Here is a 285,505-nt window from a genome sequence, read left to right as displayed (position 1 = left end):
CGCTGGCTTGAGGACTGAATGTGCTGCTAAGTATGTGAAAACCTGAAGGTGAAGGAAGCCACTTGTGGCTGTGACAGAAGGGACCGTGAGCTTCACAGTATAATAGCAATGAGCAGGTCGAGGAACAAAAACAGAGGGGAAAGGAAAATTAGCCTGAGTTCTTGACACCAGGTAAAATAATTGATCAGTGGGGTCACTGGAGGACTGTGCTGAGCTCGAGAAGGATGTTAGCCATGTCCCTGTGTTTTGCTGAGGGTGTTTTACACCTTGCAGACAGTGCAACACCATGGAGCTCTTGCCTTCCAAGGGGCACTGCTATCTCCAGCAGGAAGCAATGGGATGCCAGTCTGGCCCTGCTACTGTACGGTGTAAAGAGAATCTGGAACAAACAGGGCTAATCAAAATCCTTTGTTTAGGTGATACAAGTAACAAAGCCTGGCTTGTTTTCCAGGAAGGGATGTGTGAGAGGGTTTCTTCTGGGGGTATGAGGAGTATGCTCTCAGTGTATGCTTGCCTAGTTTTAATACTTACTTCTGGTTTGGATAACCTCATTCATTTGATGTCCAATCCTATAAAAAAGACACAAGTAAGGATGAGAACTGACTTTGTGATCCACAGCCCTACAATATCCCACAGCGTTTTTCCGAAACAAAAAAGCAGTTCGTGTTCTTGATTCTTCTTGGGAGACAAGATGTTGTCTATAACCACCACAAAAAAAAACCAATCAAGCAAGCTTTAAATGTTTCACTTTTAACTCTTATTAACCCATCCCCAGCAGTCCATTTCTCTTTTGAAACAGTGATATAATGTGTCTGGCAGACACTCCCTAAAGAGCTTTTTGAGCTTGCCTTCCCTGCATTTCAAGAAAAAGTTGTTTTCCCCCTTTTAATGAAAATTCACTTTTTTTGGTCCTCCCTTATTCATTTATTTTTGAGGCCTTCCACCTCTGCTAACTGTGGGAAAGGCTTCGCTTTGCCAGGGTACAGCACGCATTGTAAAAGTAATTCAATTTTACACCATAGCAATGACATGATCAAGGGAACTTTGAGCAGGCTTTGTGACCAAGAGCATTTAACAAGTATGTGAAAAGCTTCCAAAGAGCCCTTGTGAAAGAAAGAAAGGTTATAACAATAGGAGAGGCAGTTTGATAGTGGTAAATTAAGAGTCATAGGAGTGACTCTAATCAGGTTAAGCTTTAAAGAAAGAGGAGCACCTTTATATCTCTTGGGTACAGCCCTGAGTGCATTAAGAACTGTTGAATTTGTGTTGAGAAGTACACAAATCCCTGTGTCACTCAGCACTTGCTCCTCCTTGGGCTGAAGAATTCCATTCTGCAAGGAGGAAGAGACTTTCAAGGCAAAAAAAGTAAAACTGCAGAATTGGACTGAGTACCTTGGAAAAAGAATATTGAGTTTTTGGGGTTTTTTACTCAATATCTAGACATCTTTAGAAGTTCTTATTTTGTTCCCTGTGGAAACATTCTGGCAGTTCCAGTGCAAGCATGGGGACAGTCTGTGCATAAAAGTAATGATGAACAATTCACTCATGTTACTAGATTTTAGGATCTGTGGAGTCTTAGCCAGATGCTGCCCTGAGCTATACCCCAGTGAAGTGCATCATGTACCACATGCAAGTGACAAATATTTATATATAGCATGTGTATTCATAGGCACATTGGGTACAGTGGTTCTGGGTTTATCAGTAAAACTTTGGGTTGGTAAAAATGTGTGTGGAGATGTACATTTTAATGGAGAGTCCAGCTATCTAAATAAATAACACAGCTACAGACAGACCATCAAGTTCTTAGAGTAAGTTTTGTTGTTTCTCACACATGGCTTATTCAAAAGCTTTTATATATCTGTTACTGTGAAAAATGCTCAGAATTTATTTTGCCCAGGAAAAAGGTTATAACTTGTCCTTGTTGGAAAAAAAAAGAAAAAAAAAGAAAAAAAAAAAAAAAAAAAGAACAAGTTGGGGCTGCTTCAATTTTGCAATCGACAGAGACACCTACAGGAAGACAAAATTAACACATTGGCATATTGGGTGTTTTCTGCTTTATTTGTTCACAGCTTGAGCCTATTACCTAATAGAGACACAAGAAAATGGCCCATCTGTTTGCAGTGGGCAAATGTGTGAGTAGCACTCTCTGGGGCTGCGTGGGAGAAGGGCTGCTTTTCAAGGACGTATTTACTTTACTCTCTGTTTTCTCAACGGTGTATATAACTCAATACTAAAAGGCTAATTTGTTTAAGAAAACCAAACCTGACTTCTTCAGTTAATTGCTTACAGAAAAGCCGTAGGTATTGCTTGGATTCTGTGTGCTTTGCTGAGTGCACTGGAGTGGTCTCCGCTATGCGGCCGGCGAGGATGCCTAAAAGCCAGCAAAGCACTCATTGTTCCTGCCCTGCCTCCTCTGCTGGGGCTGCAGCTCTTGGGAAACATCGGGGATGTGTCAGGAGTGGGAGAGAGATGAAAGTCTGTCTATCAAGGAATGGGGACGAGGCAGCTGGGAGGCAGAGTCTGCTCAGGGGCACGTGGGATTTGGGATATGATTAATGCTTTGGCAAAATGTTAAGGAGAACAGGATCTGGCAACTGAGAGGAAATGCCTATGTGTTCTCTTGCAACCAGCCTCGAGCCGGAATAGGAGCCTATGCTCGTGCCAAAGTGAATCCAAGCATTTGCATGTACATGAGTGGAAACAGGCTGTAATAGAAAACATGGAATTTGGAGAGCAGCATCCTGCTGGACCCGTTCCTCCAGCGGGAGCTGGGTCTACTTGGTAGCTCCTTTTATCCAAGAGAGACGGAAGAGAGTTTTGGTAAACAGCAGCACTCTCTCCAAACAATGTCAGCAGTCACTCCATCTTCTTTCCAGCATCTTCACCGCTCAAGCTTTTAAAACCATTTTTAAAACTCCTCCATCAAAACCACTGAAGCCAGAGGTAGCCTTTACTTCTCTCCAGCCTGCAGGGGCAGAACTGCTTGAAGGTATTAGCTATGCTAAGCCTCTTAAATAACTATTAAACACATAAAACTCTTAAATGCAAGCAAATCCTGTGTAGCAAATGGCAAACAATAAGGAAAAGCTGATCAACCATTATACAGCAATTTAATCTATGCAATTTGCATAATTTTGCCCAACAGAAGGAGGCTATGGCAGAATTGCTTTCTGAAAAAAAGGCAGAAATGCTGTACCAAACAGGTAAACAATCAGGAATGAGGATTTTGCAAGTCCTTGGCAAATTCTTGGCATAAGGACAAAGGGAGTGTGATATAATTGAAAGGGATGTGATGAGGATGAACCAGAGGAGACAAAAGACAAGTTGAGAGCATGAAAATAAGTAATTTTGCAATCAAATTAGGGAATTTAGAACAAAGGTTGAATATGAACCTTTAGCTCAGTCCCCCGTATCACTGCAGTAGGATGAGGCGTTGGCATCCTGTACTTGATCTATAGAACTCATAAGTCCCACAGACAAACTCCCACCTGCAACACTTGTGCATGTGCAGCACCTTCATGTCTGGAGAGATCAAAGGCTGCTGACTTCCAAACATTCTGCTCTACTGATGGCCACAAGGCCAATGAACCACCAGTACCCAGACTCTGGGCCACCTCACCACACAACATAGCCTACGCCTCCTCTGGGGCACCTACGGAATCTGTTTTCTCTGATTTTCAGTCTGCAAGGTGGGTTTATATTTCTGGTATTATGCCTAGCACATTGTGGGCTCCATAGCACCAATCTAAACTCACGTGTTTAGTATGCAGATATTTCAGTGACAGGAGCTGTGTAACTTACTTCTATAAATAAATAACTGGAAGCTGTGTGTCACTGCAGAGCCACCTGCTTAGGGTCAGTCCCTGCACCCCATGAATTTACACCAGGAGCTCATTAACATCTTAGTGTTGGGCTGCAAAGAAAGCCTTTTTATTTTTTTTTCAGGAATATCCACTATTATTTTCCCAGCAATCTGGTGGTCATCAGTGCCTTGATGATAAACTGGAAATCTTCACCTTCTTCTATCCTCACCTCTCAAATGACCCATGAAAGAGTCTCGGAGATCAAAGAAATCCTCTTCCATCCTTATCCTTCGGACAGAAAAACTGATGGGATTTAGCACCCATGTGGGAATATGAGCACTGGTAACTGGGGAGTGGCAGGGGTAGAAAATGATTGGGGGAGGTGGTGATGGAAGAGCCCAGAAGATGAATTACCTGGGGAGGAGGTGCATACTCAATTGTGGTCTCCATAGCAAGTGTGAGAGGACAGGAGAGAAATTACTTCCTCTGCCCCAAATAAAGATCAAGGAGTATTTGCATTCCAAGGGGTTGGGGTTGTGCACATACCTCTTTGTCCCCCTTCTTTTAACTGGAAATCCTCACTAATTAATCGCTCTGCAAATTCTGCTTCTGCACATCATATAACTGAAGGGCTTGCTTGTTTCTCCGGTACTGACTGCATGTGTTCCTTGCCCTTGCATTTTGCTCTCCAAAGCCAGATGAAAAGTATAAAGGAAGTAGGTGAGAAAATCGGGGGATTCTATGAGCTTTTTAAAAGATCCTTCAATTCCAATATCTTAAAGTACAGGCGTATCTGCTACAGACAACCAAACAAAATGTCCAGTAATATCCATTGTTATTCGTATTTTTTTCCCAGCAATTTTAGGTTTTATCTAGAATTCACTTAGTAAACTCAGCAACTTGTGGTCTTTTCACAGCACCTTAGGCAGACTAAAGTGGAACTGATGAATAATCAGTGATGCAACAGCTGTTATCCAGAGATAACAGAGGACTTCAGGCTGCAGATGTGCATGGGGTCAAGGGAGACAATGTTGTGCATGAAAAAGTCATACAATGGAGTTCTGTGTATTTTCTTCAGATTTCAAGAACAAAGAAGCAACGACCTTTTGTCTGCTGCTGTCATTCCCTGCTTCACCATTAAGGTAGTTTTCTTTTCTTCTTTTTTTTCCTTAATGGGAGGTATTTTGAAATAGACCCCTGTCAATCATGCTCTGAAAAAGATGAACCCATCTCTGAGCAGAAGCCTTTTAAAAAGTTTAAAAATACTGCATGTCAAAACACATGGCAGTAAGGTTAATGTAGGGCTTTGGATACATGTGATTTGAATGTATTTATTTCAAAGACAGGTCCTGTTTTAATCACTAAGTATGTCAAGTTTCAAAGGATAAATGAAAAATCAAAGAAAACAAGACTTGTGTACAGTAAAGATTTTTCCAGCCTCCAGCAGTGGTCAGGAGAGCTGTGTAAGAATGGGGCTAGCAAAGGAAGACAATTCTTCCTATGTATCCTCCTGGTATCCGATGTTCTGTGATTTAAGAATTTCTGAGTTCACGTGGTATCCTATCTTTGTGTTGAATTGCACTTATAGACCAGTCTTATCTAGCTTTGTTTCTTCGTGTTTATAATTGATACTATACAGGAAGAGGTAACATTCTCTGTTTGTTTTGACTTTGCTGTCTCATTGTTTCAGGTGACGTCCATTAATATTTTTACTGTGAGAAGAGCTGAAAAACTTTTCCCTCTGTCTGTCGCAATGTTACACACCACTGCTGCTGCTCAGTCTGTGCGCTTAGTCCCGCCTTTCTCAGAGACCCCCTCTGCTTTTGAGCATCCTTGCGCAGTATTCCCCGCTCCTGCCAGTGCGGCCGGGTTGGGAAGCACGGGATGAGCTGGGCTGTGCCGTGGTGCTGCGGGGCGTGCCGAGCCTGCCCGAGCCACGAGCGGAGGGATGGGGGGCTCCTCACAGCCTTTCCGCACGAGTAAGCGCCGAACAACCCCCCAAACTCTGCCGTGCCAGGTGGAAGCACGCAAGGACAAATTTGCGCAAGGCTGCTCCATCGGCACGGCTTGCCAGGAAAGGCAGCGCACGTCGCCTGAGGCTGGGCATAAACCTCTGCCTTCCTCTTGTCGGGAAGGAGTGCAGCTGTGAGTTCAGGGGCCCCGGGGCAGAGCCGTGTGCCAGCTGTGTGCCAGCTGTGTGCCAGCTGTGTGCCCCGAGCCGGGCGTGCTGCCGCCTGCGAACACCCCAGCCCAAACCTCTCCCTGGAGCTGCCCGCAGGCTGCGCCACGCGTTTGGCTGCCAGTCCCTGTCCCACCGCCCTGCAATTATTTATTTCTCACCTGAGAGGCTTAATGAAGTAATAACGTTCTAACTGATGGGATTTTTTTTTATTTTTTTTTTTTTTTTTTTTTTTTTTTAGGAAGATGAGTGCTCACAGATCATCTCCCCAGCTAGGTAGGGATGCACTCATCTTCCAGCATATTGAAGAGTCAGAGCTGTGTCGGGCTCAGTTGAGAAATGTGACTGAGAGCACACAGCAGCCATCTTCCCAGCCCAGTTTATTTTTTATGGTTCCCAACCCCAACAGAGGACAATGGCTTCTGTTGCTCCTACAATCCATGGGAAGCTGGTGTTTGACAGTACCCTCCCAACACTTCAGTTTTGTTTTACTGTTTGGGTTTTATTTCACTGTCGTTAGGATTGTAGCTCTTTTTTGTTGTTGTTTTGATTTTTCTAATTGCTTTCTCCCCTCCTCCACACTTCATTCTTTTGGTATAGGACTGCCACTCACCAGCTGTTCACAATTCCTTCACCCCTTCTGTTCTTCACTACCACACTACCATGACATAGGCTCAAAGGACATTTTATTCCTGGCAAGAGACTTCCCACGTCCACTGAATGCATTTAATAAAAATACTTTTCTCTCCCTTTCCTACCTTGGAGAAAATTTAATATATCTGTACTTGTCACAGAATCCAGATTGACCAATCTATTGTCCTCAAACTGCCTAAGTTTGATTTCTTCAATGGTTTTAAATCCTAGAATGACTCATTTTTCTCTCTTCTTGATAGAACAAGCTTATCCACAAAGTGAGTACTCAGTAAGTACTTTTCAACAAACTTTTGTTCTTCACCTCATAAATCTGATGTTTAATTCCCTGCTCTTTCCATTTTGCTTTGTGTAATAGGATTTTTTTCTAGGCTGAAACTTTCCCAAAAATCAGCACATTCACACATACCAGCAACTGGTACACAAAAGAGAAAAATTGGGATGACATTGTGAAGCAGTTGCAGCAGAGTTGTCTGCTGAAGGAAGGAGAAGAGCTATCACTGGACAATGTGCAGAGCATGGCAACTCCCACTGTTGCTAATAAGAGAAGAGGCTGCTGAACTCCTCTCAGGAATGTAGTTTCAATTTCTAATTGAGTTATTTGTACACTTGTTAAAGAACTCATCTCTTAGGGCAGTGACTCTCAAAGACAATAATAGTGGCTGCGTGCAGCCACCAGGGAAATCATTGCAGCCACAAGAAAAAAACTTGCTCCAATTGTTCACTTGTTTTGATTTTAGCCGTCAAAACTGTGGCCACCATCAATTTATTGTGATCACATGTCACACCTGCTTGTCTGGGAGTTGCTGGTTTGTCCTCTCTCTCTTTTAGGCTCTTGGAGCAGGAGTGCCCAAGGTGCAGTTTAATGGACCACATCAACTCATCTGCAAAGCCGTTCTAACACACGTCACGTGCATTCTATGCCACACGGACCTTGTGTCTCTCCTGCTTTGAGAAGCAGCATGGAAGGACTGCAGGGTGCTCTGTGGCTCCAGAAGAAATGGGGACCCGTCACACTGACAGACCGTGTTTGCTCTCAGAGCAGGTGTTTGTCAGTCTCCACTCACAAGTGACCGATGCCTCCTTCTGTCTGGGTTCCCTGTCCCCCGTTTGCGTGTTCCAGGTGCATCCTTTGCCTGTGGAGCAACCTCACAGGCATCAAAACAACTCCAAAGCCTGTTTTTCTAAGGAAACAGCCATGCCAGACGGTTTGCAAAAAAGACCCTAATCCAAGGGTCTCTCACAGACAGATTGACTCAGGCCTAATGCCCTTCGAAAAAAGATCCTGCTGATGAGATGGCTTCTCTTTTGTTGCTGATGGACAATGACAAAAATAACACATCAAATAAACTTATTTTCCAAAGGCAAAATTTCACAAAAAAGATGCACACTGTTTTTATTAGTCTTACTCCTTTCTTGGCTTTTCCTTTGGTCCTTATCCAGCTTCTGGAGGAGGCAGTGCACAAGGAGAATCAGGAACATGTTCCTGTGATGGAAGCTGAAGGGCAACATTTTCCCTGTTTTATTGCACAATGTACTATACTGTTCCCTTACTATAACTGTTCTTCACATTAAACAGTTTTCTCTCCTGCAAATGTTCAGCTTTGTATTATTTTCTTATTATTTACCAGCATAACATCAAGCCCTCTGTTTTAATAGCCTCTGCCTAAAGCCCAGCTCTATAGAAGCATTTGCTGGCACGGCTTAACAGCAGCCTTGCAGGTGGTTCAAGACCTGCAAAAAATAACACAAAAGAGCAAAAGAAACTCAAGAACTTTGGCTTTAAGAAAAAGCATTGACTATGGATAAATATTAGCAATATCCTAACAGTGAGATAAGAAGGTATTAGTTTGCTACTCTCCGAGAACTGCTTGGAAAGGAAGATGGGAACCCTGAAGCTACTGAGACATGACTAAGCAGTCAACCAACACTTAGAAAAACTGCAGCCCAGGTGAAGTGAGACATCCAGGAAAGGCTGCAGCTGAGTTGAGTAAATGCTGATGAAGGAAAGTCAACAACAACCTGGGTAGGCCAGAAACAGCAGTGGGAAATAGACTCTGCTTCTGGGTTTGGGCTCTTCACAGGGTGAAGCTTTTTGAGACCCCCTGTAGAGGAGGTGAAGGCTCAGGACCAGTGAAGCTTGGGTCAGGAGATGCCAAAGGCTGGCATCTGAATTACTGTGTTTTAGGAGGATAGTTTGATCTTTCTGGCATTGTGAACCCTTTCAGATAGTCCAGGTACACGTGCAAGGTCTGTGTAGGACAAGGGCAAGGGACTGGATGTGCTCTCTCTGCACAAACCTGCAGTGCAGCATGCAGGGTGTGTCTGTTGCTGCTTGAACCTCAGTTTGTCCTCTCCATGGAGGATGAATGCCGGGGAATCTCCAGGGTAGATGGGGTGAAGGTACCCAGGCCTGCAGCATCTGCAGTGTCCTGCCTGTGGGTTATGAAATGGTCACAGTAAACCTGAGCAAGGTTTCTAAGAAAGACAGGTGCTGCATTTGTGGCAGATACCCCTGTTTGCTGGTGAGGAGGGAGCATGCTGCCAGCACCAGAATCTCTGCTGTGCCTGTCTCCAGCTGCTGACAGAGCCCCTATTCTGCTGCCTCTGGCTCTTCTCAGGTAGGTGGTACATGTCTGCAAAATACCCAAGTGTCTTAAGTCCCTCAAAGTCTCACTTGCTCCTCCATGATGTGTAGAGGCTGAGTTCAAGAGATCAGGAAGTTACCTCTGGCCAGATGGGATTTTGTGCCCAGATCCTCCTCAGGGATAAGGAAGGCAGCCCTTCCTTCTCCTTTACTCTCAAGCAAAACAAAAAAACAGGGATTACTCTTTTTTATGGGTCATGTCTGTTAAGACAGCCAGCCCACTTGTGTCGGGCACTGTAAATAAGGCTAAGGAAATTTAGAACCTTCTAAGATGAGGCAGTAGCTAAGCACATGTTTTGATATGGTTGTGGTTTTTTTTTCAAATCATTACTTTGCTTTTATTTTTTTAATAAAGGAGCCAGTTATCTCTAAGTCAAAATCTCTGCGTTCACATCCCTCCCCCACCCCTAACAGAATGTAGTGAAATGAAGCTGGGTCAAAATACCTTTGTGATGCTTCCTAAAATGCCATTAAGAACCCATGTCTTCTATGGCAAGTCACTTTTAAGGCTGAGATGTATATCTGTTTGTGGGATGCTGTGGGCCAGTATTTGATGGTGGGTGCATTCCAGACCACAGAACTGCAGCTTCAGAATCTTCAGCTAAACAAATTCACCTTTATCCAGAGCAGCTTCTGCTTTCAGCAGTAAAGGCAGCTTACATACTGTGAAACTGCTGAAGGAAAACCAAAACCTAGAAGTTTTTTTCCCTAATAATACTTCAGTTCAAAAATGCACCAAGCCAACAGCAACATAAGGGCACAGAGCAGTAGCATGTGAATGCAATACAGGGGATTCTCAGCTATGACATGATCTCCTTTCTTCTTTCAGAGAAGATAAAGGTTTCTGCCATTTTAAGCCCAAATCTGATTTTACTAGCTCTGTTTTATCTTGAATTCACTGTTTTGCACCTATTTCTAGCACAAATATGACACGCCGATTAGAAGAGACAGCTGTGCTGGAGAAACTACGGTGCAAAGTAACTGTGTATGCTGGCTAACACCAGGCACAAGGGAGAGGCACAGCAGCTTGTTTCTGAGCTTATCCTAAATCCTTTGCTCCCCCAGAAATGCCAAGGGCTTGTGGTCAAAGCTGGGCTTCTTCCAGGTGAGGAGGGCATTGGGGTGTGGGGCCAGCTCTGCCAATTCCCCAGGGTTCATCTGCACAAGCAGCAGGGCTGCAGCAAGCCTGCCCTTTCACACGAGGGAGGGAGCTGGGGGGATGCAGCCTCAGTGCTTGTCAATCCATAGATGCACGACAATATTTTATGCTCCTCTGGCAGATTTGATATGATCAGCTTTGTTTTCAAGTACTGCTGTGGAGATTTGTCATCAACTTCTTCATTGCATCGTCACTCTGTCCTCCTCCCCTCCCTGCCCTCTGCCCCCTTATTGATGCCCCTCCACCTTCCCCCTGCTCAATCGCACTCAACAAGACATTCTGAATTTTCCATATCTATTTTTTTTTTTCTTTTCCCCATCTTTTGTCTTCTGGTAACAGCGTTTGGCATTTCCCGGACAGCCCGTACTCCATAAGGCCTCAGTGTCTGAATACGAGGACGGCTTGAACGTTGCCTGCTGAGACTGAAGAAGAACTTGAGTTAAAATAATCCTCTCTTTTGTTCCGCTTGGGTTGCTTTTTGTTTGCCTGACAGATGTTCGGCCCCTGTGCGTGTGCAAGGAGCGGCTCCTCCGCCGGGCCCTCTGATCCGCCAGCTTATTGATTTCTGCCTATCTGTGCGGCTTGTTTCCAGCCCTTACAGATGCGAGGGCTGGGGCAGCAGCCCCTCTCCTTCACACACAAATAGGGCAATCCTCTATTGTGAGGGGGGCCAGCGGAGGAGAGCGAGCCTCACTCCCTCTTGAGCCATTGTGACAAATTCGGGCGGGTTTTGGGGGGCCGAGGGGAGATAGGCGCGAAGCACCGATGGCTGCGTCCTGCCAGCTTGCGCTCCTGCACAGGTGCTGAGTAAACGGGAAGGAAGCAGCTGAGGGCACGAAGGCCTCAGAGCTTTGCACTGTCCCTGTGTGTTATCTCAAGTTCATATTTCAGCCATTTTACTGGGGAATGTAAGGATCAAAGCTGTGGTCAGGAAAAGTCTTGAAAACCATGGTTTTGCTCTGCTCCTCCTAAATGGCATTGCTGTCCACTGCTCCGAGTTTCACTGACTGGACCAACCATGAAACCACTGCATGCAAGACTTCCATCTTGCAGTTAAGGGCCTTGTAAGCCACATGTAATACTTTCCTTCTATCTTGTTTTATTTTTTGTTTGTTTTGTTTTGGCTTGATTTTCTGCCTCCTGGGAAGTGTGTCGGGGTGCAAGAGAAGCTCACGGAAGACCTGTGCAGACCACGTTTTGGCATAAAGTTGCAGGCTCACTTTGCTGCTGACAGCAGCTTGGCTTTTGTTTAACCCTTGACATAAGTCTGCAGAGGTCTGACCTGTCAGAGCTCTAATGCTCTGGATGGAGTGTGGAAAAGCAGGCAGTTGCTGTGCAGCACTCAGCTGTCTCCCCTCGTTAAGCCCACGTCCCTGGAAAGCAGTCATTGTGCGTGCTGCCCACCACATCCCTGTGACAGCAGCTCCTCACTGCTGTCTGTTGTGCACGTGCGTAGAGGATGCACTCCCAAGGGACACCCCTTTCTCTGGGGTTGGGACAAAGGCCATAAGAGCAACTCCAGGGTGTGTGTCTCCCACCCTGCCAAACTTTTGCACCTACAGTGAGTTTGCTGTCTGCAGTGCAGCTCTTTTACTCTGTGCCAAGTTGCTCTGCCTCATTTTCCCTCTCTCTGAAGCACATAATTTGTTGCTGTGCATATCAGAATCTCTAGATCTATGACTCTGTGGCCGCTGGAAATGGCACATCCTTTGGCTTCACTGATGCTACCAGGTACCAGGTCAGCATTTACTGCACTAGGTTACCATTTACTGTCACAGTAGCTGGGCACCAGTTTATTGAAAACTGCCTAGTTACGTGTTAGTGACCTGCTGCTTGACAGAATATTTTACCCCACAGAAACAAATATAGACATGTTAAGTGTTGCTCTTTGCTCTCAAGGGTTGGGGTAGCTCAGTTTGGGCTTGTTAAGGCAAAATTCCCACTCTGACATGTTTTGGTCTGTTGGATCTTACTGAGAGGCTGTCAAGAGCTGGCAGAGGTATTTTGCCTGGTGTTAAGTGATCTATACTAACATGAAAAGCAGGCAGAGAGTTTTCAGCCTGTGGTGGCCTGTGTTGCAGCTCCAGCTATGTTATGGTGCCTGGATCTCAGGTTGAAACCACAGTATGGTGCCTCAGTCCTTGGTGGATGCTTCCCACCAACATCTTACTGGGACAGGGCTCAGTCAGAGCTGATGGCAAAGGAGGTGGCTCTGTGCAATAACTCTTTGAATAATGCCTAGCAGTAGGCTGGGAAGAGAGACTTGGACAGCATATATGGGGTAGAACCAACATTCCACACAGTCACACGAGCCCCTGCTGCCCTCAACCCTCTCAGTGTACTTCAGCATCACTGCTGATGGGGGCCCCCTTCACTCTCATCAGTAACAGAAACAAAGTGTCTTCTCAGCAGTTGAGGTCTAGAGATTTCCCTTTATGATCCCTGTGCAATGCAGTCCAAGAGGGGTGTGTTATGGGTCTTTAATTTAGGGAAAATAACTTTGACAAGCCACAGTGAATTCTGTAGCTAGTGACTTTCATTAATCTGTTAGTCTTGGATCCTCCTTGACACATATGTAAAAATAAGGCAAAGTGGCTCATTGAAAAAGGAGAGCTTTGTAAAATGCTCTCTGGTTTGACAAGCAGGACCTTGCTGTGCCTGTGGGACCTTCTATTTGACATCTCTTTTGGTGTCAGCTGGAGAGGACTGTAATCACTGAGAACTGCTCAATGCACACTCTGCAATGGAAGTAGTACCTTGGGAGCATCACCCAAACACTCCATTGATTGGATTGTGTCCTAGTGACATTTAAGGTGTTGGACTCAACATGCTGAAGACAAGTGAGACCTTGCCTGTAGCAAACTGTGGGGATGGCCAGACTCCTACTTCAAACCTGGAGGGACAGCAGGTGATGTATAAGCTGGTACCCAAGGGAAGATGAAGAGACAAAATTCCAAAATCCATATCCCTTGATCCTCTGCAGGGATGACACCTGCAAGTCAGGGTGTGGAGTGATAAAAATTTCCTCTAGTTTTCAGGAAGGAAATGCCTTGTGGGTATAGGTGGATCAGTGAATACAGCCTGTGTATCTGTAGGACGATATAACACACTGCCTGGCACAAGGGGTGTGCATTTTTTGTGAAGGCCATGCTATAAGTCTCTGTAGGCTCTGTTGGACCAATAATACAGTGGGAGTTATGTACAGCAGTTGTGTTTCATAGATGGTACCTGAAACCCAAGCTGTGCCCATGCTGAGTGTTAGAAAGGGAAAAATCAGTCTTTGGATTAATTCCTTTCACTTGTTTCTGCTTTACTCTCACCGCCCTTCCCCTTGCTCCACAGCCTGTGGGTGATGTTGTTGTTTGCAGGGCTGTGTGCGAGCTATTCTGTGACTTTTCTTTAATAGCAGTTCTTTGAAATTCTGCTGCTCCTGTAATGGGGGTTGAGCGCGGTTGCGTCACTGTTGTGATGGTCTGTCAAGCCATTTAATTGGTTTGTCTCATTAAAACTTACAATTGGCGTTTACAAGGCAGCAGTCCTGTAGTCCAACACTGTAGCTGGAGCCACACTGGCTGACCAAGCGCTTGCACGTGGCTTTTGGGATGTGGATGTGGACGTAAAACTGTGAATTCATCCCACAGCTCCTAAGATAAAGCTTGAGTGTATCAGACCACCTCTGACTTCACCTTCTTTTTAGTGAGACTAACTGGAGGAATCCACTTCAACAAACAGGTGGCTTTTGATCTCCAGTTCAGAGCCAAGACGGCTGGGATCTCAAATGGGACACTCAAGGGCCATCCATTAGTTGCTGTTGGATATATTAACCTATTGGATGTTCTTTAGTTGGCAAGAGTGTGAGGAGGAAATGGTGTAAGGAAAAGGCAGATTTGTGTAGCCTCTGATAGCAACTAAATTCTTGGAGTTGTTCCAAAATACATTTTGGCTTTGAATGGAAACATTCGTGAAAACAACCCTCTACCTGTGCAGGTCAAAACATTAGTTAAAACACTGCAAGTGCATTCTCTTATGAGAAGTCTATTTTTTATTGTATTTTTAAGCTGAGCCAACAAGTCAAAAGGACCTCACTTACTTCAGGAGCCTGATTCATTGTCCTTTTTAAATTTAAGTTGCAATCATGACTTCTGGCAGCATAGTTAAATTTGTCTGAGAACACGAACTGGAGTTCAGAGCTCTAGGTTTGTGCACAGAATGAAAATCAGGGTGGCTTTTCTGCTAACACTGGGCTTAAACTAAACCACCAGAACCTCCTGATAAATGTTTTTATGGGCTAAATTAGGCATGTGAATACCAGCATACAGATACTACTTTGGCCACTGTAACTCTCCAGCTCCTCAGAGAAGAGCATCTTGTCTGTTTGGTGCTTCACTGTGTTTGATGGAGAGTGTCCCTTTGACAGAGAAGCATCTTAACAAAGGTAAAGGGCACCACAGACACTGACTTTAAAGGCTGTAGAGCCAAACAAAATACATTGAGTGGTTTAGATGTAACAGCCTGCACTGAATCAGGAGTCTCTATTCAAGGCTGTAAGCTCAAGAGCTCTGCACTGAGGGCCTGGAGAAATGAGGGGGAAACGAGGTCCTCCAGTTCCTGTGGAAATGCTTTTGTCTGCAATTGAGCTGTGTACCAGCTGAAAACACTCTGCATCACCCTTTAAAATGTTTTCACTTCAAATTTTGTGGGTTAGCTCAGGGTAAGCACTTCTCTTGGCTTTTGAGAAATGCCAAAAAAATCTAGACTTTGTGACTTATTTTAAATCAGAGAATGAAAACACATTGCATGGCCCTTCCAAAGACAAATTATCTTTAATTTTTAAAAATCTCATCTAACTGTCATTAATCAAGCCATCCCCTCTGCTAATAAGATGGAGGCAGGGAATGGAATGCCATTCCAGCTCAGGCAGCTGTTGTGCATGTCAACCAGTTTCCAAACGCTTGGCAGAAGTTGTAAATGCAGTTCTAATGAGATCGGCTTGTCTGCAACTAGCAAACACATACCAGCCGCACCAAAATGTTTGTTTGCTGTGGGACTAAGTGCAGATTGTGTTCTGCATTCAAGGGTACGTGTCAAGAAAAGTTCAGATCAAGCACAAGGCAGTGACACTGGAATGCAGCTTTGTCCAGAACGGTCACTTATATAAACCCTGAAAAAAAGCCTCCACCTCAATTCATGTTTTTTGTTTGTGTGTGAGGGGTGTTTCCCCATCAGGACTCTTGACTTTCTGGTATCTCAGTGCATGAGGTTCTCTGCAAAGGCCACATAAGCAAGATACAAACAGAAGTGTGTTTCCTACTGGGATGTTTGAGGATGGGCTCCTGGTAGAGGACCAGCTTCCAAGGCATTCTACAGCACCTCTCACCTGCCAGGTACCCACAGTTGGTTATGCCTCCATCAGCTGCCCAGGCTGGAGAGAAGCCTGGCTGAGCCTCAGCTGAGCCACCCAGGGGCTCCAGTGTGGGGGTGTAGCCTTGAAAGAGCAATGAGCAGCTCCATCATCCACCCAGCCTGACTGCCAAGCTCATCACAGCCAGTTCTACAAAGCCTGGTCAAACAAAGGATTGGTCCAGAAGGGCTGCAATCCTTCCCAGCTGAGCCACTTCAGCGGGCCAGGCACTGTGGGTATCACATGCCCACAACTGGGTAGGCACCTAGGTGAATCAGCACATTGGTGACTTCTTGTAGAACCATCAATGAGATCACCAAACCTTTGTAGCTACAGAAAGCTAAGTGGCAGAAATAAGTACGTTTCAGAGAAGCCAAGTCTCAGGAAAGTCAATAGCACTTTACCTCAAGCGTGAAGTATCTATGTAACACCGCAAACTTCGACACCTTGTTCCTTTTCCTCAGCAGGAAAGGGAGTCCTGTTTTTTTAACTTTCCTTTTATGCTCCTTTGAGCTTAAGTACAAAGGACTGGTTAAATTTCTGGTACCGTGACTACTCTCTTGCCAGTAGCCCTCTAATCTGTGTCTTGTGCCAAAGAATATTAATTATTGTAGGCTACAGTGAAGTCCATCCCTACCCCCACTTGAGCCTCTGAAATTAACAGTGAAGTTGAACTTTGCCAGCAACTGTTAGGAAAGGGGCCAAGAACAGCCTAACAGGAAAGATACTCAGGATTTTTTGTTTGTTTTTTCTGCTAAACCATGTTTTTGTAATTATGAATACTTTGTTGAAATTGCTTGGAAAAGGAAGTACACAGAAAATGGTCCATACAATTAAACCAACTACATGTTAGTGCTGAAAGAATATAAAACTGGTCTCACTCTGTTGCACTCACACAGACAAAACCCCTTCTCAGAAGGAATTTGGCTTGAGAAGAGAGATCTGGAGACAAATCTTAGTTAACTTCAGGCCCATGTGCCTTATTGTCTGGTTTACGACTGCCCCAAATGGCCTAAAAGCAAAGGACATTCACACTAAACAAAAGCAATGGCTGAAAGAGAGAGAAAAGAGGAATTTGAAAGCTGTCATTTCCAAATTCCTTCTATGCTAAAGTTGGTTCCTGACTTTTGATAAGGAGCCCTGAATAAGGCAGCAGTTACTTTTTGCTCCTAAAAACGATCTTCAACTAGATTGTAGAGAAGGAGGACTACTTTGTTTTGCTTGGATCCGTGTGAATGCTGCTTTTATCAGTCCCCACTTGCTCCTGCCACCTTTCCCCAAGTTTAGGTTTGTAAAGTCCAGAATTGCTAAATAGAGAGAAAAAAATTGCCAAACCAGCTTTCTAGGATGTATGATTACAGGGTATCAAAAAGGGTTTATCAAACATGGGAAATTAAAACTTTATCCCCTAAGTAAATAAATACTTAAGAATACAAAGGACTGAGATGCTGTAGGGCCACTTCAAACTACTGTACTTCATATACAGTTGAAATTGTTTTACAATTTCCATTATACAGGAAATTGTTTTACAATTTCCATTTAAATGTTTTTTTCTAGTCAGCAGCCTGGTTCTGGCTCCCATCACACTAAGGCATATGTAGTGTTACAGGAATATATCAGTGTAAAAGGAAAAACGTCACCCTAGAGTAAGAAAGCTTGGTATTTGGTTTATATAAAAACATCTTATGATTCAGCCTCAAGAAAGTCTTGGTTTTCATTAAAAGAAAATTAAGCTTATCCCTGACTGATATAATGAACTAAGCTTTTCAGAGCATACATGCAATATTTATGTCCTGTCAAGCACTTTCACTTTCCATAGTAACAAGCCCCCTCTTCGGTACAGAAAATGGATTTGATGCATAAACAATATTGCTGAAAACACGTCCAAAATTAGTAAAGAATACTTTGCTTTACAAACCCAGTTTTCAAGGCTGATTGTGACCTTGTAGAGTCCCTTACACAAGCAAGGCTACACAGCCATTGGCTGAGTTCAAAATAAAACCTTCCATCTCCTCAACAAACAGTCCCACAAAGCACATTACAGTGGGGCACTGGGAAGTATGTATGGCTATTTCCACTCGCGGGGACATGTGCCGAGACCTGCGACAGCGAGCAGCTATTGCCACCTTAGGGTGGCCCTTAGTACTGCTGCAGGTGAAGTGGAGCTCCCTGCTCTAGTTGTACATCCTTAGAGCTAAAAGGGTTATTCCAATCCTGCAGTGCACCTCTCTCTTGAAAGGTACACACAACATGTTTAAAATTAATGAAAGGTTTTCAAGATGAGCATTTTCACTCTCCCTCCTTTTTCTTACATAAAATTATATTGAAGGTGTCTAATCCCTGTCTGAGTAGATCTGCCAAAACCAGCCCTTTGCTTCTAGCACCCCGAAGTGGCATTGTTACAATTGTTTTGCCTAGGTGCACCTCTGTAGCCTGCCTAGGCAGTTCTGTAACCAAGTAATGCTCAAAATGTTTCATAAACTGTCAATTTACATTATAGGCACAGTGCTAGATGAATACTAAGCTGATTTACACACGGGAAGTACAGGCATGGAAGTAAGGAGAGCAGCAGAGAGTCAGGCCCTTCCCACCTTGCATCCTGAGGTGATGACGATCTTCACAAAGCTATGGAATGTGGTGGTTTAAAAAAACCCGTGCCTTTCATCCATAATATACACCTGACATTTGGGATGTTTTAATACTTTAATACTAATAAGCAAGTAACTTCTAGCTGAGCAGCCTGTGAATACTTTTGTACTCACACACCTCCTGTCACGCCTGCAACTCCTCACTCTGAGCACAAGCAGTGATGCCATCATGGCAGGGCATAACTGGAAAGTTAAAAATGTGGGAAACAAAGCTCCCCATCTCACTGACTCCAAACCCATCCACAAAGGGAAGGAACACTGTGCTACACTCCTTGGTGAAAGAAACTTGGTATTTTCAGTCCAATGGGACTGGGAAAAAGCTTCCTTTCCCTGCTGGCTCATCAGCTAGATGTATTCTGCAGGGAAATCTGAAAAGGAGACAAGATGGCCATGTCACATCAGTGCAAGTGCACCAACAGGACACACTCACACACCATGTTGGGAGAACAGGTACCTGCTCTTGTACCTCTTCTGAGACTGCAAATGATACCTTAAAATTCTAATCACCTTGTGTTTCTCCTGAAAGAACTTAAAAATGCAAGCCTAGCCACATTAAACTAAAGCCACTAATTCCTAAAATCTGGCAAAATGCATTTTTTTGGATGTAAAACCTATCCTTAAATATAAGAGCAGCCAAATTTATCAAAACTTTTGAGTTTTGATACTGCAACTGCCCTACATGTCTGGCATCCTGCATGAACATTAAATTAGTTCATGTAGAAATTAGATAGTTCCCCTTTTTTGTTGCTCTTCACTGTTTAGACCTTATATATTGCAAACAGACCTGTCCCAAATGCAGGCATGTCAATTTGTTACCCTCTCCTGCTTTTCTCTGCAACTGAAACACTACTTAGTTTCAGTAGATTTTTCAGCAACTTTGCATAAAGCTCTAACAGCCTATTGCGAAATGCTTGAGCAATTCAACATAAATCTGGAATCAAAGGAAGCAGAACTTAAGGTGCTTTAACTTAATTTTACAGATGTTACAGTGCAGGTATTTAATTCAGTATTGCTGATTTGTGTTTTAAAGAGGCGCAGGCTTTCTGTTCTTTGAATTATTGCATTGTGTGCCATTTGCTCTGTACAGACAGCATACAGCTACAATCATTCCTACAATCAACCTTGTCCATCCAAGACGACTTTTGAAAATGTTAAACATCCCCTTAAGACACCTGAACACGTCTGAAGTTCTGAGTTGCGTGACCCAGTGACCTCAGCCACAGCGTTACTCGGACTGAGATGTTGTGTGCCTTTCTTACTGCCCAAGCATCCAGGAGTGAGCTGTTCCCTCCTTACCCGGGCCAACACTGGCACCCAGTGGTCAAGTGCCCTCACAAACACTTCGGGAAAGTGTGGATTTCCTGAACACAGCCAGAGTCTGTTCAAAAGAACTAGTTGTTCGACTACTGAGGTTCAAAATGCTACTCACTATCTAAACTGTCTAGGAAACTTGAGACTGCCATCTCTGGTTGAAGGCCAGCCAGAGCTAGGAATAAAGCACAGCACCCAAAATGCTGCAATGAAATCAGCCAGTCACATCCAAATAGGAGACAGTGTTACCATAGGGTCAAGCATGTTGGCAAAATTGTTCTTTTAAGGAACTAGTATGCCACCTAAAGCAAAGATATTTTATAGGTCCTTTTCTAAAGAGCTACAGACTGTGAAAGGAGTCTTGGACAAGGAAAAATTATCTTGCCCTTGGTGATGCAGCTGTTTTTCTGAACGGCCTAACACTGAAGCCAATTTCCAGGAGTGTGATACAACACATCAAACAAACTACACTTGATGCTATTTCCCAAGAATCAAAAGCAGCAGTAGGGCTAACAAAGGACCCAGGTGTTAAAAGGCACTCGGGAATCCCCATTCTAGAGTTATTTTCCATCAGTAGCTACAAGGGAACAATGCTTCAAATTCTGGGCATTAACCAAACAGAAACAGGCAGAGGTGAGCCCGGATGCAGAGTCCAGGACTAAACCATAAAAGATTCCATTTTACATTCTTCCCTCCAATACAGTGATACTGGTTTCAGATGACCCATACAGTCTTTGCAAATAAGTACACAAAGTCAAATGTCAGGACAGCACATCAGAGAAACAAAGGAGAAGAGAGGAAAAGCAAACTGTGAAGTGCAGAGAAGGCAGTATGAACGGAGCAAATGCTTTACTTGCTAAACCAAGGCTGAACTGAAAGAATTATCAGAATAATCTGTGAACCTAAACTTTAATAGTCCCCCATATTGCAGCATAAGGGATTGTGAAAGTGGATTAAACTTGCATTAGAATTAGACTGATTGATAGATTAAGATGAGATGAAGGAAACTGACTTGAAACTTTTAGCTGCTCCTTACACAAACTGCTCTGGTTTCTAAAAAACACAACTTCTAACAAAGACACAGAATACTCAGCACCACAGTAGTTGAACCTCTTGGAAAAAAATTTAATAAGACAAATGTCTTCATAACACAGGTAAATTGTACATCACAGATAACTTGCTTACAGATAAATTCAATTAGTCTTTTCGTAATGGGACAGTTTGTTCTTTAATCCCATCTTTCGTGACAATGCAAATCTTTAGTGCATCCCCAGTGTACACATCTCTCTCAGCAGCAGAAATGAAGACATCCTTAACCAGCTGCAAAGCCTTTTCCAGGGTCAGAGGTACATGTTCCACATTTTGCATGTTCTTGAAGCCAATCTAAGAAAAGATGAAAATGCATTTTATCCATCTATGAAAACTGTTTCAGTCTCTGCACTGGAATGAACAGATTTAGATGAATTAAAAAGAAGAAATGGCTTGCCTCTTTCAAAAAACCCCAAAGCTGAAGAAGTATATTCCTCCACACAGTTTACAGTTGAGAGCTTTGCCAATAGCAATTCTCTTAGAAAATTAACCAGAAGCAGGTCCAATATACAGCCAGCACAGCTCCTCCTGCTCATTTCAGCATGTACAAGATCACAATGATCATTTGGATCTGATCTAATTCTTCACAAACTTGTACCACAACTGCACATGAGCCTTTTTTCCTCTGGTCACTTGCAGTTAGGAACATTTCTTAAAAGCAAATATTCCCTAAGATACCTAGACTTCAAAACTAAGTCTGTATTGGAGCATTTCTGGTCCTACTAAATAGTATAAGTTAGCTCATAAATATAAGTGTCAACTTAAGCATCAGAGCAGATGAAGGAGAAGAGTCCCATGTTTGGCCTGAAACCCATAAGCAATAAAAAATTACTTATGACAACTTGGTTTTTGCAGAACATATTTCCTTCAGTTAATAAAGTTAAAAAAAAAAAAAAAAGGAAATATTCTATTCCTTTCTCATCTGGTAAGAGTTAAGAACGCTTACTACTTTTCTAAACACAAAAGTTGTGCTGACATCAGGTTCAAGTGAGTAAATACCAACACCAATATCAAAAAATTAAAATGAGTAAAACATGCTTTGGGATTTCTCTCATTCAGTCATTACAGCTTTAACTAAATATGAAAGTATTCTTCAATTATTTCAGACAGATTTAGCTGAATAAGTTTCCAGTAGTTTTATGTAAAAACAGTCTTATTGAAAAATGGTATCTGAGTTGTACAAAACTGAAGACTTAAACAAGGGTATATTAAATGATAAAATGTATGTATTAATTCTATCTTCTTATTTTGATATTACTTCATACTAAGTAACAGGCATATTTTTGTTATCAGCCAATAAAAACTCACAAAACCCAGAAAAAAAACCCTCCAAACTTCTAGGATAAACATAACTCCCCAATTAAAACATTTCTGTCTTTTAAACAAGCACTGCTTTATTAATAATGTATTAAAAACCTGAACAGATCCCAAAGCAAAAGCTTGACTTCTCCTGAGAAAGTAAAGCCACATAATTTATAAATGTATGGATTACCAGATCCTACCTGGATAATAGATTTAAAATTTCTCTCAAAAGTCATCTCCAGAAGTAAAGCTACATTAATTTGAATGTTACACATGTTTACTGAGATAAAGAAAAAAACAAAACAAAACAAAAGCCAACAAGCTATTTCACCTGGTTATCCAGCAAAGGCTGCAACATGGCACTTGCTGATCCACCTGCTCTGAAAGAATCTCTCTCATAGGAGCCCACTGGATCAAAGCTATAAACTGCTCCCTTCCCTGAAAAAAAAAAATTAGTATGTAATCACAATTCAGAAAGATGCTCAATACTGACAAGCATTTTCAACAAAACCAGCTCTCTGGATAAGCAGTGTCTGGAACACTGCAGATCCCAGTAAGCCTTTACCAAACAACACTGAGTACGTTCAGACTACACAAAACAGTAATTTACAGAAGACTCGATATGGCTGTGGCCTGGTACAACATCCAAGGTTATTTTCTTTATTTAAGCCACAACCACGCTTCAACAGATGTTTCCTACAGTACTTACCACAGAAAAAGTGTAGAATAATCAAAGCAGAAAAATGTGCTAGAGTGTAGTGCTACAGAAAGAGCCCCAGGGGTTCCAAAGCTAACACAAACAAGCAGCTCAGACATAATTCCTCAATGATACATTTCTTGAATTACCTCCAGAAAGCAGGCTTGGATGCCTCTGCATCACACTCCCAGAACCAGGGATGATGCTCTGGTCTCTTGCACACTTCCCTCTTAAGCCAGACCAGGCAGTGCAAAGTTTACTGGCTTACACCAGAGTGATGATCTGTACATCAGAGATACAGACACACTGCAGCTCTGACACACGGGGGGTTTGAGGAGGACATGCCAGACAGAATGTAGCAGCTGGCCAAGCCCAGCCTCTCAGTTCAGACAGGCTGCACCCAATTCAATTAACTGGCCAGTGCCCTCGGCAGCAGAGCACAGGACCTGAGAAAGCCAGCCAAATCAAAAATCAATCTTGCTGGACCCAAATTTAGTCCATGCAAGCGAACTTACACTCTGATTCTTATCAGCTGCTACAGCACCCTTATAATCTGAGATTTACCATTATGCAGAGCACACTAATGCCCTGCCAGATCCCACAAATCACAGACATGTCTTAGCAAGACTGGGAAAGCAGTATAACTTAATGGGAAAAACAAACTGCAGGGAATGGCTAAAATTATCTAAACAAGACCACCTCTGAGATCCTTCTCAAAGCCAGAGAACATACTACTTCAGCAACTCAACCAAATCACTGGACAGGAGCCCAGAAAGTTCTGGAAGGACTATACCTTACACTACAGCTTCTGTGTAGTAGTCATGCTTCTCATTAGGGGATAGTTAACATTTAGAAATAACTTTGTAGAAACCTGTCTCTGGAGTAAGTCTTCATATTAAATAGTCTTTACCACACTCACTGGTCTGAGTGAAACACAGACAATTTTACTAGTGACATCTACTTTAAAGATGCAATTAAAAAATCCAGCAAAACAGTTGTAAAATTTTCCAGTCTAAAGTATTAATTATTTCACTTTAGAGATTTTATTTGTAATCAAATAATTATAACATAGCTTTTAGACTTTCAGACCATCAGAAATGAAAAATCAAGTGAATAACACAAGCTAGTAAACAAGCCAGATGCATAATACGTATTTAACCTGTGTAAATACTATATTGCCTAAAGGCAGGTGTTAGGAACAGGAACAAAAACTTTGTTATTCAATCAGTACACCTGAGATGTAAAGGTACAGCTATCCACCCACAGAAATGCAGCCTCTCTTTGTTTTTTGTTTTTGTTTTTTTTTTCTTTTCCTGTTAAAAGTCTTACCTTCTTCATCAAGTCCACCAATTATATTGTAAACGTAGTAGGGAAAGAAACGTCGAGAATACAGGATCGTAGACAGCATTGCTGCAATAGCCCCTGTAGTCATGGTCTTGTTGTTGGAATGCTTGTACATCTGCCAGTGGTAGAGCACATCCAAGAAGGAAGTCAAACACTAAAGCTGACATTCAATCAGAATTACATTTTCTGTAACCTCACTACAGAGGAACTGATGCTAACCAAAATTATTAACCAGCACAATTAGTGAAAACACGCTGGTCTAACAGGTAAAGCCTCTTTACAAGCCAAAGATTAACATATCTTCAAATTTTTGTAATTAATAGGTGTTGCCTCACTCAGAATATTTTCTCCAGCTCTTCCATTCTATAAATTTGTGGTGTTACATTTAATAAGAGCACAGCACCAATTTTCCCTGCCAGATCTTTCACTAGCAAAACAGTTATGATACAAACACTTGGAAAAAAACTAAGCAGAAGTTATGATTGAAGCATATTTTTGGTCTCAAGTATAATATTAAACATATGAGTTTCTAAATACAGTAAGATACATAGTTACCTTTAACCTGGCTTCAATAATTTTAGTAAGGGTAAGGCAGTCGCCATGGAAACCAGTGCATCCAATGACCGTTCGTTCTGTTCTGAAAAATGTAAAATTTTGTTGCAATTTCAGACACAGTAGGTTATTATGAAAACACCAAATATATTTTCAGTTTTTCTAGTGCTGTCAAAACCAGTCGTCTAAAATGCAGTAACAGATCTGTGGTGTATGAAAGGCACCTGCAACTTACATCTTGGAGAGGACTTATTAAATGCAGGACCATACAGATGTCTTTCTCCAACCCACTCCCTTCTTCAACTGTCAATAAGACTGACAAAAAGAAATTCTCCATTTCTTCAAGCCCTGACTCCAGCTGTAGCAATTCAGTCTTGCTAGATAATCTGTTTTGCACTGGGGAGCCACAGATCCTATCGCTCAGTCCAATTTTTATTCCATCAGACCAGAGGGCTGCATTAAACTTGTACAATGCTTATGTAACATCTATGGTTTTAGTGGCTTCTGTGTCAGCACATACAGAAATTATCTGGCTGCAGATGCACTACAGAAGCTTAGCTCTGCTCAGTTTTGAAATGTTTTATGAACCCTAACCGTGGGAATACACACTCGAAATTTTAATTCTAGGAAATAGAAAAGAGTCTAGAAACATTAACACACAAGATCAACCCAAATCAGTCATTCAGAAAACATCTTAAAATCATCTCTCAGCCTGTCACCAGAATTACACAAAGCCACCACGTGCAGTATGTATCCCATACCAGACTAATCTCCATCTGGACAGTATCAGAGTCAAACATCTAGTAGTAATAAGTTAGCCAGGAGAAACCAAAGTTATTTTGCTTTCATGACATCAATTTAGAAAAAGAAACAATAACCCAGAAAAAAAAAAAAGTTTATGTACTTGATGATAGCCTACAAGGCAAACACCTGCTGCGATAAAATGAACATAACATGTAGCTTTAAACCAAGGAGATGCTACCCAAGTGGGTCAAACTAAGCATAAAATGAGCACAGAAAGTTCATTCATGGAACTACATAGGTTTATCTCTCCTAAAACAAACACCTCTCTAAAGAGCCAGGTAATTAACTAGAGACATACAGTACAACTGGCAGCAGTGGGCACACTTGCCTACCGTCACTAGAACTCCGGATGAAGCAGAATGAGTTATCGTAGGATTAAGTTTTGCTACAGTTAGGCTAAAAATTCTTCTGATTATCCAGCTAAAAAAACCCACATTAAGATTTGTATCGTGCTAAAAATATTCTGTTCTCACCTGACTTTAGGAGCACGAAACAAGAAATCTGGCTATATTTACAACATCATATCACATCTTGCATTACAACAACGGTCACCACAACTCCAAAATCTACTTTGGTATTCTGCTTTTTCTTCTAAGAATTCTGCTTAAAGCAGGAGGCAGGTGACATGGTCAGCAATACAGAAGATTTTTCATCTTTTTCAATTCTTGCACATCTGGACTTACAGCTTGTAGCATTTCGGACTGTCCCGGGAGTGAATTGAATAGCCTTCACTCAGACGCGTGTCAGAGGCAACGATACAAAAGTCTTCTCCAGCAATCGCCAGCACAGTGCTTAAAAAAAAGAGCATTGATAAATCATGACCTTCTCTTGACATATCTTTTAGGCAACACAGAAACAAACTAGATAGTAATTCTTCACCCAGATGTTTTGTCAAGCATCTTATATTCCTTGCTGTATTTCCCACTATGCACATCGCTACTCAACACTGAAGGAAGTAGACACCAGACTGACTTCAGAAAATATATGCATGTGTCCTTCTACCCTAACTTAAACTGTATAAAAACTTGGTAAAACAGAGACTCTACACCAGGCAAGAACCAGACCCAATGGACGAGGTATTTTATATGCCTGATAATGACTCATCCTTCTAAAGCAAGCAAAGTACAAGCAAAGTACTGAGCAACAGTATCACTTAAAAAAACATCACTTTTAAAATCCGGTGTTATTACTTCCTAACAACTAGCTTTGTTATCACCACAGGTGTCCTACCATTAAGTAACAAAGAGATGCCCTTCAAAAAGCAGTAGTCATCAGTAGGAAAAAAAACCTACCTGGCCAGATCATGCCACCAACTCAGGTGTGTAAAACATCACCTGCCTTTAACAGTTACAATAAGGTGGCATTCATACGTTTACCAGCAACACGGTGAAGAGCAATGCCCATAAACTTAAACAGACGAAGTTCCACCTCAGCATGGGGAAGAACAACTTTACACTGAGGGTGGCAGAGCACTGTCCAGGGAGCTCGTGGAGTCTCCCTCTCTGGAGACATTCAAAACCCACCTGGACGTGTTCTGGTGTCACCTGCTTGAGGTGACCCTGCCTTGGCAGGGGTGTTGGACTGGATGATCTCCAGAGCTTCCGTCCAGCTCTAACAACTCTGTGATTCTGTAATAGGACCATTACCTGAGCTTCCTAAGCCACTACAAAGAAACAACCCTGCGGCGAACAGAAGATGCGTTGTTTAAGACCAGTCGAAGTTTAGGGAGCCCGAGTGTTCCTAAGGGCACACGGACAGGCAAGAACACCCTGAAAGGCTGCAAGGCCTCAAGGCAAGCACAAGGCAAGCCCGAGCCCAGCTCCTCCCTGTGCTGCCGCTCTCTCCCTACAGAGAGGGGACCGTGAGGGGAGATAAACCCGCACCGAGGAGAGGCAGGAGTAAGGCGGTGCAGCCCCAGCGCCGCTCTCCCCTGGGTCCCGTGCCCCGGGTGCCCCGTCCCGCCCGCTGCCTGCCCGGGCCCCTCACCCTCCGTTGAAGGTGTACGGCGAGAAGCGGTGGCGCTGCACGGGCGCCTCCAGCCCGCAGCCAAACTCGGGCTGGCAGGGCTCGTATCCGTATCCCGAGGTGGACAGCATCGCGGCCGCCCGATCGCTGCTGTCTCACGGCGAAATGGCGGCACCGGAGGCGGAAGCGGAGCCGCTCTGGGAGGGCGGAGCCGCCGGCTCTGGGCCGCTCTGCCGGGCGACGAGCGCCCTGGCCTGGCGGGAGGCGGCGGGGCCGCTGTGGAACCGAGCCCGCCCGGGCCCTGCCTGCTCACGGTGTGTACCTGGGCCCTGGGCAGCACCGGCATCGGCTCTTGTCCAAGCGCTGCCCTGTCACCCGCCTGCCCGCTCCTGGAAACACGGAGGCTGATCAGTAGCTGTGGTGAGGCCATCACACACCCCTCGCGTGTGGGCCGGTGGGCAGCAGGGCGGCTCCTGCTCTGTAGGGAAGAGAGCCTTTGGAACCGCTGTGAAGAACAAGAGTCGGGATTCGTAGAATCTCTTGTGGCTGGAGTTGGAAGGGACCTTAAAGATCATCTAGTCTTGTCACAAACAGGGACACCTTTCACTAGACCAAGTTGGTCAGAGCTCCATCCTGCTTGGCCTTGAACACTTCCAGGGATGGGGCACCCACAACTTCACTGGGCAACCTTTGCCAGTATTGCACCGCCCTCCCAGCAAAGAACTTCCTCCTAATATCTAATCTAAACCATGTCTCTCTGTTTGAGGCCATTCCTCCTTGTCCTGTCACTACATGCTCTTGTGAAGTCAATCTGCACCTTTCTAGTAGGTCACCCTGAAGTCTTCTCTTATCCAGGCTGAATAACCAAAATCATCTCAGCTTTTCCTCATACAAGAGGTGCTTCATCTCTCCAAGCATCTTGGTGGCCCTCCTCTGGACCTACTCCAACAGGTCCAGTTCTTGAGCTGGACACAGCACTCCAGCTGGGGTCTCACCAGGTCCTTGAGGTGGGCCATGAGGTGTAGTGCCAGGCACCGTGGCACGAGTGGAAACAAGTGGGAAGGGCTGGAATAGAAGCTCGAAGTGGTACCAGGGAAGAAGGAGAGGGTGGGGCCAGTGAGATGTGGGGGACACATGTGGGGCTCCTGAGCAGCAGTGTGTTGCCCTGCTTGGGAAGCACAGCTGTGGTGGCTGCAGTCTCCATGGGCACCGTGCACACACAGCGGAGAGACCCGCAGGTGGCAGCACAGCAGTGCAGAGCTCTGTACAGCTCCAACATGAGGAACCACAGCCTCTGTGAGGGCCTGGTGTGCTGCCAGGGACCCCCAGAGATTCACAAGATCTACCCTTCACAGGAAGGGACCACAGGGAGTCATCTGGGGCAACCCTTCTGCTCAAGCAAGGCGTCTTGGTTTGAAAAGACAGGTGTCTGCTAAGGAAGGCAGGAACCTCCCTTGAAATGAAAAAATGTTAAACCCCTCCCCGAATTATTATAATATTGAAATCTAGGGGCTCTCAGGGAAAGATATGGGAATAGGAAAAACATTTCTTTACTAGGAAAATTGAAATAAAAATGCAGTAGTACAAAAAAAATCCACTGTCAGAGTCAGAATACAACCTGACACCCTGTTGGTCAGGCTGTTGGTGGCAGTCCAATTAAATGGTGGCTGCTGCAGTGACAGATGTGGTTCTGTTGAAGCAGTGATCCTGTAGAAGGGTGTAGTTTTCCTCTGAAGATCCAGTGGTGGTGGATCCATGGCTCTGGTCTTCCTCTGGAAATCCAGTGGAGAAAGGCTGACTGAAAGGTGTTCCAAGTCTCAGGTTATATCCAGGTAGGAATGCTTGGCTCCTCCCCCTGGGGGGAGCATCTGATAATGGGATGATGGAATTTATCAGTCATGCAGTGAGACTCAATGGCCCATTAACAGGAGATATCCCCCTGGAGGGAGGATGGGTTGTGGAAGAGATAAAGGACACTGCCCCACCTGGTTTTAACAGATGATAATAGAATACATACTTCTGGCTACTTCTTGCATTGCAACCCAAGACACAGGGGCATCCTAGAGCACATGACACAGAATTGTGTCCAGATGGTTCTTGAACATGTCCAGTGAGGGACATTCCACAACCTCTCAGAACAATCTGCTCCAGTGCTCGGTCACCTGCACAGTAAAGAAGTTATTCCTCATATCCAGGTGGAACTTCCTGTCCCTACAGCAGTATCTGCCCCTGGCCTCTTGTCCTATTGCTTGGCACCACCAAGATGAGCCACACGTACCCTTTAAATATTTATTAACGTTGATGAGGTCCCCCCTCTGAGCTGTTTCAGGTCCCTCAGCTCTCTCTTATAACTTGATGCTCCAGTCCCTTCATCATCTCTGTAGCCCTCTGCTGCATCTGCCCCAGGAGCTCCAGGTCTCTCCTGTCCTGAGGAGCACGGAACAGGACACAGCACTCCAGACCAAGCCTCACCAGGGCTGAGTAGGGGGCAGGATCGACCTGCTGGCAATGCTCTTCCCATTGTACCCCAGGATAGCACTGGCCTTCCTGGCCACAGGGGCACTGCTGGCTCATGGACAGCCTGTTTGCACCAGGACACCCGGCTCCTTCTCCGCAGTGCCGCCTCCCAGCGGGTCGGCCCCCAGCCTGTGCCGGTACATGTGGTTACACCCCTCCAGGTGCAGGACCCTGCGCTTGCCCTTGTTTAATCTCCGAAGGTTCCTCCCCGCGAAGGCTCCTGTCCCGCCGGCGGCGGGAAGTGACGCGCCGGGCGCGCCGGTGGCGCGGGGGCGGGGCGCGGCCGGGCTCCGGCGGGCGCTGAGCGCGGCGGGAGCGGAGCGAGCGCCAGGTACCGAGTGCCGCCGCCGCTCCCCCGGGGCCGCCGCTCGCCCCCTGCCCACGGCCGGCCCGGTGGGGCCGCGATGCTGCGGGGCAGGCCGGGCCTGCAGGGCGGGGACGGTGCGCGGGCCGGGCTCGCTCCGCTTCTCCGGGGCGGCCTGAGGCGAGGCGGGGGGAGCGGGGAGGGACTCCCGCGGCGCGGAGGCGGCGGCCGCCTCTCTCTGCCCCGCCGCGGGATGGGCGCGGGCAGCGGCGAGACCCTGCGAGGGAGGGCGGGGGCTGCGCGGGGCCGGGGCCGGTGTTGGATGGGGAGCGAGGAGGGCTGGGGGGCGCGGGCGGGCTGTGGCCGCACGCCGAGCGCTGCCGTGGGGCTGGTGGAGAGCCAGAGAGGGGCCTCGGGGGTGGGCCGGGGGGGGGCTGTCTCCTGCTTCTGGACTCTGTTCTCTCGTCTCTGTTCGCTCGACGTTTGTAGTGGAGGTCCGAGCAAGCCGAGTTAAGCGGGTACGGGAGGGACGGACCTCTGTGTAGACGGTGCCCTGGCTGCAGGTTTTGGCATGCCTGGTATCCGGCCTTCTTACTAAATAGCTCGGCTGTCGAGGAGTTGACTTTGTTTCTTCCAGGATAATGTTGAGGCTTCTAATGTTATAAAACATGGGTGCTCTGCTTGATGCCTTTGGTGAGGGTAAAGATGATAATATCTTATGGTCATGGGTGGAAAAAAAGCAGGCCTTTTTAGCTGCAATGTAAATATTAATGTAATTCTAAGATCTCGTATCTTAAAAAAAAGAGAGGGTGAATAGGCTGACTTAAGATTTTGAGATGGCCTACCTCTGGCCTGATAATGACCTTGAGTATTTCTCAGCAGTAGCTAAGAAACTTAAAAATCAATGGGATAATATTTTCTATCGATATCATAGCATTTCAGTTCTCCACTTCTGTTGTTTATTTCCATAACATAGCAACAGAAGTACAGTTTAAAAACAAAAGAAAATCATTGTATGTTTCACTTGTATACTTGAAATTTGTTTTCACATATTTCTTTTTTCCTCATGAAGTGCATGTCATTACAGTTTGAAATCCTTTAGTGCTTGTTTTTATGGAACTGGATGGAAGAGATTTTCCTAGCTCTGATTTGAGCAGCGATGCTTTTCTCATAGAAGAAAAAAGTAATTTTTGAAATCCCAAGCCTTAAAATGGCCAGGAAGAGACTTACAAGCAATGTGTCAGTAAGCTTGTCAGTTAGTAGTCAGGGGAATTAAATGCTAAAAAAAAAAATCAGTGCTTTTGCTGCTAAAACAAAGCTTGGAGAAGAATGGGCATCAACAGCTTGAGCTGTTTGTGCTGGAGGGTTTGGTTAGACAGAGGCGCCTGTGAGTCAGGTAACCTGCCAGGGACTCCAGCAGAACCGTAGTGCAAAGTTTCTACGGAGTGTGCCTGAAAAAGGTTATTTTTATGGGTTGTGCATGCGTGTGTGCGTACGCGTGAATGTTCTTATATGTATTTCTACGTGGGTGTCTCTTATCTGAGTCAGCAGCTGATAGATTTGCTTTTGGGTTTATGTTTAGATATTATTCTCAAGATACTACTTTTTTTTTCTTTCCAGGCTTTGGTTAGTGTTTTAGACTCATATTTCTCTGAAGCTGATGTTTTCCTAACACTTTCAGCTTGGCTTTAAAAGCTGCTTCGCTAGAATGTTTTAAACGGTTACAAAACCTCTAGGATTTGAAGTTTATTTAAATTAATTGAAGGAAATACTCCTGGCCTCACCAAAGAAATAACTGGAATCATGGATCAGAACAACAGTTTGCCACCCTACGCTCAAGGCTTGGCCTCCCCTCAGGTAAGAACAAATTATTTAGGATGTAACTATGGATCTGAATTTCCTTTATGAACATGTTTTCTCTTTCTTGCATCTAGCTTCATGTTTTTTTGTTTGCAGATCTGAAAAATTCTGCTAGGTATTGAATAATACTAGTGTAAAGCAGAATTCTGAAACCAGTGATGTCTATATCCAGAAGTATAAGAAACACACAGTTTCTTATACACGGAGTGTAAGAGTATATGTGGGATTTCTTAACGGGGTGCCTCTTATGTTGAAACATGACTGACAAGTTGGAAAGATTAATTTTATCTTGGTGGTTGCTCCTTAAACTATGTACATAATGGATTGTTGCTGGGCTATGAATGCATTTGGTACAGTGAGCACAGTTGGTGTTCAAACAATTTCAAGTTAAATTGTGGGTCAGAGTTGAGGCATGCTTGCAAGGTAGTGTGATAAGCATGTCATGTCCCTAGATTCCTTTGGGAAGTACTTTATTCTATAGAACAACTGCATTTCCAGGGATTTTCTGTTTTTAGCAATTTATTAGTATATGCTTCAGGTATGATATGAGCAGCTCAGCTAACATAGATTTATTTTTAGACTCCTCCCGAAAACTTTGTCTCTTAAAAACAAAATGGAGTCATCATGATCTGTGGTTTTCGTGTCATGTTTTCTTCTGTAGGGCGCAATGACTCCAGGAATTCCAATTTTCAGCCCGATGATGCCGTATGGCACAGGACTGACACCGCAGCCGGTCCAGAGCACCAACAGTCTGTCCATATTGGAGGAACAGCAGCGGCAGCAGCAGCAGCAGCAGCAGCAGCAGCAAGCAGCACAGCAATCCACGTCACAGCAAGCGACACAAGGAACATCTGGTCAAACCCCCCAGCTCTTCCATTCACAGACTCTTACCACAGCCCCTTTACCAGGAACCACACCTCTGTACCCCTCTCCAATGACTCCAATGACTCCAATAACTCCTGCAACACCGGCGTCGGAGAGCTCTGGCATAGTGCCACAACTACAGTGAGTGTCCCATGTGTTAGTGCATCATGTGTTTTCTCAGACAGCCTTTTTAAGACTTAGGACCAAAGTCACATTAGGAATTAAGTACTGCATTTTGATGGGAAGGAAGGTCCTGAGAATTTGAGTCTCCTGTAGCAATATGAGTAATTTTTACTTTTATTTTTAGCTTAGCTTCATTACTAAACCACTTAGTAATATAAACAGTTTCTTAGCTATTTGCTAATGGTACATCTTTGGAGTATACCAGTGGAGGATTACATATGTCTTCATTTAACACCATCATCTTTAACTCCTTGTGCTTTAGGAGTTCATGATGTTCCCTTTTCCAATGCATGGCTAACACTGAGTTTGTGAGAAGGGATAAAACCCTAGAACTAGGTCTAAATTTAGGTATGACAGTATTTTCAGTGAACTTCAGTTTTAAAGAGGCTATTTCAGAAATTTATGGAAGGGACAAAGAGAAATGGTTGAGACCATGAATTGAAAGAGTAGTTTCTCATATTTTTCTTATTGTTTTTCCCTCACTGAGGATCTTTAAGTTTCAGGGTTTTCCCAGAAAACAAAATTTTTTATCTAGTAACTTTTTTAAACTTTCTGGAGACCTGCTATCCCATCTCCTGGCAATGCATTTACCTCCTGGGTCATTCCCATTTATTTCTGCAGCCTCCTTCTTGAAGGGCATAGCCAGGAAAATTTCAGATGGTACTATCTCATTTCTCCTGTTTCCAGCAGCTTCCCTGACTGTGGTGAGGGCTCTCAGCTCTTCCTGCCCAACTGAAATAGAGATTCTTCTCATGGGACACTTTTCATAAAAGCCGACAGATAAGGAAGATTCAGCAATTATGCCTTAGGAGCTTCTGCCCTACAAAAGGAGGTTCTTGAACCAAAACACTGCTCAGTGCTCCTTATTAGTAGGAAAGATGCCATTCAAACTCACTTGGAGAAACAAAATAATAAAAAAGTAAAATTGATTAGGCTTGGTTAAAAGTGAGGAAGACACGTGTATTCCTTATTGTCTTTTTAATATATTTCTCTGATCTGTCTTTAGGAATATTGTGTCCACCGTGAATCTTGGTTGCAAACTTGACCTAAAAACTATTGCACTTCGTGCCCGAAATGCTGAATATAATCCCAAGGTAAGAGAAATGTATCGTCCTATAACAGATAAATTAAGGGCACAGGTTGTGGCTGCAGGCTGCTGCAATAGACTGAAAAACCTACCTGCTATATATGCAGTTTTATACTGTAGTTGAAAGAGAAATCTTAAGAAACTTAAGACATTCAAATTAGTAAAAAGCATTCTTATGCTCAGGTAGCTGTGATGTGCATTAGGTTGTAAGTTGTTAGATTTAGAAAAAACCTAACCAACAGTGTAATATACTGGCTGAACTTTGTGTGGTAGAGCTGGCCTCTGCTGCTGTTCATATGGGCATATTTGTTTGTAGTGTTCAGTGAGCTCTTTCCATATTACTGTGAAATACCTGATGATGAAATCTTGTTCCCTATCTCCCAACAAAGAGAAAGAAAAGAAGAATTCAAATCCTGGGCTCCTGCCAGAGCTGTGGTTTATCCACCTAGCTGCTCCTCTGGAATTCTTGTGGTCGCAGGGCATTTGCTAATTTTTCATAGTCTGGCTTCCCCTCTGTTCTCTCATGTTCTCCTCCAGTACTTCTGTCATGTCATTGCTTTTGATGGCTAAGTTTGGTGGAACATTAAAATGGAGCAAAATTAAATTTATTTTCTTGCATATTGACTTCAAAGTTGCCTGCTGCTTCTTAATAGTAGTGGGGTTCTAAATAAGTGGTTCTTTTTAGCTTGGGAAATGTGAACAGCAAAGGATCTGGAGCATTAAATTAAGAAAATAATGTTGCTTCATGGTTTTTTTGGGTGGTTTCTCTTGAAAATGTTACCTTTGCAGCAACAGTAGGTAGGCACTAATAAAAGTTTAGATGTTGCATAGTTAAATTTGCTTTCCTTGGGAAGGCTTCTGTTTTCCTGGGGTGTGTTTGGTCTTTTTTGTTTTAGCATTTAGTATTTTGCTGCAGTTGGTCTGAACTCTGCTCTCAAAGGTTAAAGCACGCACACAGGCATATATGATAAGTGGCTGTTGCTGTAAGTTTATATCAGTGATGCTGTTACATAATTGTAAGATATTAGTGCAGCAAAAATTTGAGCATGCCTTGGTAACTCCAAAGGTAGGGGGTAGGTGGCTGTGTAAAACTTGTAGGCTAGAATAATCAATATGAAACACTGTTTTCCATGGCAGAGGGATAGAAGGGTTATGTAACATGCTCCTGACATTTAGTCAGTACATTCATCTATCAAAGAAAGATGTTGCTTGGCTGTATTATTTAAGTCATATTTTGACAAATGTGCTGTTGGGTAACCCACGCTACCACCTTGTATGTTATATCAGCAGAACAATTCATGGGACTGCAGGGTGAGCTGTTCCAAGTTAAATATAATAAACAGGGGTTGTGTGTGTGTGTCTGTGTGTGTGTGTGTATGTGCACCCACATCAGTTTCCAGTATCTCTTGCTTCAAGGAATTTAAGAATATTTGAAAATGCTTACTTAGAATAAAAAGCTAGAGCTGCTGTGTCCTACTGTGGTAGCTGAGTTGACTTCTGTTTACACAGGACTTTGACCTCCAGCTGTTCTGTTTGCTGGTATTGTAACACTGTCCGTTTTTTTGGATAGTCTTCCATCCTACTTGGAAGAGATAAAATTTCAGCACATATGGAGGAATCTTTTAAGATTTATTTTTTTAATTGTTTCTTGCTCTGATGCAAATGTTAGCATTATTTATATGGTGCAAATATAATAATGAGAGATGAATAGGGATGCAGTGGTAAATATCCTTGCTGCCTGGCTCTACCTCTCAGTGTGTGTGCTTCAAGGTACTTACGGTTTAAGCATTTCAAGTAAATTTGAATGATCTGTAAGTATGTTTGACCTTAGTTTTCCTTGCACTACAGTGTAACTTGCTACTTAGATGATGCAGATGTGGTTTTAGTGTAATGATGACAGCACTGTGTCACTAACAGTCTCAATGCTCACACTTCAGCGTTTTGCTGCTGTTATTATGAGAATAAGAGAACCACGTACCACTGCACTGATATTCAGCTCTGGAAAAATGGTGTGCACAGGAGCAAAAAGGTATGTTTAGGCATTACAAGCAAACTAATTCAGGCTGTCTTTTCTGTCACTCGTGTACCGTGATGCTTGTTTATATATACACATCAAAGTTGTACAGGTACAATTAATCTTGCTTCACAGTTACTTCAGGTTATACACATTTGTTTATGATTGAAGTGACTTCCTAACGTACAGGGAAGTGGTAATTATATTTCTGAAGTGCTTTCATTCAGTCTGTTAAACTGGTTTGCAGAGGTTATATTCAATTTTTTAGCTTTGCAGTTATCTCTTTTTTCTAATAATTTAAAAAGTTCAGCAACTATGCATTGGAGCTGTTTAAAGCGTAAGGATGGTGACAGAAGGATTTATTTTTTAACAGCTTCATCACAGGACAAGAGCTCCAAATCTCTGGTTCATGTAGTCTGATCTGTTCTTAATATGACCAATGAAGCATAAGAGTTGAACACTAGACATAAGCTTAATTCTGGAGGGCAGGAGAGAAATTCTGCTCCAAAGTCTGCTAGGAATGCAGAAGGAATAAACTAATGAGCAGAGATGAATTAATAGATCTGTACAGGGAAACACTTTCTCTGTCTGGTGACATTTGAAATTCAAGTTGTCTTACTCTACATCAGGAACAAACAGATCCTCAGCTGTTTACAAACATGAAGCAAACTGAATTCTGCAACAGTGGGTAAGGCTGTGCAGTTATTTTAGACCCATGTTTGAATGCCTGGGCTGAATCAAGCAGAAGATTTTGCCAGTTGACAGATTTTTATAGAAATATGTATCTTCTAGCAGTAGGAGTTCAAGGTTGTTCAACAGTGAAGTCTTAAGTGACAATCTTAATGTCCCATTAGAGGGACTCTGGTCAATATTTTAGAAGTGTAAAATGTATGGATCTATAATTTCCTGTTTTGTCTCTTGAACAGTGAATGCAACACTAATGGTGTCCAGGAGCCTATTACCAAAATTAGCATGAAAACCTATCAGAGCTAGTTGTTAATTTTGGATGTAAAAATTTTGCATGTGAACTCCCCTCTCCCTCCACACAGACTTTTTTCCCCAATTAAGTATTTGTGGTTTAATGCTGTTAGCTTGAAGTAATACTTAACTGAGGCAGTAATACAGATACCCTTTTCTCACTTCAGTGAGGAGCAATCCAGACTGGCAGCAAGGAAGTATGCAAGAGTTGTTCAGAAACTGGGTTTTCCTGCAAAATTTTTGGATTTTAAAATTCAGAATATGGTGGGAAGCTGTGATGTGAAATTTCCCATCAGACTGGAAGGATTGGTACTCACACACCAGCAGTTCAGCAGGTAAAAAAGGCTTGCTTCTGTTTCATTCTTGTTGCATACTGTCTTAGAAAGCGACATCTTTTAGATTATTCCCTTGCACCACAGGGGAAACCTGTCTTTGTTTCCATCTCTGCACTGCCTCAGCTGTAACTGAGGCTGCCCAATGTGAACCTGTCAAAATGATCTTCCCTGCTACCCTCCCCAAGTTTCAGGGAGGCATACACCTGCTCTGCCCAGTCCTAGACTGGGCCCAGAAGATAGGGTGGAACATAGGTCTGCAAGCACGTTTAAACACTCACTCTCTTCTCTTACAGCTACGAGCCAGAATTGTTTCCTGGCTTAATCTACAGAATGATTAAGCCAAGAATTGTTCTGCTTATTTTTGTTTCTGGAAAAGTGGTTTTAACTGGTAAGTGAAGACAGTATATTACTCCAAGAGGTGAGATTTAGACTGTATTACAGAGAACACACAGGGATATGTAAGCTGCCAGGTACTTTTCCTTTAGAGATGACAGTGCTGAGAAAGGAGAGTTAATAGAATATTCCATGGATGCTGATGTTAAGGAAACTTCCCTGTGCAGCCGTCCAGCAGCCAACTCTGGCAGTCGGAGCCACTTCAGCTGCGGTAGGACCAAAACCTGTTTGCAGTGGGCAGCTCCAGTGAAGCCAGCGGGTGTCCTGCTTGACTCCCTACACACCCCACTCGCACAGTCAGACCAGGTTTTCTTGAGGGCTCAGCACCAGGCTTTGTTACGCAAAGATTCAGCAGTTCAGGCCTCTTTCCTGGGGTTCCTGCACCCAGAGCTCAACCTGCAGCTCAGCACTGCCACTGCACACAGAGTTACCTGCACTATATTCCTTAACAGATGAGAATGCACAAAGCAACAGCACATTTGACTAGATCAAAGGAACAAGGATCATGAACCCTAGTCAGGTATGAAGGTGTCCAGAAAGCTGTAAGAATGCAGGTGATCTTTCTGGCAAAATCTGAAAGACTCTTTCTGTGGCTGAGCATGTGTGGCTAGATTTTCTCTTGAAGCTTGGCTGCAGGCTGCTGCCATGCTCTGTGATACGGCAGCAAAGGGAGATACTTGAGCTCTAGGACCTCCTCAACCTCAGGTGCCTGACCTACTGCCTTCATTTCATCTCATGCTGTGTCTTACTATGGAGAAAAAATGCACAAGATCCACAGACAAAATCAGGATCTTGTCCCTGCAGTGTGGAGAAATGCAGTCCTCTGCAGTGGTCTCCATTGCCAGACCTTGCTCCCCCTGATGCACTCTCAAAAAAAGCTCCACCAGCTAGGTCTTTCTGCACAAACATCCTACAGGGCTGTGCTTTGTTGTTGGGTCTCCTGTGGAAATTATGTATATGAAAATTCTATTTGCAACATTCACAGAAATGCTAGTGAAAGTTTTAGCAGTTGTCAGATTAAACGGAGAAGGCTGGTAATGTAAGCTATGAAATGTATTAAAAAGGATTGTAAAAGTAGAGATTTATGGATACAGGTAGGTTTTATATAGAGTTGCATTCAAATATACATTCTAAAAGCTAAAATTAAGTATTTGGTGAAAGGTACAAACTAATTTAATCCCTTCTCTTTTTCCAGGTGCTAAAGTACGAGCAGAAATCTATGAAGCGTTTGAAAACATCTATCCTATTTTAAAGGGATTCAGAAAGACAACGTAACAGTTTCTACACCTTTCAGAGAAATCAGGGGTATATTTTCAAAGGTATTGTGTATGGCACAGCAGTAACAAGAAATGGACTTCCAGTGCAACTGCAACACCAGGACTTGGACTATTTCCCAGTTAGTGCCTACTTCCCTGATGCTCAAGGGGAACTGTATTCTTGAATATGTCTACTGAGTTACTGTGAGTTGCTTTACTGGGCTGTTCCCGGAGCAGCCTCTCCAACTTTTATTTATATTCTAGCTTTTAAATAGTTTTAATGCCAGTTCTATTAATAGAAAATCTGTAAGTTGGTTTAAAGACAAATGCAACTGTGTCACTCAGTGTATAAACCACTTAAATTGCCATGTATATATGTTTTAAGTTCCTTCCATAAGACCATGGTTTTTATAATTTTCAGAACTTTAGCTTTTAAATTTTTTCAATTTAAAATTTCTTTGGTGCCAGACACATTCCCTCTTTCCAGTATTAAGCAAGATAGAATAAATTTATTAATTAAAATGGCTCACTGTACATATATATATAATATATACCTTTCTTCTCTTTCCTTCTTCAACTCCACATGTACAATAAACCCTGTTTATACAACTATGGGAACTGTCTTAATAAATTTTAAAATTACCCTGTTGGTAGAATGAAATACATTGAATTTTTTTTTTTATTTAATCGACTTTTTAATAGCAGATGCACTGCTATAAGTGACATGTTGTTTTGAGGGAATCTTAGCAGTGCTCTGGCTTGCATACCAGCAGTCACATCCTTGGCAATGTCTACCTTGACTATTTCCAGTATGTTAAAGCAAAAGAGATGACTGGTTAAAGAAGCTTGTGTTTGAGTATGCATTGCCTTATGTTCAACAGATGGGATTTAGGCAAGTCTTAAATAGCTGCACTTGACTGAATTGAAACAATAGATCCCTGCTTAGCTTCTAGAATTTCTTTAAATTACTACTTTTGTATTTCACCAGCTGCCTCACTACATTAGTGTTCCTGTAAAATGTCAAAGCCCTTCCAGCTGGAGTCAGTATGTACATAATGTTCCTTCTGAACCATGCTTGAAGCCTGATGGGCTGAGAACTAAAAATAAACTTCTTTTTTCTTCAGTAAATTTCCAGTAATAGTAACCTCTCTGTGACTTACACATTATTTCTAACAGCTTTTATCTGAAACTAACCCAGATGTAAACAATGGTCTCATTACTAAGGTGGTGTTTCATTCCAGACAAAATTAAGCTTTGGCTGGCTTTGATACTGCTCCATTTGTAAATCCTTAGTGACCGAAATCTTCAGTCTTCTCTCTACACCAGTGTCTCTCTAGGTGTTTTAATGACTGGTTTCATGGATCTTACCAGAAACATGCTGTTTGTTAATGTAGTTGTGCAGGATATACTCAAACACTATGTTGCCTTCAGTCCTGTGCCACTCTGTGCTGTGAGCTCATGAATGTTCCTGAGAGCTCCTGACTATAACTGTATGGCTGTCCATGCTTTTGCAGCACCTGAACTATTACCAACTTATGTGCAAAATTCTTCAGAAAGCTTGGAGCCCTAAGAAACCATGGGATGGCATTCAACAAAATCAGTTGAGCTGTACTACAGTGACTTAAAACAGTTTGCTCTTTCTCAACACAGACCAGGGCTTAAATTAAGTTCTGTGATAACAAAACCACTTCCAGGTACAGCATTCTATGACTGCTTATTTGAGTACTTTCAACATCTAAATGATTTCAAAAACCCCACAGTGCGCCCCACAGAGTCACAAGCAGCCATGAATGGCTGGAGCAGGATAAGGGAGTATGTAACTGAAGTCAGATCTACAGAAACAAAAATGCTTTTTCTGCAAGTACAGCCATAGCCATAGGAGCAGTTAAGCAGCTACCACAGTAAAGCTTCAGCATTAAGGTTTCACTTTTCTCTTGCCTCAGCTATATGGCAGTCATATAGTGGAAGAATCTCTGCAGAGGACACTTATTTTTAAACTTCAGCAATGATGGCAGACTTAAGGTACAATTCAGCTTGAAAATCTGCTGCTACAGGCAGTGTGTAACAAGACAAATGTGTTCTGGTATGGCTGACTTTGTTTAGCTTCTGCACCAGATAAGTGAGTTAAACTACTTCTGCATGGGGCTAATAGTTTTAAGTCAGATAAAACACTTAACTTTTGTGCATTTTGTCTCAAATAACCACTCAAAGCATGTGACAAACTCCCAAGTTAGGTTTAGTGTACCTTTTGAGAAAGGGAAGCATATTTAAGTTCCACAGCAAAATGCTGTGTATCTTTGTCTTAACTGACTCCTGTACAACTCTTCAACATAAGCACTCAAGTGGGTTTACAGCAGTCTCTTCTTTCCTTTGAATGAATGTTAATTTTTGAGTAACCCAGTGAAAATCCTGACAGACTACAATCTTTTAAGTTTTTGAGGTTCCATTACCAACAAAAGATAATTTCACCAATCCAAAAGTTTTTCATCTTTATTTAATAAACTTTCAGAAATGAGATTTGAAATGAAGCTTTCTGAACAAACGCATCCGGCTTCAGTACCAGGTTGAAGTAAAAGCTTCCCTGGAGTACAAGAGAGGTTGTCAAGGTCTAGTTAAAGCAGTTTTATTACTGTTAGAAGATGCAGTTTTCAGTGACTTCAGTTCAACTACGTGTTTGCATAGTGCAGAGATGCAGTGAAACAAATCAACTATTCCGTTTGGATGACTCAGCTTCATAAAGTTGAGCCATGGAGTGGTCTTGTTTCCATATGAACTCCTCCAGGTATTGGTTTGCCCCACCACAGCTGTCAGCGCAAGTGTACACCACCAGCGTTCCCCAGTCAATGCTCTCGCCAAGGCTGTCAACCTGAAGGTGATTCAGGAGCTGTGGCATAATCTTCAAAGAAAAACAAAAGGTTTAGAGGCAGGCCACAGGCTTCTCCCCTCTCCCCACTTCTGAAGAACAGTCCTGCGTTTGGTGTAAGAATTTATATTCTTTTATACCAAAATCCCAGCTGAAGCTACTATGTGTATGGCAGCTCAAATAAAATAAATTTGGAATTCTAGGTAAGTTTTATTTCACCTTTTAAGACTTGCCTGATCTGTGAGCCTCCCACCATTTGAAATTCTGTTGGCAACTATGTTTTGCCTTTGCATGACACTAAGTGTATTCACCATACATACACCTCTAGCATTCAAAATTCTACAGCTGAGTACTTCCAGCAAAACATATTTATAATGAACATCATGAAGTGAAACGGCACTTAGAAGAGTAAATAAAGGCTCTGTACAATCATTTAGCGCAGTTAGTTTGTTGCAACTTCAACCTTCTTGCTGGAATTACAAGCCAATACCTATACAATTGGATCGTGAGTCTGCAATACATTACCTGTATTATTTTTGAATGATACCTACCTGGAATTCAAATATCCTTTTGGCACCACATACACAATTTGGGATATCTTTTTCTTCAGGCCTATTTTCACCTGACACCCAGAGTGGACCTTCTCCTCCTCTGCAGTATCTAATAATCTGAAATACAGCAGAAGTTTTAAGTTCTCATGACTATCATCTTGGTATAAAATTGGTGTTTAGTGACAAATCATTTGCAGTGGTTTTTATTTCCCTAATCAAGGGACTCAGAAATGCAAGGCTGTTTATGCTGCAGTCTTGAGACAGAGAAAGAGCAGCTGGATAATTAGCACACAGACCTGCAAAGTCAGAAATGCAATCCAGATCTTCCTGTCTGAAGTTCTGCATCTAAATACAATCAGACTATCCTAATGTTCAAGAAGGTATTTTCAGACATATCCTTTCTTTTTCTGTTACTAGCAAATCAGGCATTATCAACAAAAGGACACTTGGACAGATCAGTCAGTACAGAGATTGTCAGAAAGGGTGAGGCACATACCTAAAGCAGAGAAGGGAAAAGACTCCAAGTCTCCTACTTTCTGAGTGTGTACCTTAACCCCTCAGCCACCAGGCAAAACATGGAGAGAACTTCTTCACCACTTTGATGGGTTTAGGCCTGTGCCTTCTCTGAATGAAACCAGGGACCACAGTTTTGTTTGACAATGTAACTTTTTAGCCTTTTGCATTAATAAGAAATAATATGGGGGGAAGATTACTGTTTTAAATAGTGGAAAGTTTAAAGCCATCAGTAATTCAACCTTAAAAAAAGTTAAGCCACCCCCCCAGTGTAGCTGGTGACAGTGATAGAGCTATTCTCTGCAGTTTTTGTTCTGCTGAGAAGGAAGGCCAACAGGGCCACAGGCTGGGGAACAGTGCAGTGGAAATGCTGCAGGTGCAGCAGGATGCTGTGTTAGAACACACATTCAAAGGCCACCCCATCTTCTGACCTGCTCTGGTTCAGCAGCTACTTGTTTCTTAAACATTCGGAAGATCTTTTCTTCATCAGTCTCATGTTTTGCCATTGCTTCCAATGTCTCTTCATCTAAGGACTGAAATGCTTCATCTAAGCAAGAAAAAAAGAACAATAGAAGTTACAGGCTAATACAAGAGACTAAAAATTAAAAACAATATTAGCACGTGTAAATTCATTTTGTTTCATAAGTTGTTACTGCCATAAATCTAAGATCGTTTTCTTTTCATGGCATGTCAAGATTTGGTCACACACAGGTCCATTTACTAGTTTTATTTGCATTTTAAACATAGATGTCAGTACTGGAATACTGGAAAGGGAAGGAATTAATCTACCTAAGTTTATGGCTCCCAGCAGGTATCACTGAGACTACAGAACCCTCAGGATACAACATCTGAAAAAGGCCCTGCGTGCTGCGCATGTGCCAGACTTCAGTTTTTAGCACTGAAGAGTGAATTTGTTACACTCCAACAACCACATCAGTGGGGGCACTTAACACTCTTGACAGCTTTGGAGCACAGCAAGGGACCACCAGGAACCCAGCATCCTTCCCTGGCACCACCACAAACTCCACCCTGGGTGTGTTGAAGGCCACAAGTGTGGTCTCAGCAAACCGGTTCATCGTGAATTTAGGGGGAGCAGGGAGGACGGAGCCTGCACTTAACTGCTTGATTCAGAGTTAAAATTAATTCAGTTAAACTATCCTCAAACCAGTTTTCTGCTAGCACAGAGAAGGGAAATTTTATTTTCCATAAATTATGATAAATCAAACTAAGTCAAGCCAAGACACACCAACAATCTCCCAACTCCAAGAGCATCCAGCAACAGGTGCTCAGTCCTGTCCTCCTCACTTGAGTTGTGCCTTGCCTATTAGAAGCACACACAGGGACACAGTGTAACTCTGAGCTATCAGCACCAACAGCTGCTTCAATAGCTCCTGGAGTCAGAGCTTAGTAACTCTCTCCCGTAACAGCAACTTATATTATGGCACATCTACAACAAACTAGCATCACAAACGACTGCACATTTAGCCTTTTTTCACCAGCAGTTTACAAGGAACGCTTAAAAATCACAATACTTGATATTTTAAAGGTGTGGTAATAGGCACCACTGGGAAGAATTACAGACAGCATTTTATTTCTGACCTGCAATGCCTGCAGCTCCAAGTTCCTCTTGTTTTGCGTCCTTTGATGTATCTTCAGCACTTTGTTCATCATCAGTGGTGTCAGCAGGAAATTCTGGTTCCTCAGGTTCTATCAAAATTTCATATTCTGGAAAAAGGAACTCGTTATGCTCTGGAACTGCATCTGCCGAGTCATCTAGAAAACAGAAGACAGATACCACTTCACAAGGTAATCTTGTATTTCACATCCTTCTCCCCAAAAGCTACACAGCAAACTACATCGCAGAAACACTGCGTGAGCAAGAAAGATTTACATCACTGCTAGACCTGAAGGTAAGGAACACTGTTACGTTAAGGACAGCGGAAAACTGCAACAGGCGTCCCGTTGCTTTGAACCTCTGTAAATCCAAGAGGCGTGGAGGGCAGACCAAACAGCGCTAGCAGCAGCACTTAAGAACTCAATAGCCGCAGCTCGGCGGCTCGGCGCGGTATGAACCGCAGGCTGGGGCGCGTGTCGAGCTGCCCCCGTTCCGGAGGTCCCTGATGGCCGCGGACCCACCTCCGGCGGCGTGCTGCCCGCAGGAGCGGCGATGTCCGCGCCGCCAGTCCAGCGCCTGGTGCTCGGGCCCGCAGTAGGCGGCGCGGCGGCAGCGCCCGCAGCAGCGCGGCCCGAGGCAGCCGCAGACGCGGCAGAGCGCGGCGCCGCTGCCCAGCCTTCGCGGGGCCGCGGGGGCCGGGCCCGGGGGCGGCTCCTCGGGGGGCGGCTCCTCGGGGTACGCGTCGTTCCGCCGCGGCAGCTGGTTCCGGAACACTGCGGGAGAGACGCGCCGGTCAGCGGGGCTGCGGCCGGCGACCCTCGCCCCTTCCCTCCCCGCGTCCCCGCGCCTCACCGCGGAAGGGCCCGCCCGGTCCCGCCGGGCGGTAGCAGGCGGGGCCGCGGCAGGCGAACACGAAGAGGGTGCGGTGGAAGGCGTCGGGGCGGCCGGGCAGCGGCGCGTACAGCTGCAGCAGGAAGGCGCAGGGCTGCTGGCAGAGGCCGCAGCGCAGAGCGGCGGGGCCCGGCAGCCCGGCCTCGCCCAGCCACGCCGGCCGCCCCCCGACCTTGCTGGGGAAGTAGGCGCTGCGCAGCCGCCAGGCACCGCCCGGGCCCTCCGGCGCCGCCGCGAAGCCCAGCTCCACGCCGGGAGCCATGCCGCTTGCCCAGGGCCGCCAGGCGCCGAGAGGGGCGGGCGCTGCCCCGGCCCCGCCCGGCCCGGCCCCGGCCCTGCCCCCGCTCCCCTTCCGTAACGCGGCAGCAGGGAGGAGAGCACGGGGGAAAATAAAAACCCTGGAAGACGAGGGCAAAGCTCTGCCCCCTCAACGGATAGCGCAGTCAGCGGCGAGACAGGGAGGCAGAAGAGACGACAGACACGTTGTCGACGGTGCTTTAATGCAATGTTTAAATATAACATTCATTAAGTAATTAAAATAATGCCAAGCTGCCTTAAAAAAAAAACCAAACAAACAAAAAAACAAACGGCAAAACCAAAACCAACCCAAACATAAAATACCAAAACACAAAACCCAACACATGTATCAGTTCTGGTTATTGCCCAAGGGTTGATTTGTGCTTGTCATTCATGAGGGCCTTGCCTTGCATTTAGCCAGCCAGCAACATTTTTTTCTAAATATTAATTTTAATAGCAAGTTTTTTTATTCCCTGTTACATTTTCACATCCATGAAATATTGGAAACCAATCACATTCGTTGTTACAAGTCTAGAAAAATGTATTTAGGTAGCCATTGCTGTGCACATCTCTTTCAATATTAAAAAAAAAAAAAAGAGACAATGTTTAATTTGTTTTGGTAAACAAAACACGGTGAGGATGTACATACACCTCTAAGCCCCTCAGCAGCAATTCCTAAGTGGTAATGGAGAGAGCTGTCCAGCTGAAGAAACACTTCTCTGCCACCCATGCTTGCAGGCTGGCTGGGCAAGAGTGGAACCTCGTCCGGTCCTGTCCCTGCTCCAGAGGGGCAGTGGTCCATGTTCTCAGCGGGAGCTTACATCCACTCACAGCATCAGGAACCGTTTAGAGTCGTGCAGCCACAGGTTTCTGTACAGGTATCCGAGCATCTAACAGAAAAGCCCACAGTAAACACTTCTGATCAGCATGCTGTAAACACCATGCCAATAAACTACTCCTTACTTTACTGCCCTCAGCCACTGGGTTGCACAGTATGTGAAATAAGGAAGATTCAAAGCTGCAGCTAATGACAGCAGAAAAGGCATTGTAAAAAACATTACCAAGATTTTTATGCAGTTAAATCTATGGAACTACTAGGGGAAAAGCACTAAATCTAACATATATGCATTGTTCAAAGTAAGTTTTAACTTGAGAAGCTCTCTTCAAATTAGAGAACACTTACCAAACATGTCCAGGATTTTACTAACAGCCTCTTGATTTACATTGTAAGTAAACCCATTTGGCCTACAATTACAAAAAAAAAGTTTATTCAACAAATACTTCTTATTCCAGTCATTTCTACACAAATAATCTGAATTAAAACATTTTCATGATTACATAGCATTTTTCATCCTACCAGCATACATATCAAATTTAAGGACATGTCAGACTTCTACTCAAGAACAATCATTATTTCTTTAACTTTCCTCTTGCTCATAGTCCCCAAATTCTGTTGCACTCAATTTATTCCTTTTACTTGAAAGGGGAATTCAGCTATAGACATCTATCTTAACCGATTCATTTCATGAACAGAGGCATAAGGAAGTAGCTCAGGTCATCAGCTGACAACTATGTTCTGTGAAACACTCAAGGCACTACAGGGACTTTTTGTATTGGGGACTCCCACGATCATACTTTTAAACACAGTAAGAAGCACTACAACACAAATTTGTTTTATAACAGAACAATGCATAACAGAGCAACAGGTGGGTTCTGGCCTATAAACCATGAACTGTGTAAAAAGTCTCGAATGATTAAGCTTTCAGTTATATTGCTTTGAGATGAGTTCAGTGCTGAAGTCCCCCAAAACTAGCAGTGCTCCTGATTATTGTGTACATTTCCTGACAAGGCTTACTGTAACAGCTTACACACAGTATTACACATAAGCAGTGCTGTTCTTTTCTTATCAGAGCCTTGGCAGGAAACTTGAAAACCAAAAGGTAAAGGGAATCAGAAGCAGCCTACTAGCGAGTTAATGAGTTTAGCTGTTACGTCCCACAGGAGTCTTTCCACTATGAGGGCATGCCATTCCACTTCCACATCACGTACAGAAAGGAACTATTGGGTCTTCTCCGTGACTCCAGTAAATCCAGTCAATCTCTGGTGCTCAGGCAATTGGGGTTCTGCTGCTCTGCTAGGAGCTTAGACATTAAGAATTGCCACTAAGATTTCTATACACCAGAAATCTATCATTACTTACATTTTCTTCCTCTTCACTGCACCCAGTTGCACAAGAGCTGATAAGGCATTTTTCTGCATGTCAGAAGACAGTGCCTCATAACACTGTGTACTCCCTGTGGAGAAGGGAGAAACGCAATTAAAATTTTTACAATTTTCAGTTAACAGGCTGCTCTTGTAAAATTGTATTGCATAACAGCTGTACACACCCTTCTCGAGAAGTTGAAAAACAAAGTTGCGGACTCCAGGTATAAACTGCTTCTCATTAAATGCTTCTTTCACTTCCTTTGAGAGGTATCTGAAAATTAACTAACATTTTCAAGAAAATGAGAATTCCTTTCTTTTATACTGTCAGCTTGTAATGAATTATAAATAGACGTGTCCTTGTAAGTAAGCAATACTATTCCACTTTGAAAAGCACAGGAGAGGAACTCAAAAGGTACCATTGCACAAGGCATCTGGAAGTTTTATTACTGTTTTACAGGCAAGAGAATCCCAATATTAAACTAAGACTCAGTATTTCTATAATAGCTACCTTAGACTCTAAATTTATATTCTTGTTTTTACAACCAAAAACAGTTTAATTTTTTAAAGCAATATCTTTTCTGAAGATGAGAAAAAATGGGCACATCAGTACAGTTCCACCCACTTCACACATCAGATCATTAACTAGATTCCACTACAGTAAACATCTACAGTCTCACCAATCTTATACTGACTTACCAGACATCTGGGTTTCTACGCATTGCTTACTACAGGAATTTAAATATTTAATCTTATTAAAACCTTGGAAAAACCAGAAGAATTTAAAGATATATGGATGCAATTAATGACTCCCATAAAAGTTATCAAATAGGAGATGAAAACTCATTTTCACACCCAGCAGGACAGCCCACACAAAATGAATTAAGCAAGAGCTCCTCATAAAAAAGAGCAATGAACCTGGTAGCAGCACACTCCCTGTGAATCTTATAAACCCACAATGAGCTGTCACATTACACAGTAGTCACGGCTTTAGTAAATTGGACAAGTCTGAGCCAAAAGCTAAAATTGGGATCCTTGGGGGAGGGTGGTGTTTAAGATTTATTACTGCTGTTTCTTAACTTTTACATTTCTCAGCCTATTTGCACAGCAGTATCACAGCTCTCTTACTTTCCCTATAAAACACAGGAAGAAAAAGAGATAGTTTTCTGAAGGACAACATACCTGATAACCTTCCACAAAAGGTCTGAACATAGCTGACAAGAAAGACACTGTACCACTTCCTTTGTCAGTAGGGTAAATCTCCTGTTGACTCGTTTGAATGGCATCACATTTTGTGAGTAGAAAACATCCCTCCTCAAAATCCTGGGTAAGAAATGCATGACTAAAATTCTAACATTTACAGAAGTGCAGCTACCATTTCCCCACAAAATCAACAACAGAAACCACAACAGGGCACCACTTTCAGCTCCGAACTCAGTTCTCAAGAGACTTGAACCAAAACTTTCCTGTCCCCCAAAAATACCTTTATGAAAAGGCAGTGGAAACATGTTCTTAAACACAGCAGTTCCTCAATGCACAACAGGCCTTGGCACAAAGAGTGGCCATGGCTGTTACTGCAACAGACAGCCTGAGCTCCCTCAGGATTTTGTCAAACCAGGGTCAGGTTGTCCAGTTTAGGGCTTTTTCCTGTGGGGTTTTTTTTTTAATTTATCTATTTTTAAACTTCGGGTTTGCCTTTATCTCATGTCCACTGTTTGCAATAAACGATAACACAGACCACTGACCTGCCCTCTACCAAACAGAAAACAAAATGTACAAAAAGTTACAAAGTATGGAAATGTCAAGGACAAAACCAATTTACCACCAATATGGGTGAAAGGGGGACAGTTAACACAAAGGGATGGGACAAGGACATGACAGACACATGAATGAATAAAGGTGTGAGGTGGGTGGGTAAAAGATTCCTTAGCATCACAGCAACTCTTTCATCTTACTCCAGCAAAGTCAATCATAGCCAGCCACCCTTCCTCTCCCTGCTACTTTCTGCTATTTCAAAAAAGTAGCAAGAGGCAACAATTGCTAGCAAATAAAACTTAACAGTGCCAATCAGCCTTTAAAAAAGGCAATTCTCATCTATATAAAAATTTGTGAGATTTTAATGCATTTGCAAGTCTTGAACATTCTTGTGAAAATTATACTTACTTCTTTTTTAATGCACAAAGATCATAACTATGACCATCATATATTTGTCTTTAGCACTGATAAAAATCACATGTAATCAGCTCAAAATCCAGGTAAAAACTACACATACCAATTTATCTTGTGAGGCTGAACCAGATATTTTTTTACTGATAAACTTGTTTGCACCTGAAGTTTGGACCAGAGCCAGCTTGGACCCAGCAGGTTTGTGTACAAACTGACAGAGCAAGTCCTGCAGAGAGCTAAGGGGTGCCTGCAGTTTTCCCAGCTTGCCTGTATCCAGCTGAGCTAGGGGTGCACACAGGCACACTGAGCCCTGGAATATTATCCAGGGCTCCTGGATATTAATTAATCCAGTGTGCAGGAACAATACTGGCTTTGTCTGACTGATGGCTGCATGGGGCAGGAGGTAAAATGAGGGGAAACTTTTGAAGCAAAAAAGCATGCAAGTAAAGCTTCCATAAGACTCTTATGAGGGAAACTATTATGCCATCAGGAAAGCTCTCACTTCAAAACCCTTCATAGGCTGCACCCCTGACAGCATTTGCACTTCATTGTTTTAACATGTATTTTCAGATCTGTGCTGGAAGACTAGTAGCTTTATGCAAAAAAGCCAAATTTGTGCCACGGTTCATTTTAATAGTTCAGAATTGGGCAATTTCACAATTTTTATTTTTACTGGAATGGGGAAAACAATTGCATCGGCAACCTTGTGGATTTAGACAGTACTTTGCAACCAATATAATGACCCCCTGTTAAGTTGTCCCTCCCACTTACAGATCAAGGTGATATCCCTGTAGGTGTTTTTCACAAAGCACTTCTTTGGCAGAGCCCTTGAATCAGGTGCTATTTTAGTTGGTTGCATTACTACCCGTACTTTTGCATAAAGGATGTTTTTACCTTCAATGAAATGCCAGGAAAGAAGATGAACTCATCAGAAAAAACATCTCTCAAGAAGCTGAAGCAGCTATAGACTTCCTCTGAAAAAAATATTGTAAATGCAAGTGAAGAGCCATTTACTCCTTATTTGAGAGAGTACCTACTTCAAATAAAATATGGTTTTGACATTTAAAGCACACATACAATGGCAGAAACCACAAGAGTACAGCAAGTACTCAAAGCACTTGATTCAGCCGTTAAGAAAAGGAAAGAGCAGTGCCTTGTGTCTTCTCAGAACATGCATTAGATGTCACAATCAAATCCTACAAAGGATACACAAATAAAAAGGCAAGCAAAATATCCCCATGCCCTCCCAACACATTTGCCTTATCCCAAGTATAACACTCTTGGATAGCTCCCACTAGCAGTCACAGGAACCTGGTGCTCCTGTCCCAGCTGATGGCAGAAGGAGCAATGCCAGCAGGTTCTCAGAGCCTCAGTGTACCTTTCCTGAAGCTGGGTGCCATCTGCAAGGCGATTGCCAGCAGGGCCGGGCGCACAAAGACGTTCAGCAGCTGGTTCCTGTACGTGGCGCACATCAGCACGGCCAGCGCGTGCCTGAAGACGATTTCCCCTACGGCTCCATCTTCCACTCCCTTGTCATTCAGGACCACATGGCCATCCACAAGGCGAGCAATGTTGGAATGCAGGGTGAGGCCAGACAGGACTGCCTTCTTGGCACACAGGTTATCTAGAAGGAAAATGCCCCACTCAGGAAGTTGAAAAGGATCATAACTCTATTAAACAGCCTAAAATGCACTGGTATTTCTGACACTACACCAAACATTCAGTTAGAGAGATGTTCCAATATAATCCATACCGGGAACTGGCAAAGTAGGCATGTATGCCATGGGGAGAACAAATTTCAGACATTTCTATAATTAAAACACTTAGAATTCTTCCACTTCCTAACAATTACAAATTGTAATTGTTCCTTGTCTCTGGAACAAGTATTCTGAGCGTCCAAATATAAAAAGGATAGATCTGTTTGAGGGATACATTCATTACTAAGGAAATGGAAACTGTACTTCTGCTTAAGCATTTCCAACATTACAGGTTTTGAATCAGAGATACAGGTCTTTTTATAGACTTTTTCATCAACTCTCATACACAAGCAAGGCCTCATCCCAAACCAAATTTATAAAAATACTTAACATAAATATTGTTACATACCATACCTACTCAATGAGAAACTTTCCCTGCCTCAAATTGGAATCAGTTTGACAAGCAAGCAATAAAAACTTCATATTGAACGCTAAAATACACTTTACATGTTCACAGCACCACAGGCATATCAAATCAACACAGCCTCTGACAGAAAAAAAACATCATATTCCTTTCTTTTAATACAGATTTCATGTAATCTCCTTGCATCTAATTTACTCCTTCAACCTACTTTGTTCCAGTTTCGCCAAAGCTCCGAAGTTTCTCAGTGCAATAGGAAGCAGAAGTTTGTGCAAGTAATTTTACAACTCCCATTTTGAATATAAAATTTCACAAATGTTCTGCCTGTAAGAACCCACCAGTATGACAAAGGCAGACATAAACAGCTGTTTTGAGACTGAAGAATGCAGAGGGTACACGCAGCTGCTGGCATCAGCAAACTGGCCTTTAAAATGTATTTCTTCTTTCAAATTGACAATCCAAACTGAAACAACAAACCCAGTTCGTATGCAACTGATGCCTTGAGCACAGCCAGCACACTCCAACAAAATCCACTCAGTTGTTGTCATTCTTCCATTTCATTACCATGCCTATTTGCTGTTCCCTGACAACATCACAGCTCTACTAAAGCAAATGCTTACTCACTGTTGCTAAGAAAATAAACAAAATAAATAAGCAATCCTGAATGTGGTATGTTTTCATTCGTGGTATTTTCAGTTTACTGTGTAGTAAGATTCTAAAAGTTGTTTAAGTATTGCCATGAAATTCTTGCTTTTACCAGTCTGGCAGAAGCAGACTTCGACTGCATTCCCTGTAGTGCTGATCCCTGAATGAAGTGGTTTTTTTCTACAGGTGACAGAGTTCTTTTATACCAGTACCCTGCTCCGATTTTTTTATTGTAATAGTGAGAAGGATCCTTTATTATACACAGGACTACAAAAGCAAAGATCCTTGGTTTAAGTCTACCTAGAGCGGAAAGCTAAATGTACCTGCATTGCACAATACTGTTCTTTGCTAGCTTTACCACTTACATCCTGAGGCTCCAAAATTGCCTGTGCCACTGGCTCACATACAGAAGTTTCAAACATAAAGTTTGAAAGCACAATCAACCTTTCAGCAGCCAACATATACATTACACACACACATATATATATATATAAAAGGGGGTGTGTGTATATTAATAAAACCACCAAAGAAGCCTTCCCTTCAGAAGTCATCATTGTTTCTGGAGATAAAGTAAAAATAAACAGACAACTGACAGTTTTGATTTTCTCCACCCATTTGTTTCTGCTAGTCCTCTGCACCAGTAACAACTTACACTGCAGTCAGTACCAAGCAGGAAGTGTAGCATTACACAAAGTTACCTGGTGCAGATCAGACAACTGCCTGTGACTTACACAGAATTCAGAAAGGGAGACACTACACAAACCTTAGTACTCTAATGAAGTACCTTAAAATTTCCTTCTCATGCCACACTTCATGATACAACAGTAAAATATCTGTCCTGTTTCCACCTGTTTTTCAAAGTATTATCTTTAATAGGTTAAGTCAAAACCTGTCAGGTTTCAGCATGATTGTTAGCATATCCTAAAATCCATTTATAACTCTAAGAATTCTGTAAAGCTGTTACCATACACTGCTTCTATAGAATGTAATGCGTATCTTTCGTAAGCCACAAGAGGAACAGAAATAACACTTTCTCTGCATACCAGGCCATTCAATGAATCCTCCAAAAGTCTGTGTTAAGCCTTTAAGCCACAGAGTCTTTTCTATTAGAAGTTCAAATTCCATGGCTGGCAAATTCTGGAGCAGGACAGCAGCAACTAGCACCCACGGGCTCAAAACCATGTTTTCTATTTGCAGGAGCTCCATTTTATAAGCCACATCACTGACAAATTCTTGGATATCCTCAGATGGCTTTTGGGGAAGATGCCTGAAAAAAACAATGTAATTTAAGATAAAGAGCTCAAAAAGTCAAATATAAATAACACCCTTCTTTATTTCTTAGGTATTGTTCCCAGATCTATAACTTTACAGCACCTAACATCTGCAGGGTGATTCTATGTGCTATGTAAAACAGAGTACAGAGCAAAACATCAGTAGCTTCATGACAGTACCTGAAGCACACACCTCTGTACTGACGCTGCACATTGCTATCTCCAAACAAAATTCTAAAGCATTACATTTTACACAACTAATTGAAAAAGCAACACAATCCAGTCACAGCTACAGCTACAGCTCCCTGACACGCCGTCACTTAACAGCTTGCAGGAATAATGTGAGAGAAGTGAGAGAAAGGTGACAATTTTAAGTGTCAAAAGTACCACATTCTCAGAAAACAGAGCTTTGCCTGGTTCATGCAACACCATTAAATTTTAAAATGGCATCTTCTCAACAAAGGGCAAAGCCACACAAGTAACAATTCCTTTCAGAAACACCCAGTCACAAGCACAGTAAGTCTCTGGTCAGACCAAACAGGTTCAGCAGTCTGAACAGTCAGACGGAGGGAGGCGAGAGAAGATGAAAACAAAGTACAAATTAGTTCACATAGGTGTAGACTAAATAAATGTTTTTCCTGTGCATACACCGTGGAAAGATGTGGTACCTGGGCACCAAATTGTATGGGCACCGATTGATCCTCCCAGATGCCAAGGTTCTAAGGGATACTGGCTGGCCAACGTAGATATGTATGGTACCAAAATTGTCACTGAGGATTCTCCTGGCTTTTAGCAACCCCTATGAAAATGGGAAGAAGAAAACTTAAATTCTGGTGCTACAGGGTGTGTATACATCCACTTATGTTCTGTTCCTAAGGAATTTACTTACAGATGTAGATTCTTTGGGCTTTGGGACTCCTAGGAGTTCATATGCATAGAGAGATTCTTCTAATATCCTCTCATAGCTGATGCTGATGGGAACAAGGTACGTGTCAAAGACTTCACGTTTGAAAAAGGGTTCCATCACAATGCTGAGAAGACCTGCCAATTGGGAAAAAAACCAAACATAAATCACCTGTCTCTTTTAAAGAGAGAAAAGCAATTGCAATTCAACTTTGGAAAGGATATCTTTGCATTTTAGAAGCTGCTAATAGGCGTGCACTGTGCCTGTTCTCTCTTCACGCAAGCAAAAGCAAAAGACATTGTCCAAACCTTAAAACAGAGGGCAAATGGAAGCAACACTCTTGGACAGATACTTGTGCTCTTTTCAGCAGCACTGCTCTGTGCTTGCACAGCATCTTCCTTCTAAAGATTCCCCATTACTTTTACAGTCAGAGCTACAATATTTCCCTGCTGACCAGGGGACTCCTATTGTCTAGGAAGAAAAGGGTGAAGAGTTATTGAATTTAGTACACAATGGGGCAAAGGGAACAAAAGCAGTAGAGTGCAAGTGGAATATATTGCTGTACTTTCTATGGCCTTGGAGCCCCCATTCTCTGACAGACTTCTCCAATTTCCCTCTACTTTAACATCACTTTCTATCCAAAGAACTTACAAAGCACATAGCCACTAATCAAAATGCTAATAATATTACAAGTTCCCAATCTTAAATAAACATACCAAATTTTGGAGTCAGAGTCTTAGCAGTGCGGCTTCTAGTCCCCTCAAGGAAAAATTCAATTGGGGCATAGCCATTCTTCAAAAGTACACAAACAAACAAACAAACAGCTAGTCAGAAAAAACATTTCTTCTTTATTACCCACAAACAGCTTTAAGTACTTCAAATATAAGTTGTTTTTTTTAATAAAAGACAAACACATCTAACTTCAGTCATCTGTAAGCCTATATTCATTCATTCTATTTGCTGCATCATATAGTTTAATTAATGAAAATATTGTGTTTGTCATGAGATATGGGCACACAAGGCAAAGTAACTATGAGCAGTAATTTATCACTTACTGAACTATAATAATAAAAGAGTGCACACATGGTCTTCACCTACAGCAAATCTGAGGTTAAAAGCACTTAATCAGATTACAAGGAAGACTTCCGATCACACAGCTATATCATCCCGCATATCTCACAAGAATTGTTCCAGCAAGCATACATTTTGAGAGTATAGCAAGTTATTTACCCTTAGCATTGTTTTTACATATTCAGCAAACACTGCCCAGTAGAGTCTGTTCCCACCGAAGGAACGTCGCATAAAAAAGGCACCTGCCCTTCGTAGCAGCTCACCAACTATCTTCATTCCTAGGAAATCTGAAAAACAATCAAAGAAAAAACAAAACCACACACACTCAATTTATTGATTAATATCAGCCAGCAGAATCAACCACAAAATTTCTAGCACACTGTCAGAATACAGATGATCTCTTTCAAGGATTCCATTGTTGCCAACACATTTACTTGCTTTCAAATTGTCTAGCAAGACTTATATAGACAAGAATGACATACTATAATATGCTTTCCAATTTTTTTTAAGCTGCATTCACTTAGACCAATTTATTTTCATAATTTAGATAGCCAGAGTTCAGCCATAATAAAGACTTGAGTTTCTGAAGTACATCGTCTCACTCATCTTTAGAAAAAAGCAGTTCTGACTGAGTGTATCCCAAAAGACACAGAAATTAGGCAGCCAATTAAACTGTATTAGACCAGCTATGATCCTGACTCATCATTTTGGGGGATGTACACCAAAGCAGCTAAAATTATTTTATAGTTCTTCAGTTTTAAGCAATGACAGTCAATGCTTAACGTGTGAAAAGCAGGAAAAACCACTTAATGTTAACAAAGTTCTTATGGAAGCATTTAAAACAAGTCTACACATCAGCAGGCAATGTGCCACTCCAACCTCCTTGCCACCTCAATCCACGAAACACTGGAGAACAGATATTCACTCTGTCAAATAAGTTCACACTTCTAGTTGCAACACTGACAATGACTGCCCTGAAGATGTCACAGGTGTCAGAAACATCACCCCAGCACCAGCTAGATTGCTGCTGATGTACTGCATAAGGATGTACTAGAGAGTGGCTGGCAACTGTTTACCTTCCCTCAGCTAATCCCAACAGATCTATCTGTATGCTTGAAGTCAACAGATAACTAACAAAGCAAGGGCACTTACCACCTGTAACAGGAGAGTCTCTGCACTCAGCACAAGTGCTGCTTTAGTGAGTTTGTAAAACATCTTGTGAACCTCTAACACGATATGCAGTTATGAAATACAACTACAACTACAGAGAACTGTATTTTCTACAGAGGAATTTAAAATATTACACACATGCAGGCAGCTTCAAGCTACAAGCCCCTAATTCTTTAGGAGAACTTTGACCCTGAAGCACCCAAAGCCTTCAAAAAATGTTAATCATTAAAAAAAAAAAATCCTTGTAAGCTAAACTATTAGTATCTTAAGATACTATTTTGAGGTCCAAAACTCAAAAATACTCTAATCCAAGTCAGTAAAGGATTACATCAATACCTGTAACAACATGTGAGCAGATTCTGAACAATACACAACAGGCAAACTGCAACACCTCGATCAAGGCAGCTTTGAAACATCAACTTGTGAATCTAACCTGCATCACCCAGATGCAGCAAACTCAAGGACCAGGGAAGTCTCATCTTCCATAGCAAGCACATATTACAGAGCTGCAGCAGACTTGAGTTGGTTTCCTGCCTGCTTAGAAGACCTGTTTGATACCTGTGACTTCCAAGATCAGGTTTCTAAGTTAAGTGCTTACAGCATCCAGATTATCAAAAAGCACATTAACTCGGAAGACATTTACTGTTCAAGCCCTCAAGAATTGTTTCCCACAAATATACTGGCTTTACAACTAAGCATGCCCAAAATCCTGACCTCTGGTATGACATACCACTTCCCTGCAAGCTCTGTTCTCAGCATGTCATTAAGTTCTGCCAATATTTCAAAGGAATCAGTCACATCAGAAATGAGCATGAGGTGTCTGATACTTCGTATCTGGCTGCTGTGACTGCATTTTAAACTGTACGAACTATCACAAAAAGTTCTGCATCAACAGTAGCACCTGGGCAAGTTTTTGCCTGTTACCAGGCTATGAAAGCAAATAGAAGTATTCTTCACAATCCTTACCTTTGCCCCAGCCTCATGTCTATTTCTGGGCAAACTTGCTATGAAAAAATTCACCTTTGACAGGACCCAGCACCGATGAGAAGCTTTCAGACATTGTAAGCACTTCACCCAAGGAGGATTTAACAAGATATATTTGGACCAGAAGTTAAACGCAACTACTTATAATTGCAGCTACCAGAGAATGCTACCAATTCTCTGAATCCTGAAAACTTCATTAAAAACATACTTGCCTATTCCTGCAGCAATGACAGGCAAGGCCAAATCATATGTGTATAGTAAATAAGACAGCATCAAAAAGTCCACGTAGCTTCGGTGGCTGGGCAGCAGCACCACGGGATGCTCCTGAATGGCGTGTTGCAACTGAAAAAGAACAGTGCAAACAGTATTGTCCCACTATTTACTGACTGTTGAAATTTGCAAATACAGACCTGCACTGGCCTTAAGGTAAACAAAACCCCATTTGCTTGAGGGTTGTTTCTCTGTCCACACAATAGATACCTCTTTCAGCACAGAACCCATAGGAAATTTGGAGCAGTTGTTTCCAGAGTAGCAACCTAAGGCTCACAAGCATCACAGGACTCAGAAACTAGGGGCACCCTATCATGGGACAGTCTAATTCCAAACCCTTTTCATGGGGACGGGAAACCAAACATGGGCTGTCAGGACTGACATTGCTAACTTTCAGGGAATGCACTGCACTCTCCAGAATAGCAAAATCCTGAAATGAAATAGGGGGACAACAGTTCCTGGAAACTGAGGCAAACCTAAAGAATCCCCTGGCCTCAGAGGTGCACAGTGTTTCACCACTCTTGGTTGTATGAGGGTTTTCCAAAACAGCCAGTCCACTCAGCTGTGTAATATTATATTTTGACCCCCAACTCAGCTAAATGCATTTTTGTTCTATAATATCAGATAGAAAACACTCTTTCAGTGACTGACCTAACAGAATCACAGGCACATGGTATTCCTTACCATAGGAAGCACTTGGAAAATATACAAAAAATTCTGATAGCTGTTTGCATTTAAAATACTTACGTATCATCTGTCTTTCCTCCCACATTTACTAAGAAATGCACTAATAAACAGAAGTGAGTGCAGTCTTTTTTTTTTATTTTCAGAGGGTATTTTTCACATTTGTTATTTGATGATTAGAGCTCTTGTCCAAGTGACTGGTCTGAAAATATTTTAACTTTTTTCCTCCCACGAGTACTCACTCTCTGCATTCCTTCTTCATTCACACAAACTCTCTGGAAAAGCTGTTTAAATATTTTGCTCAGAGTGAAGGCAAAAAATCTGACAGCTCCCAGTTGCATACGGTGGCCCATCTCATCGAGGATTTCTGTGGCTTCTTCTTGAATAATATCAGGTGATTCTCCCATTTCTTTTGCTAACTAAGGAGAAACAAATCAGCAGTGACAAGTTGTTCCCTTCCCCTTGCCCGTGCACACCATTCTAACATGCCACAGCTACTATGAGACCTACTACAATAGTCCACAAGATTTTGTTTTATGTGACAGGCAAGGACCTAATCATACAGAATCTGTTTGGTGCCAGCCAACATGACAAAGCCAAGTTAAAGCGGCTCAAAAACCAAAATAAGCTTAGATGTCAATGACAGGGGAGGGCATACAACAATCCTCCCCCCAAACACACCATATGAATGTTTTAATTTGCAGTATATTCAGAGGAGATTTAAGTTCAAAGAATATTATCCATATCCATTATCCCATATTATCAGTCTGAAGAAAGCTCTCTGCATTTTTCTTTCAATAGTAAAATGAAGCTTATGTTTGTAGACATAGTCAAAGCGTAAATATTTTAAGTGCATTTGGGTTAGAGCTTACAAAGAACCTCAGCCCTATCACACTTCCACTTCCTTGTGATGTATTCCTTTAGCAATGGAGAGCTGAACTGCATACAAAGCAGCATCTCTACCAACTGTGCATATCAATGATCTTTCATCTGTTGCCATGCACATTCCCTTTTGAAGTTCCTTGAAACAGACTTAAATAATAGCCATCCCTCCAATTTGGTATTTGAATCTAGAAATTTTTAGTTGAAAAGTTAAGCCTTTTACTGTTACGGAATAAGGAACATGACTTTTACTCTACACAGAGGAGGAAAGGAATGGCAGAAGAAAAAGCCTCCAAAAAAGCAAATCTCTGTTTGGAAGCCAGTGCTGCTTATCTATTATTTCCATTTTGTGACATATGAGAAAATGCATCTCCAGTCTACCTCCATAGATCTACTAGGTCAATTGTGTTTTCTTAAATGCATTACCCATCATCCTAAGTATTTCCACATGTAGTTTAAACTGATTATTTTAGCCGCTTAAAGAAGCCAAAAACTGCTTCCACTTAAGCCTGAGAAAATCAATCTTGCTCAGGAAGCCAAAAATTCTTCCTGATATTCAACAAGAAGAGCTTCTGTTCACATTCACCAGCAGAAGACTTGCCATACAGTTCACTTGTGTGATTTAAGGGCAAATCCAATATGGAACTAAGAACTTTCCAAAATCAAAAATCAAAAACTAGACCATTCACATATAACAAGCTAAAACAAACAAATGACCTTAACTTCCTACACTGAACTTTAGTAACCTTAACCATTTGGCACAAGAACAAATTCTAGTATGTCTGTGTAAAGCTGTGCAAACCCTGCCCAGGCAGGAAGGACCCTAATCATAGATTGCTGGGCACATTGCCCAGGACACTCTCAGTTAGAAACTTCCAGTAATCTCTACTGCAAAGCTGGTATCCAGGATGAATGGCAGGTCTGCTAACTCCCTTCAAACACTTGATGCCAGCCCAGAAAAAAGCCATCAAAATAATTTTCTATCTAAAAAGTACTTCAGAAGAATACATCACACAGACATCTTTCTGTCAAATCCTCTGTAAAGTATTTTCTTTCAGTAAATTTTTTAGTTTATTTAGAGTTGAAAGATTTTTTTGGCTTTCATACTACGTAGTGATCCATAATGGAAAGTGAACTACTTTGTGGTGTAGAGCGACATACTTTACTTTGTCACATTTTGATGTATCACATATTAGAACACATTTTGATGTATCACAGGTAATACTAGCCATTAAAAGAAACAAACAGAAAAAAATTTACAGTAGCCTGTCACTCAGGACTAACCAAAACATCTTACATATTTCTACACACTTGGAATTATTTTTTATGGATACTGAAATTAGTTACCCTGCTAACTAACACACACTCACTTATTTCAGGCATTTAAACACAGTGCAAAGTATCAGCCAGCCTAACCATAAAATACTTTATTTGTTATAAAGAAGTAGCTGCCCTTCATGTTAAAACAAAAATATGGTTACATCTCAAACAGTGTTTCTAATTCAAAGAATTGTCTACGAAATATAACTCTCATTTTAGTGCAAGTAGCATTTAGGATTTGTTCATAAAACCACCATTAACCTATAAAATTCTTACAAGATATCCTCAAAGTACAAAAATACCTGCTAAGAAGGAGAGCACTAATGTCTTTCACAATGTTGCTCTTCGGTGAGAGCAGTGGAGTAGGAGGAGAAAGAAAAAGAAGTCAGACACACTGGATAAATTAATGACGAAGTGCTGTATATGCAAAATCAAAACACTGCTTCATGAACCTGACAGTTTTAGTGGCAACTCCAGTGGTTTTTTTTCCTGCCAAAAGACAGTTATTTATTTACTGGACCATCTTCCGAAGTACAATTATCATTTTAACGAGGTCAGCAACAATCTCTTTTTCCCTGCTGACACACAAAGCTTGGCTGTGTTCAATCCGCCTCATCTTACAGCTCATTGTCCAGACTCACCTGTTTGATAACATACTGAACTTGCTCTGACTGGAGAACAGCACTTTTGATAGCATTTGGCTTGCAAGGTGAAAGTCCCTTGTAGATGACCGGGGTGTAACATTTCATCGCGTATCTCAAGTCACTGGACAACCGTCTTTCCTCCAAGATATCTTCAAAATCATCTCTTTTCTTTGATGTGAGCTCTTTCTGCTGGGAACATACAAATGAAGAATGAGACACTGTTTCAAGCTGTTTGGTGACCTGCTTGGCTACAGCACCAAAAGAATGATATGCACTACTTCTGCAGCATTTGGGGTTTCTTCTTAGCTTTCAATAATGCCTGCATGCTATATTCTGTGACTGCAGGAACCAATACTACCTGCTTGGATGAGTGATCCAGAAAGAAACTAAAAAGTAAAATAAACAAACTAACACCACACCACCCCCCCAAAAAAAACCCCAATAACTCTCACCCTAATCCCTTCCAACTGCAAAGATCCCCAAATTACCCTATGCCATGTTACTTAATTCCACCTCCCCCTCAAAAAACCCTCACCCTAATCCCTTCATTGCGAAGATCCCCAAATCACCCTGTGCCACATTACTTAATTCCATCCAACAGGAAGAAGTTGAGAGAGGACATGGGTTTTAAAAGCTGAAGTGCCTTGCCTCCAGCCTCTCCATGATTAATAGGTATTAACTAAAAGACCTTTGATTTCAACTCTCACAGCTTCATTAAGACAATGCCATGACTGGCATTATAAAAACCCAATCATCAACACACAGAAAATAATCTCTGCTACTTAAAAGTTGCATCTGGGGCCTTGCTGACTTGTGGCTTTCACAAAGCTTGGATTTAAGGCACACTAAACATTACCAGGCAGGAAGAAATTACAAAAACAACAAAGCACTTCACTGTCAGCCGCGTGAACACAATATGGTGCACACATAGGTAAAAAGAGAGCACAACCTCTGAGTAACCAGTGCCACTGCTAAGCAGAATAAAGCCCCAGGATATCAAGAACAAATTGTGGATCCACCCCACTGCAAAAAATTCTGAGACAAAACTCTTCCCTTTGAGCCAGCAGACCCCTGAACTGGAGAGAGATGTCTCCTATTATCTCCTAGATCACCACAGTTTGTATGAATGACCCCTCAGTCTTCCCAAGACTGAAATTGTCCTTCTCTAAACTTCAAAGGGCAGCTACAGCCACCAGATAAATAAGACAGCTAGAGTAAGCCTCTGTGAAACAAAAATATAGAAGTATTAGTTATGACCAAGCATATTTATTAGAAGATACTAAAAATAAAACTGCTTATGTCTTTCTCCACAGTACCACTTGAAGGGTAGCACTGGCATCCTTCTCATTCATTCCACTTCCTCTTTCTATATACAACCCATGCAGGACCAATCTGATAATAAAGGATAAAACATGTTTCATGGGCTCTTATAGTGACCTTTTCTGGCACTGAGTGGAAAGCCTCATGAGCAAACACACAGGGGAACACAAGGAACAGATAAGCAAAACGCACAGCAATGGCAACTGGGTTTTCAACCTTGGGAGAGGGAGTCGGGTTTCACTGACAGCTGACCACAGCCACACCAGCAACACTATCAGAGCAGCTGACATTTAGTAGAGAGGAAACCTTTAGCTCCTGTCCATTCATCAACACAAGGTAATTTGGTGGAACAAAACAAAACAAAAAAAACTCAAATCAGGAATATCTACATTTAAGAATGACAAAAAATCCTTCAAAGCTGCATCTCTATCAAAAGTCAATTTTGTTTTATCGGAGGACACAAATCCTACCGTAATGTTTGACCTTCTCAAATTCTTTTATCCACACAAGATAGGCAGATTTGGAGACCATCCTTCTACTAGAATTGCATTTAGTAGATTGTATAACTCTTCTTTCCACAACTGCAGTTTAGAGAATTACCTCACTCTAACTGCAGAAAAAACTCTCCAGGGACTTTCAAAACAATCTCATACAGGTACTAAACCCCGACCTCTATTAATGCAAGACTTTTAGGGGTTTTTGTCCTCTATGATTTAGCATTACAGCTTTCAACTGGTTAGTATTTTGCAAGAGCTGAGTAAGCTCTGTTAAGATGACTGGAAATAGTTTCTATTAGCCATCTGTTGCTGTTGACACCTTATATCAACCCCCTTGATTAAAAATAAAACAGAAGTAAGTCCCTTGCTTTCTATAATGACAAAGAAAGATAGCTCAGAACAGTAGCAGAAAATATTTGTCTCTAAGTATCACCTACTCAGATCAGTATGTGACAAGTCATCCTCAGAAAATCTAAGCAGCGTTTATGTCAGTTAGAAAAGTTCACATCCTGCAATCTGCAACTACATGAAATCCAGACAAATAAACTCAGCAGTCAGCATGGGCATCATCAGCCACATCAGCAGTCACGGCACTGCTACAGCTGTTCCCCAGCGCAACTCAGGTGAGCAGAGCTTAGCAAGGGCCATGGCCCATTGAAAAATCACCTCTCTGCCTCTGCTCTTCATCTGATGTTTTCAGACTTGATGTGCAACTGATTTCTCTCCATGGCAACAGTTATTTTCACGCCCTGTTCTGAAGGAGCACTGAGGGAGCCAAACCACACACTTTAGCAAACACTAAATATTTGTACCTGTGCTCTTACACATTACAGCCAAGCTGTTGTTCCAGCTTCAATTGCCAGCTGGTAGAGAACACACTTAGAAAATACACTGTTGGAAACCTGGACATCAGAAAATTCAGTGACATGCACTGTTACTACGACAGCGGTGAAGTCTGAAAGCAAAACAGCAGGAAACTGGAACTCCTCTGCTTCCATTTAACTAGGATATGCAATGTAACGATGGTGCTCACGATGCCCTTGGCACACCAGCATACAGACAAGACACAGAAGAGAAGTTTGGGAATCTCTGCCGAAACAAGGAGCTTTTTCCCTTTCTCCCTAGTACCCTCCTCCAAATGCTTATACAGAGCTGAAAGTTTATCACCCCACACCCAAACCTCCTTGTCTGAAGCTGGAAAAGGAGCTGCAGTGAACAGACAAGGTCAATAAAGTAATTTTCACTATGCAACACAGGAAAACCCGCTTCGGCCACTCCATCCCCACGACAACCTCCCAGCGCTGAGTTCACCGAGGCTGGCAGGACAGGATGCTGCGGGGCTGAAGCCCTGCGGAGCGCCCGGTGTCCGGACGCCTGCCTCCCGAGAGCCGCCCCGGGACAGAGCCTCCGTGAGGGAGAGACACTTCCCAGCTCCCTGACCCGCCGGGCCTTCCGCAGCAGCTCTGAGGGAGCCGCGGCGCCCGGGATCGGGAGCTCTGGCTGTCGCGACTGACACGACAGATAGCGAAGGAGCAGCCGAGGTAGAGGAGGGGGCCCGGGAAGGTGCTCCTCCTGATGAGGAGAAACGTCCGGTCCCGCCGGAGCCCGGGAAAGGCCTCGTCCCTCCCTCCGGAGCGCGGTCCCCGCTTCCCCGGGGACACAAACCGGGGGTAAGGGGTGGAGGGGCAGCCTGAGCCAAGCGCCGTCATTCCCCTTCAGAGAGAGCGGCACCGCCGCGGCGCAGGTGAGGCGAGCAGCCCCTTCCTTCCCCGCGGCACCGCTCCCGCCGCCGCTGCCGCCTACCGAGTACATGGGCGCCCCCCGCCGCGCCCGCCCGGGCGCCGCCGCCGCTGCCGTCGCCATGGTCCTGCGAGCTCCGCCGCGCCGCCCCGCGCCCCGCTCGCCCGCCCTACCCCGCCGCGCTGCTCTGCCGCCCGGCGCCGCCTCCCGCGGTGCCCATGGCCCCGCGCCGCCCCGGCCCGGCTGCCTGCTGCGGCGCGGCGGCGGAGGGCGGGGGCACCGCGCCATGGGCGGCGCCATGTCGGGTGCGACGGGAGCCGCCGGGGGTCACACGCCGGCCCGTCCGTCCGCCCGCCGCGGCAGCAGCCATGGGGCCGCGGGAGCCGCGCCGCCGGCTGGAGGCGGTGCTCGGCGCCCTCTACGACTTGGGTGGGTACGCGGGGCCGTGCCGGGCGCGGCGCCGGCACCACGATCCTCCCTGGGGGCCGGGGAAGGGAGGGGAGGCGGGCCGGGCGTGGGCGCTCTGGAGCGGCGGCGGCGCGGAGCTGACCCACGGCATGTGCTCGGCACAGGTGAGGAGCCCGGCGACGCTCGGGGCGCTGCGGAGGACGGCGATGCGAGAGCAGTGCCGCTGTCGGCGGAGAAAGACGAGGAGGAGGATGAGGAAGAGAGACGAGAGCCACAGCAGGGCGGGCGGCGCGGGGCCCGCGACTTCTTCGGGGATTTGCGGGCCGAGCTGAGCGCGGCCGGCGCTGCCCCGCCGCCCCCCGCCGCCAGGCCCGCCGTGGAGGTCGTGGTGTTCCGCGGGAGGAAGAGGAAGGAGCGGCACGGCCCCTCGGCAGCGCCCGCCGGCGGAGCACAGGTAGAGCCGGCAGGGCGGGGGGTCCCCGCTGCCCCCGAGCCGCCCCTGTCCCAAGGGAAGGAGCCTTGCCCGTGGGGCGGGATGCGCTCCCGGGACGCGGCACCAGCCCCACCCTGCCCTGCCCGGGTTTGTCCCTCTTGCTGATGCCGCTGCCTGGAAATCCGGATGCTTTGGCCATCCTCGTGCTCAGCTCGACGGCATCTATTCCTGCTGATTTCCAGCTGGGCTGCTGGAAACAGGGGCAGGATGAAGCAGGGGAGGGGGCAGGACTTGACCATTTTTTTCAATTTCAGAAGATCTCTGGATAAGAATCCTGTATTTGAAATATGCGCATTTCAGCAAAATAGATGGATTTGCCGGCAGGCCTGATGTTATGGCAAGAAGTGAAAGAAATGGAAAGCAAATCCTCTTGGTTACTTCAGTGCCCAGGAGTTTTGTGTGCTGCAGTGGGCTATTGACAAGCAGCATTTGTCTCGGAGGATCGGTGTTGGGTAGTCGGTGGGGGAAGGCGTGACAGCTTTAGGTCTCAGTCCTCTAGTTTGGTTTGCCGCTGCTGAACTGCTTTGCAGTGCAGTTTTGCACTGGCGAAAACCCTAGCTGTTGCTTCAACAAGGTCTGGATACGTTTTGCTGGAAGCTGAGCAGAAAGGTTGATTGGTCTCTAGATTTTATGGCTTCTCTGGTTGTTTTCCTTGAGTTGTCTCTATAACATCAGAAGCCGAATCTAAAATAAGCTTTGATGAGCTAACAGACGGCTGTCTGGAATTCAGAGAGACTTACTTATCTTGGGGGTTTGATTGCTTGGAATTGGGAACTTCAAGAGATTCAAGCAGTTGTTTGAATCCATAACCTTTTGTGCTTTTTCAGCACGTTTTCCTCTAAAAATGTTATTAAGTTTTTTATAGCTAAAGTTTTTCTACCTGAAAATACTGGTGTTAGGCTTGTTAGCAAAATGCTCTGAAGGTAACTGGGTTTATTTGTGGTTGAAATAGCAATTCTATATAGAAGCCTTGGCAGAGCTTAGAGGAGTTTGGCCGTGGTGGATGCAGAGGGAAGCCCTGGTGTAACCCTTGGGCCTGAACCTGACTCACTGTGCCCCGAGGTCCTGGAGAGTGAAAAGGAAATACGTGAAAAGTATTTCAGTTAAGCTTTAATGCTTATGTAGTACTCCTGTTTCCTCTGAGTGGAATGTACCCTTGGGAGGAAACAGGGAAGGTGAACCGGGTAATCTCTTGAACAGATGGCAGTTTGCTTGGGAGTGGGCAGAGCTTCCACTCAGAGCGGTGGCTCAGCACATCCTCCCTGAAATCAGAGAGCAGACAGTCTGAAATAACCCTGGGAGATTTGTAACTGCTCCACAGTGTCCCAGGTGGGACACTCCTGTAATGGGCAAGCATGGAACCCTCTCCCTGGAGACTCTGTGTTTCTTTTTCTTTCTAGGATATAGTATGTTCCCCCTGGAGAGTCCCCCTCCAAACTGAGAATTGCTGATGACAAGTCTCTGTGTACCCGTGGAGTAGAAAAGATGTCGTTCTCACTGGGCTCATTTTGAGCAAGTACTTTCTTCAGCCTGCACTAAGTGGGTTCTGCCATTTGCTGACAGTGCACCCTTTGGAGCATTTCTTTGGCATCAGTGAAGCTGGATATGGACACTAATATATGTCCATGCAGTTGGGAATTAACCTTGTTCTGTGTGTGGCCCCAGCTATGAGTGCATGTGCTGTTACTGCTGCACTGTCTGAAAAAAAATGACTTAAAATTCATGTCCTATCCTACACTAGCTGTTTGGTATGGGTTTGGAAATGGAAATGTGAGTGATGCATAGCTCACATGTGTCAGTTTTTGTTTTACTTACCTAGAAAACTGCCGTTGAAACTGTCTCTTTTAATAGATCCGGGTAATAAAGCTAGAAAAAAATACTGCTGGAAACCTGTGTATTATTCCACATAACTGACTTTACATTTCAGTGCTTTTCAAAAAGCTATCCCAATCAGCATTTAAACTGGTGTTACTTGTCCTATTAATTTGAAATGTTTTGTTCTGTTTATAGACCCAAATAGTGAATGAAGAGAAAAATACAGTCAGACAAGAATTTAACTTTGAAAAGGTAAGTCAGTAGAATCAGACTAATGTCACTAGTTTAGTGTGCAGTTATGTGTATGTGTGTACTTGAGAAAGCTATGGTGGGACTGATGGGAAACCCTTCCAGAAATGGCTGTTTCTTGTAGGTGAGGATTTCCTAATTGGTAGTTCTGGCTGCATGCCATGCCAAAGGAGGAGCAGGCTGGCAGCAGTCAACTTCCCAGAGTGGAGAGGTGTGCTGCAACTTCATGGCCTTTCTTTCTGATCTTCCAATGAGAATTTGAGGGGGATGTGTAAAGGTGCTTCAGTTCCCATAATGTTTAGCATAGTTCTTTCAGCCCTATGGTGTTAAATCTCTGACATCTCATGGGGGAAGGAAAAAAGGTGTACTGGCATCTGTTTTTGAAACAACAAATAGCTTTTTCCATTTGTCTTTTGATTCTAATCTGTTCTTACATGAGGATAACTAGCATTGGTCACCTTTAGCTACTAATTTGTTTACAGATCTATGCAAGCTGTTTTGTGTGCCTAATCTCTGCTCAGGGATGTGCTATGATCCAATGAAATCTCTCACTGGAGATTCTGCATGGCGCTCTGAACTGCTAAGAAGGGTGGGGATTTAATCATTGATTTTAAAAAGATCATTAGTGGTTAAAGGATTCATTAGTGGTTTTGTGCCAAGGTATGCTTGTAGTGTTAACTCTGCATATGTGTGTAGTCAAACCACCATCCGTGTTTCTCAGTGGTTAAGTGCTCATTTTTTACATGGAGGAGATCCATACCATGTGTTACTCTGTGTGAAACTAGGAGAATTGAAAATTGTCCTGCTGACAGTCCTCACCATCCAGAGATTAGCTGGACAGCATTAACTGCTCTGCAGTATAGCTCAGAACTCAATTTTATTTTAAAGCACTCCAATTTCCAGTATTAGCCAGGATTTCCTCAGGAGTATGACTTTGTTGCACTCTGCTAGGCATTACTTTACAAGCTGAACATTATGAAATGCATTTTCTCTAACGTTCTAGGCTCGCCTGGAAGTGCACAAGTTTGGAATCACTGGCTACAAGAAGCAAGAGCAACGTGCTTGGGAACGGGAGCGAGCTATCATGCTGGGCGCCAAGGTAATTGTACCTTGGTTTGTGCTGGAGGTCTCCCAGTTGCTACAGTGCAGAAAAGCAGTAAAGAACATGAGGGGCTTTGGTATTACTCTTTTAAAACACAAAATTCCCTGCCCTGACGCTTTTCTCACTTCATCTTTACTTTTATCATTTGTTCTGTCTTATGTTTTCTGTAGATGATTAGAAAATTAGTATGGTTGTGTTACCAGGGAGGTAGTATAGATGAAATATGAACGATCAGGCTGAAAAACAATATTTACTAATTTTTTATCAGGCCATTCAAAACAGGGGCTCACTTTTTAAAACTTCATTCTCACAGTGAGTTAAAGATTTTATTTTTTCATAACTAGTGTAAAAGGAAAAAATAGTGGTTTAGGTGTTTTTAGGTAGTGGGTTGTTTTTTTTTTTGCTTAGAGTGTGTGCGTAAACGTTGTAAAACTGGTAACAGAACCTTATTGTCTCTCTCTGCTGTCTTTACCAAGAAAGATACAATTTGTGACTACCTAATGGCTCCTAAGTCCATTCTTCTCCCCCAAAAAGAAATAAGCATTTTTAATGTTTTGCCACCACCACGTGAAAAATACTGCACTCTGTGCAAGTGTGTGAATAATTTTTCAACCTATCTGAAAACTGAATCAGCAGTATCCCTCCCAATCTTTGTTTCAGCCCCCCAAAAAGGCACGTGTGAACTACAAGGCTTACCAAGAGAAACTGAAAGAGAAAAAAGCAGTGAAGGATGCTAATAAGGAAAAGGTTTGTGTGAAATTTTCTGTATAAAAGGCATGTGTAGGAGCCAGCCCAAGAACCTGAGAGATAATGCCTCAGGTGCAGGAGGAGTGCCCGAGCTTGACACCTGCTGCTCCCTGTGGTTTGGGCTCCTGGCTCCCACAGGATTAATCTCACTGGTAAAAGCTGGTTGTGTTCAGTATGAAGGCACAGAGTTAGGCTTGTGTTGTGGTCAGTTTCACTGCCTCACCCTTCCAGGCTGATAGACTGGTGACACAAAATCAGCAGGGGTTTTTTTTATCCTTTCCTCTTAAGAGGAAACAAAGTGGTCCCCAATTAAAGTTTGTTGCATGTTGTCTAACCACAGAGAGCCGGATCTTCAACTGCTTTTTTATCAGCACAATTCCATCTAGGATCTTACTCATTATTTAAAGCAAGGGTGAGGCTTCTGTTGCATCCATCCTCTAGCACAGCCCATCTGGCTCTAAGCCTGCTCTCTGCCTCCCTATGGAGCCTTATCACGTAGGTGGGAGCAGGCTGGTGGGGCCAGTAATTGCTCTATCAGCCGGTTTCCTGCCACCTTCTTTCCCAGGGACCTACTTCTCCTCCTCTGTCATGTGGCTCAAAGTGCATCCAGTGCATGACCAGTCACAGCTGTACCCTGTTATTTGACAGCTGCCCTCAGCTGGGTGACAGGACACACCTGCCTGGTAGCAAGTCCCTCTTCTGACCCTGGGATCTGTCACATGCCCAAGAAGGAAGCCTCTGCTTTTGCACGTGGCAAGGACAGCACATTGGTTGTGAGTGGGCTGTACTTGCCATAAGGTGTTAGGACGGGCTCTGGGCACTCCTGGCAGTGGCTCCATAATGTGTTGCATCACTTGTTCTGTCAGGTCTCCCAGCTTAAGTGCCTGCTGCTCTGTGAAGCAAAGGCTATTTACTACGTGTTATTTGTGCAGGTGGTTAAAATATGTGTCTTTAAAAACAGGAGCATAAAGGTGATTCTCTGAAAAAGAAGAAGAAGCAGAAAGAGCAGAAGGAGAGGTGAGGTGATTTTAACATGGTCTCCCCAGTGTATCTCCCCTATGTAATTGCACAGTCTTACTCCTGAAATCATGCACGTTACAGTGCAACAAAATTCTCCAAGTGCTGAGCTCCTCAAAAAATGGTGACAGTGCTCTGTGCCTAGCAGTTCCAGAGGCTTCAGTTCCACAGCTTTACTTGAAAGTATGCCAGTTCTGCCTCAACACGTCTTAAGACTGCAGAGTCCTTAAGACTCTGTAAGCTGGAGGTCAGAGGGATGAAAATCCCTGTGTGCAGACTCATGAGACACCACTTGCTGAGAGCATTTGCCCCAAGAAATAATTTCTGCAAAGTACAGGCTACAGAGCCTTGAAAGTGAGCTGACATTTTCTAATTCTAGTGCAGCAGGTTCCCTCTATACTCTGTCTTCCTTCTCTATCCAAAAACCTTTGCATTTCTAAACATTTAAAAATGTAAATCATGCTGTGGTGTGCTAGAAATTTTGCATGTCTATGAAGGAAAAATGTTCTGAAGTCTTTACATGCTATGGTTTGGTACTCCATAATACCTAACTCTGCATAAATAGATGACTTTTCCACCATATTAAGTGTTTACGTGTGTTTCTGCTGTTTATTTTAATGACTGTTTTTCCTCTCCCTGTTTCAGGAAGGCCAAAAGGAAGAAATCAGTGCCTAGCATTTGGCCTGCAGGACAAGTTGGAAAATTCAGAAATGGGACCTTGATTCTGCAAAGCCGTGACATAAAGAAAATTAAATCATCTAAAGTTAGCAAATGAACTTCATGATAGAGAGTGAAATGGACAATATGCATAAGAGAATTCACATTGCTACCAACACAGACTTCTGGGGCCTTTTGCCTATCCACCATATCCTAATTTTTTAATCTTATTTGTTGTTGCAGGATTTTTCTGTACCATTCTGCCTTGGGATGAATATTAGAATTTACCATTTTATAAATAAAAATCAGAGTTCTTATTAAGAAGGTTATACAGGCTATTTTTATTTTTATTGTTTTTGTCGAATCAGCTTCTTGGCTGTAAGTAAAATACTCATTTGATTCATAAATTAATGGATTAATATATATATAGCTTTAATTTCATATAGAAGGAATATAGAAAAAGCAGTATCTTACTCACTCTGAACCAGAAGTAGGTGTTCTCCAAACATTTATTGGACATAAATCAGTTTCTGTATCCTTATGGATTATTAGTGGATTTATGCATATGCATATTATGCATTATGCAGTGGAACTGCACAGTGATTTTTCTGTCCAGTAAAACCTCTTAATGTTTCAAAACTACCTGCTTTGGAGTGAAAATAATCTTTTTCTGAAGTTTTTTCCCAGGCAAGCATTACACACTCATCTTGTATATCTCTGTAGAGATCTCCAAATAAGCACTTTGGAATAGTGGTTTGGTGGCTTTTTAAAACAAAACCATGTAAGACTGAACCAAATGAGCATGGACACTCAATAGCTGCTGGTTGTTCCCAGTTAAGTTGTGTTTGCTTGGATTCCATGCCTCTAAAGCCTTTTCTATGAAATCTTTACCAAAACTGCCTTTTGGTGCTATTTGGATTTCAGCAGTCTGGTGTTTCTGGAACAACACAGTTAATCTCCTGTAGCTAAATATTTTATTTTGGTGCTTTTGAAAAAATATTTTATTTTGGTCCTTTTTTTTAAAGTCTATCCATTAGAGATGGCAATTGTTAGTAACATTTGCAAAATGAAAGTTCAGTATTTTAGGGGGAGACAAAGAGAAGGATAACTTAAATGATGGAGTTTGTTCTGTGCTGTATGGAGATGTGGAGGGAAGGAAATGAACCCTTACTGCAGAAACCTGTTCTAGGTGTACTGGTATCCCTGTGGACTGGGAGCCTGAGGAAGGTGATCCCTGAGCCCAAGGTCTGTGTCAGCTTGCAGCAGGTAAATAGAGCGGCACATCAGAGGCTGCCCCCCTCCCAGGATGGGGAAGTGTTCGGGGATAGGGAGAGCCACACCGCAGATAGGGATGCTTTCTGGCACGCTGCTTCCCCCACACCTTCCACCTTGCAGATCCTGGAGAAGGGCTCTGCCAGCACAGAGTGGACCAAGAGGAGGGAGAGGGCTTGGAGGGATCAAATGCCAGATAAAAAGCAGAAGGGAGTGTTTCTGGAGCCATGTAGGAAGAGAAGGGGTGGGCAGAGTTTGGTTGCTAAATGCTATTATCACATTTCATAATTGCATCATTTGATTTCTTCTTACTCAGTATTGGTTGCAAATTCAAACTGGAATTAAGATTCCTGTCTGCTTACAGACTTAATGACTTATTTGACATTAGAGAAATGCCAAATCACAATGGCGTGTAAAGGTGTAACCACTAAGAAGAATTTAGTACAGAGCATCAAGACTTGTTGAGGCAACAGATGGGCTTTGGATGTTGTAGGATAACCTGTATTTTGCAACTCCTGGTTAATCCTTGAGTTTAGTTTTTACTGCTCACTTCTTGATAAAGTTTTGTTCAGTTCACTTTGCATATGGTATGAGACTTTATGTTCTCCATCAGCTTCAGTAAGTTAGAATGTTCACTTTCTACCTCCACAGCTCCCAAAAGGTTTTTGGGAGTGAAACTTGGTCAGAATGGAGTGTAATTTTTGCAGTCGAGCTTGAAAGATCTATAAAAAGTTGAAAAAAAATGAGTTCTTAAACTAAAATGTTGAAAACTGAAATGCCAGGTGGACAGTGGAACATGAAAGTTTTTGGGGGAAGGAAAAGAAAAGTTTATCCGAAGTTTTGCGTTTTCACACTTGTTTAATGGGTGTATGATTTATGTAAGGTTTCTGTTACATGGGGATTTTTCATATTATGTCTCCAAGGTGTTTTGAGCTGGGCATGCTACATTCTTTTGGAATGCTGTGCTCAGGTGAACACGGTACTTTCAGTCCTGTTTTGTTACTAGATGCATCAACAACACTGGCAAACGAGACTGTTGAGAACCTGTTGCACCTAGTGTTTCTTCGGGCTGGTGTGTGTTTGTGATGGAGACTATGCAAGTATACCAACAGCAAGCTGTGTCGGTTTTGGAGCATGTGCTGATACATGAAAGCCAGTATTAACTGAAAAACATTGATTATGTAAAGAGGAGAGCAGGGCACATCTTACTTTCCCTCTGCAGCTGCATAGAGGAATGAGGTATAAAGGAAGAACTCAAGGATTTCTCCTTATCTGCTCTCTTTCTCACGCCTTTTCCTACCGCAGTTATCTTTATTCCCTGTTTCCCTATGTGTTAAACCACATGAGATTATCTTGTTTTCCCAGTCAAACCCTTTACCTTGAAGGAGTTGATGACAAGTTGTGTTTTTTGCAGGAGGCAAAAAGAAAGGCTGTGATTAATGGTGTCTCCACACTGTTGTCTGTACTTTCTCCTGACTGTGTTGGCTGGGTTCCTGTTTCTTTGCCTGGTGCTGCTGTTGCTGTGTCAGAATGCTTTGTTCTGCCTTACTGACAGACACGTGTGAAGGTTGTGTAGCTCTGTGAGTACCTTTCTGCAGGGGATGGGTGTGCTGCCTCTGAAGCACTGTTGAGTCTCTCTGCTCCCATCTGCCTGAGAGGGCTGTGCAGCTCCAAGGCTATCGGTCATTTCAAACCATCTCACAAAGTCTGTGTCGTCCCTGCCCTGACAAGATTTCTCTGCCCAGTCTTTTACCCAAGGGGCTTTCCAATGAGAACCTACTGGTGCTATGGTTCTTTCCAGCCTGTGCTTATTCCAGTCTTGGAAACTTCTGGAGACTGGGTGATTTCCCAAAGTGTCTAAGGTGTATCCCAGGTGTTCTATAACCAACATGAGCCAGAGCTAGTGGAGTGGTGCTGAGAAAGAGAGGTGTTTCATGCCACTGAATCAGGGTATGTCTGAATTTGAGGCACAGATGGTTGCTCTGAGGAGGGACACTCTTGGCTTTCTCCATTTACTGGATTATTCTTCACTGTGGTAAGAAAGGAGTATTAACAATAGGAGATAGGCATGCGAACTGTATGAATGCCTCTTCAACATAATGGCATCATATTTTGTAATCATAATTTGTAATAATAAATAGGGCACTGATGCTGGATTTGTTGGCAATGTTATAAGAATTTATTTAGAAACTGTAGAACAGCATAAACTTATATGTCAGGTTTTCAAAAAGGGTAATAATAGTAATAATACACAAAGTTTTAGTTGGACCAAAAGACAAAAAGCAGTTTGTTTCTAATTCAAAAAATACAAACGTTTGCTACAGGTACAAAATTATAAAAAGTTTGTATTTTCCTCTTGATCTGGTGACAGACACATATAGCAGAGATGTATATTTCACCAGCTCCAAATTCATATAAGCTATGGGAAATGACAGTAAAGAAAAAAAAATGTTGTAGTTAAGAAAACATAGAAACAACTTCTTGTCTTTCATTTAATTGGAATGGAATACCATTTTCTTATTCCTTTGCAGTTTTTTTAGTTGCCAACATTTAAATTTGTGTTACTCATGCTTCATATAACAATCAGAAATAACAGCAGGTTTACCTCATGCATTTATTTTTAATGTTCATCACATAATGTCTTCTCACCATGCTACCTAGGAAGGTTAGTGTTTTTATTGACAACATTTAATGGAGGTGGAGGATAAAGGAATGCAATCAGGATCCAGGAATATTTCTATCTACTGCTTCACAAGAAAATGTTAGAAATTCTCCAATTAGCATAAAAAATAATTTTTTAATTAATTCTGCTTGGAATTCTGTTTGCAATAACAAATGCAACAAAAAGGTTGTTTAACAGAAGGGGAAAATGCTGCTGAGTGCCTCTGTCAGTGAAACACACATCTGTCTTCTGTATTGTGCAAAGATGCAGGAGCCCCACACATCTAGTCTCTGAGGTTTGCATATGGGCTTCTGCACCTGAGAAGACCAAGTGTGTCCTATTAATGATGGATTTGTGCTTCAGCCTGCTGCTCCAGCTGGCTGTGTGTGCAGCATTCAGTAGAGCTGGGCAGAGGAACCACCAGAAATGTTGTCAGTAAAAACTAGCAGCAGCTCACTTTTTTTTCTTAAAAAAAAAAAAAAAAGTTAAAATGAAAGGACTCTATCTTTGCCTGGTAATTTTCAGTGACAAGTGCCCTTTACATGTGCAATGTGTTTGATTTGTAACTGTAATCTCCCTTCCAAAGTTGATCTAGCCAAGATGCTTGGTGTTTTCATATTATCTTGCCTGGTTCAAAATTGAATGCTTGGTTTTGCTATTCAAGCAGAATGCTGCAAAGCTGGTAAGGCCTGAGATAAGGTCTTAACAACTCTCCTTCTTCATCTTTCTGTTTGTGACCAAAGGACGTACTAGATGGCACCAGAAAGCTGCTGTTCCCAGGTTGTGGAATTTTGCTCCCTTCTCACAGGGACAGGTGATCTGAATTGTGGTCCAGAAATGCACTTCCTCTTGTTGGCAGTTGCAAACAGAGTGTTTTTCATACAACGGTGATGGCAGCTTAGCCTTAATCTCATCTCCCTTACCTTAAGACCTATTATCATGTAAGAAAGAAAAAAAAACAAACAAAAACAAAAAGCAAAGCTGCATCTCACATTTCTTCTTGCTCTAGAACAACTGGGAAACCAGAGTATGGGGCGCTCTCTGCCATCTTTGCTAACTATGCTGCTTTGAGGAAAAAAAGTGAAATAAAAAACAACTTGCACAGCACTACCACAGAACTCTATCACCAGCCAAGAACAAACTACAGCAATACACTATCATGGCATTATTTACAACATGATGGAACGTTATGCATATAATAAATTACATTTAATACTTTTAAACTCTGATAAATGTAAGCTCATGCTTATTTATTTTGTTCAGTCCAATATATTTTCCTCTATGTATTTTAAGTGCATAGGCAAGTATGGGAGGTGACAGTGCTGTTTGCCTATCTTTTCTATGTTTTTAGAAGCCAAATAGCTTTCCAAATTTGTAATGCATCACAGTATGCTACTGTCCTCACTGAGATTTATTTTATAGCACATGCCTTTCCACAGCAGAAGGAGCAAGGGATTGTCAGCTTACATGTGTGCTTATATTGACATTAAGTCTTACTAAGACATCTTGTGAGCACTTTTCAAATTGATGAGGGAAAAGAAGGAAGTAGAATTTGTATAGCATTGCATGTCTTGGGAAGTCTGACAGTGCTCCTGAACTTAATGGAAATTGCAGAGGAAAGAGGCAGGAGGAAAGTTTACAGAAGGTAAAGGCTGGGGCTCCCAGGGGAGGTGAAAACAGCCTTTTGTTGCTCTGCAGGACAGAAAGTTCAGCTGCTGTATTTATTTTGCAGCTGTTCAGAGGTTCCATACTGGTGTGTGCAGAAGTCAAGCTTTGTTTTGTTAATAAGGGGAGGGCTATTTGTGTTTTGGTGGTTTTATTTAAACATCAAGTCAATTTATGGCTACCTTGTGTGGGCTCTGTACCATAGTGGATTTGATTTATCCCAGTGCAAAGGCTTTGCTCTCCTGCTTCTTGTAAGAAGCAACCTGGCCTCTAGGAGCTGAAGAGTCCCATGACAGGCAGCTTTGTGTGGGCCCAGGTGCCAGAGGAGCTTGGAGCCCCAGAGAGCTGCAGAAGAGATCTCTGAGAGATCAAAGGGAAGAAGAGCACTCAAAGTGGTTCCCTTGGGTATCTATGCCGCTCTTGTGCTCTCTGGGTTCTCCCTGGACACTCAGCAACACAGTTTCTGCAGCGACTAAAGGCTGACTCCCTCCTAAAGAAAGGATTTGGAGGAAACAAAGGGACATAAGGGACGTTATAGATAAAGAATGTGCAAACTGCTGGGTTTATAATGACATGGACCTTAAGGAAGTTGCCTGCAAAGAAGGAAACTACCTCCAGCCGGAGCAGAGAAGGGGGTGTGCCCCACCTTTCCCCTTTGTTCTGCAAAGGTAAAATTCTGCCCTGCTTTGTGTTCAGATGGCCCCTGCATGCTCTGCATAAATATTCATGTGTGGAGCTGTTAGCTTCCTAGAGTAATTTTAATTACTTGAGCGTTATTTCTGTTAATCGAACAATGAAAATGTATCCAGCTGAAGTCACTAGAGTGCACTGTACGAGGATAACTGGTTTATTGCTACAGGCCATGCCAAATATAAATCCTTGATTGTGTACACAACCAACACATGCAAACACTTTGTTTACTTTTTGACCTAGGGTAAAGTAGCCTTACTAATGCAGGTAGCCTACTTCTAACTGTATTCCTTTTAACTTATTTGCATTTCTGCTAGGTTTAAAAGGACTATAATGGTAGCTACCCCACTTTTGTGAATGTTAGAGTGCATAGAGGGTAAAATCCGAGCTTCTCTACTCACTGTTCCTACCTACTATCCACAAATTCATTAGAAAATAACAACATGTCACTCAATGTGTTCTTCCCAAGTATAATACACCAGGAACCAACACCAAAGCAACTATGAAAACGAAAACTGAGTACTGCAAACACTTCTAAAACCCATTCAGAATTAATTTTAAACATCTGGCAATGGTTGAAGATTGGAAAGATGTAAATTCATTTGAGTTTCCTTTACAGAAGTTTGGGAGTAAAGACAAAGGATCTGTCTCAAAACAAATGATGCCCTGTCTTTTATAATACAAGTGAAAGTGGAGTGCCTTCCATATTAAAATTATCACAGGATGTTTCCCAATATAAAAAACTATGTGCAATTTATGTACAATATTCCCATACACTACTCTGACTGGCAATACTCAAAGCCAATGCTATGATTGCAACTGTTAGGTTGATAGAAGAGCACACTTAAGAGGAAATTGGGGGTCTGGTAGCGTTCTAGCTGAGGTAGGTTAAAACAGACCTGCTAATTAGAAAATCTTGCATGAGTTCATATGGTATTGAATGAAACCGAAGGTTATAACACAGTTGGTCTCTGACAGTCTTTACAAAACCAAGATAAGCATAGCACAGTTATTCCATTGTCTACAAGTTTACTAATACAATCCATTCCAGACTTCAAAGGAAGTACTGTTGCTTCCTCACTTAAAACCATGTTATTTTTTTTCCATCGTTGGTTTTATTTCCTGCTTCAGTCTTGACGTTGCTGAAGGTGCGCTGCTGTTCCACAGGAGAGGTGGGCTACGGGATGCTTGGTTGGTTATAGGCAGCAGGATGGTAGACTGCTTTGTGTCTGTGCAATGGCCCAGTTCTGTTCTGGGCTGCCTTTCCCTTCCCACAAGGGCTGTGAAGTGGGATGACCCATGGGAGGATTCTGGCTGCTTTGCCACAGGGGAGCCCTGCCATCACTCAGTACTACCTAAGTGATGTGCTCCAGACAGAGACCAGAAGTGGGCCTGCAGTAGGGTATCTGGGGGCTGGCAGGCTGCCTGAATGCAGGCCTGGGCTGTTTGTCCTGTGGCTGTGCTTTAATGCAAAGCAGTAAGCTGGATTTTGGTTAGAATATTTGTTTTCAGGTTTAATAATTACATGCCTGATAACAATATGTGTGTGCGTATATGTATGCTTGAAGAGGAAAACTTGTATAAGCAGCAGGATTTTAAAAAAGGAAATAGTAACTACATTGATAGGATTTGAGAGGTTATGCTTTTCTTGTTTGATAGCACCACACTTCTATGGGGTTAGAGTGACAAGAGTCCAAGATGTCACGGGCTCACCAAGTCTGCTGCATCTCATCCTCACGCATTGCCACTATACACACACACACACCTGCACATGTTAACTGGGTTCAGAGGAAATGAAGCACACAGGCAAAGCGATGTTTGGTTGCCTGACAACTGCATGCAGGTGACAGTGCCACGGCTGTGGGAAAAGATCACTGCCAGTCAGACTCCAGTTGTCACGGGCAGCACCTGAAATTGCTGCTCGTTTTCGTGGGAGATGCCAGGCACAGGTTGAGTCTTGCAAAAGATTTATGTCCCAATCCAAAAAAATTCTTAGGGACAGGTTCTGTATTACTGCTATTAATCTCTCTCAAGTGTTTCATTAGGACCAAGACATTAATTAGCTCACAGTAATCTAATAGAAAATTAAGGCTTCAGATCTCAAAGCTACATTGGAACTACAGCTGCACAGGTTTTATCAGGATCAAGGCTGGAAAGCAGCATTTCTCAATGGGGGAGACTTTGCATGTGCCACATTTAAATAAATCTCTTATCACTTCAGTTCAAAGGAATCTCCCATGCACTGTATTTCAAGAGTTGTGCTGATAACCACAATCAGATCTTCTGTAAGTGTTTCCATAGTCACGTCTAAATAACAAACACTAAAATGCATCAAGGATGTTTTTCTTTCGACTTTCTGTATCTGAATTCTGCATGTATCATGGTGTCAGCTAAAATGAGCCCAACTATTTCATGGCAGCGTTTGGGAACCAGTCTTGTTCTCATTGCAGATAATAAGATCTGCCACTGAATTCTAAGGGGACATTATCCTATAGCTTACTGCAGCCTAGAGCCAGAAGGAATAATTCATGGTCATTTGAGCCCCTGAATGTAATTGACAACCAGGAATTCTTGAGCATATAACCTCTGCTTCAGCTGTCAAAACATATGCTTTCTTTATTTAAGGACTTCAGGTGGCAAGGGAATCCAGTTTGTATACTGGTAAACTGCTCCAACATCCATTGTCCTTCAGCCTCACCCATTTTTTCCAGCATCCCTAATATTTAAGCACAAATCCAGCCATGAGAGAGAAAATACACTCATTTAACCTTTTGCTTTACAGATGTGTCCGTGTGTGTGTGTGCCCATGAGTGTACATACGTATGCAATGCAGAGTAGATATGTTCAGGTACCCATCTGCAGTCGAGTGCCAGTCCAGTGGATGTGCTTGCTATGGCTGTTTAATTGAAAATGGAGTGGCCTAGCTCTAACCAGCCAATTATTCGGTGAGCAGCGTGCTGCACAGTGTTTTAAGTCAGGGAAGAGGATGCTTTTTTACTGACTTACTGAAAAGTGCCAAAACACACTGAGAAAGCTTACAGAATCCAGCACAGTGTCAGATGGGGGCTTCATTAGTTGTTGGGCAACTTGGGCTGTTTTATAGATTGTGGCACCTCCAGTCCTGTGTGCAGGGTCACCTGCACAAAGAAGAAATAACATTAGATTCAAAACCGAGACATGCAAATGCAAAGAGCATTTGTGAAGCAAAGTGCAGGTAAATGACATAGAAAGGGCTGTGGGACCACAGGTCCGAGTTTAAATCAAGACTATCAGTGGAGATGGCATCTAGTCTTTGAAATAAACAAGTCTCCTTCCTCCTTCCCTCCTGAATACTTTGGGACCGAGAAGCAAGGTGTCTGTATCTTTTCCCAAATCTAGCCACCAGTTGTAGTTGTACCAGCTGCTTGCTAGGTACAAGGTGGATGGGATCTCTGCAGGAGGGACCCCAAGTGCTTCGGGACAGAGGTCACGCAGTGGAGCCCATGTATATGATGAGTTCTCCAACCTGGCTGTCTCCGTCCTGCCTGACCCAAGCTGACCTCCTTCAGTCCTCAGGCTCCTGGGTTTTTCTGCAGTTTCTAGCCATAAGCAGTGGTCTTGAAGTAAGAAAGCATTATATTGAAAGACAGTTCCTCCAAGAGGAAAAACCTCCTGTACACAGAGCACAACAATGATGTGCTGACTGGGTCTTCTCTGTTGTGCTAATTCTCTGACCAATGTTACCTTTGCTCTCCTTACCACTGTGCTGTGTCATTTGCCAGTGTTAATTATCTCCAAACATTGAGATCTAGGGTAAATTAAGATGCTTTTTAGTCAAACTGGCAGGGGAGAACTTTAGAGACACTGCTTTCCGAGTGGAGCATCACAGGAAAATCGGAGCAGGAATTAGTGCGTGCAGGTACTTTTACTTGTTTTACAGCATTATTCTTTACATTGGTCAGGCAAGGCAGAAGGTCACATGTAGTCCAAAAAGTGTAAGTAGCCTAGATGTAAGCCTGAGAATGAAAGAACCCCTATCTGTACTGACTACCTATAGATGATGCTATCAGCTCCTTTAGTTGGAAAGGGTAAGTGGGGCTGGACTGCAGAAGATTTACCTGGACGTTTCGATTGAGGCTCAGTGCAGGCATGAAGACGCCCTCGATGTTTTCAAACGCTGGAGGCCCCTGCTGCTGCCCATTTATGTAAAAGGTCAGGTTGTGCTTGTTCAGATCCAGGAGAACACCAACGGTGGCACCTTTAGAAACTCCTCCTTCAGTCCTAAGGTACAAAGGGCACATTGTTGGTGAAGGCAGAGGGCTCCACGGTGCTGCTCTCTCTAGGACAAGCCAGTCTTACTAATCAAAGAGAGCGTGGAGCAGCACAGGGAAATGATTATCCCTGAGGCATTTGGCAATGACTGATCCATGCTTTTCCTGAAGCATATGTACCACATCCATGGGAGTTTGAGGGGATCCTAAAGAGAAATTAGATCCACCTCTCCTGCAACTGCAATTTAAGAGGTGAAAGTGGAGTCCAGAGGTAACAAGTCCCCTCAGCTAATGACAAATCGGGAAGTGAGCCAGTGGAGTCCTGGAGACACGGCACCTCTGGGTATCCCTGTTACAGTGAAGTGATGCATGGCAGGAAATTAAAAAGCAGGAAGCTGTTTTGCTAGGTGTTCATTTCTAATCAATATGCCTGCTGACAGCTCGAGAGAGAGACCTCCAGTTCAACTACTCACCTTGGCGTGCTCTAGGGGAACCCAGATTTCCAGAGCCCAGGCAGCCAGCACAGCTACAGCAGACAGTGCATTTGGGGAGGAAGGGAAGCTGGCACTGATTAGGTCTAAGTGTAGCTTCTGATTGACAAGGTGCTCAGCTACAGGACTGGGAGCTGCCTCGATGTGCAAGCACAGTTATTAATACCAGTGATAATTGGTTGTGTCAGGAGCAGCTGCTGAGAGCTACTGTAGTGTCAGAGCTTGCCAGGACAGGCTCAGCCAGCCATTACACGCTTGAGTGGTTTGACATTGATGCACTTTGACTTGGGGGTTAGTCAAACTCAGTATTACTTTAAAGAACACTGAGCAAAAATATCCACTAGATATGCAGATTAGCCACAGGCACTGCTGTTCTGCTGATATCATGGGGCTCTGCGATGGATTTACAGCCTGACACAATTTGTTTGGGGTAAGTCAGATTTCAAATAATTTGCAGTAGGAAAGGAAGCAGCTGTCTTTTGTCCCATGTACTCGCCTCAGGCACACAACATTCACAAGATTAATGGTATTTTATCATAAAATTTGTCACAATAGGTAGGCAAAACATTAAAAAAAAAAAAAAGAGGAGGGGATTGGAATATGATTAGGAAGAATATAGTACAGTGTAAGAAATTTTCCTCTTGTCCACTAGGTGTCACAAACTCTTTTCCTTTAGACTAAATGTGGCACGTGGCGCTTCATCTGAAGCCAGATGATAGAAAACTGTTCTCACTTCTCCATTTAAAGCTCTTCAGACAATAATATTATAGCTAAGAATCATGGATTGACTCTAAGAGGTGTAAGATGTGAAAATTCACTGTTCTCAGATTTCTTTGATTTGATTTCTGGTCCTAAGCATTAATAGGTTTCTCCCTGAGCTCTTCTCCAAAACCACAAAATAAATTATTTTCCGTCAAAATTAAAGGTGCTTACCTACCCTGAGTATCTCACTATATAGACTGTTTTTATTGAAAGCACCTAGTCATAGAACTCACTGTGAGATTGTAGGAAGCAACAGTACTATGATTTGGAGCTATTTATAAGTAGATTATTTTATTTTCTCTCTGTTTAGGAGTAGCTTTGATTTTAGGACACCACATTTTAGATCCTGCTTTAAATGGATTTTATTGCATTCTTTTAAATGACATTGATTCTCTTAAGGAAACAGAAACAGCAACTTTGCATTTTTGAGATTAAGATATTCTTTCCTATATGACAAGCTAATTTGTTTATTGTGGGCTAATTAGCTGTGTGCTGCACAGTGACATTGAGTGACTCCTCTGCAGCCCCTGGGGACAGCCCCACTGAAGAGGAGATAGATTCTGCCTGCAGATTCCAGCCAGGCAAGGGCAGGACCCAGCTGAGGCCCCTACATGAGCCACAGGGGTGTGGGGACAGAGCAGAAGGATGGGGACCTTCTCCCTTTATTCCTGCCCTGAGTCCTGCAGGAATTCAGCAGGTCGATTGTCCCATTCCCAGCCAGCCATCTCCCCACAGTGAGAAACTGGCTCTGGCAGGATTAAGGGAGAACAGAAGCAGGCAAGAGCTCTTCACCATACTGCTGCAAGAGAGACTGGACTTCTTCTGGGGCTAACAGCTGCTCTTACTCAGTATCCCATGCTTTCCTTAGGAACAATACTTTGAGGACTCCAGCATTTTTTGGACTATTTTCCTGGTTGTTTTCTCTAGGAGGAGAGCTTGGAGAGTCTGTTTTATGAGAAAACGTACACAATACATTTCCTCACTCTTATGTACACCATTTAGGCAGCATTACAGGATAATTTTTCTAATAAATGCTTTTGTTGTGGTGAAGAAAGCCAAATAGCTCAAGAGACTCAAGCTGATGTTGCTCCCTCCTGGAACACTTCTGTGGCACCATGTAAAAAACCTGCTCCTTTACTGTAATCCATTTTTAAGCTACTTAATGACACTTATATCACACAACCCCAGTAACCTTTCACTTAAAAGGAAAATAACAAGTTTTTGTTGCAATGCTCCTTTAATATATACTTAGTATTTATTAAATGACCATCCAATTCTGGAGATAGGCAACACTGTTTCATTTTTTCAAGTAAATCCCATTTGTCCTGCACATTTTGATTTCTGTGCCCAACAGTGAGTCCTGAGTGCAGAATTGCTGTGCAGAAGCCTGGAAGGTCAGAGTACAGAAAAGGGAATTTGGCTACCATGGAAAATGCCATTGCCTGTGGCACTAGAGGCTGTTATTCCAAGATGCTTTCAGTAACAGCTTGGGCAATGTGCAGAATACGATTGCAGGAACTGGCTTGAGGAATTAAGAAGAGTAGTTTCACTGTTATTTAAAAATAAATCTTAACAATTTATGAACAATTTAATAAACCGAATAATTAGTTCAACTCCCCATTAACTATAGTTTAAGTGCTAGCTTTACAGCATCTTAACAACTTTATGACATCTATTGACAATAATAGAATTTTTTTTGTTCAATTGTAGCATTTTTGTGTGATGAAAAAACCTGCTCTTGATATCTCTGAAGTCAAGGAAGAGACTCTCCTGATTGCAAGGGACTTTTAAGACTAAAATGCAAATACTCTAGATATTGACTTTCTGTTGTTTCTCAGTATAAAACATTTCAGTGTGATTTACATCTCCTTCTTTCCATAAACATGTAGTGGCTGGAGTATTGCCTGTAGCACCTGGTAGCCCTGCTCTTGGGAACTTTGCCAAGGAACAGATCTATTGCATTGAATGTCAGTGCCTCTTGTTAATGGGCATACAGCACCTCTCAGAATAGTTTGGATTGGAGGGGACCTTTATAGGTCATCTAGTCCAACCGCCCTGCAAAGAGCAGGGACATCTTCAACTAGGTCAAGCTGCTCAAAAGCCCATCCAGTCTGACCTTGAATGGTTGTAGGGATGGGGCATCCACCACCTCTCTGAGCAAACAGTTTCAGTGGATGTGACTATCCAACCAATTCCTTATCCATCGGACAGTCCATCCATCAAACCCATATGTCTCCAATTTGGAGAGAAGGATTTTGTGGGGGACCATATCAAGGAACTTACAGAAGTGCAGATGGATGTTGCCCATAGCCCTTCCCCAGTCCACTGCTGTAGTCACTCCAGCATAGAAGGCCATGAGGTTGGCAAGGCAGGACTTGCCCTTGGTAAAGCCAAGCTCACTGTCTTGAATTACTTCCCTGTCCTCCATGTGCCTTAGCACAGCTTCTGGAAGGATCTGTTCCATGATTTTCCCAGGCTCAGATTTCTGGACCTAAACCTATATCTCTGCCCTAAAGTATTTTCTTAAACCAGTTTCCCCAGCCTGTTCTCAAAAGGATCCCTCTATTTCTGGATGCATTAGAGTCTTCTGTTCATGCCCCTTCCAGCATTACAGAAGTCATGCTAGACCCAATTTTGCATGCTGTGATTGAAAGGAACGGAAAAGTCCTCTAAATGTGACAGGTCACACAAATTAGTCTTTCAAACTCTGCCTCAGGTAATCCTTAAAACTAGTCATTTATTAATTACCCTAATTTATTATCATGAAGATTAGGAAGTAAGAAACTATTACTGAGGTGTAACTTCCATCACATATCATCCCAGAGGCTGAAAGTTGACGAGGAATTCGCTTTGGATACTAATACTGTACTGTCATGTACTCGTGTCCAGTGGGGAAAAATAAATAGGCAACAATAACTGTTTCCACAAGACTATTACAGCTAATGAGTTAAAAAACTGACCTAGTTGACTGTCACAGTTAAAAATATAATGCCTAGACCTAATTTCATTGAAGCGCATGTGATTTCATAAGACTACATGCCCTTTGCGAGTGTACTTCCCTTGAACAGATATTCCATGGGTCTATCCATGCCTTGCACATGCCTTTGTGCTTTATCAGGTAAAAACTGGGAAACTATCATCAACAGAAAGCACTTTGTCCTACTGAATAAGCAGGATGATTGGAAATCCTAAGTGTTTCCATTGTTTGTGCTTCCCAGAAAAAAGCTTTTGCTTAGCTTGTGTGTTGCTTGCCGGGAGGAGCATGCTGAGGACCAAATCCATAAAATAGGTTTCTGGGACAGTGGTGCACAGAATGGTTGCCAGCTTTTTTCCAGAAAACATAAGCTGTTCCACAGAGCATTAAAATTAATACAGCTTAACATTACTTCCACCCTGAATCGAATCAAGATGTTAAAGGGACAGAGAACTTTTTGGTATATTTATTATACTGGTGTTATTTTACTCTACATTGTCTTAGGACATGATCTAAGGTCTTTGGACCCATGGAAAACAATCCAAGCAAACTTCAGATAGCATTTGATCCAGCTACAGGGTTCTTCCACCTGTCTGTAATGAAATGAAAAATCAAACTGTTTCAAACAAAAATTCCCATCAACTGCAGTGCACTTCCTTAAAGCACAGGTATGCTGTAGAGTATAAATGACTTTTTAATGGGAGACATTACCATCAACCTTAGGATACAGTGCATGTTGACACAACCTTATCTCTTTAAGGAGACACCTGCATTTCAGTGTTTCAAAAATCACTGCAAAACTTTGTTTTAATTGTTTGGTGTAACAGAAAAAAACACCTGAGACATTGAGAGTGGAAGACCAGCTGAGACAGTCAGTAGAAAATTAAACAAAAGTCGACTCCAGCTCTGCCACAGACCTTACTCAGTCACTTCACCCATACATCAATCCCCTGTTGTGATAGAATAGGCATACGAATACACCATTTTCCAAAATAAGCAAGGGACTTAGGATCTTCTTCAGAGGAGATCTGAGCTGACCTTCAGCTAAGGCTGACCCTCTCATGGGACACAGAAAGAGAGCAGTGCAGTTCTGCTCTGATACCTTCAAGCAAAGTCATCCATGTGTCCCCTGCACAGTCTGGCATCACTTCAATGAAACAGAAGCCAGAAGTAGGCAGAGGTAACGATCCTGAGCACCGAAAGTCATGCAACCGTGTCAGCACACCACAGGATCTGTGCTGACAGTTGTTCTCTCTGTGTGATCCATCCCTGGAGGTACCTGCAGCTAGAACATGTCTAAGTTGGTTGTACTAGTTGAGGTGCATTTCACAGTACAATGGCTCAGTAGAATGAAAGCTGTTGCTTAGCCCTCACTGCCAAACAGTTCCTTGTGTCCAGAACTGCCTCCCTGTGACCTACAGCAAAACCCTTAATGGCTGTCAGAACTGGAAACAAACACCTGCAGCATAATTATTGTAAATTCTGCAGCCAAGATTCCTCCTTATGAAGAGAATCAAGCACCTTTCTCCCTCCAGCAACCAGAGAAGTCCAGAACCCCACTGTGCTGTGCCCCTGTCTACTGATGTGGGTGGGACACGCAGTAATGGGTTTAAATCACAGCAGGGAGGATTTAGGCAAGTTCTCAAGAAAAAACTGGTAACAGTGAGGATAACAAACACCAACACAGACTTTTGAGGTACAATCACTGCCAACAGTGATTTTTAAGAAGGAACAAAATAAGCACATTTAGCCAGGAGCTGGACTAGATGACTTGCTGAGACACCTGCCTCTGATGCAGGGCAGGAAAAAATGTCTGTGAGGAGAAAAGCCCCCAGGTGGCACTCACCGATTGGTGTGGGAATTGCAGTGCATGAACCAGCTGCGGTTGTTGTCCACATACATGGCCCAGGCCTTGTCATCCTTGCCCAGCATCATGTCCTTGACCACGTTAATCCTGGCAATGCCAAAGGCTGGGTCGGGGTGGTTGTCGTAGCGGTCCACGTGCAGCTCCCAGTAATGCACGCCCTTGGAGAAGGCTGCGGTGCCCAGAACCACGCGGTCATCGTAGCTGTTGCAGGTGGCAGTCTGGTTGTCATTGGACAGCACTATGTCTCTGTGAGCTGAGGAGGGGTCAAAGGTGAACCACGCCACTGTGGGAGGGGAAAAGGAAAGGCAGGATTATATCAGGAGGGGCTGTGTCCAAGTGTTGCCTGCTTTATTTCAGTAAGAAGGATAGAATTCTGCCTTTGTAAAGACCCCACTGCACTCTGAGGTAATAAAGACCATCTTTCCTTGTTACTGTAGGCAGCTACACAAGATTAATCTGAGCTGGTACCCTGCTGTTCCTCAGCTCAGAAGTGCTTTATGTTATTTGTGCTTGTTCCCCTGAAGTTTAGCTGCTAAGGGTGGTGACATTTTGTCCACATACAGTAACAAGAAAGTCACTGGGGAGACAAAGGGTTCTCCATGACACGGAAACTGCTCATGTAGGTGAATTGGTTCAGGATCACCTTTAACAGAAATGGAGACTGGCTGTGTCCATGCGGATTGACTTCATTAGTTTATCAAAGTGAAGGGTTTTTTAAAAAAAAAGGGAAAAAAAAGTCCCAAAAGCTCTTAAAGTATAAATATTTCATACTGGCCTATTTTGGCAACACAGCATGAAAGTGATAATAGCATGCACTTCTCGATTCATTACAATATCATTAATGAAGATGAATTTCCTGTAATGCCTGTATGGATGTCAAGTATAATTACAGAGGAACAAGCATGAATTCCCATCTCTGTATTATCAAACCTTGCAGGGAAATTGAAGCAGTAGTGAAGAAAAAGGCAAATCCCAAAGATATATGGAGAAAGGGAGACAGAGTGGAACAAAAAACATCCCATGAGTTGCATAACTGCTTCTGTACACTAAAGAAAGTATCTTAGCTAGGGTCTAAACTTTTACAGCCAACTAAAATCACACAACTTGAAGCCTGAAGTGCTTCTGATAATGGAAAATGCCAGTAGGCATCAAATACATTGATGGGTGTAAAGGGATGGAAGTGTCCTGCCACTGAGACCTGCAGCTTTTCATTTAGAAAGTGGCAACCCCCCAGCTCACCATCTGAGGTCTGTAAAATGACTGTCTTGCTGTAAGGACCAACGCCCGAGGAGTTGAAAGCTTTGACCCTGGCATTGTACGTGCTGTTGAAATGAAGGCCATCGATGGTGCAGAGAGTCTCCTTGCCAACATATACCTCCTAAACATTCCAAAAAAAACCAACAAAAAGACAGAGAATGAGGGACACAGTTTAACATAATTAAGACTTCTAAATATAAGCCAACAGCGAGCTCTTTGTTTCTCAGGATGTATGAGTTATGCTGTTATAATACAGACAGCCACAGCATAGGAGACATCAAGGATGGCTAGCACTGCACAAACTAAGGTGAAGACGAAGCTGGAAGGGCAAAGCAATAAAGGGCAACACGAAAAGGTCTTCATGTTCCTCTTATCCTAAATATCTACTCCAAACCACTGTTTTGGAGAGTAGTCCCAGTATCTGATACACTGTGACTGCTATTTTATGTAAGACTAAAAATGGGGCATATAAGAATTAAAAAAAAAATAAATAAAAAAGCAGTTTTGTTCTTTTGGAACCATTATCTCATGACTAGGTTAAAATATAATTTTGAAACCTGAAAACACAGGTCCAGAAGAAAATTATCTCCTAAAAATTAGGATTACATGCATCACATGATGAAACAGTAACTAGACAACAGAGACATCAAAAAAGTCTTCAAATATTTATCATACAGCAAGTACTTCTCTAATGTGAAATATTTCAGGGGGAGGAACATCTAGGCAGACCAATGAAGAGGATCAGATTATGCAGGCTACGATGACCTGAAAGAAGCCTAGAAAATCCTGTCTTGGCAGCAGGTTGAAAGATAATTCCTTTCCACCTCTGATTTCCTTGATTCTGTGAAATCTGTAGGTTTATGGTAGCAAAGGCACCAAAGTACTTACACCTGTCACTAAGCAAACCACACAGATCCCAGTTCAGTTAAGACTTAAGTAATGCCTAAGAATAGTTCTGATGATTAAGGCTCTTTCATATAAACCCAAAAGGATCTGATAAATAAGAAAGGAATTGCTTAAGTGTACAGCAGGACATGTGTTTGTCTTCCTTGCTACCATGGTGGCTGCTACAAACAACAAAATCTCTTGCATCCTGAATTAGCTGGTGATCGTTCATGGAGACAAAGAAGAGTTTTAATAGAATAACTTAGTTTACCTCCATGTCATAAGATATGCTGACTGTGAAAAAAAATTTTATTTGTTGAACAACTCTCACATTTTCTAATCCACTTCATTTTCACCAATGTTCAGTGCTTTGGTTTATGCAGGTTGATGCTCTCTGCTTCAACAAAGATGTTCTTTAAATCCACCCATCAAATACTGATAAAATGCAGCAACATTTTTGCTTTCAGATACAGAATTCTCCATTTAAAAGGTCAGCAAACCCTTACTGAAATGGCATTGCTGAGAAGCCTGCCTTTTATCTTTTAATGGGTAAAACTGAGGATGTTTCTACCACAGCAAGCAGACCATTCCCCTTATAAGTTATCACCTTATATTTTTAAGGATTGAGATGGTTTTGTATCTTTTTCAGTCCTAAATCTTAACATGGCACTGCTGGCAGCCCTAAAACCTTTGGCAGTAACAAAACTCACCCACACAAATGAGCTTGGATATGCACCAGCCTGAAATCTTGTTATTCACAAGACATGAATGCCACTTTAAAAGGTTTATCCTGGATAAACTGGATAAAAGATACTGGAATTCTAACACCTTATTCTAACTCTTCATTCATCACACACTGATAACCCTCTTACCTATTAACATTGACTATATTGGCAGCTCTTGGCAGCAATTCACAGAAGTACCTTTTCACACTTTCAGTAGTGGAAACCAGGCTCTTCAAATCCCTGTGAAACGTTACTTGGACCAAGGACCTTGGGATACCTTCCAAAACCACAATGCCCTCTTCAAAATGGCCTGCTAGTAGTGCTGCCTCTTCTAATGAGGGGTGTCCAAATCAGGTACCTTTGCTGGCTGTGGGTGTAGTGGTTTGGCAGTTCCTTAGGTGGATCCATGCCAGGACATTTTCAGCTTGAGAAATCTTTAGGTTTCCAGGAAGGAACCAGTTTGCAGCTCCTGAAGAAATGTCATCACACGTTCTTGGCAAAATTCCCCGTTTGTGAAGAGAGCAGCTGTACTCCACAATGATCTCCAGATGCTTTTGAGGCACCAGCCCCTAGGGGAAAGCACTGGGCCAGCCTGGTCCTGAGCAACAGGAGCATGAGGCTGCCTGAGGCAGGAGGGCCACAGCTTCTAGGAGGACATGGCTGGAAGAAAGCTGATTGAATTGCTTCTCTAGTTTCTTAATCAGGATGCATCAAAAAAGCATGGGAGCCCATAAGCACCCTGCACCTGCAATCAGGAGCATCACGTTGTGGTATCATCGAGAGGATTTGGAAGGACAGCACTTGGGAAGCCTTTCCATATTTATCAATTCCATCATGGCATGAGAGTGGAAAAAGCTTCCACCAGTCTGGTCTCATCCACTCCCAGGGGAAAGATTTAGAAATCCTGTATTTTTATGCAGGATCATATTTTCACTCAGAAAATTAGGAAAGACTGAGTTGCATTTCTGGACCAAGAATGTCAGCTCTTGAAACAGGGTGTTATGGACAGATGAGAGTAGGGCTTCAAAGAAATTTGTGGTTTGAGCAATGAACACTTCCAGCTCCTGCAGGCTCATATAGGATTTTCTACTCTGGAACACACTGGGGATATCTCAAGGTTCTTTTGCAAGAGCCCTGAGAATAACCTCAAACTTCCTACCTAAGCCAGTGGTCCTTCTATTAAGCAGCATCTGCACTGCCTTCTCCACCAACACTATGGAATCAGGGGTGTTTTGGCAACCCACATCTTCCCTACCCCTCTCCCCACCCTCAGACAGAAACAAATCTGTATCTGGAGGAAACTCACATACAAAGAAACACAAATAAATGCTGAATGAAATTCTCACTCGGAATTGGCCACCATCTCCATCATCAAGTTCCAAGATATAACCCTCCACTGGGTTGTGGCTCAAAGGTGGCATCCTCCAGGCCAATGTCACACTGTTGTTCCTGGTGCAACACTTCTCCAGCTGCAGTAATGGGACGGGTGGCACTGAAACAGGAACTGGGTACAGGTTAGTGTAACTCTGCCCTACCCCATTAGTCTGTGCCCTGAGCATTACGGCAACTGCTCACCTCCTTCCCCTTGCAGGGCAGCCAGGGTTTGCTAGGAAGAGAGTCCACTCTCTACCTCAAAAAAAAAGGCAGTAAACTTACACAAAAAAAATGTTGTTACCCAGTCAGACAAATCATTTCATTGAAATATGTAAACAGAAACATATCTGGACTTGATTGTCTTGTCTCATAAGAACTATAGTCTGGGGAATCCATGTGTGGTTTCCTTCCAAGGAGTCACTGTCTGGAAGAATTCCTTTTCACACCACAGCACCCACTGTCCCCAAAAGGAGGGGCAGAGGGTGTCTCAGGCCATAGGGTGGCATGGCAGATGCACTGCTTCCAGGGAGCCCAGTGCATTAGCAAAGAATTGGGTTGTTAACAATCAGAGCAGCCACTCCTCCCAGCACAGCTGAGAGACAGCCTGAACTCCACCAACAGCAGGAAAACAATTCTTCTCTACAGTTGTGGGGGATTTTAAAAATCTAATATACCCCCTAGTTCTTCTTCAAAAACACCTTGGATATGTTATCTTGATGGCAACCATACTTAAAATAAACTGTTGAAGAAAATTGTTCTGTTTGCAAACTTTATCTAAATCCCATGGTTCAGGTAGCAAAAGGAACTTCTGTATTACAGGAGACTCCTCATGGAAATTACAAATGCAAAGTTTTCTACCAATATGCCTTTTCAGTGACTTGCTCAGAAGAAACACCAAGAAACTGTTTACCAGCCCAGCATCTTAAAAATAAAAAGAAACAGAGTAAAACATTCAGCTCTCTGTGGGAAAAAGACCTCTATCCAACCTCTCCTAAATGCAACTAAACTCTCACTGTTCACTCTTTGCTGGCAATTATAAAGTGAAAATTTAATCTTCTGGATAGACTTGGCATGCATCTTATGCACTGTTGAAACCATACAGGTTAAGTAGGATGCAAGTGAAGCACAGAGCCTGCCTGATCTTCTGCCCAAGGCTAAATGTCACCATTCAGTATCTCAGTATCATTTCTGCTGAGCTCAATCATGTCTTAGAAGGAACGGAGTGCTCTGAGAATTCATTGGCTTAACAATATCGGTTTGCTCTTCTTTTATCTACTCTGCTTTGACCCTCTAGTTTATTTTCCTCCTTCTGTCTGCGTGAGAGCTAAGCCCTTGAGCTGTTCCTTTCGTCCTATTTTACGTTTCTGGATAAAAGAGGACTGTTCATGTTCTGTGTGCCAAGCAGACTGTGGGAAAATGGATGCTACTGTGTGACAGGGCTGAGGCTTCACCCCCACTTTGGAAGTGACATGAAAGTCAACATCACACTTGTGATAAACAGTGCAGAAGCTACCACGGCTTTCCGCTGGCATTATCCATCACCACAGTGAACGCAGATGGTTGGTAGCCCAGAAGAATGAAACAAAAGAGCTTTATAAATTAGCTCTTGAAGGTTTTTCTGTGAAAAGGAAGCCTTGTTCCTATTCCTTGATATTTAAGGATGATTCAGAGGGTGTCCTAAATAAAAACCTGCTTGTTTTCTCACATGGAAAGTTCAGACTTTTCTTTAGGAGACACTGTGTCTGGAGAAGTCACATAAATGTGACAAGAGTGAAACACATGAAAATGAGGAGTTCAGAGGTAATGGGATTTTTTAGGTGAACCATTTTACATTTAGAGTTTTGTCTGTGTTTGTTAGCCTGTGTATTCCTGGTGAGTGACGAGCCTGGGAGAAGATAGGGCTCTATCAGCCATCCACACTCTTGCTACTTTTGCTAGCTGGTTATCCTTCTCAGGAGACATTTGTCTGGTCCTCCCCATTTCTGAGACTTCTCATGGCAAGACTGGATGAAAACCTAATTCCTGAAGTTTATAAGATGCAAAATAGACAATGCCCCTTCACCTCTGAATAAATCACTAACCATTTCAACCTCTGAAAAAAACCCTCCTAACTCCTAGGAACACTGATAGGAGCTTTCAGGAACTGTTCATGTAATGCACAATGCTAAAAAAAAAGAGCAGAATTTTTGGAGGAGGGTATGTGTTTTATAATTCCCTTTTAACTATGTAAACAGGAATGCTGTCTAGGAATAAAACATGTTTTCATCCAGTAGAGTGCTGTTGTTCCCACTTCCCAGTGGAAGTGTGAATTTTGAGAGTCTCACATATTATGGGGAAGTGCCTTGGCTTCTTTAATGTGTTGCTGGATATTCAAGGCTTTGTGAGTACTCCATATCAGCCTCCTGCTCTCTTTGAGCCAGACTGTGGCCTGAACTGCACAATTCTCCTGAAGGAGCGGCAAGACGCTCCTGCCAAGCAGCTGCATGATGGTCTCTCTGCCTGCCCTCCTACTTCCTCCACTGGATGTGGATGGGCAAAGATTTGCCTTGATCTCAAATTCCCTGTGGCAGGTAAAAAGATGAACACTTGTAAAAACCATAGGAAAATGCAAAGTGAGTTGGATAATCAGGACACTGGTATCTACTTCACAGCAACAAGCAATGGAATAGGACTAAGAAAAGAAAAATATAGGCTAAGTGCCAGGAAAAAAAACCAAAAAAACTTCAGATGTTAAATTACAATTCTGTCCCACTTCTTGACCAATTTAAAGTTCTCAAGAGATTTTTTTGAAGGAAAATATTAAAACCATAAAGGGAGAAATGATACTGCATTGGCACAGCGGGACTTATTAATGAGTCTGAATGATGTCCTGCTATTTTAAAAGTGCTTCATGCAGGTCACTCTTTGATAAGAAATGAGACACTGACTGGTGTCTCTTGTCAGCTGAGCAATTCCCAGAACACATTGCTCAATGCATTTCATGGCTGATCAGAGTAGTCCCCTCACAGGGCACAGTAGGGCTGCTCTAAGATGTTGTCTTTTGTCCTCTTGACAAGCAAGGGATGCAATGATGTCATCCATCTTCCCAGAGTAGTTTTTATAGGACTAAACACACCAAAAGAATGGGACCCCCAGCAACATGACAACTTTGACTTCCTCCAAAACTGCAGTACAGCCCTGGAACAGCCAGAGTCACTGCTGTAGCAAGTGCCTTACAAACAGTGTTACGAGAGGAGAGACCACAAGGAGTTCAGTCCATGACATAGACCAGAAAGAACCAGGGGTAAAGCTTGAGAGGAAACAGTTGTCCTTTAATTATCAGGGCTGTACAGCTCATGCCTGGAGAAGCAGGGAAGATTTGTGGCAGATGTGTCTGGGGAACCTTCATGGTTTGCAGAAGATTCACTCAGGACAAGGAGGAGGGGTATATGAATAAACATTCAGAGGTAGTACAGAAGAGTAGAGTAGCTATATATTTTCCTGTTTTGTATCTAGTCCTGCTTTTCAGCCAATCAAGACTGCATGCCAGTTACAGCTGTGTGAACAAAACAAACCCAGAACATGCATTTGCCCATGCCAATAGCTTTAACTGAGAATATGTGAAGTACACATTAAGCCAGGCATCAGAGGACAGGAATTTTGTGCCAAGGCACTCAGTAAAAGCAATAGAGAGAATAAAACTTGACAGAGAAAATTATCTGGGAAAGCTCAAAATGCCAGCAATTACTAGAGCTGTGTGAGTGTCTCTCAGGTCAGCTGGCCCAGGGAGTGTGGGACTCAGTGAGACCCTTTGATCAACAAGACTGCCTAAGCATTACTTCTGCACCTATCACATCTCTGCACATTCAATTTGTTCTCAGATTGCTTCTTCTTTCTGTAAAAAAGAAAAAGAACTCTGTGACCTTTATTTTTTGAGATGAGCTTCAGATCTGTGCTTATAGAGAGTGCATCAGTAATGTAGATGAACATGTCATCAAAGCAAATGTAATGTGATTTGTTCTCATTTTCATTCTTCTTTGTCTAACACAGTGAATCAATGTTTACTTACAAGCATGCTTTCACTCTAAATGACCCATGCAAGCTCAATGAGGTTGAATGAGGCCACAGTTTGAAAAAAAAAAATAGAAATTCAGTCATGTACTAAGCACTGATAACAGTCATACCGATACTACATTGCAAATCTTTTGGAAAAAAAACAACTTACAATTGGAAAAGCCATGCTTGCCCTGTTTGTTCTCCTAGATCTCTCCAAAACTTCGTTTACAGATCATTGACATCTTTAATGCATCTGGCCTTGTCAGATCAACCAGTAAAATGACTTAATAACACTCACCTCAATAGCAACATTTGGCAAAGACTGATGACTCGTTGGTGTGCTGGCATAGGTAGGATTGAAGCAAGAGGAGCAGATATGAAGAGACATACACATTTTTTCTTTGTGAAACTGGATGCTCAGAAATATGCAAGTCACAGAATCACAGAACAGGTCAGGCTGGCAGGGGGTCATCTGGTTCAGCCTCCCTGCTCAAGCAGGGACATCCTAGAGGACATGGCACAGGATGGCATCCCTACAGTTCTTGAATATTTACACTGAGGGAAATGCCACAACCTCTCTGGGTAATCTGTTCCAGTGCTCATGATGATAAATAGCAAAACATCACCATGCAACTGCAGCTTCTCCTTGCAGTCAGCAAAGTGATATTCCCAGTTAGTTTGGGCCCTTGGTCCTGAAATGCTGAGTTGATTATTCTGTATACCTATTTTTCTATACCTATATTTCTAGATGCAAGACCACTCTGCATGAGAAAATGCAAATAGTGCATCTGAAGAAGGGCAAACCATGCCTGGAAAATTTGGTGGCCTTCTATGACAGAATAACAGCAGTGGTGGATGAGGGAAAAGGACCTGGTGTCACCTACCTGGACTTGTGCAAAGCATTTGGTGCTGTCCCACATGACATCCCTGTCTCTGAAATGGAGAGACAAGAATTTTAAGGGATGGCCCTCTCAGTTGAGATGGAACTGGCTGGTTGGCTGCACTGGAAGAGTTATGGTCAATGGCTCAAGGTACTGTGTCCATCTCCAGGGCCCCCAACATAGGAAGGACATGGAACCATTGGAGTAGGTACAGAGGAGGGCCACAAGAGTGATCAGAGGGCTGGAGCACACTTCCAGTGAAGACAGGCTGAGAGATCCGGGGCTGCTCAGCCTGGAGAAGAGAAGGCTCCAGGGAGACCTTGCTGTGGTCTTCCAGTACCTAAAGGGGGCCTCCTAGGGAGCTGGAGGGAGAGTTTTTACAAGAGCATGTAGTAATAGGACAAGGGAGAATGGCTTCAAACTGAAAGAGTTTAGACTCTGAACTGAAAGAGAGTTTAGATTAGATATTAGGGAGAAAGTCTTTACTTGGAGGGTGGTGAGGCACTGGAACAGGGTGCCCAGGGAAGCCGCGGATGCCCCACTCCTGGAAGTGTTGAAGGCTAGGCAGGATGGGGCTCTGAGCAGCCTGGTCTAGTGAAAGGTGTCCCTGTCCATGACAGGGGGTTGGGACTAGATGATCCTTAATGTTCCCTTCCAACCCAAATCATTTTATGATTCTAAAATAATGCAGAGTTGGTTGAGGTCATAGAAGAAAAATTTCAGAAAGAAAAAGGCCGAAGTGTAAGACTGAGAAGTTCAAATTGAAATAGACTTGCTGTCATAAATGGAGAAAGATAAATACACATCTATATACTAAACAATCCCCAGTACCTATGCATGCTAGCTTGGAGCCGGTCAGTGGATTGTCCTGCTTGGGCACACAGAGGTGTGAAGGAGAATAATGCCATTCCTGATGCACCTTACGGAATCGTGGCCAGATTAACACCCTTTCCACTACTCTTTGAATAGTGTGTGCATGGTCACACTGGTTGTGCTGACCAGCCTGATGGGATATGCAACACATTATCCCTGCTCAAGACCACGACAGCTCAAGCAAAAGCCCTTTCTGAGGGCTAACCTTGCCTCTGGGGAGCAAAGGCCAAGGGTGTTTGGAAGGTCTGCACAGGTTTGGGCTGCCAAAGTTCCGTCCTCTTCTCTGCTCCTCAGATTGTGCCTAACTCAGTACCAGAGCTTCCCTGCCATCTTATGATAAATGAGACCATAGCAGATAACACCAAATTTCATAAAGCACAAGTAAATCTGGCTCAGTTAAAGTTTTCTAAGTCCTCAAACTTAAGGCCAGGTGAATGTCCACAAGCCAAATACCTAAGCTGCTCTCACCTCAGGTAACCTGTGGTTAATTAGGAATCTGTGTGACTAGTTTAACTAAATTTTTCATATGTTTTTAAAGGAGAGTGGTGGGAGATTAGTATTAAATATATTTCACAATAAATACGGCTAGCATTAAATATAAACCGATTTTAAAAAGACAAGTGCAGACAGCATTCAGAGGAGCTTTATCAATGATATTCCCTCTCTCTTGACTCCACTTGCCTGTCTGACAGCATTTCAAAGGAGCAGTTCACAGATGTTTACTGAATAACTTTAACACAGCCTGTTTATGCCAAGATGCAAAGCATTCTTGGTTAGCAGACTCTGGCCTTTAACAGTTTGTACATTATTTCTCCACATATCTGCCAAATTATCCACCCTAATTACTTCATCTTGGGTGTCTTAGATGCAGAATTAGGCCCAGAGAGAACACATAAGCTGAAAAAAATTCTTTATACTTGCTCAAAGCAACAAAAAAAAGCACATCTGACATCACATCATGAATATCCTTAACTCATTCACTGACTTCTGGCAGCCTCTATCCTGTCACCCACATGTATAATTAAGGCTTGAATCACCACTGACAGAAGCTAATGACATCATTCCCAGGGACCACAATGGCTTTCAAACCCAACTGTTCTACAGATCTATCTAATTCTGATGCAGTTCTCGTCCTGCTCCATATACACGAACTCCATTACAAACTCATTATGTTAATTTTCCTTTTTTATTTTTTCTTTTTTTTTTAATGTCGTGGCATGTCCTGTCCATCAGCTTCTTCTTTTAGATACATTTTTTAATCTCAGTTCTCTGTATCTTATCCATCAGAATTATCCAGATACCTGGAACCATGGAATGGTATAGCCATGGAGCTACTCCCCCCTTGTGTAGTACAACCAAAGAGGTACTTTTCTCTTATGGATCTCTTCCTCATGATTTTTTTATTAAGATGGGAACTTTCTGCAGCACAGTCCAGATACAAGTCAAAGGTCAAAGGCAGGGTTTTTTTTTTCCTATTCAAGCATGTATTTGTGTGTGTATCTGTGTGTAATATTTATTTTCTACTTCAGCTGTTTCTAACAAGATAGGGGTAACTGGTACCTTGAATTAACAATATCAAACCTAGGAATACTACAAAATGGCATGAAGTTTCATGCAGCTCATGTCTTATTAACCTTCAAAGCCCTACTCTGAAGAATTTATCTTTTCAATCTTTAAGTGCACCTGGTATTTCTATCTGAGCTTGTTCAGCTCGGATAGAAATACCAGATGCACTTAAAGATCATACATGTGAAGGGAGCACACCTTTCCAGGAAACACCCAATTACCTGAATTTGCCTGAAAACCTTTTAAAACTATCCAGCAAATTCAAGTCATTCCTCCTTCCTCCTTTGGTGTCCTCACACCTCCCAGCACTGTTTCAACACATGCATGAAAAACAGAAAAAGGAAAATCATAAAAGCTCACCCCTACATTTCATCTGAATAAAATCCAGCTGGTGAATTGACTGCAGTAAAGGTTCACTATCCAGAGTCAAGTCAAACTCAGCAGATACTTTTGGCTCCAAGGCTCCTTTGACCCACTGTTCCTGAGATACCTGAACACGCTTGATTAAAGCATCCGAAATCTGAAAGAGAGTATCAGGTTTATAATGAAATGGCAGATGCACACATTAAAAATGACAGAATGCCTGTGAGATACAGCACAAAGGAAACAGGATTAAGACAGCCAAACAGACGAGATGGTATCTGGTTGTTTTGGGGTGAGGTCCATTTATGTTGTATCCTTTCATCTTGTTTCTTCAAAATAAATCTCATCTTAGGCTAGGAGAGTAGAGACTGCATTTATAAAGTCTGTTAAGACTGTTCTCTGATCTGTGTGGTCTACTTTGGCTCTCCTGTTTAAAAAGAAGTTGCACAAAGAGAGGCTTAAATGTTTGAGTCTCTCCATTCAGCAGAGATGATTCAGGATTAAAGCCAAAGGATTAAAAAAATCAAATGGTAAGGAAGGTGTATATTACTCACAGTGAGGGTGATAAATTGTCAGATAGATTTTCACATATATAATAGATTTTCTACCATTACATCAAAACTGAATTTAAGTTTTAAAGCTTTGTTCTAGCTCAGCCCACAGACAATCAGACCAAAAGTCAAACTAAAACGATCACAACAGATGCTTCTGGAAGTTAAATCCTGGCTCTGTGGAAATCAATGAACTCAACTGTCCTTCAGTTCTGTGAAGCTGCCATTTGGATACCTGGAGTTCCTGACAGTGAACTTCCAGTAAGACACAGGGAGTAGAATTTTTTTTCTGGGTATAACAGAAAGAGTTTTCCTTTATTGCAGGAATTTGGATACTTTTCCTCATTAATTTTACTGAGGACACCCCTGTCTGAACCCCTGCATCAACAGCTCCTAATCAGTCTGTGCAGTAGGTGGAGGAGCATCCCACAGACTCCTGCAACCTTGGAGTCACTTACTGGGATGCTGGATCCCTTGGCCATGTCTCAATATCCTGGCTGCAGGAGCAGTTGCTCAAAGTAATGCAGTGCCTGAGTGTCTGCTGGCTGTCTTGAAAGCATCATTAGTTAAACCAGGGAAAAGTAAAAACAAAAATGGTTTGTTTTTTTCTTTATAAAGGGGCCTGCAAAAACTGAAGCCACAAAAGTTAAAGGGAGAGTAAGCTGGAAAGAAAGTAAAGCATACATCTAGATAGCAAGTAGTTACAAAACCTAAAGGTTTTGTTTGTCCTATAGTGTCCAACCAACAGCCTGTTAAAATCTGTGTAATCTTGAGATTAATCTACACCACACATTCCCCTCTCTTGCTTGAGACCAGACATGACAGTAACAATCAGTCTGGAGTGCTAATGGGTTTAGGTTGGCTAATTCTCATCCTGTTTGTTCTCATCCTCTGCTCTGACAGACCCCTGACACTCATGCATGCACATGTGCAGGTCATTTTGTTTGATGTACCTTTCTTTTTAGGCAATAAATAAGGCAATAAAACTATTAGGGCAAAGTAAAATAATTAACAAACATATTAGAATAAATTAAGCAAAATAATTGATGGGAAAATAACACTGTTATGTTTTGTCTCATCAATAGACACTGCCAGTGTATGCACCTAAGAAACAACATCCTTGCAAATTAAGGCAATTATTGGCTAGGCCATATTTTGCAAAGAGAAGGTACCTGGAGCTGCCACAGATCTTGATGCAACAGTCTCTGTTAAGCAAAGCTACATGCAAGCCCCTTTAGACTACCACAGACTAGATTTCCTTACAGGGGAGGTGTTGAAAGGACTCTTTTACATGGGAAAGCAAAGGGGAGAAGCACAAGGGGGAGAAGTACTACTCTGCTGAGTCGCTTACCGCTCCAAATTAATCAGACAGCTCTGTGGGGCCCTGTGTTGGGTTTCTTAGGTGAGAATAAAATATTCTGCAAAAAGCTATCATTAACTGCTTAGCGTCTTTCAGCTCAGAAGGAAGGACTGGCAAAAGGAAAGACATCAGGAGCTAGGGGAGTGGTGTGAGCACTGACTCCCCACCAATCTCAGTCAGAATGCAGCTGATAAAGCCATCTCTTTGCTGGGACACTCATGCAGGCACCAGGCTCTCTGAGGTTTTAGACAGTACTTACAGGAGTTAAGGTGAACCTGCCTTGGAGGTGGAAGGGGCTAATTAACAAAGCCACACATTTTTAGACTTAGCTTTAATGTATTTTTTTTCTCCCAGAAATTAGGAAGAAAAATACCTGTAAAAACCCAGAGGGATCATTCTCTTTGATAACTTCTAGACAGTATTCCATAAGCCCTGTTGACTGGCGTAGCTTCAGTGTACAGTGATTTATCTGGTCCCAAACAACCTGGAAAACAAACATCAGTACAGTTCTATGACTGCCTCAGCTTGCAGTGAATTGTATAAAATTATTTCAGAAGAGACGAGAAATGGGAGAATGTGTTAAATCTATGCTTAATTTAGCTGCCATATGGCCATTGCCATATCTCCATCAGCTTCACTCACTTGCTCTGTATTGTAAATACTGATAATTAGCCTGGCAAAATGTTGTGCACAGGGAATCTCAATTTTCAGAGCAGATTAATTGCTCAAAGATTAGGCTTGCTTGGGGCAGAGAAGGAACAGAACATGTCTCTGTGTTTGCAGTGTTCACATTTCCAGTCACACTTTCACTAACATCTGAGCTTTCCAAAAGCCCCTCACTTTAGAGGAAAATTGCTGTAGTGGTTTCTCATAGATCATACCCTAATATTCTCTTCATTAAATCTGCTCTGCTTAAGAAGACATTGCTGGAATGAAGAAATAAAATACTTGCATTCCATTCTTACAAATTTTGGCCTTAATTCTGGTGCCACATGGCTGTGGACTAGGTTTAATAGCACTGTGTTCTGTAGGACAACTTGTGACAGCAACAAACTGCTGGGTTTGCTGTGCTGTCAGCAGTATGTCCCAAGTGCTGGTTCTTGTTAAGCAAGCTGAATGCTGATCTCAGGTTGATTTTGTTAACTGATATGTTAGACAATCCACTTAGTTTTTTCCTTCTGTCTTAGATATTTTTAATGCGAATGGCATTATAGTACCTCAAAATCATATAAAAATCAGCATTTCAAGAAATGTGTCTATTTAAAAATTTCTTGACTGCCACTTCATTCAACCATTTTAGATTTCTTCTTGCCATCTCCTCTTACTGCATTTCTTTAATAAATGTATTTCGGGAGGTGGCATACCTGAATTTAAACATTCAAGGAGATATCAAAATCACAACTGTTTACTTGGGCAGAAGGTCCCAAAATCCAAACCACATACAGGTTTCGCTGATAAGCACCTCTCAAAAGATAGCCCCAAACCACCAGATAAAGATTGATGTCCTGATTCAACAAATTGCTGAAGTATATCCATCATTCAATGTATGTAGGCACAGTTCCATTAAACTGCTGAACTGGAACCTGCTAAAGGACTTTAGAATTTGGTTACTAGGAGATTTCATAGTGTAAAGGGTTGGGGAACTTGACAGAGCACACCAGCTATCTATCAGCAGCTGTGCTGAGCCAATGAGAGGAGTGCTCACCTTCAGCTTGTGCTCACGCTCCTTGGTGACCTTTGTGAGCAGTTTTGCCTTTTGCCGTGTTAACGCGTCAACCAAGGCATCACACTGAGCCACAAGACAGGCTTCGTAATCCAACCCGTTCTCCTACAACAAGGAGAGAGTCACACCCGTCAAAGAAAGCCTAGTTTGCAGCTTAAGCTATTGCTCATACCTGCTTTTCTGTTCAGGAAAGATCTCCTTTCAAGACCCTCAGCATTGTTGTTGCCTTTCTGATTTCATTACAGCTGTACCAGTAATAGCTGCATGCTATAAAATGAAACAGTAAGATGCCACGCCACAAAAATGGTCTCATTCAAAAGCTTGATTTACTGGCACTTTCCGGACAACAGATGTAGTACAACATAATGGAAATGCTAAATGTAACATACACAGTGCATACATACATAAGAGGATTCTGCTCCAATCTGTTTTAATTATCCCACTGTAGCAACTTTGAAATCACTGGCTCTGTACCACAGCAATTAGAACAGAATTATGGACCAGAATCTGGTCTACTGGCTTATTACGAGGAAATTAATGAGGTACAAAGCCCTAAGGTTTGTGTATTTGAGTACTTTTTTTAACATAGCTAGCACTTGGCAGTGGAGCTATGTACTTGATTAGCTTTTAAAAAATGAGGCAAATTTCTATTCACATTATGGTAAAATTCTTTTCTAGGCAGAAACCAGCATGAGGTATACAACACTGAGCCTTCAGAAGGGTCTGGGAACAATTTAGCATTACATAAATCCCTGGAATTGCTGCTGTAGTACCCATTCAAAGGAAGACTCTCCCTCACCTCCTCTGCTCATGAGACTAGGAGGAGAAAACTTTCAAGCTCCTCTTCCAAGGAGATGTTTAGGTGTGCTATCAGCTTTCCTCCAAAATACCCCAATTAAAAAACAAACAAACAAACAAAAAAATCATTAAATGTGAGAAGATTTTAAACATGTACTGAAGGACAAGCACCTCTTTGCTAAGCCATTGTACTCCCCAAACTCATTACTACCTCTTAGTTCTTTTGCTTTTTTCTTAATTTCTACTCATTTGCTTTGTCTTCTTTATTTTGAGTTCAAAGGTTTCAGCACTGTACCCCCTTCCCTCACTATGACCCATGCATCTCATTCTCCAGCTGATGGATGCAGGGCCAGTGTTCCCAGTGTTCCCCCACTGCAGTCCTAGACCTGCCAGCGAGATGTGGGCGAGGGTTCATCTGGTGGTGGGGAGACACCAGACGGCTCAGTTCCTGCTCACAGGTTTGTCTTAGACTCTTCCTGTTTGCATCTCTCCCTCCTCGGCTTGTATCACACCCAGCTCCCCCTTAAGCCCATTTCCATCCCGTTACTCTTGAAGTGCTGGCTTGTGCACAGAGCCTGAATCAGTCGGTGGCTGTACTGCATCATTCCTCTCCTCATTTTCTGCTCACACATCAAATGGGGTGTTTGGCGGTATGCCTCCTTCAAGTGAGAAAGTATGAAATTGTTACAGCAGATGGGAAAATGGGAAAATCGGATCATGACAGCAACAAGGAGGAGCAAGAAAGCAACAGGAGCAATGAGGAACAGGCAGAATCTGAAAAGAAAAGACCAAGAGATATAAAAGTGACCTCAGAGGAGAGAAAGGCAGGGAAAAAGAGGGGGAAAACAACAGATCTGCAAAGCAGGGAAAAGTCGATTATGAATTTGCAAACTGCTTCAGGTAAGATAAAAGCCCAGTTCCTGGTAGCTGTGTAAAACTCAGAGAGGAGATAAAGGGTGTAGATGGCTGTCTGGTCTGCAGTGCATTGAGACAGGATAATAAAATGTACATATTGCTTGCTCCTTTGTGTAAAAGTATTACTAAAATACATTTTTGCTGAGGGGTAAATGTCCATATGAGAGTTGGCAACCATCAGGAAGATTTCTACTGTAAATAACCTGCTCTGAGATATGTGTGTCTGGCTATAAACCTATGCACAAAGGCTACATCTGCTCCCCCGCAAAATAACAGTACAAGAATGGGTTTTTGTCCTAATGTCAAAAGGCACAGATGGGCTCATGACACATCTAAACCCTTTCCCCTTGAAGAGTGTGGCTGTACCAAAGCCGACTACCAGGAGCATTCCCTGGTCTGCACAATCATCAAAGGCTGCTCGAACATCGCACGAGAAGAGTGCAATATGTCACGGGAGAAAACCATTCCAGGGAGCTCCTTAAGGGTTAAAGTGTGTGGGTGATCATCTTGGAGCCATGCCCCAGCTTTGTTTTACTTAGGAATACAATATGCAGCTGATTAGTCCTGCTGTTTTGGTTTGCTGAAATTCAGTGTTTCACTCAGGCTCAGGGTGAAGACTGGCTCAGCACATGAGGATCAGCTTTGTGCCCAGACTTAGCTAAATGTTAGAGGGTACTGCTGGATATAATTTCCTCTCCTGAGCTCTCCTCTAGCATTTTAAGCAATAAGCAGCATCAAATAAATGGCTTGGTCTTTTGATCCAACTGTAGCAGCTCCCTTATGCAGAGCAATTTGGCAGTGATTTTATTGAAACACATTAAAGGATTTTACAGCATAGTCATAAATAGTCATAATAGGCCACTTCTAGGTTTCAGGAGGGAAAAACACATTTGTAATGGAGCTAGATGACTCAAGAAAGATTGGTGATAGACTATTGTTTTGGATGAGTTATCCCATCCTAAAATGGCTGTTCACACCTACAGGAAGAAGTGCTCTCTAGAGGTGCCTGTCTTTTCTCCTTGGATGGTGAAAAAAGTCTAAATGAGTAGACTAGCTGAGCTACATAACTGTTAAATGGGTAAGTCAGCTGAGAGAAACCTCACACTATAGCCAAAATACAGCACAGTACATGTGCCAGTCATTGACTTTGCACTGGTTTCTTTCAGTTAAATGTCCTTTAATTTTACCAGCTCCTCATTTTGGTTTTCCCTTCCCCACACAGCCATGGAAGACTGTGAGAGTGGGTAGTCAGGCTGCCCTGAGGCAACCGAAGAGCTTGGGCAGCTCTTGTGTTACGAATTCATCCTCTTGGGTTTTCAGCAGCACACTTTAATGATTAAATTATAAACTTCTTGAACTTCTGCTTTGGTTTTCTGTTACTAACAAGAGCATGACTTGTTGATGAAAGAGAGCAAGCAGCAGAGTGGGCTACTGAAGAGCAGATGAAGCATATCCCATCACTACAGAGCATTGCTGCAGCAGAAAATAAGTGTCCCCTCCTGGACACGGTACAGCTCAAACTAGAGTGGCACATTTCCAGGTACAATCTGCAGGGTGAGAAGGACCTTGAGGATCATCTGACCTCCAGCACTGATGAGTCTAAATTGGATTGAAATTAAGGCTTGTTTCATTTTGGGTTTGTGCCCTCAATTACTGCACTCACTATGAGCCCTTTTTCTGACTATTAAATCTGGACAATTACAGGCATGAAAATAACTTATGCTCCAATAAACGACACATTGATTTAGCAGCAATTACTTTTTTTTTTTTTAGTAGAATATTCCTGTATTTTTGAGTGTGTATAAGACATTCCCACAACTACCCTAATAGGCAGGTTGACAGGATTTTTTGCAGAAATTAGTGCATTTTTAGGAAATGTAAGATGAAAAGCTAGCAGTAAATTTTGAATGTGTTAAAATGAGAATTTATCCTAAGTGCAGAATTCAAGCAATTGCAGTCAGGGAGGAGCCTAGAAGCATGACTAATGGATTCAATCAAACACTAATCAGCACAGCTCAGATGTCCAGTATTGAGTATCAGCTTCTTGCAACAAACAGCAAACAATCTAGAAGCTAAGAGGGGCTTGCAGGCATTATTTGATGAATAATTTTACCTAGCAAATCCATTCAAGAAAGGTCAGATGATTCCAGGAAAGATGAGAATAGCACAGGAGACAAAGTCATTAAATAAATTATTCACTCAGTTCTATTGATTACTGTATTATCAAAACAGATAATATTCTACAGTTACCTGGATCTGCTGCAATAAATTTTTCAGCTGAACCAAAAATTCTTTAGCTTCCTTTGCTTTATCTGAAACACCATTTAAAGCCTGAGACAGCTGTGCCTGAAAGTGAGAAAAAAAGAGGAGAAAAAAGGAGTCAGCGATAAAATGCAAATGTTTTTCTTAGTAATCCTCGGATTTGATGATTAATAATTTGCTAAAAGGCTTACATGTATTTCTAATTCCACAAAGTGTTTGTGCTAGAAAAGAATAGTTAAGAAAGATTTTTACTGTAATCAGATTTAATGAGGGTGAAATATGCATGTGGGGGCAGTCAAGTATTGTGTCTGCACGTTCCACTTTATTGCAGCAACTTGGTAAGTCAAAACACCTCTTTGTAAGACAGCTACCCACATCTATAAGGAGGTAGTAGTCTTACACTTACACAGGAGCATCTGTCATGATGAAAAATCCCCAAGTGCTTTCCAAAATGACACTTCTTCTCCATCCAAGTCTGAAATCTTTTTAAGTGTGGTGAATCCTACCAAACCTGAGATGCTCTAGGACTTTAAAGACAAATCTGCCTTCTCAGACTTCATAGTAATGTCCCTCTGGGACTCCAGTTTCCCTTGCTCCAACTCAGCAAATGGGTGAATGTTTCTGCAAAAGTTGGGAAAAAACCTTCCTCCAACTTTTGATCAATAAGACACATAGAATATGTCTTTTTAAAGTCCACACTCTAGGCCTAACCTTCCCTTTCCCCAGCTAATGCCTGAGATCTCCAAGCTGAACCAGAAGCTTGTCGATGAACTTCGAGGACAGGAAGGAAACTGGTTTTGCTCCTGGCAGACCCAGTGATGCATTCTGGAGCTCCCAGTGCCCTGAGCTGGAGGACCATGGCTGTGAGAATGATTAACTCCTAGTCAACCCCAAGTCTGTGCAGGACTTGCTACCCCAGATGGATCCCTATAAGTCTGCAAGTCCCAATAGGATTCACTAAGTGTACTCAAAGAGTGGCTGATGTCATTGTGAGGCTCTGCACGTGGGATGGAGCAACCCTGGACATACATAAGACTGGGGAACAAGAGGCTGGAAAGTGGCCCCTTGAAAGCACATTAGTGCTAAATTCTAAATGAGGATGTGCTTTACAAAATTCATTTGTAACAAATGTAAAGGGAAGACACATTACTGTGTCTATATCTCAACATTTGAATCTTTGCTATTTTCCTACACAAACTCTTGCAAACGCAAAAAAACCTGAAATGATGATGTTTGATATTAACACTACGTGAGACCACAGAAGCAAACTCCAGGTCCATAAAAGAGTCTGTTTTCTGTCGGATCAGACAATCGGGACTTGAGGTCAGCTCTGCACAGGCTGATCATGTTTGCCAAAGTTTGAAGCCCATCTTTTTCAATCACACTTTATGCTCCACTCACAGAGCACATCTGAGCCTTTGATTTGTCAAGATGACACAGAACAAGGTGTAAGAAGCACATGACAAAGCAGCTGGGGTGTAAGCAAGAAAGAAATAGGTGGCAGAAGCATTACATTCTCTGTCATTGACTGTCCTGACCAAATTGTCCCAGGGAGGCAAGGGTTCCTTTCTCTCAAATCAAAACCCATTGGTTGGTCCTGACAAAAGTAAAACTTCCACTTTCTCAACATCTGCCCCAGCTCTCAAATCATCTCGAAGTGCATTTCACCAGGTCAGAAGAGACAAAAGCAGTATGTGGGCATCAGAGCAGCTGTAGAAAACCACCACAGACAAATTGTAAGCAGCATATATACCGGTGGCAATCAGCACAGCCACTCCTGGCTCCTGGCATGCTCCCATCACAGAGAGCTGAAACAGAAACTCAGCCATGTCACTGTCTAAAGGGCTCATAAGCAAATTGATCTGTTCATTAAAACTCATGGTTGCATTAACTCAACTGCACCATGAAGCTGAATAGAAGACCAGATTCCCACTTGTGAAACCCACTTAGAGATAATAGCTTTGTTTTTCCAAGCATTTGTGAAAGATACCTTACAAATCAGAGGAATTTAGTCATGCACTTCTCATTAAAATCAAGTGGAGCTACATGACTAAGCCCTCAGTAAACCAACCAAGCCATACAAAATGCCCTGTACACCCACAGCAATCATTCATTCCGCAGAAATATTTATTGTGAGCCGAACTGAGGTGTAACAAGCTCCCTTGATTGGGACAATTAATAACTCCTGAAAAATGGTATTCCACCTGGTGTTATCTTTACTTTAAAACCTGGTCTCTGAACCAATAATGTGAAGGCTGGAGATGGATACCAAGTTTCTATTTCCATCAATTACAGGAACATAGAGATCACAAGGGTAAGTAATTAAACCTAGATGGGCAGGGAAGACCTCTGATTTCAGAAAATGAACCAGATAATGGCCATGTCCTTTTTGAACCAAACAGTTCATGCTCATTTAGCTTGCCTTCCATCTATCCCTCTTTAGCAGGACTATTGATTAGATAAGCTTGTCCTGGTGTTGAATTCTCATAAAGCCGACACATTTTTGGAAACACAAGTCTTTAGGTACGGAAATAAAAGCAGGCATGTGGACTCCCACACTTGCCTGCAACTCCTTGCCTGCCTGCCCTTCATACCCACCCAGCTGTGGATGTTTTCAGCATCTTGGTGCATACCTATAGTTAATCCTTTAGAATGGGCAGAGCTGGAACATGTCCCCCATCTTTCCTCATATTCATACGTCTGAAGTCCTTCCTAAATGTGATTACAGTACCACCGTACTTGCAAAGAAGACATGAAAGGATTAAACTTCAACAGGACTAAGAGTTTTTTCTTAATGACCTTGAACTGCTGGTCCAGATGCACTTTTTAGGCAAGTGAATATAATGAAGTCCAGCTAAACCAGGGGATTTTCACAGATTTGTGCCATTGGAGCCTTGTTACTTTACACCAATTTTACTTTCTCTGTAGGAGAAGTTACACACAGCGGTGCAATGGGGAGCCTACATCACTAACAGGGGCCAAGCAGTCCAGCATAGGTTTGATGTCAGCAGTACAGCTGGGGGTAAGTGCACATTTCTTTGAGTGGTCTGCAGCACGGCCTGGACAAGGCTGTACACTCTGTAATTTGCCACTAGTTCACTGTGTAAAGCCCAGACAAAGGAGGAGCCAAACAAAGGCTAACACAAGGAATGCTTCTTGGTCTAAGAACAAACCTTTCAGCTGCTTCTACCAGCTATGCCTGGAGCATCTGGAGAGAACTCATAAACCTTAAATCACGTTTGGCACACCAGTCAAGGTAAATAATTTATGGTTTGGCCAAAGTAACTGCAGGTAATAAACTTGTAGAAATGTTTCTAAGCAGAAGTATCTAATTCCATAACAATTTATCTGAATGAATGTGAGCTGATGATTTAGGCTGCCTGGCTATACAGTTCCATTATATTTATTTTGTGCCAAGCACATTTTTCTTGAAAATATAATATTCACAAGAGCATAATTTCAGAGTCCCCAATTACTTAATTTTGAGGGTTTCTTTTTGCTAGAATTTTGACATTGATTGAATATCCAAATCGAGAGAAGTCATGTTCTGTGATACCTCAGTCGCAGAAAAAAATGCAGTAAAAATACAAGCCAAAAGGATTTTTTTTCAATATTTGACAGTAGGAAAAAAGAGAAAATTACTGATTCTGAACTTTGATTACACTGGACTGTAATGTTCCAAATGGCATCAAACAGTTTTAACTCAAGGTAGACCATAATACATCACAAGCTGATCTCTCATGCTCTCCAAAACATCAGCCACATTTGAACTGTGAACTCAGACCCTGCTCATCAAAACAATTCTGCTCAGAAGTGGATTCTGACACTGGGATATAGACAGCAGCTGCAGATGTTTAATCTGCTGCTTCTGGGCCAAGAGAGCTTCTCTGCACAAACACTCACTCGTCTTAGGGAGTAATGATGGCTGAGCTGCTGGCAGAACATTCAAACTGAAACACCTCCAGAAGTTTGTCTTTCTTCTTGGATGGATAAACAATGCAGATCACCTCAAGGGGCAACTTCTTTGGATCTTACAATAGAAAGTCAATTTTTTGCCTTGCCAAATACCTCAGCCTATCTTGTGCTCAACCGCTCCATGGCTAAGGGGTGATGACACCAGTCTTGATTTTGACCTTTCCTGCAGTATCTGAAAGGATCTCTCTGCGCTTTCTTTACTGCTAAATGCAACCAGAGAGTAAAAAGAAGGGAATCCTGTGGCCAGCTGGGCTGGTCAAGTGCTCTTTGCACAGCTGTGGGAGAAGTCCTTTATCCCCAGTACAGCAGGAAGCTCCAAAGGATTGTCCTCAGCTCTCAGGAACTGAAATCCCCTCTGTACATTCATATGTATTAACTAATCATTTTTCCAGGGTACACCACTCTCAGCAAGAAAGAACTAACTTCACACACGTTTTCAACTTCTAAGGCCACGTCTTGCTCTTTATTCACATGGTTGCAAAGCCTTATTTTTAGCAAGGAAAGCATGACCAAGTGACCCACCAGCTCTACCGGACCTCACCAAACCCCTGTGTAGCCAAGCAAATGGCTCTGACCTCTCCACAAAGGAATCCAGAGAGGGGTAGGCAGCATGACTTGCAGGGAAGCATGAATCACACTGTGATAATATGTGAATCAGAAAAAGCTTGCCTCTAGTCCCCATCTACAACTCCTAATTTATCTTGGTGTCATGAAAGTCCCTCCAGCCATTACTCCCAGCTTCTTTGGGAATGGAGTGGGAGGAGACCTCATTAAGGCCCAGGAGAACACTCAGTGTCCATGATCATCTGTACCATGCTTTCTTGTCTAAAATATTTGGGTGGCTGTGAGCCACTCTCCCTCATTGACATATGGTTGTGGCAGCTTGCACTGAGTCGTGGATGAAAGGTAGATGGTGAAAAGAAGAAACAACCACCCTGTCTCCTCACAGGTAGCTGCTGCCACTGCCAGAGCATGGTTGAGGACAGGATGACCAAGGACCCTGTGGAAGGCATACAAGTTAGTGAGGTGGACTTGATAATTCCAGCTATCTGCCTGAGACCTGGATGAATTTCACTGGACAGGGTGAGGCCGACATGAGAGGGAGTCTGGGTTTTCCAACCCTGAGCAGAGGCTGCAGGGTTGCCAAGAAATCAGGAAGAGCCAAAAACCTAAGAGCACCATTCCAAAAGGAGAAAAGTCTGAGGGGACGATGGGCACGAAGAGACTCATGTCCCACAAACTGCAACCCGCCATTGGGGCACTGGGGTCAACAAACCCCAGCGCTGAGCATCAGCCCAGCTCTGGGCATCACCCCAGCTCTCAGCCGGCTGTCGGGACTCACCTTGTGCTGCTTCCACATGGCTCCCAGAGCCTTCACGTCGTGCTTGCTGTGCTTGCCCTCCTCCAAGCACTGGTAGCAGACGGGGCTGCGGCAGCTCACGCAGTACATGCTGTAGTTCTCCAGGTCGTGCTCGGCGCACGTCGGCAGCTTGCGGCCGCCGCCCGCCCCCTTCCCTCCGCCGCCGTCCCCGCCGCCGCCGGGGGCTCCCGGGTGTGCGGGCGGCGGGGCCAGGCGGTGCTTGGCGAAGGGCCCTCGGGCCGGGTGGCAGCGGAGCTGGCATGCGGAGCAGTACAGCACCTCGCACTGCTCGCACAGCACGGCGGCCGGCTCGGGCGGGCTGCGGTCGCACAGCTGGCACTTGGCGGCGGCGGCGGCGGCGGCGCGGCCCTGCTGGTAGCGCTGCACGATGGCCTCCAGCAGCCGGTTGCGCTGGAAGCCGCGGAGCCCGCGCTGGTCCAGGGACGCGCTCCGGTGGCACTGCGGGCAGGTGAGGGAGGAGCTGGCGGGGCCGGCGCCCCGCGGAGCCGCCGCCGCCCCCGGGGGCGCGGGCACCAGCGGCAGCACCCGCACGCCATTGGGGGACTTCAGGCTGGGGGTGTAGGAGCCGTAGCCGCTGTCGGTCTCGCTGTGCAGGCTCAGTTTGTCCGCGTGGTCCCCGCCGCCGCCGCCCGCCGCGCTCTCCGAGTCCAGGCAGGCGGCGGAGCCCGCGGCCGCTCCCGGGCCCGCTCCCGGCGCGGGGGGCGGCGCGGGGCCCCGGGAGTGCAGCAGGGGCGGCAGGTGCTGCTCGCTCTCCGGGGTCTGCACGGCGATGGTGCGGGCGCAGGGCAGGCAGACATTGTGCGAGCAGGGCAGGATGATGGGCTCCCGGAACAGCGAGCCGCACACCGGGCACTTCAGCTCCTCTTCCATGGCCGCGGCGCGGCTTTGTGCGCGGGATCCTCAGGCGGGCGGCGCGGGGTCGCCGCCGGCTCCCCCCATCCTCCGCGGCGCCCCCTCCGCCGCCTCCCTCCGCTCCGGGCGCCGGGGCGAGGCCGGGAGGGCTCCGGCCGCCGCCGCCGCCCCGCGCGGTTCAGCACCCGCCGCGGACAGACAGCTCCGCACGGCCGGGCCAGCGCCGGCGCCAGCGGCGGGGGAGCCGCCCGGCCGGCCCTGGCTGCTCGGCGCCGGGGAAAGGCTGCCCGACGGCCGTGGCGCGGGCAGGGAGCGCGGTGGGACTGTTTTAACGTTGGTGGCATAGAGTAATAATATATGGGGAAGGGAGGCGGGGGGCGGAGGCAGGGCAGGAGTAGGAAGGGGCGGGAAGAGCCCTTTCCAGCAAATAAAGTGGTCGCTCTCTCTTCGGCTGGGAAAGGCTAAAACATTTTTTAAAGGATCTCTACACAGAGATGTCTTCATATCTTTAAATAAAGCCATTGTTTGGGTAGCAGATTGAACGCAGGCGGGGTTTGGTTATCTCTAGTAGCCCTCTCTGCCGTCCCCGAATTCAAGGAGGATGCTCACCAACAAACTAAGCTCGTGCCTCTCCTTCACACGGCTCTCACCATGCTGGAGCACGATGAACAAAATGTCAGGCACTGACAGAGGGAGGGATGAGAAAGGGGTTAAAAGGGAAGCACGATCCGCAGCTACGAACGCTGTGGCTGTCAGGGGCGGCAGAGCGCAGCGAGCGGGGGACGTGCCACATCGCCCCAGCTCCCAGCCCTGTGACCCCAACAGGAATCTGCTGCGAAGATAAATCAGGGATGACAGCTGAGAGTTTATGAACTGAAAATAACCAACCTTAGAAGAAGGAAACCAGCAGTGGGAAATCCCCCATCTGTTTTGTTTACATACGCTTAGCGTGGACGTAGCAATGGTTTATTTCGTAGTGAAGAGATTATATGTAAGAGTGATTTCGCTGATTTTTATTACTGTTACTCGTCTATCTTGTTTAACGGCTACTACCATATTAAGCTCAATTCCATAAGCAGATTTTAATTTTTTGCTTTAAAATGCAAACTGCAGAACAGCTATTTAAAAAATTAGTAACTAAGTGCTGTCAAATGAAGAGGAAAAAAAAAGAGGAGAAAACGTATTAAAACCATTGAGTCTCATCATAACATTTCTCATAAATGACAAGAGTTCTTTTCACACGCTGGTTAGGAAAGGGTTTTCTAGTTTTAGGCTTTGCTTTTGCCAGATTATTAAAACTGTTGATGTACAGAAAAGAGGAATGGGGTCAGAGAGTAGGAATATATTAAAGCTTCAGTTTTTTTCAGTCTTTCCTCTCTGCAGTTCCTTTTTGTATCTTGCCCAGCCTCTCTCATGACAAGCTGAGGGGCAAAAATCCCTGAGGGGTTTAAAGCTTTGTGGTTCCCCATTTCAGGGTGAAAAGCAGCAGGTTTGGCCTCTGGCACATAGTAGAAACAGCCGTGACCCACATAAACCTGCCTGGCATCCAGCTAGCTATCTTCTTCTTTTATGTGACCACTATGCTGTGATTTGAGAGTTTCTAGACTGATTGTGTGTTTGGGCTACATCCAGCCAGATACCTCAGTACTGCAAGAAGTGTTCTGAAACATCAGTGATTTCACAGCTACCTTATGCTACTACATAGTAAGAAAAACCCGTGGGTGAAATACTGTTATCTTCATAGTCGCTGTTCTCTGCTCTACCATCTGTCAGCAGCGGGAGTGGATGTACTCTAAAGATTTCCTGCAGGCCTATAGGGGAATCCAAGTCACAATTTTCAAGTCTATGTTGGAAGACATTATCCTATAGGTAATTACAAAGGCATGGTAGCTTTTTCATGGACCCTTGAGTTCTTTCTTTACCTGTCCTGTGTGGAAGGTGACAGTGAAAATTATGTGCCTAATAGTATTATCAGGTCTGAGACATCAGAGAAAAAATGGACAGACAGGTAAATGGTGGAAATGTAAAGGTATGAACACCAAACCTGACCAACTACCTTCTATAGCTGCTTTTGAGCTGGGGCTTGCAACTTCCAGAATTCTAATACACTGAATTTACATATTCATTCTCAATCCTACTCTAGGGTTTATGTAAAATCTTAGAGTCATTGGCACTTGACAAAGGAAATAGCAAGAAAGAAACCATCTCAGAAGCACATTCTCTTTCAAACACAACTTTTCTTCTCTCCACAAACCTGACTTGACCTGAGAGCATATCACTATAGTAGGTGACATTTGAAAAGGAGATTAAAAAGGTGATCTGTTCTTCTCTGTTCTGTGGTGTGACTTACATCATTCAGGGTCTTTTTTAACCTACTGAGTGAGTCTGAAATGTTAATGCCCAAGAGAGCTATGGCTTTGAGAGCAGGGAGAGCTACGGTTGTTTACCTGTCCTACTGGTCCCAGAACACCCCTTGTTGCCTAGGAGTTGTAGAGTTTCAGTGCAGAAACCTTCATCCCCATGGCACCAGAGACTGCTGCTGGAAGTAGCACCTACTTTAACAACATTCAATGCTCTGATAAGTTTAGGTTGCAGAGCACAATTCTTCTCCTTATGAAAACTATTTCTCCATACAACTTCACTGCTGCTGATGGAGATGAATAGTCAAAACATCACTGTAACCCTTACTACTCCAAGGGTCAGAATGGAAACTGCTCTAAGAGTTGAAAAATGTCACTGAGCTTGAGCAGACTGACCTTGGAAGTCCTTACTCTTGGTGAGGAACAAATCCCACCAAGATGATTTCACTAATTTTAATAGAAATATTAATAAAGAACTATTTGGTCTGAGCCTGAAAGAATTGGGTCTTTACTATGTTTTGTAATCAAGGCATTATTATAATGTCTATGATCCCTAAGATTTATCATCTTTTTATGTTCAAACGAGTCTTTAATCTCTTAGAGCTGTAGCAATGTATGGATAACCTAGAGACCCTATACTGGCAGTCCTAGCTTTGATCTTCATTTTAATACTTCAGTATCACTAGTATCATCCCCTTAAACTATTTACCCTTTGTAAGAACTTATTAGCATCTTTTATATTCCCCCAGTGGGAAAAAAAGCCAATGAGGTTTATTTATAGCTTTACATTTAAAAAAAACACATAAGGAATGTTGTGGTGCAACCCTGCAGTAAGAAGAGATTTGGTAAATCTTTTTGCCTCTTTTGCTTTCCTATGCTTCCTCATTCTGCTTGTTGTTACATTTTTGTTGACTTCCCATTCCTTTTCTTGTACATTTTTATATTTTATATTGCCCTCACACATTAACCCATTTCCAGATAGTTTTCCTTCTTTCTTTTCTCATTTTTTTTTCCTCAATAGCTGTCCACCAAGGTCACTTCACTTCATTCAGTTTTCTTCTTTTACCACTGCTGTTTCTCCATGGGGAATTTTTTGATTCCAGTATTTCAACATTGCTTCTGCTAATGGGCATCACTTCAAGTGCACATCCTCTCATCTGAAGGGCAACAGGGAAGATAAAGGATCTTATCTCCACAGGTTCTTATTCCATTGCAGGAAGGAGAACAGAGAAATAGTTCACAAGAGCAGAGAAGATAAAATGTGCTTGGGCTAAAGCCAGCAGCTCGTGTAGTAGTGTGAGCTGAAGAGTTTCACTGCCTCATTAAAAATGCAGGGTGCTCAGTTATCAGCAGAGGATGCCCTCAGCAACCACAGTGGAGAGCACAGTTGCAACTGCTGGTCATTTCTGAATTTGAGGCTGGATTCTAACCTGTGGCTGTACACCCCACACGCCTCAGCATTGCTCCTATGCATAACAAAAGCCACAACACAATGTAATTTCTCCTGTCCACTTATTCTTCATCATGTTCTTTACCCAGACTTGTCTTCCCAACATTACCAGCTCCAGTCAAAGCTGGCACTGCATGTTCTGTTTGAGGGGTGATGTGGCAAAGAGGCATAGGAAGGTAGGCTTCCACTGTAGCTTAGAGGAGAAGCTGATCTATATGGTCCATGGGTCAGGGAGCTTTGGAAATGGCAGATGTGTTCCTTGGTTTTGTAGATGTGCATTAAATACATTATGTAGGTGTAAGAGTTTTCAAATTGATTTTGTTCTGTGTTGTTTTGGTTGGGTTTTTTTGGTTTGTTTTTTTTTTTTTCAAGCATGTATTTAAGTAGCTATTATATTATTTAGGGTTTTCAATATTTGCACATTGATCTACTCATGAAAGGAAGGATGGCAAAGCTTGGCAGCAGCCCAGAAGAGTGCCACAGAAGCATGGCTGCTGATAAAAAGCTTATCTGTTGGCTAGCAGAAAACTGTGTCTGTAATATAAATGCAGCTACATATTGAATTTTCTGTCAGAGGAGTAAATCTGCCATGAAAAATATAATTCACAGCTGAGGACAATTCCATACAATGGAATTTTATTCAGAATGTCTGCTGAGTATATGCTTGTTATGATGGTTAAATGGCAAAAAATGGTGCTTGATCCTAAACATTGCTCAATAAATACTCACACTTCTAAATCTATTTCAGCCATCTAAAAATGAAATTCAATACAGAGAAAAATAGTGCTTTGAACACATATGCCAACAGAAAGTGGTAGGTTTGCACAGACAAATTTCAGTAAGAGGTCAGTTTCAATACTTCTTAACAAATTCATATATAAAGGAAAGCACAAAGAAAGCACAAAAGTACTAACCTATAATCAGGACCCTTGAAAAATAAGATCTCATGTTTCTGTGATGCTGTAAAAATACATTGGCCTGCAAGACTTTGGAATTACTCCAGGGACATCTTGGCTTTCCTGCTGTGCCAGGAATCCTCTCTTTCTTGCTGCTTTTGTGCAGTGGAGTGAGATACTTTTCCTTCAATGCTAGAGTTCAACTTGCAGGCAAGCATCCTCAGGGGTGCTTGCTCTTATGAGAGACGAGAGGACAAGAGCGCTGGACCCTGAGCAGCTGCATGGGAGGGACAGCAGGGAATGGGGCCCTGCTTTGGACACATTTCAGAGCACCAAAGGGTTGACATCCTCACAGTGTGATTGATATAGAGCACTGGTGTCATGTTTGCTGCCTTTTTAAAAAGTAACTGTGTAAACTTCTCCTAGAGATGATTTGGTTTCAATGGTATTACAGCAGATACTGGCTTAGGGCTCCTCATTTGTTCCCTGGGCCAGCTTGAGGAGAGAGGGTCACAGGAAGCTGTTCTGAACACGGGCTTGCAGTCTACCTCAACCCTCTGCACCTGTTCTGACATGGTTCCCTGCTCCCTCAGCTGTCCATTGGTCTATTGGAATAATCATTCCATTCATGCCTGTAAAGAAAAGTTATATGGTTTTTAAGAAAGTAGTCAAAGATGACATAAAATCCAAACCTGTTCTCTTTTGGTAGGAAGGCTGGAAGGAGGAAAGAAAAAATAATGGCATCCTAAGCATCATGGAGAGGGAGAGAATAGACAAGAGGGACAAACACCCCCACAAAACCAACCAAGGAGGAAGTAATCTCAACACTGAAGCACTAGTGTCTCCTAAGAGCAAAGGAAGGGCTGAAGGAAAACATATTTGGAAAAGAATCCAGACTGGGTTAGGCACTTGTATATACAACTGTAAAGTGGAGGTAAATTGCCACCATGTGGCAATCTCTTCCCATGTAAAGAAAATATTTACTGCAAGTGGGTACTGAAGTTTTGTCCCTGAAAGGGTGGGCAGTGTTCTGTGAACCAGGCTAGGGAACTGATCCAAGCATGACTCACTGAGAAGGCCTCTTATCAAGAAGGGAGGCCCAAGTAGCTTTTCTACTTTACTTTATGTGAGAGAAGACAAAAAGTGCAGTCCTTGTTTAGCAAAGAGACAACTAGCAAGGAAATGTCCCTGAGCAATGAAGGATCCATAAATACCCTGAGAGAGGGACGTTGCTCTTCTGTTCTGCAAATAGCTCAAGTGAGCCCTGAATGTGTATTTGAAAGACCAAGAGACCTGTCAAACCTGCCTTTGCTGTAGGTATTGGGACAAAATTTACATGGAGTTCTAGTGGGTTTGACCAAAGCCTCCTCTACGTACTGCAATGCCATGCAGGAGCATCGAAGCTGCATAGAGAAGTGAGTGGTAGGAGCCAAGAAAAATGTAGGCACTTATAACTGTGAGTGGGGCCAGATTGACAGGTTGCAGAAAGAGAGGCTGCCTCAAGCTTCCTCTTCTCTTTTCAGCTTTGTTTCTAATAAGTAAACAAGAACTCCCACATTGCTATGCACCAGAGAATCAAGACAGGAGAGGCCTCTTATGTGCATGGAGACGCATGTCCTGCCAATTGGTGATGAGATGAGCACTGTAATCTGGCATAAATCTGTGCCACTGCTGTACAGGAAGGTTCTTTCTGACACCACCCCAAGCTGCTCATTCTCATCACCTCTCCTGCACTTACAGAAGCTTTCAGACAGCCACAAGCATTAATCCACACCAGGACAACTAGCTTTCAGCATCAGCATCTTAATTCAGAGGTGCCCGTACCTACACAAGGACAGGAGTGGGGAAGAATGGCCCCTTGTGGCACTACTGAGAATTTGTACAAGATCCAAAAAGCAATGTCTGTGGTCTGAGACATCAGCATCAGTCAAGTGGGGAGGCAAGTCCACTAGATGACAAGCTTTTTTCATCAACACATCTCACCTACAGGAGATTTATTTGTGCTTCTCTTCAGCAGTCCATTGAGCTGCCCAGTAGGAGGGAGCAAACAGACGTCAGCCAAATCAATCGCACTCACACCAGCAATGTATTCTTTTGCTTCATTTAGTATTACATTTCCTTGAAAAACACCTTCATTCTACTTTTGTCCTCCCTTTCCCTTTGCTACATTTTCCTTTCATCTATGACAGCATCTTTTAACATTCTTATGTAAGTACGGAGATTCTGCTTCCCTCTTCCTTATGTTGCTTTCCCTTTCTACTATTCACTCCTTGATGCAGAGAGAAACTCCCTTGATCCTTCCCCTCCTGACTCCTTTGCAGCCTTTCTGCCTTTCTCCCACTACTCATCTCACAAACAGAAGCCTCCTCCTTCCAAAGCTCTGCTTGTTCCACCTCACACCGAATCCAGCCCTAGGTGTACCTTTGTCAGCCCCATGGACAAGAAGGAGGTGATCTGAAGAACACAAATCCTACAAAGAAGTGGGGTTTATCCCATCAGTCCTCTGTACTGGCTATGGCAAGAAGCCCTAATTCAAGAGAAGGAAGATGTGCCTTTCTGTCCCTCGGGCACAAAAGGTTGTCCTTTTCCTGCCCTCACTGCAGAAGGACCTGCCTGCTGATGGAGTATGATGCTGACCATGAGGTTTTCTTTGTCACGTCACTGTGATACAAGAGGCAGAGGATCCTCCCTGGGGAGAACCTCTTACATAAGAGATTTTATTTGTCAGTGTGCATTGCCAAATGCCAGCTCAAAACAGAAGCACAGCAGAGAGGTTTGCATAAAGATAAAAAGAAAGAAAGCAGCATCACTCAACTCCTGTGCAGTTCCAGCAATTTGGGTCATGGGAGGATATAGGAAGCTGTCACCATTTTAGCCTACTGAGAAACACTAATGTAGAAGAAATGCAAGGCCCTCTCTGGTCCAGAATCAAAATGTACAAAGAGAACTATGAATCTCACAGACACACCAGGCAGCCTGATTCATCATATTCTAATTCTTATTTACATCAAACTTTGCACCATTGCAACGACTGATTTCAAGTGCTTGAGCTTCTTTTTCATTGTAGCTGTACATAACATGAAGCAGGCACAGAATCAAGTATAACACTGGCTAGTTCCTCTATATGCTTCTGCTATCGTCCTGTAGAAATGGCTAGTCCACTTTCAGGCCTCCTGTTCATTCCTCAAGCTTCATAATTTCCCAGTACACATCACATGGAAAACCCGAATTCCATAAATCACACTCCGCGAAGAAACCCCAAACCATTATCAATCTGATTTCAATTTTCTTCTTGTACTTGCTTTGATACCGACTAAGATAAATGAAATGGCAATATTTGTGAAATACCCAATCTACTGCACGTGTATTTAAAATCAAATCTGACAGCACATTACCCCAGCTGTAGAGAGATTAGTCAGAATCTCCCTCCTCAACTTTCCCCTCCTAAGTCTCTTGCTGGGCTCTTGCTTCCTATGAGTTGATCCCACTTTTAATTTTATGTTTCCATCAATAGCAGAGGAGTAAAACAGCTGAAGGGAACAGATAAGGGACTTAGTCCACTACCGCTACCATCCAACTCCAAATTGGATTGACTGGCTGAGTGCCCCCAAATCCTCCATGGATATGCAATTTAATAGAAAGAAAAAGACTCCACACACAAAGAAAAATATGCAGAAAATAATAAGAGCACTTTATGAAACATAATAATTTCAGCAATGTGCATATGATTATGTCCTTAATTCAAATGAAATGCCACAGACATCCTTTTATGTTACCTGTGGAAAAAAAGAACCCCAGCTGATGATTTAATTTGTCCTTTTACTAAATGATTTAATTTTAGCAAGCTGTTATCCAAGGAAGAACATTAAAAAGGGCCATATCACATCAGCCTAACAATGAACCTGGTCCACCTTATCTTTGACAGCAGCCAATAAAGGGAACAGGGGAAACTTTGATAGAAGTGCAAAAAAACAGATGGGGAAAATATGCTAAGGAGAATTTGAGGAAGATGAAAAATAGGTTAAAGCAGGTGGAGGAACTAAAATAATTCCCTTAGTTAGAGCCAGGCTTTACTCCCATGGATAAGCACACCGTTTTTTAGAGAGGCAGGTCCAAGCAGGATCAGTGCTCACAAGGAGCAGTGCTTTGGGCTGTGCATGAGTGCTCCCTTACCTGATGGCAGCTGTGGAGATCAGCTGTCCTGCCTGCACAGGCAGAGCCGCAGGGATTTGGCCAAACATTCATTTTTAATTTGTTTTTTCCTTTTAACTTGAGTGCCCCTAAGATTCAACGAATATTAACTTCAAACTGAAATTATGTATCTTCAAAGTATGTGTTGGTGTCTTCTGTAATTGCTCACTTAATGGGAAAATTAGGATTATAATAGTCCTACCAAACTCCTTTGTCCCAAGCCAGGCTATCCCCATCTCTCCTTCTCACAACCTTTCTTTAAATTATTCCATTCAGCTTCACGACTTGCCTTCCCTTGACCTCCTAATAGGATGGTGAACCCTTGACCTCTTTCCAGGAGCTCTGCTTGAACCTAACCTTTCCAGACTGCCAAATTTCCATTTGATCCTCATTTCCCTCCTGCTGTGCCACCAGTCTCATCAGTCACTTTCTAAAACTTGAGATTTCAATTTTCTTTCATTATTTTCCTGCCAGGAAAACTCAGCTTAGCCTATTCAATGCTCAACCACCACAGTAGTTGCTGAGTAACAAAGAATCAGTGAAACATTACAGCGTTTGCAGCGGCTCATTTAGCAGCACCACAAATGTTTTGTACAAGGAGAGTGCTGTGATTTCTATTTGTTCCTGATATTTGGAATATCTCCAGGTCAAACGCTGCTGCATTGGGTTTTGGGTTTTTTTTCTGATTTGATAAAACGGAGCCATTCATGATCTGTGCACAGAACAGGTCCACAAGAAAGAAATGGAGGGTGGGATTAATTCCACCTGGAGAACGTGGCTCATCCCTCCACAGGACAGGTACCTTCGATGGCAGAGACCTCCTGCCTGCTGCCCTGCCATGACTGAGCCACTCCAGGCAGCTGGCAAGGTTACACCTGACACCCACCCTTCGGGGAGACTAGCTGGCTTCAGGTGGGAAGAAATGCAGCCTCCAGGGTGTTTGCCTCCTGAAGTGACAGCAGCACCCACAGTGAGGGGCTGAAGAGGTACTGCAGACGTCAACAGTGGAGGATATGGGGTGGGGGCATCACTCTTTTGGCAAAAGGCCAGGTTGCACAACAGGTCCTCAAGCCCACTCACTGCCCTACCTGCTTCTGGGCATCAGGTTATTTCTGACCTTGCTGGGAGCCCTGTCTGTCCATACAATGGCTGTGGGTAGCCAATGTTAGCTCTGACATTCAGCTGTAATTGACCCTCATCCCTCAAGGACACAGAGCAGAACAAAGGACAGCTATGTTATAAATACACCGAAATAGGCCACACACCCTTGTCTGGAGAGCCCTGCATCTCCCCTGCCACTGTCTTGCCCAGGGGTACAGTGAAACTGCAGATTCCCCATGGTGCCTGTCCCAGGCACATGGCCAGGAGCAGCCTTCCCCCTCCACATGGAGATGGTCCAGCACCGACCCTGCTGTGGGCGCTGCTCCTCTCTATTGCCTCTTGCATGCTGAGGAACATTCCCTTGGTCTTCTTCATCTTCTCAGTAACTCACTAATACTGGATGGATCACTCTGTGGATTGTTGTGCAGGGCAGTGTGTTTGACCATTTCTTCAGTGGAAGCCATAACTACCAATATTCTAACCTGAGGTGCAAGTGCCCGTGACAAACATCCCCTGCTCAGGCAAAAGACTGGACATTCTAAGCTTAAAACTGGGTTACATAATACATAATACAGGTTACCCTGTATTATTACCTGTGGGTAGTGACATCATCAGTGAAATCATTATTTGAGACAACAGAGGTCTCAAACTAGGAGTAGATTTTTTTTTTATACATGAAAATTTATTGTATGGGTGTATATACATAAGACATACCCGTTGATCACCTTTGAGTAATTACACCCTATTTTTCTATTTCCATCACAACCCAGAGAGCGTGTATATGGGAATTAGGGCTGAATGAGGTCTGCAGGAATTCTGAAAGAGGCTACTGAGGTGACTCCAGTGAGCTGAGAAAGGCACTCACCTTCTGCCTGCCTCTTCCTCTTTAATATTTAAAATTTCAAATATTTTTATTAAGCCATTTGTCAGTCCACTAATAATAATTACAAGGACAATCACAAGATCACTGTAAGCCTTAAACTGTGGGTTGGTGATTTTCTAAGACACTCTGTTAGTTCAATGGTACTATAAAATAAGAAATTCAAACTTTTTTCTGCATTATTTTTTTAAATTTTACATCTCTGTGTAAAAAGCAAAGAGAGTATGCCTTGAATATGCAGTGTAAAAAAAAAGCAGCTGCCTTCACCTTCCAGCCATACAAATACAGCACAACAAACTCTATACATACACACCTCACCCTCAGTCTGCACAGCTGTTAACAAATGTGTATTTTACATTTAGCCAGTAACTGCTGTTCAAGGTTTCTCTCCAGATGCTCAGGGATGAGCTAAACATCACTATGATTACAGAGTGGTGCATTCCCCATATCAAAAGCTAGCAAAACTAGTTCCTTTGATAGCAAAAGAAACAGCCAGTGGTGATTAAAACAAGCAAATGTCCTGGGGAAGTGTTTGAAGTGAACTGCAGGCCCTGATCAAAGCACAGGTAATGTAAGCACACAAGGCTAGCAGGAAGAAATCCTGTCTTTTATTAGACCAGCACACACTGCTGGAGAAAATGGCAACTTTTCATACAAAAGCCTTTCTTCAGCTCTGTCATTGGGTATAATAAAAGCTGTTGTGTCTCCCTACCTATGTCACCTCTCTTCTGTTCACAGACCACTGCTGAGCCAATACTCCTGCTGCTACAGCAGAGGAAAGTCTTGCTGGCAGACATGATTGATGTTACATGGTCCCACACTTTAGTGGAATCATCTCAGAGTTTAATTATTCCAGTACAGAAATGCAAAGAAAATTTATCTGAATTATTGAAAAAGAGCTCTGTCAGAGGAAGAAGAAACAAGCAATTGAAAGACATATTTGTCAAAACCCAACAATTCCATTGCAACAATAGCAGAAAACTGTTTTTCAACATGATTCAGGTTACCACAGGGCAAAGCTGTCTAAAGTCTCTTTTACAATCACTATCTGGCTTTGTTCAACTTCATTCCAGTGTCTTCAGATACTTGTTTCTTAATCTGTAGCTATGCAACCCTCTGCCCAACCTGTCTGTTTGCCAAACTGAGACAAAAAGAGCTCTTCTGCCACTTTCTCTCAAGAGCTGTGAGATCGACAAGAAGCACATCTGAGAGCTAGTAGAAAGCTGAGAAGAGCCCTCTCCAGCTCACATTTGCAAGGGGTTCACTGCTTCTCAGTTCTTCCTCATCTCTCAGCAGCAGCTTTCTCCATGCTGAGGCCTTGCAATCTCTGCAGGGAAGGAGGCTGAACTGCTGATAAGAGCCTGAGCCACATGTGGCATGGCAAAGAGACAACAGCGAAACAAGAAGGAAGAAGGGAAAGATTAACTGGAGTGAGAATTTCTGCAAAGGCAGCGTTTCACATCGAGGTAGGCAACAACTTGAGAAAAGGCAAGGCTCAAGTTCATATTTTGGCTACAGAAGGACATGAACCAGATTTTGGGATTGAAATTAATTTATCTTAAACATATAGTTGGATGCCCTGGAGAACTGTGGGATGGGACTGAACGGGGAGGGGTGTGGCTCTTTAGTAAGTAACTTGTTGAAAGTACCTTCCCTTCAGTGGTGTGTGTGGTTCATCCAGGTGAAAAAGCAAGACAAGGCCAAGAAGGAAAAAACGTTAACCCAAGCCTTTATTTTTTGTGCCACTAAGCTGAATTCTTCAGTGAAAAATTTTGATCGAAGGTAATGTTGATACATGCTCCAGCTGTAGATCTGCCAGATTGCTTCCAAGCCGTCTGTGATCAGAGAAACATTTTCCCCAGCCAGCTCTGCTGCCAAACAGGCAAGCAAAGCAGGAGTGAGACAGGGTGGCTGACTAATTTCCAAATGTCAAAGTTTGCCTTTAACTATCTCCCCTCCCCCCCCCAGTTTTAGGGCAGTAGAACTACCTGTTTGTGATGGCTGTGCCTTGGGCAAAAGAACTGTTAATGCTCTTGGGACACTGGCTACCAGTGCTGATCACCGCTCCTGAATTCTCATCACACAGGAATCCCTGAGGAATGCATCTTCATCTGTTTCTTCAGGGGATGTTTTTTCTCACTCTGTAATATTTTGTGAGCAGCTACTGTGAAGTCCTGAGTAAATGTCACTCGCACTTTCCTTGTCAATGAAGAGTGGAGTTCTTGCTACAGATCCTGGTTTTGTAGCATTTACCTGCTTATTCCTCTTACAGACAGACACAGTAGCCTGTGTACAAGACTCTCTCCAGAGAGCACGTAAATAGTTTGACAATAACACATTGCCAAATGTATTCCCTCTCAGCCCAGAGGCAGAAGAGAGAGTATTTTCCCCAAATAAACACAGTACCCATCTATCCAATCCTTCCATATTCCTGCAGACAAACACCTGGGGAAAGAGATGAAATTTTAACCTTTCCCTGAAAGCCACTGAAAGTCCTTGCCTGTCTAGGACATGGCACAGTGGAGGTCATCACTGGAAAAGTTGCACAGCTGTGGCACATTAGACCTAGGCCATGGTCTGTAAATCCCCAAAAGGTCTTAATGAAAGATTTGACTCTGCAGCAGTCAAAAATCAAATGCTGAGGTATATGCTGAAGAAAACAAGAAACCTCTCTAACAACTGGGAATCAGAATGGTGGCAATGTCCATCAGCTACTGCCCATCATCAGCTCACACTGCAAACCGTGAGAGGCATGAGATGCTGCTGTGCTCTGCAGAGGCTGTAATTTCTCTGGAAACTCTCAGAGTGATGTGAAATGGGATAACCCCATCTGTAAGCCACGCCACAATATAAGAAAAATATCTAGCCATTAGAGAGCATCCAAAGGAGGACAACAAAGATGGTGAAGGGCCTTGAGGGAAAGCCGTATGAGGAGCAGCTGGAGGGCACTTAGTCTGTTCAGCCTGGAGGGGAGACCTTGTTGCAGTTACAGCTCCCTTGTGATGGGAAAAAGAAGGGCAGACACTGATTTCTTCTCTGTGGTGACCAGTGACAGGACATGAGGGGATGGCCTGAAGTTGCGTCAGGAGAGGTTTAGGCTGAATGCTAGGAAAAGGTTCTTCACCCAGAGAGTGACAGGGTACTAGAACAGGCTCCCCAGGGAAGTGGTCACTCACCAGCCTGAGAGAGTTAAACAAACATTTGGACAAAGGTCTCAGGCATGTGGTGTGACTCCTGGGGATGTCCTGTGCAGGGCTGGGAGTTGGACTCAATCATCCTTGTGGGTGATTCCACATAGCATATTCTGTGATTCTGTGAATATATACATAGACATAGAAAAGTTATATGGAAAGGTGCAAAGAAACATGTGAATGGAATAATAAGAGCTCTTCACTACATATATTAATAGAAGCTTGAGAAAAAACAGAGGAAGCAGAGCCCCCTTTCCTCCACATGCATTTCAGCATAGGCGTTCTTGTTTTTGTCTTTTCCCACTTTGTTTGGCTTCTCCTTTTCCCTGTGTTGACAATTTTACTAACTATTTTAAGGGTGTTATTTATCTCAGCACTGTTTCCAGGAAACATTTATTTCCTCTTGCCACATTTTTCTTTTATTTATTTCTTTATTGTCTCACTGGTTACACACCTCACCATACCACTGGGGCAGTGTCCCCCAAATACACACTTCAAATTTGCCTATTCCCCCTCATTATTTTTGCTCCAGCAAAAGCCCCAATGACTTTGAAACTGAGCTCCTCCTCCCCTGCTGAGAACCTAACCTCAAAAGAGGCTTTTATTCTCTCTTTACTTTTTTCTTATTCCACTGCTTCTTTTTCAATGTCATTATCTCTCTTTTCCACAACCAAAACAACCCCCTCAAAGCTGCCCCTATGTTTATTGTCTTCCAACATCTCCCATGACTCTCCTCGTTGAATTTCCCATAAGGAACCCTGAAATAATCACAAGACCCATAGAAACCCCTGCCACAGTGATGAAAAATGCATTGGCTCTACCTGTGCTGAGAGTGGGAGCACAATTGAACCTCTCACATCAATTGCGAACTCTGCTGCTCACGTGGTCTCCTGCAAAGACAGTAAACTAAGCACAGACTCCTGTAGAGAAAATAAAAGCTGTAAGGGCTCCCCTAGTGCTTCACATTACACTGAAGCTTCAAAAAGGTAGGAAAAAATACATTCACCCTTTGCAAGACAAGGAAGCACAGCAAAATGTTGCAGAATGACTCATTTAAAAGAGTTTGAGAAATGTGAAGGAAATAGACAATGTTGGGTTAAGATTCAAGTGTGATACAGAGCAGAGTGGTATAAAACTTAAGAAACTTCAAGGAAAAAGAAGGAGCCTGGGAGGAATTGGAGCTGGTGAATTCAAAGTTAACCCAGCTGTTGCATATGTGGAAAATCAGGACCAAGTTTGCTTAGAAAGGCTTAAATCTGTCTCAACACCTTGTTGCTCCAGGTTCTCTAACAGTGTTTGTCCCTGGACTATAAAGAATTTGACAACCTAAACTCTCTGTAGTTTTATCAGTTCTTTGGCCCATTTTTCTGTCTTCCTAAACTAGGTCTAGCACAATTTAAGTTCCAGAGGACGTACATAAGGGAATAATCTTGCACACAGGACTGTAGTCTTTTTGAAAATTGTAGAAGCTTAAAGTAGCTAGCAATTTTCCAACCACTGACATCAATTAATTATATGAGGAAAGAAGGTTGGAAGTGAACTGAATCCTTGGATGAAGTACAGAAAAAAGAGGACAGGCACTTCTGTTGGCTTATCAGAGCAAGGGCAGGAGAAAAGTGTCATTTTCTCATGGCTCTTTGGGCATGTTCTGAGGTACAGCCATGGCTTGCTCTGGGGCAAGAGTACTAAACTAAAGATTTGAGCTCTTCTTGCTGCTTGTTCATGAGGCACCATGAATAAACAGCATCTGGTCAGATCACGGATGTGTCCCTCCTTCACTGAATAGCTGACCTGGTACTTAAAAACCTGTGACACCATCACTGATATTTATGTATGTAATTAATTTCACACTAACAAATTTTCCAGGTGAAGCTTTTGCTCAAAACCAGTGGATTCTGTTACAACTGTCTTAACATGGAGCCTGTTTTCTCTAATGGTTCATCAAAACAGTTCTAAATTGATTTTTGCATTGCTTTCATATAATCATTTGCTTCTACACCAGAGAACATATGATGCCAGCTAAACACAAATTCATGACTTCAGAGATTACAGTGAGGTTGAACTAAGCGATGCATTTAGCATTGCTAGGTAGTGTTCCATTCCTACTGTTTTTGATAAATTAACCAGTGATGATCATGGAGTTTTAATAAACTGACAAGGTTTAATTTCTTCATACAGCTGTGAGCTTCATACCTGATAAGCATAAAAAAAGACTTATTAATACCTCTATTTTTAATCACCTTTTATGTTGTTCTTGTTTCTATTTCACTTATTTAATTTGCTATTTATCTTCTCTCTTTTTTGCCTAAATATCAGTAGAAATGAAACAATGTGTGATGGCTGAGAAAAATTACCATACAAGCAATATTTAAAAGAGTGTAGTTGTACAGTGCTCCCAGTGCAAACTGGGAGGAAAGGAAAAGCTGGGGGAAATAATCCTTGTTCAGGCTAGACTGTCTCTATCATTCAAGAGGACAAAATAAAGACAGTAGGGCATTGCCAGGCGGCACTTTCACTGCCATCTGAAAAGTGCACAAGGCAAGTTGTGATGTGCTAGCTCAAGCTATTCTCCTTCCCATCTGCTCAAGTTGATTTAGAGAAGTGCATTATGCAACCTAACTGTTATGCCCAGGTTTGAATGAGTGTGGCAGTGCACTTAACACTTCCAGGAGATGTTTGAGGAAAATGAGTGATTACATAAAACCAGGCCTTTCAGTCTGCGATGGTAAAGGTATTGTTATATGGCTATTTGAAGAAACAAACAAAAACCTAGCAGGAATCCCCCACAAAACAAACCAGAAAGACAAAACCAACCCAAAACAAACTCCTGAGAAGATGAAGATTAAAACTGAGAAAGGCTGAACCACACTCAAACATATCAGCAAAATGGAGCAATATTTGAAAACCAGTGAGGACAAGACTAAAAACACCTTACCTGCACAACTTGGCAGTGAAACACTGGTGTTATTGTACATCAGTAATCCAGGACATGGTCACCTGCAGCTCTTCAGATCATCTCATATCACTGGCAGTAACAAAAGTAGCATTTGTAAACCATACACTAAGTTCTTGCCCTCAGCTGATAAAAAAACCCCACATTTAGTGTCTGTGAAATATGATGTAACTTCACTGTTAATACTGCTTAATGAAAGCCTTCTTCAAGTTCCCTGCATTTTCTCTTATAAAACTGTGTCCTTTACACATGCTAGTATTACAGATTAAACCATCTTCCTTCGTCCTTGTTTATGTGACTATTATGCACCTCCCAGGTCTATTTGGTAAATCAGTGTTGCTTTGAAGACAGAGGTCCCCTAAGGAAAAGCTTGACAGCAAGGTTGTTTGTCAGTTCTTCTCTGAAACATCCAACATTCAAACACCACAGGCCTCCAGTTGTTTCAGACACAGGCTCTAACCCAATTCTCTCTACAGCTGAAGCCAGTGGACAGATTGACACTGAATTCCATGAGATTTGGATCAAGCCTCATGGGGCTTATTCTAGGGATGCCAGAGGTCTCCAGAACATATTAGGAAGCATCTTCCTATTAAAATTTTGGAAAATATCTTAAATTACACACTTCTTGCAGCTTTAGCTAGCTATGGCTTTGTTGATATTTCATAAAATTAATAAGAATTAAAAGTAATTAATTTTCAGGATCAAGTCTGGAGCAGACAGAAAGATATTTCAGTTCTGAAATTATTAAAAAGTCGTGGTATTTATGAGTTACTGTTTATCTTCTGATCTATGATATTTCACCAAAGTGATATCAAATCATCATTTTACTGCTTTCTCTCTCTACCTCAAAGCAATATCAGAGAAAAGCATGACTTGACAAGAATAAAGTTAGTAAATATAAATGTCTTCATCAAAAGAGTCAGTGTCGCAGGATGCAAGTAACCTATTTTCAAAGCACTGACAAAATTATGTTCATTCTGTTCTAAAAGTTTTTATGATCATTGAAAATTAAAAGAGATGGTTTTTGATATATTTTTCTTCCAGTTGAAAATTGACAATAATTGTGAGATATCTAAAAGTTATTCCAGGTCACTGGTGTTCCAAAAAGTTCTGAAAACTCATAATTAATTAAAGAGCAATTGCACTCTAAAAGTGATATAAAAAACAGTAAGTTGAACTCAAAGCATGCATACCTTGCACTCCAAATCTTATTTCTTATAGTATAGGGGTTTCTGGCCTTGTATAAATTACATTTTGTTTATCCTGTCACAGTTTTTCAAAAGAAGCTAAGAGGAAAAAGGAGACTAAGAAAGAAGAAGTCACTTCTGCTTGTCCAATCTGTAAACTCAAGATCTTCAAAAGATCTCCACCACTTCTATCTCCTTAGCATTCTTTAGAGATGTGAGTGGAAATAAAATTATTGATGTGCCTTAAAACTGACTTTTATTTTCATGGCAAGTGTTGGACTTGATAGCAATTCTATTTTTGATGGTTCCTATTCAGGCAGTCTCTGTAGCCTTCCATCTTCCCTGGACAACTCAACAGAGAAAAGTGAAGAAATCTTTAGCTTACATTTGCCAAATGGAATTACTCTTATTTTCCCAGACTTGCCAAAAATACTTCATAAATCCTTGTTTTTCCGTTCAACTCGTTTGTATACCTGTTTGTTCCTGTCAGTGACTGATTAGGGATCAGCTTGATCTGATCTCATTTCCAGCACTGATGTTTGGACTTAGCAGCTTCCCCTCTTTGCGGATATTTGCTGTCTCATATCCCCCTGTAGAAGCTTTAGTCTTTTGTTTAAGTTTTCATTTCCTTTTGCAACCTCAACATTTACTGTAGATTTCTTTTTGGGTTAGGCTCTCTTGATTCCATGCTCCAGATGGCACCAAGTTGTAAAATGACAAAGAATTGACTGGATTATTATATGGTTTGATCCTGTCACATGTGAGTTGTTTCCAGTGTTGCAGCAGGTGCCTAAGGTGTGTGCTGGAATTGCTGCACTCCAGCACAATTCCCACCTGGCAATGACAGCTGTTGGCATTACAGTTATTCCTCAATGTCTCTGCCAATGAAGAATAGCTCTGAAAAGCTAGAGGGACTTCAAGGAAGAAAGACGAACTGAACCTTTGGTTCCCCTGGTGAGCTGGATGGGTTTCTCTCAGTGCACACGTCAGCCTGGGACAATCATGTGCGTCTGCAATAAATTGAAAAGTGTGATTGTGTTGAGAGGCACATGAGCTCAACACATGTTGATAAGGATCACTCTCCCTCCTGGCAGGCACATACAGTTCTTGGGCAGGAGACAGAGAAACAAACACACAGTTTGTGCTGCCTGAGAGGGGCTTTTCTAATAGAGAAGAAGGGGCGAAAAGAGGGGTGGATTGTTTTCACACTATTTGAAATGTAAACTTCTTTGATACAATTTCTTTGCCAGGTTCACTCTGGTGTCATGTCCTTACACCAAGAAGTTATTTTCCAGAATTATATTTGCTGCATAGAATGTATTTAATTTTTAAATACTGTCAGTATTTCAAAGATATTCCTTTGTCTGTACCATTACAAAAGTAGGTTGCCCACACTAAATAAGTAACAACTTGTTGCTATTTGGGTGCTACATACTAAAATTCTGCAAGAAGCAATGATCATAGTTCAACTAGTAGAACCTCTGCCCGAGTCAGTAATCGCTGAGTGTCCCTGCACTGAATTTAGGGGTCACTGGGGCTGCTGAATGTGCTCTTCTTGTATGAAATATGAAACAAAAATTCTAGTCACTTGTTGGCCATGAAACAACTGATGACAGCTTTCATCAGAGATTCATAATAGCTTTGCTCCTCTAACTGTGCTGGGTAATTACATTCTCTCTACCTAAATGAACTTTCAATTGCATAGAGTACCTGTCTCCTCTAAACTTAGAAATAATGTTACACACCGTTAAATTATTTCCCCTGTCCCACCTCAGAGGTGGCTCAATTTCAGCACAAGACAAGGAGATCCAGGTCCACATGAGGATGCTCCCCTCAAGCACTGGCCCGGCCTCAATTCAGCTGGCTGCCATAGCCTCATCCATCCTGTGCAACCCCAGCTGCTGCAAGGAAGAGGCCCTGCTGAAATTTGCTCATCACTCGCCCTTCTGAGGGCCTTCAGAGGAGCCTTTTTGCACCAGCAGGCAGAGCTCCAGGCAGGTGGAGGGCAATATGGGACAATCACATATGGGAACTGAAGGGTGTGAACTGGGTTTTTTTATGGACTCTGTTTTGAACTTAATTATTCAGCAACTCAGTTCAGGCACAAATCTGTCTACTTGCATTGCAGGAGACGAAAGGTCATTTTACAAGAACACAGGTACATCTGAATATAAAATTATGGGGCCCCCCAGCCAGCATTAGAGCCATTTACAGCTGAAGAGGAATGTTTATCTCCTGAGCAGTGTAACCTACATCTATCTAGTGAAAACATGTTATCTAACAGATTTCCATATTCACCCTGAAAAAACAAAAAATCATATACACATTTGCTAAGAGAGCACATGGAAGAAAGAAGAGAGAAATATGATCTCTTTGCTAACATCAGCTGACATAATTGTACATAGAAACTTCCATGTTTCTTCCAAATGACCATTTCGCAGAGAGATAATTATTTTTTTTTAAATTACCAAAGAGCACTCCTCACTCAAAAAGGCTTTGAGGCAGATACAAATTGCTAGAGAATCTGCAATATACTGCATGCTGCAAGCACAAGTCCTTCCCACTTCTGTGCACCCGCAGCCATTCCTGCTCAGCAGCTTGCTTCCCGCTGTGCCGTTTTGCCTGCAGATTTAGAACTCCCATCATTTTTACCTCAGATGACCTTAGCCCAGCTTAGACAGCACCCTCCAGATCTGACCCCAATGCAGATCTCACTAAAGGAAAGGGTCTGCTCAGTGTCACTGGGATAATAAGACAAATACCCTTAAAGCCTGTAGCTCTGATCCCCTGGCGATCTGCTTTCAGTAATCAGATTCTGGAAAGCTGTTACTGTAAGTCAGGTTGGACTGTTGAGAGTAAGAACTGAGTTGTTTTGAGGCTAACAAACTGAACTAACTACAGGGACTGGTAATATATGCCCCCTCAAACCATCTTTTGGGAGAGGCAAATACTTATCAGTACTATACTGAACTCATGGGAAAGAGAAGAAAAATATCCCAAAGCACTTTAAAGTCCTTCTCTGCCTGTTTTTTTTTTTTTTTTTTTTGGACACAGCAAAAGGAGATGTAGGGAAGATGTTCAGAGCCACTAAGAGCTTTGGGCATGAGGCTAGTTTATTACACAGTTACCTCACAAACTCTGCTGGATTCTTTCATGGCTATGAATTTTCATATAATACTATAATTATAAATTCCAACAGCCTACCATTGTTTCTCATTTTGGAGAATTTACTTTTACCAGCTGATAAGAAATACTAAAATGGCTTGCTTTCTTAATTATAACAGAAATCCTGAAAACAAGGATATATTATAGGATTATCAATTTGGAGTGGTCTAAATTACAATTCTTCTAGAGTTCACATAATGGGGAAGAATCTATGAGGCTGGAGAGGCAGGGGGAAAAAAAACCCTGATACTACTACATCTAATTTAATAAAGTGAGAGGACAGAATAAGGAGATTTTAAAACCAGTGTTGCAGTGCACTGTGTGATGTACTGTAGAGATTTATAGTTTGATTTAAGGCTAAACAGAGATATGAACAAACCATATTTTGGCATCACCAAGAAAACAGAGTTGGATACCTCAGCTGGAGGTCCCATCAACTTGATTTTCAGATCCAGTCCTTATTTCTCCTTAGCATGATCCTTCCTATAATCCTGAACCAGAATTTTTGATATGAAAGTACAGACTTTGAGTCTTTTTTTCCCCTTCACAACAAAAGCAGCAGCACTTGGAACTGACTGCAGTGTTAAAAAATACAATGAGAGAAAGGAATTAGACCACTCATCATTGCAGAAATGTAATTTGCCACACACACGTGTTCTTCAGATTTCCATACTACTTCTCACTGCTTTAACTGGTGGGCATAAATTAGCTCAAAAATCCATACCATCCTCATTGTGAGAAGGAGAGAGGAAAGAGAGCTCTGCTTTGAGTTGCTGCCACTTAAAAAATCAAACCAAACTGAACCAACAACCCAACAACTAGAAACCAAACTTCACAAGAAAAACAAAACCCTATATGTGCATTATTGCTGGCTGGGAGTTGCCATTGGTGATGAAACAGTTACTAACACAGACTATGAGATCTCTACAGATCACTCCCTGTAACCTCTGATTCCTGCTGAATCTATTGCCCTTGCTTTACCCAGTCCTAACTACCTTTCTGTCACACCTACCCCCCATGCCCTAGACACATTCTATCTCCTGTTGTCGAAATTGTATTTTTTTTTGTTTGTTTCTCCATGAAAAAGGAAGAATTAGCAGTCTGACTTCACTGCAGCAGGCTAAAGGGTAGCATCAGATATGGCAGAGAAGCTGAGGAAGGCAGCAGCATGAGTGCTGAAGAATAAAATAAGTTTTCTTATAGAATATTAGAAATTAATTGTGTAGGCATAAGTTTAACTGTAACTTGCTTACAGCTTAGCATGAGTGGGTCCTGCTCAAAAATTACCACAGGTGAACTCTAAATTAATTCTGTTCATGAATGGCTAGGCAAGGGGTAAGCAAAGACTGGTTATCTTCAAATAAGGACTGAGACCCTGGAGGGCCGAAGGCTGGCCCAAACTGTGTGATAAGAGCTGCCCAGGTGGGCATGGAGAAAGACTTCAATGAGGTGTTGGTGGACCCCATCAATTGCCAATGGACCCAGAGGAGCAGGGCAGATGAAGATCTGGTGCACAGACTGTGAAGGTATAAAGGGCCAGGGATTTCTTGGTCCAGGATCCCTCTCCAGAGACACAGAGATCAAGCATCCATGCATGGCAGCTGAAGCAAGGAAAGGCAAGGATAGCTAGGGGACATTGGATTGGAGCAGGGTCTGTGCCAGGACAAGGTTCTGGTGAAAAGCCAACAACAAGGGCAAGAGCAACAGGCTGAGAGAGCATGTGGTGTGTACCAGGGTTTATAGCCACAAGAATACATTTCCTCAAGAACTTAAAACTGGAGCCTGGGTCCCCAAACCTCCATATCTGTGTTTTTAGCACTTTGTTCTGAACCCTGAAAAAGCTGAAGTGTCCTTCTTGGGTAGCTGTGATGTAGCAGACCTATAAAAAAGCTAAGAGCCCTCTATTGCTCCTGTTTACTCAGGTAGCTTAAGTAAGAGGATCTCCGCTCTAGATCTGAGGATATGACTTTGCTAAGGGCCTAGCTGGAAGCCCCTGTGACATTGGGGTTTCACCTTTTAGGCAGAGATATAAAAATATACTTGGGAAAAAAGTGTTAAAATTAGGACCTGACCATTTTTATTTTAAAGTGATGAAAAACGATGCCTAAGAACAGAATGATCTTTAGCTGAAAATCTAATTTCTGTTTGAATATAATATACCACTATATGACATCATATATACCAGGTTCCAATTATACCCATCAAATTCTAAATTCTCTTCTTCTCTTCAGCCAAGTGGCTGAGATTTGCATCATTCCCAAAGTACCACAGAACAGTCTAGTCTCTGTTTCTCCATATCAGTGATAAAAGCCATAGGCCTCATGAGAAACAGAGTGTGTTCAGGCACTTTAACTACAGCGGCAAATGGAAGAGTAAAGCATGTGTGACTAATTATTAATTTGTCCTACTTATGCCCAGTTTGTGATATTTGGATCCTGACTGGCTCTTGACAAGTAATTCTGACTGCAAGTTAACCCAATGAGAGACATCTTCCTGACATAAAAAGGATACTGACAGACGAGCCCTGGTGCCTCTTGTTTGGCAAGTTTTAAGATATCCCTGATGCACACAGCTGACAAATGTGACACATGCCACATTGCTGCAAACTCTGGAGTATTACTTTAACTTTCTAATGAAGGTAGCTTTAAGCAAAGGTGCTGCTCTGTGCAGGGTAGCTTGAAGCAGAGGCACACGTCCTTTTGTCAGTCCTGTTGGGTGGAAAATCATTCCTAGGAATCACAAACCAGGTATTTAAAATTAGTTGATGCTTTTTACCACGACCTACCTTCATGTCCCTGTGTCCTCGTTCCAATGTGGATAACAGTACTACCTTCTAACACAGGGATGTCATAATGAAAATTCCATTAACATCTGTGGATAACTCAGTTATTACAGGGGAAAGCATCAGAGAAAAAGCTGTAGGGAACAGTCTTAATGTATCAATTCAAGGTACGCTATAATGCATATAGATCACCACATTTGGAGAGAGTATTGTTAGTAAATGATGCACAAATGATACACAGGCATTGTGTATCCTCCTAATGAATTAGGAAAGGCAAAACATCACATATGAACATGTAAATTAAATCCACATCATAATGCATTTCCGTAAGGAGATGTTATGGGACACCACTCTTCTGGAACTTCCTAATTCTTTATGACATAGCAACATGTATTTTTAATGTGGGGTTTTTTGAGGTAACATCTTTAGCAAAGATCAATTTTGACAAGTAACATGTTTCTGTAGTTCAATTCTGGGAACCAACAAAGACCAAGAGGTCTATACAGCCAACGAAAGCTTGCTTCATAACCAAAAGACATTAACTGAAAAAGACTCCAGCTTCCATTATCACCCTGTTATAAGTAGGTCGGAATAAATAAAGCAGTAGATTCAGATTTTAAAGGATAATTATGAATTTAGTATGAATGAAGGCTAGATAAGGTTGCCAGCTGAGAGAAGGGTCACTGAAAACCCAAAAAGTGTTTTTTTTTCTTTTTTCAGATTACAAAGCTGAGCAGTAAAACAGCATAAAGATCTCTGCAATGATAAATATGGCAACAATGTGCCTAAAGGACACAGATGTGAAGAAAATGCACCAAGAATTTAATGAGATCAGGTAAACTGGAAAAAAATTAATATAAAATGATCTAGATAAAATAATACAAGCTTTTTCAAATAGCTGTCATCTGGGAGAAAAAAGGGTGGTGTTGAATGGAGAACAAATAAATGTATTTGCTAATAAGCAGAAAAGATAGTACAGTGTGTACTTCTTTAGCAAACCAAAACAAAATTTTTGCAGTCAGAAACCCTTGGTTGACACTTTTAATCTACAATAAAGATGATTTAAAATGCTTTTAGTTTCATTAAAACTATGAGCACAATTTTATTTTTCACAATGAACTTGGGCAGAAGTAGCATCGTGTCTAACAGGGGGAAAAAATATCTTCTTCATTCCAGAGCAAAAAGCATTAAAAAGCACATCAGGTTGTCTGAAAAAACAAACCCTAAAGTGGCATATAAACATGAACTGGCAAAAGCTTCCTCAACTGTAAGCAGTTTGAAAACAATTGTCAGAGTCTGATGACATTTAAACCATGAAAAAGCCATGTGAGTCTGGGAACAAAGCTGAAAGTATGTAGAGGCTTAACTCAAAATCACCATATCTGGGTATTTCTTGAAGAGAAAAACCCCACAAACAAAGCAGGGCCATGGGAACAGGAATGCACCTCTAAACAATCTGGCTTTGCAATGGCAGCATATTCCCAGGACTCCAATTTTATACCCTGCTTTGGTTTGGATTTTGAATAATCCAAAACTGCCCTATTTTTTTTTTTTTTTCCCCCAAGAGATTCCAGAGATGCAAACATGTCAAGGAGAAAGGGGGAAACACAAAAGTCACAAAATCAGAGTTGGCACATTGAGGTTGCATTGCTGTGGCACCAGAGCTGTGGCCGCACTGGCAGTTTTGGGGATTCCCGTGTCCCGGCGCATGACTCCCTCTCCACAGCCCTCTCAGGAAACCACCTGGGTATTTCTGTCAGGCAGAGCAACAACCCTCTCTGTGAATAACGCTGGAAGACAAGACGGCGAGCTAACTCTCAGATTGAGAAATTTGACTCACAAAGCAGATAGACCTAGGTTCGCGTAGTTGCAATGCTTGGGGATAAAACGCTTTTGGTACAAAACTTGGCTGTGGGGATGTGAAAGTGTGGTGGATTAAGCCCAGCCGGAAATTGAGCACCACCACAGCTGCTCACTCAGCCACCCCACTCCTCCCGCCCTCCCCCTCAGTGGAAAGGGAAGGAGAATCAAACGTAAAACATGTAGGCTGAGATAAGAACAGCTTAATAATTGAAAACAAAGTACAAATAAAAAGGGTGAATATCCCTTTGGCCAGTTTGGGGTCACCTGTCACGGCTATGCTCCCTCCTAGTCTCTTTCGTGTACCTTTTCCCCGGTAGAGCATGAGACAGACACACAGACACAGAAAAGAGCCCCTAGGATAAACGCGACTTAGCAAAAATCAAAGCATCGGTGTATTATCAACATTACTGTCATCCTGAATCAGGAACACGGCACTATACAGGCTACTGAGAAGATATCTATGCCAGCCCAAACCGGGGCAGAAACAAACATCTTGATGGAGAGGGAGAGCAGCGTCTCGCTGTCAGGCGACTGCTGTAACACCATCGCCACAGCAGAAGTGCTCACCCCCCGCCTGTAGCAGTTAATCTGCTTTCATGCCTGCTTTCACTGCGCTTCGTCCCTCCCCCAGCCCCAGGGCCGAGCCCGGAGGCTTAGCCCCGCAGCCGCGGGGCCCTTCTGCCTGCCGCTGCCGGGGACTGAGCGCTGCCGCGGGGCTGTTCCTGCGGGCCACAGCCTGAGGCCGCGCCCGCTGCGATCGCCTCAGCTCAAGACAAAGCGGCCGAGCCGCGGCCGCCGAGCGTGGCCCTCACCCGGGACACCTGCGGTGCCGCCCCTCGGCCGCCCCCGCCCCGCCGCCTCCCTCCTCTCCCTTCCCTCCGCCGGCCCCGCACGGCTCCCCCGCCCCTACCCGGCCCGGAGGCGGGGCGGGCTCCGGGCGGCGCCTCCCGCGGCGGGGCCGAGGCGGCTCCTTCCGTCGGTGGCCGCGGCTGCAGCATGAGCGGGCCGGGGCTGCTGGGGCCCGGTGGCGGTGCGGGGCTGCCGCCGCTGCCCAAGAGCCTTAGCGGGCTGCTGAACTCCTCGTCCTCGGGCGGCGGCGGCGGCCAGGGCGGGCGCTGGCGGGACCTGGAGCGGCTCTACGCGCAGAAGTCCCGCATCCAAGACGAGCTGAGCGGCGGCGGCCGGGGCTCGCCGCGCCCGCCCAAGCCTCCCAACCTGGACGCGGCGCTGGCCCTGCTCCGCAAGGAGATGGTGAGTGGGGCGGGCCGGGGCTCGGCGGGGGCGGCGGACGTGGCGGCAGGCGGCGGGGGCGCCGCCACCTCCCCGGGGCCAGAACGGCGCCCCGGCTTCGGCCCCGGGTGAGCGCCGGCAGCCCCCGTAACCCGGCCCGGGGCAGCCCCCGTAACCCGACCCGGCCGCCGGTAGCGGCGGCGGGGGAGGGCCGGGGCCGGTGGGGCTGCTCCCGGTGCGGATGGGGAGCCGCTTACCGCGCCCTGCGGCACCCACCGGGACCCGGCACCCACGCGGAAAGGTTGGCGTTAAAAATAGCCCCAGTGCCGGCACGGATTCGTGTAGCCCAAGTGGCAGTGATTCGGCATAGTTTTCTCCAGGACTCTGTTTTGATCCTGTAGAGCGGCGTTCCTATAGCGAAATTCTTCCGGGCGACCTGGCGCACCTTTTGATTAAACACTAATTGGGTGTTGGTGTTTTGCTGGTGCAAGCTGCAGCTGTAATGACTAATAATAGTCTAAGCCGTGCGCGCTGAGGGTTCGGTAGAATCCGTACAAGAAAGACAAGGAGCTTCTGGAGAGGGTCCAGTGAAGGGCCACAAAGATAGTTAGGGGTCTGGAGCATCTTTCTTATGAGGAGAGACTGCAGGAGACTGCCTGCTTAGTTTAGAGAATAGAAGATTGAGGGGGAATCTCAATATATATAAATATCTGAAAGGTGAGTCTCAAGAGGTTGGTGCCAGACTCTTTCCGGTGGTGCCCAGCAACAGCATGAAGAGCAGTGGCCCTAACTGAAACACAAGGAGCTCCACCTCAACGTGATGAGGAGCTTCTTTACATGGAGAGTAACAGAGCACTGGAACAGGCTGCCCAGGGAGCTTGTGGAGTCTGCCTGTCTAAAGACATTCAAAACCCACCTGGATGCAGGTTTGTGTGTCACCTGCTCGAGGTGACCCTGCTTTGGCAGGAGGGTTGGACTGGATGATCTCCAGAGGTGTCTTCCAACTCTTAATAACTCTGTGAAGCATATAAAATATGGTATTGCTGAAAATCTGCCCAGTTCAGGACTATTTTTCTCAGGCTAAAAAGGTGCTTGAGGACAAGAAGCTGTTTTGAAAGGTTCTTCTTTGGATTTAGGAGGATAGTGTAGCATGCTGAAATCTTAGTCTGCCACCAGTGTTTCAACAGTTAAAATTGTGTATTAGAATTGCCAGCTTGCATTAAAGCTCAGGAAGGATGGGTGCCATCGACTGCTGCGGCTTTCTTCTGCAATGCTGTTAAGGGAAACAAGGACATATGGTCTTAGTCGTCTTAAGCCTTTCCAAAAAAGCAAAGATAACTCATTAGGCAAGTCTAACCTATTTTTTTTTTCCTAATGGGAAGTCAAATGAGGTGCTTCACAAAGTCATTTGATAATTAGACTTCCCCTTTAAACTTTCCTTTAATACTCTGTTATCCTTGATGATAATTTGATAAAATACTTCTGGAGAAAAAGGTACTTCTAAACACATCAAAGACTTTCAAGCAACAGGCTCCTTGGTTCCAGATGTACTTTTTTGTGACCTGTACAAATTAGAGACTCTTATGTACTAATAGGCCGTCTTTCATCAAGAAGATAAAAGCACTTTATTACTGATATTGAACACTCATTCTTCCAGCAGTCAAAGATATTTTTATTGAGTAGTGGGTTTGCTATAAATTTTTCATAGTGAGTGAGGAAGAAATGCACAGAGTATCTTTCCCTGCATGATCAAGTAACTTACTGTGTATGTAAGTTTTTTAAGCTGAGAAAGTGACGAACTTGGATGCTTGGGGGGGGAGGGAGGAAAGAAGAGGTCATTTCAGAACTGTGATTGTGAGCAACAGTTATCACAGGGAATTGTGCGCTATGGGTTGTCTTACCAAGAGTCAAATGCAGCTTGGCTGGCATTAAAAACTGCGATAATGCAATTAGGGTTGGACATTTCTTCAGATTTTTCTTACCTCAGGGATCGTACTTGAAAGTTTTGAAGGGGCTGCATTTTTCTCAGTAGACTTCTTGTTTGATTGTTTGCTATTAGTGGCAGTAACAGAAAAATAAGATATTAAATATAATTATTTGGTTTAAAGACCTGTTATGTCAATTCTGCTGAGCAGGTTTTCCCTTGAAGTTTGTGCTTGGCAGTCAGTAGAACTGAACTTCACAGAAAATGCTGAAGTCCTTTATGGAGCTGAAACACGAGAGCTGCTGGTGAAAATGCTCCCACTTTGCTTGGGAGACAAAGGTCGCCTGTCTCCAGGTTGACTTTTTTGGCTCAATTCACTCCTGATTGCATTTTGAACAGATCTGGACTGCAGTCTTGTCCCTCAAACACTTAGCTGTCATGCAGGTCTACCAGGTGGATCTCTTGTTTGTATGTCATAGTGTTAGGTCCAACTTCACAGGTATCCTTTCTTACCTGAGGTGAGCAGTTTGTTTAGGTTATAAAGGAAAACGGGTGAGAAAAGTAGCATAGATCTGAGGTGGTGGAAAGACTTATATTTATAATACCATGGCATCTAGCACTGTGTTCCATGTCCTGTCCCAAAGTCTTCACATTTAGCCTGTGCAGAACTTCATGTTTTGGCTTCATGATGTCACCAAGTAATTTGTGTTGTTCTTGAAAGATGCCGTATCCTGTTTTTCTCAGTGGCATTGTGATGTATGATTTTTTATTTTCTCCTCATTTTGAGAAAGAGCTGCTGGTGGGATAGTTCAGCAATGTCTAAGAATGTAAGATCTTCATGCTAGCTGCTTGTGGTTTTCTGGTGTGCCGAGTGTATTGCCCTGAGAATTTAGAAGCATAAGGAGAGGTAAGAGTTCTCATTCTGAGTAAAATACAGCCTGGTGTTCAGGTTGCAGTAAAGGCTGCTTACTTACTTACTTTATTTATTTATTTATTTCATCTTGATATGAGTTGTGGTAAAAACTTTCTAGTTGATGAAACTGAGGCTCACTAGGAACAGTCTTTCAGTTTAATACTTCCTTGAAAAATAAGGCTGAAATGGCTGCTTCTCTAAACTCTCTAATTGGATAGTGGTTTAAATTTTCTGCAAGACAAAACCTAGTTTTAATTTAATCTGACTTGGATAGGTGACAATGTCAAGTGAACTCTCCATTTTGTTGCCAGAGAGGCAGACTGAATTGAGTTAAATGAGTAGCTTTATTTCACTTTGCAGTGCAACATACTGGTTTATGTACTGGCATAAAGATGCAGCCTTTTTTTAAATGCTTCTTTAAAACCGAAATTTGCTCTGGAACTAATATTTGAGAAGCTTAAGGACCAAAATAGTAGGTTCTTAATTATAATCAAGCCTATGCTTGAGCGGCACATGAAAATACTCTGAAGATTTGCAGGATATGGCATTTGTCCTTGTGTCATTTCTGGTTTTGTTTTTCTGCCTGAAAGTAGTGTGCTGTATTGTGCTAGACATACCTGCCTTTGTCAGATGCCTGTGTACATCAACATAGAAAGGAAAATTAGAGTAGAGATCCTTAGCTGGGAAGTAGGAAAACCAGTCAGAATCTCAGTCAAAACTTTTACGCCAGGCTGTTTCAAACAAAAATGGAGCACCTGTGATGGTGTGAGAGAATGATGTGTGAAAGACACACAGTGTTTCTGGGAAAATTTCTCCCTTGCATAATGAGGAATACAGACTTTATGAATTCATCTGCCATGGTTCCGATAGCAGTGAACTACTTATTGAAAGTTAAGTGCACCATTGTAATACAACATTTTGAAGAACACTTTGCATTTGTTCTGTACTATTGCATTGTTCCTTGTTCTTTTGTCCAGTTTATCCCTTGGGGCATCTGTCACCTTAGAAAATGAATTTTACTTCCACATTTCATAACTGTTCAAGGTGGAAAGAAGCTTGAGCCTCCTGTTTAGCAACAGAAGATGTATAGCATTATACTGCCATAGAAAGACAATTGTAATAACGATTGTTTGAATTGTTCTCCCTTCAGGTTGGCCTTCGGCAGCTGGATATGTCATTGCTGTGTCAGCTCTACTCCCTGTACGAATCCATTCAAGAATACAAAGGTGCCTGCCAAGCTGACTCTAACGCAGACTGCTCGTACGCCCTGGAGAACGGATTTTTTGATGAAGAGGAGGAATACTTCTAGAAGCAGGAAGATTCCCCTCGAGGCCGACTGAACTGAAGGTTCTTTTGTCCTTCTCTCCCTGTAACACACCTCGACAAGAATGACTGGAATTTGTATGGATCCCTCTTCCTAAGGAGGAACACCCAGCTACCCCGAGTTGTGTTAAATTCTCTTATTTTAACAGGCTGTCAGTACAAGTTACTCATGCAAATACCACTTGAGCAAAGTGCTGTACTTTAACTTTTGAAGAGTCCTCAGACATGCTTGACAAGAGTTTTCAATTTAATTTGGAAGGTGGGTGTTTTCATAATAGAAACATTGGTAGCTTATAACTGGAATTTTAATCGTAGAAGACAGCAGCGACTTCCTGAGTTGTAATAACTTTGTAAGGGGGGAGGGAAGCCTCCGCTGTGGTGTAAATAGCTGTAGGTGATTTTTTTTGGGGGGGGTGGTCAGTGGCATTGATAAATGCATTTTGAACAGGCACCTGGATGCACGCACATCCTCAGCATTACTAAGCTAGTTCTGCTCTTACCGGCTGCATCCAGTTTTGTACTGGATGAATTGTTTACACAGTTAATTTTTTTTTTCTCCTTAAGCTAATTTATTCCTAGCTTACAAGCTGTACATGTGATAGTGAATGTTATCAGCAGGGTTTTTTTTTTTCTGTTGATCTAATTCACTTTCTTGGTACTGCCACTTGGCATTAACTTTTATACTCTTCTCTGGATTTCTTGCATCGACGTAGCTCTTTGACCTGCTAAACGCTGCTCTGAAATGGTTTGCTCAGCTTTTACTGCACTGCATAGTAAAAGCACATTTTCAAACATAGTCTGTCTGCCACTATGTGGCTTGGAATAACATGAACTCTTGTGCAAGTGTTCTTGATCATATGAAGAATAAGGAAACCTCTCATATGACACAATGGGACAAATTGCAATATTTTATACTGGGTGAATTTTGTTGCTGTAAGGTAGATGACAGCTCTTTTTAAAAATGCAAAATAAGTATTTTGAGCACATACTTTGCATATGTTAAAACTTTTTATACTAACTTGTTCTTTGAAATATAACTTATTTTTGTTTTCAGAACTTACTAAAGCACTTGGTTAAGTTTTTATTAATTCATAGTGTGAAATGCTTAATCAGCTGAGAGTTGCCAACTATCTGAGTTTTCACCCTTCTCTATTTTAAGTAAAATCAACTCCCAATGCGATTTTCGTTTCTTAAATTTGATTCTGAAGATTGCTGTAAAGCACAGTGCCTGAATCTTGACACAAGGTAATAATTAAGGGCTTAAACCTCAAAGGGTTTTTGCATGGTTCACGTCTGGCATGCATGCAGTTTGCAGGAAGAATTGGAGATCACATTCTGGGGTAGCTCCCTCTGTTAGTTTTCAACAAAGGCTAGGATGTTTCAGTGATAAAAGCCAAGAGACTTCCAGGGTGCATTCCCTCTAAAACTGGCTTATTTTAATGGAATTCAAAGGCCACAAGAGTAAAGACTGTGCTGTAATTGTGTACGTGTATAAGTTCTTAATCTAGTCTGTGGTAGTGGTTGGGTATTTTTTAATGTTAACTCTGTTCTAATTGCTTCACTCACCCAAAACTAAACTGAAGGATAAGGAAAACACAGATAATTCAGACAGTTACATCTGTACTTAAAAGTTGTGTGCCTATGTGTGTATACATGTACAACTATATATACACACACATATTTACATGCAACTTTATGCTTTGACTTAAGAATGTATAAGCTTTTAGTATAATTTGCTGTGCTTTTAGTGTTTACATGAGGCTTTTTCTAGTCTGTCGAAGTACTGCTATTTTCTTGCTCTTTCCCCAAAAATAAAAAGCATGATGTTTAGCATAACTTTATGTTGTGTGTATTTTAATTTACCTTTTCAGTGAATACAAACCCTATCCCCCTTCCCAACCCTCCCATAAGAAAACTAGGACTAGTCATCACCCTGGACTGAAGAAAGCAATTTTTAAATTACATTGGGAAAGGTTCCACCTACCTCTATTTGGAATGGAATTTCCTGCTTCTCTGTCTTAATTGGATTTTACTTGGTTTTGAATTCAGGAGAAAATCCTGTTTCTAGTACTAAAACTAATGATTCTGTTTTACAAATCCTTAGATGGTGCCATTGCTTGATAGTCTTGGTGGTGAGAATGGACTTAGCAAAATTCACGGTACTTTCTCTTACATAAATTAAAAAGCAAAATTATTTATGTTCCTAATCAGGCTTATGATCTGGGCAACGTGAAACTGGGCTGGTATCCCCTGTACCAAAGGAAGAATAAAAGCATCACTCCACAAAATCTGGACTGAAAACCAGGATGGATTATAAGGACTTGCTAAGTTTTCAGCACTTTGTCCCTTTTAATAACACCATCTTGTATGGGAGAGAAGTTATAGTCTGTATTCCTAAGGAAAACTCAAATGCCATAAGGGCTTGCTAGCCAGATGAAGGTTTTAAAAAGAAGAAATTTGTTAAGTCAATAAGCATTTGTTCCAGAGGCTGATTTCTATACCTGGTGTTGCAGTTGTGAGCTGTATCTCTTTACTACATTGTGACAGTACAAAGTAGGGAAATTGCTCTGAAAGAGAGGTGCTGGGTAGGAAAGTGTAGCCTAAATACTGAGTAGTTGCTACAGGCAGCTCCACGTCCGAGCTCGGTGTGTGCGTGACAGAACAGAGTCACGTTGCTACAAAGGCTTCCTACCCATGGTCCAAACCACATCCCAACACAGCTTTCCCATTTTGGCTCCATAACCCCAGTTCATCTTGACTGCTAAGTTTTTAAGGGTACCTTTTAAGGATATAATGAAAGGAACTCGTGGAAACTTCTCTACCCAGTGAGCACTGCAGAACTTTTCCAGTCCCACATAGCGCATGCAGTAATGAGGAGGCCCAGGAAAAGACAGGTTTACAAGGAAATGAGAACCATCAGGCTCTTGTTGCCCAGAGGTGGAGGACTCAGTACAGCAGTTCAGAAGGCAATCTACCCTGGGTAACTTCACTGGCCTTTCTCCAAAGGGCCTATAAATGTGGTCAAGCAGTTGGAAATAATTGTTAGTTCTCCACTAGCTGTACTTCAGTTTTATTTTTACTTCAACAGCGTATCACACTCATTCCATTGCTATGACAACTGCAGAGTCATATTTATGCAGAGTCATAATTACATTACAGTTTAGTTCCCTGGAAATTTCCTTAGTCTACAAAAAGAGAAGAGTCTGGAAGGAGTGCCCCACTTTGGAGAAAGTGGGTGCCAAAAAGTAATGGGTGGCTGATAGCATGACTAATATAACAGATGAGCATTTAGGTTCAGCTTCAGCTCCTGGTGAAGTCACTGACAGTGCTATTAACTTTAGTGCAGCTTGACTTCAAAGCAGGGATCTTTTCCTAAAATCAGAATTGCTGTTTGCTATTTCCAAGACTGTGGAACAGCTGCATACTAACATACAGGAGCTATTCAAAGACACACTACGAATGTATTGCTAAAAAGTACTGCTTTAATGCACTGAATTGCAGTAGGTAATCATTAGAATAACTTGTAAAAAGCATGAATGTTGCTTCAAAGAAAGAGTTTTCCAATAAAGGCAGACCAAAATTGCACTCAGTTTATGCATAGCTTATATGCCTGCTAAAGCTGAGACTTAGGACAGTACTTGGTGTAGTCATGAAATTGGAAGAATGGGAGAAGAATTATGCAAAAATTATTATAGTATTTGTGATTCATTTAGTTCCTAATCATAGGTAACCAAATCATTTTATGTGGCTTCTAAAATAAGTTGATTTTTTAAAATGTTTACAATTTCTTGTATATAAGACAGTTTGCAAAATTTTAAACACAATGAAGAGAGTAGCAAAGCCTCCACAGTGTTTATAATTGATCCACTTAGTACTTATTACAACCCTAAGGTTTTGTGTCACATTTAGCCTTCATCCTAAGGAAACAAAGCGTATGCAGTAAATCTGTCCAGGCATTTTCTGTCAGCCTGCTTGCTATAAACTAGATCTGGCAGGACAGAAGTTGGAAAGTTGCTCTGTTCTTAGAAACTTTGTAAGGATTTGGAGCTGGAGGAGGGGAGTGACTTAACTGCTTCTTCCTTGGGCAGGATCACAGGTGTCACTCCCCTTTTGGCTTCTGTTTGGCCACCTGGCTGCCAGAAGGCAAAAGCTGGGTGGTCACTGCAGCTGCTGGCAGCTGTGCAGTAGCCAGGGCACTGCAGTGCTGCATGCCAGTGGGGCAGGTGAGAAGGAGGTGAATCTCAGCACATCTTCTAGAGAGTGAGGATGAAAACTGCAGATACATCAAGGGGCCCTGGGAAAACCCCAAGTGTTGCCATCAGGACTCAATGGGATGCTGGAAGGGAAGAACAGTGGGGAGGAACGTTACAGTTTCTGGAGGTGGGAGCTCAGCACAGTTTGGAAGGAGATGCTGAGATCCTGGGACATGACTACTTTAAAATCCCACGTTTGATTAGTTCTGCTGACATCTTGGGGGATTTCTCATGTCCTTTTATGACCTGTTTTAGAGACTGGGGTTATGCTACTTGTCATGTATTTTTAATGTGATAATCATTTGTTGCAGGTACATGCTTTTGCTTAACTGGAAAGAACATGTTTTCTCTGACTTTATTTAGCTGCCTAGCTAAAGTCATCCATTTTCCTGGAGGACTTCAGATTGCTCTGAGGGCAAAGGAAACTAATTCCCTCGCTGCTGTTCAGCTGGCTGCTAGGGAGAAATGTGAAATGGAAGGATTAATCAGGTACATGCCAAAGGGAACCCTAACAACAGGTCTTTTCGCCAAAGTACAGCTCTGTGACCTTCAGCCACATTGAAAGAATTTACTCTGTTTTTGTGATGCCTGCCTGTACAGGATACGTTACCACAGCAGTTTGAGGTTCATATTCCTTTTCATATACTACATGCATTTTCTCAGAAAACAACTCCACAGAAATATATTTTGGCATCCATTATATTTGGTTTATTTGAATTTACTACATTTAACTCTGGACAACACTGCAAGACCTAAAGAAATAACTTGTTTTCTTAGCAAATTAGTTAAGATTCCTCTTATTTGCAAAGTAATCTTCTATTGAATTTAACATTTTCTGTGAGTTTCCAAGCTCCATATGCAGTAAAGCCTCTTAACTGCTTATTCTATGATCCTGGCCACTCCACCTCTGCAGGCAGCTTTACAAGCACGCAGAGTCTCCTGTGAGGGCTGGGTTGTGCCATGGCTGAAAGAGCCTGGGGGATCTGTGTGTAGGGACACACTCACCTGAGCTGAGGTGGTCTGGAAGAGCCGAGGTGGCCCCACAGAACGCAGATGTGCTCTAGGGATTAAAGCCTAAGTGAGGCTGGATGTGTGCTGGACTGGCACCTGCAGCTTGTGGGGCAACTGCTTCTTGTAAGGAATGAAGAGGATTGGCAAGGGGCTCTCACTGAGATGACTCACTCAGCAGTGAGTTTGGCTATTTGGTTTTAAATGACAGAGGAACTTTGGACGGGATGAATATTCACTGCAGAAGTCTCCTTCCCTTAGTTTTTTGTCCCCTTCTCTTTCATCTATTCTATATACAAAACTTAATTAAATGAATGTAGAAACAAGCAGCCCTAAGTAATGAAGCCCACATCTGATTTCAGAGGAATGTGCTTTTAAGCAGTAGAATTTACATTTTTCAGATAAGGTTGGTATGCAAGTTAAAAAGACAAAGCCATCTGCTACTGAAACATACAAACTTGTAACTATTTTGTTTCTTTGAATTTTTGCCAGATTTTAAATGCACTTGTGCTAAGACTTTATTAAGATGTCTTCAAGCAAATGTAATCTTTCAGAATCCCTCAGTTCAGCATGAGAGGAGAAATCCCATGCAAATAATGGATTGTTAGAATTAAGTGGCCGAAGCAGACTGTTTGGAATTGTTAGTGCATAGAGAATTCAGTTCTATGTCAAACTACTGCCTTAAATTCATGTTAGCAGTTCAAACCTCCTTGCAGTGCTAACTGCTCACTTTTAGAAATCACAAGCATTTCTTCCACAGGTCAGAAACGTCCCTGTGATTATCTGGCTAGACACATGAGTAAGAATTTGTGAGCTCCTTTTGGCTCAGGATACCAGGCACTGTCATAAACAATAAAGTTGCCTGTCTGAGCCCTACCAGCTCTTGCTTAAACTCTTCTGACTCGTCAAACAGCAGAACCTTTTAAATCATTCACAAGCAGGCAGTGTAATAAGGTTGTTACTTCAGTTATGAAAGCACCTGGGTGACAGGGACAGTATATTTTGTTGGGTTTTTTCCTCTCAACCCTTTACAGTATCTTCGGTTATCTGGATCCTGATTTTAACAAAGCACTAATTGTTTGTACTGAAAGGCCTTATGGATATTGGAAAATTCAAACATTGCAGGCAGAGGTGAGCTAATAAGTAAAGTTCTGAACAGGTAAAGTACAGCTTAAACAGGACCAAATTTTAACCTTTGTTCCATTACTCCTGAACAAGATCAAAGGCTGTTTGTATTGTGGAATAAAATTCTTATATGCTATGTTGCACTAGAGGTAAACAATTGAAATATTAAAATAGTTTGGTATAGGGGAAGGACATTTTATCAGAATCAGCTGGAAAAAACAGTATATCAAATCAGAGAGAAAATTAATTTCTCATAGCATTAGAATAGCAAAGCTCTGTTGCATGTGATTTTTGTCCTGTATGAACACAGCATGTCTATATTCTTTCCAAGGGTCTTGCTATTCCTTTTTATTTTGTTAGTATTGTACAAATCAGACACAATCTTGACTTGTATCTTTAAAATAACCTTGCTCTTTGGAGAAGCATTTCCTTAAATACCTTGCATCATACATATAACCTGTAGAGAGAATGGAATATATAGCACTTATTCAATGTATAATTTGTGTGCATTTTTAGAAGAGGAAAGACATTTAATAACAGAGTTCTGGCATATTTTTGGAGACCATCATTGCACAGTTGCTTGCATACAGGATTAACCCTTAAGAATAAATGAGAGAAGTAGAAATTTGCAGTAATCTCTGTGGGGAAGAAGGAATTCTGTTTTTTGCATATCTTTTATGCTGTCTCATGTAGTTTCTTATAGGATTTGCTTGAGGTCTGAGTTCTCATATGTAAATGGGTTTGTCTTGTCTCCAGTGCTTTGTGTGGTTACACAATAGGACTTTTTTTCACTTATCACTGGCCAGTCATTCAAAAAGTCCTTTCTGTTTCTGTTGCAAATGCAGGACTGTTTGAGGCTTTCAATGTTCCTTCTTCTTATAGAGAATAATACTCTTTTCTGTGCTTCTGAATGCAGGTGTGTATGGGCAGAATACATCAATCGGTGTTAGAGAAGCCAAGCATATCTCGTTATTACCACAGACATTTATTAGTATAAGCATCTGCTAAAAAGTGTGCCCACTAATGAAAATTTACACTACAATTTCTTTTGCAAATTAGCAGGGAGTTTGTACTGATGCATTTATTCTAAAGGAACAGAGATCTCAATGCACCATGCCCATTCTCTCATTCTCTGAATTACTTTAATTTGTAGGCACTGATTGTATTTTTGTTTCAGCTTAATGGTGTTACCCAGTGCCACGTCCTTACAGAAAGTCTGTAGTAGATCTGAAGAGATGCAGGCTGCCTTATTCATTTAAAATTAAATCTTTAATGCTTTTTGGTCTTGCAGCCAAGGAATTTAATGGATTTTCGTGTCAGTGGTTTAGCAAGGCTAAACAGGGGGTAGTGGAATAGGAAGCATGCAACCTGGAGAATAAAATTTAAGGAGAGAATATTTCTAAAAGACCAAGGCACCATCTTCACAATAGATTCCTCAAGTAAAAGCTTATATTTTCACAAAATCATATTGCTTGAATAAATGGTCATAGCTGAAAAATAACTGGGCACCAAACTGCCACTACATGCATTAGGAGCTGATAGGTCTCACAGTGTAGGAAAGGCAGCTTAGGTTTGGTCTCAGAGAGCCAGAATCTCTGCCTGCCAGGGAGAACATCTGTCAGGAGTGCCCATCCATCCCAGCAGCTGGCGGAAGGACCAGACGACCTCTGAGATCACTTCTAGCCCTGTCTGATTCTGTGAAAACAAAACTGTTCCCAAGGGGGTGGCAGAGACAGCTGCCTGCTCAGGACAAAGAGCTGAGCCTTCAGGAGCAGCTGCTGCAAGGAGTTTAGAGGAGATAGCACTTTCCAATATAATGGCATGAAATGACAGATGGCACCTTCCACTTTGCCATTATAGTGAGGAAGGATCTGTGCAAGAGGGCTTCCTGTTTTGCCATCCTCATTAGATCGTGTTGGAGAGGATTAAAAACACGCCTCTGGACTTTCAGTAAGCGTGCTTGTGCAGTTGAATTAGATTAGAATCACCATGCTGGCATTTTGTTACATAAAAGCAGCTGAGTAACAATGAGAGAAGGGAGACCTGATCTCTACAAGCTTCTGATACTGTTTTATCAGGGACGTGACTTTTTTTTTTTAACTGATACAATCTGTTCTGTTGCACAATACTCAAACTATTGTGGGAGGAAGGTGCCTTTCTTGCTGGTGGCCTTTTCTTTCAGTGTAGGACCTTTAAACAAACAGAAGCTGCACCATTTCATACATAGATAAGGCAGAAAATGCACAGGCTGTAGGAACACAGATTGACCTTCCCTCTCCTTCCATCTACACACACACACACATCATTTACATAAATTACACAATTCAGTTGAGCAGAAAACTATTTTAGGAAAAAAATCACTTAAAGAAGTGCAAAATACATTTGAAAAGATGAGTTTTAGTACAAACTAAGTCTTGTCATGTGGTTGTGTAAAGAAATATCTGCCATTGTGTTCGTCCACAGCAAAGTTAATTTGCTTCTCTAAAGAAAAGGGTTCAAATAACATCCACCATTCCTGAAAAAATTCTTCATGAATCATCTGTGTTTTATTTTCATTTTGCTCTCTCCCAGGACAAAAATGAGTAAGAGATGGATTGTGCCTTCCTTGCTGTGCAACCCATCTGCCATTTTCACACTACTAAGTAGGATAAATGTCCTTAGGTGGAAACAGATTCCTGCTTTGGACAAATTTATAAGATGTATGCTCAATGTGACACATTCACTTTTGGTCCCTATCTTGCAAAATCCAAAATATTTTTTCTGGTGCTGGTATGTGGCATTATTATGCAGTGGATGTTCTCAATGGGAAATATTTTCTTCCTAGTTATTACTACACTTCTGTTGGCTTTTGATTTTCAGTGATCAAAAGAATGCTGCAGCCCTACTGAGAGAAAGAGAGACTATCCCTGCTGCAGCCAAGACATGATATATATGTGGCTTTGATGGTTAGAACCAAAGCTTTGTTCTGGAAGTGAAGTGAGAGACCAAAGAAAGGATCAAAGTTAAGGAGTGATGCATGAATGACAGCATCAGATGGGCTGCAGCTTGCCTGGTAGGGAATCACTATAAAGGTAACACCCACAGATGCTTACAGAGTGAATAAGCAGTTCTGAGGAAGGAGTGCAAGGTGAGTAGAAGTGCTTCTATGTTGCTGAGATTTTGTTTTCTTGTTTAAATCTGAGTGATGTTTCTGTATTTGTTTACTGAAAAGATACCAATGGTTTGTAGTATTTCTTTTAAGAAATATTTTTCTGCAAAATGTACCAGTGATTTCTAACTGAAAGTCTCAAACTGTCAAATAAAGTATTTTTTCTTATTTTTCTTTTAGATATTTTTTTCTTTTAGATAGCTGAAAGTAAGATCAGCTAACGTGCCAGTTCCCTTTGCTCCAAGGTTTTAAATTAACTTCAGATTTATTCTGGCACACAACAGCTGCAATAACTTCAAAATCATAATAAGGGATTAGTGATTTGCTGTATATACCCCTAAAAGTCTTCAGATGTGTACATTCCAGAACTGCATGCCAGTGAGGGTCAGAATTAAAGCTCCCCTTAGTGTAACAAAGACTTTAAACATGTCACCTTTAATATTCACATTTTCTGGCTCCTGGCATGTCTGTTTCCTATCTGACATTCACGGTGTTGACTGACTCCTAACAACCTGCACCTGAAAGGACTTAATGCTTTTCATCTTTCTAAGCAGACATGAACAAATTAATCCTCCCCCAAATCCTGTGATGGTGGAGATACAATCACTTTATGGAGCCACATATATTACTTGCTCAAGGTCACGGCACTGGTCGGTCTTAAAGCCAGGATTAGAATTCAGGTCTTAATTCAGGTCCCCAGTCCTGTGCTCAGAGAGCCATGGCATGAACTTCTGTGCAGAAAAACAGTTCTTTTGTCTAAAAATTGTCCTTAGAATTACAGTTAGAGATTGTAAGAAATCAAGGGGATCATTTGGATTTATTTCAGCAGCAGCCAACACATGTGACAACTCTGAAGTTCACACTCTTATGCTTCTATGTAAAGGAATTTAAATCACATTTTTACCCAGGGGAAAAAACCAACCCCAAACAATATATATTATTCTAATGAAAAGCAATTAAAATGTCATTAGCAGTATTCCACAGTTGCTTTGCAGACCTGTCATTTGTCTACACAGAGCTCAAAAAAACTTTACAAATTTAGGACAGCAGATCATGTTTAGGAAAAAGACTTTATGAAGCTCCTTATGTTCCCATCTTCCTTCTTGCCACCTCAGTAAGACAATAAGCATTACTGGAAAGACTAAGAAGGTCAGAACAGCTAAGAGGCAGGTGAGAAAACGGGAATCTTGTTATATACAGCTTCCTGCAAATTTTAACTGCAGAAACCTGAGTTTCAAATTAATTCATAAACAAAAATCCTATTGATTTTTAGCAGCAGAGGAATGCATTCATTCTCTCTCTTGCCATATAAATTTTTGAAGAGTCAACAAGAATTTTGAGTCAACAAGACTCAGAATAATCCCAGTTTGTGGGACTACGTAGGTTTTTAGATGTTGTCCTGCAATAATTTGCATTTTATAGCTTTTGTGGTTGTATCTTGAATGGACCTTGATACCAAGTCACCAAAACAACTATTTTGTGACCGGTTTTTCATCACCAATTTCATTCTCACATTTCTCTAAACTGAAGATGGGTGTTCATTTTTAAAAGCTTGGATTTGTGATTTTAAAAAACAAAAATTAATCAAAGACCACCTAAGTGTCTGTGTAGTCCTTCCAGTTTTGAAATCAACAGAGGTTTCCTTATCAACTCCAGATGGCACTGCAGTGCTTAGCACTATCCTGCTGGGAAGGGCTCAAGGAATGCAAAAGCAGGCAAGCCCCTGAGAAACAAGGGCCTGCTTGTTTTATGAGAAATCAGCTAATAGTTTTCCAGTACAGATGTCCTACTTTATTTTCAGTTTGGTGGAGACTGGGGTAACAAATGGCAGCTTATATGCCTCTGAGATAGGGCTTGTGTGCAAGAAAGGGCTCCCTTGTCTGTATGTGCAGGAGGTCACAAGGGTAGTAGCCCTTGCACCAGTGAAGCCTCATGTAGCACACACTAATGCAGAATGAAGGGAGAAGCTCTGCTGTTGCACAGCTCTTCCTATTCAGTGACTAATTCTATCGCTGTGCAATTGGTAATTCTGCCTTATAAAAGTGTATTTTCAAGGCTATAGTGCAAACCATTGAAGTAATGAGGTTACTGGTATTTTTTCTAGGGAAAACTCATAGACTTTACTGCTTGAAGACATCTTTTGCTATGTCTTGTGTTGTCAGACTATTGCAAAAACGTCTGCAGTAAATTCTACTCTTCTTTCATGTTTATAATTTGTAAACTTGGGAGTAGAATGTTTTTATATTTGCATAATGATACACTCATAAGTATCTATAATTTGTATTTTCTTACATATTTTTCTTGAGATGCTATCTCCTTAGTTTTTATTGCCATCTTAATTTTGTAGAAGTCTGCCAGATTCCTACCTTCTCTCTTAACCCTCCTTAACTTTTAGTGTAATTCTCCAGTTCTGCAAACACTAATTTCTAAATACTTGCTACATGGCCTCTGGACTCACAGAAGTGTTCAGCACCCACTGCACAATCACTGAGCCACTGCTCAATCCAAGTCTCAATAACACCCCTGGTTCTTCTGTACATTTCATGCAATGTTCTGAATTTGCTCCACAGGCCACAATACCCCTTCTGATTCCAAGCAAAACTTAAGGAGTTTCTACAGGCTCACTTCCAGGCTGCTGTATTTTTAACTCAAATCCTCTCCTCTAAGCTAATGAAACAAATAATGATACATAGAAAGGGTATTTGCCATCCATCTTCCAGCATAGGAAACTGTTTCATTACAAAAAGTTAATGGGAAAAATATGAGTTCAAAAGACAAAAAGAAGTAAAAGCAAGAGAGATGTGATAGCTTTAAACAGGCAGAACCTTAAAATAATCTTGGTTCTCTCTAAATCTTCTCTCTTAAGCTCCCCCTAGATTTATGAAATATTAGTGTATTTGTCATTTTACTGTTGGTAAATGAGTAGCTTTAACACCAAACAATGCTGAATGCCCTACATTACTAATGATGCCTCTGAAGACTGAGAACTGAGAACCTGTACCACACCTGCTTTTGTTCCACAGCTCTGTTGTTTTTAATAGTCTTCTCTTGCTTCAAAGTTGTGTAAGGGCAGTGGTGGCTCCTGGCAGCATTACAGAGTGCAAAACTGATACGTTGTCAGTGTAGGTGACACAATAGGTACACTGCTGCTTTCACAATGTATTCCTGTCCATTCTAGGTGTTCTGAGAAAAAACTCAGAAAATACCTGAAATCAGTTTTTAAAAATTCAAAATAAAGTTTAATTTAAGAAGACTATCCTCAAATAAAATTTACATACATTGTATTTACAATTTTGCTGCTGACAACATCATGTTCACATATAATAACCTGCATTAGTTACACTTAAATAGGCTCCACTCAGCTTCTAGACTGAAATCAGTGCCAGACCAAATACCTGAAAAAAACCAAAATCCTCTTTTGTTGGGGGTATAGATAACCATGACACATATGATGAATATAAAAAAATAAAATCTATAACCTAAGAGGAATAAACCAAAACACTGTTGTTACATTGTTAGAAAATCAAAATTGGCATTAGAAGTCATGCACGTTTTTCTGAAGAGACAATCCAGAGTTGTGGTGGATTGACCCAGTCTGGATGTCAGGTGCTCACCAAAGCTTCTCTGTCATTCTCCAGCTAGGCACTGAAGAGAAAATAAAAGGAAAGGTTCATGGGTCGAGATAAGGATGGGGAGAGTTTAGTCACCAGTTACTGTCATGGACAAAACAGACTCAACTTGGGGAAATTAATTCATTACCAATCAAATCAAGAGTCTCACATACTTAAAAATGTTGCAATTTGGGGGTTTTTTTGCTTTCTTTGACATGCTCAAGAAGTTGCAAAGTGTAACACAAATTACAGAAGTGGTTAGCCTTTGATTTAATAAAAGAGAATCAGCAACCATTTGCTTTTCTGATCAACTAACTTGCACAGCATGGGTAGTTCCATCAGACAAACAGGTTTGATGTCTTCTGTGGTCGTAATCTAGACTCACTCTAAATGTGTTGGGAATTAACTTGAAGATGTTGCAAAATGTTTTTTCATTCATTGTGGAAAACACAGACATGAGACAGCATCTGAGGAAAACAAAGAATGGAAGTAATCCCTATGGACAGTACAGCCTTCCAGAACTCAAGCAGGAGAGTTAAATATTGGATGGAATGAATGGAAACTGGCCTGCACAAAAGTGGGTTTGTGTCCTTTTTACTGTCTTGTGGAAATGGATCCTGTCAGTTCCTTTGTGGGCTACTTAGCTCTCCTTTTGCCTGCTGAGGACAAAGGTGTAGAACTTCTGTCAATGCTTCTTCATTAATTTAGGACTAACCATGTTGTTTGTTTATTTTTAAAGTACTACTCTGTTGCTGAATGGCCTCATGTCTCAATTTTTGCTTCCACTAAATGTACAGCCAGATGAGGACTGGGTGTGGGGATGTGACTTAAATACAGAAGTGCTATCCCCAACAGCCCTGCATGTTGGGGATTAGTCCTTTCACTCTTCCGCTTTCAGAACAAAGCAGCATTTATTAGATCACGTAAAATTTTAAGGCAGTTTAAACCTATCATTCCTAGAGATTACTCTAGAACTAGATGTTTTATTATTTTGGATCGTTACACAAACATTCCAGTAACATGCAGCTTGGTTTTCCCATTGTAGTTTCACTCTGGAACACTGGCCTTTTCTCTAATAAACTATTTGCAAATGTTCACTTTTCTCTTTGAAAATCCGGTTTTGCGGAAATATAAATTTTGGCTTTTACATTTTTCCACTGACTCCCTTCCTCTTAAGGGAACAATTCATCCTCCTCTCTCTGCCAAAATGCACTGATTGGTAGCAGGGCTAGGTTTTTTTAGTGTACCTTTGTTCTTACAGCCACAGCTATGCAGCCAGATTTATAGAACTGTTAGGATAGTGAGACATTCATATTTTTATTGCAAGAATAAACAACCTAAGGCTGAAGTTTTATGTCTCAGCACAGTAAATAGCCAAACTTCTACCACTTTTTTGTTATCTATCACCTTCTTTATCCCAGTGAAAACAGTGTTATTGGAGCCTGCTGGCAGAGATCATTCTTAGAAAATTATCATCATCTTGTTGGTATTTCTTCACTGGGCTGACATTTCAAACATCCCATCCCATTTTCTGGAACAAGCAGACCACGCCATTTTCCAAAATTAATCCAAAGAAGATGGCAAACCAAGGGAGTACTCGGTTCAAGTTCAAAGTAACTGCAAAACAAAACAGAACAAACTTATCATGTACCATTTAACAATATCATGGAAATCATGTGAGAATTCATATTAATTTGTGTGTATAAGAAATAACACAAATTTGTTAAGTCTGCATTCCGAAGATATGAATAAAATGAATATGAAATTTTCATTTTTCAGAAACTCAAAATAATTCTATTTTATGTTTCAATGATCCATGAATTGTCTCAAATTGCACCAGATGGATCTGGTGGATATAATACTGTATATACAAAGAGATGATGGTGAGATAAGAGGCACTTTTTTCTTTTTTTTTTTTTTGTTTCAATCACTTTCTATTAAAGTTTTAAAAACACAGTTTTAAACTAGAGCTATTTCAGTCACATATCTGATATGGATTAAAAAGATAACAGTGATAATGACTGTAACATTAGCAGTCTCTCACACATATTCCATACACATAATGCAGTAATAAAAAATGTAAAAATGTACCTCTAATTGCCTGTGAGTTTGATATCAAGACAAACACTTTTATAAATGCAAGGCACAAAGGCGTGTAGTCGTGCTCCCAAATAACAGCTGGAATTAGCAGCAGCTTTCCATAGGTGGACAACAGCAGTGCTTTGAGAAGTAAAATGAAGTCAGACTTTCTTTTCAGCATCTCAGGTGTCATCCACCACAAGGTAATAAAAATGCCAATGAAAAAGGAAGTTTGTTCTAAAAGGAAATAAGAGCATGTGAAAGAGAGAACAAAATGCCAAAAATCAAGTCCAGTTATGAATGAATTTCAGTAAAATGACACATCCCAAAGGCAACTGACTCACTTTTTAAAAGCCATAGGCAAATACAAACGTTCTCTATCTCCTGTGTTCATTTTAATAGTCAAATATTTCTTAAACCAATTCAATACCACGACATTCAGAATAATTCTATCACAGGATTATATCTGTGGGATTATCATATTTGTAATTTCTGATTCCATATAGCACAGGAAGCTAAGCACAAGAACCTCTTCACTCTTACTTTTCAGTAAAAAAAAGTCTGTTAGGCTGTAAAACAAAATCAATCCTTGTCATCTTTGCAAAAGGCCACCAGCAATGAACCCTTTTCATCCAGCATGAGAAAGAACACCAAGGTGAAAATACCATAGAGCTACCAGACTTTTTTTGACACCACTCCTGTGATATGCTGGCAATAATGCTTTTTCTTTTCTGAGGCCTATTTTCACATCTTCTGAAAGTCTTCTTACCTTTACTGTTTCCCACACTCCCACAATAATTGTAATAGATGAGTCACTACTGAAAAATCAGTTCAATATTTTTACTGACAAATTATAAAAACCTACTTTGAAATATTTTAACTAGCATAGAACAAAACCACCTTACTAAGTAATGAACCTTGAAAATAAGGTTGATCTCTATGCTGATCTTCACACTATGTCAATCAGGCAAAGATTTCTGAATATTGCCACTTTTCAGTCTATTCATATCAAATGCTGATCTATCAGTCTGAACTGTAATCAGGATCAAAACAGGCATTTGCATTAAATGCAGGCAAATTGGAGAGTATGTGTGTAATTGTGTAACCTTACTGGGTTGGACAACACATCCACTCTGTATCAATTTTTGCAGTATGGGCTTGAGCTCCTCAGTGTTTAAAGAGTATATAATATATATCACCAATCTTACCTAAAGAAGCTATGCCAAACATTCTATAAAAATCCCATTCTTTGGCATATCTGATTAAGTCATCAGGATCTGTATTTTGGCTTGAATCCTGTAGTTGCAACCACCTGATATAAGCTTCACAGAGCAAACAAAATATGCAGAGCTTCCCATGAATCTGGTAAACGAAAGAGTAATAAAAGGAGTAGTATTAAATCAGCATAAATTAAAGCATTAGTATGAAATAAGTATTTAAAATAGATTTCAACACCTCTACACAAACTCTGTAGGCATATTATTTTTCTTCAGAATATAAGCAAAATTACTTTTGTTGAGCCACTAGTTTAACACATCTGTTAACGTGATAGTCAAATTACAACATGTACAAAACTGCATGAACAGTTCTGCACAGAAGAAGGTATGTAACTGTGGTTTCTAAGGCCTGATCCATACTATCTTAAAATTGGGAAGGCTGTTCAGCTAGGAAGGAAAAATTAAAATTGTGCCATAGCTAGTAGAATTATACTATCTAAAATTTCAGTTTAAAGGCATCTACTCCATTCAGCAAACTGGTTTATGTACCCTTGTGTCTCTTTTTCCCTGGGATAATCTCCATTAGAAGAAACTTGTAGTATAGTTATACCAAAATATTCCTTAATTCATATAAGGGTGAGGCACCAAAAATAAAGGTAGCAATAAGCCAAACAAAACTATTTAAAATATCTTCTGAAGTGACTGCAAAAATTATGTTGTGAGGCCCACAGTTAGCATGTTTCCACATTATACAGTCTATAAGCCAGTGCATATATGAGGTGATTTCTGGTTTTATACAGATTTAAACAAGCCATAACAATTTCTGTGCATGGATTCTACTTTTTCCATTGGGGGCAAATTATGCCAACTGCACATACATGCACAGGCTTTGCCAGTTTAAAATTCAACTCAATTTATTTGAATAAATGAATTTTTCACAGATAGTCCTTCCAGAAGCCTCGCAGAAAACATCATTACCAGTCTCCAGAAGCACCAAATTAATTAAAAATATTTAGATAGATTTATGCTTGAAGGATGAGGTAGGTGTATTTATCTACACTGCTTAAACTGGACTGGCTAAGAGGTACCAACATGAACACAGCACATACTTATGCTTAGAGATTTTGTCTAGATTAGCTTCCCTCTCCTGGGAAATCAGTCCTTACAGTAAAAATATGCAATACTAAAAAGCTACACCTCTACACTCCAGCCTGGCCAGCCCAACTATGTAATTCTGCATCAACCACAATTCAAGTGAAAATCACCATCTTTTACTCTGGCTTTGAGGGCATGGTTAATTACACAGGGAGAAACTTGTGAGAAATTAGTAAAGTAGGTTCAACTGGCATAGTATTGTTAATTTGGTATGTTATACTCCTGTTGCTCATTTAAAAAATAATTGTTTCCAACAGACATTTAATTTGGAAATTAATTTAGAATTAGATTTTTCTCTTACGGTGGATGGAATTTAGCACATCATCCTTTTAGCATCAATTAATGTGATAGGCAGGTTAGAGTAGATGCTGGTACTGCAGCATCACTTCTGTGAAAACAGAAGCTGTCTTAGGAACAACGGGAGTTTGAGATTCCATGTGCTCTATTCACTATATAACTGGTTCAGCTTGCTGAAATCTGTGGAAGGACAGGAGACGGACAGTCTTTAAAGTTTTACAACTATTACAATCAACTTACCAAGCCTAAATATATTTTTAACACAAAAGGTCACAAGGTAGGGATACAGCAACTTACATTTATCTTTGTATTGAAAAGAATGTGCCTGTATGCTTGTGCTTTGCATAAAACAGCATTAATCAAGATGATAACAGGATCATACTCAATGTATTTATCCACAGGTTTCTGGCAGGATTTCTGAAAATCACAAAATAAGAATTAGGGGGAAAAAAAAGAAAGAAGAGTTTATAATTTTTTTCTCTCATCTTAGTACAACTGGATAAATACAAACTAGCTATTTTTGTCATTTTCATTTTCAACACAGTTTTAATCTATCCAGAAAAATTACTTCTCCTCCCTTGACACTACAGTTGACACACAGACTTCCCTTATAAAATAGAAAGATTTATTATTGATTTTACAGGCTTCGGATTAAGATTGATAATGAACTATGCAGGAATGGACTTAGTTATCATTTTGTGCTCCAGACATGCAAAAAACCAAACTACTTTCCCAAGACTCAAGAAATGCACCAGTATCATGCCAAAGGTAAACTGATCATGGCTCATCTACTGGGTATTTTATTTGTGTTATTTTGGATATTTTTAAGAAAGAAAATTAATTTCTTCTATCACTTTCTTATTTTCAGAGATGCTTTATCCTCCTATCCTACCTTTTTCTTTCTATCCAGGAGACAGTAAATGTTTTTTGGTGTTGCATTGTTCTTCCATACTATTAAATTGTCTGGATGTTTCAACCAGTTTTCCATCACTGAGTAAACACCAATACATTCAGAATACTGAGAATGTAGTTTCCACACAGATCTACAGCCAAAGAGTCAGTTGCCGCTAAGCAGTAGTAGGACACTAGACCATCACTTCTCCAACACATCTGCTGGTTCCTGCTGTGTCTGTTAGAGAGATTATTTCACCCAGACCACTGGAGAAATGTCATCAATCCCTTCCAGCTTTATTGACTCACCTGCCTGGCTAATCACTCCTTGATTTGAGTTAGGGCTAATAAAAGGCTGTTATATTGTGAGCAGGAGGGTTAAATAATCTTACAAAAGGCTCATCTAGCAGACCTGAGGGGGAACTAACTTCTAGCAGAGAGCTGAGGAGCAGCCACCACTTCAGCTCAAACAAATGCACTTGCAGAAGGGTGCTCTCCTGCAAGGCAGCTTTCTCCTACTGCTAATCCTCCAGGCTAGCTACTTGTTTTCTCCAAGTCATCTCCAGCTAATCTTGGTCCCCTGAGTCTTCACCTTAGCTGCCAGGCTGAGAACACAACAGTCACAGAAACTGTCTCTATTTCCATTTTAATGAGTGCATGGTGGTGCACCGCCAGAAGAAAAATGTTGGCACACCACTTTCTGAAATGCTGGAACAGTCAAAAATGCTGCATCAGACAACACACACCTACAGACAAACTCCCAGGAAAGAACATAAAGTTTTTTCAATTTTATAGAGATCTGGTTTTCTGTCATATAAAGACCACGTAAGTACCACACTGCTGCTCACTCACCCTGCAATAGGATGAGGAGGAGACTCAGAAGAAAGTAAAACTCATGGGTGGTGAAAAGAATAGTTTCATAATTGAAATAAAGTAAAATATAATAATATTAATGAAATGGAAGATAGTAAGAGAGAGAAGAAAGAGAAAGAAGTGCTGCACAGCGCAATTTCTCACCGCCCACTGACCAATGCCCATTCCATCTCTGACCAGTGATCGGCCTCCCCTCACCAGCTGTCCCCAGTTCATTTACTGGGCGTGACACTCCATGGGCTATGGAATATCCCTTAGGCCAGTTTGGGTCAGCTGTCCTGGCTGTGCTTCCTCTCAGCTCCTTGTGCACCTGCTGGCTGGCTGAGCATGGGAAACTGAAAAGTCCTTGGCTTGGGACAAGCACTTACAGCAACAACCAAAATATCCGTGTCTTATCAACATTATTCTCATTCTGAATCCAAAACAGAGCAGTCTACCAGCTACTAGGCATAAAATTAAACCAGGCAAAACCAGAACAGTGTCCAAAGTTAACACTGCCTTGCTATTTAACAGAATTATTTTTGGAGAATCTGAGAATGCAGAATTTCATACGCAAATTGACTCAGAAGTCCAACATCAAAGTAAAAAAAAAAAATACAGTTTATGCAAATAAATGCATAGACTGAATAGAGCATCTAGGGAATGCTGCAACCTCTAATCAGTGTTTCTTGGTCCAGCTTAAGGAAAAACTTAACTCATTTCAATAAGACAATACTGTGTATTACAGTACACAAGTTAGAGGTAATGAATTAAAAAACTTGCTCAGTTAACCAAGAGTGTGGTAAGTCTAAAAATAAAGAGAATGAGATGGAAAAAGGACATAATTAACACAAGACCACAGTTATAAGATTTAATAGAGGGAAAAATAAATTGCTACTTTAATTAGAGGCAGCGTCTTGCTTCATTTCTTTCTGCTGGGAAATCATGAGCAGGTATTCTTATAGGTGGTAATTTGCATATGCCAAATCTCTGGGTTGATGTAGCATCAGACAAGTGCAATTTTTTTTAATAGATTTATTCACACAAGCACTGGACAAGTCCATACAAAATAAGATTATTCAACATAATGGGTGTCACAAAGGTTAGATGAAGGGTATTCTACATACACCCAGTTTCATTATGCTTTCAAATCCTCCTGCAACAGAACATTTTTTACCAGGGCCAAAAATCTTTCTGAGTAAAGAATGTTATTTTCAATCAGAGGATCCCAATCAAACCATGATCCGAAAATTTGTTGTTAAGAGGTATTGAAAAATTTTCACTGACAGCTGACATGGATTTTAGACAATGAAAATTTATCAGACCAACCATCCAGGCAAAACCAACAATACAGAAATTTACTGCAGACATATATAGGGGCTGCTATAAATGAGTACACAAATAGCAGTATCTTCTGCCCCACAGGTTCTGGCAGGCAAATACCAAACCTTCTCTGCAACTGTGAAAATTACGCTGAATTTAGTATTTCTGTCTTCTAGACTTAGATGAGAGCCCTATTCTTAAAATATGTTATATTCCTAATATACTTTATTTCTATCTGAGTCTCTGCTGCAAGAAGGAAAAGTCCTCTGTGCTTACCCAGCCAGTGACCTAGCCAGCATGAGTTCATCCAGGGATTTGTGAGACCTATAAACCACCTTTGCTGCAAAAGATTTGTGTGTGTACTGCTACAGACTAATTGGATAATGGCTGCTATACCATTACTATACTACAGAACTAATATGCCCTCTGGAAAGATGTTTTTCCATATGTGGCTTTTTCATTATTTTTTCCAGCTATACAACCAAAACATCTGACACTTAAATGCCTAGGAAGGAAACCTGTGACTAAAGCCTGACTTCAGCAAAATCAGTGCTAGCAAGGATTGATGCAGTTTAAATACACATATGTTTCACTAGATAGTTTCAGCTAGTTAAAGGGATGTAACTTTGTGGACGCTGATAATCACTTTGAGAGATTGGTATGAGCAGCTCAGCTATGGAGAACTGCTTGCACACTTACTTTTAAGATTTTAATCAGGCAGTTTAGCGTGAACTACAATCCTGGTGCTCACATCGCGTTCCCCACTGCTGTTCTGCACAGCTGTAGCCAGTGGCCTGGGGAGCATGAGTGAAGGTGGCACGGTCTTTAACATACCTGAACTTTTTCATCTTTTTTGGACTTCCTCAAAGAAGTGCCTCAGTTACCACAAAAGCAGTGAAAAAAGGTAATTGGATTTCTCTATGCTTTTAGCCATTTTTAACTTCTGTCTTAAATATGTAATTGGTATCAGAAAGAAGTAACTGGTATTTTTTCTTGAAAAAATAGACACCGCTTTGATTAAAAGCTACCTTCAGATTATGTTAAGAAGAAAAAAGTCAAGCTTCACACCATAAATTCTATTTACACATCTTCTTCCAATCTGGCAAATTTAAGGAATATTACGAGTGTTTAATACTGACATACAAAAGTCCAGCAGATACTGTGCTCCCCTAAAAAATTATGTTAAAAGTATATCTAGTATATGCAAGAGTATATTCTAGCAAATTTAAATGGGTATTACTTTAGGAACTGTTTGACTAATCAAATATTTAAGAAGATTTGACTATGCTTGTCTGTTGTTTAAAAAAAAAAAAATCTTTCCATTTCATAACTTAGAAGTTTGCTTAGTTATCTTAAAAAAACCCACACAAACCAATTAGCAAAGGCAAATTAAAGAAAAAAAAAATCTTCAAAAGGTAGTACAACCATCTTCATAGTATAGTATATGAGATTCTTTTTGATCAAAGCAATCCAAAACATTTAAGGAAAGTAACATACATTTTAAAGTCTCAGTTGTATTGAATATAACCAAAAAGAAATACTGATATGTTAATTCAAACCACATGTTTATCAGCCTTTTATAAAACACTACTCAAAAGACATAACTCTTACTTTGTTCATCAAAGATAATCAGCTTGCAAACAGTGCTCACAAATGAGTGCCCAATACAATACAACATAGAAATATTTGAGAAAACACCTTCTGTCTCTGAAGGATAAAGTTTCTAAAGTATATGAACATGACTTTTTGGACTCATCTCTCTAACAATAAAACATTACTTATTTTTAAATAAAAATATTTTGGGATGGGGTTTGTAGAAAGGAAAAGAATTCTTGAAGAGGAAGCCATAGGATATGACAGAAAGTAGAAATACACACTGAAGAACAAAGGTTCCTCCTGACCTAAAACTACCATGAAAACCTCATCAGGAATCAGGAGATTTGCAAATCTCTGTGCATTAGAAATATCAATGGAACAGTCGTATTATAGTATCCTTTTCTCCAGGGTTTGGAGTTTGGCAAAATTAAGCTACAATTTTTTGCTGGACTACATAGACAGCAAATTGTAACAACATTTACATAGCTTCCACATGCACACAGATCCATTTGCATAGGTTCATAGGCAAATTAAAGACTCTTGTGAGAGTGCCCTTAATCGCAATTGCACCCTTAAATAATAAAACACATTAGCTGTGATGCTTTCAGGGATTTTCTTTATTAGGGATGCAGCCAAGTGCCATAGTAGACTGAAAAACAAAACAGCCCACTTTCAGATGTATTCCATTTCTAAAAGCAAATTAAAAATATTGTTTTATAATTTTTTTTCCATGTATAATGCATTTTCCAGTAGTGAGCTGGTCTGTAAATAGAGTTAGGTAAAATTAGCATATGTTATTTTCCAGGATGATCTTTGTACTCTTGACAGATTCTTTACCATACCACATAAATGCTTTGCATTCAAAGCATTTGGTCTCTCTGCCTTGCTGCAATAAAAAAGCTCTTCAATTATTTTTTAATTGCAGAAAAGCTAAATGAAGTGTGCGCTGCTCAGGCAATTTGGCTTTCTTATTACAAAACACAAGGGGGATCCTGACTGTGCTCTGTATATTGCCATGAGTAATTTATTTTCCTTTGTTATGGTGTGGAACATTTTTAACATTTTATTTTTAAACATAACAACATATATGAAATTGAAAACCAAATTTTAAAAATGTTTCCATGCTTTTCCTTCTATTTCTGAATAAGTGAAGTTTGCTGATTTCTTTCTTTATTCATTGCACTCAGAGAGTTTATTTATTTCAGGTTAGCCAAATGTGTGTCCCACCCCACGCCCCAGCATTATTACTGTAGTAGCAGCATTATTTGAACAGTATTTTTTCTTTACTGTTCTTAATGGTTGGTTTGTAATATATTGTAATATATTCAGTGCAGATTTGCTGTATTATTTACAGCTCAATTAAATTTTAAGGGTCTCAATAATTACCAAAAACCTTCTGTAGAAGGAGCCACATAGGCATACTTCCACCATCGCTTCTCATTCAGAATAGGGAACACATCTGTACATTCACAGATTAGGACTAAACCCAGACCCATGAGATGCAAAGTGAGTGCCAAGCATCACCTCGTTGGAGGCAATCCTAACATGCCCACACCCTCCCCTGTCGCACCACAGTTATCACACAAAGAAAGCAGAAAGCATATTGAAGAGGTCTGTCTGCCCTCTGTAATGCTACTTCCACAGCAAAGTATATGCAGGATGAGAAAATGGTTCATCATCCACTACATGTGAATCTCCAGCAAGAAGGAATGTGCAATGCCAGAGGTCTGGGCTAGGCTTCAGCTGAAAATGGTCTTAATTAAACAAAACAGATCTTAAAAGAAGTTACAGAACTTGATGAAATTCATGGCAGTTAGCCACCTTGCAGAGTTATTAAGAAAAGACATGACCTTTCCAACCCAAGCGTACTGTGTGGACTTCTATGTTTTATAGAAGAAAGTTTCTTTAGTTCCTTCAATATCCACTGCAAATTTATTCCCAGAGTGGAAAATAACACTTGTGAGGTCTTTAATGCTTGCCCACAATAAAATTACAATATGGAGTTCAAAGAAACTTTTAATCATTTTAAGAGCAGTAACAAATGCTGTGGGAACTAAACTAAAGCAACATTAGGCTCAATTTCCAAAATTGTACTCTAATATTGTGGGCTGGAAACACATGTTCCTTAATGGAAGTTTTTAGTATTTGCCTCTGGAAAAAAATTCATTCTTCTCTTCAACAAATTAATAACAGAATACAAAATCATGGTATTTTGCTTAAGCATTCAAATTTAAATCTTCCACCTCAAAATCACACCCAGATCAGGTGAAACACATCCTAAAATAAATGCAGGGCTAGATAGAAGTTGCTGTTGGGAGAACTCAGTTTCTTCAACCTTGAGATAATGTTCCAAAAAGCGTTGAATGACAGGGGTGTCCTGAGAATGGCAAAGATCTTTTAGATGCAGATTTATTAATGTATCAAGGATAACTTTAAAATAGTATTGGGGAAAGTCTGTAGGTCAGTATGAAACAGTGATGATCTTGACAATGTTCTGCTTGCTCCCAATTTTCCAGGACCCTCTATTTTACTTATCATATGGAACAAATGTTAGGTTGTTGTCTGTTTTTTTTCCTTAAGGTGTCAGTATTTTCAGGTACTACTTGAAAATGGGAATGAAACACAATTTCTTTTTAACAAAATAAATTATCTAGATGATGCCCATTGGCCTCACTTTGACTATCAACATACAACCTTTCTATGAATTTTTCACTTCTCTCTTAATGCTACAGTGAAGTAGCAGTACTCAATGCTCTCACTCCATGAAGACAGATGAAAAATGTTCTCAGGCTGAATAATCACACCTTCTAATCTCACTTCAGACCTTTAATTTTTCTTAAATACCTTCAGCTTTTCTTAAGTTTTTAGAGGCCTACACTCTAAGTTTTATACATATCTGATATAAATGATGTTTCACACTGATAAATGGGATCTTCGTATATTTTTAAGTGAAAACTTCTAAGCAGTCATTATTTTCAAGTTTGATCATCAAGAAGATTCATAACATTGACACACTCCTATCACTACTCATGAAAGTCTGTGAAGGGTATCAAATGACATTCAGTACTTGACTATTTTTTCTTGTCAGCAGCACGATGATGAACAACTTTCCAGGTCTCTGGCCAGAACACAGCCTTGCCTGCAAGGAATAGAATGCCTGCAGAGAGCTGGTACAGAGACAAAGCTATCCTTGCAGATTAAAAAGAAAAAGTAAGCCAAGCATTGCTCTATTAGAAACCATGAGGCCTTGGTAGCTGGAGACAACAGTAGGGCTTTCCTGCCGTACACAGATAAACTCAAAGTCACATCAGTTCAACTGAAAGAATCTTTTGATCTTGACAATCTTTCAACATTCTTATCTCCACTTTATATACCATGAGCTAACATGTCTCCTGCTCTCAGCGCTGCCTGGGTAGCGAGAAATTTAGGGAAAGTTTAGAGATGATACAACATGCTCCACATAAGAGCAACTAGAACTGAAACTGAACCATGACAACCCACAACATAGCCAGAGGAAACAGACTGGTACGAGTCAGTAAGAGATGGTACAGACCTGGGGCTGCCTGGAGAAAGGTAAACAGAATTCCGAATTGCTAGGAATGTGTGATTCTTTGCTCTTTCTTTTACTCTTTTTATATGAGTTTAGCATTTTTGATGAATACAGTAACTGGGACTTAAGTCTTCAATTCTACACGGCATGCCACAGTTCCAACAGGCAAGGATCTTTGGTCCTCAAATGGTTAAATGCCAAGGGGAATGAGTGCCATCTACTGGCTCCCAGGCTGCCTTAAGAGCTGCTTATCATGACCAGATAAATAAGCAAGAGGAAGTTGTAGACTTCAGTGAAGTTTCCCCTCAGCCTCCTCTTCTCCAGACTGGATACGCCTCAGCTGCTCCTCATATGGCTTCCCCCCTACATCCTTCATCAGCTTTGTCGTCCTTCTTTAGATGCTCTCCAATAGCTTTACATCTTTCTTACACTGTTTTGCCCAAAACTGCCCAAAAGCCTTGAGGTGAGGCTGCCCCAGCTCAGAGCAGAGCGGGACAATTCCCTCCCTTGCTCAGCTGGCCATGCTGTGCCTGATGTCCCCCAGGACAGGGCTGCCCCTCCTGGCTGCCAGGGCACTGCTGGCTCAAGTTCAACTTGCCAGTGACCAGGACCCCCAGGTCCCTTTAAATAATCATGGCTCAGACCTTGACATTTAGGTCCAGTGACATGGGAGCTGTGTCCAACCACGGAGCCACGCTCAGATCTGCCCTTCAGCAAGAGCCAGGCCGAGCACACACAGCAGCAGACGCACTGCAGTGCCCTGTACAGAAGCATGCAGGCCAGTCAGGACAGCTCTACCACACGAGTGCACTCAAAGAACAGCAAGAAATGACATTGGAAAGCAGAGCACATGTAAGTCCTACAGAATCACAGAATGGGTCAGGCTGGAAGGGACCACAGGGGGTCATCTGGTCCCACCTCCCTGCTCAGGCAGGGTCATCCTAGAGCACCTGGCACAGGATTGTGTCCAGATGGTTCTTTAGCATCTCTAGTGAGGGAGACTCCATAACCTCTCAGTGGTTTCAGATTGTCTCAGGACAATCTCTCCCAGTGCTCAGTCACCCGCACAGTGAAGTTCTTCCTCACAACCAAGCAGAACTTCTGTGCATCAGTTTCTGTCCATTGTCTCGTCTTATTGCTTGGCACATCCGAGAAGAGCCTGGCTCCATCCTCATGACACCCTCCCTTTAGCTATTTATACACATTGATGAGTCCCCCTCTCAGTCGTCTCCTCTCCAGGCTGAACAGACCCAACTCTCTCAGCCTCTCCTCACAGGGATTCAGGGAAAGCGACCACGAGGCGCGGGCATGGCCCGAGCCCGGCAGCAGGGGGCGCTCCAAGGGGCGCGGGCTCCCGCGTGCCACCGGGCCCAGCACCACGCGCCGCGCGCCACCGCTGCCGCCTGCCAACGTCAGAGCTTCCCACGTGCATTACTGGCCTCCCCCACGCACTGCCCGCCGTCCCGACTCACGCAGATGGAGATACGGAGCACCCCGCGCTGGTAGTCCCGGTACAGCTCCGTCGCCTCCCCGTTGCACTCGATGCAGCGGTAGGCGCCGAGCGCCGCCATGGGACGCGGGAGCACGCTCAGCCCCTGCCAGCGCTTCCACACCGCCGCCTCGTTTCCGCGTTCAGGAGCGCAGCCGAACCAGACAGCGCCACGCTGCATCCCGGGAGCTGTGGTTTTCCTGCTGCTGCCGTGCGCCCAACTGCGCCGGTTGAGAACTCCATGTCCCAGGGGGCAGTGCGGCCGCGGCCCCGTGGGAGGGGCTGTGGGGGCACCCCGTGTTCCCGGCCGAGGCGGCGCGCTTGCGCGCTGTGAAGATGGCACCTGCCGGCGGGCTGGCGCGGCGTCCGTGGGTGCCGCTGGCCCTGCTGGCCCTGCTGGCCCGGGCCGCGCTCGCCCTCACCGAGCGCTACCCGGCGCTGTCCCTGCTCCAGCAGGAGCGGCACCGGCAGCGCCACGGCCCGGCGGGAGAGTGGGCGGAACAGTACTCGGCCGAGTGCGGTGAGTCGGGGGCGTCGCCGCGGTGACCGCCCCGCAGCCAGCCCGGGCGGCGGTGCCGAGGCCGCTGGAGCGGCGGCCGGGATGGCGGTGGCGGTGGCGGTGGCGGGGCGGTGCAGGGTGCCGGCGGCCCCTCGGCTGTGACTCACAGCGAGGCATCTGGCGGGTGAGCTGCAGCGCCGAGCCCGCCGTGCCGTTGTGTGGCGCGGAGCCACAGAGGCTGTGGCTGCGAGCAGAAGGAAACCTCTCAGCCCTGGGACGGGCGAACCTTAGGGACCACACGGGAGGATGCCTGCTGCCCCACTCACCTCCCGAGCCCAGCAGCTGGACTCTGCCTGCTTTTTAATTCCTGCATTCAGTAGTATGGGGATATGCCAGCACCCCGTGCTCATATTACTGTGTTTCTCAGTACGAGATAAGGAGCTGCTGGAGAGGGTCCAGGGATCTGGGACATCTCTCATGGAGAGGGAATGTGGGAGCTGGGCCTGTTTAGTCTAAAGAAAAGAAGACTGAGAGGGAAGCTCATTAAGATATATAAATATTTCAAAGGCAGATGTCAAGAGGATGGTGCCAGACTTTTTAGTGATGCCAAGAGACAGGAGAAGAAGCAGTGGCCACAAACTAAAATGCAACAAGTTCCACTTCAGCTTGAGGAAAAATCACTTTGTATGAGGGTGCCAGAGCACTTGGAACAGGCTGCCCAGGGAGCTTGTGGGTTTTCCCTATCTGGAGACATTCGAAACCCACCTGGGTGTGTCACCTGCTCGAGGTGACCGTGCAGCAGGGTTGGACTGGATGATTCCATAGGTCTCTTCCAACCATATCAGTTCTGTGTTTTAGTGAGTGGGATGTGGCTTGATTTAATTTCAGCTACAGTTATGTGTTTTACTGGTGAACTGGATGCTTCTTGTTATGAGTGCCAAGTTTGGCTAGCAGATCATCTGCTATTTTTCAGGTTAATTGATGTATTTTAACACAGGCATAGTTAAAACTATTTGTATGTGTTTGAATATCTTTTGTATCTGGATCGTGTTACGATTGTTGATCTTGAGCATGGTGTGAATGGGCCATACAAAAATGCCAGTCTGAATCACAATGTGTGCAAAATATAGATAAAGAATAGGGTTTATCAGTTGCTTGGGATGTGATCCTAAATTATGTATAAGAGAATAACCAGTGATGTGTCATGACTTCTTAAGCTGTAACTTCTTAGCATGGTTTTGTGATTTTTTTTCTGCCTTTTATTTCATAAAGCCTGTGCTCATATCAACAATTCCCGTGGTCCTTAACAACTAATATAAAAGTAGTATAATCCACTTGAATAACAGTCTTTGGAGAAATAACTTCTTATGAGTTTCCTGCACCTGAGTTTTTTTGCTTTCTCCCCTGCCTCGTGTATGTGCTTTTGTCTTCACATTATAAAGTTCTTTGGTTATTTTTTATAACTTTTTTTATGTGGCTACAGTGGCTGAGAGCCATAGTACGTAAACATGAAATCAGAGCGTGGAAGTTATCTCAGGTAACCGTTGCTACAAATTATTCAAGCTTAAGCATAAAACAAGAAGACTTTCACCCACTGTTGAGATAAAAATCTGTATACCCTACAAGTTAATAAATGGCAAAGCACTTGATTACATCTGTTTCCAGACCTGACATGAATGATTGACTCAAGGCACTCCTTCAGAGGTGGATTTGGAAGATTAACTTTTGATTTAACGGCAGATGTTGTTTTAAAGAAACCGGTGTAACTAGGATTGATACCAAGAATTCTCTTTGAATCATCAGGTATCTCAGGTACCTTGCATGTACTGATAATAAGATAGCCCTTAGTTACAGAGCAACATACTTACCTTCGAATAGCTGTATACCAATTCACTCCTTGCTGTTTAAGTCTTAAGGCTACATGAATTGCCAATTGAAGAATTCCCTTAAGCTCTCTTGTTTTAGTACAAGTTGCACAGAAGCTGAGATTTTCTTTGGTCTCAGTTTTCCCTGTAGCCTACTTCAAGGTCCAAAGTACTTTCTCTGGTGTTTCTGGTTTTTCATGAAGTTGTTACTGTGGTTCAGTTTCGATTGTGTCTGACTTGCAGACAAAGTCAGATCCATTTTTCCCTTTGAGTAATGCAGTTTGTTGCCCAAAGAACTGCAAGATTTGTGGGGTCCTTTCCCTGCTGTAGCTTGTATCAAGCTTGTGGCTTGGCTGTCTTATTCCCTAACACCTTACAAAAAATTCCTTCGCTAAATCCTTGCTGTTGTGAAGAAAATTATTCCAGAGATAGGCCATGCCTGCACCTCTTTGTTTTGGTGTCTGAAGTGAGAGTTTCTTGGTGAGTCTGCAGCCAAAACTCTTTAAGTTACTGAATCACAAGCACCAACAGGAACAAGTTACGTGTTAATAATGCTGGCATAGCACAGGAGAGTTTGGCCAATGTGAAGAACAAAGGGCAGTGATGAAATCTCATGCTGGCATCGCTCTTTTTGGAAACTATGAGTGGTTTGCCACTGTTCTCGCAGGACTGACTTTAAACTTTGACCTTCTGCTTTTTACCACCCTTGCTTCTGTTGTAAAGCTTCTCCCACTGGTTATCATTTATGGCTCAGTGTAGATCCTATTTACAGGGAATGATTTTAGATGCTGCTTTGACTTCTTTTTACAAGAAGACTCTTTCTTTTTCTCTTTCAGCTTTGTGCTTGTGAGAGTTAGGGAATTAACTAACTTCTGTCCTTAAGAAGTCAAAATATAAGAGCACACCGTGCCCCCCAGCCTTTCAAACTTAGCATCAAGCTTAGATTTACAAACATTAAGGGAGATGATAAAATTTGATATTTTTGACATGGATTCAAGGAGATAATACTATATATTTACTTTTTCTTGTTTACTCTTGAAATATTTAAAGATGATAGAAGCTTTAGGATCCAAAGATTCAAAAGTATAACAATTCTATTGGAATAGCAGTTGAAAGCATCATGTAGGGGAAGTAGTGGATTTTGTAGTCTATCAATCTAAGGGGGTATTATTGATTATTATTGCTAATTCTTTATTTGTTTGATATCTTAAACATTTTCTCTGGTATGCCAACAAGCTATGTTTGACTTTTTAAAGAAATTAATCAGTCTTACACTTTCTATAATGACATTCTTACCTTTACAAGCTTACCTTTGTATATGTTCGGTCAATTACAGTTCATTATTCTGGCTGCTTTTTACAGTCTTTAAACCCATTTCCCACACTTTTTTCCCTACCTCTTTATGGTCCATTCAATGTATTTTCCTCTCTGGGATTGGAATGATAATTTAATCTGTTATTTTTTGGCTAAGAGTATGGAATCATAATGCCGAATCATAATGCGTAACCCAAGCTTTTGTTTCTTGCTTCCAGCTTCCTCCTTTTTTACCTCTGCCCCCTTTTTTTAGCACCTCTCTTTATTAATCTAGTTTTAACCATAAGCATAAGTAGGGATAAAACTAATTATATCCAAGCTGTCGTGTCAGCTATTGCTTCCCTGGCTGTGCAGGTTTAGTGCTATGGGCAGAAAGTGCTTCATGAAAGTTCTGCCCTGTGGGATGCCCAGTGGGGAAGCTGTTCAGTCAAACATGAGGAAATGTGAGATGTGATAATAGAACATATATGTAACTCTATGAGTTCTTAAAGGTATTTTCTCTCCTTTCTCCTAGATTCATCATTTTTGCACTTCCATGAATCGGATTGTGACATAGGAGGATCATCAGCTTGTGAATCTATGCTTTCCCTGAACACTGAAAAAATTCTGGTATGTTATCAGGAATATAACATACGAAATAATGGATTGTTGAAGTCGCAGATCACTTCAGCTGCATAACCAGTTCGAATGAAGTTCAGGGAAATAAATGCAAATATAATCTATTAATCAGTAGGCATAGCTGCCTAAAAGGCTTAAGTGCAAATAAACTCAAGTTGCTCATAAAAGTATTACTTTGTAGTAATCCGTCATGAGTCTTTAGGGCTGAGCTAATTGAAGCAGATGTTGTCACTGAGAGCTAACCTTCACCTCAGTTAATCAGCCAATTAATTTTTTGGTTTTGGGGATGCAGGGGCTATGCCTGAAAAAGGGGGAGGTGCATGAGTTTCTACCCAGATTATCTTCTTGAGGTTTACCACAAAAGGCATGTTAAAGTAAGAGTAATGACTTCCAGTCTCTACGGAAGTAATGTTGTACAATAACGAGAGTTAGAGGCTTCGGGCCGTGTTTCACTAAATGTGATACTGAGCTGGCACGTGAAGAATATGCTAACAAAAGAGGAGTAATTTTTGGTAAAGAGACCTCAGGAGGATTATTTTGGAATTTGGGTTTTCCTGCAACACTACTCTTAGCCTTTTGAGAACACAGGTTTGATGTTACGTCTTCAGTCCAGTAGAGTGTAGGTGTTGAAAATCTTCAGATGATTTCCATGTAAATATACAAAGTAGCCTTGCCAAACTTTTAGAAATTTTTGGCTGTGAGGGAGTATGTAAGCAATATTATAACTGGAAACAACTTCTGCAAAGGTGGCACTTGGAATTAAAACTACTGTACTGCAAATCCACTGAGCCAATCATTTAACTTGAATATTCTCCTTAGACTTCATCATATATTGGTCAGAAGAGCTATCTAGTCTAGTCCAACAGTACCAGCAATTCTTTCTATTTGTTGGTAAGAAATTTCCCTGCTAAAATCAACCAAAGTGGTTTTTGAGAGAGCAAGAAATAAACCTGTTGGAATATGGAGCTATGATGAAAATTCTCCTGCTTCTCGAAGACAGAGTGACTGACGGGTTTTTTTTGTGTGTAGAGTTGTAGGATATTTAACCTGTACCTGAATTCAAAGTTTTTTGGGGAAGTGTGAAACCACTTTCTCTGCCAAAAGCCAATGGTTCTGGTAGTCTGTAATGACAAAACAGGTGAGGTAGTGGTACTTCTCTTGCTGTCACATGCAGCTCAGTAACCCATAGGAAATTATTCTAATGTATTGTGAGATTCTTCTGCTTGTGGCTTATTTTCCAATACCAGTGTGGAATCTTGCTATATCTTATCTTTTTCTGCAGACAAAAACATATAGATCTGTTTCTGTAAATCCAGTAAGGAAGAGGTTGTCCTTCAGTAAAAATGTTGTGCTGTTTTTCCTAATATTAGGAAAATTATAGAGACAATGTTTTACAGAGTTAAATGTTAAACATCATTTTCTGAATATTGCACAAAGGCCAATGGTGATATAAAAATGCTGTGTTTGTAGATGCATATGGACTGCAATTTTTCTTGTTGTCATATCTGTTGAACCCTGCTCATTTTTGTGCTGTTTTTTAATGTTTTTTCTATGTAAGGGAAATAACTGCCACACTCCATTACTGCAGAGGTGCAGATACAGGTGGAGTAACAATTTCCAGTGTTACAGTATAATGTAGAGCTCATACATCATCTTTAATTGCAGTAGAAAAAAAAAAAAAGGTTTGTAAAATCCATTTGCTAATCATTAATGCTTTCCAAACTTCTGAAGTTCTTAGAGCAGACCAGACGTTCTCCTCATCATTAGACACACACACAGGGCAAAAACTGTGAAATGGGATTTGACCATTTAACTTTTGCACTTTGTAGATAAACCAAATGTCTGTGTCGTGGACATAACTAATGTGACTACTTTTTTTTGGATAGGCAAAACAACCTTAAAGGAGGACAGTAGTGGAAATGAGCTGTTTAGTTGAATTGAAAGAAGAGAACTGAATGGAGAGAGATGTTATTTTTCCCTCTTGTTCCCTAAAACAGTTTGAAAGACCTATTAATTTAAGCGAACATTTTGTATTTTTCTAACATAAGCTACTCCAGTAGGCTTCAGCTGTCTGTAGAAAGTACTTGTGGAAATAAACAGAGCTGAGTATTTCTACATTTCTGAGGGGCTTTTCTTTGACAGTATTGGTTTCTATAGGTGTGTTAGTTAGGGAACAGACATCCTAGGTAAAGGCTACAATTTGAACAAAGTGTAGAACTGATAGAATGTCATTGTTGAAAAGACAGGCTCTTTAGTATGGCATTGTGAAGTTAAACTTTTCTATACTGATGCAGTGGTATTCTTTTCAGTGTTTATTTTCAGTGTTTTACTCTTCTGCAGTACTTTTCCCTTTGCAGGAGACATAGGAATATTTATAGGGTAAACAGTATTAACTTTCATATGAAGTTAGGTGTCTTATAAAGGCCTAAAAACTTCACCTGAAACAAATATAATACAGAAACATCAATCCCTGGTAAAATGCTGAAAATGTTCTTTCTGAGGTTTGGTTACCCTTATGTTAGAGCAGATAACAGCAGCATATGACTGAAAAGAAGTCAGATCCTCCCTGTGGAAGACTAGGAATGAACTTGATTTGAGTTACTCTAGTGAAATCACATTAGTTTTAACTTCATGTTTTAAGGCATTCTCTTAAGGATTTAAGACATGGATTTTCTGTTAAATTCTGTGTTGTTGTTTGCTGAACACTTAAAAACGTGATGTTTTACAGAGTCAAGCGAAGTTGCTTGCAGAGCAAAAACGATTTCCATTTGCTACTGATAATGACAACACAAATGAAGAATTGGGTAAGATGTTTTATATAAGGCTTGGGCAGGTGAATGGTGTGCTGATTATTAGCACTAAATGTTTTGAAAATTGATGATTGAAGGGATGCATTAACTTGAAATTGATATTACTAAGTCTGGAAATACAGCAAGTTTTCTCTGGTTGTATAAAGCAAATGCTTACCTTTGTTGCTAAAAACCTTTCCTGCTTTCTTCACTAGAATTCTTCACCATGTCTGCTTAAGCAGATGTTCAAAAAGAATTCTGAATAAGTCCTTTTTAACAGGCTCAGTTACTTCCTGTTTCCATTTTTCTGTGAATATTGATGACTGAAACTGTTCAAACACCCAGAAAATTATACCAATCCAATATGCTTTCTATGAAGCATAGATCTGGGATCTGTTTCCTGTTTTCACACTACTCCCATCAAAACTTACATGCAGCAGGAATTAATTCTGAATTATGTCCTAGGCTGCTACTTGAAGTTTTTTCAAAGTACAGACAGCACAAAAAAATGGGAACATTTCAAATAAATACTGTTCTCAAAAGACTTGAAAATGGAGTTGCACTGCTTCTTCAAATGCAGAGGTATTACAAGGCAGCAAAGAGTTTGTTGAGGATGGGTGTCAAGGAAGGCAGCACACTACCTTTTATATAAGAGCAAAGTGAGATTTTATTCCCCTCTAATGAACTTAAAACAATTAAGATGGGTATTTTTTCTTTTTTTTTGACATAGTTTCTACCTTCATGGATTTATCCAGGAAAATTTGCGGGCCTAATCTTTTTTCATATTCCTGGAGCACCTAGCTAGGTTCATAGAATCCTACAAGGAATACCAAACTTCTATTCAGATGAAAATATCTGATACTTTCAGTATCTGTTCTGTAGCCTTGGAAGACTATGCTAAAAGGTCTCTGTCATCGTGTTTGGCATGTAGGCTGGCAAGGTGTGAGGAGTCTGGTTTCGTCCTTCTTGTTTGTGCTACATTTAACTGTTCAGAGGAAAAGTAGCACAGAATGTATAGGGTCTTCTGAAGGAATGTTGGGACTGAAATACTTTGGTTAATGGGCTATTGTTAACCATTAGATCTTTTCATAATGAAGTACTTGTATTTTTCTAATATTAAAGATTAAAAAAATCGAAAAGATACCGTTTAAAAAGAAGCTGATACTGTATCAGCTACTAGCTGTCAACCACTTGCCGTAGTTTTACAGACAGTTCCTAGTTTGACATTTTGCCAAGTGTCTCCTTATAAACTATATGCAGTCATTATCAGCAAGACAACTCAGTGACAGTATAAATCTTGATTATCTTGCATCCTCCACATTTTTTTCTTAACACTGGAATGGATGAGTTGACATTTTATGTCCCAGCTCTTCTGTGTTCTGGGATTAGAACCCAAAAGATGATACTAGTAACTGTATAGTCTTGAAGCAGAATGAAATAAGAAAAATTCAAGAGCTTTATATCCTGACCTTCACCCTGCCCATTTTTTTCCCTTTTTTGTCAATACTGTGTATTTGTGCCAAGTGAAGCTTTTTATGTATTGAGGAGAAAGCTTATATTGCACACAAATATTTCCTTCTTCATAATAGAAATGCTCTGAGTATGAGACAAGCTCTGGATTAAATACATTTTTATTTATCTTTCATTTAATTGTTTTCCTTTCTAATGAACTGTGCTTAGCAACACTGCCAAAACAATGTGGCTCTGCCTGCCTGAAAGATAACTGTCTGTGTCCTATTAATAATGCCTTTGCTTTAACTGACTGATTTGTCTCTTTTCATGTTTGAATAAATAATTAAGTTAAGAGGTGCCTCTTCCATTCTCTTTGGATGACTGCTAAATTCATTAAAAGTGAGGAAAGGTGAAATCCTGCTCATAGTTCCACTGCCAGCTGTTTGAACAAACTGCCTGGGGAAAAGTTCTAACTTTCATAGCTGTGGTCTTCAGATACTGTGTTTTGTTGGCAGTGTAGGCAGAGCTTAGTTCAGAGTTAAGAATTATGAGAGATTAAAACATGCAAAATGAAACAATCTTGAGATACTTAGCTGTCAGAACTGGACTTCAGTCATGCAAGCACAGCTACAGTTTTCCAGTCTTGTGATTTGACTGTATTTTCATATTTTATGGAGATTACAGGAACATAATTCTAATGATCTGTTTCTTTTTCAAACAATTGGCTTCTACTTCAAAACGGGGGGATGTGCAAGAACTTGAAAGTTTTTCATAATTATAACTTAGGTAAAGACTTGGTTGTTTTTCAGTTTCAGTTTTATAAATGAAATCAGTTTAGTTGAAGTATTTCTGGGTAATTCAAGTGAAGGAAAACCTTATTTTGAACTAATAAAGATTAGCAATACGTGTACAAACAAGTAGAATTTCCCTAATCAAATTGTCAAAAAAAGTTAGTGATAGCCAGGTGGCACTTTTAATTGAGAAAGCATCCAGGGCTATTGTATTGGGATCATAGTACCTCTCCTGATCATAAGTGTTTTAGAAGCAAACATGGGCCCTTTCCTGAGCAACTTGTAAAAAGGAGAGAAAGAACCCACAAACAAATCACAAAACCCCAAAACAGCTCTGAAGAGCACAGTATGAATTGAGTAATTAATGCATGCTAGGTAGTGGCTAACGGAAGTCATGTCATTTTGGCAGCCATTCAGGAATCCTCTGACTATTGTAATCTTCACTGGAATGTAGGAACTTAAACATTTTACAATTTGGTAGTATTTAACATTTTTTAAAAGTCTGGGGTTTTTTTTGTTTGTTTTATTTACATTTTTAATGTTTTGATAGCAATTGCTTACGTGTTGATTGGCAACGGCTTGTATGATGAAGCTATACGACATTTTTCAACAATGCTGCAGGTAAGTTTTCTGCTTGGACCCCAAAAAATAACTTAATGAAAATACCCATTGCCACATACGGCTTTTAATAAAACAACTATTAAATTAAGGATTTTTAAATGAAAGTAATTATTCTACTGTTTGTTCATTTTCTTTTCCATCCAAACATAAGCATACTCTTAGAACTGGGTGATCAGTATCTTGGTTATTTGGTGAGTATTTTTCTCATCTGTAGGCATAAAGTTTTTATGGCTTTTTGACCAAAAAAGCACATGTTTTCAGAAACCTGACCTCTGCAGAGCTGAAGTTCCTTAGATTGTCTGCTTATTGTGTAGGCTGAGATACTTTAAAGTAGACTTTTTTGGGTGACAGCATGTTGCCAGTAGCATGAGAAAAAAAGCCCCGGTAGAGATAATTTACTGCTAGTGGCAAGTAACACATTGCTTTCACAATGATAAATGATTTTATATGCTGGCTTTATCCTTCTTCAATGGTAAGAGTTTGATTGGTTTAATATATAAAGAAAACATAACTAATACTTACATTGTGGGTGTTTTTCCTGACCAAAATAAAGAATTTAGAATCTTCTGTGGTTAAGTAGGAGGTAGTAACATTTAAAAGAAAACCAGCTCCAACAATTTATAAGCTTCAACTAAAGATGATTTCAAAGTACTGCATTTTTATGGCTAAAACCTGGAACATCCAGAAGCATGGACATACTTTTTCATTTTAACTGTTTAAAGTACACAAATGCAAGCTGAAAGCAATACTGCAAATAATAGCATGTATTTTTTCTTAAGTGTCATATGGCTTGTTCTTAAATTGAGTGGAAGTGTGGCAATTTAATGGAATTATTCCAGGAAATTTATCTGAGGACAAGAACCTTTGGGGTTTTTGTGTGCTTCTATTTTTATTTGGTTGATATAGGTGTTAGTGATATCTGTCTTTGATTTTTTTTTTAATGTGAGGGTTTTTTTTTTTACCCTAATGAGAAATCCTGCTTCCAAAACCACTGGATTTACGTATTGTTTCCTGTCTTTATTCAGAAGGAAACTTAAAACAAGTGAAGATAACCAAGTTACACCAACTGTAGAAAGATACTGGGAGAAGTGTTTATGTAATAGAGTACTTCTGCAATGCCCACAGCTCAGTTTAAAGCATGCTTTAATATCATGCTTATGGTATGTGTGAAAGGCTGTAAAGTGATCATGATTGTTCATGTCTATTTTCCACAAGGCAATTTTAAATACATATAAAGTGATCATTAAAACGTTTAACTGAATAAAACAGCCTTGCTTAGCCATGGTATTAAAAGTAGGAAGTTGCCTACTGTTGATGTTGCCAAGTGTAAACTTGGAATCAGCTCAAGTCTGGCAAGCTGCCAGCATCGATATGCCACGTATTCTGTTGTTTTGTCCTTTTGTCCATGGCAGAGTTTGTTTCTTGGGAAGCTGTTTGTTTCTTGGCAGATGTCCCAACTAAGTAAGACCAGGCCTGTGCAACAAACTTCTGTAGCACAGCTGTTTACCTTGCAGAAGATGGGGTGATTCCTGAGTGATTTTCAAGGAAACTGACTACATAGGCATTGCTGTCAACAGTATTGTGTTGACAAAACAGTTTTGCTGTGTAGTTCTTGAAATTTGTGTGGAAAACTGTGGTTGGAGTAAATGACATCAAACAAGAAGTAGATTTACTATGTAGGGTGCACTAAGTGCCCAAATAAGAAAGTCACAAAATCAAATCTAACCCTAGGAAGGTTGGTTTGAATATTGCAGAACTATTTAGAATACTTCTGGTTTTAGTTGCTGTCTGAATATAGATTTCATCAGGGTGACGCAATATCTTGCTCCCAAATTTTAAATCTCAACTTAAAATTGCATGCAGAATAAACTTTGAGTGGCCAAATTGTATGTTTCTTATCAGTTCAGTGACATGAGACAGAAGTTGCATAGTTGCCAGTAAAGTTACAACTAATGAAGATTGGATAACAGAGTATTCTAATGAATACTGTGTATTCTAATCTATTCCAATGTACATTGTGTAATAGCTTCTGATAGGTGGTTGCTGGCACTGTACACTGCACACTTTGGCTTTTTTACCAGACAAATATTCCAGAACAATTCCATTAAATTGAATTGGAAGTTGTGAGCATATGAACGTATGGACTGTAATACAATAAATTTCTTTGCCTGGCAGCTGTGATTGTTCATTGCTTACTACTTTAGATCAGCTAAAATTAAATACATATTGAAGAAACCAAAAAACTCACACCACAAATTAATATTTTATTTGTTTAACAGGAGGAACCAGAGCTGGTTAGTGCAATTTATGGGCGAGGGATAGCATACGGAAAAAAAGGACTACATGTGAGTAGATAATTTTTTTAAATTAATACCCAACTGAATTATTTTAGTCTGAAATATAAGAAAGCCTGTAAGTGGAATAACTAGGCTGGTTAGAATGTATTAAGTACACTCCAAAGTCTTTGTGCTGTCCTACTTCCCTGAGGAGTCCTGTGGTCAGCTATGCTCTAGCCATGGGTGTGTTTGCTTTGTGAGACCGTGGAAGTAAAGCTACACGACATAAGTGTGCCAAAGGAGAAGATAAGGTACTGTTGTGAGTTGTAGATAGTAAGGCTCTGAGCCACTGATTCTTGAAAGAGTTGCCTGTTAAGATTACAGGCAGTGTCTTGCCTCTGAGAGACAGGTTTACGATGTCCCACTGAATTAATCTCCACATCAGAGCTGTATTTGGAAATGAAAAAGTATTTTATTGCAGCTTGGGAACATTGTCAGCTCTTCCAATACAGTAAATTTCACACTGGGTATGAGTGTGCCTGTGTGTTGGAGTTCGTGTGGGAGCTTGAACCAGCTTTGCTGTCAAGTAAGGTACCTCTGGAGCTATAAATCTAATATTTATTCACAGAGCTAAATTAAGAAATTATTAGAGGTACAACACAAAGATGATGTGTACAAACAAAGTTTAGTTTTATTGTTTGTAACAGACAGTGTTTTTTTCCCAGCTATTTGCAGAATAATGCATCTTGATGTTTTTAGGAAAGTGTGAAGAGCTTTTAATATAAACTGTTACACTTTCAGACACTTAGCCAATCCAGTTGTCCTTCGTCATGAGAGCATATTCTAAGTATGCATCATTGTTCACCTTGTTTATTTTTCTCCTTTTCAGGATATAAAAAATGCTGAACTTGCTCTGTTTGAGCTCAGTAGGGTGATTAGTCTAGAACCAGATCATCCTGAAGTGTTTGAACAACGAGCAGAGGTGAGCATTCAGAGACTTTCAGAGAAATTGCAATTACACGGTGTTTCCAGTTGTATCTTAACTTATTTAATGTCTAAAGCTTGGTGTTCTGTGAACATTCCACCTTTCTTTTAAAATATACACATTTCCTCTCAAACAGTGTAATTTGTAGAATATTTAGTTTTAAAATAAGACTTAGATCATATAGAGTTACTCTAGCCAATGGAATAGCATATATTATGTTTAAGTGTTCAGTTTTTGACGTAATATATAGTAAGATCATTTGTGTTCAGGGATTTTTTTAATAAAATGATCCAAAATATCACTTGAACCTTAACTGTTTGCATCTTCTGTCACCTTAGTAAATCTGCTGTGAATACTAGCTGTTAAAATACCAAATTTTTAAAAAAATTAAATGTTTTGTGTTTATATTTGTGCATGTAATTTAAAAATAATTCCAACCCACATATATTTTTTATTTTGAAACTCAAGTTTTGTTTTCGTAACTAAATTACAGAAAATGGATGTCAAGAAGCAGCTTTGTAGGCAAACCAAAAGCATAAATATTTAAGTTAGCATACTGTATAATGATAGCTGCCATAATATTCACAGTTTTAATGGCTTTAGTGATCTCTTAATACATTTTTGAACCTTGATCTAAAAATGTGAAAGGCATTCAAATAATTGGAAATGGATCATTTCCCATTGGTGGAATTTTTTTTTTCAAATAAGGCTTAGGAGAATACTTTAATTACATTTTCATTTCAATATGTTGAAATAGCTTGAAATTGAGTATTTTGCTTTGACCGATTTGATTTTAGTTTGGAATACAGGGTTTCTGTGAATGCAGTGATGTTCATGTACACTGATAGTTATGAGAAGAATTCTTTCAGATTTACTCTTTTATAGGGTTTTAAAAGCCATAATTACTGAAATTTATTGTGGAACTTTCTAGCCTATTCTAGCAAATACAATTACTCTGTTACAGCTGAACATGGAAAAGAATAATATTCATATTTCATATTAATATTTCTAAAACAAATCTATTCAGTCTGTCTGCTCTAAACTGTGTTTTTATTTTATTCTCTTAGATCTTGTCCCCACTAGGACGAATCAGTGAAGCATTATCAGATCTCACCAAAGCTATTCAGCTTCAACCATCAGCAAGGCTCTACAGGCACAGAGGTACCCTTTACTTCATATCTGAGGTTAGTGGATTTGGGGGATTCTCTTTGGCTTTGGTTGTGGGGATGTTGTTCATTATTTTGTTGACTTCTTTGCTAGTTGTTAGTTTTGTTCTAGAACTTCTTTCCTCTTTAGTTAAAAAAAACCTAAACAAATAAAATCATAAAAGCCCTGATACTCCTGTAGGTGGCTTTCTGGCAGTTCAGAGGTGTTCTCTAAGTATTTCATTTGCAAATCTATTTAATGCAGAGAATCAGAGGACAACTACCTTGCATGCACACCTCAGATTTTTTTGTTTGAGGAGCAGGATGTAGGTAAAGACTTTGACTTGATTGATAACCTGTGGCTGCATTTAATTAGTATTGATAAACAGCAGTCTAAAAAGGAAAATAGTTACAGTCACGGCAGTAAGTCCTCTATATACTTAAGAAAAAACACTCCTCAATGACACAATAAACAAAAAACCCCTACAAAAATACTAACATCCCATTTTGCTATGTGATCTGTGTATGTTGTTCTTGAAGCTTTAATGTAGGCCAAGTAGCTTGATCTTCAAAGATAGTGTGAATACTAGATTGCTGATTTCCTACTTGATTCTTCTGATTTCACTCTTTGCTTCCTGCTATTTTTCCATTTACGTTACTATGTTTTATAGAGTACTTCCTGTAAAAGTTGGAAGTGTATTGTGCATTCTTTGGTGTTCTCATTGGTAGTTGATAATCATTGCTACTTAGCCTTGACACTGACTTCATATATTAAATAAAATTCTGTAATTTACTTTTATAAAAATGAAAATATGTATTTCTCTTTATTTGTATGGTGTTTCCTGTGTCATCTGAAATCTTCTATATCATAGGATTATGCAACAGCCCATGAAGATTTTCAGCGCTCACTGGAACTGAACAAAAATCAGCCTATAGCTATGCTTTATAAAGGCTTAACCTTCTTTCACAGAGGACTTCTGAAGGTAAACCTATATTAAACAATAGTTCATGTAGAATAATACCCTTTATTTGAAGTTATTTCCATAAAGTAATAGATAAATCATTGGTGTTGATATATATGTTTTCTCTCACGTAGGGAAGATTTTTAAGGTAAAAGAATGCAAGCAAAATAAAAAGATTCTGTGATATGTAAATACTGCAGGTCTTGTTGAATCTTAGTAGATTGATGATAACAGACATGTTTAAGGAGTGCTTTGAAAGGAATTTGTATTTAGCACCTCTGCTAGTATTTGAATGATTATGTTCAAAAATTTCAAAATGAAATGAAAATTTCCTAGGTTTTGGGAGGGGGAGAAGGATGAAGAGGAATATAATTTTAAAGCTTCCTTGAATGAGCTAGGGAGTAATCAAAGAAGACCCTTGCATTTATGCATGTTTATTTCAGTTATGTGTTGTTTCTGGAAGGCTGATACCTAACTTGAGGGAATATAATTGCTCTATAATTGCTCCTTCAATTTCTAAAATCAGCAGGGAAGTAAGTTCTTCCCATGTCTTCTTTAATTTTTCATCATTTTTTGACTCAAAACTTCTGTTTCAGGTATAATAATATTGCCCCTGTTTCTTGTTTGTAAAGTATTTAGAGACACTGTTGCCATTTTTCAGAGAGGATTATAATTAGACAAGTTCTCTGAAGTCCTCAGTTTGAAAAATGATGCAATGGTGTGATTCCTGAATTCCAACAGTGAAAACTGTCTTTTTTTTTAACCTCTGATAGTAGCTTGGGGTTCGTTAAGGGTTGTGTGCAGAGTCTGGAGACAAACCAGGACTCCTGAGTTTCATCCCACTATCTTTCATAGGCAATCACTATTTTTTTAATCTATTTTTTTTTTCTGCAGTCCACTTCCTCACTTTTTTAGTACCCAAGAAGGTATTTTTTTCTGCAGTCTTACAGTATGCTGTGAGAATGTCAGACTGTTGTTGAACTTTTGTTGTCTGTATCTTCTTGCAACAAGAAGAGATGCTTGCAAATAATAGTTTGGATTTCTGATTTTTGATGTAGGCAACAGAGACCCAAAAAAGTGATGATGAAAATACAGCTGACAAAAATAAATGCTGTCTCAGTTTGCAGAATAGAAGCAAAGTTTTCTTCTTTCTGATACACAGGTCAACACATTTCTGCACTACCACCTCCTTCTCCCCAGTTTCTTTTCTCAAAGGAAGCATCTTCCCTCTCTGTTATTCATGTTCAGAGAGATCATCACTGAGTGGTTTTTCATCCCCAGGTACACCTTAGCTTCCAGTCAGATTCAGGTTGCCTTTTAAAGGAAAGCTACACATGCCATCTGTTAGGTTTTATAAAACTTGTTGAAAATTGAAGATTTGGGTTGAGGGTAGCTATGTTCATTTTTGAGGGAAAAGAGATTTGGGAATAATAATCTTGGTTTTAAAACTTATCTGTAGGAAATTAGCCTATCCATAGTTGTAGATGATTGTCCTACGTTTTTGTTCAGTGAGTATTTTTGTGCACATTGTAGTGCTCAGAATATATTTGATAGTTTTTCTAAATAAGAATTTCTAAATCAACTAAAGATACCAGTCATTCTTTTCTTACAGCATCTAATTTATTGCACTGAAGACTTCAAGATACTTTTCAGGCATTCCTTAGTAATATAAACTAGTTGATTATTCCATCCTTAATTCTTAATCTCAGTATTGAATATTCCAGTTTGTGTAGCCACTCTAGTTTGAAAAGCTGAATTCTTAATCAGTTTCTTTGAAAAGGAATATTTCTTTAACCACATGCTTATTTTGTTAGCTTTTGTTTTTATTACATTGTATTGCTCACAACAGTGATAGCAATAACAGCAACAGTACATACTAGTGTGTGAAGATGATCACTTACTCTGTAATCCCTCAAGAGAATGATTCCAACTGAGGAAATAACAGAGAATGCAGTAAGACAATTAAAGGTAGAGTGTGGATTTGAAGCAGTCTTTTGGCCTCCAAAACTTAAGGCGTGTATTATGAATGAGGAAGAAAGACTGTAAGGAGAGACTGCTGTGCCTTAAGGACCAGACTGAGCTTTGAAAGCAAACTCTGAAGGGATTTAATCTCTGAACTCTATGAAAATACTAAAAGAATTGCTCATTCCCACTGCATATTAAGATAAAAGAATTCCAGCTAAATCTGTCAGTACTGATCAATACAGATGTTTCAGTATTTAATATATTATGTCATAATTTTTACTCTATAGCTTTTGTAATAAAGTCATGCCTTGTTTGTTCCTTCCAAAGCTTTTGATTTATAACTCTACATTCCATACGTAGTAACTCCTGAGGATGCTGAAATTCAATGAATGTAGTAAGTTACAAATTTTTCTGTTGGTCCATTTCTGTAGGAAGCCATCGAATCCTTCAAAGAAGCTCTGAAGCAGAAAGCAGACTTCATAGACGCCTATAAAAGTCTGGGACAAGCCTACAGGTACCCATATTCAGAAGTTGTTTTAAAGTAGTTTTTTCATCTGGTTGTGTTCTTTAAAATGCATTCTACATTTTACACATTTGTTACAAAATTGTGCAGAACCAAATGTGATATGTGGTAGCTCCAGCGGCTGGTATAGCTGTGCCAGGATATGTCCAATATAAATAATTTCTATGTTTGTTTTGTATTTTAATTTAGTCTCTGGTATCTCTTTGAGTCCCCCTAACTCAAAGGTTAGTTAAATGGCAGTTTTCAGTAAGATGTGTTTTAGGTGTGCTAAATGATTTTTAAATGATGGAAAGATTTAAAACAACATAAGCTACAGCTGATTAAATCCGGCTTCAGATGTAGTGGCTTTGGTGTTCATGCAATTACTTGAAACTAAAGAGCTGTGGTTAATCAGTATTCTGCTAAAAATTATTTTTGGCAAATGTTTTTAAAACTAGTAAATCTTGGTCTTTTTCTAGAGTTTCTCTTGTTTATTATATTAGACAAAATTATTTCAATCTTAAAGAAATCAGTGTACTGAATTAAAAAACTATGATAAATTAAACTGTATACTATTTCTATTTTAACTTTTTCAAAACAGTTTCTCTGTGACTGTTTTTAGTTTCTGCTTACATGTACAGCTGTCTTGCACATGGAGTAATTCTAGTCAATAAATTTTTAGTTAGTTCCAGTTTTCAAACACCATATACTTTCTTCTTACTCAGAATTTAAGTAGTTGGTCAAGTTTTAAAAACATGTTTGTACTCAAAAGTTAGAAAGACCTCTCAAAGATCTTTTCTTCCAAGAATGTTTTGTGTAGAAGTTTTATTTACATTAGTTTCTGAAGAAATACCTTAGACATGTGTTTTTACAGCTTTTATGACTGCTGAGGATTGTGCAGATTTGTGGTCTTGTGGGGTTGTATTTCAGAGTACATATTTCTGGGAGTAAGAAACTCTGTGCAGCTGTTCTGTTATTACCACAGAAGAATAGTTGCAAAATTACTTTTGTTATAGAAATTTTTCATTAGTACTGTGTTTCTCTTCAAAGATATCCTCTTTGGGCACCTTAAAGTCACCTTTAACAAGCAATTTTTTGTCACTGTTGCCTTCTGTATTTTTCACTTTCCACATTCTGAAATCACCTAGAGAGCTTGGCAACTTTGATGCTGCTACAGAGAGCTTCCAGAAGGCTTTACTGCTGAATCAAAATCATGTTCAGACATTGCAGCTCAAAGGAATGATGCTTTATCATCATGGTAGCTTAGATGAAGCACTGAAGAATTTTAAGGTAAGCAGGCTCTAAGTAAACACAAAATTTAAATGTTTTAACAAGGTCTTGTATTCAACAAGTGCAATAAAATGGACAAATTTCAAAGTTTTTTCATTCTGAGTGTGTGTGCAATTGAGCTAGAAGTATTTCTTTCTGAAATCTGGCTTAAAAGATAAAACCGAACAGTTTGTAATTGAAAAAGTAATCACTAAGGTGATTTCTTTAACTGTTTTATGCATTTGTAAAACTAGGCTCTGGCTGAAATGTTGGTTTTTTTTTCCCTTTTTAAACTGGTAGTTGTGTTCTTACTGATACTTTGACTCGAGATCTAAAGCTTTTTCATATCAGATGAAAGAAGAAATATACTAGTCTGTAATTTTCAGCTGAAAATAAGTTACAATGTTTATCTAATTTTTCTAGAGTATTTTCTTCTGACAGACTCAGCATATGTTGTGATTCATTGTGCTTACAAAAATTTTCATGTTGCCAAAATCTTGCCTATCTCTACTGGCTTGACTATCTCTACACTTAATTGCCTTATTTTGTAGACAGAACAAAAAAGGCAGATGTTATTTGTATGCCCATACTCTTAAAACAGGGAATGAGATAAGTTCCCTTTCCAAATGAGTCTGTGCTTATCCCAAGGAGAACACTTTTATGTGCATTATTACATATTCACCTTCTATAACCCATTTTGTGGATATTGGTGTGATTGAAAAGATACTTCAACTTCTGAGGTGGTGATGCTCTTTTAAATAAATGTAATTGCTGTAAGAATTGGAGCATTCATTTGTGAATCATAAACAGGAATTTGCTGTGTGTTTAATATAGAGTAAATAGCTGACTAACCTAGAAGTGTACTAATGCATGAAGTAGTGAAGGGATGAATGGCGGAAATGACAGACAAGATATGTATCTAAAACTAACCCAAAATTATTTGTTATATTGTGTATTTTGGAGTATATTTTTTGAGTATATTTTGGAGTGTATTTTGCCTAATTTCACCCAGCTAATGTTGGGCTAATATTGTTAGAGCAAAGTGTGCAAAGCATATTTGCATTGGCAAAGTTTGGGTTTTCTGGTTTTTTTCCCCTTTGATAAAGCTGAAAATATTTTTTCTTACGTTTGCTAGCAGTTTTAAATGCTCAGCAGCATTTGAAAGAAAATTATGGTGGAAATAGATCGTAGTAATCAAGATATCTTTTCACCTGTCTTCTGACCAGACAGGTTGGATTATTTGAGGATACTCTTTCTGTCTCTTAATTTATGGGTGCTTTATTCCTTTAATCTCTAGAGATGTCTACAGCTAGAACCATACAATGAAGTGTGCCAGTACATGAAGGGTCTCAGCCATGTTGCAATGGGACAGTTTTATGAAGGCATAAAAGCTCAGACTAAAGTTATGTTAAATGATCCTCTGCCAGGACAGAAGGCCAGTCCAGAATATCTGAAAGTGAAATATCTCCGAGGTAAGTTGGAATTGTTTTGGTTTTTTTAAATTTTTTAAATGCTCCAAGGACCCTAAAAGTGCAAGGTTGTTTGTAGTTATGGTCATTTTAGAGAAACCAGTGTACATTCTTGTGACCATTGTTGAGTATGTATGTTAAGAAAATGTACTAGTGCAAATACTGATTCTTATTGTTCAAACAGTTAAAGCTAGGTCAAAAAATGGAATATACATTTATATATAAATGAAGACTGTGGTGATACTTAGTTGAGAAAGATTTATTTCTATCTTGGAAATTGGGTAATAGTAAAATTATATTATCTAAAAATAAATGACTTATTAAAGTCATGTTGTTTAACTGACAAGCATATAACCTGGTTACTGTTTTTGTGTAATGGCATAAGTAAACTGATTATTCAAACATTATTTAATTTTATTTCTTTCTTCCAGAGTACTCTAGATATTTGCATGCACATTTGGATACCCCTCTTACAGAGTATAATACTGATATAGATCTTCCTGGAAATTTCAAGGATCACTGGGCCAAAAATCTTCCTTTTCTTATAGAAAATTATGAAGAACAGCCAGGGTTACAGCCACATATAAAGTGAGAATTTTTTATTTTTTAAAGCCTATTTTAAATGTAGAGGTCTGCCATTGAATTCAGTAAGACTGAATTCATTTGAGATATTGGGTGTAATTGCAAAATACTGTCTATTTCAGTGGGCTGGGGGGAGGAATGAGTGTTCTTTATCCTGAGTTTAAGTGTTTCTCACACAAATGGTATTAATCTGTAAAATACAGATTTGTTTGCCAAATGCTTTCAGGACTTCTATAGTCAAGCTATGTCTGATGCATGTTTTTCTCCTCTGTAAGAGATGTGTTATTTCAGAATTTTGAAAGCTACAAGCCTGATGTGCAAGAACTCATATGTGTAGCTGATCATCTGGGTTCCATGATGCAGTATGAGACACCAGGATTTCTTCCAAATAAAAGGATACATAGAGGTATACTGAAAATGCTCTGTAAATTTGAGGGGGCAGGAGGGGAAGTCATTGAGGTGATAATTGAATGCTATATCTTCTCTATCTGCAAATTAGTTTTATGCTCTGTTTCTTTCAATTGAGATAAAAAAGTTTAAAATAATCATTATGTCATTTTCTTGACCTAGCTGGGCACTGGAAATCAGAATCTCCAGAATCTCTGGAAATCAGACTTTTTGATGTTGTCCATTCTTTTTTCTGTAAATACATTGCTCTCCTGCTTCAGTTTTCCTTTTTGTGCAAAACTGAGTACTTGACTCTAATCGGTTTTCTGTTTCTGTTGTTGGTACCTCTGTCCTCCTGCCTCACCTCAGCAATGGGATTGGCCACTCTAGAAGTAATGCAAGCTGTGCAGCGGACTTGGGCAAACTCCAAAGTTCGGATGAATGGGAAAACCAGACTGATGCAGTGGAGAGATATGTTTGATATTGCTGTGAAGTGGCGAAGGTAATGCTCACTTGGTTGGTTGTCATAATGATGAGAGCTCCAGCTAACCAAAGGGCTGCAGTCATTGACAAGAAAATGAACATTTGCTGCCATTCTCTAACTAAAAAGGTTCTGATAAAAGAAAAGGATGGTGTAGGTACAAGGAGCGCCCTTCTTAAAATACTCCATTTTTCTTCTTCTATGAAGGAGGGAAAAAATTGGAATAGCATTTTCCAGTTGAAGCAAAGCTGTGGGAGACCATAGGATCCATTGCAGCTAAGGCAAATAAAAACTTACAGTTTCTACTTCAGAAACATCAAATGTTTGAGTTGTATGGTTTTTATCAGAAAAAACCCTGTGTTTCAGGAAAATTTCTTTTCCATAATCTCTGAATTCTAGTTTTTGCCTAAAATTGTTCTGTCTGTGAATAAAGCTGTATTAGAAATGTGACATGGATTGAAATGTGTGTCAATGTTGATGTCCTTTGTTTTTGTAGGATAGCTGACCCTGACCAGCCTGTGCTTTGGTTGGACCAAATGCCTGCCCGGAGCCTTAGCAGAGGTTTCAATAATCACATTAACTTAATCAGGTATGAAAGTTTTACCAAACAGCATTCCCACACATACTAAGGGATTGTACCAGGAATTACCAGCTCTTTATGAAAGAGCATTTTACAGCATTGAATGCGTATGTGTTTATTGTTTTACTTTAATATTTATTTTATGTCTTCTGATGGAATTTTATTTGATTTGTGTACAATTTTCCCTTGTGACATTTCCTCTTTTCCCCCAATTTCAATTGTACAACTGAGTTATAGCAGTATCTAACAAAGATCCAGAATATGCATATTTTCACATGCTGTTTTTGTTTCCAAAATAACCTTAAAGGTATAAAATTTATTAAGTTCATCATAGCTGTACTTTTTGCGAATGCTGCCTCTTGAATGCAATGGCATCAATATTGAAACAATGCTGCTCTATTAGCTTTAGTACCAATTTACAGTGAAGAGAAAAAACATAGTTCTCACAGCTCTTTTCAAGGCAGGCCAGAGTAAAGCAAAAATGACAAAACAAGTAACCTGTGAAAGGTAATACTTGCACTTACAAATAAAGGTAAAATTTAAAAGATTCATCTACTGTTGTACGTTCCATCTTCTCCCATGCTGCAAAACTCTGTATTTGTAGTCATGACAGTGCTACCTCCTTTGAAGTGGTACAAGTGTGACAGACTCGATGTGGCAACATCACTGTCAATCACAGGAGCAGAGTGTGTTTGTGTAAGTAAATGCGTAGCCAGGTTTCATCTTATTCCACCCCCTCCTGGGAAATACTGAATCTTTGATCTGTCATTCTGCTTTTATGTATGTCTATCTCTTTATTCTTTGAGAATCTGTACTGAAGAAGGAGAATAAGGGAAACAAAGCCTTCTCAAGAATTATTTCAGGCAGAGAAGAATAGTGATGTTCTGATGTTCATATGCAGAGGCTAATGAGGATTTGTCCTCACTCTTCCTTCCAGTCTGTGGAATGGACCCTAGCAGCCTCTCCATTACTTTATGGAGTGGTTAATGCAGCATTAAACTCCAGTGCAGATCATTTATTTTGCAAGTTGTGCTGCTTTTTGAACAGTCTTGTGCTCAGGCTTATCTCTTCACTCAAGCCAAGTGTTACATTTGGGCTCTAAGCTGTTTCCATCTCTGCTGTTGCTGCATTTCTCTCTTGTATGTACAATGCAGCAGAAACCACAGCCATCTTTACTTGGAGAGAGATGCATTCCATACTTCACCTGTTTCTTCATGGTTTTATTTCTAAATGGGAGAGTAAAAGCCTAACTTCTAGGTGATCTGTGTTGGCAGAAAGGCATTCATGTAACAACACTTAATTAACATCCTGAAACTAATACTGAACGTTTAATCTGATGAAATATGTCATGGTTCAGGATCTCTGTGTCAGGAACTCTTGTTTTGCAGTGGCCAGAGTACTTCACTTGTTTTCCTTTCATCAGAGAGTGCTGGCAAAACTGACAATGTACTGTTACAGCTGTTTTGGTTGTTTTATAGAAGTCTGAAATAAGCTTCATGAACGGTCAGAATTGTAGGCCCACAATGAAGCTAATTCTAACCTTTTTGGTTTGGCTCAGCCTTGGCTTTTGGGGATCATATCAGCATTTTGGTTGTGCTTATTTGATAGCTAAGTAGTGGTTCTCTGAAAAACACAGGTTTGTTGCCTTTTTTGAAGAAACAATAAATTTAAAGCAGCCTAAATACCACTGCCTTAGGAGTTGCTCATGCTTTAGTACTGGATGGTGATTGCATTCTTTTTGACTCTGGAAACCTGTTCTGGTTTGGTCTTTCTCCAGCCTTAAGTAATAGCCACTTTCTTTGATGAGCTTTCTGTTGTGATTTGTTTCTGCTTTTGGCTCTATCCTGATTATTTCACATGATGTGAGGGATAGAATAAATGAACATACTAAGTGGTAATGGCTGTTTTTGTAAAATTTATTTTAGTTTTGAAGCATGTTCTAGTTCACTATGATTTCTAAATGACAATTTATTCTTAAAGAATTATGCAGATTTGTATACTTCCCTTTTTGCATTACTCAGCTTGTAAAATGTCTGCTGATTGAAGAGACTAAAAGGGCACAGAGCTTTCCTTTTCTTGATAACTGAGATAGCTTTATGGTCTTCTGACTATCCTGCAGGAAGATATACTTAGTTTTATAGTTAGGTTATGGTTTGAAAGTTATTCTCATACTCATACTAAGGCTGAATTCTTTCTAAAATAGCATGGCTACCTGACAGCCAAGTGTAACAGTAGATTTAGGCTGACAAATAGCAGTTTGCATGGTTATTATGTATGTTAGGACAAAAGATGTTAGGCAAGAAGTGTAGCAACAGCAGTTGGGTGTTCTAGCATTTGTAGAAGATCTAGTCATGCTGAGCTCAAGCTGTCTCTAGGTTTTATTTCATCTGAATTGTACACCAGGAATTTCTGTGGGCAGAAGTACTTGGATTACTTGTCTGTTAGAACAATCTTTTTCTTTCCTCAAATCCTTTCCATTGGAAGTCCAGTATTGTTCAGTGATTCCTGTTAAATGAGTCTTGTAATGGAGGCATTGGCATTCAGTGTCTACTGAATTATTTTTTTTCTTTTCCAGAATGGCAAAATGTTTGGAGTGTGTCAGAAAATAAAAACCTTCTTTGGATTTTTTTTTTTGTGTCAATTTGGGGACCTTTTTAAAAAGATATATAAGAAACATCTTGCACTTCACAATTTTTGATAGGCTTTCAGATCTTAATGTTCTCAAGATGCAAGTGTGTCAGCTGTCTCTTTGTTGGCCTATAGACAAGGGTGAATTTGGCTTATCTCCCTTCTGGCTTAAATGATCAAAGCTAGTAAGTTTGATTTAAAGTAGAGAAAATGTTTTGGAAAGCTTTCGTCATTTTCATAGACAAAGCGAGGATTTGTGATCAGCTAAACATTAATGATATGCTTAATGTTCTTATAAATAAAAAGACACTCTGGAACACTGCAACTTTTGAATTCTTGGTGGTAGTGTTTACTAAACGAGAAGAAAGAGTGGGAATAAACACAAATCACTTCTGACCACCCACCAAAAGTCTTTCTTGGTACGACACCTTCTAGATGGCCTTAGAGAGTGATAGGTCTGCTTTGGATGTATTTTCCAAGATGACACTAAAAGAGAAGCCTTTATTACATTCCTTATACTGACACGCTACTGCCTGTTGTACAGATTTTTTTTAATACAGATGGAAAATGATGGGACGTACAACAAGGGCAAATTATGTATATTAGATTTGTCTTCATCCTTCTGCTTTCCCTGCCTCCCTTTCCTATGTGCACATATGTGTATGTGTTCTAATTCTGTTCAGTTTTTGAGTACTGATTCTGGTTTTCTGAGACTAGGCCTCCTAAGGTGAGATACTGTCAAGTGAGACATTAGACAGGGACTTGAGCTGCCAAAAATTCCCTTGAAGTGGAAAGAAAAAGCTAGGTCTACACAGCTTCCTGTGATTGACAGTGGTTTTGCTTCCTCAGAGAGCGATAACGCTTGCTTTATAAAATCTTGTTTTGTAGACTGGGAGAAGAGGAAGGACTCCTACAAATGCAGTAATGGTATGTAATTTTTCCTCTCAGAGTGGTTATAATCCTAACAGGTTTCTACCACATTTTAATGTTGATTTTTTTTATTTTTTTACTTAGTAGTCCAAGGGAAAAAACAACACCTTTTTAATGGTTTTGGTTTTCAGTTACTACTTGTAACTGTTGGGATTAAAAGCTAAATTACTTCAGTATAGAGGGACACAGGCGAATAAGGAAAAATATATGTGGACAGTCAGAGCAGATCAACATGTATATTGGCAAATATGTAAACTAGAGAATGTTGGTTCTCTAAATGTGCAAATTGAGAATTCTTTTCTCAGTTGTCTTGTATCTATGAGTCTAGGGAAGATTATATCTTGTACAAATTGATAATTGTCTTATAGATAACATTTGCTGGCACCAGGCACACTAAAAGTGGGGAAATACGCATGGAATGTACTTTATCAGAGAGTAACAATTCTAACGATATATGAATTTGAGCAAGTTCATGATGTAATCTATATTTAAAATGGGGGATTGGCAATTCACTACAAAGATAAACCCTACATGGGTCTTTAATTTGCAGAGCGACTGTGAATAAAATTGTATCAAATATTAATGAGTAATATTTGTGTCCTGGAATGTTGGGTTGAAAAACAAGACTTCAAAAAACCTTTTCTTTTCTTTGTAGGGGACAGGTCATTAACATGCGGTACCTGGAATACTTTGAGAAAATTCTTCATTTTATCAAAGACAGGATCCTTGTTTATCATGGGTAAATTACTTCTTTTTTCCCCCCTGCTTTGTTTGCCTGGTAATAATGATCTGAAATTTATGTAATACTAATTTCACAAAGTCTGAAAGATTTTTTTCTTAGTTTAGTAAGTTCTGGTTTCCTTAATATATACAATTGTTTTAATTCCTATTGGAAATGGAAAATTGTATTCATTGCCACGTAAAGAAACTTAAACCAATAGGAAAAAACCCTTGTGAATTACAGTGTACCTAGAAACAAATAACTGTTTTGAATTTGTAGCCATGGTTCTGTCGTTATTTGATCTCTATTTTTTTAAGCATATGATTTATTAAAGATGTTAGGTTTCCTCCTGGTAGAATCAAGTACCGAGACTCTGACTATTGAGATTAGTTTATTAAGAAGTGTGGAAAAAAAGAGAAAAGAAGATATGGAAGGTAATTTTCATTGAGACAGGTGTTTGACAATTAGTTTTAAATGAGCATGGAATCTTTACCATTACATAGATGGCTTGGTAGGTGCTATCTTGGAACTGAAGAGAGTTGTAGACTCTTGAATGAAATAATATGACTAAAGGTAATATGAAAATTGATGTTGGCATCTGTACAGAATACTGTGGCTCAGTATTCTGATAACATAAGCTAAAAAACTCTTTTAGCTTAAACTTTTTTTAAGTTAAAGCTTTTTAACTTTAAAAAGTTGTAAAACTTTCTTAGCTTTTTAATTTTCGTTTGGCCTGGTAACTTTTATTAAATACTGAGTTTTGTTTTTCAATCTCATTATGCTATTTAAATATCAGAAGATGAAAGTGCAGAAAGTCCTTGAAAATGATCAAATTTTAGAAATTGATGATAATTGCTGGGAATAAGTTCTGTAGTAACTGGCAGTCTGTCATCTGTTGCTAGGAAGTTTGTTTAGAGTAAACCCAGTAGCATTTGACCTTAAACCGCACCAATTTGTGGTGTGATTCATAAAATAATTCTGTTCTTAAAATCTGGTATAGTGTAATTAATAATTACTAGAACAGTAATTCTGCAGGTTTCTTCATGATGCAACTGTGCCTACATCTGAAGTATTTACTTGCCTTTAAGGCTACACAGATGCAAATATATTGTGAAGAATATTTCTGGTTTTAACTCTCTTCTACTTCCATCTTTCCTTACCTAGAAGCCCCTGCTCACACACACTCATGCAAAGACTGTTTGATGCTTTAGAGTAGCCAATAGCAAGAGTAAGATAGAGTAGTTGATCAGAGTAAGTTAAATCTGAATTCTGAAATTGAAGTTTGAAGCTGAAAAAAATAAGCTGAGATGATATATGAGAAAAGTGTTTTTTGAAATATAGGAGGAGAGCATGTGGACAAGTACAAAGGAACTAATTTTCAGAAAAGAAATATTTAACTTTCAATAACTTACTTCACTATGGCTGATTATGTTAAAGGTATGTGAATTTCCTGAAATGCTACATGTGTTCAACTGCTGTATTTAATATTTAATTTTTTTCCAGTGCTAATAATCCAAAAGGACTGCTAGAGGTTCGGGAAGCTTTGGAAAAGGTGCATAAAGTAGAAGATCTTCTTCCCATAATGAAGGTAAATTACAGAAAAACTTTAATATATGGTAAAAATCATAAAATGTGTTCTGGGAGATACTCAATTCCTGAAAATAAAACCATTGTGTATAAGCTTAAATGAGTAACTGGAAACACTAGCTCAGGTTATTCCAAATCTGGATATATAGGGTTGAACCTTCCCTTTGATATGTGCAAATAGGTTTGAAATCCTTGGCCTAATTGTGAACTGGTAACAAAATTATGGGAAACCAAAATGTTAAATCTAGTTCTTGGAAGTCAGCCTTCTCAACCAAGAGGGTTTGTGGTCAGATCTGCTATAGTGGGCTCACTCTGTGCCTGTACAATAGGAAGGAGAAAATTTGATAAATGTGCCTGAAAGATTAGGAATATGGAAGCTTTTTTTACTTCTGGTCCATTGGTGCAGCTCAGTATGTGCTGGGGCTGGCATGGGGAAGTGGAGTAATTGTTGCCCTTTGTGACTGATAGCTACAATAAAGCCCTGGATTAAATTTTTGAGTTTAGGAAGACTTGGCAAAACAGGAATGGGAAACTTGCAGTTTTTCTTCCAGCTGCTGGTGATCTTTCTACAAAGGCTTTGGATATATGACCTGCAAAATGATTTATACTCTTATCAGAACTTGAGTAGTAAGGCTTGAGAAGTAAGTAAGTAAGTAAGGATTTAAGAAAAAGTCATTCCCCTTTTCCCCCCATTTCTCCAAATTTATCTAGGGTGAGCAGTGTGTAAGTATTTGGGGGCTGGGGAAACAAATTTACAGTGTGTCTTTTTAAAGGATTGTAGAGAAGTTTAATTAAAGCAGAATAAAATTTGGGAAGAAAGAGTTATGCTGAATAGAGACAAATTCTTTACTTTCTTATCTTGTGTATCCACACTGGAATTTTGTATCTAAGCAAAGCAGCTGGGCTGCCATAGAGCAGAGATCTCTGAGGCTGCCTTGCTGCTACTCCTGACAGACTGTCTGGGTTTGGATGTGTTTTTGTTACTGTGCACTACAATTAGTTTTGCAGGAGCTACATGGCTTAAGCACTACACTTTTCTATGGGTTTTTATAATGTGTTAATATGCGTTCTTTGAAGACACCCTAATTTCAGAGGTCCCTATGATATTACTGTCTTGTTCTGGAGTTTGAAAGATGAAGCCAAGTAGATACGAACTGAATCTAAACAAAAGCTTTTGCTAAAGAGGTTATAGATATTGGGGTGGATGGACAACTAAGTATTCTTACTCGCACACAAATGTGGAAGTAGGACCCTGTAGAGCAACTAATGCAGTTACTTTGGAATTGTTGGCCAGAAAAATGCTATTAGTGGAATTAAGAATACATGTTACTCCAAGAGAATAATGAAAATATATAAACATAATGGACTGTACATTATTATTTCAAAGTAAATGTCTCAACTGGCAGCAAATATTCTTCCCAGTTTCCATACATTTTGGTCTGGTTTGAGTCTCCTGCATCCCATTCCAAACTATAAAAGTGGAATGCTGTCTCATTAAAAGCTTTTTGTTCCTTTAACAAAAATGCAGATTCTCTTGAAATAAAACACCCCGGATCACAGGTTTTGGCTTAATACAAATAACTGCCTGAATAAACACTAGTACATATTAGCCATTATTAGTGCCTAAATAAAATAAATATCTTTCTCACAGTGATGTAATTTGGTTACTTGGGTAGCTAACGAATGCTGTATATGGAAAGCTGGGCTTTTGGCTTTACTTAAATGCAGTTCTGCCTGGTTTGTACAACTCTCTGGCTATGGTGTTACTCTTAGATAATGTAGCTTTGTAAAATTTTTAAACTTGGAGATATTTTCCTTCTGATAAGGATAAACATCAATTGAAACTGGATCACAGTTAAGAAACTGTTGCTTTGAGTTGTATTCTGGAATTCACACTTGGACTTGGACTAATGCAGCCACTTCTTAGTGTAAACATAAAATGGGGTCTCAAATTCCTGCTTTTCCAGTTACATTGTTGCACCAAAAGGTTACCATCAGCATGCAATTTGGGGAAGAATCTTTACAACTTGAACTGCTTTGTACTGTTGCTTTTCATAATCAGCACATTTTATTCACTATTTAGTTATAAAGTTGAATGCCACTATACCTCACTCAGTATTTATGGTTTCCATTCAGAAGGAAATAAAGGATGAATGAAATAAAGTCACTGACAGTAACTTTGTTCGGTTCCCTAAGTTTGTCCACATTCATTTCTACTACATGTATTTTATCTGCTTCAAAGCAATAACTAGGCAGACTCTGTCTCTGCTACCTCTAATATTACTTTTTTTTTTCTTTTGAAAGCAGTTTAACAGTAAAACCAGAGATGGTTTCACTGTGAACACAAAAGTCCCCAGCCTGAAGGATCAAGGGAAAGAATATGACGGATTCACAATTACAATAACGGGAGATAAGTACGTTTGCTGTTTTCAGGGGTTAGGATACAATAAGCAATGATGAACTATTAGCAATTAATTGTCTGAAATGCCATTTCAGCTCACATAAAGTGGGTTTTGTTTTTCGCTAGTGGCAATTTTGTAAATAACTAAAGTTTATTCATTTGAGGACTTGATTTCTGTTTTTGACAAAAAGGGAATATGGATAACACCGATGGTACTGAGTTGATTCTCTAACATACAGCACAAAAGTGAAAAGAGACACTGTTTTTCAGCTTAGACTAAAAAATGCCTAAAGGGGAAAAAATATCAAATACTTCAGTCTTTATACATATCAAAATACATTTCTTCTTGTGAGACCTTGTCTTTTGTGTTGACTGAGAAGTCCTGAATGGACTTGAAATTTCTGTGATCTAAGAATAGAAGACAGTATCTTCTGTGTGAGATTTTGGCCTTTTTTATGTTTGAGATGTTTGCGGACCTTTTATCTGCACGTGAAAATTTAAATAGTACCTGAATGTATGAGAATACAATCAAGAGGCTTTGGGTCACTCTCTGGGTGAGATAGTAAATGTCTCACTTCGTGGATTCTGCTTCCTTGTCTTTCTGAAAAATGAGCAAGTCTGAAGCTCAGAAGTGCTGTCATACTATAAAATAAAAAATTTTTAAAACTAAAGTTAAAATTCTATGGATTGGGATTTTTCCCAGCATTTGTGTGTTTTCAGTGAGTGGCACGGAATCCATACATCTCTGCTAAAATGTTAATGTATCTCGTTTTTTTATTTTACATTCTAAATCACAGGCTTATATATGGTGAAAGGACATTAAATATATGGCTTCACTATTTTGAGGAAAATATTTTGGTGTCAGTAAATAGCCTAACTTAGTTCTGGACAAACTTTGTTCAATATCATTCAGTCTGTTTTGATCCACAGTTTGGAACTGCTTTATACCAAAACAAGACATGCTATACAAAAAATCCTAAGTCTGTGAAGATATTTTAAAATTTCATATTTCTTATTTTTTACCCATTTAAGTGAAATGGGTAATTTAAGTGAAACACTAATGCTTGTCAGGTATTCTTCAGTGGAAATACTTCATCTGTGATTAGGTGGCAGTCTTTATACTTTCAAACTTAGACTGTGATGTAGCATTTTTAATTCAGTGATTTGGTTTTTTTTTAATTAAATCAGAAGTAACGCAAATAATCTCCTGCTTAAGAAAGATGATAGGAAAAAGGTGACGTGTAACTGTATTAGATTTGTAATTTACCCTAGATATGCATCAAGTTCTGTCCAAAAAATGTCTTACCTCCTTTTCTTTTTCATCTGCTTAACAGAGTGGGAAACATACTATTTTCAGTAGAAACTCAGACAACAGAGGAGAGAACACAGCTGTATCATGCAGAAATAGATGCACTATATAAGGATCTAACAGCTAAAGGAAAAATTCTAATTCTGTCTGCAGAGCTGGGGGTAAGGCTGTTCAGGGAATTATTAATTTCTTGAAAAAGCCTTTTATGTTTTTATACACACTGTTTATTAGTCCCTGTTCTAATACTTTTTGACAGAGTTCTTAGGTAATAAAGTTACATAAACCAAATTATGACAAATACCATAAGAAGTTGCTATAATTCTGTCACTTTAAAATTTGCTGTGCTTTGCCTGTAGTACTAGAGAGTGTTCTGGCAAGGTCTCAATATCACAGTCTGTTCTGTTTTTTTCTTATTTTTTTCATGGGTCTGTGTTCACCTTTGTCTTCATTCCTGTAAGTCCTGTTTGGGATTTGGCTCGTGGTGGTTACATATAAGATGAGTAACACAAACTTGTGAGAAGCACTAGAATTGTGTTTGTGTTGATTTGATGTGCTTGGACAATCTGACTGCATTCAAGCTTGTGCTTTTTCATCCTTTAATAAGTGTGTAGATGAACTGTGTTTCACCTAAATGTTAAAGACACAACAAAGTAGCTTGTTTAAACATCTGTTAATCAGACTTCAACTTCACAGTTTGACATTTTCACATTTGAAATGGTTCTTAAAAAATAATTGTGGTAACGTAAGACTTTGCAATGTGTACCTTTACACATTAAGGTATTACCTGGCTATTAAATTATCTCTAATTCACACTTTTTTTTTTTTTTTTTCCCTTAGGAAGTAGATGCTGTTTGCAACTTGATCCTGTCACTAGTTTATTACTTCTATAATTTAATGCCACTTTCAAGAGGATCTAGGTTAGTATTGATATTCATCGTCTGTTACCTTGAATGCCTAATGTATGATGTCCATGTCTTGCAGTATCTTAATGCATTTTTTAATATTAATATTATTTCTAATAGAGCTGTGTGCCATGCACAGCCTCTCCTTTTGTGCTGCTGTGACAATGGGAACTGACTTAGTACCGTTTTAAAAGTTGGTTTGTAATTGCTGATGGGAGCTAGTCAAAGCTGCATGTGTTTTTAAAATGATGAGTAGTCTGTATTTATAGACGTCAGCTCACACACTGAGAAGCGTAATTTTTAAATTGTAACGCTTGTTTTTCTAATCCATATTGTATCACACCACTAATTTAACTTAGGAAGTTTTTCTGAAATGTGTGTTTAAGATGAAATATACTTTGGGATAACTTATTTTAATGAGAAACACTAAAATATTATTTTACTAAATTGTTGAAACTGTTAGGGTCACCAAGTGAAACTGTAGGATTAAGTTCCATATGTCACAGAACTCTTCAACTGGAATTCTAGTTTAACGCAAACCTACTTGTATGGAAGACTTTTCCGAATCTCTGTTCAACAAAGCACTTAAGCACTTAACATCTTTGAATCTTACTCCCAGATACAGTTCAGTATGGAAAAAACCCTGAGATCTCAGGATTTTTTAATCAGATTTTGTGTTTACCTTATAGAATGTAAAAATTAGGATAAATTGTCTGAGATTCACAGTTAAAAAAAAAAAAATGTTAAAAATTAAATAACTGAACAGCTTTATAGTGCCTCTAGCTTTCTTGCAGTAGGGTTCATAAGCTCTTCTGGGCTACAGCTGATCTTCTTGGGAATAGGAGTCTGCTTTGTTTTCAGGCTTGTGGAGTCTTAAGAACTCCAAAGTCTGAAAATATTGTTCTGATTAATGTAGAAACAGTAGTAAAACTCCATAGGTTTATAACTTCATTCTCATGATGTTGGATAGTTACAGCAATTTCACTTTTTATGTGTTTTATGCTTGATTGTTTTGTGGTTTTTTTTTCCCCCTTCTAAAGTAACTAGCACAGTAATCTTTGGTAGCCTTCTATGAAACAATACTATGTTCCATTTCTTTTGTAGTCTAAAATAGCATTATGGAAAGACTTCAACTCCATTTGTTGCTTTTAATTTTATTCTTTTAGTGTGATAGCTTATTCAGTGATCATGGGAGCACTAATGGCAAGTGGAAAAGAAGTATCAGGAAAAATCCCTAAAGGAAAGGCAAGTATTGAAATATCAAAGTACATTAGCTCAGTCTTGATGGAGGAACTTACACTTGTAAATGTGGGGAAAGAGCTGTAAGAATGAACAGAAGTGCATGTTTATTTGCTGGAATTGGGTCAGCTGCATGCTATGATGTCTCGCAGCCTGAGAGAATGTTGAAAATTCCATTGCTATTCTTACAGCAGGTGAATTTGAAGATGGTGTATGCAATAATTTGGATTAGTCAAATTGTAGCAGTTTGGTCCCACTGGAATTACAAATCTGTTATTGAAGCATTTCCAGTGTGCTGAGCTGCTCTTTTCAGCTTGCTTTGAAAAGGGTTCTGAGAATACTGGGGCAGAATTAGTGACTCTTCTGGTGCACAGCAGATTTTCTGTCTGTACTCTCAGTGTACTGTAGAGCTTTTAGGGCTTGGTTAGTAGAAATGGATTTGCAACTTCTCTTGATTTCTCCTTCCCCTCTGTATTCTGCTGAAGTTAAACTAAGTCCTAGTTTTTAAGTGACTACATTTGAATATTATATCACCTTGTTTAATAAAGGATTTCCTTTTCTTTGACATTTGTTTGTTAGCTGTATTACCTTTTTTAGCATGAAAGGAGTAAGAACACCTCTATTTCTTTAATGTATTGTAAAACTAATCAGTAAAATTCCCATGAGAATCCAAGTTGTTGAATTATCCCTACATGGATAACTGAAGAAAGGGTGATTTTCTCTTTTGTTCTAGAAAGCCCAGAAAACAATGTACTCCTTTGAGTACAATGAACTCTAGTAGCTTTTCAGAGCATACAGCATTTGCTTAGCAGTAAGAAAGCTTCTTTTCAGTACACCATTAAGCTGGAGTCTTCCCCATTCTGTGGGAGTTCAACCTAAGGTAAAACACTTCTGTGGGGTTTCTTAAGTATTTTCTTAGGACTTGATAGAGTAGTACTTTGCAGACTGATTTTATGCAGGCAAGCAGAGTTTCAGGATTACTACTAAGCAGGATTTCTGACTCACAGGACATCTTTACATTTGAGGGTTTTTCCTGAAACAGAGTCCCTGTATACAAATAAACCTATTTTTTAGAAAAGCTTTCATGACATGGAAGAGATTGAGTGAAACTGGAGTTTATTTTTTTGCCAGAGATGTTAGAAGGGCTAAGCTGACTTATGACAACATGTATTTTCAGGCTGCTCTGAAGTCAAAGGTGCACAGTAGGCAAGAGTCCTGTTGTTGCTTGGCGAGTCGTTCAGTAGCCATGGCCAGTGTAACTTCCAGTATTGGTTGTGTTGGGGTGTGCAAACATTACAGAGAATTTTAGTGCCTGGTTTGAATGCTGACTTCAAATGGATGGTGAGGGACAAAGTAGTCAGGGCACAGACTGGTTTGTAGGCTTATTCCTGTCTTACCAAGAGCATAGGTAGCAAAGCTTCAAAGCCCTTCCTGAAGTTTGAGAATTTAAAAATTCTGTAATTTCTTAAAATCTCTTGTTTTCTTGCATTTTCAGCTGGTTGATTTTGAAGCCATGACAGCACCAGGGTCTGAAGCTTTTAGCAAAATAGCAAGGAGCTGGATGAATCTAAAAAGGTAAATCCTTTTGTTCAGATGAGGAAATAAAATATGAAAGACGTATGTAAAATGCAAACCTATACTAAGAAATGTTACTTAGAAATTACAAGTTTAATAAAGGAATAAGTGTATTTTTTAACACTTTTGAAGAATTGAGACAAGATTTGCATTTACACACACAGTAACGTATTTCTAGTCTAACAGAGTAGTTAATAGTCTAGACATTCAGTTATGTGAGTATTATCCTCTGAGGAAATTATTTGGGTTAATATCTTCTTCATTTTATCCAGTGGGCCAAATTTGTCTTTTTATATTATTGTTTATCATTAGTAGATCTGGCAATGAGTGAACAAAGCAACGGGAAATTTTGATCCTTTTTAAAAAATTCCTATGGGTCTCTTCAAACTTGATATCCAGTGTCATTTGCTTATATCCATTAGTTCTATTTTGTTTTGGAGAATAATTCAAAGTAGGAAGGTATTTTGAGCATGGAGAATTACATTACTTAGTATAGGTGCATGACTTTTGTGCAATGTTTCAGATTTTTGATTTTTATATGAATTTGTAATTTAATACTGCATACATTGACAAGGAATTAATATTATGAATCGGGTGCATTTGATTGGTCCCCTAGTTGTTATTCCCCATACAAAATCTAAAATCAGGCCAGACACAACACCAGTTCTAGTATGCTTCAAGTCAGGGTCAAGACATTTAAAGGGTTCTGAGGGAATTGGCCAAGGTCCTTACAGGGCAATCTATAATCTTGGAAACATGGTGCACATCAGGGGACATTCTTGGCTACTGCAGGAAAGGAAGTCTTGGGTTCCTCTTCAGGAAGGCCAAAAGGAAACCCAGAGAAACTCTAGGCTGGTTAGCCTCATTTTGATCCCTGGGAAAGTCATGAAGTGAGTCCTCTAGGAAAGCATTTCAGTTGATATGAAGGAAAAAGTCACAGAAAAGAATCAACATGAGCTTACCAAACATTCTGTCATCCAATGATGGTTTTCTGTGGTAAAAACTGGCTTTTGGGGATGATGAGAGCAATCATCATTGTTCAGTTTTACTTCAGCAAGGGTCCCACATTACTCCCATATCAAGATAGCACATTATGTTCTGGACAGAAGGACAGCTAGATGGATTAAGGTGATGTTTGGATAATAAGATTTAGCGGGTACTCAGCACTTCAGACCACACTTAAAATACTGCATTCAGCAGCAGTAAAGACTGTAATAAACCAGAACAGATTTGGTACAGAGCCATGAATACGGACAATGGTCTGGAGCACATGCCTTAACAGGAGAGAATTGGGCTTGTTCAGCCTGGAGAAGAAAAGGCTTTGATCTAAGAGCAGCTCTGCAGAACCTGTGAGTGCTTGGTGGGAAGACAAAAAGCAATGTGCATGAATTGACACAACATTTAGACTTGGCATAATCTTTTCATTAGCAGACTGCCCAAAGAGGCTGTGCAGTCTCCACCCCTAGAGATTTTCAAGATTTGGCAGGATGAAGCCATGACACCCTGATTTGACTTCTCGGTTGAAGAACAGGATCTTAGATCCCATATCTCCTGAGGTCTGGTCCAGCTTCCTAGGGACTGTGGAACTCTGCAGCTGCTTTTAAGTGCCAAACATCTCATACTGATTAGTATTGTTTAACTTGATTATCAGGGGTTCTGAGCCTGGTGAATTTTACTAGACTATAAATCTTTGTCAAACTTAGGCTAAAAATCTGCTTGTAAATTCATATTCATTAAGGAGTAACATTTCTAAACTACAGCTGTAGAAGCTGTGTTTTTTATTAAAAGTAGTCTGCACAAATATTGAGACATGCTTGTCTTGGAAATACAAAATATTTATGGTTCCCACATTTTTTTTCTGTAATTCTCTCAGTTATATACTCTTCTTTATTAATCTTCTGTTCATGCTGGTTTTGCTTTTGTGGTTTTGTTGTTTGTTTTTTTGGGTTTTTTTTGAAGACATATCTTTACCAAAGAGAAACTTCCTTCTTGGGATTAAAGTCAGCTTAAGACATTTCAGTGCTACCCATGTGTTTCTGACTCCCTCAGCTGTACTGTTGAAACTTTTGGGAATCCATGTCAAACCAGATCAAGGAAGTAATTAGTGTTAAAAATAACCTTGCCAAAACAATTTATTTTTAATCAATACTATTTTGTAGTATAATAGAACCTAGAGAATTGCTGGGTCAAATTCGAGATGTATAATAGGTGAGGAAATGAGCCAGAGTGGAGAAAATGCTACAGTTGAGTTTGCTGGAAAAAAAAAATAAAAAAAATCTGAAGAACTGCAGCCCAAAGGACTTGATGCAATAATATGAAGGTAATTAGGCTAATTTGTCTGTGGTAGACAAATAATAGTGGATATGGTAAATAAGGCTGGAAGACTTAATGCAGTAAGTTCTTTCTTTAATTTCTGCTGCTTTTGAAAGCTCCTCTATGTAGACACTGTTTTCATTCTGTATGGTGATAGAGTAGTCATGAAAAGCAAGAGCTGTTTGTGAGCAACAGATTCTGAGAATCATTGAATCATTATGGTTGGGAAAAAGCTTTAAGATCATGGAATCCAACTGCTAACCCAGCACCACTGTGTTCACCACTAAACCATGTCCCCAAGTGCTGCATCCGTATGCTTTTGTGACTTCCAGGGATGGTGACTGCACCATTTCCCTTGGCAGCTTATTCCAATCTCTTCACCCTTCCCATGAAGAAGTATTTCCTAATATCCAATCTAAACCTTTGCTGGCACAACTTGAGCCGATTTCCTCTGGTCTTGTCCCATGTTAAGCTAAGAGAAGAGACCAAGCCCCACCTGGCTGCACCCTCCTTTCAGGTGGTTGTAGAGAGCAATAAGGTCACCCCTGAGCCTCTTTTTCTCCAGAATAAACACCCCCAGCTCCCTCAGCTGCTTCTCCTAAGACTTGTGCTCCAAACCCTCCACCAGCGCCATTGTCCTTCTCTGGACTCACTTCAGCACCTCAGTGTCCTTTTTACAGTGAGGTGTCTAAAACTTGGCACCTTGAGGTGTGGCCTCACCAGTGCCCAGTACAGGGGGACAATCACAGCCCTGGTCCTGCTGGCCACACCATTGCTGACAGAGGCCAGGATGTTGCTGGCCTTCTTGGTCACACTGCTGGCTGATGTTCAGCTGCTGTCAACCAGCACCCACAGGTCCTTCTCTTCCCAGAAGCTTTCAGCCACTCTGCCCCAAGCCTGTTACATGGGGTTGATTCTTGACATAGGTCACAAATTTGTTGGAGAAGGGGATGAAGTTCATGTGTTCACTTGCAGGTAAATTATAAAACTCACAAAAAATAACTTTTTTTTCCTTCTCTTTCAGTATTTCACCTTCTTATAAGAGCCTACCATCAGTATCAGAGACTTTTCCAACCCTGAGAACAATGATTGAAGTACTAAATACAGATTCATCTCATTGTCTAAAAAAAACTATAGTTGTTGTATAATTTATACAAATAAAAGGCCAAGAGGTACCGCTTCGTAAATTATTTTGAACGGCAAATTATTGTCAAAATGGTTTGATTTTGTTTTGTTTCTTTTATAATAGAACAAACTTACTTGACTGTTTATCACCAGTAAAAGAAATCTTTCTGTGACCAATAATATTAAAAGGGGAAAAAGCAGAACAACTGCTTTTTCATATTAAGACACACTCTAACAGAAAGAGTTATTCAGGTGCCAAACTGAAGAGCAAGTAAGAAACTTGATCACTGTTACAAGCTGAACATACTGCAGATGAAAATTTATTAAAAAAAACCAGAAAAGTAATCTTCATTAGAAATAATACTATACTACTTCTTGCTGGGTTTTTTTTTCAAAGCCTCTGACTTCTGCACAGAAAACTTAGAGCTCTACCATGTGTGAGTAACTGGAGAATACACAGACATTTCACTGTGTAGTCCAGTGAAGGAACAGATGTCAGCTTAAAAGAATGGGGTTCAGGGAAACATAATTTGGAAACAAAACCGAACCCCCCCCCCCCCCCCCCCCCCCCCCCCCCCCCCCCAATTACTTATTTGGAGTTAAGCTCTGGGTGAGTCAGTGTCAGAAACACAACAATCTCCCTTTCCAAATACCCACTGATGGTGGTGGTTGGCAAAAGTTAAGAGATTGACAGGATTGAAATATATTGGGAGCACTAGCTAGTGTTCCTTGAGTTGTTTTTGTTGGACAGCAGACGTGGCAGCATTCTGGAAAGGCAGATTTCTTTAATCAAACCGTAATAAAGGCAAATTTGACCACTTGTCTGTTTAGTACTTATGAACATGAACTCTAAACTTTCTTGATCAGAATTTCTGTAAAGGGCAAAAGTAGGTATTTCTTTTCAAGTAAGGATAAATGAGGCTTCTAAGTTTTCATAGAAAGAATTGGGATGCTGTCCATTTGTGGCACAGGTATTCCCAAAATTCTATTCTTGAGTACATTCTTCTATCCCACTAGAAATAAGCACTATTTGCTTCTTCTTGAGTTTAAGAAGCCTCTACTACATTTCATTGAGGAGGAAAGGAGTTGTTATTTTCCTGGAAAAACAGCAGCCTGAGAAATATGCCTAACTTTATACCTTGATTGTATTCTAATGGGATATTCTAAGCCTATAAATTTTGTTATGCCTTATATTATTCGTTGAGAAAGGGGAATTATATTGGCACTTGACCAGACAATCTTGGGAACTATAAAAAGGAGGGTGGTTTGTTTTGGAGATTAGACCAGAGGGTGGAGAAGTGGTGATGGGGAAGAAAAAAACTGCCTGGGCAAACAAGCCATGTACAATTGTCTGGGTTTCCTCATCCTCATTTCTTACTCGTGTGACTGACTTCATCCCCAGCCCCTGGTGGCAGATAAAAAAGATTAATGGGGTAATGCGTATTACACCTCTTATGAGTGTGTGTGTGTGCCTGCAAACGTGTTTCAAAGGCTTCTTTCTCTGGGCGTGATGCAGATGACTAAGAAAGAAAGCGACCTCAAGTCAAGTGCTCTCAAACAAGTTTAACAAACAAAACAGGATTATATAACTGGGCTGGTATGTGATGACTTGGGGAACTGTAATTACCTCCTAAGAACCAAGTATGTGGAGAAATCTAATTATCATTTTCCATCCTCTTCTGTGTCATCTTAGCTGGTCTGGTGATACCATTTGAACTCTTAAATGGGAACATTAATGTATTGCAGCCCCAGTCATTTATCTATTAAGAATGATACTAAAGAAAGCAAAATGAGGGAAAAAATAGGCTAAGCAATGAAACACCATTAATCTGAACCTCAGTATTTTTGCTACTTTGTAATATATTTTGAAGATAATAAATATTCCCCTGCAACTACCTAGCCAAAAGTCAAAATAGATTTAGTCTCACATAAATCTTCTGACATACTTGCCTATCTTAGGTAAGCTTGGGGTTTTTGTGGGTTTGGTTTTTTTTTTTTAGCAGGGGATGTTGGTTGGTTTTGTTTTTTGGTTTTTTTTTTGTGGAAAAGAACTATGCTTCCCCCATCCCACCCCGGGAGACTGGTCCTGGTCATCTTTTGGGAGTTTGTGTCTGGGACCTTGGTGAATCCTTTGCCAAAGTAAAGACTTGTTAGAGGAAACGAGAATTTGTACAGCAGAGGAAGAGACCAGAAAACCTAATTATTTCAGCCTTTGGGAATCTAATTTACCAATGTAACTAATGCCCACTGCATAGACTTGTTACACTTAGCTGCAACTTTACTATAAAATTAATACAGACGCCTCGGACCATCTTGCACCCTAGCTGATGGAGCTGGCCAAAAGCGCCTGTGCCAGGTATCCTGGCTCTTCTGACAGCAGCTGCTGGACCTTCTGTCGTGGTAAGAAACACGTACGACTTATTGAGGAGTGAGGAAAGGCAGGTTCTTGGGCACGGCGCTCCTCTGCCAGCTGAGGCAAGTCCTTTCCTGGTGCTCCCGGCCCCGGCGGCGTGGGAATACGACAGCTTACCTCCTCGGGAAAGAAGGGGAAGGGCTGTAGGAGACGAGCGCTACAGGCAGGAGCACTTGAGGGCCGCCGGGCCCGCTCAGCCCCACGCTACCGACGGTACCGAGACCGAAGCAAGCCCGGGAGGCGGCGTCCCCGCTTCCCTCGCTGTGTCCGGCCCGAGGCGGCGGGAGCAAGGCCGGCTCCCCGCGGCGGGAGCGGCGGGCGGGCGGCGCCGCGGGCGGAGGTGGGCGGGGGCTGCCGGGGCTGGGCGTGCGGGGGGCGGGCAGCGCGGCCGCCCGGCTTTATAGGGAGCGAGGGAGGCGGCGTCTGCGGGAGGGGAGCGGAGGAGGCGGATCTCTTCCCGGTCCCATCCCCGATCCCGCCGTGCGAGTGCGGGGCTGGCGGCGGCGGGGTGGCCATGGCCTCCATGGCGGCGGCGATCGCCGCCTCCCGCACGGCGGTGATGAACGGGAACCGGCCGCTGGACGAGCGGGAGCGCAAGCGGTTCAGCTACTTCTCCTCGCTGAGCCCCATGGCGCGCAAGATCATGGCGGAGAAGGAGCGGATCCGCGAGCGCTACGGGCCCGAGTGGGAGCGGCTGCCGCCCCGCCAGCAGGACGAGATCATCGACAAGTGCCTGGTGGAGCCGCACGTCCAGGCCCGCTACGCCGCGCACCGCGGCACCTCCCGCCCGCCCGCGCAGCCCGTCTCCTACCCCAGCCTGCGCCTCAACACCGGGCAGAAGGTGGTGCGCTTCGGAGACGAGGTACCGGCGCGGCGGGACGCGGGGAAGGGGAAGGGGCGCCGGCGGGGTCCGGGCGGGAGCGGCGCTCCCCATCCCCGGCACCGCCGCACGGGCGGGGCGCGGCGGCCGCCACCTCCCCCGGGCTGCGGTGCCGGCGGAGCCGGGCTGGCGCTGGGCTGGCCGGGAACGCGGGCACCGCAGCCGGGCCGGTCGCCCCGGTGATGAGCTCGGTGCCTTTCCCCGCTCCCTGTGTGTGCGGGAGGGCGGGATGTTCACCGCGCCACGGGCGCGGGGTCACGCCGTAGAAGCTGGGAAGGCGCCGGCAGCGATAGCGCTGAAGTGGATTTTGCAGGAAGGAGACTTGGAGAAGACGACGGTCTCCGTTCCCCCGACGGCGGGGGAATGACCGTGGCTGGCGCTGGACATAGTCCCTTGCTGAAAACGGGCTGTAGGGAATGTTTACACTGAATTAAATCTCTTCCTTTTCGTTTCTAGTTTTAGACACGGTTAAAAATACAACACGGAAAACATTCCAGCTCTTGGCATGTTTGACACCTTAAAAAAAATGCAGCCTGTTCCATGTCATATGCCAGGAAAAACAAGGGTGTGGAAAGATGGATGGCAAAAAGTATGGATTTTGAACCTGCTGAGAGTCATCTATCCAGTGGTGAAGCGTGGCAGCCGTTCTGGAAATGCACAGTAAAAGAGTACCTGGTCTGGAACAGTGGGTCATGTTACAGTGTGTGAGCCCTTGAAGAGGAAGGTGTAAGAACACTTGAAGAGACCTGACAGTGCTCTTCAGACACTGTGCCTCTTATTCAGTGTATTGATTCCCTTTGTTCTCTATTCTTTTACATTTCTATTCTATTCTTTTACTCTTGTATGATTACAGAGTTGGTTTCTTTCACTTTGTCCATATAATAACTTTAAGTGACCTATTGTTAATTATGTGGCTTCTACCAGGGAAAAAAAATAATTCTGCTTCTGCATTTGTAATCATCAATCCAATTTAAAGAGAGCAGTGCTACTTTTAGCCTCCTCTCCAATATCCCTTGCAATGGGATTTCTAAGAAGCATCTGGGGCACGCTGATACTGGGCACCATAGTTCCCAACCAGCTTTGTGTCAGGAGAGACTGCCTGTTTCCCCTGTCAGGAAAGTGTGATGCTGTGCTGCACACACATCGTATCTAAAGCTAGAGAGCATAGGATGTAGCTCAGTTTTGCCTAGTTCGTGGTACCTAAAATTCTAGATAGATACTTGATAGTAATGGCCAAAAAGAGGTATAGAAGGATGCAAGACAACAAATTTGGTTGTGCAAATAGCCTTTGAAAAGAAACACAAATCTTAAATTAGTTGTGAAAGAATTCAAAGGGTATGGAAAATAAATACGTTCAGTTTTCCTAGCCTCGGAGAGCTCTGCTGTGCTTTCTGCTTTGGATTATGTGGATCTGGAAGGAAAGCAAGCATGTTGTAGGCTGTTGTGCTGCACTGTATGGAAATAATAATTTCCTAAAGCATCTAGAGAGTCCATCTGAAACTGGGCAAATTGTTTTCTTTTCCCTCTTCTCCCCAAATACAGTTACACTATGTACAACGGTAGGGTTTCTGTAGCCATTAACCAAAGAAGGCATGGTTCGTCCAAATACTTGATACAAAGTGTTTAATTTTGGAAGCACTGCCTCAACTGACTTCCTCTTTGACTTCTAAGCAGAAGTTAATATAAATTGTTTCTCTGAAGAAAAGAGATTCCACTCATTTTGGCATTCGCCATTTCCATTTTAGTTCTTCCAACTGTACTACTGAGCTTTGGAGCCTTTCCTGGCTCTTCATCTGATAGCTTCCTCTCCCCTGGCTCCCTTGCTGGCATTTGACCTGATTGTTGGACATTTGCCCTGGCTGACAAATTGTTCCTCCTTGTCTTGCTGTAGCAGAGCCTCTGCCGCCGGTCTCTTGCCACTTCAACTTCCCGGGCTTGCGAACACTTGGCCTGCAGAGCTCTGCTACCTCTGTGTCCCGGTCAGACGGCTCAGGGAGCTGTGCCCCTGCCCCCCTCTGAGACTCAGCTGCTGCACCCAGCCCTCGCTCAGGACAATTGGGTTGGTCCTGGCTGCTCTCCCTGGCGTTGGTGTACGGTATCCTCTGGCAAGGAAAGGAAACGGAGAGTAGCCCGCATGCCTCAGAATCACTTGTGGATGTTGCAGCACTTTCAGTGAGAGTGTTTTGGTCTGATGATGTTCTTCCAGATATACCCGCTCCAAAAGTTTCATGTTTCCAGCCGCGGCTCATCTTCCCTGTTAACTGATGTTGAAATCTGTAGTGATCTACCTGTGCTTGCTTAAGCATGGAAATTTGATCTCTTTCACCTCATGTTCTTTGGAGGACTTGGTAGAAAGCAAACCAAGGACAAATACTGAGGATACTGATTTACTGGTCCAGGCCTCTCACTGTTTCAGTCCCATTTTCATGCACATGACCATTATGATGAGGTGGTCCAGAGATTATATGTAGTCGTCTTGTATCTCTGGACAGTTGTTTCCCTCTTTCTCACCCCCACTATTTCCTGTATATCCCTTCTAACACCAAATTTATCTCCTGAATTCATAGCCCAGGACTGTAAGTCCTCAAACTATAAACATCTCTTACGTTTTCAGAACACCTTTGAGTATGTTTGCTGTGTGGGAAGGGTGTTACAGAAAATAGATGCACAGTAACAGGACCGTGGCATCCTGTAGCTGTGATCAGTCATTTTATAATGCTAGAGCACCGCAGCACCATGTGTGACTCTTAGCAAATGCCCAGAGTCACTGCTCTTTCTCTTCCATCTTATCCTCATTGCAGCATCACCAGCCATGGAGTTGGCAGCAGAAGCCCTGCAGGCACTGTGAGCACAGTTTCAAAAGAGAATTAGGCTAGCAGAGTCATTTCACACCCCTGTGAAATAAGTTTTGTCCCGTTGGCTGAAGATTGACTTGCTGTCATCGCACATGAGCCCAGCACACGAATTTTTTTGCTGCTTCACCATCATTTTCTGTGTCTAGACAGCCCAAGCCTCCTGACTGAGGGCTTTTGGGTGCTACAACAGAGCTTCCTCTTTCCAGTGAGCCCCCAATTGCAGGCATTTCTCTGTTTATCATTTCTTCATTCTAATGCTCATAGCGGTAGAAATGAAGGTTAACTGAGCAGAGAGAAATCTGGAAATACAAGCTGAGACTGAGCATGAATGTAGTATAGATTATTTTTTATTGTTTTTGAAATATGCCACAAACCGTAGGGGGAATAGGTGGAAAACCAGCAGCACGTGAGAGGCTACCACCCTTTGCCAGCTGTAGTGACCAACCTTTGATAATGCAGCTGATTTGGTGTCAGTTGATGCCACTGGGTTCTCTCTGGCTCAGAACTATCAGAAAGATAGTTTAAATATTCAATTTGCAGCAAGTTATCGCTGTTCTCTCAATGCCATCCCTCTTGATCCATAAGCATGTGACATATACACGAAGTCAAGGTATGATTTTTCCTTTGTTTTTTAGGTCTTTTTTTTTCTTTGAATGGATATTCAGTATTTGAGCAGTAAAAGAGTTGGATGTGAAATAACTAAACTCTTCATTGGAAAAAATGCCTTATGCTTTAGGAAGTGGTAAACATTTTATGTGGAGGAAGGACAGGTAAGAGAGTTTGGTTAGCTTCATTCATTGTGTTTGAAGAGGGAAGCTTGACTTACCTGCCTTCAGGCAGAGATTCTATTTGTTTTGTTTAGCATTAAGAACTTTGGCACCAAGCAAAGGATCAACCCTTTTACCTCCCTACTTTAAATTGCTTTAAAGCAACAAATAATCAATATAGCAAAAACTTCGAAGCTGGGCCTGTTAGAGATTTGTGCTTTTTAAACACCTGAAAATGAAAGGCAGCTTTTGAGTGCAGTAAAGCCTCAATAACCAGCAAGTTCTGTTCTACTAACACTTCTGAGAAGCATTTATTGGTGGGTCTGTGTCTTGCCCAGCTACTGTCAGCTGTGCTGAACAATGCTCGTGTCAGATAGACAGGCATGCTTTTTCCAGTGTCTTCCATTTTTAAATTCAGATGTGGTTTTGTAGCAAGCTGCCTACATATAGCAAATGTAATTTGTGATTCTTTTTTATATATTTTGCAGCTGGTTGTTGAAGTCAAGTGTATGACCAGATTTTTGCCTCTCTTTCTCACTCATCTTTTTCAGCTTTGAAATATGTTGCATGAGGCCCCATTTCTTACAAACAGTTTGGTTTTTTTTAACCCTGGTGAACAAAAGTTTATTTATTTGTCTCCTTTCTGGAAGAAGGCATTGTTGTGTGCTGAAAACAAAAGCTGATCAGATATGGATTTTTTCCTAATCTATGTTGATGAGAAATAGCCTTGAAGTCTTTTTCTCTAGAATTTCCAGTAATTTCCATAATTCACTTTTTTAATTATTGAAATAGTTGATTCTTTTGCTCCCAGTTTCTTCAAGCATGTAAGAACTTGTTTATTCTACAAAAAACCAAAGTTACTTCTCATGTTTCATTGGTGATAAATGTGAATCAGGGAGTTTAAATAGAGCAACAGAGTTCAACAGTTTCCTGTCTTTTCACTTGGTCCTCTGCATGTTCTCTGTGTGAAGACACATGAGGTGGAGGCCACAAACTTCCTTCCCTGACAATGGGCAAAACTTGTCAACTGTCTCCTTCATCCTAGCCCCAAGTACTTCAAGTAACCTAAGACATCCATTGCTTGAAGGTTTGTATCCTCCAACCATGTCTTATCGTATTTTATTCTTTGCTGTATCCCATGGAAGATCTTTTGAATGTGGACAGAGCTCCTCAGAGATACAATGAACCATACTTTTAAGAAAAAAAAAATAAAATAAAATACCCTTTTCTTTTAGGGAACTGCTGCCTAACAAGTGTCCGCTACTTGCATCTTATATAATCTATGAAACTCTTAGATTCTGTCTCTGACCAGAATTTTTGACAACTGTTACCAAAATCAATTCATTCCAGGAGCCTTTTGCTTGCCTGTGCTGGAGGTCAAGGTTACAAGTTGCAGTGCCAACAAGGGCAGTGATGGTTGAGAAGACATCAGCTTCTGTGAAGTGGGAGGCTGACTTGCTCTGTCCTGCAGGGAATGATGTATCCTGCTGCATGACAGCCTCATACCTTCACTCTGCCTACCCCACGCTGCTTTTTTATCCCTCTGCGGTCGGCCTTTTGTTGTCGGGGCTTGCTCACAGCAGCGCTGTCATCGCTGAGTTGAAGGTGTGTAAGGGAGCATTGGGTAAAGGGATGTCCCTCCTGGTGCTGTCTTTTCTTGCCTCAAATACAGCAAAATAAAGAACTGGATGTCTTGGAGGATGAACTTGGCTCACTCCCAAGTTAAAAACTGTCCCCAGCTGGTTTGCTTGTCCTGTAAATGGCAAGAAGACAGAGCTTCCTTTAAACTCTTTAGAAAAAAAACCCGCTGGCAGCTATGGCTACACATCTGGAGCTTTAAGGTGCTGTGGCTGCACGTAGCAGTGTTACAATGTTCTCTGGACTTCACCTTTGTCCTTTGCTGCTGGTTGAAGTCAAGCCCTGATTTATCCAGACCCCACGCAGACAGAAGTGTTCTAGTCCTGCCTTGTGTGTGAGACTCATTCCAATGGTTAGGTTCTCCCATCTCTCTTCCCTTCTGTGCCGTGATTTCTCATTCATGCATGCTTCAGAAATGAAGTGCCAACTCCATTTCAGAGGCAAAGGATTTTGTCCTAGAAGGAGTTTGAAATAATTAGACCCACCTGCTGTGAGGCATCACACATTGAGTGGTGTGGCATTCCCATGCAGAAACCCTGTAGTTCACAGATGAGTAATAGTTGGAGTATGACATGTTTTTATGTTGAGGAGATGGTTTTAGATACTTCTAACCATAATCTCATAGCTCTTGGCCATAAAAATCTGCCTATGGTTAAATAAGAGAGGGCAGATCAGGAGAATGTTATCAGATGTCTGAGAAATACATTCCTAGAAAGGCAGAGACCAGAAATAATAAGAAGAAAACAGCCACAGTGAAATGTGGGATTCTCGTGTTGTGTTTAAACATGGTTGAGTTCTATTATTCTCTGAACAGCAGGAGTGTGAAAATCGTGCATGGTTGATCCTGGCCTTTCCCTTTCCGTACAGTGTTCCCACTCCTTTCCCTGGTGTGCTGCAGTGTCCACAAGCAGTGACCTGCTCAGGAGGGAGGGTGCAGCACACTATCTCTACCCATGGGACCATCCAATGTACCAATGAGTCCCAGCCATGACTAGAAATAGAAATGCAATCATGTTGCTGTAATTCTTCAACAAATGTGAACAACAATCATTTTTCAAATTATTTTCCACCCTTTCTTTTTTCAGTGTGGGCCGCATGTATTTCTGGAGGGCATGCCATGTATGAGGAGATTGTTTAAATTTCTCAGTTTGGGATTATTTTCAGAAATGCAACTTCTTAGAAGAACGGATTTCGGGTTTTGTGCTGTGGATGCCGCGTGGCTCCTGCAACTCCAGTGAATGTTTATTTCAGAGCAGCCGTCACTGACGTGGCGCGATGATGTGTCCTGTTGGGGCTGGATCCAGCTGTGGCTTGGCCCAGTGGCCATGCCAGCTGCTTCACTGCCCCACAACTGCCTGGTTGTGCATGTTCGGTCTCCCAAAGAGAGGAAATGGGGCTTGATTTCCCCGAGGGCCCTTCTCCTTTTGTTGTTTCTGTCCCGGTGTGTTGCTAGTGGCTACCAAAGAAATATCTAGTAGAAAACTGGAAATATAATACATTTTAAAGCTATTTGTGGAAAAACCATTTCAGGAGATTTAGACCAGGTTAAACCTTCATATATTTTGTAGATTAAATTGGTATAGTATTGATAACCTTCCCCTCAGAGGACCTGCTTTCAGTCAGTCTTAAAATTAAATCTTTAAGCAGTGCTTTTACTTTTTTAGTCAGTTCTGTAGCAGTGGTTGTTATAGTTCCAGCAGTGTAACATAATGTCATCTGTGTGATGCTTCTGAGAAGATGAAGCTGCTTTTCTGAGCTTTAGTCATTCTTGAATTTTATTTCAGGACATAACTTGGCAAGATGAACACTCAGCTCCGTTCTCCTGGGAAACGAAGGTAAATAAACAGCATTTTTATTTTTAATGTTGGTTTGTCATCTTATACTGTTCCTTATGCTTATCCTTTATTGTCTTCATTTTGATACTTCATAGATTAATGTCACCTTTATTCTATGCAAGCCGTATAAAGTGACCATCCTGGAAATGAAACAGGACTGGTATGCTTTGATTTACATCAGGAGAAACACAAAATGTGCTTCATGAACTAATGTTCTGGCTTTGAGTGCAGATATAAAACCAATTCATTACAAATTGTTTGATTATTTCTTGCAAACTTTTTAATCAACTTCCCATGTTTAGTAAGACCAGTGTCTCAGATACTCTATAAACATAGATGCATTTCACTTCTGGAGTCAGGAGTAAAGCAGCTATTAAATGGTGTGAAAAAGGTGCAGGTACCTAATAACTTCATTGGATTCTTTCTGAAACCCTGTCTTAGGACAAATGCTGTGGAACTTGTTAACCTAGGGCCATGCTAGAAGCATTATGTTATTTCCTCTCCAAAAGGCACCTTAAAAAATAACATATTTTTCTGTGGTGGGTTGGTTTGGGGTTTCTTTTACACCTCACTTTATCTTTAGTATTTTGTTAAAGCATTATTTATGATTGGATTCTCATATGGCTAACACAAGAGCCAGAGTTCTCCATCTTTCTGTACCTGCAGTGTGAGAGAACACAGTTGTGCCTTATGTGTGGTAGGAAATCAAGTTTAGTTCTTCTTTTTGGAGAAATTCTGGGAGCAAAACCACAGCTCATTGTCCCTCTCAACTGAGTATGGCGGGCATGTCAATTTAATCACACATTTCAGACTTCGTGTTTTCTGCCCTTATCTGCCAGAGAAAGCTGCTACTGCCCTGTTCCCTATTTCTTTCTCTTTTTTTTTTTGCCCTTGAACTATGTAGATAATCATGTATGACCTTATGAATATAATCTTATCCTAATGCAGAGTAATTATTTGGAAATGCCAGTGAATACTAAATTAATCCAGTTGACCTGAGACTTAGCCCTCCCTGCTGAAGGTCACTGCCTGTAGCTGCAACCCATCTGCGCTTTGCAGAAGCTGATTAACCTATAACTTGATGTGACTCCTGGGTCCTGGCAGCCTGCAGTGCTGCAGTTTAAGAGAAACCAATGCCATAAAACTTCATTTGCCTTAAAACTCCCTTAAAAGCTGTGATGGTTCAGGAGCCAGTGGAGGATTTCCTGCAGTGGAAGCCTGGTCACTCAGGCAAGCCCTCCTGTCTTTCAGGACCCTTAGGAGAAGCAGACACTTGCTTTTAGTATAATATTGGAGAAGTATTTAATGTGGATATACTTGGGTGAAGCTGCCAGGAAAGGAAAAAATGCCAGAAAAGTGTTGACCTCCTTGACAGTAGGGTGAAATAAATAATATGTTGGAGACAGCAGTGTTGTGTCTCTCTCACTTACGGGTCCAAACACAAAACCTCAGGTTTTGGAATGTGGCAGCCATAATCATATTTTTGAGCTCTGTCTTGGTAAGATTTTGTAAGTTCTGAATACTTGAACTTCCTAGAGATGTGCTGCTTCATATAATGCACTGACTAGTGATCTATGATGAGATACATCTGCAACCTGAGTGGATTTTCTCTTTAATTGGTAGTTCTCTTTTCTTTTTAATGCTTTTATGTCTACTGAAGTGTTTTTGAACCCAGCCTGTGGTTAATTGCTTGCTGATGAAGGGTGTTTCTACCATCCTCCTGGTGTCTCAATATGAGGGACCAAGTGGATAAATGCACTAGTTTCATCATTTCCTGTAATGAATCGAGGAACACAGAATGATATGGGAGCCTTTGTGTGGTCACTGAAGAGAAGTGAGGAGGAGAGAAGGTTGTTTCAGAAGTAACTGCCATGGCTAATTAAGCTGTGTTTCCCTCTTTCCCCTCTTCCTTCTTTGCTGACCAGGAATAAAAGCTGTGCCACAGCTGTAGGCTGAAAAGTCGCATGACCTTTTTCTTTAGCAAAAGTCTAGAGAATCCATTTTGTCTGGATTTATGGGGTATGGGTTGGTCGGTCCCTGTGGATTCTTCCTTTTGGTTTTTCCCTGGTGCCTCGTATTGTATCAGTCTTTCAACCAAATCCTTCCACTGCTGAGTCCTCCTTTTCAAAAGTGGAGCTCTTGCTTTGTGCTTACACTTTGATCTTCCCTAGCCAGTACTTTTATGAGGAAATACTGGAAGGCAATTTTTAATGAGCTCCCAGCTGAGGAAAAGGTAGCCTTACTCAAGTGGTCCCACGTGAGGAAATCTGAATGAGCTGTTGAAGGAGGATGGTGTGTTGTAATGCATTGTTCAGTGTCCTGTGAACCAGATCCTGTTCCCACTGTTATTTAAGGCTGTTGGGCTCTTTCCATTCCATGAGCTCTACCCAGGATGGGTTGTTCTTTCCACAACACTCTTCTCCCTGATCTCCCTTTAATGCCGAGCTTTTTTGTTTGGTTTGGGGTTTTAGCATGTTATTGCCTGAATGTGCATGAATATGCTCTGGCTTACCCGAGGAAGGGAATGTGGCTTTTGCAGAGCAGAAGTAGAGATGTAAATCAATGTAAATCAGTAAAACCAATGGGCTTTTTTTGTTTTGTTTTGGTTTTTTTTTTAAACACTGAGACACAGAAAAATAAAGCGGCAAAATGAGTATTTTCTGTAACTAACGTGAAGGAAACTGAGAAGGTAGTGAGAAGTGCAGAGAGGAGGGGAGGGCATGTATTCTCCCAGGCTGGGGGCTCCCAGCTGTAACAGTGATGCCAGTGGGGATTCTAGTTGACGAGATATGGACAAATTTTTATCACTGTAGCCAGCACCATGGATTCCCTACCTCCATGGCAGTCAGACTTACCCAGAGAACAGTGTATTGAATTACTGTCATTTTGTGCAGAACATTGTTGAAGGGTTTGATAAAGTTCACTTGTGTCACAAGTGAACTTTCCGTGTTCTCATTTTAAACACAAATGTGTGATATGACTGCAGTCGTTCATATCACAACAAACACTTCCATTAATATCTCCACTATTTTTAGATGAGTATTTCTTGCCTCACCTTTTTATTTTTAAATCCTCAGGCAAGGCAAACAAAGTAGAACTACCATGTAAATTGCCGAGATAGCTGTTAGACTGTATCTAAAATAATATTTTTAGTAGATAACAATAGCACTTCTCAGAAGGACAACTTGGGAAGCCACGAGTTCTCTTGGCACTGCAAGTGGGCTGACATTTTAAAAGTAAAGATTGAATTGGAGGGTGTGATTTGGTTCATGGGTGGAGCCCTCATGGACATAACATGTCTTGAAATGTGGGTTACATTTTCAACCGGAACTCTAGCCAGGTTTATGAATTCAGGGCATTCTATTTATGGTTTCAGGTTTACGTGAGATGAAAGATGACATTTTGGCTGAGTTTAGCCTTTGAGGTTTCTTGGTTTATTTGAAGTAAAAATTCAGTGAAACTCAGCACAGACCTCAAGATATAAATGGAAAACAAGAATCATGCCTGAACTTGGAAGTAAAATTTCTCTGCAACTCTTCCTGAACACAGAACTTTATGGGTTTTGTGGTTTTAGATTTTTGGGGGGAGTGGGTTAATTAATTTAGTAATGGGGAGAAAATATTTCACTTTGCCACCTAAGTTAACACATGGAATGCACTGTGCAGCATGGCAGTAAATTGAAATTTACTTCCAATTCATGCTATTAACAAAAATGGGTTTTATTCCAAATGTTTGAAATTGACACATGCATATCTAAAGATTTATTTTTCTTGATACAGGTAGAATAGTTGCTGACTCTCTTCTATTTTCAACAGGCCCTCAGGTATTTGTTGAAAAGAGAAGCCTCTGAGGTGTGTTTAAAATAAACAAACCAAAAAAAAAAAAGCAAAATGAGGAAGCAACAAGCTTCAATCCTTTCAATAATCTAGTTGCTGCCTCCCTGTCTGAATTCCCTAATTATATTGCGACAGAAGTGATCTAATCCTAGCAATATTTAAGGAAGAAAATAGCTATATTCCACTTGTAATAAACATGCTTTCCCAACTGTTTTCTTTATCTAAAATTGAGGCAGTCTTCAGTATCCTTCTTTGTACAAGCCCTAGTTGGTGTTTTGTTTTAAAATAGGAAAACAGTGGAAGAAGAGAATTTTTTTCCTTCCTTCCTTAGCAGCATGATATTATAATTGTTTGTTACAAGCTATAATTTGGTGTGATTATTTTTACCAAGCTGGCGTAAATGGCAGCGCTTCTTTGGAAGGAGAGTGATCTCTCAGCTTTTGAGATTAGCCTTCCCTTTTTGATTTAGGCTACATATGTTTAAAACACTGTGCTGTAAAACTTCTATTGACTATTATTTCTCGAGCAAAAAAAAACCAACCCAAACTTGTGGTAATAGAAACTGTGTTCAAGGTTTATTTTGGTCTGTATGGCCAAGTGTAAGGATTCAGTTACCTGCATCGATTTTTGTTGGTTTTGATGATAAAACCAGGCACTGTCAGTACAAGCTTGCTCAAGCTAGCCAGTAGCAGTGGCAGACTGGATTGAGTTCATATCAGCAGAGTACAGAATGGAATTTCCTCCAAAGGTCCATACTATATAACTTTGGCACTGCCTTTCTCTATGGACTAAAATTATTTAGATTGGTTTTGAGTGCTTTCCTCTATTTTTTGCCCTTGCAATTTTCCTCTGCTGACCTAAGGGTTTCTTTCTGACTTTGGAAAGATCCTGAAAACACCCACGGTGTGCACAGGAAACAAAGCAAATACTGCAGCTACTTTGGGCCCTATATTTATTTTGGTTTTGTCCATTCAGCAAAGCAAAGTTATCTTCTAAATCCTTTAAAGTTGGCTTTCTCTACCCCTGCATTTATCAGGCTGTGCTTAAAACAAGTTGCTTTTGACAGTGTTTCTGTAGTCTTTGTCTCAACAATTTGGATTTTTCATCCTGCCAAGCAAAACAATTTGTTTTGGCTGTATTTGCGTGACTGCTTAGTAAAATACTACACATTCCTGATGAGTGAATAAGATGCTTTAAAAGTTCCTGGGTTCTTTGTGGTCATCTTGTTTTTAATATGTACTTATGAACTGAGACCTGATTTCATACAGTATTATTAAATCATGATAGTCTCAGTGTCTGGTGCCTCTCTTTCAGCATACATTGTTTCCCACGAGTGTTTACAGCCACTGTTACAATTTAGTGGATTATTGCTGCCTTGAGACTGAAGTTTGGTCTAGATTTTTTAATCCAGTGAACAAAATTCCTAAATACCTTCATATGGTCTTTTTGAGGAAAAATGGATATGCAATCTCCTAAAACCTGCAATTTATAATATTATTTATATTTATGATACAGAAAAATGATCAAGACAGGACATCCTTTATTTAAACCCTTGCAGTGGTTTGGGACCAAAGGGATAAGACTGAAAAGAACACAAACTTTTAGGTTTGCTTTACCTCAAAATACTTCTTTGTGCATGCTTTCAAATGCACTCTCTTCTCCCTCTCTTAATGTGTTGAGCAAGACTTGCTCATGCAATATCTTCAAAATGCTACTGCTGTTAATAGCTTTTATTTGAATTCCAATAATTTCTAGAAATTACAGTTGGGACTGTACTAGTCTGTCTGTAAACTCTTGAGACTTTCTGGGCTGAACAATTCCCAGAAATACCATTTGGACAGATGGTAGGAAAAATATTTTTATTTTATTCCTCAGATGGGGAATTATATGTACAGAAACTGCAGCTCATGTAAAGTAATACAAAATCAATGAAAGCAGAGGAGAACTGAAACCCTCTCTCTAGAATCCCAAACTGTGCCTGAAAGACAATTCCCTTTTGACCATGAAATCACACCCCACTGTTCAGTGTTTGCCTCCCCGGGGTGGCAGCTGGTGAAGTGCCACAAGTGCAGTTCTGCTTCTGAGCTCCACTCACAGCAGCTCTGCCCCAGCCTGGGGAAGGCAAACCTTTACAGGTGAGCTGCTCCCCTAAGTTTGGCTGGGGCCAGGAGAGATGTGCATCAAGATATTCTCATGGCTGGCAAACCTAAAGGAAAAGGACATTTTTTGGGGGGAGGGGGAAGTTGCTGTCTTTTAAATATCGTTTCCTTCCTTCTGCTGACGCAACCAATTGCCAATTTGCAATCTGATGTAAGAAACCGAGGGCAGAACTCTAATTAAAATCACATTTGTAGTGTCTAGTGACTCATTAGAGTGTACAGTACTACTCATTACTTAGATGTCAGTATAGGGTGTTTCACACATGGGCCTTTTCCATCTCTGAAATTATCTTCCTACTTAGGCTGCTGCTCTGTTGTTTGGTTTGTTTTTTCCTTGCGGGGGAGGGTGTTTTATTGCCAGTTTTTTGACTGGGACGATATTGCCTATTAATCATTTTCTTTCGTCAGCTACATTTCTGAGGGGTTTAGATGTGTTAAATAACCTCGGAAGTCAAATAGAAGCATTATATATTTCAGGGAAAACAGAATATCTTGTGACTACTCCGCAGAAGTTCTTGGCTTCTGGAATTAAATGCTAGAAGCAGAATTATCCGTGTGACCTCTTGGAGCTGTATTTACATCATGCTGAGACACGGTGCTTTCAGAACCTGTCGGGGTAGTCTTGTCTTCTTTGCCTTCCTTGTGGGAGAGTGAAAACTCCTGAAGAAGTATTTTCACTTGGATTATTCCATGTCAGGCAATGAGCTGTTTGATTTCCAAAGCATATCATGAGACAGATATGCAGTCTCAAATGTCAGGTGGTCCTGTCTTCTGAAATGGGTGCACCGTGGTCTCTGCACAAAAGGGCAAAGAGGACATCCTCTCCAGAACATGTATCCATGAGCAGGTTGGAAAGGTACAACTGCCTGAAGTGCTGCTGCAGCGCCACGCTCTTCTCTACGCTAGGAGCGATGTGCCACTTCCAAAACGCACCTCTGAGCTGATATTTTGATCCATAAAAAAGAACAGAAAATATCACCACAGTCAGTGGCTTTAGCTCCACAGCCTAAGAACACATCTCAGAAGGCCTGGCTTTGCTTGTCTGGCTGGCTGCTGTTGAAATGCAGAGCCATCTTGTTGGTTTACTTTTTCTAATTTTTGTTTTAACAGACCCATACTTCCCTTCCATTGGTGTTTTTCCTGAATTTTATTTCCAACACTGTCCCGGTGGACCTGGGGGCTGTGATGGCCACTCTGCACTCTGGGCACTGATCTCCCCTCTCCCTTGGGCTGGGGGGTGAAGGAATCATTCTGCTGGAAGTGACTGCTGCTTTGATGGCCTTTAGCTACTGTCATCCCCAGTGTGAGCCCCAGGACAGGCTATTCAGAAGACAGCAGACTGCTGCAGGACAAAAAGCAGCATTGATTTAATTCCTACATGACTTAAATCTTCCAAGATGGATTTTTTTTTTTTTAACCTGTCTTTGATTTTTAGAATCTGGCTTTTGTTTTTTCCTCTTGGCTACTGGGGAATTGCCGGTCTATTTTATGTTGTGTTGTGGGGTTTTTTTAAGCTGGGATTTTTATCAGTTCTAAAGTCTTAAAGCATCTTAACTTCGGGGTGGTAAATCACTATTCAGTAGTACTGCCAAATGAGCTTAGAGAAATAAATCCCTATATTTTAATATAGGGAATGGCAGTCACTGTAAATAATCCTCAACACCATTGCATCTCTGGTTTGTTTATGCAAAATTTATCTACGGATAAATGTTCTGCTCTTAATTTTACGTCATGACTCGTTTAATAAAAATAAATCAGAGCACTAAGGATTTTCCTCATATTTTTTTTGCAGGCAGGGTGGGGTGTTGACTTGTTTGGTAAGACTTGCGTGTATCCTTGCACTCACCTTATTCTAGCTGAGCTATAATTACTTGCAGCTTGTTTATGTTCTGCATCTTTTGATAGCACAGTATATTCTCCATGAGAACACAGAGCTTGGTGCTTTCCTGCCTACAGCCTTGGAAAAACGATGCATCTAATTCTTTAGAAAGGTCAGATCTAAGTCCATGAATCAAATTATGTGTAGTCAGCTGCTGACTGTTTAAAAAAAAAATTGTTTTATAAATAATCAGTTGCTGGGTTAACAGTTGTTCTTTGATGAAAAGTTTCTGAATATTAACTACCAGGCGTGTGAGTCCTGCTAGATCTGGAGTCCCTTTGAACTTAACATGCACAATAATGTAGGACTCAAGATCAAACACTTTAGTGAAAATGACATGCAACTAGGACTTGTTTTAGACACTAGCCCATAGATGCTATTGCAGTTTTATTCAGGAAAGGCTGGGCAATGAAGTAGAATGGTGGAAAAACACACATTTGTAATGAATGTCCAAAGCATCTTTTAACCATTGTAGCAAAAGCTACAAGTCCTCTGAGTTTTTTCCAAGCCCCAGAAGACCTATGATGACAACAGCACAGCTTTTATAGTAAAGGAAATTTTTTTTTCCTTGAATTATTTGTTCCTTTTTACAAACATAAGTCTGTGTATTAGGTTGTTCTTTCCTGGCACATATGCTTCCATGTTTCTCAGAGGGTAATAGGGCTTAACTTTTATTGGCCTGAAGAGTGTCTAGCTAGTTGAGAGTAATTTTACTGAAGTGGTGGTAAGTAAAACAAACATTTTGAAGTACTGTTCATTTTTCTGTGACTTGTAAGATTTTTTTTTCATGCATTAACTGTGGTCACTTGCTTCCTTGGCCCAGTGTTACCTGTCAGAAATGGGTACAGCTATCTCTGCACTGCAGGTGAAAACAAACCAGGGCTCTGAAATAGGTGGAGAACTGGTCCTGCTGGAATTATTTCTCTTCCTTCAGAGGGGCATTAGAATTCTAAAATGACTTACCTACACATACCCATTACATCTAATCCTTTTTCTTGGAAGTAGATGGACCTGTAGCCAACTATTTCAAAGACTATAATGGAAGATTGCCTTCTGAGCTACACTCTGAAGTTTTTTTGCTTAAAATTCTCATGTAAAACATCTCTTTCAAAATGCATCTGCAGCTGTTGTAATGTTTTAGTGCTGCTATTCTAATGTTTCAGGGCTGTGTATGCTGTGCCTTAGATGGCACTGAGTAACTCCAATGCAATTGCTTTCTCTGTCTCCTCTGCAGCAGGTCTGGGACTTTTATGTTTGCTTGCAGTTCAGACTTTTAAAAATCATTATTTTTATGGGACTACAAAGATAGACATTTATGGAGAAATTAAATTAGCTTTGCTGTGGTATCTGAGAGCTGTCTTGCAGTGGGCTGAGGTGTTACACTGGTGCACCAGTGTCAGAAAGTCAAAACTGTATCTGTGTGAAGGGCTTTGAAATACTGCTTTTCTGTCCCTGTACAGAGTCAGATGGAGTTCAGCATTGCATCTCTCTCCATACAAGAGCAAGCTGGTGCCCAGCTGCAGAACGAACAGAGGCAACCTGTCAAAGCAGCACCTGGTGCCCAAGCCCCTAAGTCTTCTCAGGCCAGTAAGACCCCTGGCTCTGATGGGTTGATACCATCCAGAAAGGAAGAGGAGTCGTCCTTCTGGAAGATAAACGCAGAGCGCTCGAAGTTTGAAGGAGACAAGTCTGAGTTCCAGTCCCTGACCCCCAGCCAGATCAAGTCCATGGAGAAAGGAGAGAAGCCCCTTCCCTCTTTTTACAGACAAGAGTCTGCTGCAAAGGAGACGACCAAAGCTGAGAAGCCCAGCATAACTAAACCAGAGAAGTCTGTCGCCCCCAGCCTACCTTCTGTATCTCTGGAATGGGAGAAACCTCGACCCACTCAACTCCCTACTACTTCTCTAGATGACTTCTTTCTTCCTGATCCACCACAGGATCTGGCATCTTCTAGGACAAACAAGGAAGATACTGATGGTACTATACTTACAGACCCACAAATGCCTGGACAGGTGAGTACTGCTATACCCACTGTCCTTATATTTAAAACCTGTAGAGCACATTAAAATCTGGCAGGGCCACTCTGGAAGATTAGGGACTCCAAAAAGCACTAAGCCATAGCTCAGCTTGATGGCTTTTTGTCTTTTAAATGTGAAGTAGTCTATTTAACCTGTTATTTAACAGTCTGTTTAACATGTTAACCTCAATTAAGTGCTTTTTAACACATGGGATAAAGGCACAATTTAAATCCAACACCAGAAATGCTGACAAGGCACCAAGTAGCTAATTGACAGCAAGCTACCTAGCAAGTTGCTGTATCAAATAAAAGAGGTTGTGGGGTTTGGGGTTTATTTGTTTGGGTTTTTTTGGTTTTTTTTTAAAAGCAAAACACTTAATGGAAAGAATAAGCTTTTTAACTTGAAAAGTAGGTGAACTAAGGTCTAGCATACTTTCTTGGTACACACAGCATAGTGGTGACTGGTGAACTAGTTCTCAGCTGTTCCAAGCAGTAGCCTGACAGCCACTTCCCAGTGCTTTGTCCTAGGCAGCTGTGCTGCTTTCAAATGTGTTTTCTCTTAAAGTCCAAAATAGAAATAGAACGAGCTTCCAGAATTAGCCTTCTCGATGTTTTTTTAAATGATAAAACCCAAACAACCCAACAACAAAAAATAACCTTAAGCAGCTCAATAGCCAACTGAAGCTATTTTAAAAAGCAGATGCTGATCTGTGAGAAAAGAAAGGGAACAGCAGGATATGATACAGTGAGGGAAAAAAAAGAAAGAGATCAAAGCTTGAAAACTGTGAAGTAGAGGAGTGGTACTTCAAGCAGAGCTGTGCAGTTCTGTTTGAAATCTGTGGTGTCACTCTGGCAATAGCCTGACACCTTACTGTACACTTTCAGCGTATCACAGAGCTTTATCTCTACTATGTTTTCCCAGCTGTGGTTGTTTGAATTCTAAACAAGATGATGTGAAGTCAGAAAGATGCAGGCTGAGGTAACTGGTGTCAAGAGAAGTAAGTGGCAGCACTTAGGAGAGAACAATACTTAAGCCACCCCGGTATTTGAAGCCCTATGTTTAGTTATCACTTTCTGAAGCTGAGGGAAAATGCTTCGTGAGCTGTCTAGCTACAATTTGTGAACATGGTAGCCCTTTAATTTGAGTTAAAGGCTTTATCCTGTTTTCTTACAAATTAACGGTTTCAACTCCTTTGTGAATGTTTTCAAGATAACTGAAATAGTTTGAGAAGCCTGTTTTTTCTCTCTGTGGAGAAACAGCCCTCCCATGTCAAAATGGGAACAGAGGAACAGAGAAAAACTTTGTGTATGATAAGAATTTTCTTCCTTTCTTCTTTTCTGGATTATGTTCCTTGTTCTGGGAAGCCATGCTCTAGGAAGAAAATTCGGAGACTCAGCTTTGCTTCTTGAATACTCTTCCTAAACACTAAAGTCATCCTAAATGACGTGGCTAACACATGAGCATGTTGTGGATAGCCCAGTAAATAACTTGTCATCAAAGTTTAATCTTTGTAGTTTTCTGGAAACAACTGGCTCTAATTGCAATAGACAATCTGTTGAATTAATGATGCTTGCCTTCTGTGTTTGCTTCATTCTCTACAATTCCCACTGTAGTCTAAAAAATCGATCTTCATGAATTTTTTCCCATGAGGAAAAAGCCCCACCAGTTTGTCTGCAGACCACAAGAATAATTTTATTTTTATCTGGAATTACCTTTTTGGACATTGTGAGTAGTTTTCTATGTCACGTCTAGCATTTTATGGTGTAGGTACTTAGGTATCCTAGAGCATGGTAAAGACCTTGAAATATTGTCAGGCAACATTTTAAACTTTATCTTTTAGATAGGCAGTCAAATATTGAGTTTGTAATACCATAACAACTACATCTTGTTTCTTTTTTTTTTTTTTTTTTTTCACCTTGCAGACTAGTACAAGCAATGTTATCTTGAAGACTGGCTTTGATTTTCTAGACAACTGGTAAAAGATACTTCAAAACAGGTCAAACCAATTTTGAGGAAGGAGTGGAATACCTTTCTCCTTGTATGTTCATTTACTAGCATTTGTGTCTTTTTCTAGAAGTAACTTTCAAACTCTTAAATGTTGCCTTTGTATAAACTTTTGTAATACCGTATGCGTTTTTGTTTTTTTTAAACAGTGATAGAAGTGTGGTTTCATTTGGATATTTTTTTAATATCTGTTAAAATTTTTAGTAGCTACTGTATTGAGAGGATGGAGGAAGTTACTGTACACATGTTAAAGAAACACAAATGAGAGTCTCTGTATCCTGGAAATGGAACCTACAGGACCAGATTGCTGTTTTCAGGGGAAACCTGGCTAGCATGGCTTGTAAGAAATAGTGTTGCATGTGCAGTGGTTCCGACCATGCTCCAGATAGCTGGCAAAAAACAGTATGAAAAGCAACCATCCAGAATTTCCTTGATTTGTAGATTTTGTTTGAAAGTATCTATTGTACCACTTACTGAAGACACTTCTGAAGAAGGCAAAGGCATTGCCAAAATGATGGATCCAGAAAAGCACTGTGTTTGTACCCTACAAATCTGCTAAAATAAGTTAAGAATGTTAGAAAAATGACATGGGGAAATGATGTTTCTGGTCTTTGGATTGAAGACTTGGGGGTGGGTAGAAGGGAGTGGGACAACACCTAATGAATTGGAGAAATTCTTCAGGGAACACAATTTCACTGCCTCCTTACTAGAGCATAACTCTTCATAATGCTAGTGCTGGAACTACAGCACTGAGAATTTCTGGAGTGTAGATCACCTTTTTGTCAGTAAACCACTATGTTTATGGGAGGTCCCAGCAGTGTGAGGCTCTTTGGTTTTTTAAGCAGCTTGTTGTCTCAAGGACTCATCAACTTTGGTGCTTTTTCCTCCTTGTGGGTTCATCCTCTTTAGTGTTCAACATCTGGGTTACGTTTATTCCTAAGGTGCAGAGAGGCATCTCAAGGTGGCCCTTGGCAGTGCTGCCTCCAGTTCTGCTTTTGAATGATCTTTGGTGTTTAAAATGTAGAGAACAAGAGTAGCTGTCATTTGGATCTGTTGTCTCTGAAATGCAGCATGATTTACACACTGATTCTCACTGTGTTTACCTCACCTTGAAGCCTTAATTCCCCTACGCACAGCCAGTGACTGGTCTGCTCCAATGCCAAAGGTTCGACTTCTCCCTTTACCTCAGCAATAGTCCCATAGCATTTGTTTGGGGTACAAGGCAAAACACAGGGCTCTAATGGGTCCCAGACAAGGCTGTAAGAAGGTCACCATCTCCTAAGCCATAGTTGTGCTAGGCTTCTCATGGATTAGCACTTGACATTTGGTTCAGTGCCAGGGGCAGTTAAATGTGCAGAATTGGATGTGGCAGAATTTTTTCTGCTTGTTACAGGAAGAGTTTGCAACGTCCTGGAAGAATCCTTGCCTCTAATGGGTGTGCTGCTTGCTCTGAACGAGCAGAGTATGCTGATAAAGCATTAAAATTTACTTGTTGGGCAAGGAAAATGCTGTTAGCATATCCCCCCACTCTTGCTCCCACACCCCACCGAAAAAAAAAAAGAAAAAAAAAAGAAAAAGAACTACCGAGGCCAAAACCTCCACTTTTTCTAGTGTTTTCTCAAGAGGTTCCTTAGCTAAACGGTAAAATTGCCACAAAGTAGAAGTCATTGCGTAGCATACCCTTATGTATAGGCTTCTGAAAGCTTCTTTACATTCTTCTTAAGATGTACTCCTGTAGTTCATGGATATTGTCTCTGTGTTCAGCAGTTCAGAAAATATTTGTTGTTACCATCCTGGACTTTACCACTGTTTTTTTCCTTTGTAGCATTTGCTACAAGCGTCCAGAATTAATACAGCTTAGAACACAAATTCTTTAGGTGTGTGATTAATACTGACTTGCACCTTTCTTTTAAGGCTAAGAAATGTTAATCTTGGGGTTTACTGTTACCAGTGAATCTGATTTTCTGTACATTCAGCTGCTGAAAAGTAGTAAATCCAAAATGAAGATGCACATTCTAATCTTATTATGATTTGTGGAGATCTGAAAACAAAGTCTCCTACTGTCAAGGAGCGTTACTTTAAATCTCTGGTAATACTTTAAAGCTTCTTAGGGAAGAACCTGGGCTGCCTGTCTCTTCCATTGGCTAACTCAACCCTAATACACATTGGGACCAGCTGGTAGAACATGCTGCAGAACTTTTTACTTATCCTGGTAGGTTTTTCCTGTGCTTTGACAAGAGTTGATGCTCCTTCTTTCTTGAATATGTTTTTATTAAACATTCTTACAAAAACGAAATTGTATTTGGTCACATTTTATATTAACAATGTTTTAATAAAGTCACTTTAAATAGAACTGTCAATGTTTTTGTACTGCTTTGTATGTTGTCCTTAGTACTCTGCTTTCCTTGGTGCCATTGGAGTTGTTTGGGGCATCTTGAATCTGCCTGAGAGACAGCCAAGAATGATTTGATCCAGAATTTAGAAACCAAATTTTTTTATATCAGAAAAAAAAAAATAAATCAACACGCTTCAGCTTTCAAGCCTTTAAATGAATCTGTTTGGGGAGGTATCCTTGCTTTATCATTTCATCTGACAGCTGGGGACAGGATGAGATTTGGGAAAGACTAAAATCTATTTGTACTTCACTGTAATAGACTTAAACCTAACACACACACACTCTCCCACCAGTATCTCCAGGTAATCCAAAGCAATATCCAGATCATTATTGCAGAAGCAATTTGAAAACTGCATGCTGTGGTTTAGCCCCAGCTGTCAATTAAACACCACACAGTTGTTCCTTCACTTCACCCAAGCAGGATGGGGAGAGAATGGATTATGGGTGGGCTTTAAAAAAAAACATCTCACAAAAGGGAGGATGCCAGCAAAGGCCACTGGCTAGTCTCACTTCCTGCCTTTTGTCATGTGCAGCAAGTTCCCTAAGTGTAAGAGAATCAAATGTGCGGCTACAGGGATAATTTTTCCTTCTGCATGCTCACATCTACTTCTTTCAGACATGTATTTGGAAAAACAATTTGGTTTATGCTCAAGCATAATGAATTTCCAACAGCTAAAAAGGCATTTGAAGAAGAATTTGGTTTGGAAAGATTCCACAGCCAAGTAAGTGTGGCATTCCAACTATATTTAGGATCTGGCTTACACATAGTTTGCTTCAATCTTATCTAAGCTCCCTCTCAACTTTTAAAAGTTCTCTCTACTAAAGGCAAATCCACAGCATCTGGGCACTGTCTCAGCATGAGGAGCCAGCAGGTCTGATGTAGGAGTGAAGACTTGTAAGGGCAGAGTAGAACAGATGCTGTGGCTGAAGAATAGTGATTGATTGATTGATTGATTGATTAATTGATTGATTGATTGATTGATTTAGTGGTGACTTTAGAAGTATTTGCTGAGGTTGGGACAGCCTTTGAGGTCATGGTTGTAGGTGCTGGTGCAGCACCCAGCAGGCAGAGTCCTGCTCATCACTCAGCATCCCCCAAAGAGCTTGCAAGTCATGTCCCTGGGATACAAACCCAGCTTTGTAGGTGTTATTTACAGACAGACCACTGGGCTTTGCTGTCCAAATTTGCCCATCACCCACTTGAATCAGTATGTTACTGTATATTACTCCGAGATCAAAACCATAATGTGGTGCCCAGTGACAGGACCTGAGGGAATGGCCTGAAGTTGTGTCAGAGGAGGTTTAGGTTGGGTATGAGACAAAGGTTCTTCACCCAGAGGGTGGCTGGGCACATGGCTGTGAAACTTGGGCCTTATGCAAGATCAAGATACAGGACTAAATGCCCTTGGCGAGGTAGGATTTGACTGGGATGCCAGCAAATCAAAAAAGATACAGCTGCCCTGAAAATAGTAGTTTTCCTATAGTGCTTCTCTCCAGAATGAACAAGGGAATGAAAAAGAAAATAAAATGCATGGGGGAAGGAAAAAACCTTCTGTAATTTTTGGTTGGTTTGACTGACCAAACAGAGGTTTACACAAGGGCCCTCTAGCTTCTCTTCTCACCAAAAATGCTGAGTGCCAGTGACCCTGAAGTTCAATGGGTCATTTGTCTCCCAAATTTGTCTCCCAAAATTTTGTTCTCTGAAGTCAAATAACCAGAGCTGAAAGCAGTCTTTGAAAATCTCCCATTTGCAGTAGGTGCAAATTATCTCAGGAGAAATGTTTTTGTTGCTGTGAAATGCCGGCTGCTGTGAAGAGATGTGGTGGCATCCTGATGGAGATTGGAGAAGAAGAAAAGGTGGTGGAAGAAAAAACAAAGCAGCTGGGACGATGAAATTCACCACATGGGTCCTCTCCACCCTGACATTTCCAAGTTGTGTGAGCTGGAGCACTGGCTTCACTTAGCTCAGTGGCAAAATTTATTTTGACTTGTAGGAAGCCCGAGCTTTATTACAGCTGTTTGTTATTAAAGTTCTAACTGAACATCGTGCTCTCCTTGACACATTTTTCAGACCTTACATCTGCCAGGAAAGAAACTTGTGGTGTATGCCTATAAGCTTATGTTTAAGAAGCCCTGCTCTGGCTTGAGTCTTGTACTGATCCCTTTGGGTTCCACCCGTTTGGCTGCAGCTCAGTTGCTCCAAGGCAAGAATACTGCAAATGTTTGTGGCCAGTAATTAAAGCTTTTTTTCATAACTTCTCCATCCTGGAGAAACTGAGCTGCTGCCAGTGATTCAGAGCATGTAGGAGGGCACCTTTGAGCTCCCACCAGGCTGGCAGCAGTGCAGGCAGTGACTGCTGCAGGGACTGAAGTGCTGGGAGCTGCTGCCCGGGGCTGTGCCACTGCCCCTAAGCCCCCAGCACAAGTCTCAGCCTGCAGTTTGAGACACACTGAGCTGGCTCCAGAAACTGAGTCTGGCCAATGGCACTGCAAAAGTGCCGACTGATCAGAGTTTCTTGGCCCACCATCCTGCCAGCACAAGAGTACTGCTTCTTGCTTGTCCTCTGTTTCATCCTCTCTGGCTCCCATCTCACTGAGAGAATGGTTTAGCAGTCACTAAGAGCCATGCAGTGCTTTATTGGTGAGAAAGTGGAAAGTTGCAAGACATTTTAGTAACATAGCAAGGCATCAGGGACCTGCTTTCACTGGGGCACACGTGGCATGTTAAATTTCATGCAGATCTTAACTGCCTTTCCTCCAGGAACCACTAAAAGGAGTTGAGAAAGGGAAAAAAAAATCCCAGATAAGATAATTCTGATTGCCCAGTCTTAGGGCAAGTTGTACCATATCTCTACCAGTAGCCTTGACTGAAGCTTTGAGTCAACCAGCTAACTTTGGCATCAAATCATCTTACTCTGGAAATCCCACAACAGTCCCAGGGAAGCTTCTCATCAATGAGGTTTCACAAGTAACATCTCAGAAGCCCTGGTGACTAGGAACAAGCTTAGCAAAAAGCAATGTACCCTCCTGGATGTTGTATTCCCCAGCTGGCTCAAAACCAGTCCTGTATGGGAACAAGCAAATCTTGCTTTTGACTTTGAACCAACGTCTCCCCTCCAGCCACATGAAGTCCCTGGTCACTGATGTGTCCAACACCTCTCTGCCAGGAATGGCATTCGCTCCCCCCATTCCCAGCATGGCATGAACGTGCCAAAGCATGGAGTCCGGTCCCTCAGGCCTGCAGCCAGTGATGGAGACCTCTCCCTGTCCTGTCACTGCTCTAGGTCACTCCTGGCAGACAGCTGTCCCTTTTGGGCTGGCAGGGCTCTGCAGGGCAAAAAGGGGTGGGTTGTTGGTGGTGGATGGAGCAAGAACCAGGAGTTGGCAAGGTGGGCACCAGCTGACAAACTTGTCAGCCTCCAGTCCAGCCTGCTGCAGCACTGGGCTTGCCCTTTTAAAGGAAGCTTTTCCCCCAGGCTCGCTCCCCAGCAGCAGGGATTGTTGTTGCAGCAGCAGCAGCTGAGCAAAGGGCCCTGTGCCAGGATGGGACACTTTCCCTTCCAGGCATTTGGCCACCAGTAGCTCATAAGCCAGGCACCAGAGCCCACCTGCAGCCCTGCATCGGTCCTCGTGACCCTCAGCACAGAAAAACTTTTCATCTTGAGCTGTTATTCACTCTCCAGTTTTCTGCCCTCCTGCCAAAGCCCCCACCCCTGCAGCAAGCACCTTGGAAGGAGAGGCCACAGGAAGGCTTCACCAGCTACAGCGAAGTCTCCTAAAACACTCAGTTTGAAAATCCCTGGGCAAGCTTCTCATGCATGCCTGGAAAATCAGGCACAGAAGTATTTGCAAAGCACAGCCATTAAGAGACCGCTGGATTTTTGTGGCCATTCTTTAAATATGTTGTTTTTGTCTCTATCAATTTTTTTTTTTTTTTTCCTTCCCTAAAGGGTGCAGAGCCCTGAGATGTACAGAGCCAGCCCTTGGTCCCACTGCTGGCATCAGCCCAACCACCAGGTCACCAGTTTCGGCCCTGCCCTTCCCTCACACTGGAACCCAGCTCTTTTCTCACTCCAGCACCACTCCCTGAAGCTAAGTGACTTTCACCAGTGTGGAGCCAGAAGGGGAGATGGAAAAACTTGGTTGTAATGGTAATGTCCTGGTAAGGGAAGTTACATGATAATAAAAACAGAATCAGGGATGGCTTCTCAATCGGGTGTCACAGGTTTTACCCAGCAGTCAGTGACCCCAGTTACAGAGGATTTCAACTGACATGGAAAAAAATCCAACTCCTGACTCCTTTTAACTGTACAGATTCAGTTAAAATCCATAGAAGTAACATCACTGAGTTCTTCTTAGTTAATTTGCAATGAGTCCCCCAGGGTATTACTTTTTGCTAGAAATACCATTAGCATTTACAATTAAGTTCACTGTGAGGCACTTCTGGTTTTAATTATATAGCTTTTATAATGCTTCTTCTGGCACAGCTTTTAGCATGTTAAAAATGAACCTAGGATGTATAAAGATAAAAAAAGCTATTAATTCCAGGGCTAGAAATGCCAGATCAGTATAGCTACAAACAGATTACTCTCTGTAACCCAGCCCAAACAGCTGGCTTTCAGTGATCGGGTAGGAATGCACCAAATATGACAAAAATGTCTTTATCTGGGGAAGCTAATTTTAGACACTTTTATTTTGGCCAGGCAGTAGAAATACTTAGAGAAGAAGTCATTAAGTTTCCAATGAAAAAGCTGTTTCAGCAGGATACATTGCACGCAGTGTTTCTGCAGCAGCCTCCCTGTGTGTCTGTCACTCTGGAGCGGCTGCTCAGCCCACCCTCACCTACACCCAGCCCAAACACACGGGCTCCAGGGAAGTTGCATTTGCCAGTGGCTCCCACAGGGCTGTGAGAGGTGATTGCCAGCTCCTGTGGAGTCTCAGCTTCCATGCCAGCACACACCCCACATCCTCACTCACCCTGGAGAGACAAAGGTCGGGCACTGCAGCTGGTGGGGGAGCAAAACAGGTTCCTGCCCCGTGAAAGGGGGAAATCCAACATTTCGGAACTTCCCACTGCCTCAAGATAGGGCTGAGGTTCTTCACAGTTTAAATTTAAAAAAAGGACTGACAGCTCCAGCATCCTCCTGGCACACAGGTGACGTGGCTCAGTCTCTTTTCTGCTCCTGCAGCTGTTTAGGGCTGAGAGGCTCTGAACCCACCCTGGTGAGGCAGTGACCCTTCTGAGATGAGAGGACCAAATGCCAGCTGTCAGACTGGCTCAAAAAGAGCAGGCAAGCCATACAAGCACATGTACCACATATAGCTTTGAAAAGAGAGTGGTTATAACCCAGTAACAGAGAGAGGGGAAGCACATGGCACATAAACAAGTTGTTACTGGAGAGGTGCACTGAAAGATTTTTAATTGATCCAGAGCTTGGCTGTTTAAAAATTCATAGGTTTCAAGTTACTCTTGCCATGTTTAAAATGAGTTTAACTTCAGCTTTTGAGTTTAACAGCCTCAGCACTTGCAAACAGCTACCTACAAAACGTGGTCAGTTCACGACCTCTGGCAAACAGCTGATCCATTTTTGTGCAACACGTGTTCTCTTTCTGTGCCCAGTCATTGCAAGAGACAGCAAACCAGTGGTGGTTGTAGGGAAGGGGCACTCACAGGCCTGAAGGACACCAAGTGTCAACAGGATACAAGCAAGGATATACATATATTTTTAAACTCAGGAAACTGGGGTTTAGAAATGCTCACTCTCTGTAACAGCAACTGAAATACTAAAAAACTGCCAGCGGTTCTGCTCTCAGCAGAACTCCAAGGATCAGAGTCAGCTCCATCTGTCATGTTGTTTCCAGAGCAGACTGTGGCACAGCCCAGCTCTTTGCTGTCCCTTTTGGCACTCCCCCTGAAGTGCCTCCCCCTGCTCCGGTGCTGAAGGGATGACCTGGGATGGAAGCCACGGACAGCCAAGCTGCAGTGACGGAGGCATTGCTGCAGGACACCTCCACTGAAGCCTTTGCCTGCAAACTTGGCGTGACCTCAGATCCCTCACTTCACCTAGAGATGCCCTTACAGGCTGTCCTGCAGGGATGCTGGTCACGTGTGTGTGTAAAGCACATCCAAGCCCAAGGACGGTAGCACTGACATTTGCTGTCAGCTCTTGAGGACCGGTGAGATGAAGGCCATGGGGACCTGTGAATTAGGCTTTTTACACATGAAATAGAAAATGAAAATAGAAATAGAATATGAAAATCTCCTGACTGGAGCAGTTGCTAATAACCACGGTAAGGATGAGGTGCTCATGGCCCTCCTGGCTTGTCTCAGCCTCAGTGAGACCAGCGGTGGATGGCAGTGTTCCCCTTCCCGACTCACTCACAGCCCACAGTTCTCTGTGAAGAGCCAGAGAGGACGCCCTTCTGCCTCAGCTGACTGTATGAGGTGTAGCCCAATGAATGAACCTGCCAAGTTTTTATTACGCTTTTTTAAATTTATTACATAATTTTTCCCAGTGTTGAAGTTATTCCGAAGAACTTTCCTGCACTGAAATCCTTTGGATATTCTCTTGACGATGTAAAGTACATCAAGACTCCCATTCAGAGTCTTCCAGTGAAAGCAGTGGCTCTGATCCTGGCACCATCTCTGGCTGAACGCCAGCACACAGCTCAAAGCATCAGGAGTTAAAAAAACTCCTGAAAAGCTGCAAAAAGCATCAGCTGAAGTCACTTGGAAGCAGTCTCATGGTGGGAAGGACAAGAAACAGACTTTTGTAAGTCACTTGAGATGGTGGCAAATATGACTTTCTGCGTGCTAGCTGAGACACAGGCTGCTGGTGGAGTAAATGCCCCCACACTGTGATAGGCTCTGTGCTGGGACCTGCACAGGAATGCTGCTGTGGGATGAAATTGTGGCTGGCCAGTCTACCACCAGCAGCCGCAAATAATTTCCCACACTGGGGTGTCCTGCAGAGGTGGCACCCACTGGTATGCAATAAAGGCAAGTCTTTGCTGACGCAGTAGAGTTTATGGAGAAACTTCAGCTCAAGATACAAACAGAAACGTACCTGAGACAGAGCTTTCTGTAGCCCATGGATGTTTCAGGACACTCACACAAAGTGGGACATCCCAACTGTGTGTGGTTTGTGGAGCTTCTCCCGGGGGGCTCCCAGTTCTCAGCAGGGGCACTCACCCTCACATCTCTGTGTGCTGTGTTTCTGGCAGGCAGTTGCTGCCCCTGAAATGGAAATGTTTTCCTGCTTGAAAAACAGGGGCTTATTGTGCCTCCAGGGGAAGGCAGACCCGGCATTTCATCTGTGCTGGTGCTGGCAGAAGGACAGGCAGCACCTCCACAACGGTGCACATTTGGGGCCAGCTTTGGAGCTGCTGCTGGATGCTGCACTTTCTGCTCACGGATCCATAGCTTTTAGTTTATTTTTAACCTGCTTTGCAAACACAGCTAAACATCCTGCCCTTTGCCTCGAGGCAGTAACGAGGTTTCTCCACTAAGGATGTCCCACCAAAGGCCAGTTTGGAGCTGTGAACTGAGACATGAAGAAGAGGCAAAAATGCCTGGGATATTCTTGTTTTGCTTTCTCATGCAAACTCGACTGAGGAGAAATCTGTGTGTGCAATGTATATGCAGGGTGGAAGCTAGAAGCATGGAAATAAGGAGGATATACCTGCAGGGTGCAGAGCATCCTTCAGGTCTGTGGTTGGACACCAGGGACAGCTGGTTCTTTGTTTCAAGGAGACCGAGCACATTGCAGAGTCTTCAACAACCTACACAGCAAATGGACCAACTGGGAAAAAAAGGCATTTTACAGTGAGTTCTGAATTCTGTTGCCTGCTTGGTCCTGCCACTTGGACACTATTTAGAATTTTGAGTCTGGTTCCCATTTAGAGGCAAAACAAGTGGTGCTAAATGGATTGATAGGCCTTTGTCATGACAAGGTTTGTTGCACTGGCCACAGGGAGCTCTTCCTTACAGCACCACAGCCCGGTTCCCACATGGATACACATGCACATTCCCATGTCTTTCCCTTCAGAGGTCCATGAAACACAAGGGGGATTTTTTGCCTTCCACATTAATGAGTAACTGGAGAAACAGAATTTTTCCCTTGGAACAGAGGTGAGTCCATGATTACAGGCAATCTTCTGTGCAGGGCACAGGGGCTTTGGTACCCTTTCCCAGTTAATTGTGAAATTGGATAATCCATGCATGGTGAATCAAAAGGGGTTCTGTCAGTACCTTCAGGGGACCAGCTGCCTCACTGGCAGTTGTGACTGAAACCTTGTGTACAAGCTGTGCTACATGTACCTAAAACACATGTATATCTCTATATAAAAATCATAATTTATATTACATATTTTATATAAAGTATGTAAGCCTACCCTAACATACATATTAATATGCCTCTGGAGCAGTAGATTTCCATATTTCCCTTCCATATCTCCCCATCTGAGTGATGCCCAAGAGCAAAGAGACTATGGAGACAAAAGGAATACTGCTCAGTCAAACAATGCAGCATTAGAAAAACTGATGTTAGGTCTTCATAGGTCTAAACTACAAATTTCCACTCTTGGTGTAGTTTGGTGTTAATGCTTTTCAAGAACTGCCTGTTAATGATCAGGAAACTACTAAATTAATGACTCTGGAGAGTTAATTGACTGAACACTTTCAATCATTTATTAGGGAAGGAAATCCTTGCCTGTAAACAAAGCCAGTGTAGGGTTATTTCATGTCAGGAGCAATAACAACACGTCAAGACATATACAAACCATGAGTTAGGGACACTGAAATTATCAACAGGGTTTAGGCTTCAAAAATAATAATTTTGGATATATAGTTATTTGTATTTAAACATGCTCTAATGCCATTTTATAGATCTTCTCAGTAATCATAAAAGCTGAAACTTCCAGTACAAGTCCTGAAAACCCTGACTTTCTCAGAGGCTTCTAGAGGAAATGAAATTCTATGGCACTGACAGTGCAACTGCAAAGGCTTCCAGCAAGGAAGGCACCTTTCTAATCCAGACTGAAATGCTGAGCAGCAGTGCAATGATTTCCACCCAACATGAGGCAAGGAGCATCTTTTCAGTTAGCCCAAATCATGGGTCATGTCTTTCTGCCATAAGCAGGACAAAGGAACCACGTCTGGTGTCTCTTGGGCCATCTTAGGTCCCAGGTGTGGTGTGGTAATGGAGAAATTTGCTGTGGTCTGTGGTGGGACATAAGGACAGGGCTGTGTTTGCCTTGTGCAGGCATGTCCTCCCCGTGCTTTGGGTGTTGTGGGAACATCCCTGCTCCAACTGCTGCCTGCCTAGCCCCCCACACCATCCTCATCAGGGCATCTGGGGTGCTGCATGGCTGCGTCCCTGCAGCAAAGCTGCTCTGTGTGCCTGGATCTTCAAATGGGCTTTGACATTGTGGGTGATTTTTATACCCAAAAACAGGCATTTGTTTTTAGGAAATGCAGAAGTTAGGTGGCTGTCCTCGAGGATAGACCTTGAAGAGCATGAGGGCAGTCTAAATGCAAAGTCTGTACACAGTTGGGAAAGTTTCTTTCCAGTGCCATACATAGGTGTTTGATTAATCAGATTCAGTGGTTTTACTGGAGGTCTCAACAGGCTAATATAATGAAGAAAAGTGTCCGGTCCCCAAAAGCTGCACACAGGCAGCCTTCTTCACTGAGAAGAATTTGCCCCATACATCATTCCTGGACATCAGTGAGCTCTATGAGACACTCAGCACCCCAACACTTGGGTCTCTTCTCCTCAGAACTTTCACGGGGGTGATGGAGCCTTTGCTTCTGGTTCCCAAGATTTAAACCCATGATAATAGTGGCTGTTTATGTCTTACACTCTTTCATGGTCCTGGAAGAAGGGAGCAGCACATTTGCTCCCTAGTGGGCCAGGCAAGCTGTAATGCCACCCAGTTAAGCCAGACTTGCTGAGAAATGTTTGCAGACTGCAGTATGAGCTGCTGAGGGAGCATTGCTCTCCAGCTCCTTGCAGATTCAGTATCCCACACTCTCCCCAGAGCTCATTTTCTTTTCCTCACACTGAGTTACGTATCTTTTCCCCAAGGGTTGTGCAAACTTCACAGTGACTCTTTTTCAGCCTTCCAGCCAGCCATGCACCTGTTTTTGATCAAAATTTTTCTACTGTAGCTCTTGTTGGCTCAGAAAAGTGCTTGGACAAGCTTGAAATTTCCTGCCTCAGGAAGAATAACATCTCTCTAAAAGAGTGCTGTGGGTTCTGCTGGAGAGGTATTACCCATGAGCTGCAGAGAAAGCTGGACTTATTACAAGGATCAGAAACTGAAACAGGCAGGACTAAAGAGGTCTCAGAGCTCCTGGCTCCAACAACATAACCCACAGCTTGGCCTACTGCCACTGCGATGTGGCACATTTATTAAGACACTTCTCAATCTCTGTTTCTTGTGCTCAAAAGTTTTCCTACCCCAGTTCAAGAATATACATCATATATGATGTTCCTGTAAGGAATAAAGTCAGACAGTGTCCAGCTGAAGCTGGTAGGGCAGAAAGCTAAGCTGACGCTGCAGCTGTTTGTGACTCATCCGGTCCCCTTTCCCCAGGGACACAAAGAAACCCTCCACAAAACGGGAGAAATATTTATGCAAATTTCAATGCTGGAGAAGAAGTCTATGAGGATGTCAGTGTCTACACAACAGCCCCCTTGAGTTTTGTCTCCATTCTCCTTGACCTGTGTCCTGATAGAACTTTCAGTAAGCTATTTATCAGGTAAAAAGATAAACCAGTCATCATCATATCAACATATGGTGACAGTGACTGAGAGCTACCCTATTAATTGCTGACCCCATTTCTATTTCGGTCACTTGGCATGCCCTCTAGGAAATGAATGGGATCAGTCATGATAAATCCATTTTCTCTGGCACCAGATAATCTGCTTTCAAGCTGGAGCAGATGCTGAGATACCCATACTGGCAGCCTGCTGCTGGATGACCAAGGGGGCTGTATTGCAATGCGATTGCATCCCTGAAGACTTGTGTTGGCTTCCCTTTGTACAATAAATGGTTCTGCTACATGGTATTGTGTCCTAAAACGCCCTGCTGATATATCAGAGAATGAGTCAGGTTGGAAGGGACCAGAGGGGGTCTTCTGGTCCAGCCTCCCTGCTCAAGCAGGGTCATGCTAGAGCACCTGGCAGAGGATTGCATCCAGGCAGTTCTTAGACATCTCCAGTGAGGGAGACTCCCGAAATTCTTTGAGAAATAAGGTCCCACAGATTATTTCCTGAATGAATGACAGTCTTGAATTTGGGTGTTAAACCAGTGCAGAAAGGCTGAGTGTCCAACAACCAGAGGAGACTGGAGAGAGGTAAACACCATTTGAATTACTCAGGGATTTTGAGCCCAAATCTCCTGCTTAGCTCTAGTCACTGGGATATGAGACATCACAGTGTGGTGGTTGGGATCTTCTCAGCTCCCTGTGTTGGAGCTACTCTGTTTTGCAGTGAAACAGGGCAGTTCTTTGAGAGGTCAGGGATGGAGGGAGAATGCAAGCATTGAAAAGTGTGATTTGCTGGAGCTGCTAGTTGGACAAGGAGATTGCTTGCCATAAAACAACCATCTAGAGGCACAGAAACTGCGTCCCAGCAGTGTGTGCCCTGAGTGCGGGGCTGAAGAGCTGGACTCAGATTTTCTCTCTGGCCCCAGCCAGTCTGCACAGACACAGCTGGAGCTGGGGGCTGGAAGAGCCAGGTGTGTGCCCTCTGTCAGTCTTCTGCAGGCAGGTGTGGGCTCCCACCCACCCTGAGAAGAGAAGCCAGCTCAGCTCGGGGCCTGGCTGCCAGAGCCCCTTCCCAAAGCCTCGCACTTGCCATCCCCCTCACTCAGCCCTGCTACAGCCCCACAGAGCTGTGGGCATCTGAGCGGGCCGGGCAGAGGAAGCCGTGGGCCTGGAGCTGGAGCGCCCTCCCAGAGCAGCGCGGCTGCTTTCCCTCGGGACATTTTGTTTTCACTGTATTTGTGTCCCTGGGACCCAGCTGCTTAGCAACTGGATAAAATTGTCACAAAATGCTGGCATTGCCCCCCCAGCCCAGCGGGGCAGTGGCTGGGCTGTCTGCCAGGCGAGGTGGTCACACAGCACTCCTGAGGGGACCCCCAATGCCTGTCCTTGTTTTCCTGGGCCGCCTCTCCCAAGGTGTGAGGGAATTTGGCCCTCATGCATGGCAAACACTGCAATGCAGGTAAGGGGTGTAGGCAGCTCCATCTGTCCCTGGGGACAAATAAAACATGGACACTCTTTGGATCTGTCATAAATGCTTTTTCCTCTCTGGTGGACCAGGAAAAAAAAGCACACTTCAAGTAGTTCAGTGAAGTACCTGAGAAGGCAAATATTCACCATTTCTGCTATGTACTTGGGGGAGATGAATACACCATCTTACTTTGGTTCAGGGCTTTTTAACTAAAAAAAAAAGGAAAAAATGGCAATTAAGAGTTATAGTGATATATTCCTTGGGCCAGAAGAAGAACAGGCTATCTTTGCTGCTGTCTTTGCCCTGTTTGAGTCCTCTGCCTCTGTGGATAATACTCAAAGAAGTATCCAGGCTGCCCAGGAGGCCAAATCCTGCTCAGTAGAGCTCACTTCCTTTGAAGAGTCATGCAAAGGACAAAGGATGAAAATAAGAGATTTTAGGAGAGCAGTTTATAGCACACTTGCCCTTATAAGTGCCTGACGTGCAAAAGATAGTTGCTGGCAATTGCTGACATCTTGTGTGTTTACCTCAATCAGCAAGTATTTATAATTAATTTTTAAAACGCTGAAGTTCCAGCCTTGCTCGGAACATTGCAAACTGCCCTCAGCACTCTGATGTGCTTCCAAAACATATGCTGCCACGAGTCAAATAGCACAAAGGCTCACATATTTCAGGGGGGAGGTGGGGGCCTAGTGGAAAGATAATGCAGCTCAAATAAAAATTATTTAGATAACTCATCTCTACCCACAAATATTTAATTTTCATGACTGGAAGCAACCACAACTGTTATAAATGGGGTAAACTCCCACATCTCTTCTAGCATTTCTCCTACCTGATGCCACAGCACCACAATTTGGAGGATTTGCCAGCAGTGGGATGGCCAGATTGCCAGACATTTTTTCTTTCCCCCTCGCTCCTCCAGCAATGCCTCATGCACCACCTGTGCTGACACATGAGTTTGCAAAAGACCTACTGGGGCTTAAAATAGGTATGTAACAAAAACAAAAAACCCACAGACAAACCCAAAACACTCACAAAAAAAACCCAAAACCCAAAAAACCCAAAAACCTAAACAAAAACAACAAAGCAAAACCAAAACCCACAACAAACCCCAGACCAAAATGAAGATGCAGCATTGCTGAGCCAGTCCTTGGGAGCTTTTGGAAGAAGCGTGGGATGTTTCTGACCACTCTTATGCCCACAATGTTTACTGACTGTTTCTGTCTCTTTTTGTATGGAGAAAAGGCAGGACAAAATTTCACAGTATTTAAGATTTTTAAAAATTTTTAAAGGCAGTTTTTCATAGTAGTTTTCACTATCTATCTTCCTTCTGGCCTTAGCAGCAGGCTGGGAAGAAAACCTACTGCAAGGCAGGAAAATGCCATTGCCAAACCTACTATCATGGTGGTCAGGGTGGTGGAGTTTGGGGCAAACCCCAAAGGAATACCCTCCCAAAAGGTTATGCCTTGAGTTGATGTTGTTCCTTTAAATTCAGAAATGTGCCATGTCTTGGAGCACTGCCCAACATCTTGGGGTGCTGAGGTGGCTGGGAGGACACAGGGGACCAGAGGAGAGACAATTGGCTCCAGAGCATCAGTCAGCCCCTGCTGACATCTAACTTAAGGCTTTAGCAGCAGGTTTAGGGTGAGATTTTTTATTTTGTGAGGCAGTGGGAAAGCATGCTCAGACTGCAACCCTGTAGCTAAGTGATTCTTCGTTTTTTCCACTCATATAATTATGAAAAATTACTCTCATGTTGCATTAATGTTGCTATTTAGCAGCAGACAAGGCAGAGCTTCCCAGCATGAGCCACTCTTGCTGACAAGGTCTGTGTGCACCGCATTAGGGAGTGTAGCACTCACAGCTTTCAGAGCACCGTAAGGAGTTTGCCATAGCTCCTGTAATGGTGCAGAGCCAAATACATCTGCATCTCATGTCAGAGAAGGCAGCAGGATCTAGCTTCAAGGTCCTTGATTAAAAGAAAAGAAGACCAGCAAGCCCGAACTCCTGCTTCTGGGCAAAGCTGCCCTCCTGCTCTAACACCAGGCAGGCTCAGTGCTGAGGACGTTGATGTTCAGGTGGGGCTGCGAAATCAAATGTGAAATCCCACTCAGTCACTCACAGTGTAAGAGCACACCAAAACCCCACCTCACCAGGGATTATATAATCCTTCACCTCGGTGCTGCAAAAGTTACTGCCAGAGTTACCTTTCCCTTTTTAAGGTGGGCCGTGCTCTGGCGCAGAAAGGAAATGGTCTAACACACAGGACAAGGGGGAGCAATTGCTGTTCTACACCTTGATATTGGCAAGGCTTTCAGCACAGGCATCTGTAACATCCTTACAGGCCAAGTGGCGAGATGGGGACTGTGCTGCAACAGAGTTGGAGTGGCCATGGTACAGTACAGCCAGTCTGGTTGTACCTACAGGTTCTCTTGTGCTTAACCCTTTCTGTGCCCTCTGCTGTGGCTGTCGGTGTTGTGTTAGTCCCAAGGCAGGACTGGGACCGGGCTGTCTGCAGAGAGCTGGCTGCCCAAGAAAGAGGCTGATTCCTAAAGAACTCAGATGTTATCTCTCAAGTTCCTTTTGGTACAGTCAGCAGGCAACTGCTCCGAGTGGGCAGAAAACTCTTCAGGATGTTTCTTTTCTTAAATGCATTAATTTTGTTTTTAAAGCCAAGAATATTTTTGCCTGTACCTCATTGCTTCCACCTTTATTTATAATTTTTGTATAGCAATCCTGATTTCTCAAGACAGCACCAGCTCTGTGGAGAGGAACAGAAAGCTACACTGGTAATGTCAGGTACTGAGACATTTCTTTTGCATGGGAACAGTGGTATATTACAACAAATTTGTATCTACATCTAAGCTTGTACAGTGAACCAGTTAAGGATTTCTGATTTGTTCTTTGTTTTTTTTTTGTTTGTTTGTTTGTTTCAAGAGTGTGGTTGAATGTTTATAGGACAGTCTAGATTTTAATCCAAACTTTCACAGATTTGGACAGCTGTCTCTGGTGCTGTAAAAGGGCAAACAATCAGCACATCTGAAAATCAATACACCTCATGGGGCTGAGTACCTCAGTTAATCAAATACTGCAACCATCAGCTTTTGTTCAGCTCCCAGCTAGCTCCAGAGTATTTTCTGCATAGTTACAATATTATAATTGATAGAAAAAAAAGAAAGTTAGTATTTTAAACACCATGATTTGTATGTTTTTTCATTGTTTGAGCTTCACCTTTACTGCAGCTTGATTTTCTTTCCTGAATTTTCATTAGGTCTAAATCGAGAGAAAACAAAACCCTGTCTGTCTCAGTGATCCCAGACAGTAGGGGATGCAAGGCTAGCCTAGGGCCATATGTTACACTGCAAGAAAGGTTTTAGAAAACAAAGCCAGACAGCTGATTCACTATAAAATAGACATAAATTATGAAGATTATCATGGAAACAAATCCTATGAAGACCTCTTAAGTCCCTGGTTGCTATTACTGTTATTTTTTAAGTCAGCACTGACTACCCACATCACATGGATAATACTGTATAAGTCACAGATGCAAAATAGCATCTGCAGAGATCAGGATGTTACCAATGGGTACATTTAGTTAATCTAAAACAATTACAGTTGTTCTTCTGGAGCATGGCTGGTGTGGGACACAATCTTGGACTGCCTGGAGGAAAACAGCCCCATGCAAGTGCTCACTGTCTGAGAGGCCATGTGTTTCTCTGAAGACAATGACAAACTGTGTGCAACTCTGCAGAGACAGGCCTGTGGGACACTGGCTACACAGCAAAATGTGAAGCAGAGGAACTTTGTTGGTAGCAGAGGAAGAACTAAGAAAAGGTGAGATGCAATCATTTTTCCCTAAAGTATATCTGTGATGAATGTCAAACCTCTTCTTAAGCATCCTTCTAAGGAACCCTGGACATGGGACCACAATTACTAAGAAGTGAATTTTCTTCCATACAGTCCCTACAGCTCACCAGACTGCAACTCATGTGGCTATGACAGGGTACTTGTCATGTAGCCACACATAATGCCTGGAAATAAATTCCAAACTGAACAAGTTTTATGCAACCTTGTATTTTCAAAAGGACCTTACAGTAATCAGTAGCCAAGCAGCAATAAGGACTTTTAATCACTGTAGTCTGTGCTATGCTGAAAGTAAACACAATCCTATTTCATAAAAACCTGTGGTCACTCAGGAACAACAGCTTCAGCCTGCTTGAGAGGCATGTGTACCACATCCAAATGCTCAGTGCCAAATCCAGTATCAGGCTCTACCAAAAAACACATGATCTGACACTTAAACTCATCCACAGGGTTGGAGAACAGAAAGGGGGGGCAGCATTCATGTTTCTCTGCAGGAAATCTCCTGGTGAAGTTTGCATGTGAAGGGGACCCCAGCTCTTGGGGCAAAAGTCTTGGCAGCAAAATCGCAAGAAACTCCTGGCATCCAAATCAAACTTCTTCAGATGTTCATTGCCAAGTTGATAAACTAGTATAAGAAAAATATCAACTTTACAATAAAGTATTTCAGGCCCTTCTCCCTCCCCAAGTCTTTCCCCAAATGAGAGCCATTCCAAAGCAGTGTTTTTCTCTGAACTGACCCCACTTAGGGAAGAGGACCTTTGCTCACTTGGGTCTTACATCCTGTCATTAAGGAGAGACCTCAGCCAGCAGGAAGGAATAAGGTAAAGCCCTCCAAGCACTAGATGCTGGAAACAGCAGTTACTTTATTTGCATGCCAGCTGTCCACATGAGCTCCCACATTTCTTTTCCCTGGGAATTCATTGTGCCTCACCCCAGGAAGCTTTGGCTTAGTGTGAAATGAGAGACAGCTTACAGCAACAGGCAATCAAGGAGAGCACAAGAAAATAAGAAACCCGTGCTGAGCAGTGTGAGAAGCAAGTGATAGACACACACAGGCTGATCTGAATTCCTGGGGGATTCAGGGGAAGTGAAAGACCCCCCTTACCCCCATCTGCTCCTTCCTCTTTCCCCCACTGAAACCTGGCACCCAAGGAAGGAAAAAAACCTGAGAAACTAGAAAGGGGCATGGAAAGCTGTCAATATGCCACAGGGCAAGCAAGGAAGGCAATAGTGTGGAGGAGATTTAATAAGTGCATGGGCTGCAGTGGGCTGTAAAATTTCAGCCATGGTGAAACCTATGGCAGATACCCCCCTGCACTCTCATGGACATCTGAAGTGTCATGCAGAAATACTCCAGCCCTTAGAAGAGGACAAAGCTCTAGAGAAACCCCATCATTTTCTCAGAGTTTATGAATCTGTACTCATACCTCGCCTATATTCAGGTTAATGAAGTCCTTGTTTTTCGCACTCAGTGCTTGGAATACTCCTGGAATGAAAAACGGACACCAGTGCTATAAATACACCTCATTCATATTCATACACGAGCTCTCCATCCCACAATGACGAGTGGCCATGCCAAGGAGAGGGAGGGCCTGGCACAAAGACAGATTGCTTAGGATTGCTTGGTGGTGGTAGCTTCTCTGACAAAGCAAAGTCCTTCCAAGAGGAAATGTCTTGCTGACTTAAGGCCTTTATGCAAGGCTCACTTCAGGACTTGTCTGGAAAAGGTGTCCTGAATGTGCTAAACAGTCAGATTTGGAGGATATTCTGAAATCAAGCCAAGCAATTTGCACTTCTTTATATATCTTATTTAACTTCTGTCTCAGAAATTTAATAATTCTAGTGCTATAGTCAAGCCAGAAAGTAAAAAGAATGAAACAAAAAAAAAATCAGTGAAGAAAGTTAATTTTTCTTCTCATAGAGTGAATTGGGTTTTATTGCTTTTATCCACCTTTTATTCAATTTATCCACCTTTTAACCTATCTTTACTACTTCTGCTTTGTAACCAGACTGACTCTGTGCCAGAAATGAACTCAGACCTTGGGTGCCTTGATGTACAGGGAACTCCATCTGAAGCCAGAAGGGAATATGTTATGTAAAAGGTACAGGAGATACCTGCCCATGAGCATGCCAGTTTTCTCTTTCCATGAGGCACAAGTAATATTTGAACCTTGAACTTGTGTGATCCCAAATTAAGCTCCTGGGTGAGCCACAAGAGGGGTTACAACATGGACTTTACCAGCATTCTTCACATGCCTTCAACATTGCTGCAGAGTTTATGTAGCAAGCTCTATTCACATGGGGAAATTTTCCATTAGCAGCAGAGCATTTTTCACTTTACAGGAGAAAAGCCATCCTAAATGCAAATACTAAACACAGCTCCTTTCTGTTAGCTTTGTGCTGGATCTCAGATACTGTGCAAGATGCTCGAAGCAGAACCATTTCTTTTTCAAAGGGGATGAAATTCCAGAGGAAGAAGATACTCACGACTCGCATTCTCCAGGCGTATTAGGCAGTTCAGAAAATCATCAAATTCAATCTGGAACTGCTCGTCAGAGTATCGGAGGACAATCAGTTGCAGCAGGTAATTGTTGAGCTGGTATCCTTCCCAGAGACACACACAAAGCAGAAGTGAGCAACCTCAAATGTCAGGGGGAATCTACAGATCTCTAGTAACTAATCTTGAGAACCACTTAATGGGAGGATACTCCGTGGCACATATCCATCCAGAAAGAGATCTAACCACCAAGTTCCTTAAGCCTGCAATGAATAACAAACCCTGAACAAGAAATTTGCCAGGCACTGCAGTTTCTAGTCCATGCCACACTGTGATGTATGAGAGACCATTCTATCTTCTCGAATTTGGAGGGATTTCTGAAAAATTATCTGCTTTAATAAAAACAAGTTTTGATGAAATACTGATGCAGAGATTGCTCTTCATAGCAGTTTTCTCACTCTTCCTTCAACCCTTGAATGTACATGGACTCTGAAGTGATCTGTTTCAAGGTCTAACCCCGTACACGTTCAGCCCTGTTGGGTTTAACAAAGCTCAGTAAAATACAGAGATTGTTCTGACTGCCTGCCCTTCAGGATTTGGGACACCTGGGGCAAAATTACCCTACTCAGTGTGCCCAGGTTCTCTCTGGGGTTTATACCTCCTCCTTGTTCAGGAGACCTGGCCTGTGTGATTGTCCTCTTCACCCATGCTGATCTGCCTAACAGGTTTACAGGATAAAATGCAGTGCTTGCCTTACCTGCAGCTTTAAGAGCCCCACGAAGCTCATAAGAGGACATGGAGCCAGATTTATCAAAGTCAAATTGAAGGAAGATACTCTGTTATGGAAGGAGCACACAGAAAGCTCAGTACTGGTGTACGAAAGGGAGAGCAGATATGGGATAGAAAGGCAAGGTGTTTATCTCCAACCGCACAGTATAAGCATTTGAGAAAGCTGACAAGACTTTGGTCTAGATCCGGTCTGATTTTATAGTGGAGGAATAAATCTTGGTCCCAGTTCTCTTTGTCATATGAACAGGTTGTTGTGACTAAAACAAGTACTGCCAAATCCAAGCATTAAAAAGTAATGAGTTGCTCTTCATTAAAAATGTCATGATTTTTTAAAAAGTGATTTTAACTGGAAAGATGCATTGTTCTCTGTCTTTTAACTCTTAACTGACACATTCTCTTAATCTTCTTTTATGTTTTTCTCCACAGTTCTGAACACTAGAGACAAACTGTTTAACATGATGGTAATATTGTCACTTGCTTATTTGCTTCTAAGTATAAAAGATCTGAATAGACACATTCATGGTACAACCAAGAAAACCGGTCAAACAGTCTGAATTTTGACCCATATATTAAGCAATTCTCAAGCTGGAGTTAAATTCCATCCTTTTATTGAGACAACAAATACGACTCTCCTTTGGAATATGAGTTATTTGGAGCTGTCGTCTCATTCAGCTTAAAATTTTCCAGCAAATACATGTGAAAATCTTCCTACAGGATACAAGGACTTCTCAAGCCCCTTGTTAAAACAGTGTGTCCTTTGTTAAAAGAGATGTGGCTTTAGTACCCAGAAAAAGTGTTGGGCATTTCTGATGGGCTAGACAAGAAGCAAAGAACTGCATATTTTGAATGCTTTGGTGAAGCACAAATTCAGAAAAACCTATTAATGGCCATGAGGAAACAATTGTAATGTCTTTTATTTGAGAGTATTCATTCTGTGATTGATTCTGCAAGCCTACTTATTCTCACTGCCTATACATTGGCAAGGAAATGTGTTTAAAATTAGAATCAGCACTTTCCCAGACTTTAGTACAGTTTACTCCTGAGAGATCAGTAATGAAAATGCAGTGACTTAGGAAATGATTGTTTCCTACTGGTCATGAATCATCACTTTCTTCTTCTGTACAACAGCAGTTATGGAAACTCCTGAAGTTTCCTTCTGATTGGCTTGCTTATAACTGTCCATTGCATTCTTTATCCCAAACATAGTTGACTAGTTTACAAAAATCTCAGTTATTTCCAGAAAACCATTACGGTTTATCATCATGGAAAGCTAAGAATGCTTTTGACTATCCAAAACAAACCCCATGCTTTTAAAAACATTTGTTTTGTGTTAAAATTCATGGCTTGAACACAGTCCTCTCTCCATTTTTGTCTGCATATACCCAATAAGTTGTTCAGGAAGCAGCTAATGAAATGGAGGAAGAATTACAATGGGTAATGTCACCTACTATCCATTTCTTCATTTTTTCCCAGAAAACTTTGAACTCACTGAATTCCAGTTTCCCGTTGCCACTGGTCTGGTAATATGAACTAAGGAAAAGGACTTTTTATATGAAAGCCCAAATTCAGTCTGAACTTTTCAGAGTAGTTCCTTTAAGCAGAAAATGTTGACAGGAAAGCCTATGCTGTTGCTGAAACTGGCACTGGGATTTCTTGAGAGGTAGAACACCAGCAGTTGCAGTCATGCCTGTGGCTGTGATACTGGAGGAACATTATGTGATATAAAAACACAGCTGAGCAATTCAGGGACTTCATGAGGAAGAAAGATTATTCTAAGGCAAGAACAGTTTTGGATGTAAATGGGATATAAATGATTCAGAGAATTAAATTACCTGATTAAAACAAATTGCTTCTGTGCCCAAAGCAGTTAGTCAACCAATGTGCTGTTCAGTATTTTTGTCTAGAGACCAGGTCTTGTTGCAATGGCTCAACCAAAAATTAATGGGAGTAGTGGGGAGAGACTGGCAAAATCTGGTCCTTACGGTCTGAAATAAATGCCTGCAAAGCAGTTCTTGGAGACAATGATTAGATCTGTCTGGCCTTCCCTCTGCCTGAAGTGAGGGACTTATTTCACTGAGTTACTGATGCCCCCCAAGCACAGTTCACTTCCAGGATGAGGCAGCTGCTCTGAAATGCTAATTAAGGACAGGTCCCATTTCCCTTCCTTTTTCCATCTTGCCAGGACACAGCCCTTGCTCAGATGGACATTGGCTCAGCGAGCATTCACAAAGGTCAAAACATGCCAAGTGGGGTCCAGCTAACATCTGCTGTTATTTGAGCACCTATGCTGGTGACATTATTGAGGGCACCCACATATCCCAAGGACATCCTCGCTTCTGCAAAGGGTTTTTATACCCAGCCAGGCTCTTCTTCCCAGGGTCATGTAGAACTCTGTCCCTGCTCCTCACCACCACATGCTGACCATTGCCAGGGAATTCAGTAGCATGTGACACAGAGGAGACTGTGCCAGCATTGACTTGGGTTTGCGTTTTTATGGTTTTGCTCTTCCATTGTGCTCCAAATAGCACGTCCAGAGCGGCATGGTTGTGTCTGCGTTCCTTGTGCTCCCAAAGCAGAGGAAGAGATGTCTCCCCATTTATTCAAAACTATGCAAAGATTTGCTTAGAAGCATTGCAAATCGTGGAAACTATTTAGCTGTATCCTAAATAGTAAACCTAGAACTGCTGCCATGCTCCAGGGTCAAGCACAGGGCCTGGCTTCGTGCCAATACCATGTAAGGATGAGATGGGAACATGGAGCAGCTCCCTACTGAGGCTTTGTTTTTAAGCAAGGAAATTTAGAACTGGTCCCCTGTTTCTCATTTCATGTGCAGAGTGACTAATCTACATTGAATTTTAATATTATGAACCAGCTTTCATAGGACAAAATTTTGTCTGGTTTGGTTTTCTCTTAGAAGTGCTTGAACAGATGTTACCTCTGTCATGGACTGAAGCAACAAAAGCAAAAGACATCTCAGCTGAACAAGCAAGGCATAAAACCAAACATTAGATGCCTGCCTTGGTAGGTCTGTTCTGTCTCATGTGTAAGAAAGCTGTTTCTTGGGCAAGCATACTGCAAAAGCAGCTCTACCTGAGGAGAAGCCATGCTAAGTGAACTCAGCAGGAACCAGAACTCTGCAAAGGACAAAACTGGTGGAGAAGCATCAGGGCTGTGATTCACCTCACCTGATGTCTGAGCAGTCATTTAGCACCCCTCAGTTAGGTACATCCAGAACAATTAATTACACCACCCCTTTCGCTGTCTATAAAGGAAGTCTAGAAATCTGGCTCAGATGTAGACGCCTACACCACAAATACCTAAATTTGGACAGACAACTCTCACCCACATGTCTGTTTCCTGGAGTCCCAGTAACTAGCTGAAAGACCAGATTTTCCAGTTTTTAAGCTGATTGTCAAAAAAGAGCTTTGATATCAGCAATTTTCACCACTTTTGATCCTTAATTTCTGACCCATAACTTGCATGTACAACTCTGGCTGGTGAATTTAGATCCCCAGACAAAAGACTTCTCTTGAGTTCAGTCTTCTATGTCTCTTTCAAATAAACCACAGCTTGAAAAATGCACTGTCCTATACAGAAGTAGCTTGAGATTTACTTCTAAAGGTGGTCAGCATTAACGCATCTGCTTCTAAGTTTGCAATAGAAAACAGTTTGTCCTGAAACTCTTAACCCTAAATTTCTAAAACAAAAATCAGGATGAAACAGTCATGTATTTTTGTTTTCTTTGCGTAGTGATCTGCCATGACATTACTAAATTCATTTCTGACACCCACAATACATAATGTTATGGACAATTATATTCATTCTTCATTTAGCCTTGCAGGCACTTATTTGAAAGGATACATCCATAAGAGAAATGATATTTCGGCATGAAATGAGACTTAAGTTCTTGAATTTTATGTTCTTTGCTGAAAAAGAACAACAATAGGAAAGAAATCATAGGCAAAGCTGTCTTTTATAATCAGAAAGGAGAAAATAGGACTCATGAACAGAGGTAGCTGACTCTTAGTCCTCATTGTGGGAGGGCCTGTGAACTGGAAGATGAAGGCAGCTCTCAGTACAGAGAAGTCTCAGTCCAGACAGAAGATGGAGACATGACAGGAAATACTGTCCTTGATTTGAGGTTCAGGGAGTGACAGGTTTTCCACTGTACAAAGGGCCAGTAGAAGGATCATGAGCTTAAAAGTTCCAGTCTAGTGCCTGTCCCTCCACAGCAGGGTGGCAGTGCAGTAGAGAGCTGGCCTCACTGAGCTGACATGGATCACACTGGAGGCAGGGCAAGCTCGTGGTTAGATCATGGACCAAACGCTTTCCTGGCTCTGCCCTTGTTGGCTCAGGGACACCAGGCTGGGGTCATAAGAACGCCTTTAATTTTCTACATGTAAATGAATTTAGTGGCAGATTTTAGAAAGTTATATACCAGCCTTAACTTAGAAGTTGTCAGCACTTACTTTTTTTTAATACAGCATTCAGAACATATTCAAGTTCTTCTGCAGATATCTCCATGTCCTGCAGAAAAAAAAAAAAAAAAAAAAAAAAGTGAAGCATCTGTTACTTAAATGTTTCTGTAATCAGACATACCAAAAACCTCAGAAAACACAAAAATCACTCATCTGTTCTTCATTGCAACTCAGCAAAAAAGAACCATACAAAACCCAGAAAAAGCTAAAAATTTATGGGCTGGGAAAATACAGGAATGCTGTTCTGCATAAGTCTTTCTGAAGGAGATCTCAAGCAGGAGCTGTTGAACCAAAGAAAACTCAGCTGCGGCTGAACATTAAACCAGGTGGGCTCCTTCAGAGCTTGAGTTCTAGCTTGAGTCCTCCTGCTTGCTCACCGGGGACTGTACCCTTATCCATCGAGCCATAAGGCATGGTGACATCTGGTGCCCAGACAACACACTGCAACTAAACATACTTCCAAAATATGTCGGGTTTGTTTCGCGTGGGTCCGGATAGCGGCAGAAGTGCTTCCCCTCTTTTTACATCTTGCTCTGACCCAAAGTGTTTTGCACTCACCTTTCCTGAGATCTGCTCAAACAGTGCCCGGAACTGCTTTTCCTCTTCAGTTTCTTGTGGGTTTGGGGTTGGGTGTAGAGGCTGCAACACCAACCACATAAGTCCTTCTAAGAATTGCAAAACATGACATTTCTCCTGCAAATAGCCCCAGTGTGCAGCCTGGACCACTGTACATCTTAAAATAAGGGCACATGCTCCTGAACTCTGCCAGATCCTCCCGGCCATCTCTCTGCCCGAGGGGAGTCTCACCCTCTCATTTCCTTCACCTGGACAAGTGTGTAGTGTGCCTCTGCCTTGGTACAAACCAAGGGCACCCATCCTGGAAAACACTTGTCTCTCCTCCCATCCCAGCCTGCTCCATTCTGTTTTCTGGGACCTACAACAGCCACAGCGCTGCTGAACTCTCTCCTGTGGCATCGTCCTGGGACCTCCAGCCCTTCCTGAGAGCACCAGCCAGAGGTGGCTGCACTTCAGCATATTACCCACATATGCACAGACTTATTCTGCTACGGAACATGGCCCTGAGATCCCAAAAACGAAGATGCCATTGTTAGCTGGGTCCTCGGAGAAGAGTTTTACTAAAGAGGGACAAATTAGATCTTGGCTTAGCTTGTTTCCATGGAAAGGCACACCACAATTAATGGCTTATTTGCAGGGATACACTTAAACAGGAGCTGACTCAGACCCAGCTGCAATTAGTGCTCAGCAGGCAGACCAAGCCGTTCAAAAACTAAAAGAATTCAATCATTTCAGTAGGCACGTGCATGCGTAAGCATTCCCTCCCAAGCCCTGTGGATACTGAGAAGTAAAATAGAGACATCTGTATGCAAAATTAATGTAGGTCTATTAGACATTCTCTTGCTTCTTATTTTTCACAAGAAATAAACTAAAAGATGTGAACAGCTGCGTGGCTCCCCAGTGCTAAGGGGTGCTGCTCGCAGGGCACACGGGGTGGCCGACACCCACCTCTCTGGCTGGCACTGGCTGCCTTCAAGGGGATGAGAAGCGTAACGATTGTGATTTTGATTGTTACAGCTCTTTTACCACATTCAGCAGAGCTTAGCATTTCAGTGATATACACAAAGCTGGAAATTGTGCAACATTCCTGTGAAATGAACGTGGTCTAGCCAAAGACAGTAAAAGCAGTATGTGCCAGCTTCTGCTGAGCTATTCTCTTGCTATTTTAATGCTGTAGACTTACCTCTGGGAGATCAATGGCAACATTTTCATCTAGATCCCTGGAGAAAACAAAACCTTATTTGGTATCTGAAGGTACTCAACATCTGCTTGGGGTGGAAGCTTGCCTATTACCTTTTCCCCAGGTGAATGATAAAACAGTTTTGGTTTTTTTTACTTAACAAGTTGTGTTTAGCTAAAATTCATCAAACAATCAGACTTTTGCACTGTTTAAATTTTGGTATAAGCCCTTAAATCAGACATTAGGCAGGACTCAGGGAGGACACAGCTGTGCATGTCATCTGCTGAAGAATTCATCTCATTCTTTATTCATTATTCATTGTGAACACATTTTTTCCTCAGCATGCTTTTTTAACATAAAATTGTCATTTGGACAAACGTTGGGAGGAAACAAACAGGAAGCAAACACTGCTGCATTCACAGAGACCCTAACAGTGCCAGGCATCTAGCAACTCTTCCCTGTCAAACTTCCAGCAGATTCCTCATGGCATGCCCTATTTCCCCACCTTCTCAACTCCTCTCTCTCAAAAAAAAATGTCAGGTTTAGCAAAAACGGGAAAATATAAAAAAAACCAAACCAAATCATCAAGAGCCTGCCATGTTGGGTCTCTGCTGTAGGGCTGGGTGCCTGGCAGCCACACTCTCCCCAGCAGCCAACAACCCCATGTGCAGGGGAGCACTGGAGGGCTCAAAGCTTGCTGCAGACTTACTCAGTGATGGCCTTCTTCTCAGAGAAGATCCTCAGGCAGAAATCTGCCTCCTGGTGTGGCTCAAATGTGGTTGGAATAAGAATGTAATCACCCGGCGGCAGCTTGAATCGGTGGGATACTTCCCTTAAATTGATGTAGGTTTTGCTCCTGGCCTTGGAGGGGTGGTACCTGAAGAAGTCTTTGCCCAAGTGTCCGTCTCTGCCAGGGCTCTAGGAAGGGAACAAAGGGCAGGGCTGAACTGGCCGGGTGTGCTGAAAGCCATACTCACCCCTTTCCTAATCACAGAGCTAAATTCTGCCTGGCACGGGCGTCACCCCAGGCTGAGATCCTGACTATCATTCCCTCTCCCAGGTGCTTACAGCAATTCAGCTCCCACCTTATGGCAAGGGCCCATTGCCACTGCCCTTTCCCACCCAGAAGGCAGTCTCAGAGCACTCAGAGACATTGCCTTCCTACTTGAATATTCCCTGCCACTAAACACCACCATCCCAGATAGGGTGTCACAGGGCAGTGACAACAGATTCACCAACCTCAGCCTTACTCGGGAAAGGGCATCTGCGTGTGATGTGTCCCAGGATGCTCAGAAGAAGCAATATTCCCTCTCCCTGAGCCTGGCAAGGGTGATAGAATCATGGGGCTGAGGGGTTTGTCCTCACAAAAAAAAGGGGGTCTCCTTTGTGGCCCCACAGAGACTCCTAAATTCTCCTCTGAGAGGACTACATCTTCCATGGGTCTGGATGTAACTGAGTAGGTTATTTTAAGAGCAAGGGCCCTAAATATGGGGCAGGGCCAATAGTGCAGCTCCTGTGCTGTAGCAGCAAAGGAGTACCTCATAAATAGAGTAGCCAATGGTCAGCATTTCAGCTCCAAGCTTCTTGAGTTTACGGCGACCCTTTTGCATCAGTGCCGCTATGAATGTGCAGTCATCTTGTCCATCGTCCCTCTCTGTCAAATGCAGCTTGATTTGTGGATTTGTCCAAAAAGTTTCTGCCAAAGTAAAGAACACCAGAGAGCTTCTTGACTGAGAATAATAAACCACCACTACTACTACAAAAATACCCCCACCAAACCAAAAGAGACAATTAAGCTGAGGTTTCATTCAAACTTAGTTTTTCCATTAATCATTATACTTCTTTCCACTAAGCTTTCCACTTTATTTTGCAAAAAACAAACCAAATCCCAAAGTCCTTCACGGAACTAGGTGTAGGAAAGATTTTAAGCCTCGTGCCTTATTAAGTTACCATGGTTCAAATGAAGTTGTCAGATGAAATTTTATTAAAATTACATCGCTACAATGATCCCATAGTGCTGGTGCCAGTCTAAACTAGCACAGTTTGGATCCATGACACAGCTTCAGAGGCACATAAACATGTTGGCTGAGCAGGGCTTTTTGTCTCATTTTACACTTGCTGCTGCAGCTTAGCTGGCTTATTTAAACCTAGTCCTGTTCATGCAAATGTCATTAAGAGGTAAATCAGACCCAATGAACCTGAGAGCAAAAAAAAGCAACTCTTTCACTACAAAGTCTCAAGCGGGACCATATGAACATTTATCACTTTGTTCATTGCTGGTTTGTTCATTCAAAAAAGCCAGTCACAGAAAGGTCTTATCTTTAAAGGACAACACTTTTAAAGCCCATGGTTTGAGTTTCCTCATTTGTCCCTTTGGCTGGTTGCTGTCAGCTGAACTGTCTTGCAACCATAGCTCTGGCTACAGAGCTCCTCTCTGAAGAGCTACAGCTGAGGGTAGGTAAAGATTTCAGTGCCTGCTTCTCATTTTCAAACTGGTACATTCTTACCTAGGAAATTTCTACATCCTCCTGCGGTGGCTCCGCGGACCCAGCTTCCCTGGTGGATGGTCACTTCCCATTTGTGGGTGGTGCTGTCTTCCAGGGCATCTGGAGTCAGGTTGCAGATCTCAACTTTGTCAAAGTGCACTTTGAAGTCTTCAAACTTCATCCTGAGCAAAAGGCACAGTAAGGAATGGGCAGCCACTCATTTTTGTGAAGGATGCCCAGCAGAAGTATTTATCCACCAGAGCCAGATCACCAGTCCATGCAGAGTAGTTTTAGTGACCATGGAAAAATGCCAGCATACAGCAGGAGGGCAACTAGCTTTCACTCACTGTGGCGTAAAGCACAAGCATCCTTTTTGTCTGCATCTCGTTCTGACATCTCTTACAGCTTTCTTTTACTCAGTTACAATTGAGGCTAAGATGAAATAGAAGTGACACTGACACAAAACCTACAGTGGAAAGAGTTATTTCACCAACACCATGCTTAATGGCCATATCTGTATTGCCAAACACCCAGCCAAAGGATTGTCTGGCAGGTGCAGGAGCTAAGTCTTCATACAAATCATCTGTGTGTTCAGAGTCAGGCACAATGACAGCACAACCAGTCACACATGGTGATGGATTAGTCAAGCCATGGTATGGGTACCTGTCTGCACTGCAATTAAAGTAACATTTGGGTCTCTGCTAAGGTTTCTAGGCTCAAGATGATCACCCTTCCCTCCCTTATGGGTGCCTGGGACCTTGTTCTAGCAAAAATATATGCCAAATGTGAGAGATAAAGTGTGTTTGGACTTGAGAAATGCCTCCAACCTGCCCTTGAAGGAGCATAGACACTGCTGCCTGCTACTGTGCAGCACAGATTATGCTGCATGTATTTTATGCCCAAGGTGGAGACTTGTACATGGCAATAGGATTGAGGGAGCAAGTGCCACAATATGGGCAGGTTTGAGCTGCTAGGCTGGGCTTGTTGAAACTAACCCTCTCAGCACACAGAGAAGCAGATAAGCCAGGAGATTTTATCTAGCAAGCACAAGGGCAAAAAGATGCCAATAGTCCCATTGGCCAAGGAGTCAGCTCAGGACTGAGCAAACAGCCAAGAGAAGGGACAGGCAGAGCCAGGCACCACTGGGCATTGGGTGCAGCCCTGAGCAAAAGGAAACTGCACAGAAGCAGTCTAAGAGACAGCAGCCTGCATGGTGTGCACCCCAAGGACAGGAGGCACATACACTCTGGGCCTGAGGGTAGCCTTGGGAGGCTGAATTTCCCTCTGTAAAAGAGCTGATGCATTAGGCCTGTGTGAGGGCAGTTTGGCATATATGCCAAATATATGGTCTCTGCTCTGAACTGCTATCTGGAAGAGCCCCCCTCTCTCCCTGGACCACAGAAATAACACACAGAAATGGACCTCCTCCCTGACACAAGCTTCTGTAGCTATAATTTTCCTTTTCTTCCTGTGGCAGATGCCTAACAACAAAATGCAGTAGCAGGAGAGCAAAAGCCCTCCAATATACAAGTTTATCTGTGGCAGTGGCAGTGGCAGATAGGACCCAGCTAGCCCACACTGTGCCTCGTCCAACACAGCTAGTTCCATTTTTCTTCCTCATAACAAATAGCTTGTTATGTCGTGGTATTAATTTACACTTGCTATGGGCCATTTTACAACTTGGCTTTGGTGTGGAGAGAAACAGCAGGGTTTGCTTTGCTGAGTTCTGCCCTTTCTTGTCAGTTATTCCCAGGTATTGCTAGCCCTAGGCACTGCTAATTCTCACTCTGATGCTCAGGACACTAAAGCAGGGGCAGCATAGCAAAATCTGTCTCTAAATGGCCTGGTTTCCTGGCCACATGGTGCAGTTTTGGGGTCTTTGGAAATGTGCTGCAAAGCAGAGGAAGGGGCTGCCCTTTATAGATTAGATTTGACATCTAGGAGGTAAAACACCTGTTCTGATTTCCCTAGAGCTGTTCTGGGTTTGTACTTATGAAGGGAAAAGAAGACTCTGACCCTCTGAACTTAGGAAGGAAGGGACTAGGATGAGTGAGAAGCTGATTTCTTAGCCAGCCACTAGATGCCCCTTTGCATCTATTAGAAGCACCTGGACAAGACCAATCTGAACTGCTAATACGTAGCCAAAATATCTTTGGGGTAGTTAATGAGGTTAAAATGTCCTCAGCATGTCACCATGAAGATTTTCTTCAGTTCTCACAAGTCCAAAGAACAAAAGAGTCTAAAATGGGATTTTCCCATTAATTTCACTGTTCATTTGATACCTACTTGCACACTTTTACCCCCATCACGTGGTCAGGCTTTAAGTTCTGTCCTGCATTGAGATACTTGCTGGAGTTACTTGGGTTCTGTGCAAAGTCTTTGTCTCCTTTACACTCACCTCATAAGCTACAACTGCAGCCAGGTCAAAAGCAGACAATAAAACACCAAACCAGAAACCCAAACAAGCACAAAAGCTTTGTAAAGAAACTGTAAATGCCCTAATGCATTTGCTATGTCAATAGCAAAATAACTCAAAATATCTTATGTAAAAATATAGTTATGGAACAGCCACTGGACCTACCTTCCTTCAGTTATCAAAATTGGGGAAAATAATTTTCTGTGACTTAAGGTGCTGCATTGTCTATTTCAAATAACTTCTTAGGCCTGAGGCTGAACTTTGGTTTAACTTGCAGGCAAAATCTGGAATACCATTGCATACCTCTCTAGACTTACCTCTGTGTAAAAGAATTGAGCATCTGGCCCTAGAAAATGTGACCCAACACATTGTCATAGCACGGTCCATATAGGGGGGAATCATGTGCAAGTCAGCCATCTGCTCTGAGATCATGAGTTTGGCATGAAGAACACTTCACAATTCTAAAGCAATTTCCACCATGTTGGTTTCTTTTTTTCTTCTCATTTCATTTCATTTCATTTCATTTCATTTCATTTCATTTCATTTCATTTCATTTCATTTCATTTCATTTCATTTCATTTCATTTCATTTCATTTCATTTCATTTCATCTTTTCTTCAAATTTCCCACAATTTCACACATATCTTGGTGCTGTTTTACTTCATGCAACTAGTAGTATTGTTTCTCAGGACTCATTCTCTTTCAGTGCATTCCCAGAATGAATCTTGAAGGCATTTCATAGCTGACACAGTGCCATACATGCTCCCTTCTGTATATCCTGCCTTTGTTCATGGGTAGGATTTAAAGGGCGTTACATTCATGGGAGACACACAGTATTTGAAATACCGATACCATTAGCTAAAGTGATTTTTGAAGGTTTTTGTTGTTAAAACAGATATAGGCATATATGGAACACAGAAAATAAAGGGAGCATCCTTCCTGCCCTCTGTGAGGCAGAAACTGAGAATTTCATCATTCAAAGGCTTCTTCCCTGTTGCACTTGTTTTGGCCACTTGCACCTTGATTTCTGATTAGAGTGACACAGTTTAAAATCCTGTGGCTTACCAGAACTCTCCATCATCCCGTGCCGCCTGAGACAGGCGTCTCTGCTCCGATGGGCTGACCAAGCGCCACTCTGCAGAGCTGCAGGAAAACAAAACCAAGCTTTACTACAGGTGTGTGGCAATTAATTTTTCCTGGCTCAGAATGACTGGCTGGACATAACAGCAGGCTATTCTTCTCTCACACGTGTTTTATTTGTGCAGCTTACACAAACACAGTTGCATTTAAGAGGTTTCCTGGTCCTGCTGGCACTCATGGTCACAGAGACCAAATTAACGCAGCCAAAAGCAGCACCAGGCCAAAGATCCCAAAACTGCTCCAGAGTGGTCTTAATGTTATTGACATTGGGACTGGTCTCAGGTGTTTGGGTTGGAGATAATAGGGCTATTGGTAAACTTCAAGATGATGGTAAGTAAACACTCTCCTTAAATCTGTATTCCCTCTGTAGCACCATCTTCTTTTTCACTCTTGTTGCTAATTTAGGGCCAGATTTTTTTTCAAAATTGAGTCAATGAGAACTGAATAGGATACTTCGCCTGCACAGAGAGATTTGGTGGAGTAACTGAGGCCCCAGGTTAATTCTTTGCCTCCTTTTCACTCACCCCTTCAACTCCAGCTGTGGCATATCAAAACCAAACAAAAACATGATAAAGCTTTTCAGGAAACCTGGAAGTGCACTACTATATTTCCAATTTGACATAATAAACTTACAGAGTAGAAGGCATCTTGTGATTTTTAACTCCAGCAACCACTGTAAAACATTACTACAGGCTCCTGTATTGACCTGCAAGCCCCTCTGCATCCTGAGCTCCAGAAAGCCTCCCAAATGCAGAGTCAGAGCTCTGCTTTGCAGAGACAGCCTTTTTGATGAGCAGCATAAACTGCCAGATGCCTGTCCTGATCATAACCTCTCCATCTTTTTCAGATTTAAGAACTCATTATACATGTCAGTTATCCATGTTTTTCCTCAAGATAAAGGATCTGAGCTGATGTGGACATATTTAGTTTACTTCTGAGCCATGATAAGGACAGGGAAATTTAAAGTAGTCCTACAAATGATTACATGTCTCAGCATATTAAAGGGCCAGGCAGGTTATGGTTCCTCTCCTCTGAATCTGTACAAATAAAAACAACAACCTCAGTAGAAAAAGTGAAACAAAAATGAAACAATGCACATGTGCAAAAATATACTGAAAAGTGTGTGTTGGAGAGGAATGTAGTGTTGACTCTTTACTACGTATTTTTTTCATTTGTGTTGTTTGCACTTTGTTTACCATTAGTAGTAAACCCTGACTGGTTTTCAGGCCAATCCTGTTGTGGTTTGGGGTCCTTCCACAACTTTGGCATGGAGAGGGTCTCATTTAATGGCCACATATTACTATTAAGATATTACTCCTGATGTGTTTAGAAACCCCAAACAATAGAGAGATGCAAGCTATTCAGAGAGGGAAATGCACAATCAGTTTCAGCTTATCTGTAGCAGGACAAAGTATAGATGTTGTGTTACAAGTACTACAGCTATGGACTTGTAAATATTTAACCAAAAATGTCACTCATAATGTATATTTTAATGTAACTTTTACAGCTGGGAGTGTATTAAGATCAAATTATTTATATTAATACAGTATTTCTGCTAGTGCTAGATTTTGGGGGCTAAACAACCTCCACACACGGTATCCCTGCATTGCGCTGCTTTGAACATGCTGAGTGGGAGATGCTGTAGGGCAGCAATACTTTTAGGCATGTGCAAACTCTTGGTTTAAGTTCCCGTGGAGCAGCTGGAGCTGCAGGAAGCCAGCTGTGGAGCAGAAGCTGGGATTTGGCCTTTGTGAGGCCAGTGCGTAAGGGACAGTGCACCCACTTGTCACTCCAAGGGCCGTTCCACTCCACCTGTCCCCAGGGGTTCCTGATCCTTATGAGCTGCACTTGCCGGCCCCTATAGCTCACCTGGGGAAGAAGGAAACAGAGAAAATGTCAAGTGCCAGGATCTAGGCAGCAAGGCTTCTCCAGTGTGCAGAGGCTGGTGCTAATAGCTGGGCTGTGCCACAGGAGATGCGGGAGGGAAAGCTGGATGGGAATTTGGACAACTTCCCCAGGATAACTTCCCCCATCAGCTGAGGGAACACTCCTTTGTCTTTTCCCCAGGTGTCTCCCTGCCCCATGCCACTGGACATACCTCCTCCATGCCAGTCACAGAGTATGCGTGGCCTTTCACAAGGCCAAAAGGGGTTCGGGCTTCTGACTCGGCAGCACTGCTGGTCTGGAATAGGGGAAAAAAGTGCCAATGAACCTCTCTCTTCAGAGGGAGATCACAGGTGGTGCCATCTGGTCCTCTCCAAGCACCAGGGTAACCAGTGGCTAACCCACACTACTTGTCTTTCCACTCAACCATGGTGCAATGGTCCTCTTCTGGGAAAAAATATGGGGGGTTTTAAACATTGTTCACCCAGAGCAAAAATGAGGTGATTCCAGGGTGGAATTCCTCCTCCGCCCCTGTGATTTTTTTTCAGCACTATCTAGATTTCCAGGATCTCAGTCTTAACTCTCAGACTGAGATCAGGTGTTCACACGGTCTCTTTTCTTGTAAAAAGGCTTTGATGGACAGTGATGGTGGTGAAGGGTCCCATCAGCCAGCTGAGTATCACACTGCCTATTTCAATAAAAAATTAACTAGTCTTTGCAAGCAGCAAACTTCATCAGGAGAAAAAGTGAAACTCAGACCACAAAACATTGAACCCCAAAGTTGAGGGCACCGAGAAATTGAGACCCCTTTTTACTTACATCAATAGAGCAGCCCACCATTGAGCATCTTTTCAGGGCTTTTTCTAGGATTTCATAGAAATTGTCAGGAGCCGCCTTAACATCATACGTTTCTCCTATACCCCCAGTGAAATCCTCCATGGCCTCTATTGTACTGCCACCCTTCAGAGACTCGTAGCTGCCATTCAACCTGGAAAACACATGCTGACTGTGAAAATTGCTTTCAAGATATCTATGTTTGAGAATTTTCTGGCATATGTGTAGAATTGCAGCAATAGCACTGAAGTCAAAATAAGTACCCCAGAGCATACCCAAGAAGGAGTGTCAGGGTCATTCTGCTTCCCTTTCTAGCTGCATTTTTAATTCATCCATTTCTCCATATCTTTAAAGCCTGGGGGTGTTCTTTCTTTAATGCCAGTTGTCAGGCTGGCAAGGGCAGCAGCAAATGCTAGAAGCTGCTCACTGGAATTGTGAATACCATATGAACAAACTGTGAATAATGTATGTGCAAGCAGCAAATTATGTATGTGCAGTGGGACTTACTTGGCATAGGCTTTCTCTAGTAAGGCACTCCAAAATTCATTGAGTTCAGCTGAGTGCAGGAAAACCAGCCGGCCCTTGAAGGTGGGTAATCGGTCATCAATCACGACATCCAGCCACTCGTTGTGCTGCCAAAACTGTTTAGAAAGGATGGTGCATGAGCGTGCTGACAGCATGGCATTTCCTGAGAGCAGGATTCTGGCATCCCAGCATTTCTAATTGGAAGTTAATGACAGTCATAGGCTTGATTTGAAGACATGTAAATCACCTGTTCCCGCTCTGCCATGCAAGGCTGCTCTCTAGGAAGGGAGGATCTGTCTTAAGGAAACACCAAGACTAAATGCGTAGACCTGTACTCTAGCTCCTTGTCTGGATAATGTCACTCACGTAGCTACACAAGTGTTCACCACATAATTCAAGACTCCTTTAGGAGACACGTGTGGTACAGACCCCAGTTCAACTCCTTTAAAGACTTAAATATCCTGAGTGAGGTGTGTGTGCCCAGGAAAATGTGAAATGATTTCTAAAGCCATGTAGCTGTTCACAAAACAGGAGTGGCTGTGTTTGTGCCTGTATGAGGCTGACATAGAGCCCTCTAGTTTGTTCCTCAGAACATGAACAACAGTGTAAACTCAGCAATCCTACTTTTTTCAGTGCCTCCTCTGCAGTTCCTGGCCACCCCACTGCAAAATAGACCATGAAATGTAATGACAGAGATGTGTTCATTCTGTGACAGATGTTCACCTTACCTGGAAGTGAAATATCCCAGCATAATCTGGCCCAAAATTTTGATCCAGTGGCACCACTCTTGCTAGTGTTTTTTCATTCAGTGTGAGAGAAGCTATGGCTGCTAATAGCCAGCAGTCACCTGTGGATTGAGAAGGGGAAAAGAGGAGAAAAAGGGGTCAGAGGAGATGTTACGACAGTTAGCTGCAACTTCCCCTGAAATCCAAAATACAGCCTGTGTGTCCCCAGAGGGGGTGTCCTTGCCTGGCCAGGGCAGACTGTGCTTCAGTCTGGAGGTGCTGGTAGACAAAAGATTCCCTTGGGCCCACAGTACCCTCAAACGAAGATCCTTCCCTGATTCTGAATCCCACTGCACCAAGATGGTCCCTGGCATGGATGGGAGGGAGCTATCCAAGAGGTAGCTGAGGGCCAGGTGAGCCTGGGATCCCTGAGGAGGGACAACATCCCCTCCTGTGTGAGCACACTGCTGCTGCTCCTCATGGTGTGTACGAACACTTCCACTCAGGGAGAATCACTCACCAAGATCCCCTTGACAAATGTCAGTTCTGGTGGCTCCTCCAAGGATAAACTTGGGGTCTTTGACAATCTCCTGCAGCAGTGAGACAGAGAAATTACTTAGAATGTGCCAGGAAAACACCACCATCACTCAGAAACAGACTTGCAGCAGTGCTGACAAATCCTGTGTGCCACACGAGCTGTATTATCCTGCAGCAGTGCTGCCACCACAAAGAACGAGATGGGGAACCCTTGCTAATTAATTACCATGTAGAGTAATTAAAGAATCAACTATACTAATTTTTTTTTCATAATTAGTTGGCTGCTAATGAAAGGCTGGCATTCTTTATTCATCTGTAAGCAATTGTTAAAATATCATAGCACAAACTCATCCAGAAGATTGATGTCAGGCTGTAGCCCTGGTTAACAGGGCTTTTTGTTTGCTTGCTTTCCTCCAACGGCTGAAAAAATTAAAATTGGCAATTTACTTTTACCTGAACTAGTAAGCCTTTTATTTACTTGCATGTAATACCTGGAATATACGGTGTCTGACAACCATGAGAACATTTTCTCCTTAAAAAAGCAAACTGCAAGACAGCTTCAGTCCTGTTAATTTTTAGGAGCTAACACCACCTACCCTGTGTGCTCAGAGGGAACGGTGCTCATGGTGGCATTACAACACTTCTCAAGCAATCATTAGACTGTTTTAGTTCAATTACTAATACCATGGCTGGATAGAAAAATTACAGTGATAAACAAATAAGTGTGGCAGGAATTCTCCATTTTCCCACAAACTGTATATTGAATGTAATTGATTGAACTGAATGGAAAAGGGGAAAGGAGAATATCTAATATATTACTGGAGAAATATGCCTGTAGTTGATCAGTCTGCCCTGATACATCATTGCAGACCCTGTGGCATGAAGCAGATCCTTCTGCCTAAGTGGCAAATGAAACAAATTAATGGGGAGGGCGGGGGAAGTAGAAGAGCACATTCAGTCATTTAATCCCTGCATCTGTCTAGATGAAATTGAGTTGCTTTGTGCTCATATCATTGCATTTTCTCAGACCATAAGGCAGAATATTGGTAGTTGTGTTCAGCTTCCTGCACTTATTGCTGGAGCAGCTGCTGGAGCCAGGGCACTCCCCTCAGTGAGCCAGCACTGCTGCTGCGGAGCTCCCCCTGCAGCGGCAATATTCAGCAGGAAGCTGGTTTGCATCTTTTTTGTTTGCCTTTGCCGGGGAGGAGGCTGTGCCTCGGCCACAGGTACCCCGGGGAGGAGGTACATCATGTCCCCAGAGTGTGGAGCAAAGGGAAATCAAACAGCAGCTCCTCCTTACCCGGCCCGCCTGCTTGTTAAATACACCCAGTCTTGTTGGGACTGGGCATGAACAATAAAACCACAGGTCATTGCCTTTAGACATTGATGTAGCAATGGCTGATGAAGTAGCTGATCTTCAACAACACACTTCGTTTTGGCACCATTGCTCTCAGGAGAGGTAACTCTCATTGCAACTAATGCATTTAGCTGTTACCAAGAAGCCCTGTGTGTTAGCAAGGGACAAGATATAAACCCTTCCACTGACATGGGTTTGATTTGTGACTCATTGTTTATTACACATCTCTCTAACTCACATATGGAAAAAATGTTTTCAACCTCCTATGTCTAAAGCAAGCAAACATAATTAAAAAAAAAATCAATAAAAAGGAATTGAAAGGATATTGGCTGGACATGTGCCACATTCTCTGTTGCACAAAAGAAAACACACTACGCTTTTTGAGTGGGTGTTGCAAAAGTAATATTAATTTTAAAGGGACTCTCAGATGGTATAATTATGTAACAGGACTTCCAGCATGTTAAAGGACAAAACCCAGCATTCACACATAGCATGCAGTAATTTAAGGATTCACTTGCACAAGGATACTGCCTAGAAGTGGGAACATGCAGTCTTCGCGGAGATGAGACACAGTGATCTGTGACTGTCCTGATGCTGCATTAAAGCTGTGCTTCTTTAAACGCAAAAGAAAACAAACTGCATCCTTGTGCCTGTCTCACACTGGTAGAGAGGGTGCACAGAGACCTAAAACAAGCTGGGAGTGAGATTGTTTAGGTGGTTTCTGTGTTTTCTGGTCCCAACCTGTCATACTGGTTGTCCATGGCTGTTCATACTAGGAATATTTCTTTCTTACTTCCTCCTGTAGACCATAGACTCATTTGAAATTGGTAAAACCAATTTGTCTTTCCTTTTTTGGGTTGTTTTTTTTTTTAAAGGGAAGGGAAGGGAAGGGAAGGGAAGGGAAGGGAAGGGAAGGGAAGGGAAGGGAAGGGAAGGGAAGGGAAGGGAAGGGAAGGGAAGGGAAGGGAAGGGAAGGGAAGGGAAGGGAAGGGAAGGGAAGGGAAGGGAAGGGAAGGGAAGGGAAGGGAAGGGAAGGGAAGGGAAGGGAAGGGAAGGGAAGGGAAGGGAAGGGAAGGGAAGGGAAGGGAAGGGAAGGGAAGGGAAGGGAAGGGAAGGAAAGGAAAGGAAAGGAAAGGAAAGGAAAGGAAAGGAAAGGAAAGGAAAGGAAAGGAAAGGAAAGGAAAGGAAAGGAAAGGAAAGGAAAGGAAAGGAAAGGAAAGGAAAGGAAAGGAAAGGAAAGGAAAGGAAAGGAAAGGAAAGGAAAGGAAAGGAAAGGAAAGGAAAGGAAAGTCTTCTGTTCTTTAAATTATTCTAAAATTTTGATAAAGGACAGTTTCAATATGTAATCAAAAAGGATTGCTAAACAAAATCACTAAATGTCTTTCTGAGTCTTGGAGCACCTCACTTATGTAGAAAGTCAGATATTCATCTGGTGCAGATCCATGTAGCTCACTGATTGCAGTGGGAGATTTACAGATTAGTGCTATCTGAAGGTCTTGCTCACAGTGCTACAAACATGCATATATGCAGATATATGCATGTCAAAGTAATGAGAAAGCCTTCTCTACTCTCATTACTAAACATTAAACTCTAACAGATTGTAAATCAGAAGATTTAGATTATTTGTCCCTGCAATTACCCACATGTACCGTGCTACACTTCACCAAGTAAAATACTGGTGGGAGAGGCAGTAAAAACCATCCACCAAGAAAAGAAGTTGGAACACAGATACCCTACGCAGAGGCCATGTTTTTGTGTTCACCCTCTCCAGCTGTGGCAACTCACAAGACCCGTGTTCCCTTTGCACAGTAAAATGCATTAAACTGAAATTGTTACAGCGCCCCTATTTTGCTGCTGCTCCTGATAGATAACAGAGATGAAAATAATTTAGCTCAAATGCTGAGGAGCCAGAGCAGAGCATAACTAATACCCTGTCCTTACACATCCTCTCAGCCGCCCCTGAGTTTTATTTCTCACTGTGCGGCTCACAAAAGCATGTGGGGGGAATTGGAGTGTAAAGGCAGATGCCATTTGAGGTAACTTACTCATCCTGGAAATGTTTCCAGTCCAGCACACAAAGATCCTGAAGCCAACAGACTGTTTTCCACTGTCCCTTGTACCATACACAAGGGCACACAAGCTCTCAACCACTCCTGATCACACTTTACACCAAACTTTAACTATTCTGAAGCCGTACAAAGACAAACTAGCATCTAAGAGCTGGGCAAAGGAAAACCATTCTTTATGATTTAGTGTCACAGCCACATGCATTTTTGTTGCCTCACAGCACTCTCCTGTGCTGGGAGGGCAGCCCCACAGGCCACTTGGCTTTTTAGAGCACAGATAGGCAGCATTGCCTGTGGGGGATGCACTTACCATGTGTAGGGATCTCCAATTTTTTTTTCATAACTGAAACTTGTCCAGAAGTAACAGCTTTAATTCTGCTCTGTATCAGCACTATGTTAACTACCAGATGCTGAGGCAATGAATGCTTATCACTGTGAATTAAGATAATTTAAACCCTTTCTTTAAGCTTACTTTGTTCTTTCTCTCCCTTGATATCTCTATCACCAAAGAAAAGTATTTTATAAAGGAGGAAGCTTTCAGACTAAAAAAAAAACCCAAACCAGAATAAACATCAGTTGTTAGCAAAGAAATGAAACGTTGTCACATTTTTTTCTGTGGTTATTAGTTACAGAGTGAGGTGGGGAGAAGGAACCTGGAGTGATGCTGGATTTGTGATCTGAGAGCATGTGGCTGGTGCAGCTTCGGCTCCCACTGTGTTATTAATGACTGTTATGCAAGATGCATTAAGAGATACTCACTGAGCCCTTGGCTACTGCTGAATGGCTCAGTAACCACGGCATGCATTTGTAATCTCTCAGCGCTCCTTGATGGAAGCGAGCAAGTAGGTGTAAGACTCTCATACTCTAGAAGTTAAAAGGTTTGAATTTTTGAAGTTTATCTTAATTATGAATTTCCTGCATTAACAACATGCAATTTTACACAGTTAGAACATTATCATAATGTATTTTATCCTTAATTCCCTGCATGGTCTCCTATTTTCACCTTTTGTCTGGCAATGCTGTAAGAGAGGAGCTGATTACGAGTTCTTTATGCACACACACAAGCACACACGCATAAGTGTGCCTGCACAACGAGCTACACCTGGCACGAAGCCTTCCAGCCCTCTCATCCTGCAGCTTGAGCTCTTTGCTCAGGCATCCCAATCCTGAGCCACCGCTCCTGAGGTGGGAAGGGTTTCCCCCACGCTTCATCCCCACGTGTCCCCGAACACTGCACGTATCTGGTGCAAGCCCGAAGCACAGCGGTGCCCGACTTTGGGCAGGACCGGAGGAGCCAACAACAACAACGGCGCACTCACCCCAGGCCTCTTCCAGACGAAGGGAATGGGTGGGTTTTCACTGAAGAAGAGAGACGAATTGCAGGCGGGGAAGTCGGAGTCCTCGAAAAGGACGGCCCTGCGCAGGCACTCCTGCTTCAGCTGCTCGTAGCCCTTGCCCGAGCTGTGCGTGGCACGGGCATTCCCGGGATGCGCGGCCGGCCGCGCCTTCGAGTCCTGGTACAGGTAGGGCATGTCTGTCTCCCACCTGCCCAGAGAGCCCGGAGGGACGAGTCTTAGCTGGTGCCGGGGGCAGGACAGGTGGGAAAAGAGAGGGGAGCAAGAATTCCTCAGGTGCCTTGCGAAGGAGGAGGGCGTGGGAAGCACCGTGCACTGGGGGAGCCGGCGGTATCCTCCAGCCCTCCTTCCTCTGTGTCACCTCCTGGAGCTGCTGCCTGGCGAGACTCACCTGGCTGCACCTGCGGCAAACACCCTGAAAGCAAACAGGGAGGGAGGGCGGCGGGTCCCGAGCAGCCTGGGAGCAGCCTGGGAGCGGCCCGGAGCTGCCCGGGGCTGCCCCGGTTTGGCCGGGCCAGGAGGGCAGTGCTCCGGCTCCGCTCCGCACCCAGCGCCGCCCGGGCCGGAGAGGCTGCCATGGGCCGGGGGGGCTTCCAGATGTGCAGGACCATTGGGCCCGGCCTCGGGAGAGAAAGCAGAGCCTGCGGCTCGCAGAGGTGGTGGAGCAGCCCGGCCTGACTGCGGCAGGGCTGCCCTGGCGGGCAGGTGCTGTCCCCTTTGGATGTCACGTAGGGCCGAGAGATGGCCATGGCTCGGGGGACCTTATTGCTCTCTGCGACCACCTGAAAGGAGGGTGTAGCCAGGTGAGGGGTTGGGCTCCTCTCCCGGGTAACAAGCAGTGAAGCAAGAGGAAATGGGCTCAAGCTGCGCCGGGGTGGTTTCTATTAGATACCGAGAAAAATTTCATCATGGAATGGACAGTGTTGTCAAGCATTGGAGCAGGCTGCCCATGGAAGTGGTGGTGTCACCATCCCGGGGGATATTTAAAAGACGTGCAGGTGTGTGCTCAGGAACGTGGTTTAGTGGTGGATTTGGCAGTGCTTGGTTGGTGGTTGGACTCGATGATCTTATAAGTTTTTTCCAGTATAAATGATTCTGTGATTTTTCTGCTTACCAGCATTCACCTGCACCATTGTGTCTCACGTTGGACAGTAAAACACTCTGCTGGAGAGGATGGCAGGCAATGCACCATGGATGCACTAAAGGAATAACACTCAGAGCCAGACATGGATATTCCTCTCTGCTTCGAAAGGAAGGAGATGCCACTCTCTTGGAACAACTTATGGTTCCTGTAGTACAAAACACACCCCTGAGTACAAACAGTGCTCAGCCTCCCTTTGCTTTATTGGTCCTTTGGTGGACCAGTTTAGCCTGCTGGCAAGAGATGATTTATGGAGAGCAATTAGGTGAAACAGAATTAGTTCCTTTCTGTTCTGCTATTTTTCACAGCAGTGCTATGAGGAAAGCTTTCTTTTCCAGAACATATATTGCCATGTTTATTCCCCATAATCGCATCCATTGTTGGTGTCTGCAGGCTCCCTGCTGAGACCAAGTTCCCATTGTGCAAATACATGGAAACTGTCCAAATGTGTGAGAAAAGGCAGGCCTGGTACTCCAAATGTGGCTGTCATTTGACCAAACTTAAGGTTTGCAGAATAGAGTCCAAATTATGTCAGATTTTTCTACAGCTGGTGAGAAGATAAAAACCCCCAGAAAGTGACTCACTGTGTGCTCATCCTCAAGATCCCTCTGGAGATGACTGTGTCTTTCTTTTGCCACTAGACAGACCCTCATGGACTAGTTTAGGGTAGATGGCCAGATTAAATGCATACAGCCAAGTGAGAGGAACACCAGACAAGGGGTTAAGGCAGGTAAAAGGCATTTTAATGCCAACAAAAGCCCAGGTTGGAAGTACCAAAAATCTCATATTCAGCCAGCAGCAAAACCAGGAACTTTATCCAGAAGATCCCTGTGTGGGCCAAGGCACATTGTCGTACCCCAGGGTAACATGCTGACTGGGGAAGGAGAAGTTCAGTGCCCTAGACACACAGATTCCCACCTGCGGTGTCCCAAGGAGAGTAACCACGTATCCCCTCAGGAAATTTCTTCTTTTCAGAGTTCAGCTGCAGATGAAAATGTGCACTCTGTGAGTGCTTGTCCTGCTGCAGGGGAATACATGCAGATTTTCTCCTATGTGAATCTCCTGTGTGCAATAAGAATTTTTTCCATGCTGTAGCTTTTCTCCCAGAGGGAAGTGACAGCCTTTCCCTCTCCTCGCCCTGCTGCTTCATGTCATGATGCTGCAGGAAAATTCATGTCTCTGAGATTTCAGCCTTAGTGTCAAGGCACTAAAAATGCACAGGAGAGATGGTGTCTGGGGAGTGCAGGTAGAAAAAAGAAAGATGAGCAGAAAACACTTATAAAATGTCCCTGTTCTCATGAAAATACAATACCTTGGCAGACACATATTAGGAATCACGGGTTCATCTCTTGAAGGGTAGAAACCAACAAATCTATGTATTGCCTACATGTTTACCCTGCTCCAGAGTTTTACAAGGACTAAGCAGTTTTGCTCTTTTACCATGAAATCACCTTTTGAAAGCAGTGAAAGAACATTTCTCCCCTTAAATGGCTCGTTTCTCCTGCCCCTTTGTGCTCTCTGCAGATATTCAGGGTGGGAGGAAAATGCAACACGTCCTGTGATAATCTCTTATGGACAGACACCAGCAACACAATCCTACATGCTCAGGAGAGTGGAGAGCAGGACTTGAGCCACTGACCTAGAACACCTTTCTCCTTAGGGTTCCTGGCTCAGAGGGTAAAAGCAGGGTATATTTTAACACTCCCTGGAACAGCAGGTGAGCACAGATGACGAGAGGCTGTGACACCAGCCCGTGTACATTTTCATTTGGCACGCTGTCGCAGCAGACATATTGTGACATTTAAGCAACACATGACAATATTAATACGAAAGTCTTGTCACACTGAGTAATGAAGTCCTTCCTCCAGGATTCCACTGTCTCAGGAGCTGTGGGTTTGCAGCCCACCGAGCCTCTCCCATGGTGGGGATAGTGCAGGTCTGTCCTTGGACTGTGCAGACAGCCGAGTGAGCTCCTGCCAGCGTGTGAAAGCGCTGAGAGAGAGCTGTCAGATCGAATGCAATTAATTCCTAGTGGGACTGCTCTGCACACCATTAGGCTCCTGCAGACTGCAGAGATCTCTCTACAAGCCTCATGACCAGGCAAGATTTCAAGGTGACAGCATAACAGCATGAGTGATGCACAGTCTGGCAACGTATGTTAGAGCAGAGCTACGTTTTCTTCCAGGTATCCTCATTAAATGCCTGTTCCTGAAACATCAGGAGTTTTATCTATTACCTTCAGCCATGGGAACAAAGCACTCAGGGAGCGTGAGCACCACTGCAATTGCAGCTGCCCACAGGCACCGCCCTCCTGCCGAGCCACACTGCTCATCCCACCACCAACTGCGGGGGCCAGATGGACATTGTGCAGAAGAAGCAGTGGCTCTGGCAGAGGGTGAGCATCCTCTGCCAAGAGCAGAGTCTCAGGCACACTTACTGCTAAAAGGAATTTCAGTGTAATTTCAGTCTGCTGTTGGGTCAGACTTCTTTGGACTTCTTATTCAAGAAAGCAGAATATCTGATTTGGTTTTCTGTGGTTTGAACAGTTTTTACTCTAGAAGAAACTCTTACTCACTTTCTGGCATAGTTCATGGGATAGAAGGTGGCATAAAGACTTGATGTAAAAAACTATGGTTTCTACTTCGTGGCCTCCTCACTTAGCATCATGCTACAGCACTGGCTTTCATCCCCTGCTGTTCAGCATTTGGCCTGTGCTTTTTCTGAGTCACACTTATGTAATTCCTTCCCCATAAACGTCAGGTAGACTCTGGTCACTCAGGATTTAAAGTTGGTTATTCAAATGACAGCAGCTTGACTAAATCTTTCATAACCCTGTTGTCATTACACCTCCTGCCCTGTCAACAGTTTAACATTGGAGGGTTTATCCATAGCCTTTGACGTGGCTAACCCCATGCTCTCCAGTGCTTATTGCCTGCTGGCTAAGCCCCTTCAGTGTCATCTGACCGTCTCTAAGGGACTGGTTTAGGCTAAAATATTTCATTTCTCTGCTCTTTCTCCAGGCATTTGAGAGAAATGACTGGTTTTGTCTAGGTGCCTTTATCGCTCTCCTTGTATATGCAAAGATTTAAGGGGAGATGTTCTGTGGACTGAGGTACCACCTATGAAACTCAGCAGCTCTCTGTCCTTCCCCCTCCGATCTGTATGAAGTTACATAAAACATCTTTGTTCTGTCTCTGAGATTAGTCTCATTTCACACTGCTTGGCACCCTCTGAACCTTGCCTTGATTTCAATCCAAATGCCAGTCACAGTCACACAAAACCACGATGTTTCTGATACTTTCCATTACTTTGGCTCAATGCAGTGCATGGACTTTTGCCCAGTGGCTTGCAGCCTGGCAGGCTTTGCACATGCTCCTGCACATATCTTTGCTAACCGAGGATATCTTCCAATTCTCCAGCATCAGCTGAGACCAGATAAAATTGAGCCCAGCTTGGGCTGTTTTTTAAGGAATTTTGTGTTGTCTTCTGGCAGTAAAGTAATGCACACTTTCTGTGGACAAGACAAGCCTTGCAACAGAGGGCCTGGAGTGTCCTGCTCTCCTGCATTTCCAGGCAGAAGCGAGGCAGAAGGAAGGAAAGTGAGAAAGGACAGTTTTAGGGGTTCTGTAAGACAGCCTGAGGTCTGGACAGCCGTACAAAATGTTGTGGACAGCCTAGTGAAAAAGGCTGGAGAGCAATGAGAACAAGGGTACAGAAAACCAAGGGGAGGGTTTTTAAGAAGTGGCCTTTGAAAATTTTGCTGATTAAGGGGAAAAAACACCTTGGAGGAATTGCAGAATATCAAAATGTCATTCAAGGGAGGACCCTAAAATAACAGCAAATGTAAGAAGCCCGGTTTCTTTCACTGTGCTGTGCAAAAGCAATAGGTTCTTCTCCTCGAGAGGCATCAGTCCCCAGTGTGGTGTCAGGACTGATGTGTGCTCACACCACCTGCAGCTTTGCTGTCACTGCCGTGGCTGCCTATGAAATGCTGGTGTGGCCCAGAGCCGAGGGCAGGGGGTGCTGAGCTGTCACCCTCGGGGGGTGACCCCATGAGGTGGCTCCCCCACCCACCACAGCCCACCTTGCCCAGGTTACCCTGGAGCTGACAGCTCTGCGGTGCCAGGAGGCAGCTCTGCTCTGCCTGCCCCCTTTTTGCCTGGCCTCTCTGATGGGCTTCCACCCCTTTTACACACCCAGAAATGTGAAACATCTTTTTGTGTGCTTGGTTAAGTAAGGACAACATTATCTGTGCTGGCAGCTGAAATATCATCATTAGGCAGCCATCTAAGTGCTTTACCCAGCCAAACTGCACAGCTTTCTGAGCTGTTGTTCCAGGCTTTTGTCAGAGCTAAGAACACAATGCTGCATTAATTCATCACTTTGGGGGAGCGGCAGTTTTACTAACAAAAGAGGGCTTTTAAGATTAATTTTATTCTTAAGACTGTGAAACACCAAGTGGCAGTATGGGAGAGGAGCCAAGTTGCAGTATGTCTTCAGCTCCCTGAGTCAGAGGCAGCCCCTAAGGGAGCTCAGCTTTTCCTGGGAGTAATAGAATAGCTCCAAGAGCACTCACTTTTTTTTACTTTTTTTTTTTTAATGAGAGGAGTTATGGTTTTCAAAGGTTTTCACCAGGGTGTGTTGCCAGAAGGCAACCTTAATCCTTTTTTCATCATGAATATTCTGGGCTTAATAATATTGTTCCTCTGATTTATCCCTCAAGCAGCAAGCTAAATTGTTATTTCATGCTTTTACAGTTAAAACAGAAAAGGTAGAAAAATAAAGCAAAATAAAAATAAAAACGAACCCCAAAACTGCAGCATTTAAGCCTTTGCTTAAAAATCAACCAGCAAATACAAAACAGAGCAGGAAGTTCTGATCTGCCTGGAGATTGACTTTCGCCAGTCTAGCGAAACCCCTAGAAACTTTTAAGTTGTGAGCGCTTTCATTATTTCCTGTAGGGAAAAAAAAAAAAAAGTATTTTTATATATTTATATTTATTTATATATATTTATATATTTATTTATATTTATATGTTTATATATTACTAATATAGAATATATTATATATACTATAACATATATACGATATAATTAGATATTATAAGATTTTATATATATATATATATATATATATATATATATATATTACTGGATATAAATTTAACTTTCCCCTCCTCTTGCTTCCAGAATTCCGAGTTTACCAAGGGCAGTGAGGGAATAACATTTCCAAGAGCTGCTGGCCGGGAGCAGCGATGCGGCGGAGCCTCCGCACGGCGGCAGCTCCGGATAAGGAGACAGGGAAGGAAGGGCTCTGCCGCGGTCCTGCTGGACCACAGCGGGATCAGCGCCGGGATGCTCCCTGCTCTCCCTTTCTAGAGGGATCCGAGCGCAGGAGCGAGCCTGGTTGGTTGTGCATCCCTCAAAACAACGCCAGCCTAAAAGCGCCGCCCTCATCTCAGGTGGCAAAAGGGTCTGTAGGTTGTATTTGGAGCACTGAAAATTGCGGCTGCTGTCCCAAGAGAGCGGCAGCTTTGGCCCTGTAGCTGGCTGAGTGGGAGCTGCTGCGGCTCCAGAGGATGGAAGTGCCTGC

The 285,505-nt window shown here is 42.0% G+C and overlaps 11 protein-coding genes and 1 long non-coding RNA gene across 28 annotated transcripts; 6 read left to right on the top strand and 6 right to left on the bottom strand.

The window, feature by feature from the left end:
* Window positions 1-20,903: 20,903 nt before the first annotated feature.
* On the bottom strand, window positions 20,904-27,750 carry PSMB1 (proteasome 20S subunit beta 1). The gene is made up of 6 exons (XM_058836217.1): window positions 27,574-27,750; window positions 26,271-26,378; window positions 24,787-24,868; window positions 24,217-24,346; window positions 22,522-22,628; window positions 20,904-21,182 (listed from the first exon to the last, which is right to left on the bottom strand). Exons 1-6 carry the CDS (start codon window positions 27,681-27,683, stop codon window positions 20,997-20,999), a joined length of 723 nt encoding a protein of 240 aa, XP_058692200.1. The 5' UTR covers window positions 27,684-27,750; the 3' UTR covers window positions 20,904-20,996.
* A 2,564-nt stretch (window positions 27,751-30,314) lies between these two features.
* Window positions 30,315-40,706, top strand: TBP (TATA-box binding protein). 3 transcript variants are annotated; one of them, XM_058836978.1, is made up of 8 exons: window positions 30,315-30,400; window positions 31,994-32,230; window positions 32,895-33,238; window positions 34,287-34,374; window positions 36,305-36,396; window positions 37,527-37,694; window positions 37,988-38,082; window positions 39,283-40,706. In XM_058836978.1, the coding sequence occupies exons 2-8, from the start codon at window positions 32,177-32,179 to the stop codon at window positions 39,360-39,362; spliced, it is 921 nt and encodes a 306-aa protein (XP_058692961.1). In that variant the 5' UTR covers window positions 30,315-30,400; window positions 31,994-32,176; the 3' UTR covers window positions 39,363-40,706. The 3 variants fall into 3 exon arrangements, with proteins under 3 accessions (XP_058692961.1, XP_058692962.1, XP_058692960.1); XM_058836979.1 differs by lacking the exon at window positions 30,315-30,400 and adding an exon at window positions 30,488-30,510; XM_058836977.1 differs by lacking the exon at window positions 30,315-30,400 and adding an exon at window positions 30,768-31,066.
* Window positions 40,707-41,819: 1,113 nt separating this feature from the next.
* Window positions 41,820-46,211, bottom strand: PDCD2 (programmed cell death 2). Of its 2 annotated transcripts, XM_058836975.1 has the most exons (6): window positions 45,738-46,211; window positions 45,407-45,658; window positions 44,870-45,043; window positions 43,702-43,817; window positions 42,758-42,874; window positions 41,820-42,239 (listed from the first exon to the last, which is right to left on the bottom strand). In XM_058836975.1, the coding sequence occupies exons 1-6, from the start codon at window positions 46,036-46,038 to the stop codon at window positions 42,048-42,050; spliced, it is 1,152 nt and encodes a 383-aa protein (XP_058692958.1). In that variant the 5' UTR covers window positions 46,039-46,211; the 3' UTR covers window positions 41,820-42,047. The 2 variants fall into 2 exon arrangements, with proteins under 2 accessions (XP_058692958.1, XP_058692959.1); XM_058836976.1 differs by lacking the exon at window positions 45,407-45,658.
* A 44-nt stretch (window positions 46,212-46,255) lies between these two features.
* On the bottom strand, window positions 46,256-66,293 carry GNPAT (glyceronephosphate O-acyltransferase). Of its 2 annotated transcripts, none has more exons than XM_058836973.1 (16): window positions 66,025-66,293; window positions 62,402-62,593; window positions 59,801-59,977; window positions 58,817-58,946; window positions 56,610-56,737; window positions 56,096-56,171; window positions 55,365-55,516; window positions 55,144-55,274; window positions 54,248-54,471; window positions 51,820-52,065; window positions 51,336-51,415; window positions 49,458-49,598; window positions 48,461-48,560; window positions 48,274-48,367; window positions 47,257-47,318; window positions 46,256-46,963 (listed from the first exon to the last, which is right to left on the bottom strand). In XM_058836973.1, exons 1-16 carry the CDS (start codon window positions 66,259-66,261, stop codon window positions 46,920-46,922), a joined length of 2,214 nt encoding a protein of 737 aa, XP_058692956.1. In that variant the 5' UTR covers window positions 66,262-66,293; the 3' UTR covers window positions 46,256-46,919. The 2 variants fall into 2 exon arrangements, with proteins under 2 accessions (XP_058692956.1, XP_058692957.1); XM_058836974.1 differs by having other exon boundaries at window positions 62,402-62,590; window positions 66,025-66,283.
* Window positions 66,294-66,329: 36 nt separating this feature from the next.
* Window positions 66,330-73,083, top strand: C3H1orf131 (chromosome 3 C1orf131 homolog). Its single transcript, XM_058835716.1, has 6 exons — window positions 66,330-66,533; window positions 68,873-68,929; window positions 69,930-70,025; window positions 70,689-70,775; window positions 71,737-71,792; window positions 72,438-73,083. The coding sequence occupies exons 1-6, from the start codon at window positions 66,330-66,332 to the stop codon at window positions 72,565-72,567; spliced, it is 630 nt and encodes a 209-aa protein (XP_058691699.1). The 3' UTR covers window positions 72,568-73,083.
* An 8,585-nt stretch (window positions 73,084-81,668) lies between these two features.
* TRIM67 (tripartite motif containing 67) lies at window positions 81,669-114,876 on the bottom strand. 13 transcript variants are annotated; one of them, XM_058835404.1, is made up of 11 exons: window positions 114,743-114,876; window positions 113,968-114,643; window positions 108,639-108,734; window positions 104,658-104,780; window positions 103,326-103,436; window positions 101,045-101,198; window positions 93,296-93,453; window positions 90,310-90,460; window positions 89,062-89,365; window positions 82,836-82,998; window positions 81,669-81,875 (listed from the first exon to the last, which is right to left on the bottom strand). In XM_058835404.1, exons 1-11 carry the CDS (start codon window positions 114,874-114,876, stop codon window positions 81,810-81,812), a joined length of 2,136 nt encoding a protein of 711 aa, XP_058691387.1. In that variant the 3' UTR covers window positions 81,669-81,809. The 13 variants fall into 13 exon arrangements, with proteins under 13 accessions (XP_058691387.1, XP_058691388.1, XP_058691393.1 ...); XM_058835405.1 differs by having other exon boundaries at window positions 90,322-90,460; XM_058835410.1 differs by having other exon boundaries at window positions 89,116-89,365; window positions 90,322-90,460.
* Window positions 105,822-107,961, top strand: LOC131577497 (uncharacterized). The gene is made up of 3 exons (XR_009277223.1): window positions 105,822-105,931; window positions 107,372-107,466; window positions 107,611-107,961. It is a non-coding gene; the product is annotated as an uncharacterized LOC131577497 (long non-coding RNA).
* A 26,926-nt stretch (window positions 114,877-141,802) lies between the features above and the next one.
* FAM89A (family with sequence similarity 89 member A) lies at window positions 141,803-148,103 on the top strand. The gene is made up of 2 exons (XM_058836673.1): window positions 141,803-142,128; window positions 146,095-148,103. Exons 1-2 carry the CDS (start codon window positions 141,874-141,876, stop codon window positions 146,251-146,253), a joined length of 414 nt encoding a protein of 137 aa, XP_058692656.1. The 5' UTR covers window positions 141,803-141,873; the 3' UTR covers window positions 146,254-148,103.
* A 5,243-nt stretch (window positions 148,104-153,346) lies between these two features.
* Window positions 153,347-174,077, bottom strand: ARV1 (ARV1 homolog, fatty acid homeostasis modulator). The gene is made up of 5 exons (XM_058834657.1): window positions 173,845-174,077; window positions 164,458-164,577; window positions 162,700-162,853; window positions 161,504-161,728; window positions 153,347-161,029 (listed from the first exon to the last, which is right to left on the bottom strand). Exons 1-5 carry the CDS (start codon window positions 174,040-174,042, stop codon window positions 160,923-160,925), a joined length of 804 nt encoding a protein of 267 aa, XP_058690640.1. The 5' UTR covers window positions 174,043-174,077; the 3' UTR covers window positions 153,347-160,922.
* A 24-nt stretch (window positions 174,078-174,101) lies between these two features.
* Window positions 174,102-213,205, top strand: TTC13 (tetratricopeptide repeat domain 13; the record flags this gene model as incomplete). Its single annotated transcript, XM_058835715.1, has 23 exons — window positions 174,102-174,381; window positions 178,054-178,148; window positions 180,886-180,961; window positions 183,740-183,810; window positions 186,090-186,155; window positions 186,976-187,068; window positions 188,139-188,255; window positions 189,089-189,199; window positions 191,575-191,657; window positions 192,794-192,935; window positions 194,212-194,386; window positions 194,815-194,971; window positions 195,241-195,371; window positions 195,722-195,854; window positions 196,330-196,422; window positions 200,627-200,710; window positions 202,196-202,280; window positions 204,584-204,693; window positions 206,015-206,150; window positions 206,827-206,906; window positions 208,058-208,136; window positions 209,626-209,705; window positions 213,043-213,205. Coding segments are annotated over 23 exons (2,601 nt in total), but the record flags the coding sequence as incomplete, so codon positions are not given.
* Window positions 213,206-215,983: 2,778 nt separating this feature from the next.
* On the top strand, window positions 215,984-237,787 carry C3H1orf198 (chromosome 3 C1orf198 homolog). Its single transcript, XM_058836144.1, has 4 exons — window positions 215,984-216,418; window positions 223,481-223,531; window positions 232,866-233,417; window positions 235,346-237,787. Exons 1-4 carry the CDS (start codon window positions 216,071-216,073, stop codon window positions 235,400-235,402), a joined length of 1,008 nt encoding a protein of 335 aa, XP_058692127.1. The 5' UTR covers window positions 215,984-216,070; the 3' UTR covers window positions 235,403-237,787.
* A 16,351-nt stretch (window positions 237,788-254,138) lies between these two features.
* On the bottom strand, window positions 254,139-279,209 carry CAPN9 (calpain 9). The gene is made up of 20 exons (XM_058836696.1): window positions 278,737-279,209; window positions 273,978-274,047; window positions 273,461-273,579; window positions 272,715-272,848; window positions 272,193-272,361; window positions 271,588-271,671; window positions 271,273-271,358; window positions 269,415-269,492; window positions 265,956-266,116; window positions 264,987-265,144; window positions 264,158-264,366; window positions 263,452-263,488; window positions 262,251-262,331; window positions 261,684-261,741; window positions 261,076-261,140; window positions 258,663-258,731; window positions 257,183-257,261; window positions 256,416-256,532; window positions 255,356-255,414; window positions 254,139-254,553 (listed from the first exon to the last, which is right to left on the bottom strand). Exons 1-20 carry the CDS (start codon window positions 278,947-278,949, stop codon window positions 254,527-254,529), a joined length of 2,073 nt encoding a protein of 690 aa, XP_058692679.1. The 5' UTR covers window positions 278,950-279,209; the 3' UTR covers window positions 254,139-254,526.
* Between the last annotated feature and the right edge of the window lie 6,296 nt (window positions 279,210-285,505).

Source organism: Poecile atricapillus, chromosome 3 (assembly GCF_030490865.1).
Source record: "Poecile atricapillus isolate bPoeAtr1 chromosome 3, bPoeAtr1.hap1, whole genome shotgun sequence".
In the NCBI taxonomy this organism is placed as follows: Eukaryota; Metazoa; Chordata; class Aves; order Passeriformes; family Paridae; genus Poecile; species Poecile atricapillus.
Note: the sequence above shows the minus strand (reverse complement) of the source record. Positions and strands in the feature narration are given on the sequence as shown.

Excerpts from the sequence above, each read along its gene's own strand:
- PSMB1 (XM_058836217.1), bottom strand. The coding sequence starts at position 27,683 with ATGCTGTCCACCTCGGGATACGGATACGAGCCCTGCCAGCCCGAGTTT. Across the intron at positions 26,379-27,573 it reads CCGTACACCTTCAACGGAGG|CACTGTGCTGGCGATTGCTG; the intron begins GTGAGGGGCCCG and ends CTTTTTTTTAAG. Across the intron at positions 21,183-22,521 it reads AGCCTTTGCTGGATAACCAG|ATTGGCTTCAAGAACATGCA; the intron begins GTGAAATAGCTT and ends ATCTTTTCTTAG.
- TBP (XM_058836978.1), top strand. The coding sequence starts at position 32,177 with ATGGATCAGAACAACAGTTTGCCACCCTACGCTCAAGGCTTGGCCTCC. Across the intron at positions 34,375-36,304 it reads ATGCTGAATATAATCCCAAG|CGTTTTGCTGCTGTTATTAT; the intron begins GTAAGAGAAATG and ends CTCACACTTCAG. Across the intron at positions 36,397-37,526 it reads GTGTGCACAGGAGCAAAAAG|TGAGGAGCAATCCAGACTGG; the intron begins GTATGTTTAGGC and ends TTCTCACTTCAG.
- PDCD2 (XM_058836975.1), bottom strand. The coding sequence starts at position 46,038 with ATGGCTCCCGGCGTGGAGCTGGGCTTCGCGGCGGCGCCGGAGGGCCCG. Across the intron at positions 45,044-45,406 it reads CGGGCAGCACGCCGCCGGAG|ATGACTCGGCAGATGCAGTT; the intron begins GTGGGTCCGCGG and ends TCTGTTTTCTAG. Across the intron at positions 43,818-44,869 it reads TGGAGCTGCAGGCATTGCAG|ATGAAGCATTTCAGTCCTTA; the intron begins GTCAGAAATAAA and ends TTTCTTGCTTAG.
- GNPAT (XM_058836973.1), bottom strand. The coding sequence starts at position 66,261 with ATGGCGCCGCCCATGGCGCGGTGCCCCCGCCCTCCGCCGCCGCGCCGC. Across the intron at positions 55,275-55,364 it reads AGCCCAAAGAATCTACATCT|GGGTTGCTAAAAGCCAGGAG; the intron begins GTAAGTAAATTC and ends CCATTTTCATAG. Across the intron at positions 49,599-51,335 it reads TTCCTGGCATTTCATTGAAG|GATTTTGAGGAGGGATGTTT; the intron begins GTAAAAACATCC and ends TTTCTTACCCAG.
- C3H1orf131 (XM_058835716.1), top strand. The coding sequence starts at position 66,330 with ATGGGGCCGCGGGAGCCGCGCCGCCGGCTGGAGGCGGTGCTCGGCGCC. Across the intron at positions 70,026-70,688 it reads CTATCATGCTGGGCGCCAAG|CCCCCCAAAAAGGCACGTGT; the intron begins GTAATTGTACCT and ends TCTTTGTTTCAG. Across the intron at positions 70,776-71,736 it reads AGGATGCTAATAAGGAAAAG|GAGCATAAAGGTGATTCTCT; the intron begins GTTTGTGTGAAA and ends CTTTAAAAACAG.
- TRIM67 (XM_058835402.1), bottom strand. The coding sequence starts at position 114,876 with ATGGAAGAGGAGCTGAAGTGCCCGGTGTGCGGCTCGCTGTTCCGGGAG. Across the intron at positions 108,735-113,967 it reads CCATGTGGAAGCAGCACAAG|GCACAGCTGTCTCAGGCTTT; the intron begins GTGAGTCCCGAC and ends TCTCACTTTCAG. Across the intron at positions 103,437-104,657 it reads AGCGTGAGCACAAGCTGAAG|GTTGTTTGGGACCAGATAAA; the intron begins GTGAGCACTCCT and ends TTTGTTTTCCAG.
- FAM89A (XM_058836673.1), top strand. The coding sequence starts at position 141,874 with ATGAGCGGGCCGGGGCTGCTGGGGCCCGGTGGCGGTGCGGGGCTGCCG. Across the intron at positions 142,129-146,094 it reads CCCTGCTCCGCAAGGAGATG|GTTGGCCTTCGGCAGCTGGA; the intron begins GTGAGTGGGGCG and ends TTCTCCCTTCAG.
- ARV1 (XM_058834657.1), bottom strand. The coding sequence starts at position 174,042 with ATGCAGCGTGGCGCTGTCTGGTTCGGCTGCGCTCCTGAACGCGGAAAC. Across the intron at positions 164,578-173,844 it reads TGCTCCGTATCTCCATCTGC|AAATCCTGCCAGAAACCTGT; the intron begins GTGAGTCGGGAC and ends TGTGATTTTCAG. Across the intron at positions 161,030-161,503 it reads AAACTCACAGGCAATTAGAG|TTACTTTGAACTTGAACCGA; the intron begins GTACATTTTTAC and ends TTTGTTTTGCAG.
- C3H1orf198 (XM_058836144.1), top strand. The coding sequence starts at position 216,071 with ATGGCCTCCATGGCGGCGGCGATCGCCGCCTCCCGCACGGCGGTGATG. Across the intron at positions 216,419-223,480 it reads TGGTGCGCTTCGGAGACGAG|GACATAACTTGGCAAGATGA; the intron begins GTACCGGCGCGG and ends ATTTTATTTCAG. Across the intron at positions 223,532-232,865 it reads CGTTCTCCTGGGAAACGAAG|AGTCAGATGGAGTTCAGCAT; the intron begins GTAAATAAACAG and ends GTCCCTGTACAG.
- CAPN9 (XM_058836696.1), bottom strand. The coding sequence starts at position 278,949 with ATGCCCTACCTGTACCAGGACTCGAAGGCGCGGCCGGCCGCGCATCCC. Across the intron at positions 271,672-272,192 it reads TGGTGGGCTGCTCTATTGAT|ACCAGCAGTGCTGCCGAGTC; the intron begins GTAAGTAAAAAG and ends CCCCTATTCCAG. Across the intron at positions 261,141-261,683 it reads GAATGCTGTATTAAAAAAAA|CAAAGAACATAAAATTCAAG; the intron begins GTAAGTGCTGAC and ends GTTCTTTTTCAG.